This window comes from Acomys minous (genome assembly GCF_964271855.1).
Source record: "Acomys minous genome assembly, chromosome: 19".
NCBI lineage: Eukaryota > Metazoa > Chordata > Mammalia > Rodentia > Muridae > Acomys > Acomys minous.
In genome coordinates, this window is record NC_140499.1 from 2930181 (window position 1) to 3218538 (window position 288358).

General features: G+C 37.9%; 1 protein-coding gene and 1 pseudogene across 2 annotated transcripts; one reads left to right on the top strand and one right to left on the bottom strand.

Moving 5' to 3' along the window:
* Positions 1 to 11784: 11784 nt before the first annotated feature.
* Positions 11785 to 214748, bottom strand: LOC311590627 (methyl-CpG-binding domain protein 4-like; annotated as a pseudogene). Its single transcript, XR_014783584.1, has 2 exons — positions 213024 to 214748; positions 11785 to 11795 (listed from the first exon to the last, which is right to left on the bottom strand). The product of XR_014783584.1 is annotated as a methyl-CpG-binding domain protein 4-like (transcript).
* On the top strand, positions 43421 to 44246 carry LOC311589975 (splicing factor U2AF 26 kDa subunit-like). The gene has a single exon (XM_084768756.1). The coding sequence runs from the start codon at positions 43424 to 43426 to the stop codon at positions 44036 to 44038; it is 615 nt and encodes a 204-aa protein (XP_084624882.1). The 5' UTR covers positions 43421 to 43423; the 3' UTR covers positions 44039 to 44246.
* Positions 214749 to 288358: the final 73610 nt, after the last annotated feature.

Below are 288358 nucleotides of genomic sequence, written 5' to 3' on the forward strand. Positions count from 1 at the left end.
CTTTAATCTTCTGGGTAGTTTCCTGTAAGAACTTGCCTATGTCTCAGGGTATACAATTCAAAGATATCCTAGAACACAAGACCTCCTTCAGCAAGGGTCAACAACTTGAAGGTCACAGCATGCAGCCTAAATACAGGATTTCTAACATGGCTGAATTTAGTATGGCTCCCCACAACATACCACAATCACACTCCATATATTGTGGGGTTGTGGTTGAATTAAATCTGCCTGGTGAAGTTCACATCTAGAGCTACTAACTCATTAGTAATCTTCTCGGTCAACCCTTCCACATCACAGTTTTGGCTCAAGAGGTTAATGACATCATTTATTTAAAATAAGTTTTAAAGTACTCTGTGATTCCAGCTGAGCTGGAAAATAAATTATTCCACCTTTGACCCAAGAAGGCTATAAAACAGAGCAAAGCAATGTAGTAATTCAATCCCAAGTTTGACAACATACACACACACACACACACACACACACACACACACACACACACACACACACCATAGGCACACACCATAGGCACACACTTTAGTTATTTAGATTTGGAACGATTTCAGTGTTATTTCTATCTTTAGCCTTAGGTAAATGCCTTTAAATTGCATTTCTGATAAACCTTGAGCTCCAGAGAAAGTGGCTAATGATGTTGAAAGATCTGTGTGATCTGAAGGAGAGAATATACCCATAGTGAAAAACATGGGGAGTAACCCTCAACTGTGAGACAAAGATTATCCTTAAAATTAAATTTCATAGGCAGGGTGCAGATGTACTTTCTAGGTATTATGGATCTTGAGGAGTGTGATGGGTGATGGTGGATCTCAGTGGTTAATTGATTAGTTCTGAAATCAACTAAGAAATCCACCTCTGTGAGGATCTACAAAGGTATAACTAGGATGGACTACAGACAATGGAGTGGAGAAGACTCTTTGCAGAACAGGCAAAATCTTCCTGCAGCATCCTTGTATAAAGAAATGTCAGGGAAAAAAAGGCTTCCCATTGTCTGCGTTCACTTCGTGGGGTGAGTCTCTCCGTCTCATGGCCATCTCTGTGTTGCCATCCTTCACTGTCACCAAAACCCAGCTTCTGCAGTTTCCCAACATGGCCCCCATTTATGAAGTCTTTTTACTATATTATTTTCCAGAAGACCAGTGGCTCTTAGGAACCTTTCAGGCCTGCAGTGCCAGACTGGCAGTGCTGAGGAATCTAGCCTAGTAGAATGAACAGCTACTGAGTTCTCAGTCTCTGTAGTGTAAAAAGAGCCTTTGCTGTACTATAAAGCCCACATTGTGTACATAAGTTGATAGATTTATCAAAATCTCCTTTGTAATATTTTCAGTCTTTTCCTCTAAGCGATGGTTCTCAACTTGTAGGTTGTGCCTCCTTAAAGATTGCATGTTAGATATCCTACATATCAGACATTTATATTACGATTCATAACAGTAGCAAAATTACAGTTATGAAGTGGCAACAAAATATTTTTATGGTTGGGGGTCACTAGAACATGAGGCTATTAAAGGATATTAAGTATAGCAGTATTAGAAAGGCAAATAGAAACCCACTGCTTTAGAGAATTCTCTCCACTAGAGAACAAGAATTAAAATGTGTAAGAGTTCATTTACACTATGCCCTTTCTTAAAATTCAGGCTTAAGATGGATGGAAGGTGCCATCAACTGTCTGTGATGCTGTAAGCAGGTACACTGATTCTTTTTCCCTTGAACATTGGTCATGGAATGCTTCTAGACTTGGGATAGAAATAGAATCAATATGACCTGAACAAAAACATAACTCAGCCTATGGAGGATCACTGGCTGCACATCAACATTTAAGTTGCAAGGAAACCAGTAAGAGATGAACAGAAAGTTTCCAGAGAAAATGATAGGATTTAGGTCTATAGGATGATGGGACATGGATTGGTGTGTCTCCTCTATATGACAATAGATATTTGTCACAGTGAATAAACTAAGTTTTACAAATCGATTCTTCCGGCAGAATTTCTCCTGATATAAATCAAATAAACCTTTGAAGAAGGGTTTAAGAATGAAAGGAGGTCACATGTACCATTTTGTCCTCCCTGTTTTTATAGTTATTGTGAGTGTTGCAGCTCTGCGAGGACAGGTATCCTGGTGGTCGGGAGCCATGGAACACCACAAAGTCACACCACACAACAAATTCACACAGATATTTATGGGAAGAAAAAAACCCCCAGCAGAACGACCACTTTTGCTTGAGTAAGAAACATCTGGGAACTGAGCAGACACAGACTTTTTAATAAGGTTCTCTCAGTGTGTGTGTGTGTGTGGGGCGCTTTCTAGGGTAGAACTTTCAAGGATAACGATTAGTGGAATTTCAAGTCCTGAGCTTGGGGGAGATCAGAGATTGGCAGGTTTCTGTGACAAGCCCAAGGATTGGTGGAATTTCCTGTTTAGGTGTTGGAGGGATTATTATTTTTTCTTACAGGGAGCACTATGGCCTTTTTCCTGCCTCAGGGTTGGGAACGACAATTATAGCTCTGAGAAAACAACTATTGGGACAATTTGGTAACTTTATGGGGCAGGCTTGGCCACCTTCCTGCCTTATGATTTTCAAAGCTTAACAAAGTAAACAAAGTTTACAAAGGGAATACATGGTCTGCCACTTCAGTTGGCATTAATAGGTAACAGTTATGTTACATTAATTTTAATGATCCAAGTGTCCAACCAGCTTTACAGCTCTATGAAAAATTAGAAGAATGACTATAGATTCATTTCAAAAGGATTTGGCAGTCAGTTAAATCAATCTTTCTTCAGCTTAAGCCTGACATTCGAAATGTAGAACCCTTTTACATTTTATGCTGTGATATAACCTAAAAACATCATAGACATTTTTATGATTAAATTTTAAAATGAAGTGTTTTGAAAGGCAAAAAGAAAATGATGTGAGAACGCTTCTGACCAAAAGATAGCAGGCATATAAAGAGAAGACTTAAGCATGATAGTTGAAGAAAAAAATTAATTCTAAATGACACATTAAATAACTTTGGCTAGATGAGTCATTTTCTTATTTCTTGGGTAAAATTGTTTAATGATTGAAGCATTTATCCAGTTTTTGAAGTACAATTCAAAACTCTGTGCCAGTTCCCTGAAGGTTCACTCAGGTATTTATTTTGAAATAAAAAAGGATTACATATTTCCAACAGTACAAACTATAATTCAGAAGAGATATATCCTTAGAGCTTTGTGGGGACACATTCTTGTGCTGTGGCTTCTCCTGATGGCAGATTCTGATGGAGATAAACTAGTTTTGATAATCATTTCAGAGCAAATGTGAAACAAAACAAAGCAAAAAACCAAAAATACCCTTATTGGATAAATGCAGCTAGTTCTGTAATTTAATCTTGCCTCCAGAGGTAAGAAGTCCTTTCCCACAGGGAGATTTTAGACTTTCTTTCTTCTTTCTCCCTTGGCTTGTGTTTGTGATGATGGAGAGAGGTATTATGGAGGAGCAAGAGTGTTCCAGCTCTCCATCATCAGGTCTGAACTGCACACTAAAGGCAGGTCTCCACAAAGGCAGTATTTATTTAGAAATCTGGGTGCTGTTCATTATTATTACAGTATTCTAGGTTTCAAGTGTTGAGGTAGGCAAAAACCTAATTTGATTTAATAACCAGGGTAGATTCAAAAGTCTTACAGATTTCTATCTATACCTTTGCAAGCATACCACACTGCTCTCTGTAAGATTAGGACTGGGAGATGGGCAGAGGAGTTTGTGATTAGAACATGTTCAGGTTATCAACCTGTTAGGATAATCAGACATCACCTACCCTGTTGCGTGATGCTCAGTGTGGGATGTGAGCTCTTTTTCCGATGCTCACGTGCTTGCATACTTGATTCTTAACTGCTGGTGCTTGTCTTGGCACTTGTGGAAAGTTCAGGAGGAAATTTGTTTGTGGAGGAAATGGGATGCTAAAGGGCTGGTCTTAAGACCCAGTTACTTGGGTCCCAGTCACTTTTCTCTATTTACTGGTCTACTGAGTTATAGTTAGCTATAAACACATAATACCATAGCTGTAAACGGCTTTGACTATCATAATTTCCTTGCTGTGATAAAATATACTTTAAAACTGGAAACTAAAGTATGTCTTTCTCAAGTTTCTCATCAGGCATTTGGTCACAGTGACAAAAAACAACTAAAGCACACGATACAAGTTTAATATCTCAAAAGATGTAAATCACTATAAAACAAGAATGCTGAATTACACTAGGTTTCTCTTTGTATGGTTACCTTGGTATTGTCAGTTCACAGATACCATGAGTATCATTTATTGATCAACCATTCCTTACTGAGAAACCTAAGAGGCTCAATTTATCTATACTGTTTAAAAAAAATGAGAAAATTGAGGATCAGGGATTTTTATAACCTTCTCTAAAGTTATTCAGTAGAATGGCATCTCAGACCTATATTGCGAACATCTCATGGTGTTTTGCTGTATCGCATTGCCTCTTCTTCACTTTCTGTTTTGTCAGTTCTGGGGATCAGACCCAGAGTACAGCAGATGCCTGACAAGTTCTCTTCCATGGAGCTCCAGCCTCATCTGCAATGACATAATTTGGGACCAGCAGTTAAGTTCAGTTCTTCCATCACAGCGATGCATCAAAGCTGCCATATTGCTCTCAACTGTTGTAGCCCAGGCTTCAATACTTGAGCCTATGTGTTGACTCTATGGTATTAGAAGCTGGGGCTCTTCAAATCAGGTTTCTGTTTCATTATCAGTTGATGTTGTTTTTGACAGTGGCTCAGGATGGCTTACTACCTTCTACCTTATGGAAAGTGAGTCAAGAAATGGATGAAAGGAGGGAATAGACACCTTTACTTATGGAAATACTAAAGCAAATAATTGTACATTAGGTAGATGAAATGGTTCAGCAAGCAAAGGATTTTTCTGATAAGCCTTTTATTTCTGGAGCACACATGGTAGGTGGAGAGAACCAACTATCATAAGTGATCCTCTGATCTTCATGAGGCACAATGGCACATGTTGCTATGTGTGGGGATGAGTGATGTGTGTGTATGTGTGTGTGTATGTGTGTGTGTGTGTGTGTGTGAGAGAGAGAGAGAGAGAGTGTGTGTGTGTGTGTGTGTGTGAGAGAGAGAGAGAGAGAGAGAGAGAGAGAGAGAGAGAGAGAGAGAGAGAGAGGGAGGGGGAAGAAGCAAAACAAATTGAATTTTACCATTCTGTTTCCTGCTAGAAATCCTCCCTTGTAGTCAGGACCTATAGAATAACTACAACTAAAACGGACATAAATATAGACATAGACATATCTAACCCTTGTCACTGGAAAGCTGTGATCCATATGTTGTCAGTACAATACAAAGTTTTTCTGTCTGCTTTTTGCCTTCATGTATGTTTGCTTTGATTTCTTCAGGTCAGACTCAGTAAGTTCATGGAACTAAGCAAAGCCTGTGCCAGTATTCTCAGATTCACTGTTAATACTCTGGCTTAGTAGTAGGTACTGATACTTTATTAACATTTATGTAATTTGAACTCTTACATGTACTTTGACTTAACTTTTGATCTTTAGTCTTCTTTGACATAATAAATGACATTCTATACTTGATCTGTGCTAGACTAAAAAGATTTTTAAAACTGTTTAAATGTTGGTTTTTTTAAAACAAAATTACTAGCCAATTGTTATATGAAGTGATACTGTCTCTCATAAGCTCAAATGTTTAGATCCTTGGTCTCTGGCTGGTGGCCCTGCTTGGGAAATTTGTGGAAAACATTACCATGTAAAGCCTTGCTGGAGGAAGAGTGTCACTGCAGACATGACTCTGTGTGTTAGGTCTGGCCCTACTTCATCCGCTACCCCCGACTGTAGATGCAATGTGACCAGCCATTTCACATTTCAGCTGCCATGACATCTTCACTATGATGGACTCCATCCTATAAAAATGGGAGCCCAAACCAAAACCTTTCCACAAAAAATTTTTTAAAAGACAATTGGTCTCAGCAATAAGAAAAATGACCAATACATACTCTGTGCTTTTTCACTGGAGTCATTCCTTGCTGACATCTTACTCAACAAATATCAGAGAACAAAGCCCCTTCTTTATCTCTGTAGGACAAGAAATTCTATGATAATAGATGTTGTTGATCTTGTCATTGGTGTGGGGTCATTGACTGGGCGAACTTTAGCCTGCAAGGAGGATCATGAGTTCAGTCAATCATGAAGTATCTAATTGGCCATTTCTTGTTTCTCCAGTCAAGGAATCTGTGCCTGGGATTGTCATGGCTTTGCTTATATTTTCATCCATTTTACCTTGAAATGATGGAGCCTGATGAGCTAAACTTGTCTGGCAAGGACACTTCGTAGACAATAGCTAGCACTTCAGATTGCATTTCAATGAAACTTTTATGATAGAAATTTCAAGTAACATGGTATATGCATAGATAAAATATCTCAAAATAGAGAGAAATTTCCTATTGTCTTTGAACTAACTGATAAAAAGGATGATTATTAATTCAAACTAAGATAAAAAATGAGGGTAAAAATTTAAAGGCATATTGTTTAATTTTAAGTTTATATTGATTATTTGTTGTATATATGTAAGTATAAGCAGGTATTTAAAAAATATTTTTATGAACATTTTTGTTGCTTTTGTTTTGAGTTTTCTAAGAAAGGAAACTGTGACTTCAGTTGTTTTTTCTTTTTAATTTTAATTTTTATTTAATTAATTTATTCAGATTATAACTCAATTGTTATCTCATCACTTGTATTCTCTTGTTCCTCCCTCCCTCTTTCACCCTATTCCTCTCCTCTAGGTCTATGACTGAGGGGGCTCTCCTCCCCAACTCTATGGTCATAGGCTATTAAGTCTCATTTTGGTAGCCTGGTTATTCTTTCTTTGAGTGCCACCAGGCCTCCCCACCAAGGGGAGGTGGTCAAATATGGGGCACCAGAGTTCATGTCAGAGTCAGTCTCTGCTCTCCAAATAACTGTGGAAAATGTCCTGTCCATTGGGTAGACCAGAGTAGGGGTTTGATGTTTACTACTTGTATTGTCCTTGGTTAGTGAAATAGTTTGAGCAGACACCCCTGGGCCCTGATCTACCAATCATGATGTTCTTCTTGTAGGTTTCTAGGACTCTCTGGATCCTTCTATTTCCCCATCTCATATATTTCTCTTACCTAGAGTCCCAGGGGGATGTCTTCACATTTATTACAATCTCCTGGTAAGTGAAGACTTTCATGGGACATGCCTTTTGGGCTCATGCCCAATTATAAGTGAGTATATACCATGTGAGCCTTTCTGCTTCTGGGTTAACTCACTCAGTATGATCATTTCTAGTTCCATCCATTTGTGTGATAAAAGAAGATTGTAACAGAATTTTTTTTTCTGGTGTAGTGAGATAGGTTTTTATTTCTTTGTATGTTATGTATGTGTAGTATACATGCCTCTGTATTCATTTACATGTGGCCATCTGTGTGCGTGTGTGCATGCATGTGTGTGTGTATGCTTGAGTGCATATGTGTGGAGGCTAGAAGTTACTTAGTAATGCAGGTCTCTTGATGAGCCCTGAGTTTGCTGATCTGGCTAACTCAGCAGACTTGCTCTTCACAGACTTCTCTTGCTGAGCCATCTCCCCAGTGCCAGAGTCAAGTGTTTTAATTTATTCTAGTATACTGTGAATATAATTATATTAAGGATTTCAGAAAGGTAAATTTAACATTTCATTACCATATTGAGGGGGGAGGATGACCAAGCTATACTCAGCAAGGGTTTAATTGTAGTGGCCTCGCTCTTTCTCTCAAACAAAATCAGCAATAATTTTTATGGGCTGTTATTAAAAGGAGAAACCCTGAAATAACTATTGCCATGTCTACATTGTGTCATAAAATCATAAATACAAGACTTTGTAATAAAATATAACATAATCCTACCTTTTATTATTTTAGTAGACTTACGGATAAACAGCAGATTGTGTATCATTTTGAATTTTGTTTATTGGTTTTCTTTTGCATTTCTTAGGGCCTGTCCTTTCCGATCCACTGATCTATTGTACACTGCTCTAGACACGTTGCAACTAACAGAAATATATTATTTACATCTAATGATTCTAACAATGTCTAGGAGAGAATGAGGACCAAGAATCAAAGATCTTTCCTATGAATTTGAGTTTGTGAAGTCACATACTCAAATGGGGTTAGTTGCTTCAGGATCTGGTTGTCATTATAGATTATATCTTCAAAGATTAGCACAAATAGATCTTCTATCTTCTGCAAGTTGCTTTAGTTTATCACAGCAAATGGGAAATAAACTAAGTCAAGAAACATTTTTAAAATAAAATAAAAATGAGAAATATTTCTCCCTTCCTTCCTCTCTTCTTAATCATTCTTCTCTCTTCTTACTCTGTCATCTTGCTTTGTAGCTAGGATGGCCTCAAATGTGTTATCCTCAGAGCCTAGCCTTCTGAGTATTGATACCATAAGCAATATCACCATATCAGACTCTGTTTTCTCTTTTCATTTACTACAGAAATTATTCACTCAAATTAAAAAACCCAGGAGCAATAGAAAAAATATCAAATTTAAATAAAGCATAGCAGTACTGTGCAGCATTGGGGAATTATCTTTGTGATGCTTTATTCCTGATCTCTCAGGACATGTCTTCCAAACATTGCTATGTTTGCTTTGGCAGCCTGTTCACTGCTTTGCAAACATGCAGGGACTCCAACTGGTTTAGAGTCATACTCTGAAGAGGTAATTTTTTCCTTGTCGTCAGAGGTTGCTAGTAGAGGGAGAAACCATTAAAATAATGTTAGCTAGATCCAGGCTTTATTATGCCTGCAAAAAAAATCTGCAAACTGGAGATAAAAAATTCATTTTATGTGAAGGTGAAGGCACATCTCAGATGTGCCTGCTTCTGTTAGAGAAAGGGTTCTTCACAGAAGAAATGGGGCTTTCAGAGGTCACTGCTTCCTATGGCTGCTGCTAATTCATCAACAATGAGTGACATAAAACTTCTGAATAAGAAATCATTTAAAATAATTTGAAAAATCAACAACATGTCCAGTGTACCAAGTTCTTCATGGAGGAACTCTTCAGGCTAGTGATGATGAGACTGACAGCACTTAGCATCCTGACCGGGCAGATTGAAAGTGCACCTACTTATCAACTGTGCTTCTGTTAAAAATAAAATAAAGAAACGAAATTACCTCAGTCAGGTAATTTTTCATGGCAAAAGTGTGCATGTACTCTAGGAATTATGCTATTCTAAATAAGCTAATCAGTATGAAAGGGTAAGTTATAAATAAATACCTGAACTGAAATGGCAAAGATAAATAGCTGTGAAAGAGAAGGAAGCTGGTGGTGCTGGGCATAGTCATTTCTACTGGCCGTAGGGACTCTCAAAACCCCATCATGTGTTTCTCTAGCTTGGCTTGTTGAGGAAGTTCCATTCATGCCCAGAAAATACACGTGAGTCAGAGGACTGTTCTGTTTTTTTCTTGGTAGAATTCTTTTGCCCTGTCCTGTACAGATTTGGGGATTGCCCAACTGGAGCAGCAAGGGAATGAAGAAAGAACAACAGTGATGAAACAACAGAAACACATACAGAAAAGCTAGAATCAGGGGGCCTTGCACTATAATGGAGGTGCGCCATCAACAACATCAGCTAGGAAACAGGGTGTTTGGTTTATACACACGAATCAGGGAGTTGAACTTATCGTATTCAGCTAAATAAAGAGGCAGGTTTAAGGATACAGCTGAGTAAGACACAATTTTCACTAATCTCAATAGAAGGGCTTTGTTGGGGAGCAGTCTTAGGTTGCAGTCATTCCGTAAGAACAAACTAGTTGGTAATATGCTCATACACTTAGACCATAGGAAGGCTTTTCTAATATCCTGAGCCCATTTAGGAGTTTCCATTCCTATGGATCTGAGACTTTGGATTCTTTCACATGGCTGTGCCTACATCAATAACACACATTCAATTAGCTCTTCTTCCACTCCCCCTTATTTTTAGGTATATGTGAGTTTGTCTGTGTGAGGGCAGGCCATATGTGTGCAGGTGTTCTCAGAGGTCAGAAAAGTTTGTTAGATCTCCTGGAGCTGGAGTTACAGGTGGCTGAGTATTGACCAACATGGTGCTCAGAAACAACCTTGGTCTTTCACAAAAGCAGCAACTATTCTTAGAGTTGTCTCTCTAATCTGAGTCTTTGAGGCCACTAATCAAGATTTTAATTAGTCATTCACTAGATGAATGACACTGGCTAGTTTTTAAGTCTATCTATCTAAGATTCAGCTTTTTTTTTGTCTGTACAATGGAGATATTAGTATTCATTTTATACAACTTCTGTGTGGGTGATGGGTATTATTGGGCACTAAACATGGTAGCTATTATTATTTATGTTTTTCAATTAGGGATTTGCTCCTTCATTAAGTGTTTTTTAGTGCATACCATATTCTAGGTCTCCTTAGGTCCTGGGTAGCTTTGTCATGGATATCTACAGCCAGGTGTTTCCACATCAGGGCTATATGTGGTTCAGAATAGTTATAAATGTAGTCCCACAGAAAATTGCAAACTTGTTTAAAACAGTATGAGATATTTTGTGTTTTGTATATGCTTTTTTCCCCTGTAACTGGATGTCAATATTTGTCAGTGTAGTCATTGTAGATGACAGCTTTGTGTGGCATTGCCAAAACTTCCAATGTGCTTGAATGTTGTGTGTATGTGTTCTGAATGCTGAATTCCCTGGGTCATAACCAGTGGAAATTCTCACTTATAAAGATGGCTTTTTTGATTTTTAATAATCAAAAAAGATAACTCATTGATTAAAAGTGCACGCTGCTCTTCAAGAGGACTCAAGTTCAAGTCCTAGCACCAATATTGGGAAACCCAAAAAACCATTTTCTGACTTGTGCAAGAATCTGCACACATAGGACACACACACACACACACACACACACACACACACACACACACACACACACTCAGCTTTTTGCTGCTTTGATTTTTCTTAGTGAAAATATTTGTGCTCTCAATGGACAAGAACTTACATTGTCTCTTAATGTGCTTACAGAGAGATGTGACTGTAAGACTCTGATGTGATTCCTACACTCTCACCAGGTCAGAATCAGTTTGCAGAGCTTGTGATAGATTTCTGAGACAAATCTCTAGAAAGTTCATTCAGAAGGTCTCGACAGGACCTGAGAATCTGAATTATGTACAATATTCAGGATGAATACTGATCCTAGAGGTCTCAGGACCATGTGGTGAGAACCACCTCAGTGAAGCAAGCCAGTCTGATTTCTCTCAGAGGCTGCACATACACTAGGGCAGCCATTACTTCTTCAGTGCTTTGTAGCGAGTGCCTTCCCATGCAGTTTCATTGTATCCTTCCAGCAATCCTAAGAGGTAGGCATGATTAGCCCTGATTTAAAGATGAGGACTCTACTAGGGCCAGTTCTGATTTTTCTCTTTTAATAGGCTGGGAGTTCTTTGAGACAAAATTCATATCATATTCAGTTTTGTACCCTCAACATATAGCCAAGTGTCTGGCAGGAAGTGCTTCCAGAGTGAACAAAAGGATTTCCTCCCAGTCTCATTGAAAGCTTGCAATCAAGCCGTTTTTTTTTTTTCAATTATTTTTTTAATTTATTAAAAAAGTTTATTTGCTTTACATCCCACCCTCCAGGTGCCACCCTCCCTCCCTTCTTTCCTCTATTCCCTCTCCCTAGTCCTCCTAGAGGGGGAGCCGTTCTCCCCTATCACCTGACTTCTGCCTATCAAGTCTTATCAGAACCACCTACATCCTCTTCCTCTACGGCATAGTAAGGCAACCCACCAGGGGGAAGTGATCAAAGTGCGGGTAACATAGTCCATTGTAGGAACAGCCCCTGCCATTCTATATGGAGACTGAGCTGCCTATAGGTTACATCTGAGTAGGAGGCCTAGGTCCTCTCCATGCATGGTCCTTGTTTGGTCCATCAATCCCCACCAGCCCCCTTAGGCCCAGATTTGTCAAGCCAGATTTTGAAGCAGGCTCCTTTACATCTTAGTTCAGGCCTTTTTCTACCTTTGGGTTTATATAGATGCATCTCTCTCTCTCTCTCTCTCTCTCTCTCTCTCTCTCTCTCTCCCTCTCCTCTCTCTTTCATCTCTCTCTCGCTCTCTCTCATCTATCATACATCTCTATCTGTCTCTCTATCATCTATTATCTATCTATCTATCTATCTATCTATCTATCTATCTATCTATCTATCATCTATCTATCTATCTATCATCTATCTATCTATCTATCATCTATCTATCTATCTATCTATCTATCTATCTATCTATCATCTATCTTCTTCTTTCTAAACTGTTCTCACACTTGAGAAAGGGAAGAAACATTTTTTTCTGTGTTTGCTCTAAAACTTAGATTTAAAAGCCCTTTAGACAAGGTGACTCGACTTTGATTTTATCTGTTACCCACAAAATACATGTATTATACATTTAGTTTTTTCTTTAAAATTTATTCATTTTAATTAAAATATAATTATTTCACTTTCCCCTACTCCCTTTTCTCATTCTAGTCCCTCCCATGTTAGGCATATATATATGTTAGTAATATATATATATATATATAATTTCAGGCTGGCCAGTTCATAGTGGAGAACCAATTAGGGGGCTCATTACTGTGTGTCTTATTCATCTTATTTCAGCAATCATTCAGTACCAGTAATTCTTTGCCCAGGGGGGCTGATGGTCTTCATTTTGCATGAATATTCTTGACAATAAAAGTGATTGCACAAGATACAATTATCAACTCATTGTCTTAGCTAAGGTTTAATTGTTGGAAGAAACACCTTGACCACAGCAACTATTGTAAAGCAAAACCTTTAATTGGGGCTGGCTTACAGTTCAGAGGTTTAGTCCATTAACATCATGGCAGGAAACATGGTGGCATGAAGACAGACACGGTACTAAAGAGGTAACTGAAAGTTCTACATCCAGATTTGCAGGCAACAGGAAGAGAGAGTGACATTTGGTGTGGTTTGAGGATTTGAAACCAAAAAACCCACCCTAGTGACACACTTCTTCCAACAAGGCCACACCCATTTTAACAAGGCTCCATGTCCTAATCCTTTTAAATAATGCAACTCCTTATGAGCCTTTGGGAGCCATTTTCAGTCAAATCACCACAGTCATCTTAATCATCAGTGGAAAAAGTTATGAATTTAATTTTTTGTTAAATATTAAAGATATTTTCTTCCTATTGTAAATACAGAAAAAGAAATGACCAGCATTCATTTTGTAGAACATAATTTAGACTACTGCAGACCTCCAAAGCTAAATATTTTATATCTTTGTAAATAACTCATCAAGCACCATAAACAGTTCTGCTTGTCTTTGTCTTTGATAAGGCTGAACATCTCCACTATGCTTTGGGAAATTGTCATATTCATTTTTAAGTTTAGATCCACTTTTGAGTTCTCATTCACTTTTAGTTGTACAGTCTTTCTGATCAATCTTTTAATGCAAACTTTTCCTTTCTTTGTTCCTTCCTTTCTGTCTTTCTTCTTTAATTATTTCCTCCTCTCTTTCCTTGGTGTCAACTCTTTTAGGGCATCATGCTTTTCCATTCAACATCTCTCTTCATATGTCTTGATAAATTTGTCCCTAGTTTCTCTGGCTACACATATGAAGTTTCTTGAATGGCACCAACATTTTTACACACTGTCTCTTTGATATCTCTTTGGAATCTGGGTATAAACCCTACAGTAGGGTCTTAGTCCTGGCTTTTCCAGATATTTTCAGTTAGTCAGTTCATGCCAAGTTATAACACTATGCAAACTGCTTTCCTGGAAATAAAACCCATTTTAGCTACTTTATGGTTATAATTTTTAAAAATGTGGTAAGTACATTGATTTGGCTTGAATGCAGGCAAAATTGATTGAGATTTGCATTTCAAAATTAGTTTTCAATAAAAAATGAAAGTTGATGTTCTATTGCAATGCTCAATCCTCTAATGCTCTAATTCAACTCAATAAACAACAATCTATCTCCCATTCAAATTATGCAAAGCGATTGTAGCAAGTTGACTTTGATTTTGCATTATTTGAAAGTTTTCACTATGGATATTTTACTCACATAAATGAGCTTTGTTCTAAACTTCACCAGCAAGATTGCTCATGTCTTTCACAAAAATGCAATTTTATTTCACTCTTTTTTTTTCAGTGTGCATCCTCTTATCTTATGTAAAATATCATGTGGTTTCATCCTTTTCAGACTAGGTGGCAACACAGCCCAGTAGTTTAAGGTGTGTGAACAAAATGTAATGGGGCTTGATGAATGACTGAGAAGTAGTGAAAGGAAGGATGTTGGTAGTCCATTCACAGACAGTGCCCTGCAGATTTTCACCAATGGTGACTGGATGCATGGACTGAAGAGTCAGCAACGAATTTTTTGCTTTATAAAAATACTTTGATTTCGGTTAATATTCTGTCTTTGAAATCTGAACAATATTGCTGAGAGTTGATACCATTTAACTATAGCAAATGAACCTCCTGCTTGTCAAGCTCAGGTAAAACAAGAATGACAATAGCTGGAAGATATTTATCTCCCATGTCAAAATGAGTGAGATTTGCCTAATTCCAGGGTCACCTTAATGAAAATAGCATCCAAAATATCATCCTTCAAGTACTGTCTACTAATATTTTTAAATTTCATTTATTGATGTTGTGATTTGGGAGCTGTTGGTATTTAGATTTTGGGAGGGTGGATGTGGTAAAAATGGTAATGGAATATATATTTTATGAAAACAAGGTGGAAATATTTGAGATTATAATGGAATCCATATGTTTGTATGTTAACCAAAATATTAATTAAAAATAAAGCAACTAGCACCATACAGAGAAGCAGCATACTTTGTACTGTGACAATAGGATGAGCCCTAAAGGTATTTCAGGAATGTGTCAGACCTCAAGTACCCTAGGTAAGAGACACCATGATTGATACATGTCAGGTATAGTAGGTATGCAATTTTTTGTGCATTTCTTTTAAATGGAGCAGAAATAGAGAACAGGAAACAAAGCCAAACTAACAAGCAAACAATAAACAACACACACACACACACACACACACACACACACACACACACACACACACACACATAAAACAAAAACAAAAACAAAACCAGAAACAAAACCCCAAACTAAACCAAACAGGAAAAAAATTCCAAAAGCAAATATGAGATTTTTTTTGGACAGTGAAATCTCCTTGTTCTGGTGATGAGGGGACGATCTGGTGACCTTCCACTTTCTTATTTTGTTTTAGAATTGTAAAGCCTTTGTTAGGTAGCAGAGAGGACATCATTGCCATTAAAGTAAGAGCTAAGTTCTTGAGATTCAGAGATATCAAGTAATTGACCAGAGTCCTGAGGGCTCTGCCCCAAGCCTAATGCTCTGCCAATTTTGGTGCTGTCTTGCTTTGCAGAGAGAGCTTAGACTCCCCATTAGGGATGAGTTTCCTTTTGGGTGCTTCAGAAAGCCTTTCTTAGGAGATTGGCACAATCTATATTTATCATGTAAGAGTCACTCCAAAGAGACACACCAAAATCCCAGTTAGAAAACACAGTGTCAGCTAGGCAGTGGTGGCACATGTCTTTAATCCCAGCACTTGGGAGGCAGAGGTAGACAGATATCTATGAGTTCAAGGCCAGCCTTGTGATAACTTGTCTCAATAAATAAATAAAAAACAACAACAACAAAAACCCCCAAAACTCAGGTGCTCTGGTGGTCCCCCTGAGCCTCATGCCTTGAATAGAACTTTCACCCACTTTGAGGTGCCTGACTGGTGCTCTGAGGACTGATTCCTCCCAACCCAGCTCTACTAAAGCAGACACATGACAGCCTCAGAGCTTGTTGTGAGTAAGCTGTCCACTCTGCTTTCTCAGTTTGCTTCATCTCCTCTCTCATTTTAAAAGTTGTAATTCCCTCCTACTCATGCCCTTTTTCCTAGCTTTATGTATTTTACTTCTTTTATGTAGCTAAAAATCAATATTTGACTACCCACTTGTCAAGCTGTGAATTCACTTTTATTTCCAATTTTTCTGTCCCTGTAGGATATTTTAAGTGGTCTAATTTTTTTCTGGAATAAGTGCACACATAGCTGTTCCAAGTGCTGCATGTGCAGCACTTGGGCCAATGTTCCCCATGTCCTGCTCTTTAGAATTACATACTGTGTATGCTGGGCAGACCAGTTGGAAATTGGCCAATTAAAATGTCTTGTTGGCGAGATGTTGAAATGTGAATCATTAGCAGGATTGTTGATCTTTTGAACCCTATCCCCTCTAAAAGCTGATTAGAAGGCTATTTTTGTTCTGCCTTGCCTTCATTTAGGCAGATATTTCATGCTTCTGAAGTTGTGATAATTTAGTATGTCTAGCTAATGAATCTGTCAGCATATTAGAGCAAAGTTGAAGAGAGAAGGTTATGTCAAGTGTTTGTAGCTAGATAACTAACAGTAAGATGCTCTTTGAGTCAAACAGAGACACAGTGGCTATTGTAAACAGTCTTCTCAAGAAAAGTTTGCACAGTTCCTTCTACACACAAATATAACCTACTGGAGACCCAAATTCTGCATTAATCTGGCACTATATTTTGTGCTGAGATTCCCTCCTGCAACCCACAGGGCATTCCTCTAAATGAAAAGTAGACTCTCTGTGAAAAATAAGTATTGTTTTCCCTCCAGATAGGTGTGGGCAAAGGCAGGCCAATTCTGTTGGTAGTCTCATTGCATGTATAGCCTTGAGTATCAGCAATTTGTGAGCAATATAACTTATTTAGCTGCCTCAAAAAGACAAATTGTGTACTTGGGTCACAGTTGGGATTCTGCAAGTGTTGCCTGACTAATGATGTAGTTTGTTTCTGGGGCTGAGTTTTGAGAGGTATTTTCTTAGCAGGGAATTGCGATCTTAAACATTATTGCAGATATTAATACATGTTCCAGGAAGCTAGGCCACTTTAGCACACAATTGAAACAGTGGGTAGACAAAAATTTCATTTTTGACAATCTGTTTTGAATAGTGATGGTCAGAGTCTGATGTCAGATGAACTATAAATCTTTGTGGCACTCATCTCCTCTTCAAGGTCAACAGACAACATGTCCCGGGAAGAAAGGGTGAAAATTTATAGTCTCAGGCAGATTTTTCTTGAATAAATGTTCACTGTCTTGCACCGATCTCTAGATACAAGTAAAAAGAGTCTATAAGGATACTGGTGTTAAAACTGCTGAGTCATTAGGGTAAATTTAGACTCTGTAATATGGATAATAAGGTCCATCACAATCTGGCATCTCAGTTTGCAGCCTTCTCTTGTGTATTTTGCCCACTCACACACTTATTAAGTCCTTCCTATGCTGTCTGCTTTTCAAGTCCTCAAACAAGCATTGAATTTGCTGCACAAAGCAGGTTCAGGACAGGCATCACTTCCTTAGATCATGTTCACATCCTCAAATAAGAACTAGTCTATCAATTTCAACATCTTAAATATCAAAAGATTTCTTATGTAACCGATTAAAATGTATAATTGCTTATGTATTTATCTCTGTCATTTTTGTTTCAAGGTGGAATACTAAAACAAGTTTTTGCCTATAGTTCTATTCCTTACAGAGTCTGAACACTGAGAGATCACTCCTAAGCAAAAAGGCATAGCTCCTGGTTGTCAGGGCACAGAAAAGGGAGTGCTGAGAAAAAAGTGTGGTCTCCAGTGCTACATTAATCTGTTTTTAAAACTACTCCCTTAATAGGGCTTACTGTCTCACAAAATTAACATGACAAGTAATAATATGCTTAAGCATGACATTAATAAGTTCTCAGAGAAATCCTAACTTCCTTGATATGGTTATTGTAGAAGGACATGGCTCCCTGTGCTCACAGCTAAGCATTAGAGAAACCAGGAACTTTATACACCCAGGCTTTTCTCCTCAAAAGAAGGGGTGTGCATAACTGTTTTCCATCCAGAAGACTGGGAGTAGGTGTGGTTTAACATGGTGATCTTCTACTATTATGTAAAGCCAGGTTTCACCTGAATCTCCAAGATTCCTGAGCATTGTTTCTCAGTCAGCAGAACCCATTCTTATGAGGCTCCATGCAAAATAGCTTTACTATTATGCTTGTTACAAACCATTTCTTCCTGGGCCTTCATTCTGATCATTGTTTCCAAGTCATTATAACCCATTTTTAAGGTAGAGCTATTCCCAGTTTTCTGAGAAAGCACCAGATTGATTTCCAAAGTGTTTGTACAAGTTTGCACACCTACCAGCAATGGAAGAGTGCTCTTTTTTCTCTGTATCCTTGACTATATGTGCTGTCACTTGAGTTTCTGATCTTAGCCAGTCTAACAGGTACAAGATGGAATCTCAGAGACATTTTTATTTGCATTTACACAATGACTAAGGACATTGAATATTTTTTACAATTATTTATTCATTCATTATATAAATCCATTTATTTAAAGGATATAGTTCATTGGTTCTAACTATATTCACAGGCTGTACAATAAACACCACGTGATTTTTAGAATATTATTGTCATCAAATGAAGAAACCCTGTGGCCATTAATCACTTTTTTAAATTAATTTATTCTTGTTACATCTCAATCGTTATCCCATCCCTTGTATCCTCCCATTCTTCCCTCCCTCCCATTTTCCCCTTATTCCCCTCCCTTGTGACTATTCCTGCGGCCATTAATCACTTTTATTTCCCTCCAAAACCTAACTTATCTGTCAAAGTCTAAGCTACAATATATGGATTCTGGAGGGACACATGCTCTCACACACACCACAAATTCACTTCTTTAAGTGCTTCTCTGCCATTTAAGATTTCTCTGTTGAGAATTTTATTTTATCTCTGTGACTCCCTTTTAAATTGCATTATTTTGTCTTTTGGTTTACATGGTATGGATATGGATATATATATTAGCCCTTGTTGGATGTAGAGTTATTGAAGATCTTTTCCCAATCTGTAGACTGTTGTTTGTTCTATTGACAATGTCCTTTGCCTCCCAGAAGCTTTCAGTTTCAAGAGGTCCCATTTATTGATTATTGATCTTAGAACTTGGGCTGTTGTGCTGTTCCACTATACAACAAAGACATTGGTTCAACTATGTTCATAGCAGATTTAATTTTAGTAGCCAGAATCTGGAAACAACCTAGATGTCCTTCAACCAAAGAATGGATAAAACAAACAAACAAACAAACAAACATATACTGTGGTACATTTACATGATAGAATACTACTTAGCTATGAAAAACAAGAAAATCATGACACTTGCAGGCAAATGGATGGAATTAGAAAAGATCATCCTGAGTGAGGTGACCCAGATGAGAAAGCATACATGGAATGCAGTCATTTATAAGTGGGTTTTTAGCTATATTTTACAGGATAAACATAGTTCAATGCACAAATCCAAAGAAGATAAGTAACAAGGAGGGTCTAAGGGAGGATACTTAAATTTCACTTAGAAAGGGAAATAGAATAGATAGGTATTTTTTGAAGAGAGGGAACAAGATAGGAGAAATAAGGACAGAAATTAGACCTGGGGAGAGCAGAGCCTTGCAGAGAAAAGAGAAACTGTGGGTGGAGGCATGTCTGTGACAAGCTGGAGACCTAAGTCAGAATAAGCCTTTGGGAGGATATGACGAGGACTCTAGCTAAGACTCCTAGTATCAGGGGTTATGGAAACTGAAGAGGACAGCCTCTAACTAGATAAGACTCCTAGAGGAGGGAGGAAACTACCACCAAAACTTTGATTCAAAACTTTTTTTGCCTACAAGAAGTGCAGGGATAAAGATAATTAGATAAAGCATAGATTAAGGGTACATTCAACCAATGTCTGGCTCAATGCAAGAAGAGTGCCAATCTCTGACACTATTAATCATACTCTGCTATGCTTGCATATTGGGACCTCACAGAGTTGTCCTCTGAGAGGCTCCACACAGTAGCAATTGGAGGCAGATGCTGCTACTCACAGCCAAACATTGGGCAAAGTGTAGGTAGCCTTGGGGAAAAGTGGGTAGAAGGATAAAAGTGCCTAGAGTTCACAGAGCTCCACAAGAAGACAACAGCGCCTAATAACATGGGCCCAGAGGAACTAATGGAGTCAGAAGCACTAACCAAGGACCACGCATGGCTTGAACTAGGTCCTCTAAATAGATGTAGCTGATAGGCAGCTCAGCCTTAATGTGGGCCTCTAGTAAAGGGATTGATGATTATCTCTGACATGGACTTAGTTGCTTGCTTTTTGATCACTTCTCACAGGTGGGACTGCCTTGACAGGCCACAAAGGATGAGGATGAGCTTAGTCCTCATGTGACTTGATGAGCTGGGGTGAGTGGGTATAGGGCTCCCATTTTCTGAGGAATAGGGGAAGGGTATGGGAACAGGAGGACTATGCCTGGGATGTAAAGTGAATAGATAAGTAAAATTTTAAAAACTCATTCTTATTGCAGAGGTCACAGGTACTTTGTAAAAGACTCGTGCTTTGGAGTAGTCATGCCTTAAACTTCGTTCTGATAATTATCATGGGGAAACTTTTTTTTAAAGTTATACTGTGCTTAAGTATGCAAGCAAATAAACATATAAACAAATTGCTTGGGATCCAACTCCAGAACACTGAACCAGCCCAGTTAACTGAGTTGTGCTAAACTGGGTGTCTGCTTGCCTCTCTTATTTCATTTAAATGTTGGCCATAGAGTTTGCAGGGACCCCGACAGGCTTACATGAAAATATCTTCGAAGACATGTTTATTGCAAGGAGAAGGGAGTAAAGTATCTACACATTGGTTTAGCTGTAGGTCTTCCTTGTGAAAATGTCACAACACATGACCTTTGCACAGCACAAGTTGATAGTGTACATCAAGGATGTTGGGCTGGGGAGATGGCTCAGTGGGTATGCACACTTGTTATGAAATCCTGAAGACCTGAACGTAGATCTCCAACTTTCATATAAAAATGCCAGCTATATCTATTACCATAGCTTTTTTTTGAAGATCAGAGACATGATTATTAATAGGCTTGATAGCCAATCACCTAACTCCAGGTTCAGTGAGAGAAGTTTCCCCAATTGAATAAAGGCATGACTGATAGAGCAAGATATCCAACATCATTGTCTAGGTTCTATGCACATATGGGCTCATCGGCCTCTACATACATGTGCACATACACCATACACACAGATGCTATCTCTCCCATACATGAAGCCAAGAATGAATCATGCCATTGGTCTCACCAATTTTACTTCTGAAGATACATAGTTTGCATTAGGTGATAGCCATTACCTATTATGATTATTATATAAATCAATGTCAATGTCCAATATTAAAGAAAATTTTTGCAGTAAGAGGTAGGTGTACCCACAAGATTAAATTTGAGACAGCTATTGTAAATAATGCTTTTGAAAAAACTTAATGGCAAACCTGATGATTATGTACACACTGGTTCTACTTTTATTATAAAGATGAAAGGCCATAGTAAAAAATGATGAGACTGTTTAGTAATTTATTATAGACATGTTATGTTTTGGTGATTTGCTAAGGGATTGACATGCACTATCATAAAATCAATATTTACTAATTTGAGTTAGCATATAAAGTACTAGTTTAATTACAGCATTTTTGTAGATAATTTGATCTTATTCACCCTCCTCCACTGACTTCTTCCCTGGACTGTATTTCCATCTTGTTGATATTCCCTTATCGCTTCTGTGCCATGACCCCTGACTGGGAGAATATGCTGCACCACAAGTTCATAGCCCCAGATCATAGGTTAAGGGTCTCTCGTATTACACCATGACAGGTGATAAAATCCTAAGGAAAACCACTTTAGGGGCACTGCTGGCCAAGGAGGAAAGACTTAGCAGAATTTTGAAAGAAAAGAACGGCTAAGGAAAAAAAGCTGCATGAAGGGCAACAGAAGTAGGTGAAGGGCAGGATCACAGAAGTAATAACTCATGTAATTTGTGTAAATCAAGTTATGGACAGTCATTACATACTCATTCCATATCATTAAAGGTCAAATGCAAAGTAACTTCAGTTGGCATAAAGACTGTTACCTGAGTCTCAGATTCATTGCTCATCTATGAAATATCCTGTTAGAGGAATACAGCATCCCTTTAGGAAATCTGAAGGTTTCCAAAGACTAGAAAATCCAGAGAGAGTTTGAGCACACGTTAGCCAGTTCCTAAGTATTAGGATAGATAATCTGGTACTTTTTAAAAAATAAAACTGGAATTTAACTTTTGTTCTAAATTCCACGTTGATACACAGGTAAAGATATCTAATGTCATTATCACTAATCACTACTTCAAACTTATAAATTATGAAACAATTGGAAATTGGACCATTATTTATTAATTAATCTTGGTCAGGGTCTACACCAGGGTCTACCAGCTCATGCTTTTATCTCTCATGTCCCTATTTCAGATTTGAGTAAAAACATTCTTTCTTGGTACCAGAAGTGTACAGAACATGGTTCTGCTATTTCTACATCCTGAAGAAAGGTTAAAGCATTGATTCTGGGGCTTGGAGTATCATGTAGTGGTACAATGATTTTCTACCATGCAGAAATGCATGGATTCAACCTCTAGCACACAACACACACACACACACACACACACACACACACACACACACACACACACACACAGAGAGAGAGAGAGAGAGAGAGAGAGAGAGAGAGAGAGAGAGAGAGAGATTAGGTTTGGCCCCCATAGACTCATGTATTTGAATGTTTGGCACATAGGGAGTGGCACCATTAGGAGATATGTCCTTATTGGAATAGATGTGGCTTTGTTAGAGGAAGTTTGTTTGTCAAAGTAGAGATGGAACTTTGAGGTCTTAAATGGTCAAGCTGTACCCAATGTGAAACAAATTCAATTTTCTCCTTCAGATGAAGATGTAGAACTCTCAGCTCTGTCTCTAGCACTGTTCTGATCTGCATGCTGCCATGCTGTCTGCCATGATGATAATAACTAAACCTTTGAAACTATAAGCCAGCATCAATTAATGTTTCTCTTTATAAGAGTTGTCTTGGTCATGGTGTCTCGTCCCAGCAATGAAACCCTAAGACACACTCCAAAACCCAAGTCAATTTCTAAGACTGGCTGTCCTGCCAATGAACTGAAACCATAAGCAAAATACTTTCTGCATCAGTTTTCCTTACCTTTCTAGTGGAACAAAATATATCATGCAGTAACCTTAAGAGGATCAAACAAAACAACACACAGTTTTTAGGCACACAATACACACTGAATTTTTCTTTATAGAGACTTATGTAATAGAGTCTTTAGTGTATATTCATCTATCTGTGTTTTTGTTTCTTGCTTTTTTTCAACACAAGTCATCAAACCCAGGGCTCTGTACATGCTAGAGAAGCTCTGCAATTAAGCTACATCCTTAGTCCTCTTTGTCTGCTTTTAATAGCATTGTCACATCAAATTAAATATAAGAAAAATTTCATTTATTCTTGTAACATTTGAATGAATTCTAGGTTAGACAGGTAAATGTAGTTACTCAGTAAGTTCACTGATTTTAATGGACATATTTCAAGGTTATTGGAGACAGCTGTGGAGCTGAGCCTGAGTTAAGGACTGAAGAAATAGCAGCTGTCTTGTAAAGGGTAGAAGTGAGGAGAGAAGTCTTATGTATAGGCTAGTCACAACTGTAGGACTCTCAGTTGTGCATAGACTGTGTTTGAAGCTAACACTTGTAATCTCTGTATATCAATAATATACCAAGCACTGCTGGGGATTGTAGAGGGTTAGAACATAATGCATGAGTGATGGGTAGTCTAACCCTACTGTGTATGCCAATGGTGAACCCTATGCATCATGTTAAATGTTAACTATGTTTAAACCTAGAAAATTAGTTCCTAATAGCTGAGTTTGCAAAAGCTCATTGTTGTCTCACTTGGGTTGGGTTCCAACAGAAACAGGATTTTAGGTGCTGTTACAGCAGAAGTATACTCTAGAGTGTAGGAAGAGCTGAGGCAAAGACTAGGACACAAGAAGCACAGAGTAGACCAGAGCATGGCCATGGAGAGTTGCATAAAGTCAGATTGTTTATAGTCTTTGTATATGTTTATTTATTCTGGGTCCTGTAGTAAGAACATAATGCACAAAGTGAAATATTGACTCATATATCTCCTTTTCATTTGTCCTTTCTCTTCTCTCAAGTTTATGCTTTCCTGGCACAAAGACTGGTTGTAATTCTCCTCTAACAGGAGGCATTTGAAAACTGACAAGAAGGGGTGCAAAGACTGTATAATCAAAAGCAATAAAAAGATTCATTTGAATGGGTATCTAATTCAGAATTCTCAAAGAGCACTCTTCTACAAATATTGACTGAAAAATGTGTGGTTCCTCCAGCAGAATGAGTGATGGTCGTTGTCCTATCTGCCCCCCTCTATCACTTAAGTTCAGTTCACTCATATGGACTGACTATTTTAAATCTACCCCCTTTTTTTCTTTTATCAGAACCATTTTCTCTTTAAGTAGGACAAAAGAATTTAAGTTTACAGTCTCCACAAACAGTATGAAAACCTTTTAAATTACACAACACTGGCAGATTTTCACCTCTTCCTTTAAACACAATAATATACTGTCCCTGTGGTGCACATAAAGATTCCTTACAGACAATAAAACTGTTCCTTGGCACAGACAGGGGCAAGACACACCACATCATTGCATGTGCTTGCTCAGAGAACAGTCTCATGGAACAGAAAGCCCATACCCCCTGTTCCTTATATCACATAGCATCTTTAATGTTGTTCTTCCTAATGTTTTTCTTCTGAAAAGTGCAATTTAGTTGCTATTGCTTCCTAAGTGGACCAGTGATTTTAAATTGTGTAGATCAGGCAAGATGTAAGGGGTTCAGGGGAGATGCTTTTAAAAGAAAAAAAAATAGAAAGAGATGATGAAATGGCCTACCCACTTCTGAGAGAATCATTAACAAGGATCCAAACAAGAAGCCTCTTTGCTTCAGGGGTGAACCAAACGTTTCTTTCACATGATACTTTCTAGTGGCAGCTTGTACTTTCTCTGCTGGTTACATGTAAGATTTTACATATGAGATTGAATTGCTGAAGCAAGAGGACTTGGTAAAACAAACGGAGGAAACTAATATATTCTTTGCCACAGACTATTACTTATATTATATTATACTTGACCATTTCCAATGGTATGTCATGTCACAAAGTATGGTAGTCTACATTCTGGAAGATGTTTTTCTCTATTTTCTCTTGATTGTAAGGGACAATGTAAACATGTGAGGGACAGAGGAAAGGTAGAGTGCTAATTATCCTCATGGGACTAGAAGGGCAACTGAGGCACAGAATATGAATAGGTAAATGATGATATGGGCCTATAAATTAGATTTTCTTTTTTAGACTTTCTTTGTTTTAAATTGTGTGTGTGTGTGTGTGTGTGTGTGTGTGTGTGTGTGTGTGTGTGTAGTGCAGATGGGTATAGGTACAACAGAAGCCATGAAGGGTGTTGGATTCCCTAGCACTGGACTTACAAGTGGTTGTGTGCCACTTGGAATAAGTGGTGGAACTGAACTCAGGTCCTCTGCAGGAGTAGCCAGCACTCTAATCCTCACACCATCTCTCTAATCACAACGTTGACTTTTGTTTTCAGTTCAATCTTCCTTTGTCATGTGTTTGTTGATCCAGTGGCCCTTCCCCAAGTCTTCTGAGAAACCTATCCTACTCTAGACCCAAACATGGTCCTGTGCAATTCACTGTGTAAGCCATGAAAATTGTAAAGTATTGTGGATTCTTATTTCCTCATTCTTATTACTTAACTAATGCTGATTTCACCATGCATCCCAGGATAAGGCACAACAATGCTGCCTGGAACAAGCATTTAACAGGAAATTTATTTTTACTAACTTTTGTTATTTGGTGAAAATGTGCAACTTCACATTGAACAAAATGGTATATGGAAGTATGTTTCCCCTGTCACTTTGACTCAGAACTTTCATCAACAAAATGGAATACGTAAGTTTTTCCTGGCCTACTAAATAATAATAAAAAAATCATCTAGTTTATGATCTGTAGTCTTTGTTGTACATTAAGTATTTCTTGGAATATGAAGAAAATTGTAGGCATCAGGAAGTATGGGTTCATTTTTGGGTCATAAGTAGAGACTCTTACACAAGAGAATGTGATTCAGTTGCCCAAAGGTAGCCACATTTAGGCATAAAGTAGTCACAGTGAAAGCAAGTAAAAGCTCAGCCTCCCAACTTCCTTGTTGGTGTCCAGTCAGATATCCAGGTTCTCCCGTCATTTTTCCTCTTTGCTAAATGCTTCACTGCTTCTACTCTACTGTAAATAAGAAGAGATAGACATTGAGTTAAATTATTTATATATTAGTTTCTCATTTTGAGCATATAATATGTCCAAACTGTCTATGATTCAACAGAGGTTCAAGTCTGTAGAAGATATGAGCATCTATCTTTTTGTATTTTAGAATATATTTAGAATGCTGTGAATTCTTGATAAGAGATTAAGAACTCAAATAGTTGATTGCAAAGGACCTTTGAAATATGGTAATATGTGTTACATTTGTTCTATGATTATTAATATATAGATGAGAAAGCTACAACCTGTCTGGAGTTTCTCACTATCATGACAAGGTTGCAGTTACTGACACTCGATAGTGCTAACACAATACCCTATTATGCTAGATGCTAGAAACCCAGCTTCCTGATCATAAAAGTTCTGCCTACACAATAGTCTCTGTGTGAACTGTGAAAGATCCTAGGGCAGCAAGAGGATTCCCTTGAATTGCCTACAAATAACAGGGAAAAGCCACAGACTGATTGATCTGGCTGCCTAAGATTTTTGGTGACACCTTTGGTGACATGGTAGATCCACATTCCCACTGAAGCTTAACAGGAGCCAGAATTTGTTTCTAGCTGAGTGGACAGTATCTGTCTGTGATTACTTATGCACCATATAGCTCTGTGCTGAACTCTTGCCACTTGTCTATTCTATTCAGTGAATACAATGCATCTATTTTCATTCCCTTGAGTCATTTGTTCAACCCTAGTGGCAGGTCCATAAATGTAATGCCTGCATATTAGCATATCAAAAGTGTTTCATTTCACTGGAGTGATCCCTAGTATCATTTTTTCTTGGGAATCAGATGCAGAAACAAGCTGTTATGAGGATTTGATTTTTCCCCTCATTATTTAATCACCTCACAATTAGAAGAATAGGAGCTCTCACCATGCTTTTTGGATAAAAGGTTTTTGTTTCTATTCACTATAACTTCCAGGTGACTATGTAAAAGAGATCTACAGAAGTCAAGTCTCTTATTCCTTTTAATACTCTGTGGACATGATATATCTACCAGGTACTCTTGGTACGTCTTTTGAGTGAAGGACTTTATAATATAATATCCATGGAAGGTTTATGATTTGTTCTATAGAACTGACATTGCTGGATATCTCCATGTGACAGGCCCTAATCTAAAGGTTAATGTAGAGAGGAGATGAAATTGTGGATGACTCTGTGCAGCCAGGGAGGCACATTGTGATGATTTTAGTATGAATTTCTCCTTAGGCTCATCGATTTGAATACTTATCAATAAGAGAGTGAAACTGTTTGAGAAGGGCTAGGATGTGTGACCATGTTGGAGGAATCATGTTACTGAGAGCTTTAAGGTTTTAAAATCCCACTCTAGGTTCAATGGCTCTTTCTTTTTGATATCTGGGAATACAGATGTAGAAATCTCAGCTGCTTCTCTAGTACCACATATGTCTGTATGCTGCTGTGCTTTCCACCATGATAAGATTGGCCTAAACCTATGAAATTGTAGACAAGATCCAGTAAAAGCTTTCTCTTGTAAGAGTTGTCTTGGCCATGGTGTCTCTTCACAGCAACAGAACACTGACTAAGACACGCACACAGCAGAATGACATTGTTTATAATACATACAACTTCACTGGGATGTTCAATGTAGACATGTAATTGGCCAGGGCTGTTTGATCATTCTGGACACAGCACTGAAAAGAGATTTGATCTACATATCCATTCCAGATGATCTGACTTTTCATATAGAATCATATGAATTGACCAATTCCAATTCCAATACCAATTAGTATTCTCTTCTGTAAACAAATAGAAAATGTTCCTTTGATAACACTTTAGCCCCTGAAACAGAAATTTATTCAGAGAGCCTGACATGCCTATTGTTTCCTCTTTTAGTTCTTTCTACACATAGTTTACTATAGTTGACTACACAGTTTGATAAGTTTTAATTTTTCTTTCAAGTTTAATTTTTAATTTTGGTTAGTTAAAAATTATAATCTTTATTTTATTTTTTGAAGTATAACAATTCACAATCATATCTCTTATAGCCTTAAACAAATAGATAAATTAACTTTCACCCCTTTTACTACAAGGTCATTGAGGCTTAGAGAGGATGAATAGGTTGATTAAATTGTTCAAAGCTTAGTTAAGAGTGGACATAAATTTATAACTGTGTCATTCTCTGTATTAGTCAGGACTTCCTAAAAGAATATAGCTGATAAAATGAAAAAATACTATTAATCAAAGGGGATTTATTATATAGGCTTATATAATATAGTCTGTGTAGTTCACCAATTGTCACACCCTGGAAAGGATGAGAATATAGTAGTTACAAAGTTCATGAGGCTGGAGAGCTCAGCAGTTCCCATCTGGCCTTGAAGGCCTAGAGGATTCCTGGAGCACTGATGGTCTTCAGTCTACACTGGAATCTGAAGAAGATGGTTCTAATACCAATGAAGGAATGCAGCAGTAATATGATAGATTGACTTGCCAGCATGAGTAAAGGTAAACAGAGAATAAAACAGTATTGATTTTTTCATGCTTTTTAAAAATATGTGCTGCCACCAAAGGTGCTACGAAGATTTAGTATTGTTTTTTCTGATTAAGATAATGTGATTGATAGTTCGAAGATGGCAGTGTGCAGCAAGCACTGTATCTGATCTACTGCACAGAGACCAGGGACTTGAATGGAGCCACGGACTGCTAAATCTAGAGAACTTTAGGTGAGTGGGGTCCTGCACAGAGCAGACCACTGGGGGGCCTGGCCCTGGGTCAAGCAACAGACCACAGAGATCCTGAACCGACTATCTGGATGCTCGAATGAAGCCCCATGCGGGCTGCAGCTAGCAGATAAAGCCTGATTGAGGTGTGCTGGTCAGTACTGGAGCCCCTGCTTTGTGGGGGTCACAGACAAACAGGGGAATCTGCCCTTGGCACCATTTACCACCCCATGCAAATTTGCCAAGGACCCCGAACAGCGTGGAAACACAGGCAACTGGGTCCACCTAGCTCAGAAAGAGTGGCATGCAGCCCATGGGGCCAAACCGGGCCCATATTGGAACAAAGGGCAGGGATCAGAGCCTGCAGATAGGAGCAGATCCGAACAGTTAGCACCCAGCTTTGATGCTTCATACAACCCCAGCAGGATCTCACATGGGGCTGGGTCCACATAGCTCAGAAAGAGTAGAGTGCAGCCCACGGGGCCTAACTGGGCCCACATTGGAACAGAGCACAGGGGATAAAGCCTGCATATGCAAGCAGTTAGAACCCAGCTTGGACACTTCACACAGCTCCAGCAGGATCTCCCATGGGCCTAGGTCCACCTAGCTTAGCGAGAGCACACACAGTCCATGAGGGCAGAACAGACCCAAATTGGAGCTAGAATCAGGGTACTGAGCCTGCAGATTTGAGCGGTTAGAACCCAGCTTTCAAACTTCACACAGCCCCAGCAGAATCTCCCATGCTCTCGGGAGAGGCAGGACATGCCTGAAGTGTGTATACACTGGTCTAAAAGGCACCCATAGCTCAGTAGGTCTGAGCTGGGTAAGGTCTTGACTACAGGATCATGGTAAGTACAGGCAACTGGGAGCAACTTGCCAGGCCAGAGCTTGCCAGCCTTGATCTGAGAAGCCATAACAGCTGGCCTGAGTAGCAGCACTAATGTGAAAGGGACCAGTCAGAAGCCTACCTCTGCTGACCCAGCCTGGAGCAAAGTCTCCAGGAGTGGAAACTATGTCACCTGTCTGTTCCAGGAAAAACTCCCTGATCCCCACAAACAAGAGCACGCGAACTATACTCATTTATCAAGTATCCATTTTCAACAACCAGTGAAGGACGCTAGAAGCCACACCCCATCAATAGAAACAGTAAAATGACTAAAGGACAGCGTAAGAATGCAAACAACAAAATCCAAAACAGCTCAGCATCTCCAGATCCCAGTTATCCCAAAGACAACAATCCTGAGATCTCAAACACAATTGAAATATAAAAAAATGACCTCAAGTCCTTAGAAAGGAAGATGATAATGGAAGAAATGAATGAAATCTGTAAACTGCAGGAGGATGCAACCAAGCAGGTTGAAGACGTAAAAGAGACATATAGAGAGGCACTGGAAGAATTTCAGAAAAATACAAACAGACATAAGAAGGAAAATAATAAAACAGTTCAAGATCTGAGGTTGAAAATGGAATCTATGATAAAGAAACACAGAGAAGAAAAACATGACTGAGAGGCCTTAGAGAAGAAAGCAAGCAACACAGAGACGACCTTCTCTAAGAGAATCTAAGTAATAGAGGGATGAATTTCAAGACTTTAAGATACAATTGTAGAACTCAAAACAACTATCAAAGAAAATGCAAATCCAAAAAGTTCCTGACACAGAACATCCAAGAAATCAAGGATACCATGAAAAGAGGAACCCTGAGAAAAATAGGCATTGAGCAAAGAGAAGATGCCCGACTCCATGGTCCTGAAAATATCTTTAACAAAATCATAGAAGGAAAATTTCCATTTCTGAAGGAGATGCATATGAACATAAAAGAGGCCTACAGACCACCAAAATAGAATATACCAGAAGAGAAAATCTTCCTGCCACATAATAATAAAAACAGAAAATATACAGAACAAAGAAAAATATTAAAAGCAACAACAGAAAAAGGCAAAGTAACATATGATGGCAAACCTATCAGAATTACACCCGACTTCTCAGCTGAGACCATGAAAGACAGAAAAGCCTGGACAGAGGTCCTGCAAACCCCAAGAAACCACAGATGCCAGGCTAGAATACTATACCGAGCGAAACTATCAATAACCATTGATGGAGAAAACAAAATAGTCCATGACAGAAAAAAATTCAAACAATACCTATCCACAAATCCAGCTTTATGGAAGTTACTAGAGGGAAAACTCCATCCCTCAGGGATGAATTACAACCAAAACTACACAGAATCAACAAAACCTGGAGCTGGTTCTTTGAGAAAATCAACAAGATAGACAAACCATTAGCCAAACTAACTAAAAGGCAGAGAGACACTATTCAAATCACCAAAATCAGAAATGAAAGAGGAGACAAAACAAAGGACAAAACAAAATGAAGAAATACAAAGAATCATAATATTCTACTTTAAAGGCATATATGCCAAAAAATTAAAAGTCTAAGGGAAATGGACAATTCTCTTGATTGATTCCACTTGTCAAAATTGAATCAATATCAGATAAACAAATTAAATAGTCCTATTTCTCCTATAAAAATAGAAGCAATCCTTGATAGTCTAACAACCAAAAAAAAAAAAAAAAAAGAAAAAAAAAGAAAAAAAAAGAAAGAAAGAAAGACCAGGGCCAGATGGTTTCAGCGCAGAATTCTACCAAACTTTCAAAGAGGAGCTAATACCGATACTCTTCAAGCTACTCCAAAGATAGAAATGGATGGAACATTACCAAATTCTTCCTATGAGGCCACAGTCATGTTGATACCTAAACCTCACAAAGACCCAACGAAAAGGAGGACTTCAGACCAATTTCTCTTATGAATATAGATGCAAAGATCCTCAATAAAATACTCACAAAATGAATACAAGAACATATCAAAGATATCATTCAACATGACCAGGTAGGCATCATTCTATGCATGCAGGGTTGGTTTAATATATAGAAATCCATCAATGTAATCCACCATATAAACAAACTAAAAGAAAAAACCCACAAGATCATCTCCTTAGATACAGAAAAGGCATTTGACAAAATCTAACACCCATTCATGTTTAAAGTGTTAGAGAGATCAGCGATAAAAGGCACATACCCCAACATAATAAAGGCTATATACAGCAAGCCAATAGCCAACATCAAATTAAATGGGGAGATACTCAAGGAAATTCCTCTAAAATAAGGGACCAGACAAGGCTGCCTACTATCTCGTATCTCTTCAATATAATTCTTTAAGTTCAAGCCAGAGTAATAAGACAACATAAGGAGACCAAGGGGATCAAAATGGGAAAGGAGGAAGTCAAATTATCCTTATTTGCAGATGATATAATAGCATACATAAATGACCCCCAAAATTCCATCAGAGAACTCCTACAGATGATAAACACATTCAGTAAATTGGCTGGATACAAAATTAACCCAAAAATTTAGTAGCCTTCCTATATACAAATGACAGTCATGCAGAGGAAGAAATTAGGAAATATACACTCTTCACATTAGCCACAAGCAATATAAAATATCTAGGAGTTACTCTAACCAGGCAAGTAAAGGACTCGTTTGAAAAAAAACTTTAAGTTCCTGAAGAAAGAGATTGAAGACAACTTGAGAAGATGGAGGGATCTCCCTTGTTCATGGATTGGGAGAATTAACATAGTAAAAATGGCCATCTTACCAAAAGCAATTTACAGATTCAATGCAGTCCCTATTAAAATACCTACACCATTTATTTAAAGATTTTGAAAGGTCAATTCTCAACTTCATATGGAAATACAAAAAAAACACAGAAAAGCTAAAACAATCTTATACAATAAAAGATCCTCAGGAGGAATCTCCATACCTGATCTCAAGCTGTACTATAAAGTAATAGTAATTAAAACAGCATGGTATTGGCACAGCCAATAGGCTGGTTGATCAATGGAATTGAATTGAAGACCAAGAAATGAATCCACACACATATAGTCACTTGATTTTTGATATAGAAGCCAAATCTCTTCAATGGAAAAAGGATGGCAACTTCAACAAATGGTGTTGGTCCACCTGAATGTCTACATTTAGAAAAATGTAATTAGGCCCAAACTTGTCACCATGCACAAAACTCAAGTCCAAGTGGATTAAAACCTCAACATAAAGCCAGAGACACTAAATAAGTTAGAAGAAAAAGTGGGTAAGATCCTGGAACACATTGGCGCAGGAGACAACTCTCTAAACAGAACACCAACAGTTCAGGCCTTAAGGTAAACAATTAATAAATAGGACTTCATGAGGCTGAGAAGCTTCTGTAAGGCAGGAGACACTGTCAACAGAACAAAGTGACAGCCTACAGACTGGGAAAAGATCTTCACCAACCCTTCATCTGACAAAGGTCTAATATCCAAAATATATAATGAATTCAAGAAATGAAACACCAACAAACCAAATAACCCAATTGAGAAATGGGGCCAAAACTAAACAGAGAATTCTCAACAGAGGAATATTGAATGGCTGAGAAACACTTAAATGCTCAACGACTTTAATTGTCAGAGAAATGCAAATCAAAATGAATCTGAGATTCCATTTTACTCCCATCAGAATAGCTCAGATAAAAAATTCAAGCAACAACACATGCTGGTGAGGATGTGGAGAAAGAGGAACACTCCTTCATTGCTGGTGGGAATGCAAACTAGTACAACCACTTTGGAAATCTATCTGGTGCTATCTCAGAAAACTGGGAATAAGGCTTCCTCAAGACCCAGCTATTCCACTCCTTGAAATAAACCCAATAGAAACTTCAGCACACAATAGGAACATATGCTCAACCATGTTCATAGCTGCCTTATTCATAATTGAAACTGGAAACAGCCTGTGTCCCTCAGTAAAAGATTGGATAAAGAAACTGTGGTACATTTACACTATGGAATACTACTCAGCTATTAAAAACAAGGAATTCCCAAAATTTGTGGACAAATGGATTGAACTAGAAATGATCATACTGAGTGAGTTAACCCAGAAGCAGAAAGACTCAAATGGTATGTACTCACTTATACCTGGTCACTAGCCCAAGGGGCATGTCCCATGAAAGTCTTCACTTATCAGGAAAGTGGGACAGAAGGGAGGACATCCTATTGACACTCTAGGTTAGAGAGGCATGGGAGAATTGGGAAATAGAAGGATCCAGAGGGTCCTAGAAACCTATAAGAAGAACACCTTGATGGGCAGATTTGGGCCTAGGGGTCCTGCTCAAACTATGTCACCAGTTAAGGACTATTTGTACAGTAAACATCAAACCCCTACCCAGATCTAGCCAATGGATAGGACATTCTCCACAGTTGAGTAGAGAGTGAGGACTGACTTTCACACAAACTCTGGTGCCCTATATTTGACCATGTCCCTTGATGCGGAGGCTTGGTGGCACTCAGAGGAAGGATAGCCGGCTACCAAGAAGAGACTTGATACTCTATGAACACTAAGGGGAGGTCCCCCTTAGTCATAGTCATAGTGGAGGGGAAGAGGGGAAAGTGGGAAGAGGGGAAAATGGGAGGGAGGAAGGAATGGGAGGATATAAGGGATGGAATAACCATTGAGATGTAATATTAATGAATTAATAAAAAATTAAAAAAATAAAATAATCCGATTAAGAAAGTCCTTCATAGGCCTGCCCAGAAGCTTGTGTTTTACTTGATTCTGGATTCAGTCAGGTTGACAAGGATTTTTTATCACACTCCTGAGGCCTAATTTAAATTTCACATTGTGCTACCACACAGTATCATCATGTATGTTTTACTTGTAATGGGGTTATAGAGTTACTTTTAATATTTAGTACTTTATCATTACAAAATAGAGGATGCAGTCAATGGTGTGTATGATTTTTAAAACCTGTGTTATAAGTTCATATGTGTACGTGTACACTGAATCACATTGCAAAATGGATGTGTTGCTGTTTCATAACAAATCTAGAGAAATAGTGTTGTGTGTGTATAATCAGTTAAGAAAATCCACATAGATATCATTAAAAAGGGCAAATATGTATATCAACATTGACAGAATACATAACAATAGACTACTGCAAGTGAATAATACACAGTACATAATACTAGAGTCATAATCCTCTTCTGGTTCTTATTACCATCTTTGCTTATTATTTTTTCATACAAAATATACTTGACTCCCTATGTTAAGTGTTGTGTGGGCAAGGACATTTCTCTTGTGGAGCCTTCAGTTCCTAAACAGAGAATGGGTTCCACTACTCTTTGAATTCATGGCAAGAGGAATGAGGATACCCAGCATTCCTCTTAAAGAAAACGTCTTCAATACAATAAAATCTACAGTCAGCTGTTTCCATTTTCTGTTTCTCTCAAAAAATCAACAATTATTTGGAGCAGAGAAATGGCTCAGTGGTTAGGAGCACCTGGTGTTCCTGCAAAAGACCTGGATTCATTTTCATGTACTTACATGGCAGCAAACAACTGTCTGTGGTTGTAGTTCTAGGGGATCCAAAGCTCTCTTTTGGCCTTTGTGGACACTGCACATATATGGTGCACATGCGTACATGAATGCAAAGAGACACAGACACAAAATCTTTTCAAAAATCAATCATTTTTCTATATGAATAATAATTGAGTAAGCCACCCACATTTCCTTTGGAAGCACATGAGATGGAATGGCCTTGTTGACTACTTCTTATACTAATGTAGCTGGAAGCTACTTCCTATGACATAATATGAAATCTGTTGAAAGATGGATTGGATACAGGAAACAAGATAGGCATACATCCTTTTATGTCTTAACTTCCATCTTTGATTCAATAAAATCACAGGTATTATATTAAGAAGTCACACTTCATGAGTCAAAAGGCTTTATAAGAATATGATTTAGTTTTCAATTTTTCTCTTTGGAAGCAGAGTCTTACTATCTAACTCAGGAAGACTTCGAACTCACTACGAACTAAAGCTGACATTAGTTTTACTATTTTTCTGCCTCAGTTTCTCTGTGCTGGGATAGGAGGCACGTGGTTGACACCTGGATTCCTCTTCCTTTTTTAGCAATGTGAATCATAACTATCTGTTACACCTAGGATGTATATTCTTGTGAGAAATATAGACTAATAATTGACATGACCATTATTTGATCAACTAACAATTAATTTGTATAATTTACTATCCTAAACAGCCTGCAATAGCACTTTCAAAGTATTGGAGGTAAACCTTGTATTCTTCTTCAATTGTAGCAAGTCCTCAGTAGTTTTGCCTCACAAATATGTCTGTCAGGTATACTGGGCTAGAAGGCTGAAGATGATGCTCCAACGTTATAGAGTTTTGGATGACTGCTTAGGTAGCAAACTGTCTTTGTCATTTTTTTCCACTTTGGAAGCTGATAACCTGCACTTCCTGTTTACTCAGGTAATTTATTTTCTTTTTTCTCACATCTCTGATGGGGTTGAAGGCCAGACAGTTTAGTTTTACAATTAAGCTTAGTTGTTTAGTGGTTAAGGTGGTTTTAGATCTAGATAGATGTTTTAAGTTGATAGAGATGAGATATGATAGTTATTGATTTACATTCAGAATTTTAGACTCACCAAAAATAGGAAATACATTTTCCTCAAGGTTGCCAAATACAAATAGCCAAAACCTATGAATGTAACATTAACATAATTCCTCTTGCTGTCTATAGTTTATTTTATGTGTGTGATAATATAAATGTATACACAAAAATATTTTTAAAACTTCTTAAAAAGAAGCAAAAAATGAAGTGAGAATTTCTCAGGAGCCACAGTAATGCGTTGTATCAACAAATAGCATTTGGAACTTAGAAACCTTATTTGATAGGGGAAAAAAGGCTTTTTATTGATCTTTTTTAGAAGCCAAACATACTCTTTAAACACACATCTCTTGGCTGCTTGAAATATAACAAATATTGTGTTAGACACCAACTGTGGTGGTTTGAATAAGAATGTCCCCATAGGATGTCCTCCCTTCTGTCCCAGTTTCCTGGTAAGTGAAGACTTTCATGGGACATGCCCCATGACTTCCACACATACTCTGGTGCCTCATATTTGTCCTTGCCCCCTGGAGGGGGAGACCTGGTGGCACTCAGAAGAAGGACAGCAGGATAACAAGAAGAGACTTGATACCCTATGAGAATATGAAGGGGGAGGAAGTCATAGGGGAGGGGAGTAAGGGGAAAATGGGAGGGAGGGAAGAATGGGAGGATACAAGGGATGGGATAACCATTGAGATGTAACAAGAATAAATTAATAAAAAAATGAAGAAAAAGAAAAAAAAAGAATGTCCCCATAGGCTCATAGATTTGAATGCCTAGTCACAAAGGAGTGGCATTATTGAAAGTAGTAGGAAGTATGGCCTTGTTGGAGGAATTGTATCACTGTAGCTTTAGATTTTTCAAAAACCTGTTTTATTTAGGGTTCTTGAACACTTCTTCCCCATTTTCAACCTACTACCAAAGGTAGGGGAGAAAGAAGGTTAGAAGGAAAAGGAGGTTGTGGACCTTTTTAGATGTAATTCCTTGGGGGTAATTCCACTCTTCATTGTCATGATACCAGCAGTTCAGTCAAATAGCCAACACCAAAGAGCAACCTAAATCAGTAGCAGTGAAATGATCAACAGAAACAGCAAAACTGAATCAGCATGAGTCAGCACAAGCAGCAAGACTAAGGTGGAGTGGCACAAGAATTTCTGTGGAGCGTTTCTCTCTGTGAAGTGAAGTGTAGAAAAACAAAGACGAGTAAAGTGATGTGAACTGTTACAAAGCATGGAGATGCAAAACTGTTGTCTCACTGTACGTGGGTTTTATTTATCCCTTCTCAGAGACCATACAAGGAAACATACAGCTGGAAAAAAACATGTCCTTCACACGAGACAGCTTCCAGAAAAACATCATGTGCCTTGCCATGAGTCAAAGACCATGAGTCTGTATTCAGTAGTGGCAAAACACTCCCAGTTCCTAGAATTAGGACTGAAACAAAAACACATTCATGTGATACAACTGAGTCTTCATAGGAAATAAAAACTTCCACTTCATGTCACTGGGGATGGGCTTTGAAGTTTCAAAAGCCTATTCCAAGAACAGGCTATTTTCTCAGTCAATGAATCAGGATTTAGATCTTAGTTACTTCTCCAGAGCCATTTCTACTTTTGTCCTGCAATGATTCTCACCATGAAGATAGTGGACTAAACCTCTTAAACTGTAAGCAAGCCTCAATTAAATGCTTTCTTTTTATAAGAGTTGCCTTGGACATGGTAATAGAACACTAAGACACTAACATGTGACACAACTTTGCTTGCATAGTAGTGGAAATCAAATAAATGGGTCACAATGGGAACAGCATAGAGTGTCACATGAGTACAACAGGATACCCCCTCAGAACTGGGAAGGCTAAGGAATGCTTCTTAGAGAACAGAGAGGATGGAACTGAAGAATAGGAAGAGAGGGAGAATTTACTGGGACAATCAAAGATGAAGGGAAGAGAGGAGAGGATAGCCCCCATTTGAGAACTTCTAAGCAGTTACTTATGAGCAATTTTGTGTCAGTATGACTCCAGAGACGTGACCTGATTGAAGTTAAAGGGAATGAAAAAAAAATAAAGAAAGAAAAAAGAAAAAAGAAAGAAAGAAAAAAAGAAAAAGAAACACAGAAAATCTGGGTAAGGTATTTTAGGCTCTCCTGTGGGGAAAGCACAGCTTCTCTGCCCTCTAAGCTCAGAATGTTTATTATATAGAGTTGAACATAGAGGCAATGTTATTGTATACAGATGAACAGAGAGGAGGTGATCTCATCCATATAAAGAAGAGTTGGGGCTTATAATATAAAGTCAAATAAAGGAGAGAGATTTAGCAAATCTCAATAGGAGCAGTCTATCTGGCAGAGCAGTCTTCAGTCCATAAATATCCTAGGAGAGAAAGGTATGCTGGACATTTTCTGCACTCACTATCAGCATCCACACATGGATGAGAAGTGTAGGCTTTTCCATTCCTACAAATCTCATTTTGGTGAGAATGCTTTGCTGTTTCTCCATTTGTCTGAGGCTAGGATCCTTGACCTGGCTGGCTCATGTAACAAACACACTCACTCAGAACTTCACACACTCAGGGCTTTCTTTTATCCCCACAGACCAGTATGATGGATGACTACCTTTAACTGTCATTTCAACACAGCCTAGAAACCCCTGAAAGCGTGTTGATGAGGGATTATCTATATTGAATTTGCTTGGAGGTATATCAATGGAGGAATTATTTTGATTTAATTGATGTGCCCACTATGAGTAGCACCATTCCCTAGCAAGGGTTCCTGAACTGCCTTAAAATGAGAAGTAGAACTGAACATAGGAAATGAACATGTGAGTATACATGTGTTGTTTCTTATGTCTATTTACAAAAATGTGATGTGACTCCCTCTTTGAAATTCCTGCCTTGAAATCCTTATAATGATGTACTGTAATCTACAACTGTGAGACGAAATAAACCATCTTCTATAATTTTATTTAATTTTTTTTGTCAGAGTAACACAAACACAAAAATAAAATGAGGGTCACCAGATTTGAAGAACATGCGTGACAATGTTGAAATATGGGGAGATAGGAGTGGAAAGCTAGCACAACAGGTCCCCTAAACCATATTCTGGAATTCTAAATCCTGACAGGTATGGGTACATTCTGAAGGATTTTTCACTAGAGGAGCAACTTGGCACATCTGTTTGTCAAACCAAAAGCAAAGATCAGGACATCACATTCCCTAAACCTGAAATAAACCATCACTGGTCACACCAACACAACTCAGATCCTGTCAGAAATCCCTAACTATGAAAAAGACATTATTTTCTGACTCTATATATGAAGAAGTCATTGTCAAAAAATACTGGAGTCTTACAGGGAAGAATGGGGACAGGACTTTATTAACAAATATTTATTTTCTTTTGTTTCACTTAAGATAATGATGAATAGGTGTCTATTTGGGAAGCCCTCTCAGTTCAGTGTTCTTGTTTGGTGTTTCTGCTTCTTCCACCCTGAGAATTCTCTGTTAATGCCTCCAAGGAGAGAAACTAAATGTAACCTTAGGTATACACTTTTCTCTATCTTCCTTTCTTTCTATCTCCCTTTTCCTTCTTTCCTGTTTTCTTTCTTTCTTTCTTTCTTACAAATTATTTATCCCTTTTACATCCCAAATGTATCCCCTTCCTCCTCTCCTGCAGGTTTCACCCTTCTACTCTCTTTCCCCTTTCCTCCCTCACCTTCTCTTCCAAAAAGGGAGACCTTTGCATTCCAAACCCACTCTGGCACATCCAGTAGCATCAGAAGTAACCACATCTTCTTTGATTCAGGCCAGGCCAAGCAGCCCATCTCGGAGCAAGTGATCAAAAAGCAGGCCACCAATTCCATATCTCAGACAGTTCCTGCCCCACCTGCTAGGGTCTCACATGAAAACCAAGTTAGCCATCAGTTATATATGTGTTGGAGGCCTAGGTGCAGTCTATGCATGCTCATTGGTTGATGATTCAGTCTCTGTAGGCCCTCATAAGCCTAAATCAGTTGACTCTGTTGGTCTTCTTGTGGAACTCTTTTCTTCTCAGTATCCTTCTACCCTTCTCAATAGACATTGGAAGAGGATGAAGTGTGGGAACTGGGTGGGATTGGGTACGGGGCTGGGAAAGAGGGTGGAGATCAGATGTCAGGGATAACAGAGTTCTTAACTCAGAGTGCTTGTAGAAAGAAACTGAGGCGAGGGGACATCTCTGCATCAACCTGGAGACCTGTGACAGGATACGCTCATGGGAAAATATGAGAGGGACTCTAGCTAAGCCTCCTAGTAGCAGGGGTCATGGAGACTGAAAATACTACCTTCTAGCTAGATAGGACTTCTAGTGGAAGACAGGGAACACCAACCCATCCACAAAACCTATGACCCCAAATTTACTGTACCTACATGAAATACAGGGTTGAAGATCAAGTAGAGATAGAGAGAATAGCCAATCTATGACTGTCCTAACCTGAGACCCACCCCATTGGTGAGAGCCAACCCTGGACACTATTAATATTATGCTATGCTTTCAGACAAGAGATGAGCATAACTGTCCTCTGAGGTGCTCCACCCAGCCGCAGCAGATAGAAATAAATGCTGAGACTCACAGCCAAACATTAGGTTGAACTTGATGAGTCTTGTGGAATACATTTTTCTTAACCTCTGACATCACTGATTTAACTTCTTGTTGGTCCAATTAGCTCTCTCTCTCTCTCTCCTTGGGAATGTTATGTGTTCAATGTTTCTCATTCTCCTTTGTATCCTGGTCTTTGCCCATCATTCTTTAAGGGTCCTAGGACCTTTAAAAGAGTTTTCTAGCATATATGAAGTTTGCTTAAAACATAGCCAGAAGGCAAGGTTTTTTGTTTTTTGTTTTTTGTTTTTAAGAAAGCCTCCCTTCCTCTGTCATTCTACACATGTTTGAGGTTTTTTTTTTGAAACCTCAGGCACGTACAGAGCACAGTGTGTAGGTCAGTGAATGTTACTCGAATGACAAAACAAAGGGACAATTCTCAACACTTGTTAAAACAAAACTACAGAAATCCATGATTCTTCTTTGGGGTAGAGTCAGGTATATCACTCAGGATGATGCCAGCACAAACACAACTAAAGCATCTTAATTCCCAAACTAGACAAAAACGCCAAAACTATATATGCTATGTGAATAAATGGCTCAACATTTCAGTATTATATGCTATTTTGGTGCCTGGCCAATTCCTTTCCATCCACCCCCATCCTCACCACACCAATTTCAGTTCATCTAAGCATTTATAACATGTTTTCTTTTGACCTTTTGGTTTATGTAAGCTGCTACTTCCCTTAGGGACCTCTGTTTTCATCATATTCTGGTCCTTGCCTAAAGTTTAAACTTTGTCACAGCTCTTTTCGATCTAATTTCTACTCCCCATGCCTCAATCTGCTATTTACTGGTTAAAAGAAGGCTAGATTGCTAGTTACAAAAAATTCATGATGTGTTTTCTCACATGGTAGTAATAATATAACACATCTAAATTATATTAAAATTCTACTTCATAAAAATCACCCAAACATACAGAATTCTAATTTTGTCATCTGTTAAATAACTGAATCTCATAATCAAGTGAATAACTAATGCTAAATTGCCATGACATTCAGGTTCTAGCCCATGGAAAGTGGAAAAACTAAAGACAAAATGTGTCCAATAATTTAGAGCCTAGAATCCAGAGCATTGTACAATGTTTCCTTGCCTGTTTCATTGTTGAGACACCTGTGCTACAATAGAGGCTAGAAAATGTAATGAGTTTGATAGCAATTGGCACCTACAACTCTTTTCTTAATTGTTTTTAGAAATAATTGTTTTGAGATTATTATTACATCATTTCTCTCTTCTGTTGGGGGAAGGTCTGATGTATTTTGATCCTAATTAATAAAAGGCCATCCCACCTGGGCAGGGCAAAGGAGATAGGTGGGGCTTAGAGGAGAGGAGAGGAATCCTGGGGAGAAGAAGAAAGACCACAATGGGGAGTAGAGGGTCACGAGGAGAAGACAAGGCCACCATGGATTGGATGGAGGAGAAGCACTTGGCTGGTGTGGATGGAGAATCTGGCCCAGATGAAAAACATTAACAAGATTTGGGGTTATGGATGGGAGGTAGCTTGACAGAAGTTATTGGAAGCATGTGGCATGGGATTGAGGCAGCGATTCCATGCCTGCCCCACTATGGGAAGTAATTTAGAGGATTAATGTCTGCCCTGCCCCAGATTAACTAAGGCTATTTTAAAATACAGCAAGTGTCTGTGTCTTGATTGATCACTAGCCAGGCGTACTAATAATACTGGTAATTTAAAAACGATACCCTTCTCTTCCCCCTTCAAATTCTTCCATAAGACCTCTCTGCTGTATTTCAAATTAATGGCAACTTTTCTTAATTATTTAATATATGTAAACCATTTCTAAGTATATAAATACAACCTGTTACTTGTATGCATGTTTTCAGGGCAGAGCATTTGTTATTGGATACCCAATTGGAGGGCTCTTCCCTGCAGAAGTGTAAAAGAATGTTAATTCAGAGCACGGATGTTCTGACAAGGGATTATATGCAAAGACTTTGTAGGTCTATGTGATCTGACTGGCAAGAGATCACATCCAAAGATCTTCTGAGTCTGTGTTATCCAGATGGAATAAACATTTGCCTTTAATTCAGAAGACAGAGCAAAACAGATTGGAGTTCAAGGCCAGGCACGTATAAAGCAAGTATCAGGTAAAGAAAACTTTAGGTCCACACATGATGGTGGAAACCATTAATCCCAAATGAAAGCAAATTTATTTTGTAGAATGAAACAACCATGTTCAAAAGTGATGTTTATTTGAGTGGCAGAAAAGGTGATGAGAAAAAAAAAATGGCTGAATATTTAGCTTCGATATTCGGGACTGAGAAGGACAAGGTTAACTGCTCTTTTTACTTTAAGATTGGGGCCTGCCGGCACGGGGACCGGTGCTCCCGACTTCACAACAAACCGACTTTCAGCCAGATCATAGTCCTGCTCAACTTGTACCGGAATCCACAGAACACAGCCCAAACCGCAGATGGATCACACTGTCACGTGAGCGACGTGGAGGTGCAAGAACACTATGATAACTTCTTTGAGGAGGTTTTCACAGAACTGCAGGAGAAGTATGGAGAGATTGAAGAGATGAATGTGTGCGACAACCTTGGCGACCACCTCGTGGGCAATGTCTATGTCAAGTTCCGGCGGGAGGAGGATGCCGAGAGGGCCGTGGCCGAGCACAATAACCGCTGGTTCAACGGGCAGGCTGTGCATGCCGAGTTGTCCCCCGTCACCGACTTCCGGGAGTCGTGCTGCCGCCAGTATGAGATGGAGGAATGCACCCGAGGCGGCTTCTGCAACTTCATGCACCTACGGCCCATATCCCGGAACTTGCGCCGGCAGCTCTATGGACGAGGACCCAGGCATAGGTCACCCCCAAGGTCCCATACAGGCCACCGTCCCTGAGAAAGGAACCGACGGCGTTCCCCAGACCACCGGCACGGTCGCTTCTGAGACTGACGCCCTTGGTCTTCACCCCGGGGCGTGGATGCTCCCGTCAAGCCCCCTTCATCCCAGCCTCAAGCTTCATAGTGCAGCCTGTCCTGTCCGACACTGGAGCCTCCTCCTCCGCCCCTCCTCCAATAAAGCTTATGAAGTTTGTCTAAAAAAAAAAAAAAAAAGAAAAGAAAAGAAAAAAGAAAAGGCGATGAATCAGAGGAGATTTGAGAGAATAGGATATACCCAATTCTCAGGAGAAAAGAGAGGAAATGGAAGCTACTCTTAGAGTAAGTTTTCAGAGAGAGGAGGAAGTTTTACCACGAAAGTAATAGAAAGATTGGGTTGGGGGGAGAGAGAGAGAGAGAGAGAGAGAGAGAGAGAGAGAGAGAGAGAGAGAGAGAGAGAGAGAGAGAGAGAGAGAGAGAGAGAGAGAAGAGGAGAGGAGAGGAGAGGAGAGGAGAGAGGGAGAAAACTTGGGTGAAGGTGGAACAGGACAGAAAATGAGAAGAAGCCGGAAGAGTAGAGCAGATTTCTGAGTTAGGTTGAGGCCAAGGAGAACAATTCCAGGCTGAGAGAGAAGTCAGATTAAATAAGTCAGATGGGAGATGAGTTTGAACTAGAGCAGCTGAATTGAACCAGCCAGCCCAGAGCTCAGAAAGAACAAGTAAGGGTGAGCTTATTAAGCAGTAAGTCTCAGAGGCTGAAAACATTCTAGGCCTAAGTTAGGTTGTAGGGAGTCTAGAAGCTTCCTGGGCTAGGCCTAATCCAGCAGAAGGTGGTAGCAAGCCTCCCAGTCAACAAGTAAGCCAGGAGAATAAAACTTTTATTTTTACAGGGAAGACTATTTCTTCCTTCTATAAGCATTTATGCCTATAGTTTTTTTTGTCTAGAGTTGAGGCCTCCTGTTTCTATGTTAGCATGTCTACTAGTGTCATTCTTGTTCAGGGCATAAGTAGGTAGCCATGTTGATAAGACTTCATAGGTATAGATTTTGACATATCTAAGAGACAAAATCTTACATCAAACTCCGTATTCCTCTTTGTCTTACAATATTTCAATTCCGAACAACACTTATTTTTAAATAAGAGAGGATGGAAATTTATAGATCACTAGCTATCCACATACCATTTACTTATACCATACCACAGCTCATTCATGTATCACTGTATTTTCTTTTTTTTCACAGCATCTGTTATTCTTAGGAACAATTCTCAATTAATGTGTTTATTTTACTTGTTTATTTAACATTTCATTACCATGTAAGTTTTATTATAGCAGAATCATGTTCTGTTCAGATTCCTTTTGCATCTTTAATGTTGCATGTATAAAATATACTTATATGGTTCTGAGGTCTTGAGACAGATTGAAGTACTTGCTCCTGTTAAAAGTTATGGGATCCTTGGAAGTGCTATCTTCTTTTACATTAGTTAAGTGGCTTTCAGACCATGGAAATTGGGCAGTCAGACTTGAGGTTGCATATTGGAAATGCACTTCCATCATCTATAATTTGATATGTTTAATTACTTGTAATTGCCTTACTGATGGAGTTAGATGAAGTCTAGCTATCTGGGTTGCCTAAATCAGAAGAGAAACTGGTGGTCCAAATGTATTGCAGAATCCTGCAGTTCTGTTTTTGGAAATATGAAAGCAAGACTTCAATTTGCACCATGTTTCATTCTGCTTCCTAGACACTATGTCTTTTAGGTTTGGCAGCTAGATCATGTTCTTTTTTGATGGTAACCTCAGTGCCTGCTTTATGCAAAGCATGGAAGATTGTGGTTTTTAGTCCTCAACTTCTTGAAAGATACATTGATTTTCCTTCTTGATATGGAAAGAGTCTGTGTTAGAGTCGAGGGAAGAAAAGTGGAGAAGGCAACTGTCTGACAAGTGAGTGGAGCAAGTGGGTTTGTGTAGCCACATTAACCTCTTAGTGGCCTCCTTTTCATTTCTTTCACCCTTCTCCACCATTTTTAAATCAATAGACCAGTAAGGAGAAAAAAAGGATAGATTAGAGGCATCTAGTTCCTTGGGGGCAAGTTTGACATTAGCTGTCAGGGTATCTAATTTCTTTGCCTTGATTCTTTGTGCAAGACTACTTGACAAACCACAGCTAACAACAGCCAACAGCATCCATCAACCAACTTGCCAACAGCAACAACCCTGATTCTCAGAATCCTAGTATTTACATATCCTTGGAAAAGTTCCCCAAATTCCAAACATCACACATGTATATAAAATGCCTGCAGTTGGAAAAAAACCACACCACTGCCAAAGCATGAGGCAAATCATAGTCAGCAAAATATATAGTATTTTGAATATGTGACTACAGGTGAAATAGGTACATTTTATGGTATTTCTATTTTCATTTTCTTGAGAGAATTCAACTTGGTTTCTTCTGTATATTACTTAATTTGTACTCTCACCCACAGTAGCTAAAGGTTCTTTCATTTTAAAGTAAGAAATACAAAAGGCTGACAAATAATTTTTTAAACCATTCAACATTTCTAGTCAGAGATGAATACAAATTAAAACTACTTTGATGTTCCATCTTACCCCAGGCAGAATGGCCACTGCCAGGAAAACAAATAACAAATGTTGGTGAGGGTGTGAAAAAAGAGAAGAGATCTCTAACTTTATAACATTGTATCACAGAATAATTGCAGCATTTTTCCTGAAAGTTGAAAAGATTCTATTTTGAAAGTGGAGAAGACTAAATGTGGCCTGTAGACCACAGCAGAAAGGGTCCAGGTAAAACCTTCAACAACTCTATTGATATCTATCTATGTCACCTATCTACCTCTGAAAATGTATAGACTATCTCATAAACATTTCTTAAAACATCAGCGTAGTAAACATGAAGAGAGAGAGGAAATATCTGGGAATAAGAAAGAAGAGAAGGGCTTCTCAGATGTCTTAAATAATGTCTGTCAGTCTTCCACAGTTCCTTGGCAGTTATTCCTTGCTATGTACTTCTGAGAATTGTTAGCCTAACTTTAAAAATTCATTCATTCATTCTTTCTTTCTTTCATATTCTCTAGCTCTCTTTCATCTTTGTCTAATGCTCAATCAAGATTTGCCTGAAACACTTAACAATGTGCTGATATCTATGTCTCCAAACAAGTCTTTTGAATAAAGCAAGAAACAGATGAACAAAGAATGAAGATTCACACTGTGTTCTAATGTTTCCTCACTGTCAGATTCATGTACCTTAGATAAATTTAGCTCATTATAGTCTAAACTAGACTTGAGGATGGTTTCATTTTGCTATATCTCTAGGCATAGCTGGAGGTCTGCAAGCATGCTTTTAGAAGGCAGAAAATACAAAATTTATGTAAACACATTCTATATTCTTATTATTTTTGAAAGGTCAGAAATTATTCTAATTTTTTGGCATTTCAGATCATAGCAATTGTTTTGGGATAAAAGTCTTTCAGAGAATTTTTGTTGGCATTATAGAATGATCATTTATAACCCCATTTCTATACTTCACTTTTTTGATCCAAACTGAGTATATTGTTTTTCTTAACTCAAAGGTCAGACATTAGATTTAATCATTTTCTTCCATTTTCTACAAATATTGATTCATCTAATTTTTTTTTACTGAGCATCTCTCATACCTAATAAATTTTAACATAGTCTAGAATTGTATTTGGATAATTTTAAGGTGCATTTGTAAGATTTAGATTATTCTCTATATGTTCAATATTTAATTTCACAGAGAAAGTGTTTCTAATACACACAAATAGGACAGAATATAAATCAAGGTTCCAAAATGTGTTGTAAATATTACAAATTTCTTATGGCTTTCTAAGGCTGAGAAAGATTTGAATTCCTCTGCACGTCTTCAAATACCTATGGTTCTTTTTCATAGTAATTTCATTTAGTTCGTTTAAAAATTTATTTGCTTTGTTAATTGGGTCTGGAAAGCATTTTCAATGTCCAGAGGCTACCATGTTCTTTAACTGTCCTTATTTACCTTGTAGTTTCCCATGGCATATTCTCAGAAGCAACAGTTTTACAGATGCTGGTTCCCTACAGCAGTCATAGAGTGTCTGTGCTCAAATAATATTTAGGGTAAATGCAATTAATCAGGCAATCTTACTTACAGAAATCTCAGAAAATTGAACAGTTGTGTGTTCATTTCTCCATGAGTTCACAATTTTCCCATTTTTATTTTACCATAATTAACTTTCTTTTTTATAGGGAAATTTTATGGAGTTATATTTTTAAAAGTGTGTTTTAAACATGGTCTAGAACACAAGATTGAATGGCATTTTATGAATCTTGAGCTAATTTCATAAACCCATTTTATAAACTAATAAAGACCAAATGCTTAAACTTTGCTTTGAGCTCTTTTAAAATTTATTTAATTAATTTATTCAGATTACATTTAAATTGTTATCCCATTTCTTGTATCCTCTCACTTCTCCCTCCCTCCTACTTTTACTCTATTCCCCTTCTCTATGTCTGTGACTGAGGGGAACCCCTCCCCTAATATATGATCACAGCCTATCAAGTATCATCTTGGTAGCTTGCTTATCTTTTCTCTGAATGCCACCAAGTCTCCCCGCCAAGGAGAAATGTCATATATGGGGGACCAGAGTTCATGTCAGAGTCAGTCCCTGCTCTCCACTCAACTGTAGAGAATGTCCTGTCCATTGGCTACATCTGAGAAGAGGTTCAATGTTTACTGCATGTATTGTCCTTGATTGATGCAGTAGCTTGAGCAGAACTCCTGGGCCCAGATCCGCCCATCATGATGTTCTTCTTATAGGTTTCTAGGACCCTCTGGATCCCTCTATTATTATTATTATTTCTCTCATCTAAAGTCCCAATAGTATGTTCTCACATCTATCCCAATATCCTGGTAAGTGAAGACTTTCATGTGACATGCCTCTTGGGCTAGTGCCCAATTATAAGTGAGCATATACCATGTGAGTTTTTCTGCTTCTGGATTAACTCACTCTCACTCAGTATGAATGTTTCTTGTTCCAACAAATTTTCAACAAGTTTCAGGATTTCCTTCTTTTTAATAGCTGAGTAGTATTCCATAGTGTAAATGTACCACAGTTTCTTTATCCATTCTTCGACTGAGAGACATTTAGTTTTTTTCCAAGTTCTGGCTATTATAAATAAGGTCGCTAGGAACATGGTTGAACATATGCCCTTGTTGTGTGGTGGAGCATCTTCTGGGTATATTCCAAGGGGTGGCAAAGCTGGGTCTTGAGGAATCCCTATTCCCAGTTTTCTGAGATAGTGCCAGATAGATTTCCAAAGCGGTTGTACAAGTTTGCATTCCCACCAACAATGAAAGAGTGTTCCCCTTTCTCCCCATCCTTGCCAGCATGTGGTGTCACTTGAAGTTTTGATCTTAGCCATTCTGATGGATATAAGATGGAATCTCAGAGACGTTTTGATTTGTGTTTCTCTGATGACTAAAGACTTTGAGCATTTCTTTTTAAAATTTTTTTAATTAATTTATTCTTGTTACATCTCATTGATTATCCCATCCCTTGTATCCTCCCATTCTTCCCTCCCTCCCATTTTCCCCTTATTCCCCTCCTCTATGACTGTTCCGGAGGGGGATTTTCTTCCCCTGTATATGCTCGTAGGGTATCAAGTCTCTTCTTGGTAACCTGCTATCCTTCCTCTGAGTGCATTTCTTTAAGTGTTTCTCAGCCATTTGATATTCCTCTGTTGAGAATTCTCTGTTTAGTTCTGAGCCCCATTTCTTAATTGGGTTATTTGGTTTGGTTGTGCTTAATTTATTGACTTCTTTATATAATTGGGATATTAAGCTTTTGTCAGATGTAGGGTTGGTGAAGATCTTTTCCCAGTCTGTAGGCTGTTGCTTTGTTCTATTGACAGTGTCTTCTGTCTTACAGAAGCTTCTCAGCCTCATGAGGTCCCATTTAAAGATGTCATTCACCATGACTAGGTAGGATTCATTCCAGGCATGCAGGGATGGTGTAATACATGGAAATCCATTAATGTAGTCCACCATATAAAAAAAACTAAAAGAAAAAAAACCCACATGATCATCTCCTCAGATGCAGAAAAAGCATTTGACAAAATTCAACACCCATTCATGTTTAAAGTGTTGGAGAGATAAGGGATACAAGGCACATACCTAAACATAATAAAGGCTATATGCAGCAAGCCAATAGCCAACATCAAATTAAATGGAGAGATACTCAAGTAAATTCTAATAAAATTGGGACTAGGCAAGGCTGCCCACTCTCTTCAATATAGTACTTGAAGTTCTATCCAGAGCAATAAGACAACAAAAGGAAATCCAAATTAGAAAGGAGGAAGTCAAATTATCCCTATTTTCAGATGATATGATAGTGTACATAAGTGACCCCCAAAATTCCACTAGAGAACTCCTACAGCTGATAAATATTTTCAGCAAAATGAATGGATACAACATTAACCCAAAAAGTCAGTAGCTTTCCTATATAGAAAGGACAATCATGCAGAGGAAGAAATTAAGGGAACTACACCCTTCATGATAACCACAAGCAATATAAAATATCTAGGAGTAACTCTAACCAAGCAAGCAAAGGACTTGTTTGAAAAAAAAAATCAGTTCTTTGAAGACAGAGATTGAAGCTGACATCAGAAGATGGAAATATCGCCCTTGTTCATGGATCAGGAGAATTAGCACAGTAAAAATGGTCATCTTATGAAAAGCAATTTACAGATTCAATAAAATACCTATCAAAACACATAAAAAATTTTTAAAAGACATTGAAAGATCAATTCTTAACTTCATATGGAAAAAACCCTAATAGCTAAAACAACCCTATACAATAAAAGATCCTCCAGAGGAATCTCCATACCTGATCTCAAGCTGTACTATAAAGTAACAGTAATTAAAACAGCATGGTACTGGCACAGCAATAGGCTGGTTGATCAATGGAATCGAATCTAAGACCCAGAAATGAATCCACACACATATGATCATTTGGTTTTTGACAAAGAAGCCAAACCTATTCAACTGAAAAGGGCAACATCTTCAACAAATGGTGGTGGACTAACTGGATGTCTACATACATGAAAATACAATTAGATCCATATTTATCACCATGCAAATCCAAGTCCAAGTGGATTAAGGACTTCAACATAAAACCAGAGACACTAAATTGGTTAGAAGAAAAAGTGGGGAAGAGCCTGGAACACATTGGCACAGGAAACAACTTTCTGAACAGAACACCAACAGCCCAGGCCTTAACATCAACAATCAATAAATGGGACCTCATGCTTTGAACTCTTAAATATAATCTGTGCTCTTGCACGTGGACACTTACAGATGCTCTGGGCAGAGATGCCTATGATCTGATGCCTCTAAGAACTCCTCAATCAACTGAGAGTTGTTTCTTGCTGCCTTCCTTTCTCAGTAGAGTCAAGTGGAGAAGAAGCCAATATTATACACTCATGACTGTTGTTAGTGACAGAAGATACTCTTTTACTGTACTAGTACTATGGAAGTACAGGATTTTTTGTGGCATGAAAATCTAACTACATCCTAAAACAATTTGATGTCTAGGCATGGGATATGATGTAAAGACTATGAAGTAAATACAAAGTGTGTATGGCAGGCCTTCTTTTAAAAACCATATCTTATGAGCCTCAATGTTATGTGGGAAATTCTAATCCATCTTGTATATATTGAAAAAATTTCAACTATACCATCCTAGTATCTCACATTATTATTTTTGTATTAGTTCAATAATTACAACATCAACCTTATGCTTGAAGAATACTATCTTCTGGGATGAAAACTTTAAGAGAAAAGTAAGTATAAAGGCCTGGGAGAATAAAAATAATCTCTTGAATACATCAAATAAGAATACATATTTAAATGGAGGCACAGTGAAGACGATTAGACTTCAGAGTTTTGGGAGGAAAAATTCAGTTTTGGACAAATTAGGAATCTTACCATGAAGATAATCTCTATCTATATCATAGGACAGAGTAATCATCTGGTACTTAGTATTGCTAAAGAAGAAACTCACATATGGGTCCCTGCATACTGATGTTCACATTTAAGGATGAGGGAAAGGAAACAGATGCAGTAAGAAGAGAAAGAGATGCATGGCCAAGGAGTTGGAGGGGGAAATAAAGACCAGAAAGTATTTTTAAAAGCCAGTGTATTAGCAGATGAAAAGATTATCAATCAGAATTAAGTAAATTGGAGGGCTAGAGGTATTCATTGAGTTTAGCATTATTGTAATACTTGAAGACCATGAGAAAATAAGTTTGTATAAATGGAATACAATTGTGTATTACTAGAAACAGATGACATCACATAAACTGCTTATCAGTGGAAACAATAGTACTTGCTTCAGGGAAAGATTGGCCCTTATTTAATTAATTCTCACTCATTTGATACATATAAACATTTTATTATGCATTTGCTCACTATACATTGATAGACTACAGAAGAAATTTTGTGATTGAGATTATTTTCATAAATACTGAGATATAAATGTGGTTGTTGTACCCAGAGTTTTTGCCACGCAAATAGCATGAGAAACTGTGAAGAAAACATCACAATGAAACCACAATGCTGGGTATTTCTGTTTTCTCATTTTAATGAGGCAACTTCTTTGAGATGAGACTATTATTCTTATAGAACACTTTCCAGTTAGTGTTATGGTGACAAAATAAACTTGATTTCAGATACTTTTATATGATTGAGTGGCTTTGATCTACATAGTTTTCTTTCTTTTCTCTGGGGGTTAATTTAAAAAGTAGAAGAAGGGTCATATGATTGCCTTCTTACCCATGGCTTACTCTGTAGACAACCAACAATTAGGGAATTAGAGTGAGCTAATTATATACCTTAATATTAAATATCTTCCGAAAATGAGATTAGAAGTATACTAGTCAATTTAACAGATTTTCCTGAAACTTCAGGCTTTTCCTAATAAATATTTTAGGTCAAATTTTAACTAAATTGAGGTCACACATTCAAAAATAGTTTCTTAATACCATTTGTATATTCCATGTTTCTAAGTCATATTTTAGACTTTGTGTCCCAATAGGGAAAATTAGTTATGCTGTAACTCCTTTCCTTCCCATTCTTGAGCTAAAATACTGTAACCTGACAAATAGCTACCATTCTGTCTTAATAAAGGCTTTCTATTACTGTGAAGAGACATCATGACGATGGGAATATTAAATTGGGTTGACTTTTATGTCTCCATCCCTCTTTCTTTCCCCACTCTTCTTTTCTATTTTTAAAGCAAGATCTCATGTAGCACATCTGGTCACTGTATAACTGAGAATGACCTTGACTTTTTAATTCTTCCACCTTTACCTTCAGAATTTTGGGATTCCAGGCATGTGCTTTCATGCATAGTTTATAGGGTACATGGGATTGAACCCAGGGCTTTCTGTATGTTAGCAAGATAGTCTATGACCTGAGTTACATCTGCAGCCCTGTTATTACTTGACTTCTATAAGGAGCCTTCAGTAGCTTATCTCCAGATAAGTTCAAGTAAATTGGTATGAGCAATAACCATCAAAAGCTCTAAATACATTGCTCTAATTGTAGATTTTCTTCCAGCTCATTTACATTATCCTAATAGACCATTGGGGTGAATTCCCAATCATTTAAAAAATAAGTTGTGTCACTAGACAGTTGGCTTCATCTATTTTTCCCACTTCTTTGATGGGTTGTGTGATTATGAGATATTTTGTAAATTACAGTGTCTGTTAGGATGGTGAAACTGGAATGATTGTGAACACAAACAACATTTTCAACCTCTGTGCCTCCCAGTTCTCATGTCAAACATGCTATAGAAGGAGTTGTAAAATTTTCCAACTTTGTGTCCTGTAGATGGCAATGTTGTACTTGAAAAATAAACAAATACATGCTTAAAGATAAGCCTAGCTTCTCAGTGCAGTGTTGCTTAATACTCAGTGAATAGGAACTGTAATGTCATTTCAAGGTACATTGTTCAGAAAATACATGTCATATGGGGGTCTGCATGAAGCGAGGTACATATCTGTAAGTATGTAAAGTAAAGCCTCATGGTTCCAGAGGTTGTTTATTTAACTGTGATTTTTCCTTTCAGGGGGCCAAATGGTTGTTGTAATGATGTTGTGTTTTAGGTCTGCTTATAACTCCATTCATATTACAGAGATAGAATAGTCATCACTAAGCCCATGGTCCTTACCCTGGCTGGCTTAGTGTGTCAACTTGACATAGGCAAGAGTTGTTAAAGAGGAAGAAGTCTCAGTTGAAAAAAAATGTCTCCAAGGGTTCCAGCTATGAGGCATTTTTCTCAATTAATGATCAATGAGGGAGGGCCCAGACTATTATGCATTGTACAATCCCTAGGCTGATAGTCCTGGGTTCTATAAGAAAAGCTGAGCAAGCCATATGAAGCAGAGTATAAGCAGCACCTCTCCATGGCCTCTGCATCAGCTCCTGCCTCCAGGTTTCAGCTCTGCTTGAGTTCCTATCCCAACTTCCTCCAATGATGGACTATGATCTGGAAGTGTAAGCCAAATGAACCTTTTTCTCTTCAATTTGTTTTTTGGTCATGGGGTTTTATCACAACAGTAAAGCCCTAAGACAATCCTTTCCTCATTTCCATATTTTTTCTTTCCCTATCCATTCAATGCACTATCATAGAACCAGAAACAGAAAATGCCCAGGAGTGAACACACATGTTGAAGAAAGTTCTTGCCTTCTCTTTGCCAGCGCATCAGGCATGGAGGTGGGTGGGGTTTGCTTCCTCAAAGAACTCTTTATTATTCTCAATCAGTGGAAGTAATTTCAGAAGAAGATGAGAAGTCGAATGAGAAAGTTTTAATTAAAACATGAACACTCAATAAGGCATGTATGCTAAGTCACTTTGTTCTAAATTAAGACTATATATATATATATATATATATATATATATATATATATATATATATATATATATATCAGCTTGTAGTAGAAAAATGTACAATGAGAAAAACCTCAACTTTAGACACTTAGTATTTTTTTAAATTTGAACTTAATTATATTCTTTTTTCTATCAATAGGCCTGGAGGCACATGAAGAAACAGAACAATATTCATGTTCTGGTCCATCTTTTCAACTATGAAATCTCTTGCAGAATGTTTATTCTTTTGAATCAAATTTTCTTGACAAATTTAATCCAGACAAAGAGGTGATTATATGCATCCTGGTAAGAACGAGAGACTCAGAACAGAAAAAAGAGACTGAGATATGGAAAGAATTTCAAAATGTATGCTTTAAATTTTAATATAGTTTCACATTGAATGAGGATGAGCCTGGTCAGGGACAGAATATGTGCTTGACTTCTTTTCCCCTTAGAAGATGCTCTCAGTTACTGAATATTAAGCCAAGCTGATAGAAATGTCCATTTATTTTACATTGTACTGCATACCTGAGTGCTGGATTTTCTTCCTTTAGAAATCTACTGACAGGAGAGAAGCAGAAAACTGCTCAGAGCTTGGGCAGGTGTGTGGTTCTGAGCATCCCTGAGAACATAGATAACTAGGCCAGTTGGGGCCTCAGTATTTGATTGTAATGAAACTCAGTTTTCATCTGTAAAACATAAATCTGACAGTAACCCCCTTTTACCTTTTTTGGCTCACAAAAAGGATTCAACAAAATAACTACTAACTACCTTCCCCAGGAAGTAAGCTTTTATCTCACCACTTTTCATTTTAGGGAAATAAAAATTAATAAATAAGTATTTAATAAATTTTGGTTGGGTGTAGATTAAAATGAATAAATTAGTGAAGAATATTTTGTGACATTGGTATAAGAATATTTTCTTCAATTTTTCACTTTAGAATTGAGTACAAGACAAGCCACTAAATCTTCAAGGTCTGTGCTTAAATATGTGAAAGGAGGAACAAAACAAAGTTAAGTCTTGAAAACATTTTCCTGGTATGTGTAGGCTTTCCAACTGAGTAATATCCAGAGCAGTCAATGCCAGATGCTGAGCTATTCAATTTAAGAACAAGATTCCAGCCTAGTTTCTTACTATAACCAGGGAAATAAGTGGGACTCAAGATTGGTCTTGACAGGAATGCCAATCACAGAGTTACTTGTCTGCTGGGGTTCTCTTTTGCATAACAAGCATGTCCTCCTTTACAGAGAACTAAGAAATATTGCTGAAGTATTCTAAAGCTGAGTGGATGCAATATTATTTTATATAATGCAAATCTTTGCAAATTAGGTTTTATAAAATTTGAAGAGCATAGTTAATGAACACAAATGTATCTACTTCTACAAAACTTGTGACCTAGTCTGTGATTAAAATTAAATTGTGGGGACAGGAAAAATGATTTAGGAGTTAAGAGTGCTTGATGCACTTATAGAGAACCAATGCTGAGTTCCCAGCACTCACAGTGGGTCACAACTATCTGTAACTCCAGCTCCAAAGGATCTGACATCCTCTTTTGACCTCCACTGGCACCTGCACATACATGTACATATATACATGCAGATACACATAAAAGCCAAGAAATTTCTTAAGATTACATTATAGAAAGAATTAAGTTATGATTATAAACATATCTTTTTTTCAAATGTACTTTGTAATGGTTTCCACTAAATAATAATGAGATCTTCATTTTTTAAGGCAGAATCAGATTTCAATAGATAACACTTTACATATTTGTCTGGTATCTACAGTGAACAAAAGTTCGATCAAGAAGATGTAGTTTCAAACTTAACCTTTTTCTTGGATTATTGATGTATTGAAATGTTGTATGTCCATAGGCTAATAATTTATCTTGGGCAATTTAAAGCCCCTGTTATAGCAGTTCCTAAGACAAAAATCTTTTGGAATGTATTAACTTAACAAAACCAAAGATTTCACTAATGAAAAGGCTGTGCATTTCATCAGTAAGCATCTGAGGAGGCCTACAATGTTGATTTAGCCACCTTGCTGGAACCTGTTCTTGATGTTTTTTTATCAATGTACTTGAAAAGTATCTTGTTTTATGACTTTCTTTGCTCTGTTACTATAAAATCCTCAAAAACTCCTTTCATATTGGAACATGGAATTAGCAGTGACTTTAGTCAGTGTTCTCAGGCTCCCCCATCTTTTGCTCTAGACTAAGCTGTCTTTCATTATATTTTGCAAAGATGCTAGCATATTGCAATTTTTATTAATACATAACAATGAATGATAGGAGGGATTTTGCCTTTTTCTTACTGTACCTTGTTTTGTTCTGTTTGGCTGTTTTTCTTTTTTAGATGTCTGCTCTTTACAGAAGAGGAAAATGGAGGAGGAGAGGATCTAAGGGAGAGAGAAGGTAGAGGGAAGCTGGGAGAAGTGGATGAAAGGGAAGCTGGTCAGAATGGATTGTATGAGAAAAGAATCTATTTTTCATAAAAATATAATGAATTATTCCAACATTGATAAAATATTTTGTAAAATATTTGTTATTATGCTAACTTACATAGTATGTCTTTCTAGGGTTTCCTTGCCTGGTAATTTAAATGTTATCATAATCACTATTAAACATATTTTCAAGGAGAATTGATTGCTCCAGTTCCTACAAATTAGGCCATTCTAAGCAGCTGGGAAGTTGTGTGCCTGACTTTGGACCCAGGCTGCCTGACCAGGATCATATCCCAGAGGCTTGGCCCTCTACATGCTAGACATTCAATCTTTCTAGAAATAACCTTTTGTATAACTTCTTTCAAACTTTAGCTGAGAGAGTTTTCTCAAGGCAACATAAATCTATCTTTCTTAGGCTGAGGTGTGTTTATGTCTCTAGTTATATATCTAATGTCTGTGCTTCTCTATTTTCTTGTCTGGACATGCTGTGTTTTTTTTTTAAAAGAAGTTTCCTTGTCAATAGTAAAAATATACCTCTTGAATGCACTATTTTATTTAATACAGTGGGTAAAATTGATTAGTTTTCATGATTGTGGTCATGAAATTCTTTTCTGTAGAAGTATTTTACAGAATATTTGTAACTTAACAGTTCTTATCTTACCCTCTGCTTTATTATAAGCTTGAAGAATAAGAAGTACATAGACTTAGTTTGATTCTTCTTGTTCACTTTATAATTCTCATTGCTGAATTCTTTAAATATTATTTTTAAATTTTCATTAATAATCTGCAATGATATAATTTCTGTTTTTATATTAAATTAAACACTAATATTGAGGTGTTTAATGATAATTCTATTCAAATTCCTTGTTCAAATTCCTCATGAAAAATAGCCTTATGAGCTGAGAACTCTCCTAGTGAGTTTACAGTCTCCTGGAAGATAAGAGATGTGTAATTCTTTGTGTTGTGCTTTAACCTGGATTGCTGAGAATGAGCACTACAGTGTGAAATCACTAATTTTATCTTCCCCCAGTCCATACATATAATTTTTAAATAGCTCTTACTACAGTTTTTAGAAATTGATCACAAATTAAGTTGTTTTGTATTTATTTATATATACATATTTATATGTAGAAATTGTCTGCATATTAAAGTGCTACAAAGAATGTGAGCAACAAATGCAAGTATAAAGAGATAGCGTAATGAGTAAACTTACCCCAGTACATATAAGAGTGATTTTTTTCTAAAGAAATCAGTTTTATTGTGTATTTGACAACTTTTATTATTTTTAATTCTTGATTCATGATTATTATGGCTTTTTAAAACAGGGTTTTCATTTGGGTTTTGGTTTTTTGAGACAGGATTTCTCCATAACACCCTGGCAGTCCTAGACTCACTTTGTAGACCAGGCTGCCCTCAAACTCACTGTGCCTCCTGAATGCTGGGATTAAAGGCACGGGCCACCACACCTGGCTGAATATTATGGTTTTATAATGACTTTCTGTAAATGACCTTTTAAGATAAAATTAAGTAGATTAGGGTACATTTAGATTTGATTGATATTTGCTTGTTTATAGTCATGTAGGTGATACTAAATGTAGATACAATGAGCATTAAGTACCCAAAATTTTATCAGAAAAATCATGATAACCAGGAAAGAAATTCAGTATTTTGGATTCTATTTTGATTGTAAAGGTCATGAACTCAATGTAAAAAACATATAGAGTGGAATTAATTATTAGATGACTATATATTCAAAGGTGAGTTCATACTCAGAATATATGTAAAAAAAGGACTTCCAAACTTAATATTAATAAAAACCACAGCCACAATATTGAATGTTTATTTTTAAATGAACGTTAGGTCAAAATAGACCCTTCTCCAAAAGAAGCATACAAATGGCCATTAAGAATAGAAATAGTACCCAACATTAAGAGTGATTAGGAAAATACAAATGAAAACCACTTAATATAGTTTCAGTGAGAATGATGATTATCAAAAAGACAAAAAAACTAAAGGTTTGGACATAAGTGCAGCCAAGAATTTGATAACTTGCCTTCAGTGTGCAAAGCTGCAAGGCCATGGGTTCAGTCCCTAGCTAAACACACACACACACACACACACACACACACACACACACACACACACACACTTGAGCATGTACAAACACACATATACTGTATTGTACATACACACCATATATACTGTTACAAAAAGTTTCTGTACCTATGAAGATTACTTACTTTTCTACTTGTTTTACACAATTAAAATTTTATTATACCACTGAAAGAATAGAAAATACGACATTTGATGGCTTAACACAAATTCTTTCCCCCATAATTGTGTAACATGAAAAATGGTTCTTTATTTTCTAAATTTCTTATAATTCAGCTACAATTTATTTATTTATTTATATGTATATTTAATTTCTAATTATAATTAAACATTATTGATTTTGGCCAAAATCTTGATGATGGTGATTTCCCACCTGTTTCTTAATTTTATAAGTGAACATTATTGACAGAAGAGTTGTGCACAGAGACCAATAACTATCGTGACGTTGGTGTGTGTCTGAAGGGAGCTGGTTATTTATCGGTGTCATCAATGTTTCAGGAAGGACTGATTCACTTCATTAGTAGGAATATCTTCCCTGAAAGTCAGTAATAAGTAGGAAGAGCATTTGTGAAATTCCATTGACTTCTGAAATTGCAAGAAATCTATCTCCCTGAGCCTGGATTGCACTGTGTCTGTGTGTCTTCTGATAAACATCTCCCATCAAATAATTTCAATGTCAGTAAATAAAATGGAACATGAAAATCCCTGTGTCTCCTCTTTGTTTCAAGATAAAAGCACTGACCTTGCTACATTTATAGACAGTTAATATACCTGGAAAGATTCAATATAGTTCTTTGGCTCGAACTGTAGCTTTCGTTTACATTTGGAAATGATTGCAAAGGTAATTTGACATCTTTACTTTTGAAAGGACTACATTGTATTAATAATTGCAGGAACCATGTGAATGAAGTAATCTTTTTCAATCAAAATTTTATACTTTTATGGAGCACTTATCTTATTTTTAATGACTTGGAACCATTTTCCTCTTCCTGGAGAGGACATTATGCTTTTGTTAAATTGCAATTCTCTCCCTCAGTTGTCTCCTCCTCTCCTAAGTGCCAAAAACATCTTGATGGGAAAAGAGAGCATGCTGATGCCATTTTTTGAGGCTACATTGTCTAGAGAACCTTTGTCATAGGAAGGATTGTTATTGTCTCTACTTAGAACAGTATTCTTGAAACTTTATCATATACTTTTCCATTTTAGTTCATTTGAAAATTTGAGAGTACTTTTGTAATAGAAAAAGGATGTAAAGTTGTAGAAAATATTTAGACTTATCTTATGTTACTTTATTATTTGCATTTAAAGTATTTTTATTCCTCTTTATTTTTTCATTAATTAATTTATTTAATCACTTTACAGACTGACCACAGACCCCTTCCTCCTCTCATCTCAGTCCCACCCTCATACCCCTTCCCTCTATTTACCTTGCTTTCTCTGAGAAGTAGAGACCCCCATGGGTATCAACCCACCCTGGCATATCAAACTGCATCAGGAGTAAATGTATCTTCTCCCACTAAGGCCAGGCAAGGTAGTCCAGGTAGTGAAAAGGGACCCAAAATACAGACAACAGAGTCAGACATAACCCTTACTCCAGTAGTTAGGGAATCCACATGATAAGCAAGCTGCATATTTGCTGCATATGTGTCGGGGGCCTAGGTCCAACCCATTCATGCTCTTTGGCTGGTAGTGTTACTAGATGAGAGCAAGCATTAGTAGTTCACTGGCTTATTGTAAGAAATGACTATGAATTCAACAACATTACAGTTCTAGCCTTTCTGGGAAGGTAGTAAAGGAAATTGACAAATGAGATAAATTGCATTGAACTTTCTAAATCTGGGTTAGAGCTACATTTTATATTTCTACCAGAGATCAGGGTGAATTTTATCCCCAATGGAATGTTTTCTAAGTGTGGCTTTCTTCTGTCATACAGTAATAATACCTCTGTAATCTCATTGATTTGTAAGAATAGATGTGGCTTTTCAGCATGTCACTAATCTCAAATGATTTGATAGAGGAACTGTAATTTATTTGATTGTATACCTGTAGCATCCTGCACATTTCTGGGCAACATCAAAGTTGAATGAATGAATGAATGAGTGAATGAATGAATGAATGAATGAATGAATATAAGGGAAATGTTAGAGCCTTTCAAGTATGTGACTTGGAAAGATTAAATGAAACCTAGTAGTATTGTTCTGGTTTTGTAAGTTTTACTTTTATTTCTTCACAGATTCAAAAAGTATCATGTTACATGATGGAATATATACGTAAAGTTTATCTAAATGACAGGGTTAGTTTGATAATCCCTAATAGATTGTAAATGTAGTTTCTAGAATCCCAGAAATATATTTTTGCAAGTTCATTGTTTTTGATGAAGAGTTGTTGAATGTCAACTTTCACTTCTGCTTTATTTCTTGAAGTATCAGTACCAAATATTTGTGTGGGGGTAATTTTATTTATTTATTTCACTTCCCTGTGGCTTCAAACATTAGATAAGAGCTATACCTTAATAGTTAGATGAAATAAAAGGCTAAGGGCAGGAAGCCTCATGGTATTGAAGCTGTAGAACACTTGAGATGTTCACACTCATTTTTATAAAGACTTCTGGACACCTGTTTGCACCTGTCTTTGAAAGTGAGTGTATTTATGCTGTGTGACTCTGCCATGGCACTGATATGTACACAGTTTATAGATGTGAATCTATATATTCATCAGCTGATACCCATATATAAGCATGTGTTGTTATTTGTAAATGTTCCCAGCTAGACACAAATATATATATATATATATATATTTTTTTTCAGATGATGGGATGAAATGAGAGCTGTACCAAAGCTTTTTAATATATGGCTTAGGCTGAGCTCTGGAAACTTTTAGCCTCTGTATAATCTTATCTTCTGTAAGTTCAGACCTTGAAGGCTTTATCTTTCAGGCTCCATCTGCTGACATAGGCCTAGAATGTTTTTAGCCTCTGAGACGTACTGTTGAACATACTCATCCTCTTCTAGTTCTTTCTGAACTCTGGATGGCTTGTTCCACTCAGCTGTTTTGGCTCAAAACTCTTCTCCAAATTGGCTGATTCAAACTGGCTTCTCTCTTCTTTTCACTGAATTGCTCTGCCTAGAAAAACTGCCTCTGAACTCCACAAACTGAATTGCACAAACTCAACTGTACTTAACTGAACTGCACCAAATTGTACATAATTGTACTGTATTCCTGAACTCTGTCGTACTATTTTCACAAATTCTACTGTATTCTGGTAATATACTCTCTTCCTCACTATACAATGTCTATTCCTCAATTAGACATCATTGTTTGGGATAAAAGGTAGATATGAAATTCCAGCCAGAGAGATGAAAGGTATGACTTATCTGTTTCAGCAAGAGAGATTAAAGGTGTGTATTAAGGGCATGCCTATATTCCAGGTAGTTCATACAGACCTAGGTCTTTGGAAATAATCCCTTGCCAGAGCAGTCATGTTGATGGATTAATTCCTTTACAGACACCCTCATCACTAAGACTCAGATAGATATCTGTGCTAGAATGAGACAGTGACAAGACTACACAGTAATCATGATGAATAAGACACAACACATCATAGTGCTGATGAATATCATGCACAAAATAATAGGGTTGAATAAAATTGTAGACAGGAATGTCTACACATATTATTTCATCAATAAAATGGCTTGGGTCCTTATGTTCTGTGTGACTAAAACTCACAAGTAAGTGGGGAGAACTATTTGAAAGTTAGTTATCCTGGGATCTTGAAAGTCAAAGGACTGTAGTCTGGAATGCAAGCATAGAAGCTCACAGTTACATGTCTTGAGAACAAGAACGTGTGTTCCTCCAATTTAGAAGCCAGAAACTTATGAAAAACTTTAATAGAGGTGCACATGTTGGAGGCTCATGCCTCTGAGTTTCATTCCAAATGGCTTCTTTCTGCACCAGCTACTGGTAGCAGTCAGTGGCAGCTTGTGTGTAAAGTTTACAGGGCTGCTTCTGTCCATAGATGCCCTCTTCTTGCAGCAGCCACTGGCAAGGCAATGATTGCTTTTATCACTGCTTTATCCTTTTCCCAGCTCAGCACACCCTATCTGTGTAGGACAAAGACAAGTTGGCAACAAAAACAGCATTTGGAAGAAGACTTCTACTTGTCTAATGTTGCAACACAGGTGGATAATGAATTGGAAAGCAGCTCTACTCACTGGTTATGGAGCCAGGAATAAGCACATGCCTGGATATGTCATTCAAATGAAGGTTTGAGTTTTAACAATCACAAGATAGCTCAAGTTTGATCAACCACAGGCTATTCTGGAAGACTCTCTTTGCACCAATCATCTGAGCTTTGACCAAGTTACTAAGAAAGTGAACAGTTTCATCATGAAACACATGCTTCTGGTTTATCTCATGGCAACCAACATTTGTGTTACCTGGGATGCCTGCCAACTAAGGCTGGAACAGTTTGCCTGGAGTGGTCATTACTGGGGCAAGACCTTCAGGAGTAGGCAACAGGACTCTGGCCCAGAGGTCCTTCCAGCTGGAGGATTCTCAGAATGATCATAATGTTTTTAAGACAGCTTGGATGCTGGAGTGACAGAGGCTTTGGTTTCCAGACAGAGGGCCATTCAGATAATGGTACTATGCTCTTGCATACAATGCTGAAGGATTTGTCTACAGTCCTTTAAAGGTCTGTGTAGCCTGCTTCTGGCAGGCTTCAAAGAGGTACTCATACTAAAGACTAGAGGACTCATACAAAACTAACATTTTCAATAACATTTCAATTCTTAGGGTCTTCCCCATGCCCTAGGGAGAGTTGAATTGCTCTCATCTGTCTTAGTATGATTGTACTTAGATAAATTTCAATGAAAAAGCTAATCAATGGGCTTGAAAGATGGTTTATTGATAAAACACTTGCCACACACACATAAAGACCTGAGTAGAACATATAGAACCCACATAACAAGCCAAGTGTGGCATCCTCTTATAATCCCAGTGCTGGGAAGGAAGAAGCAGAAGAACTATTGAGGTTTATTGGCCAGCCAGCCTAGTATAGTTTTCAGATCTAAGTTGCATTAAGAGACCCTGACACACAACTAAGGAGGTTGGTGCCAGATGACCAGCATATGAATTGACTTCTGCTCTCCACATATGTCAACTTATACACACTGGTATGCACACACACAATTATACACACACACACTCACATGCACACCAGGGGGAGAGAGAGAGAGAGAGAGAGAGAGAGAGAGAGAGAGAGAGAGAGAGAGAGAAAGACAAAGGCAAAGACAAAGACAAAGACAAAGATGAAGACAGATAGATATAAAGGCAGCGAGACAGACACAGAGAAACAGAGTGTTAATAGTTTCAGAACACTGGGGTGTGGTTCCTTTTGGAAGTAGAGAGAGTAGTGATCAGAATAGAGCAGAAGGGCATTAACAGTACTGCTAATGCCATTTCTCACTCTTAACAGTGGCTTTCCAGGCACATTTAGTTTGTTACAATGTTTGATGCTGCATGCATAGTCTCCAGGAACTTAACCTGACTTGTGGCAGTGAAATAACAAAGAAAAACAGATATACAGGCACATAGACATCTAGAAAGAAAGCTGGTGTTGGGTGGTCTGGGTTTTCTATTGGGGAAACCACAGCCTCCTAGAAGATTGGGATGCTTATTAAATGCATTCAAACAGGGAACCATGGTCATGGCATATAAATGAATAAGGAGGTGGTGCTATTGAACCTAAAAAGGAGATAGTGGGATTCAGCTAGATCAAGGAGACAGACTTAGCTAATCTTGGCAGACACCATTTCTGTAAATGAGAAGTCTTTATGCTAAAAATTTCCAGAAGAAAAAAAGTTATGCTGGACATTTTCTGTATACAACACCAACTCCACACATGCCCCTGAGAGAAGGCTTTGCCTTGTCCCTCTGAGCCCCATCACCAGAAGAAAAGCTTTGCCATTCCTCTATGGGTTTGAGGCTATGGGGTGGTGGACATGGCTGTGAACATGTCAACACTATACATTCACTCAAGCCTTTCTCACTCAAGGCTTTCCCTTGCTTACTTCAGTTAGAATCATACAGCTATGATCAGTGTACTTCCCTGTATAATTATTACATTTCACTGTAAATTAAATCTGAAATTAGAATACAAGTCAAAATAATGATTAATAATTATAGACAACTCAATTATGTATTTTGAGTGCTGATTAAAAATATGTTTCTACCATTGTTTAACAAAAACTGTAGAAGTTCTGGCTCAGAGGTTAAGAGCACTGAGTGCTCTTCCAAAAGTCATGAGTTCAATTCCCAGCAACCACATGTTGGCTCACAGCTATCTATAATGAGATTTGTATACATAATAAATAAATAAATCTTAAAAAAAACTGTAGAAGTTGCATTTGTTAACCCAAAGAAATATTTACACTGCTAGGTGTTTTTATTCCATCCTTTCTATAAATTAATATAGTCGTGAAGACCCCTTGGATAGAAATGGTGACCTTTTTGTTCCTCCTTCAATAAATGCAAAATAAACAAGAGCACATGTGTCTTACCAAGTAAGTTTTGATATTCTGGATGCACTTTTGCTTCCAAAATCTTTATGTTACTGCATAAAATTATATTTTTTTCCAGAACTCATTCATAAACTGATTAAAATTTGAAAACACCATCACACACACACACACACACACACACACACACACACACACACACACACACAAATACCACTGAGCTCTGTGGACATAACCAACTGATTGCACTTTGTTTTTTTTTTTTTGAGAATGTGTTTATTATTCATGAAAATTTCTTTTTAAACAGCAATGCTAAGGGCTGTGAGTTGCATAAGATACTTGCTGATCAGTATGATGACCTCAGTTCAATCCTAAGAAAATTCTTCTGTTCACTATTTATCTATTTATTTACTTAATGCTATTTGAGACAAAATTTCTGTGAGGAAAGGTCTAATTATAAAGCAACCAAACCTGTAAATAGCTGGCTATGTTTACAAAAATGTTTAATATCTGTATAAAGTTCTTGGTTTTTTAAATTTAAGTTTGTCTATTTGTTGTTATGAATGCTATGTATACATAAGTGCTACATGGATCAGAAGACAACATTGGATCTCTTTGAGTTGGAGTTACAGATAGTTGTGAGCTACCTGATGCGAGTGCTGCGAACTGAGCTATTGTCCCCAGAAGAACAATAGGTAATCAATCACCTGTGAGCGATCTCTTTAGCATAAGTATCTGTATATATATATTTGTCTACCAAGAAAAAAAGCAACAAGCCTCTTTATTCCATCTTTCTTAGAGTCCAAGAAAAAAGTACTTTTATCAATCTATTTGTCATACAACTAAAATCTAAATCAGGAAACACTACTACTTTGACCCAAACTTACATGACATTCAACTGTGTGAATAGTTACTTCTGCAAAAAGGTAGTTAGGGAAAATTTATGAAAGAAATAGTGTAAAAGTGACACAATCATTAAGTGTAGACAGCCTTTGAAATCTGCTGTATTTCAAAGCATTAATTCTACATGGACATTTAAGGAGAGTTAATTGTTCTTGTTACATTGGACAATCAACAAGGACTGTTTAAGGGCTTGGCATATTTTAAGTCTCAGAATGAGAACAAAGAATTTAGTCTTCTATAGAACTGACTTCACGGATAACATCTATGAATACTACCAACCATTATACAGACAATACAGGCCATAATAAAAGTCAAGATAAATTATGACAAGATAAATATTATGAAAAATATTAGTTAAAAATGTCTAGCTTGGACCATAGTTGTGCTTATCAGGAAAAGATGCTTGCTGTGAAGGCCTGACAATCAGAATTCAATGCCCAGAGCACATGTTAAAAAACCTGGATGTTGTGATGCATAATTTTAATCCCTGCAGTCCTCAGTAAAATGTATATAGTGATATGAGAATCATACAAAAACTTTGAAGAGATGCGCTAGATCTGTTCTCCACCTGTGGGTTATGACCTCTTTAGAGGTCAAATGACCCTTTCATAGAGTTCACATATCAGCTCCTCCATATCAGATATTTACATTATTATTCACAACAGCAGCAACTTACAGTTATGAAGTAGCAACAAAACAATTTTATGCTTGGGTTTCACCACAACATGAGGGACTGTATTAAAGGGTAGCAGAAGTAGGAAGTTTGAGAACCACTGGCCTATATAATAAAGCACTTCAAAGCAGGACAAACAAGAGAGACACTGTTCCAATATTGTAGAAAGAGGAGGCTGGACAAATGACTTAGAGTTGGAGAGTACTTACTGCTCTTGCCCAGGACTGAACATTGATTCCCAGCACAACCTTGGCAGCTCATAAAAAAATTAGTAGCACAGTTTCTCATGGATCTGACACCCTTTTGTGGCATCAGCCCATACTGGGCATAACACATAGCATGTGTGCTCATACACAGTCTTATACAGGTCACCAGAGAGAACTGAAAAACATGTCCTGTGACCTTCACATGTCTACTCTGGTATGTGTGTGGGGAGACACACACACACACACACACACACACACACACACACACACACAAATATTTGATTACAACCACACAAAAATAACAGATGTAGTGATGATGATGATGATGATAATAATAAAGGAAATGCTTAATTCTATAGTAATTTTTAAAAAGGGAAACAAAAACTTCATGTATTTAGAGTTTTACACAAAGAATTATGTTAGCTAATATTATGCTTGAATTTCTCATACATTGTTCCTCTCTTCAATTTAAGTTTAGTAGATTGGCATTATTTTGTTGCCATTGAAATATTAGTTCAACAATATGACCATCTGCTGGAAGGTACATGCTCAGGCTTGCTGTTAGTAATGCAGTCATTTATATGTTTATTTAATTAGTGACAGATTACCTTATGTGCTTCAGAAGTATATGTGTGAATGGATAAAAACTCACAGTGATGGCAAGACAGAGATTTTTCAAATTAGTGCTTAGAAAGACATGGAATGAATTAAATCCATTTACCATTATTTGTGAGAATGAAAATTTGAGATACTACAAAAATGTAAGTATTCACTGAGTCTCCACGGTTTCACCCTCTTTACTAATATCCTTAACCATGAGCATTGACAAGTAGTTAGTGTTCTCCCTTCTTTCTGCCACTCTCTAATGAGCAACTAAATAGCCTGAAGCAGAGCTGGAATGTCCACATACTGGATAATAAGGTGGTTTTTCTGTTGTTGTTTTGTTTTAAATACAAAGTTAATTGTACTTAGCTCTGCTGTTAGCCAAAAATTCTCTGAGTATATTTCACAGAATGGCTTTAATAAAGGCATTCTTAATGGCAGGGTAGTTCTCAGAAACACTATTAGCAACAAACTAAAAATTTAAAACATCTTTTCACCATTCTCAAGGGTGGAGAAATCACTCAGCAATTAAATGAACCTCTTCCAGAGGATATGGATTCAATTCTCACACCCACACTACAGCTCACAAACATCTGTAGCTCCAGGTATATGGCATCTGATGCCTTCTTCTGGCTTCCAAGTGTACAGGCATATTCACAGTATACAAACAATGAAGGCAAAATATCCATACAAATAAAATCAAAGAACAACTTTCAAAAAGGAAGACCTGTATCTCCATATGCTATTCTATTTAGGAGGAACTGATGGAATCCTGGTGTTTAAAGTAAACATTTTTATTTCTAACAGCCTACCACTATTTTCAGTGACAATCATGTTTAGTCTTCCTTCTTTCCCTCCCTCCTTCCTTCTTCCCTTCTTTTCTTCCTTTCATCTTTCATCATTTCTATTTCTGTCTTTCCTCCTACTCACTTTTCTAAACAGTATGACAACTTTAATAATATAGAAATACCGCTATAGATTGGATCATGAATGCCTTGTAACTGCCCATGTATGAAAGGCTTAGTTTTCACAGTGGTGCTACTGAGGTGTAGCAGAATCTTTAAGATGTGGAATATGAGGGAGACCTTCGGTGTGCATTTGCAAGGACTGTGGTATATCTGCTTGCTTCTCTCTCTCTCTTCTGCTTCCTGGCCATGGATATTATGTGATTAATTTGCCATGAGCTCTTGTTATGAGTCAAGAAATTGTCTTTTTTTTTTTTACTGCCATGCTACATACCCAAAAACATGTTTTCTGCCCATTTGGGGCCATAATTTTCAAAACTGCATACCTCAATATATTTTTTTGTATGTTACTCCAGATGTTTTGCTCTTGTAATAGAAAACTGATAGATACAAATGCTTTGGTTAACAGGGGATCTTAAAGGAAAATTAGAATGTAGTGTGGCTAAAAAATTATTCTAGACAAAGAAGATAACAAGAACAAGAGAAGGTGCCTCTGAAGTATCTATCTAGGAGAGAAACAACAGTCCAAAGTTTCTCTAGTATAAAGTACAAAATAGAACAATGAAGAAAGTGCATATATGCTGATAAAATAAATGCCACTTGTAGTAAAATGCTGACCGTATTGTAGAGATTATTTTTTAAACTCTTGAATATTTTTATTGAATACACGTTTTTTAAATAAATTGTTCAAATTATATACTGATAGTTATCCCCTCCCTTGTATCTTCCCATTTGTCCTTCCCTCCATCTTTCACCCTATTCCTGCCCCCTAGACCTATGACAGAAGGGGACTTCCTGTCCTACCATATGATCACAGCCTCTCAAGTCTCATTCGTGTAGCCAGTTTCTCTTGCCTCTGAGTGCCACCAGGCCTCCCTACCAAGGGGAGGTGGTTAAATAGTGGGCACTAGAGTTCATGTCAGAAGCAGTTCCCCCTCTACCCACAACCATGGAGAATGCACTGTCCATTGGCTAAATCTGAATGGGGGTCTAGGTTTACCACATGCATTGTTCTTGGTTGGTACAGTAGTTTGTGTAGCTCCCCTGGGTCCAGATGTGCCAGCCATGATGGCCTTCTTATTGTGTTCCTGGACTGTCTGGGACCTTCTATTTTCCTGTTCTCTCATATGACTCTCACCTGAAGTCCAATAGGGAGTCCTAGCATCTGTGCTGATGACTCACTGAATGAAGATTCTCAGAAGATATTCATCTTGGGCTAATATCCAATTATAAGTAAGTATATAGCATGTGTGTTTTTCTGGGTTTGGGTTAACTCACTCAGGATGGTCACTTCTAGTTCCATCCATTTTCCTGCAAACTTCAAGATTTCCTTGTTTTTAGTAGCTGAGTAGTATTCCATAGTGTAAATGTACCACAATTTCTTTATCCATTCTTGGACTAAGGGACATCTAGGTTGTTTCCAGATTCTGGCTTTTATGAATAAGTCTATGAACATAATTGAGCAAATGTCCTTGTTGTGTGGTGGAGCATCTTTCAGGTATATGACGAGCAGTGGAATAGCTGGGTCTTGAGGTATCCCTAGTCCCAATTTTCTGATAAAGCACCAGATTGATTTCCAAAGAGGTTGTACCAGTTTGCACTCCCATCAACAATGAAGGAGTGTTCCTATTCTCTACATCTTTGTCATCATGTGCTGTCACTTGAGTTTTTTATCTTAGCCATTCTGATTAGTGTAAGATGGAATCTTGGAGTTATTTTGATTTGCATTTCTCTGATGACTAAGGACGTTGAGCATTTCTTTAAGTGCTTCTCATCCATTCAATATTCATTCATTGAGAATTCTCTGTTTAGCTCTGAACCCTATTTTTAAAAATAATTTAATTAATTTATTCAGGTTACAACTAAATTGTTATCCCATCACTTGTATCCTCCCATTCCTCCCTCCCTCCCTCCCTCCCACTTTTACTCTATTCCCCTCCCCTTGGTCTATGACCGAATGGGACCTTCCTGCACTAAATGGTCATAGGATATCAAGTCTTTCTTGGTAGCCTGTTTATTCTTTTTCTGAGTGCCACCAAGTCTCCCCACCAAGTAGAAGTGATCAAATATGGGGCACCAGAGTTCATGTCTGAATCAGTCCCTGCTCTCCACACAACTGTGGAGAATGTCCTGTCCACTGGCTAGATATGAGTAGGGGTTCAATGTTTACTGCTTGTATTGTCCTTGGTTGGTGCAGTACTCTGAGCAGAACCCCTGGGCCCTGATCTACCCATTGTGATGGTCTTCTTGTAGGTTTCTAGGACCCTCTGGATCCCTTTATTTACCCATTCTCCCATACTTGTCTCACTTAGCATGCCAATAGGATGTCCTCACATCTATCCCAATCTCCTGGTAAGTGAAGACTTCCCTGGGACATGCCTTTTGGATTAGTGTCCAACTATAAGTGAGTATATACCATGTGGGTCTTTCTGCTTCTGGGTCAATACACTCAGTATGATCATTTCTAGTTCTATCCATTTGTTCACAAATTTTGGGATTTCCTGTTTGGGAGTAGTATTCCATAGTGTAAATATACCACAGTTTCTTAATCCATTCTTCAATTGAGGGACATTTTGGCTTTTTCCATGTTCTGGGTACTATGAATAAGGCTGATTTGAACATGGTTGAGCATATGTCCTTGTTGTGTGCTGGAGTATCTTCTGGGTATATTCCAAGGCATGGAATAGCTGGGTCTTGAGGAAGCCCTATTCCCAGTTTTCTGAGATAATGCCAGATATATTTCCAAAGTGGTTGTACACATTTGCATTCCCACCAGCAATGAAGGAGTGTTTCTTTTCTCCACATCCTTGCCAGCATGTGGTGTCACTTAAGTTTTTGATTGTAGCCATTCTGATGGGTATAAAATGGAATCTCAGAGTTATTTTGATTTGCATTTCTCGGATGACTAAAGATGCTGAGCATTTCTTTAAGTGTTTCTCAGCCATTCAATATTCCTCTGTTGAGAATTCTCTGTTTAGTTCTGGCCCCATTTCTTAATTGAGTTATTGGGTTTGGTGGTGTTTAATTTCTTGAATTCTATATATAATTTGGATATTAGGCTTTTGTCAGATGTAGTGTTTTTGAAGATCTTTTCCCCGTCTGTAGGCTGTAGCTTTGTTCTGTTGACAGTGTCTTGTATTACAGAAGCTTCTCAGCCTCATGAGGTCCCATTTATCAGTTGTTGACCTTAGTGCCTGGGCTAATATTAGATATTAGCATGGCTACATCAGCTTGCTTCTTGTGTCTGTTTTCCTTGGAAGTCTGTTTTCCAGCCTTTTACCCTGAGGTTATATTTATCATTACAGCTGAGATGTGTTTCTTGAATGTAGAAGAGTGTTGGGTCTTGTTTATGCATCCATTCTGTTAGTCTGTGTCTTTTTATTGAAGTGTTGAGACCATTGATGTTGAGAGTTATTAATGACCAGTGACAGTTACATCATTTGATTTTGATATTGGTTGTGACAGTGTATTCATGTGTCTGGTTTTTATTTTGCTACCATGAAGCTATCTATTTCCTGTGTTATCCTGGTTATCGTTAGCCACTTGGGCTTGCAGTTTTCTTTCTAGTAACTTCTGTAAGGCTGGATTTGTGGATAGGTACTGTTTGAATTTGTTTTGTCATGTCTATATTATTGAAAGTTTTGCTGGGCACAGTAATCTGGACTGGCATCTGTTTTCTCTTAAGGTTTGCAAGACCACTGCCCAGCCCTCCTGGCTATTATGGTCTCTGATGAAAAGTTGGGTGTGATTCTTATAGGTTTGCCATATACATTACTTGGCCTTTCCCCCTTTCTGCTTTTAATATTTTTCTTTGTTCTGTACATTTTGTGTTTTGATTATTATGTGGTGGGTGAATTTTATTTTCTGGCCTATTTTACTTGATGCTCTGTAGGCCTCAGGTATGTTTATAGACATCTCTTTCTTTAAATTAGGGAAATTTTCTTCTATGATTTTGTTGAATTTTTTTTTTTTTTTTTTTTTTTTTTTTTTTTTTTTTTTTTTTGGGCCTTGGAGCCAGACGTCTTCTCTTTCCTCAATTCCTGATAACTTTAGTTTTTTTTTCTTTTTGTGATGTCCTTGTTTTCTTGTAAGTTTTGTTGCAGGAAATTTTCAGGTTTAAAATATTATTTGATGGTTGCATCAAATTATTCTATTGCATCTTTTACACCTGAGATTCTTTGCTCTATCTCTTGCATTCTCTTGGTGATGTTATTTCTGGCATTTTTGTTTTCTTCTCTAAATTCTCTTTCCTGGCTTTCCTTTATTTGTGCCTTTATCATTATTTCCATTTTCATCTTCAGATCTTGAACCATTTTATTGATTTCCTTCTACTGAATGCTTGTATTTTCCTTAATTTCTTCCATTGATTTTATTTCCTCTCCATAGGCTTCTGCCATGGCCTCTCTAAGGTCCTCATCTGTTTGGCTGCATCTTCTTGTATTTGCTTATGGATTTTATTCATTTCCTCCATTATCATCTTCATTACTAAAAGCATTTGAGGTCATTTTATTGTGCTTCAGTTGTGTTTGAGTTTCCAGTGTTGATTTCTTTGGGATAACTGGGTTCTGGAGATGCCATATTATTTTGGCTTTTGTTGTTTGTGTTTTTACACTGGCCATTAGTCATCTTGCTTTTCCTGATGTTGGACAGTAGTTTCTGGTGCCCTTCACTGGCCATAGATAGTAGTTCATTGGTGAGTGTCTATAGGTCAAGAACCCCTCACATTTAAGGATCAGGGAATGCTTCCCTGGATCAGGCCGGGGACCTGGGCTCAGCTCAGGGGGGACTTTGTTCTACACCCTGAGCTCTTCACTGGGACAGCAGATGCTGAGTCTGGTGGTCTGTAGCCCAAGGTTCAGTTTGGGAGAGTGTGGGCACTCTCTTTTGGCTCAGCTTTGGTGTCTGTGCCTGTGCCCACAAAGGCCCTGGGGCCTTGGTTCAGTCTGGAAAATAGTGCAGGTATTATATCCTTGCCTGGGGTATTTGGCTGGGCTTTGGAAAAATGTGTCTACAGCTGCCTGGGTCCCCTTCCTGGGCCCTGAGTCCCTCCATGGACCAATGGGGTGATCAGAAGTCAGATTTACCCCAACTCAGCACTCTGGGCTCCCCCCTGGACCAGCAGACACAGATGCTCATGCTCTGTCACTCACAGCTCAGTCAGAGAGAGTGTGTGTAGGTGCTACACAGTAGATTGACTTTGGCTGGGCTTGGAGACCCTGCCCTCAGCCACTGGGCTCTGGGGCTTTCTGTGGACTGGTGGGGTGACCTGATGTCTGATCCACCCATTCTCCTTGGTTCTTCCCTGGGCCAGCAGATCCAGATGCTGGCAGTTCACCATCCACAGTTCAGTCGCAGATACAGAGATTGAGATATAGAGTGAAGATGCAGTTTTCAGGTGGGTATGCATCTATACTCTGGGGACTGGGCACCTGTCCTCCATGGACCAATTAGATGGCTTAAGGCCAGAACCACCTGTGCTGTGCAACTTGTAGACCCCTCTCACTGAGGGCTCTCCAGTCTTGCAGTCTATAACTCCCAGCCTGATCCCTAGGCATCATCGTGGCACCCTATCCACAGTGGTGGTCAGCACCGCCATCTGGGATCTCTGTAAGACTATTCTTGTACTGAAAAGAATTGAAGCTGGGAAGTGGTTTAGATGCTGCAGAGGTGTGGTATCTGATATTGTCTAATAGAGGGCCATGGATACGAGAAAGAGGCTTCAGAGCATAGTTAGGAGGCCCAAGTCATAGATATTAAATGGTACACATGTGTAGTCTAAATGCAATATCTATTGAGGTGTAAACAATGAGTTAAAGTTGCATTTAGGCTAAATCAGGAAGATAATCAAGCAGGAAATAGGTTTTGTGGGTGTTTACTCTAAGGGAGCTAGAGATACAGAAAACGGATATTTAACATCAGAGAGAACCTACAATTCTGTGAATATGGTATTAGTCAATGGGCTTCCAGGTGCTAAGAGATTGTGGTGACAAGAGATGCAAGTTAGAATTATTTAAAAAGTGGGTGGTGATAGGTTATCTCTAGCTGTTGGAAGTTGGTCTGATATATTTTTATGTTAATTACTGTTTTCTGTCTCTGTGATCCACCTGTACCTTGCCTAGAACCTAACCTATTTGACCAATAAAAGGCCATCACACCTGGGCAGGGAAAATGGGATAGGTGTGGCTAAGGTTCCCAGGCTTGGAGAGACAGGGAAGATCTTGGGAGAAGGGAGATTAGTGGAGAGGAGAGGAGAGGAGAGGAGAGGAGAGGAGAGAAGAGAAGAAGGCTATGCCATCATGGGTTAGGCAGAGGAGAAGCACATGGCCAGTGCGGATGGAAGACTTGGCCTAGACTAAGAACATTAGCAAGTAAATGGAATTATGAATGGGAGGTAGCTTGTTAGAAATTACTAGAACCAGATGACCGGTATGGAATACCTGTCCCAACATGGGAAGTAGCCCCAGGTTAACTAAAGTTATTTTAAAATATAACTGTCTGTGTCTTGAATGATTGCTAGCAGATTAGAAAATAACACTGAAATAATAATTATAGGCCTAATGATAAACATTATTAGGTCATACTGGTCAAAATAACTAACATCTATTGATAAAATATGCCAATTGAAACCAGATTAAAAGTTTTAAAAAAGGCAGGTTTGTTTGGAAGCTAGGGATCCTAGGTGATCTCATCAGCCTCAGGGGCCAAGGCAAGGCTACGGTGGGTTTATAAGGATTATAGGGTAAGGGAAATGATGTGTCTGCCACATGCTGGGATTGGGAAAGTGGTGGCTCCAAGCAAAGGGGTTGAGTCCGTCCTCAGGAATGCCAGGAATGAAGAGGCTTTCTTGAAGGGGGAGGGGCTGAAGAGATAGGGAGTGGAATTTACTGCATCATGTGGGAGAGTGGGAGAGTAGGAGAGTGAGGCTAACCAAACATCCTTTCCTGTTTGGGTATATGGATACTGAGACCATATCTGGATGTTTCCTGCTAGAAAATGGTGGTGCAGGTCGGGGAGTCAGAAGTCAGTTGATCTGTGCCCAGTGGGAGGTTTGAGTGAAGAAGCATCTAATTGCCCATTACCATGGAGACAATGGGGAAAATGGTTAAAAAGCCAGGGATAGAATTTCTGGTACATTTTCTTTTTCTTCTTTTTTAAAAAATATATTTTATTGATTTATTAATATTACACCTCAATTGTTATCCCATCCCTTGTATCCTACCATTCCTCCCTCCCTCCCATTTTCCCCTTACTTTCTTCCCCTATGACTGGGACTGAGGGGGACCACTTCCCCCTGTATATGCTCATAGGATATCAAATCTCTTTTTGGTAGCCCGCTATCCTTCCTCTGAGTGCCACCAGGCCACCCCATCCAGGGGACATGGTCAAATATGGGGCACCAGATTTCATGTGAAAGTCAGACCACACTCTCCACTCAACTGTGAAGAATATACTGTCCATGGGGTAGATCTGGGTAAGAGTTCGAAGTTTATTGCATGTATTGTCCTTGGCTGGTGCCATAGTTTGAGCAGGACCCCTGGACCCAGATCCGCCTGTCATAATGTTCTTCTTCTAAGATTCTAGGATCCTCTGGATCCTTCTATTTCCCCATTTCCTCATGCTTCTCTCATCTAGAGTCCCAATAGGATGTCCTCCCCTCTGTCTCACTTTCCTGATAAGTGAAGACATTCATGGGAAATGCCCCTTGGGCTAGGGTCCAGATATAAATGAATATATACCATTTGACTCTTTCTGCTTCTGGGTTAATTCATTCATTATGATAATTTCTACTTCAATGCATTTGTCCACTAATTTCGGATATTCCTTGTTTTTAATAGCTGAGTAGTATTCCATAGTGTAAATATATCAGTTTTTTTATCCATTCTTCTACTGAGGGACACTTACGCTGTTTCCAGGTTTTGGCTATTATGAATAAGGCTGCTATGAACATGGTTGAGCAAATCTTCTTGTTGTGTGATGGAGCATCTTTAGGTATACTGCAAGGAGTAGAATAGCTGGGTCTTGAGAAAGCCCTATTCCTAGTTTGCTGATAGTTTGCCAGATAGATTTCCAAAGTGGTTGTACTAGTGTGCATTCCCACCAGCAATGAAGGAGTGTTCCTCTCTCTTGACATCCTCGCCAGCATGTGGTGTCACTTGAATTTTTGATCTTTGCCATTCGGATAGGTGTAAGATGGAATCTCAGAGTTGTTTTGATTTGCATTTCCCTGATGACTAAGGAGATTGGGTATTTCTTTAAGTGTTTCTCAGCCATTAGATATTCCTCTGTTGAGAATTCTCTATTTAGTTCCAAGCCCCATTTCTCAATTGGATTATTTGGTTTGGTAGTGTTTAATTTCTGGAGTTTGTTATATATTTTGAATATTAGGCTTTTTTCAGATGTAGGGATGGTAAAGATCTTTTCCCAGTCTGTAGGCTGTCACTTCATTCTGTTGACAATGTCTCCTGCCTTACAGAAGCTTCTCAGCCTCATGAGGTCCCAAGATTTATTATTGACCTTAAGGCCTGGGCTGTTGGTGTTCTGTTCAGGAAGTTATCTCTTGTGCCAATGTGTTCCAGTCTCTTCCCCACTTTTTCTTCTAACTGATTTAGTGTCTCTGGTTTTACGTTGAGGTCTTTGATCCACTTGGATTCAAGTTTTGTGCATGGTGACAAATATGGGTCCAAATGAACTTTTCTACATGTAGACATCCAGTTAGACCAGCACCATTTGTTGAAGATACTATCTCTTTTCCATTGTATAGATTTGGCTTCTTTGTCAAAAATCAAGTGACCATATGTGTGTGGATTCATATTTTGGTCTTCGATTTGGTTCCACTGTCAACCAGCCTATTGCTGTGCCAATACCATGCTGTTTTAATTACTGTTACTTTATAGTACATATTGAGATCAGTTATGGAGATTCCTCTGGAGGATCTTTTATTGTACAAGATTGTTTTAGCTATTCTGCATTTTTTGTTTTTCCATATGAAGTTGAGAATTGAAATTTCAATGTCTTTAAAAAATTGTGTAGGAATTTTGATAGGGATTGCATTGAATCTGTAAATTGCTTTTGGTAAGATCACCATTTTTACTATGTTAATTCTCCCAATCTACAAGCAAGGAAGATCATGCCATCTTCTCATGTCATCTTCAATCTCTTTCTTCAGAGTTTTGAAATTTTTTCAAACAAGACTCTTCACTTGAATGGTTAGAGTAACTCCTAAATATTTTATATTGCTTGTGGCTAACATGAAGGGTGTAGTTTTTCTAATTTCTTCCTATGCATGATTGTCATTTGTACATAGGCAGGCCACTGACTTTTTTGAGTTAATTTTGTATCCAACCAATTTGCTGAAGGTGTTTATCAGCTGTAGGAGTTCTCTGGTGGAATTTTGAGGGTCACTTATGTACACTATCATATCATCTGCAAATAGGGATGATTTGACTTCCTCCTTTCCCATTTGAATCCCCTTGATCTCCTTTTGTTGTCTTATTGCTCTAGCTAGAACTTCGAGTTCTATATTGAAGAGATATGGAGAGAGTGGGCAGCCTTGCCTTGTTCCCTATTTTAGAGGAATTTCCTTGTGTATCTCACCATTTAATTTGATTTTGGCTATTGGCTTGCTGTATATAGCCTTTATTATGTTGAGATATGTCCCTTGTATCCCTGATCTCTTCAAACCTTTAAAGATGAATGGGTGTTGGATTTTATCAAATGCTTTTTCTGTATCCAAGGAGATGATCAAGGGGTTTTTTATTTTCAGTTTGTTTACATGGTGGGTTACATTGGTAGATTTCCGTATATTAAACCATCCCTGTATGCCTGGAATGAGGCCTACCTGTTCATGGTAAATGATATGTTTAATTTGTTCCTGTATTTGTTTTGGAAGTATTTTTTTTTAGTATTTTTGCATCGATGTTCATAAGCGAAATTGGTCTGAAATTCTCTTTCTTTGTTGGGTCTTTGTGAGGTTTAGGTATCAATGTGACTATGGCCTCATAGAATGAATGTGGTAATGTTTCATCCATTTCTATCTTTTGGAGTAGCTTGAAGAGTATTGGTATTAGCACACCCTTGAAGGTCTGGTAGAATTCTGCACTGAAACCATCTTGCCCTTGTCTCTTTTTTTGGTTGGGAGACTATCAATGATTACTTCAGTTTCTGTAGGGGAAATGGGACTATTTAGCTTATCTTTTCTTCACTCAATTTTGGCAAGTCGATTTGATTAATAAAAACATTCATTTTCCTTAGAGTTTCAAATTTTGTGGCATATATGCCCTCAAAGTAGTATCTTATAATTCTTTGTATTTTGTTAGTGTCTGTTGTTATCTCTCCCTTTTCATTTCTTAATTTGTTGATTTGGATACTGTCTCTCTGCCTTGTAGTTAGTTTGGCTAACAGTTTGTCTATCTTGTTGATTTTCTCAAAGAACCAGCTCTTGGTTTTATCGATTTTTGGACTGTTTTATTTATTTCTAATTTATTACTTTCAACCCTGAATTTGATTATTTCCAGAGTCTACTCCTCTTGGGTGTTTCTGCTTCTTTTTCTTTCCAGGCTTTCAGCTGTGTCATTAAGGTGCTTATGTGTGATGTTTCCAATTTCTTTTTAAAGGCAATCAGTGCTATGAATTTTCCTCTTCGCACTGCTTTCTATGTATCCCACAAATTTGAGTATGTTGTTTCTTCATTTTCATTGAATTTCAGGAAGTCTTAAATTGTTTTTTTATTTCTTCCCTGACTCAGGTGTCATTAAGTAGAGAGTTGTTTAGTTTCCATGTATGTATAGGCATTTTGCTATTTCTGTTATTGTTGAAGTGCAGCCTAAGACCTTGGTGATCTACTAGGATACAGGTATTATTTCAATCCTCTTGTATCTGTTGAGGCTTGCTTTGTTACCTACTATGTGATCAATTTTGGAAAAGGTTCCATGGGGTGCAGAGAAGAATGTATATTCCTTCTTGTTTGGGTGAAAGGTCCTATAGATTTCTGTTAGATCCATTTGATTCATGGCATTGGTTAATGATGTTATTTCTCAGTTTAGTTTCTGTTTCAATAATCTATCCTTCAGTGAGAATGGGGTGTTGAAGTCTCCCACTATTATTGTGTGGGGATCTATGTGTGGTTTAACCTTCGTTAACAGATATTTTACAAGTGTGGCTTTCCTTGTATTGGGAGCACAGATATTCATAATTGTGATGTCATCTTTGTTAACTTTACCTTTGATGAGTATGAAATGTCCTTCCTCATCCCTTTTGATTAATTTTGGCTGAAAGTATTTTGTTAGATATTAAAATGGCTACACCTGCTTGCTTCTTGTGACCATTTGCTTAGAATATTTTTCCAGCCTTTTACCCTGAGGTAATGTATATCTTTATGGGAGAGATGTGTTTATTGAATGCAGAAGAATGTTGGATCTTGTTTATGCATCCATTCAATTAGTTTGTGCCTTTCTATTAGAGAATTGAGATCATTGATTTTGAGAGATATTAATGACCAATGACTGTTAAAAGTCTTAATTTTGATGTTGGTTCAAGTACAGCACTTGTGTGGTTATGTTTTTGCACTGGTGTCGTTATCTATTTCCTGTGTAGTTTTGGTTGTAGCTTGTCTCTTTGGGATAGAGTTTTCCTTTAGTACCTTCTGTAAAGCTGGATTTGTGGATGGGTACTTTTTGAATTTTTTTTTGTCATGGAATATTTAGTTTTCTCCATAAATGGTTATTGATAGTTTTGCTGGATGAAGTAGTTTGGCCTGGCATCTGTGGTCTCTTAGGGTTTGCAGGATCTCTGTCCAGTCCCTTCTGGCTTTTATGGTCTCTGCTAAGAAGTCAGGTGTAATTCTGATAGGTTTGCAATTAAATGTTATTTGGCCCTTTTCCATTGCATCTTTTAATACTTTTCTTTGTTTTGTAAAATTTGTGTTTTGATTATTATGTGATGGGCAGTTTTTCTTTTCTGGTCAATTCTATTTGGTGTTCTTTAGACCTCTTGTATGTTTATAGGCATCTCTTTCTTTTGATTAGGAAAGTTTTCTTTTTGATTTTGTTGAGAATATTTTCTGGGCCTTGGAGTTGGGCATTTTCTCTTTCCTCAATGTCTGAATCCTCAGACCTCTTCCTTTCATGGTGTCCTTGATTTCTTGGATGATCTGTGTCAGGATTTTTCCAAATTTAGCATGTTCTTTAATGGTTACTTCAAGAACTACGATTGTATCTTCTGAGATTCGTTCCTCCATCTCTTTGAATCTGTTAGAAATGTTCACATCTGTATTGCTTGCCTTCCTCTCTGAGCTCTCACATTCCCATTTTCTTCTATCTGTGTGTTTATAATTGAATCCATTCTCATCTTCAGATCTTGAACTGTTTTATTGATTTCTTTCATCTGATTGTTTGTATATTCTTGAGTTTCCTCCATTTACTCTTTATAGGCCTTCAGAGATTGAAGGGTTGTATTGATTTCCTTCATCTGGTTGTTTGTATTTTCCTGAAAATTTTCCAGTGCCTCTCTACAGGCCTCTTTTATGCCGTCCACCTGTTTGGGTGCGTCTTCCTGCATTTGATTATCAATTTTATTTGTTTCCTCCATTATCATCCTCACGACTAAGGATTTGAGGTCATTTTCTTGTTTTTCCGTTGTGTTTTAGTTCTCTGAGTTGTTCTCTTTGGGATTGCTGGGATCTGAAGAAGACAAATTGTTTTTTTTTTGTGTGTGTGTGTGTGTGTATGATTTTATGTTTTCTTTTAGGCATCTTGCCATCTCTTTTTTCTGCAGATAGCTTCTGGAGTTGGGTGGAGGGAGTCTGGGGATAGATTCGCCTGTTTTCTCACAATTTCCCTAGGCTGGAAGCTCTGATGCTTCACTGGTCTGGATGACAGGAGGCTAGCCTTGTAGATTGGGTCTCTCAAGCTAGTGATCCCCAGCTCCCCTCTACTGTGGGTTGTAATGGTCCTGGGTCTCTGAATGTGTCTTAGGTGAGGCCAAAGTGTCCACAGCCATCTGGCCCCTTGTGGCACTGAAGCTCTCCAGGGACTGAAGCAGTTTGGGAGTAGGGGGTCTACTGGCCACTCTACTCCCTGTCTCCCCAAGATTTCCTTAGTCCTGGAGCTTTGATGCTCCACTGGTCTGTGGTTCCTAGTAGCATTTCAGGATCCAGAGTGCGTGCAGAGTCCATGTTTGTGTCACAGGGCCCAAACTGCACACACACTGAGTACAGTTCACGTCTCTGGACCCAAATGGGTCTCTGGAACCAAGCAGGTCTCTGGGCCTAATCCTCGCACTTAGTCCAGTTAGCGCTGAGTCCAACCAGGGTTTCAGGCCCAAACCACACACTTAGCTTGCCGTGTTCAGCTAGAGTCTCGTTGCCTGGACCGCATGCGGAACTGAGCTAGAGTCTCTGGGCCCAAACTGCCCACCAAGCTCAGATAGGGACTCTGGGCCCAAATTGTGCACCAAGCTCAGTCAGTTTCCCAGAGCTTATATAACCTGCCATGTTCAGCTAGAGTCTCTGGGCCCATACCACCTACTGAATTCAGCAGAATCTCAGGGCCGGGACTTTACACCAAACTCAGCCTGGAACTCTGGACCCTAACTAAGCGCCAAATTCAGCTAGAGACTCTGGGCCCAATTGGCATGCCAAGTCCAGCCAAAGTCTCAGGGCTAGGACCTTGCACCAAGCCCAGCTAGAGTCTTGGGCCCAAACTGTTCGCCAAGTCTAGCTAGGTTCTCTGGGCCCAAACTGCATGCTGAGTTCAGCTAGGGACTCTGAGCCCAAATTGCCCTTCATGTTGAGCCAGGGACTCTGGGCCTAAACCATACGCCAAACTCAGGTAGAGTCTCTGGGTCCAAACTGCCTGCCAAGCCCAGCTAGGGACTCTGGGCCTAAGCTGTGCACCACAGTCAGCCAGTGTTTCAGAGCCTACACAGCTTGCCAAGTTCAGCTAGGGACTCTGGGCCCAAACTGAATGCTGAGCTCAGCTAGAGTCTCTGGGCTCAAACACCTACCGAATTCAGCAGAGTCTCAAGGGGGAACTGTACACTAAACTCATCCAGGAACTCTGGACCCAAGCTAAGTGCCAAATTCAGCTAGGGACTCTGGGCCCAATCTGCAAGCCGAGTCCATCCAAAGTCTCAGGGCTGGGACCTTGCACCAAGCTCAGCTAGAGTCTTGGGCCCAAACTTTTCGCCAAGTCCAGCTAGGTTCTCTGGGCCCAAACCGCATGCTGAGTTCAGCTAGGGACTCTGGGCCCAAATTGCCCCTCATGTTCAGCCAGGGACTCTGGGCCCTGGACTGAGTGCCGAGTCCAGCCAAAGTCTCAGGCCCAGGACCGCACGCCAAGCTCACTTAGAGTCTCTGTGCCCAAACTGCTTACCCAGCCCAGCTAGGTTCTCTGGGCCCAAAGCACGCTCCAAGCTCAGCCAGGGGCTCTGGACCCAAACTGCTTGGTGAGCTCAGCTAGAGTCTCAGGGGTTGAACAGCTTGCCAAGCTCAGCCAGGAATTCTGGGGCCAAACTGCACACTGAGCTCCGCTAGGGTCTCAATGGCTGAACCGCACTCCAAGTCTAGTTTGGGTCTTTGGGCATAAGCCACATGCTAAGTTGAGCTTGGGTCATGGGGCCCAAACCATGCACCAAGTTCAGCAAGGGTTGTGAGGCCCAAGTCTTGCACTGAGTCCCCTCTCCCGCAGCAATTCCCACCAGTTACCATGCCAATCACCTCTGCCTGAAGGTTCCCAGCTGGAAACCTCAGCTGCTGCCTCCACCACCGCTGCTGCAACCACCTCTCTGGTCAAAGAGAATCCTGTGTGCAGGGCTATGTAGGTTTTTTGTATTTTGGTCCTTTCTAACTGTAGAGTATTCCTGCTGTAGTAGGGTGGGGAGCTTGGTGTTCCTGATTCAGACTTCTGTGTAATTCCCTGAATCATTTACTGGAGCTTCTAAACATGGTCCATGCTGCTTGCCACCATCTTGGATCTTCCCCATTTTCTAAATGTTGAGAAATTCCAGGCTTTAAAGGAGTCATGTGTGGGACAGTCTGAAACGCTGGGCCAATTGGGATAAGAAGCTTTCTACTACACTGTCTTGGAAGCTGTCCTGTCCTGAGGGGTAACAGCAACTGAGGAGCCTGTGCCTGGAACATGGAGGATACAGAATGTCAGTATCCAGTATGCTGAGAGGAATGAATCTTGTCAGGTCTGATTCAGCGTTAGTGTCTGGTTCTTTTGTTCTGATAACATAATTTCTCACAAGCATTATACAATTCTAACATTATAATTGTATGAGGTGTGTGGAATGTACAGAACAATTAAGGCTGGACCTTTCCTCATTGTATACAGAAGACATCTGCAAATATTCCTTTGTGCCATACTAAGAAATGCCTCTAATTATAAGTCATAGAGAATCTGTGCCCAACATGAAGCCTTGTCTATGCATAGACATTTCTATCTGAGCCAGTCTCAGAGCTATTCCTATATAATGGTATTAGCACTTGTTCTGCAGTTTGAATTCTTTATATCCCAATTGCAGCCCCTTTGCTTATCACTTCCAGATCCCACTCCCTCTTTCATTCCCTTTCCCTCCTTCCCCTAGTTCTTAGAAAAGGGAGCCCTACTCCCCTAACATCTGACCTCGGGCTTTTCCAGTGTCCTCTGTACTACATATAACTTTTTCCTCTGTGGCCTGTCAAGGCAACCCTGATTCGGGGGGGGGGGGAAGTGATCAATATTGAGAGGCCAGAGTCGATGTCAGAAGGAGTCCCTACTCCTCATATTATGGGAGCTACAAGGAGACTGTGTTACCCTTCTACTACATCTGAGCAGAAGGTCTAGGTCCACATCCTACATGGACCTTGGTTGGCACACCAGTCTCTATTGTAATGTGGTTAACCTGAATTAAGTGGCTAACATCCACTTATGAGTGATAATATGCCATGTGTGTCTTTCTGGGTCTGAGTTACCTAACTCAGGATGATTGTCTCTAGTTCCACCCATTTGCCTGCAAATTTCAAGATTTCTTTGTTTTTGATAGCTGAATAATATTCCATTGTGTGAATGAACCATAGTTTCTTTATCAATTCTTCAGGGGAGGGATATCTAAGTTGTTTCCAGAGTCTGGCTATTACAAACAAGGCTGCTATGAACATAGTTGATCAAATGTCCTTGTTGTATGATGAGCCCTCTTTAGGGTACATGCCCAGGGTTATGTGGCTGGGTTTTGTGGTAGACTTATTCCGAATTTCCCGAGATAGCATCAGAGTGATTTCAAAAGTTGTTGTACGTGTTTTCACTTCTACCAGCAATGTAGGAGTGTTCCCTTTTCTCTGCTTCCTCACCAGCATGTACTGTCACTTGAATTTTTGATCTTAGCCATTTGGATAGGTGCAAGATGGAATTTCAGTTCCATTTTGATTTGTATTTACCTGATGACAAGGGATGTTGAGCATTTATTTGTTTCTCAGGCATTTGAGATTCCTCTGTTCAGAATTCTGTTTGATTCTGTACCCCATTTTTTAATTTGGGTATTGGCATGGTGGTACTTAATTTCTTGGGTTCTTTGTATATTTTGGATATTAGCCCTTTTCAGATATAGGGTTGGATAAGATCTTCCCCAGTTTGTAAGATGTTGCTTTGTTCTGTTGACTGTTTCCTTTACTTTACAGAAACTTTTCGGTTTCATGAGGTCCCATTTATTAATGGTTGATCTTAGGGCCTGAGCTGTTGGCTCCTGTGCCAGTGAGTTCAAGGCTCTTCCCCATTTTTTCTTCCAACAGATTTAATGAGTCTGATTTTAAGTTGAGGTCTTTAATCCACATGGACTTTAGTTTTGTGCAGGGTGATAGATATGGATCTATTTGCATTTTTCTACATGTAGCCATCCAATTAAACAAGCAGAATTTGTTGAAGATGCTATCTTTTTTCCATTGTATGGATTTGCCTTCTTCATCAAAAATCAAATGCCCATAGGTGTGTGGGTTTATTTATGGGTCTTCTATTCAGTTCCAGTGGTCAGCCAGCCTATTTCCATGCCAATGCCACACTGTTTTTATTACTGTTGCTCTATAGTATGGCTTGAGATCTGGGATGGAGATTCCTCCTGAAGATCATTTATTGTACAGGATTGTTTTACCTATTCTGGTTTTTTTGTTTTTGCATATGAAGTTGAGAACTGATCTTCAAAGGTCTGTAAACAATTGTCTTGGAATTTTGATTGGAGTTGCATTGAATCTATAAATTGCCTTTGGTAAGATGGACATCTTTATTATGTTGATTCTGTTGATCCAGGAACATGGGAGCTATTTCCATCTTCTTCTATTTCTTTCTTTAGAGACTTGAAGTTTTTTTTTTATATAAGTCTTTCACTCATTTAGTTAGATTTACACCAAGATACTTTACACCCTTTTTAGCTATTATGAAGGATATGCTTTCCCTAATTTTTTCTCAGCCCATTTATCATTTGTATAGAGCAGGGATACTGATTTTTTGAGGTGATTTTGTATTCAGCCACTTTGCTGAAGATGTTTATCAGCTGCAGAATTTCCTTGGTAGATTTTTTAGGGTCACTAGTGTATACTATCATGTCATCTGCAAATAATGATAGTTTGACATCTTCCTTTCCTATTTGTATCCCCTTGAGCTCCTTTAGTTGTCTTATTGCTCAAGCTAGAACTTCAAGTATGGTATCAAAGAGACATGGAGAAAGAGCACAGCCTTGTCTTGTCCCTGATTTCAGTGGAATTGATTTAAGTTTTTCTCCATTTAGTTTGATGCTGTCCATAGGCTTGCTGTAAATTGCCTTTATTATGTTGAGGTATGTGCCTTGTATTCCTGATCTCTTCAAGAATTTACTTGGCAACAAGACAGATTCATTCCTGGCAACACACAGCCTACCTCAACAAAGACAATGTGCATCAAAGAACCTCCTTATGGAGTTGGCTTCAAATGTGGCAAACAAGCCACTGGGGAAAATGTCCTTGTTTCTGCCACAGACAGATTCTGCTTAAAAAATGGGCAAGCGGGACCCCTGTGCCCAAACCTGCCTATCATAATGTTCTACTTGTAGGCTTCTAGGACCCTCTGGATCCTTCTACTTTGCCTTTCTCCCATGATTCTCTCATCTAGAGTCCCAATAGAATGTCCTCCCCTCTGTCTCAGTTTCTTGGTAAATGAAGGCTTTCATGGGACATACCCCTTGGGCTAATAGGCAGATATAAGTGAGTATATACCATTTGAGTCTTTCTGCTTATGGACATATACAGGGGGAGGTAATCCCCCTCAGGAACAGTCATAGGGGAGGGGAATAAGGGGAAAATGGGAGGGAGGGAAGAATGGGAGGATACAAGGGATGGGATAACCATTGAGATGTAACAAGAATAAATTAATAAAGGAGAGAAAAAAAAAGAAAAAAAAAAGAGATGTAGGTCAAAAAAAAAGTGAAAAAAAAATGGGCAAGCCTAGATGCAGGCAGAGTCAACATGCAAACTCTGCCAAGACAGGGTAAGCAAGTCCTCAATAGTTCCTGCCATGCAAAAATGTCTGTCAGGTATATTGGAGTAGGAGTCTGAAGATGATGCTTCAGTGTTATAGAGAGTGTTGTGTGACTGTTCAGGCAGCAAATTCTCAGTCATTTATTCATTGTGGAAGCTGCTAACATGCATGTCTGGTTCGCCTAGGTAATTATATTTTATTCCTTCTCAAGTCTCTGATGGGGTTGAAGACCAAATAGTGTAGTCTTACAATTAAGCTTAGTTGATTAGGAGTTAAGATGTTTTAAGATCAAGGTATATGTTTTAAGTTAATAGTGATGAGATATGATAGATATTGATTTTAATTCAGAAATTTAATTTGAACTAGATAGGAAAGATGTTTACTTTATGTTTGTCAAACACAAATAACCAAATTACTATGAATGTAAAATCTATATAATTCCTGCTTGTCTCATGGTGTTTCTTGCTGTATGTAGTTCATTTTTACATGTTTAATAATATAAATGTATATGTTAAAAAGAAACATAATTTAAAAAGTAACTCCATGTCATTACATGAAATCTGGCAATCCAGACTGTACTGACTCACTCTGTTTTATGTGAATATATCCTGATGTTGTGTTAAGTCTTTTCTTTTATGAACAATTCTGTAAAGTATCCTTTTGCTTGCTTCAGTGTAGTGCCTGTAAATATATCCTTGAATTACTCTAGGGAGAATTTTTAATGGACAGGTATATATCATTAACAATTTAGTGACTGCCATTCAACTGATTTCTTATAAGCACATACTTACAAGGATACTTATGAGTATATTTTTCCATTAATAATGACAATATGTTATATTGTAAATATAACTTATCTTTGAAAAATCAAAGGCTTAAACCAGGAGGATCCATGTTTCAATGTCACTGCATTTCTCTTATGACTAAATACACATCTTTGAGTAATATTGGAATATTATTACACATTGGTTTCTGCTAAACTATCTGATCATATATTTATTTACTTTCAGGTAAAATCAATTGTCCCTAATAGTTTGAAATATACTTTACTCTGTAAAGTGAGTCTATTATCATAAAATTTTCAAAATGTTTTTCCGAGTATAATTTTTTTTATTTCACAGAATTTTGATATATATATATATATGATCTTTTAGGCCATATTCAGATTCATCAGTATTATATCTTCTGCTCATATATTGTAGATGACATCCCACTCCAGTTTATGAAAACAAAATATTTTCACAGAATATTTATGTTTTCATATATATGTTTCAACACATATTTTTAAAAAAATTTTGTCATTATTTGATATCAGACTTGAAGCTCTAAATAACTTTTTTTGCATTGTTTTTTTTTGTCTTTTCAGTTAACCTATATATTGTTTGTTATAAAAATATTTATTCAGATATAAGGTTAATATAATTTGAATCTTTTTTTCTGTTAAGAGAAACTTATGGACAATATGTGATGCTTTGGTTAAGGCCAATGAGCAAATTTCTTATGAATGCATTCTCAAGCCAGGATAGTTGATGATACACATCTTTTATCATCTATTGATCTTATACTTTCCTATAAGTTCTAAACTAAACTTTAAATTTTAGGCAAAACTTGGAATTAGGCAATTATTGGGGGCATGTTATTTATTAGATAAAATTAAGAATTCACTTATATTTACTCATATTTTCATCTTTCCTCTATTTTCTTTTTTTCTTCCATGATCCTGTCCAGAATTCCACTTTGAGTCATCACAAAATCTTTGGTGCTCAAGGTTTCAGATGTGTTGCAGCCTATCCTTTGTCTTGTTATCCCAAGAGAGTGAAGGGTGTTAATGACCTATTCTGTGGACTTAGGTGTACTCAAGCAGGCTATTTTTTTTTTTTAGAAAACTGACAGTGTCAATTGTCAGTCTCATCACATTGGATTAACATGATTTATCACCACTGATATTGACCTTGATCATCTGATTGAAGACAATGCTTTACATTGTGTGGGAGAGGAGATTTTTTTTTTGTCCTCTATTTTCATTCTGTACTATTTGCAAGAGAGTCCATGCGTCGATAGATGGAGAGATGGCTCTGTGGTTGAGAGCACTGGCTGCTATTCTAGAGGACCCAGGCTCAATTCTCAGCAGCCACATGGCAGTTCACAACTGTCTGTAACCCTTGTTCTAGGGGATAGGACATTCAAACACAGACATACATGCAGGCAAAACACCAGTGTATAGAAAATAAAAATATATAACTGAGATAGATAGATAGATAGATAGAGAGAGAGAAAGAGGGGGGGCAGAGACAGAGACACAGAGAGAGACAGAGAGAGAGACAGAGAGCATGAGTTTATGTGTGCAGTCATGCATAAGAGACAGGAGTTACCATCAATACCATCAACCTTCTTTGGGGTGATGTATCTATAGACATTATTTAGAACCACTTTACATAGATTTAGTAATTCTCATTTTTTAGGTTAAGTCATTGATTTATATCACTATGAACTCAGGAATATTATTTTATAGTTAGTGTTGTAATTTGTCACTACTTTGTTTTATTGGTCAAATTGTGATATCTTTGGCCACTAGGAGCATTTTAAGCAGCCACCTTTTCTATTTGGCAATCTCCTGTTCCTTTTTGATCAAATATTATCTTGTATGCATTTTTGACTCAGTCCAAATCAGCTATTTTTCTAAAATGTTTCATTTCTTTTGTTCAAGAATGAAGCAAAATTATAAGTAAAGAAAGGTGTGCTTTTTATTTCTGGGGACTCTTTATTTTTAGATACTATAAGCTAGTAGAACTAGGGGCTATGCATGACAAATAATTAATGCCTATCTATTATATTTCCATATGTGATCATCTTACTTAAATTAAATATTGGTTTTCATCAAACACTCATTGCTAATTTGTCACTCTGTGCGTTTTATTAGTCTCTCCTCCTCTGCTTTTATCCTCCCACTCCTCCCATCTACATGGACAGTTCAAAACTAATGTGAGTGCCAAGTGATGAATTAGTTACTTTTCTCTTGATATGATAAATTATCATTACTAAAAAGTATTATACAAGGAAAAGTTTGTTTTGGATCCTAGTTCCAGAAGAGAAGTGTCTAATGGCAAGGAGCATGTGGAAGCATGCAGTTGGAGCAGGAAACTAGAGGATCACACTGCATAACACAGGAAACTGGAAGCACGGTAAGGCTACATTTTACCCTGCTTAGCCTGTTCCTAGCATTGTGCTTCCTCTAACAAGGCTCTACATTCTAAATACATACTATCCTCAAATACAGCCACCACCAGGAGATTAGGTTTATGGGCAACAGTTTTTGCTTTAAACTACAAAAAAAAATAGCTTTGGGTTGTCATATTGTAGTACCATAGGAACTACAACTTTATTATCTAGAGCAGAGGTTCTCAACCTTCCTAATGCTGTGATGCTTTTAATGCATGTTGTGATGACCCCAACCATGAAATATTCCTTTGTTACTTCATAACTGTAACTTTGGTAATTTTATGAATTGTAATGTCTGGTATACAGGATATCTGTCATGACCCATAGGTTGAGAAACAATGATCTAGATTACTAGAGTGAGTGTGGCTCATTTTGCCTTCATTCTTTACAAAGTGACTTAGGTAAGCATTTTATTTCCCTTTCAGTGAAGTTGATTTCATTCTGAGAAATTCAACCTTTTAAGTGAGTTATTCAAAATTTGCATATGTCAATCTCCACTCCATATTGTAAAGTTTGCTGGGTTTAGCAAATGTTTGTCTGGTATTCATTATTATAGCCTTTACACAGAATAGTCTCACTATTCTAAAGTCCAAAACTTCAGCTTTATCCAATCAGCCTTCCCCCACCCCACACTACTTACATGACCTTCTTCCCCATGCTAAAGTGTTTATGGTGTAGCTAGCTTTTCTTTATCTAGAATGCCAGAAAATTGAAGTCATAGTTGTAGTACTATAACACATTTTTTAGTTTCTATCGTGGAAGAGTCAATTGTTTTATTTTATGAATTGCTAAATTTTTATTGCTAAATAATTATCCATTTTGTCAACATACTGAAATATATTCATTTACTCCTTAAAGCACCACTTTTGATCATTCTAAATAAAGCTGCTACAGTCACTCACATGGGGATTTTTATGTGGACCTTATATTTCAAGCCAGTAGAATAAATATTGAACTGTGCAACTACTGGATCATATGGTAGACTGTGTTTAGTGTTTTAAGACTTTATCAAGCTGTCTTTCAAAGCTGCTATTACACTATTCCTTCTGAATGGAAATTCCCATCACTTTGTACCCTTTCTAGTAGCTGGGCTATCCACTTCAAATTCATTCGTAAGTGTGGCATCACCTCACTTTGCATTAGCTTGTAACTCCCTGTATCAAGTTTTCTTTCCTTTTTATAAAATTTTCTATCTGCATATATCCTTGGTTGGGTTTCAATTAATATCAAATACCATTTTAAAATTCCTTGCTGTTGATATGTATTTATGTTTTTTGATACATTCTTAGATAAAATTTTGGAAATGATTTACTCAATTTAGTAGTTTCTATTTTTATTCTCCTAGCAGCATATAGCAGAGAGGAAAACAATCATTTTAGTGAAATCTAAGTGATCAATTTTATTTCTTTGTGCATGTTTGACACAGGGTCTCACTCTACAGCCAGACCTGCCATGGAACTTGCTATGTAACTTATGCTGTCCTCAAACTCATAGTGATCCTCCTGTCTCAGACTCAAAAATGCTAGGATTACATGCATAAACCATCACATTCATCTCTAAAATTTTCTTTTCAAGAATCATACCACTGATGTTGATTTTAAAATCTTATTACCAAACTCAAGTTCATGTAGGTTTTTCTTCTGATTTCTTTGAGAAACTTTATGCTTTATAATTTTTAAATTTTATTTCCACCTATGATCCATTCTTAGGTTTTTTTGTTTGTGAATGTAACTCTTCTTGATGCAGGATTGTTTTGTATGACAGGACTGTTCTAGGATAGTTGTGTTTGACTTAAGGACCCAGGAAGCTGTACACTTACAGTTACCACAAATGGACCTGAGCTCTCCAAGTCCACCTTATCAAGCCAGTGAGGGGTAAAGATGGGGACTAAGACACATAAACAAAAAGTGAGAGAACCTGTCAAGTGTGGGAGGGGCTTCCAAGACAGGAAAAAACTTTTGGACTTCTTTTTCTAGGACCTTTTATGAAGGTATTAAAGAAGCCTGACAATGGCCAAGGCAATTGCTATGAGACCAATCAACTCTCCAGATCATTATGGGTTGAACTAATGCAAGGGACCCATATAATCTATACATATCTCTTTGGTCCTGATAGGGATATGATCATGGACTTTTCATGTAATTCCCACTTTTTTCTATCTTTGAGTTTTGAGTTATTAATTATTGACTTTCACTGTATTCTGTTAGTCATTTGGCCAATGTTACTATCCTGCAACTTTGTAGATGTCTCAGTGCTTTTTATTATGCTAAGCTCTCTCTATGCCAAAGTAGTTTCAGTTGTTCTTAGTTAATCTTAGCTAACTTTTTGTCTACAGGGTGGTTTTGGGTCTCTTAGCTGAAGTAGGTAGATAATTTTCTAAAAATTGTCTACCCACTTAGTCTGTTACAGTTTGTTATATAGGAAGTGAAGATATAAGAAATAATAGGTCTTATACCTATTCTTCAATTGTGTCAGGGTGTGAGAGCCAGCCTGACATCACTGACCCAGAGCTCTACCCTACATCTTATCTGTCTAGCTTATTCATCCAACACTCTACCAGGGACTCTCTTATACATTTTCTTCATTGTTCTAGACTTTGTCATATTAATCCTTAAACATCCTTTGAACTCTAGAATGTTCTAATTGCAGTATATGTGAACAACTTGGAATTTTCATCATGGGTATATTTCCCTCTCGGACTATGGGAGGTTATTTCCTGCATCACTATAGGGAATTTCAGTGCAGACCTCTCCATCAATATTATTACCTTGAGAGTAAAGATTTAAAAAAGAACATGGAGAAGACAAAACTATGTATAAAATGGCCATATGCAGTTTGTTTCTCTTTCTTGCCTAATTGAGGTAAGTGAAAATTTTAGTATGAAAAAACATTTCAACTGAGGATGTGGCTCAGATGATAGAATGCCTGCTTACCATGCACAAAGCCCCGAGTTTGCTCCTCTGTGCTGTATAAACTAGGCATGGGATTTAATCACAGCGTTTAGGAGTTGGAGGCAGGGGGATTATGAGGGCAAAGACATCTATGCCTACACACAGACAGCCAGAGTTATATGAGTCTTTGACTGACATAAAAAAACTCTGAAGGCCCTATGATTCTGGTAATTCTACAGTGACTGTCAAGAGGGCTATCATTTTACCCCACACTGAGGAGATGGTTATTTAAAAGAAAAGTGAAGAAAGAGGAAGAATATTCTCATTATGACCACTTTTGCTGTCAACTTGCTGCAAACTGGAATCTTTTGAGTAGGGCTTGTCCAGATACCTTGAATGATGAGGGCAGCCCCACCCTGATTGTTGTAGTGTCTACTGGCCGCACTTTAGATAGAAAAGGTGTGCCAGAAAAATATAATTTTTACTTTTGGCTTGTTTGACTTTTTCTCTTGCCAAAGAATTGATTCATCCTGTTGCTACTGTTGATTCCTTTGCTCATAGAACCAGTATTTCTAAGCTAATCCCACTGATTCTCTTCCTCTAGAGAACTCTGACTAATAAAGTTTGTAATGTTCCCACTATATTTCAGAGCTTAGAGGGAAAGCTTCCTGTCTCTTATCATTAAGTATAATGTTAGGTACAGTTTTTAGTTTTTGTTTCTTTGCTTGTGTGTTTCCTAAAATCTAACATATTCCTCTCTAGTTTGATGAGGGTCTTTATCATGAATCTTACTGGATTTTGTCAAATGATTTTTCTACATTAAATGCTATGATTCTGTAATTTTCTTCATTAATTTCTTGCCTCTAACTTCTGTGAGGCATTTTACAAAATTTGTACCATACTTCTCTATGTGATTGGTTAAAATCTACTAGAAAAACTGTGTTTAAATTTAGAATTATTTGTGTGTGTGTGTGTGTGTGTGTGTGTGTGTGTGTGTATGAGAGAGAGAGAGAGAGAGAGAGAGAGAGTGTGTGTGTGTGTAGGTGTGGGTGTGCTTGATCTCTTAGATACACAGTGAATGAATCAGCAGAATTGTATCCTTCTACTTAGGTTACTATAAACATACAACAGACAAAATGGCTTTAACAATACGTACTTAGTCTCTCCAATTCCTCCTATGTCTTTATGCAGCAGAGAAAGTGATGGAGAGAAGGAAGAAAGGAAAGAAGAAAGGAAGGAAAGAAGGAAGGAAGGAAGGCATGGAGAAATGGAGAAAGTCAGAGAAAGAACAGTGGTGGAGAGGGAAGAACTGGCTTTTATCACCCTAGAGTAGGATTTAACATGGGCATTGTTGGTTAGTATTTCTCTCAGTTTGAAACAAGCTGGAATCACCTGAGAAAGTTGAAAAAAGTGTTTCTATGAGAGTGTCCTTTAGTCAAATCTGTGAAGAATTTTCTTAATTAATAAATTATGTGGCAGGGCCTAGTCCAGTAGGTGATTCTTGGTCATATAGGAAAGCAAACCTAGCAAGCAAGGAAAGAACATTCTCCCATAATTTCTGTTTCAGTGCCTACCTACAGATATCCGTCCAGAGTTCCTGCCTGGATTTCTCTTCATGACAGAATATGAACTACAGTATGAAATGAAACCTTGCAACCCAAGTGGCAATAGTCTTTATCTCAGCAATAGAAACCAAACTAATACAGGTAGAGTAACAAAGTCTATAAAGTGTTACTTGACAGATAAAAAACAAAGCTATATATCTTTAAATAACATCCAACATTCAAAGAATAGTTTATGATATCTATGTTCTCTGTTTAAAGATTTAGAACTGTTCATAATATTATTATTTATTCCATAGAAGCAGTGGAGGTGATCTGTTTTCTATTTTTGATATTAAAAGACATGTCTTCATTTTCTCGTGCTTAGCCTAGCGAGAGAGCTTTATAAATTAATATAAAACATAAGCTTTATTTTTATTACATTTGACAAATCCTTTCATTTTCAAACTCTATTTGATCTTCCTTGTTTGTTTTTTATGTTTGCTGTAGGATTAGATTTTCTTGCTTATGTAGTTTCTCTAGATGGAAGCTGACACTTGTGAGTTTTGATCTTACCTGTTTTCTAATATGTATATTTAATATCATAACTTTTTCTAAACATTGTAACTTAGATAAATTATATTTTCATTTTCTTTACTTTAAATATTCTTCAGTTCCTTTGATACTGCATTGGAACATTTTTTATTTATAGACATATTCCCTTAGTTTTTACTTATCGATACATTACCAACTACCATATATTTCTGTTCTCAACTGTTAGTTTTAATTCCATCTGGTGAGAGCACATACTTTTTCAGACTTCCATAATCTTAAATTCTCTACCATTCTTGACATGAGAGGATGTAGTATATATTATGTAGTATTTATGAGCCTGAGAAGTACATGTAGCACAGCATAAATGACAACTAGATAATATTGATTATGTTGCTCTCATTGAAAGACAAGTATTGAAATCTCTAACTGGGATATTGTGTTTTCCTTTGCCTTGAATTTCATCAGATTTTGCTTCACATATTTTCATATTCTGCTATTAGGTCAGAACATCTTAAGGTTTTTGTGTGTATGACTTTTCCTGGTGAGGTGTGCATGAATATCAATTAACCCACCCAAATCTGGCTTGATAAACTACTGAGTTATTGGGGTTACTTGCAGTAACACACCAGCTGTATGACTGATAACCTAACATGGCTAATGACTCATGAAAACTGTGCTCCTGAAGCTTCTGGCATAGGTTAAATCCGACTCTGCTGAAAAGTCTCCTCTGCACAGCAGCTATTTACTGATTTTACAATTTAATGGAGGGACCTTGTAGAAGATTAATTTTCTGAGCCTCCTAAGCCTTGTAAGCTTCAGGAATTTTCTTATGCTTGTGACTTTCCTTAGTCTAGTTTCAATCTGGAGGCAGTAGCTCCCACACCAACTGCTGTGTTGATTCTTATTCATGAAAGGTTTTTATTCTGAAGGATGCTTGGTCTCAAATTTAAACGTTATTCTAGCTATATTTTGTCTGCACAGTTCATATTCCCTACCCATTTTTATTTAACTCTAGTGAACTTTTGCATGTAACATGCAGCTGTATCATATTACTTAATATGTTTTCATGATATATTTTAATAGACCTATATGGATCATTTATATTTAAAATTACTGTTGATATATTTGAATTAATATCAACTTTGTGTATTACTTTTTTTTAAACAGAGGGTGTTTTCCTTTCTGATTTTAACTGACCATTTAAAATGGTTGCATCTTGTTATTTCACATTATACTTTTACAAATATTTCATTATTGTTGTTTATTACACAATATATATACTTGTGTATTTTGACAATGTCAAATGTACATATAATATACTGTAATCATATTCATGAACACTGCCCTCTCATTTCCTTCCTACTGCCAACAGTCCTCTTCTTATCAACAGCCCCATTCTAGCCCTACATTTATTTATTTGCTTCCTTCCTCACTTCCTCCTTTCATTCAGTTGCTCTTTTTTTCTTCCCTTTTTTTTTCTTTTGCAGGTCCCATTCAAGCAGTATAGCTGTTGTATTTTCAGGATGGCAAAGGCCATACCATATCTAGAAGAGAGCATCCCATTGCATTCCTCCCCACCCTTCGACTTCCACAATCCTATTATGATGGTCCTTGGCTTTGGAGGAGATGATACAGATGTCTCCTTTTGGACTGAGCAATAAGCAGTCATCTGTTTTCAGTACTATGACCAGTTATAAGTTCTTGCTTTGGCTTATGCCTTGTTCTGAAAGAAATTATTTTAATCAAAAATGAGAATTGTGCTAATCTATGGTTATAAAGAAGTATTTAGATGGATTTCAACTACAGGTCCATTTTCAAAATATCTATAGTAGATTCTCTCATAAGTCTTGTGACATCTCTAGCCATAGGTTCTTTGTAGCTATAAACCTATAGCTATAAGTTTTACAAAATCAATATATTAGAATATTCAAGTTTTATGTGTGTTGTAAGTACTTTAGAATACTACAGATTTGTTCCTCACATATTTTAAGGCACATATTTTCTGGCATAAGAAGTTAAATAACACAATTCAGCATTATTTTTATTTATTACATTTTACAGTTGCTAAATGCTAATTTATATCTATCTATCTATCTACCTCCATCATTTACTTACTTATTTACTTATTTATATGGATATAGAGTATATGTACCTTGGTATTTTTTTTTGAGTGGTTAAATTTTCAAAAATTTATTCTTATCTCAAATACTTTATCTCAGACTGAGTTTCTCCTACTTCATCTCCTCCCATCCTTTCATCCTAATTTCCCAGCATCCTCTCATCTACTCCTCCTTCACTTCTCTTTAGAAAAGGATAGGCCACTAATGGATGGCAACCAATCCAGTCATGGCATATCAAGTTCTAGTAAGACCTGGTACATCCCCTATATTAAAGTTCAACAAGGCAACCCAGTAGGAAGAAAAGAACAACCAAATCAGACAAAAGTGCCAGAGATATTTCTTGCACACACTGTTAGGATTCCCATAAGAAGAGCAAGCTACACAACTTTAATGTATATACAAAAATCCTAGATCAGACCCATACAGGTTTCCTGGTTGTCAGTTAAATCTCTGTGAGCCCTTTTGAGGCCAGGCTAGTTTATTCTGTGGGTTTTCTTGTAGTGTAATTGACACCTCTGGCTCCTACAACCATTTCCCCTCATCTTTCTCAGGATTCCCTTAACTCTGCCTAATGTGTCTCTGCATCTGTTTCCTTGGTTGCTGGAAGAAGCTTCTCTGATGACATTTGGGCAAGGCAACAATCTATGAGTATAGCAGAATATCATTAGAAATCATTTTATTGACCTTTTGTTTTTGACACTCATGTTTGGTACTATTATAGGCCTCAGGGTCCTGGCTCTTCAGGCAGCACCAAGGGTGCGCTCCCTCTCATGGCATGGAGTCTCAAGCTGGACCAGTGTTTGGTTGACCACTCCCACAATTTCTGTGCCATCTTCACTCCAGGACATTTTGTAGGTTAGACAAATTGTGTGTCGAAAGTTTTGTGGCTGACTTTGTGTTCTAATCCCTCTCCTGGAAGTCTTGCTTGGTTCCAGGAGTTGGTGAATTCAGGCTCTGTGTTTCCCATTGCTAGGAATCTTAGCTAAGGTTACCTCTACAGTTTCCTAGGATGTTCCATTGTGGTAGGTTTCTAGCTCATCCCTGAGATGTCTCAAAATTCCCGTTGTCTTTCCTATAACTGTATCCCTCAATGTCCCCCACACCTGATCACTCTTGTTCTCACACCTTACGCACCCACACATACTATTGTCTTTCCCCTTCCTAGGGAGATTCATGTATCCACCCTTGAATCTTCCTTGTTAGTTAACTTCTCTTTGTTTTTGGATTGTAGTCTGGTTATCCTTTACAGGTAATATCCACTTATAAGAGAGTGCATACTATATTTGTTTTCATGTGCCTGGGTTAACTCACTCAGAATGATTATTTTTTTCTAGTTCCATCCTTTTTTCTGAAAATTTTATGATGCTATTTTTTTAACAACTGAATAAAAGGTACCACATTTTCTTTATCCATTCTTCAGCTGAGGGGCATCTAGGTTGGTTGCAGCTTCTAGGTATTACAAATATAGCTTCTATGAACATTACTAAACAAGTATCATTGTGGTAGCATAGAGCATACTTTGGGTATATGTCCAAATGTGGTATAGCTGTATTTTGTGGTAGATCAATTTCTAACTTTCTGAGAAACCATCATATTTATCTCTAAAATAGATGTACAAGGTTGCACCCTCACCAGCAATGGAGGAATGTTCCTTTTACTCCACATCTTCTTTAAAATGAGCTGTTACTAGTGTTTCTGAACTTAGCCATTTGATAGGTGTAGGATGGAGTCTCAGAATCATTTTGATTTGCATTTCTATGAAGGCTAAGTTTGGTGAACACTTCTTTAAGTACTTCTCTGCCATTTGAGATTCCTCTGTTGAGAATTCTTTGTTTAGCCCTGTACCCCATTTTTAATTAGATTATATAGCTTACAAATGTCTAGTTTTTATGTTCTTTATATATTTTAGAAATTAGTGCTATATCAGATATGGACTTGGAGAAGATATTTCCCCTTCCTAAGGCTGCCATTTTGTTCTATTAACAGTGCCATGAGGTCCCCTTTGGTAATTGTTGATCTTAGTGCCTGCACTATTGGTGTTCTGTTCAGAAAGTTATTTCCTGTGCCAATGTCTTGAATATTCCCCACTTTCTCCTCTATCAGGTTAAGTATGTTATTTTATGTTGAGGTCTTTGATTCAGTTGGACTTGAGTTTTGTGCAGAGTGATAGGTATGGATCTATTTGCATTCTTCTACATACAGACATCCATTTATACCAGCACCACTTGTTGAAGACATTTTTTCTTTTCTTTGCCTAATTTTGGCTTCTTTGTCAAAAATCAGGTATTCATAGGTGTCTGGATTTATGTCTGGGTCTTTGATTTGATTTCATTTATAAAACTGCCTATTTTATGCCAATACCATGAGGTTTTTTTTTATTACTATGGGTCTGTAGCAGAGCTTGAAATCAGGGATAGTGATACCTCTCGAAATTATTTTGGAATGTTAGTGGAGATTGCATTGAATGTATAGGTGGCTTTTGGTAGGAAGACTGTTTTTACTATGTTAATTATACTGATTAATGACCATGGGAGATCTTTCCATTATCTGATATCATCTCTAATTTCTTTCTTCAAAGGCTTGAAGTTCTTGTCATATAGGTCTTTCATTTAGTTGGTTAGATTCACACTAAGATATTTTATATTATTTGTGAGTGTTGTAATAGATGTTGTTTCCCTGAGTTCTTTCTCAACTTGTTGTTAATTTGTACACAGAAAAGCTTTTAATTTTTTTATTGAGTTAATATTTTATTTAGTTATTTAGCTTAAGGGGTTTATCAGCTGTAGAAGTTCCCTAGTACAATGTCTGAGATTTTATATGTATAGTATCATATCATCTGCAAATAGCAATACTTTGACTTCTTCTTTTACAATTCATATCTCTTTTTGTTGTTGTTGTTGTATTTTATAGCTAGAACTTCAAGTACTATATTGAATAGCTATGCAGAGACTAGATAACCTTTCTTGCTCCTGATTTGGGTTTTGGGTTTTTTCCATTTTTTTGAGTATTTTTGCATCAATGCTCACGAGAAAAATTGGTCTGATGATCTCTTTCTTTGTTGATTCTTTTGTGGTTTAGATATCAAAGTGACTTTAGTCTTGTAAAATGAATGTGATAATGTTTCTTCTGTTTCCATTTTGTGGAATCATTTGAGGAGTATTTGTATTAGCTCTTCTTTTAGAGTCTGGTAGAATTCTGCACCAAAACTGCTTGGCCTTCAAAGAAATTTTGGCTGTGTGACTTTAATGACTGCTTCTATTTCCTTAAGGGTCATAGGTTTATTTGAATAGTTTGTCCAATCCTCATTTGACTGTAAGTGGTATCTATAAGAAAACATCAATTTCTCTTAGATTTCCCTATTTTCTGTAGTACAGGCTTTAGAAGGATAATCTAATGATTCTTTTGTCTTCCTTGGTGTCTGTTATATCAACATTTCATTTCTGATTTTGTTAATTTGGTCTTCTTTCTCTACCTTATATTTACTTTGGATAAAGATTTGTCTATCTTGTTTTTTTCCCAAAGAACCAACTCTTTTTTTTTCATTGATTCCTTGTATTGTTCTCTTTGTTTCTGTTTTATTTATTTCTGTCCTTAGTTTCAGTTTGATTCTTTTTGTTCCAGATCTTTCAGGTATACTGCAAATTGCTAATCTGAAAGCCCTACAATTTCTTTATGAAGGCATTTAGTGCTAAGAGCTTTCCTCTTAGCATTGCTTTCATTGTGTCCTTAAAGTTTGGTATGTTATGCATTTATTTTTTGAACTCTATGAAGTATTTAATTTCTTTATTTTTGCTTTGATCCAGTGGCAATTCAATTGAGAGTTTTTCAGTCTCTATGAGTTTGTGTGCTTTCTGTTGTCATATAAATAGAGTTTTAATTTGTGGAAGCCTGAAAGAATATAGGGTGTTATTGTAACTCTTTTGTATCTCTTGAGACTTGCTTTGTGTCTGAGTATGTGGTCAGTTTTGTAAAAGGTTCTATGAGATGCTGAGAAGAAGCTATATTCTTCTGTGTTTGAATCAAATGTTCTATCTATATGTTATGTCCATTTGAGTCATGACTTCTACTAGTTCTGTTATTTAGCTGTTTATTTTTATCTGAATGATCTGTTAATTGATGAGAGTGGGGTGTTGAATTCTCCTACCGTTAGTGTTTGGGGTTCAATGTGTGATTTAAACTTTATTAATGTTTCCTTTACAAATGTGGGTGCTCTTGAATCTGAGGGCATAGATGTTTAGAATTGACATATCACCTTTAGAGGGGTTTCCTTTGATGAGTATGAAGTTTCCTTCCACATATTATTTGAATTTTGGTTGGAAATCTATTTTGTTAAATACTAGAATAGATACACCAGTTGGCTTCTTAGTTCTATTTGCTTAGAAAATGTTTTTCCTTTACTTTAATATGAGGTAATTTCTATTTTTGATATTGTGGTATTTATCCTTTTTTTGTTTATTTATTTATTTATTTATTTGGTTTCCTTGCATCCATTTGGTTAGCTTGGGTCTTTTGGCGGGAAATTGGTATTGCAGGATAGTTAAGACCAATAATTATTAATTCCTGTTATTTTCTTGTTATTGTTAGTGATGGTAGTTTGTGTGTGTGTGTGTGTGCGTGTGCATGTGTGTGTGTGTGTGTGTGTGTGTGTGTGTGTGTGTGTGTGTGTGTGTTTCATTCTCTTGGATTTATTGGTATGAACTTATTTACTTCCTGTGCTTTCATGGGTGTTGTTAGCCTCCATAGGTTGAAGGTTTTCTTCTAGAACCTTCTTTAGGGCTGAATTTGCAGAAGAAGGACTATATTATATTGTCCAACTGCAGTGATTGGAAGTTTTGTTGGGTAGAGTAATCAGAGCTGAGAGATACTTGTCCAGGACCTTATGGCTTTAGAAAAATCTCAGTTGAGATGTTAGTTGTAATTTTTTTTGTGGGTAACTTTTTTGTTTTTGTTTTTGTTTTTAAAATTTTTTATTAATTTATTCTTGTTACATCTAAATGGTCATCCCTTCCCTTGTCCATCCCTTGTATCCTCCCATTCTTCCCTCCCTCCAATTTTCCCCTTATTACCCCTATGACTGTTCCTGAGGGGGATTACCTCCCCCTGTATATGCTCATAGGGTATCAAGTCTCTTCTTGGTAACCTGCTGTCCTTCCTCTGAGTGCCACCAGGTCTCCCCATCCAGGGGAAATGGTCAAATGTGAGGCACCAGAGTATGTGAAAAAGTCATATCCCACTCTCCACTCTACTGTGGAGAATGTTCTGACCATTGGCTAGATTTGGGTAGGGGTTTAAAGTTTAGGCCTGCATTGTCCTTGGCTGGTGCCTTAGTTTGAGCAGGACCCCTTGGCCCAAATCTGCCTATCATAATGTTCTACTTGTAGGCTTCTAGGACCCTCTGGATCCTTCTACTTTGCCATTCTCCCATGCTTCTCTCATCTAGAGTACCAATAGGATGGCCTACCCTCTGTCTCAGTTTCCTGGTAAGTGAAGGCTTTTTTAGGATATGCCCCTTGAGATATAAGTGAGTATATACCATTTGAGTCTTTGTGCTTCTGGGTTAACTCACTCATTATGATCATTTCTAGCTCAATCCATTTATCCACAAATTTCAGGAATTCCTAGTTTTTAATAGCTGAGTAGTATTACATAGTGTATATGTACCACAGTTTCTTTATCCATTCTTCTATTGATGGACACTTAGGCTATTTCCATGTTCTGGCTATTATGAATAAAGATGCTATGAATATGGTTGAGCAAATTTTCTTGTTGTGTGCTGGAGCATCTTCTGGGTATATTCCAAGGAGTGGAATAGCTGGGTCTTGAGAAAGCCCTATTCCCATTTTTCTGAGATAGCACCAGATAGATTTCCAAAGTGGCTGTACTAGTTTGCATTCCCACAAGCAATGAAGGAGTATTCCTCTCTCTCCACATCTTCGCCAGCATGTGGTGTCGCTTGAATTTTTTATCTTAGCCATTTTCCCAGTCTGTAGGCTGTCGCTTTGTTCTCTTGACAGTGTCTCCTGCCTTACAGAAGCTTCTCAGCCTCATGAGGTCCCATTTATTAATTGTTGACATTAATGCCTGGGCTCTTGGTGTTCTGTTCATGAAGTTGTCTCCTGTGCCAATATGTTCCAGGCTCTTCCCCACTTTTTCTTCTAAGTGACTTAGTGTCTCTGATTTTATGTTGAGGTCTTTGATCCACTTGGACTTGAGTTTTGGGCAAGGTGACAAATATGGGTCCAGTTGCATTTTTTTACACATAGACATCCAGTTAGACCAGCACCGTTTGTTGAAGATGCTATCCCTTTTCCATCGAATGGATTTGGCTTCTTTGTCAAAATTCAAGTGACCATATGTGTGTGGATTCATATCTGGGTCTTCGATTCGATTCCACTGATCAACCAGCCTGTTGCTGTGCCAGTACCATGCTGTTTTAATTACTATTGCTTTATAGTACAGTTAGAGATCAGGTATGGAGACTCCTCCAGAGCACCTTTTATTGTACAAGATTGTTTTAGCTATTCTAGTTTTTTTGTTTTTCCATATGATGTTCAGAATTGAACTTTCAATGTCTTTAAAAAATTGTGTAGGTATTTTGATAGGGAGTGCATTGAATCTGTAGATTGCTTTTGGTAGGATGGCCATTTTTACTATGTTAATTCTCCCGATCCATGAGCAAGGAAGATCATTCGATCTTCTCATGTCATCTTCAATCTCTTTCTTCAGAGTTTTGAAATGTTTTCAAACAAGTCCTTCACTTGCTTAGTTAGAGTAACTCCTAAATATTTTATATTGCTTTTGGCTAATGTGAAGGGTGTGGCTTTCCTGATTTTTTCCTGTGCAAGCTTGTCATTTGTGTATAGGAAGCCTACAGACTTTTTTGAATTAATTTTGTATCCAGCCAATTTGCTGAAGGTGTTTATCAGCTTTAGGAGTTCTCTGGTGGAATTTTGAGGGTCACTTATGTACACTATCATATCTTCTGCAAATAGGGATAATTTGACTTCCTCCTTTTCCATTTGGATACCTTTGATCTCCTTTTGTTGTCTTATTGCTCTGGCTAGAACTTCGAGTACTATATTGAAGAGATATGGAGAGAGTGGGCAGCCTTGCCTTGTTCCTGATTTTAGAGGAATTTCCTTGAGTATCTCACCATTTACTTTGATTTTGGCTATTGGCTTGCTGTATATAGCCTTTATTATGTTGAGGAAAGTGCCTTGTATCCTCGATCTCTCTAAAACTTTAAACATGAATGGGTGTTGGATTTTATCAAATGCTTTCTCTGCATCTAAAGTGATGATTATGTGGTTTTTTATTATCAGTTTGTTTATATGGTGGATTACATTGATGGATTTCCATATATTAAACCATCCCTGTATGCCTGGAATGAAGCCTACTAGGTCATGATGAATGATATCTTTGATGTGTTCTTGTGTTCATTTTGCAAGTAATTTATTTAGTAATTTTGCATCGATGTTCATAAGAGAAATTGGTCTGAAATTCTCTTTCTTTGTTGGGTCTTTGTGAGGTTTAGGTATCAATGAGACTATGGCCTCATAGAAGGAATTTGGTAATGTTCCATCCATTTCCATCTTTTGGAGTAGCTTGAAGAGTATTGGTATTAGCACACCCTTGAATGTCTGGTAGAATTCTGCACTGAAACCATCTGGCCCTGGGCTTTTTTTGGTTAGGAGACTATCAATGATTGCTTCAATTTCTGTAGGGGAAATGGGACTATTTAGCTTGTTTATCTGTTCTTCACTCAACTTTGGCAAGTGAAATTGATCAAGAAAATCATCCATTTCCCTTAGATTTTCAAATTTTGTGGCATATTTGTCTTAGAAGTAGGATCTTATGATTCTTTGTATTTCTTCAGTGTCTGTTGTTATGTCTCCCTTTTCATTTCTGATTTTCTTGGTTTCAATACTGTCTCTCTGCCTTTTAGTTAGTTTGGTTAATGGTCTGTCTATCTTGTTGATTTTCTCAAGGAACCAGCTCTTGGTTTTGCTGATTCTTTGGACTGTTTTCTTAGTTTCTAATTTGTTAGTTTCGCCTCTGAGTTTGATTATTTCCAGACGTCTACTCCTTTTGGGTGTTTCTGCTTCTTTTTTTTTTCTAGGGCTTCCAGTTGTGTCATTAAGGTGCTTATGTGCGATGTTTCCAATTTCTTTTTAAAAGCACTTAGTGCTATGAATTTTCCTCTTAGCACTGCTTTTAGTGTATCCCACAAATTTAGGTATGTTGTTCCTTCATTTTCATTGAATTTCAGAAACTCCTTGATTTCTTTCTTTATTTCTTTCCTGACCCAGGTGTCATTTAGCAGAGAGTTGTTTATTTTCCATGTACATGTAGGCTTTTTGTTATTTCTGTTGTTGTTGAATTGCAGCCTAAGTTCATGGTGATCTGATTGGATACAAGGTATTATTTCAATCCTCTTGTATCTGTTGAAGCTTGCTTTGTGCACTACGATGTGATCCATTTTGGAGAAGGTTCCATGGGGTGCAGAGAAGAAGGTATATTCTTTCTTGTTTAGGGGAAAGGTTCTATAGATATCTGTTAGATCCATTTGACCCATGACATTGGTTAATGATGTTATTTCTCAGCCTAGTTTCTCTTTCAATGACTTATCCCTCAGTGAGAGTGGGGTGTTGAAGTCTCCCACTATTATTGTGTGGGGATCGATGTGTGGTTTAAGCCTTTTTAGCAGATCTTTTACAAATGTGGGTGCCCTTGTATTGGGAGCATAGATGTTCAGAATTGTGATGTCATCTTGGTTGACTTTACCTTTGATGAGTATGAAGTGTCCTTCCTCATCCCTTTTGATTAATCTTGGTTGAAAGTCTATTTTGTTTGATATTAAAATGGCTACACCTGCTTGCTTCTTGTGTCCATTTGCTTGGAATATTTTTTTCCAACCTTTTATCCTGAGGTAATGCCTATCGTTATGGGTGAGATGTGTTTCTTGAATGCAGAAGAATGTTGGAGCCTGTTAATGTACTTATTCAGTTAGTCTGTGTCTTTTTATTGGAGAATTGAGACCATTGATGTTGAGAGATATTAATGACCAGTTACTGTTGAGTGTCTTAATTTTGTTATTGGTTTCAGTCGAGTGTTTGTGTAGTTGTGTTTTTGCCATTGTATAGTTATCTATTTCCTGAGTAGTTTTGGTTGTAGCTTGACCCTTTGGGATGGAGTTTTCCTTCTAGTACCTTCTGTAAAGCTGGATTTGTGGAGAGGTACTGTTTGAATTTGTTTTTGTCATGGAATATTTTGTTTTCTCCATCAATGGTTATTGATAGTTTTGCTGGGTAAAGTAGTCTGGCCTGACATCTGTGGTCTCTTAGTGTGGCTAGCGTTACCGTCTCATCAGCAAGAACGACGCTTCACACACAAACAGGATCCTTCTGCAGTAAATCTTTAATGCATCTTGAGAGGGAGAGCATAAGCTTACAACACGTAAAACGGAGACAGAGAGAGCAAACAGCAGAAACCCCTCCCTTATGTAGGAAACTGTCCTTTGCTTAGGATGTGTCAGTCCCTGATTGGCTGTTGCTCATCGGGTGAGATGATGCCACGGGAGAGGCAGAGCACAACGAGTGGAAAATCCCTTCGCACATGCGCAGATTAGTCGTTTGTCAGCATGGGACACAGGGTGTCAGCGCCATCTTGTAATGGTGAATGTGGGCGCGGCTTCCCACATCTTAGGGTTTGCAGGATCCCTGTCCAGGCCCTTCAGGCTTTGATGGTCTCTGCTGAGAAGTCGGGTGTAATTATGATATGTTTGCCATTAAATGTTATTTGGCCCTTTTCCCTTGCAGATTTTAATATTTTTTCTTTGTTCTGTATGTTTTGTGTTTTGATTATTATGTGACTGGCAGTTTTCTTTTCTGGTCAATTCTATTTGGTGTTCTGTATGCCTCTTGTATGTTTATAGGCATCTCTTTCTTTAGATTGGGGAAATTTTTTTCTATGATTTTGTTGAGAATATTTTCTGTGCCTTGGAGTCTAATATCTTCTTTTTCTTCAATGCCTATTATCCTCAGATTTCTTCTTTTCATGGTGTCCTTAATTTCTTGGATATTTTGTGTCAGGAGTTTTCCAGATTTGGTAGTTTCTTTAATGGTTCCTTCAAGATCTGTGATTGTATCTTCTAGACCTGAGATTCATTCTTCAATATCTTGGATTCTGTTAGAAAAGCTCACCTCTGTGTCACTTGCCTTCTTCTCTGAGGTCTCACTTTCTCATTTTTCTTCTGTCTGTGTGTTTATTATTGAATCCACTATGGTCTTCAGATCTTGAACAGATCATTTTATTTCTTTCATCTAATTTGCTTGTATATTCCTGAGTTTCTTTCATTGTCTCTTTATAGGTCTTCAGAGCCTGAACCATTTTATTTATTTCTTTCATGTGGTTGTTTGCATTTTCCTGAAATTTTTCCAGTTCCACTCTATGTGCTTCTTATATGTCTCTCACCTGTTTGGCTGTGTCTTCCTGCATTTGATTACGAATTTTATTTGTTTCCTCCATTATCATCCTCATTACCAAGGATTTGAGGTCACTTTCTTGTGTTTCCATTGTATTTGAGTTCTCTGGGTTGTTTTCTTTGGGATAGCGGGAAACTGGAGATGCTATGTTGTTTTGGGGTTTTTTGTGTATGCTTTTACGCTGTCCTTTAGACTTTTTGCCGTTTTTGTTTTTGTTGGGTAACTTCCAGAGTTGGATGGAGGGAGTCTGATGATAGATTCACTTGTTTTCTCACGATTTCCATAGGCTGGAAGCTCTGATGCTTCACTGGTGTGGATGGTAGGAGGTTAGCCCTGTCGTTTTGGGTTCTCACAGCCAGTGATCCTCAGCTCCCCTTTGCTGTGCATCCTGCAATCATTTTGGGTCTTTGAATGAGCATTGGCTCAGGTCAAGACATCCACAGACTTCTTGGTCCCCTGCCAACTCCAGCCCAGGGACACTGGTCTTGAACCACGTGTCGAGCTCAGCTAGATTCTCAGGACCTGAACCGTCTGCCACAGCAGAAGAACTGGCTGTGCTGAGCTCCCGCCTCTGGTGGAACTGAGCGCTCTGCCCAGCCTGCGTCACAGCAGGAGAACTGTGGGTGCACTGAGCAAGTGCCTCTTGTGAAACTGAGTGCTCCACCCAGCCTGCGTCACAGCAGGAGAACTGTTGCTGTGCTGAGCAAGCGCCTCTGGTGGAACTGAGCATTCCGCCCAGCCTGCGTCACAGCAGGAGAACTGCGGCTGTGCTGAGCTAGCGCCTCTGGTGGAACTAAGCGCTCTGCCACCCTGTGTCACAGCAGGAGAACTGCAGCCGCACCTAGCTCGAGACTCCAGTGGAACTGAGCGCTCCGCCCAGCCCTTGTTATAGCAGGAGAACTGCGGTTGTGCTGAGCTGGCGCCTAGGGTGGAAATGAGTGTTTAGCCCAGCCTGCGTCCCAGCAGGGGAGCTGTGGCTGAGCTGAACTGGTGCCTAGGGTGGAACTGATCCCTCAGCCAGCCTGTATCACAGCAGGGGAGCTGTGGCTGAGCTGAGGTAGTGCCTCAGGCAGAATTGCTTGCTGTGCTGAGCCAGCGTCTCCATGGCACAGCGCACTGAGTGAACCTGGGACTCTGGGGCTGAACTGTATGCCGAGTCCAGTTTGGGTCTCCTGTCCAGAGTCTCCTCTCCCGCAGCAACTCCCACTGGCCACCACACCAATCGCCTCCACCGGAAGGCTCTGAGCTGCAAACCTCAGCCGCTGCCACTGTTGCCGCTGGTGCCACTGGTGCCACTGCTGCTGCTGCCTATGCCACTGCTGCTGTGATCCTAGAAAATCTCTGATCCCAGGGGCAAGCAGGTCCTCCACACCCTGGTCCCTCCGAACCGTGGAGCACTCCTGCTGCTGTGGTGTGGGGACCTTGGTGTTCCTGGCTCAGAAATCTGTGCAATTCCCTGAATTGTTGACTGGAGCTTCCAAACATGGTCCATAGTGTTTGCTGTCATCTTTGATCCTCTGTAATTTTAATAGACCTCCCTTTATATGTTAACTGGCCCTTCCTCCTTGTAGCTTTTAATATTCTTTTGTTGTTGTTCTTGTTCTGTATGCTTAGTGTTTTAATTAGTATGAGGCATGGGGACTTTCTTTTCTATTTGGTGTTCTATAAGCTTCTTGTACACTTATAGGCACGTTCTTCTTTAGGACAGGAAATTTTCTTCTATGATAGTATTGAAAATATTGTCTGGACCTTTAGGTAGGGATGTTTTCCTTCTACTCCTATTCCTATTTTATTAGATTTGTTCTTTTCTTGGTATTCCAGATTTTATGAATTTTTATGTCATAAACTTTTTAGATTTAACATCTTCTTTGACAAATGAATCCATTTCTTCTATAGTATCCTTTGAGCTTGATTTTCTTTCTTCTATCTTTTGTATTCTGCTGGTGGTGCTTGATCAAATTTCTTATCAGTTACATATGTATATGGGGTTTGGTCCAGTTCATGCATACTCTTTTGTTGGTGCTTCTATGTCTGTGTGCCCCCACGAGGTTAGTTGACTCTGTGGGTATTCTTATGGCATTATTGTCTGCTTAGGCCTTTCTATTCTTCCCCTGACACTCTTCAACAGGATTCTTAAACTCTGCTTAATGCTTATCTCTGAGTCTCAGCATCTGCTGGATGGAGCCTTTCAGAGAACAGTAAAATTAGGCTCCTGTCTGTAATCATAGCCAGAAACACTAAATCTATTAGAAGAGAAAGTGGGAACCAGCTTTGAACTCATTGGTACATGAGACAACTCCCTGAACAGAGAACCAATAGCTCAGGCTCTAAGATCAAATATCAATAAATGAGACCTCATGAAACTGAAAAGCTTCTATAAGGCAAATGACACTGTCAACAGAACAAAATGGTAGCCTACAGGTTGGGAAAGATCTTCACCAAATCTACATTGGATAGAAGGCTAATACGCAAAAGATAAAAGTACTCAAGATATTAAATACCAACAAACCTAATAATTGAATTCTTAAAATGGGGTACAGAGCTAAAGAGAGGGATCTTGAGTGTCTGAAAAGCACTTAAAGAAATGCTCAACTTTCTTAGACATCAGAGAAATGCAAATCAAAAGGACTCTGAGATTTCATCCCACACAGCATATGCTGGCAAGGATGTTCTGTGAATGTTTTTTGGATGTTTTCCCCTTTGTTTCTGTTTCTTTTTTGTCCTTCTGGCTTGAGTGGCCTATGGATCAGGTGAAGTGCGAGTCTTCAGGTGCAGTACAGTATCTCCCCTGGGGTTTTGTCCACCTGCATGACTTTTAAGGTTTTAGATGCCCATGTTGCCTCTGAAGTTATGGGGTTATGAGAGAACTAGCCTCTATGGTTCTGAATATTGGTATTTACTCTGGGGTTTCAGATACATGAAAGATCTCTGGGTTCCAGGTATGGCTTGACCTCTGGTGTTCCTAGTATTGTTGTGGCCTCCAGTAGAGATGGAGTCTTCTGCTAAAGATGTAGGAAAGAACATGTAGCCAGTGGGAAGGGGTGCTACTGAGGACAGCTTGACAGACTTTTAGGAGTGTTAGTGGGAGGTGATTAGTATGGACTTTGGGCTGCTAGTCATGGTATGGCCTCAGGTAAAGGAAGGGTCATCTGTTGGAGTTGTGGTCCAGGATGTCAAGCTATGGGGAGGGGGTGCTATTCTTCAGTTATGTGTCTTTTTTCTTTTTGACGTTTGTTTTAATATATATATATTCTAGAATCTAACTCCATACCCACAGAATATCTAGTAAAGAATTTTCACACTGTACAGACTTCAGTGTCACTTAACTAATGTCCTTTTTAAAAATTTTACTTTTATTGAATGTCTATGATTTACATGTTATGCACCATAATCCCTCTCCTTTCCCAACTAAAATAAAACAAACAGACAGGGAAAAAATCTTGTCACAGAAGCTATAGTGTGTCATACAGTATGGCCTTTTGTCCACACATGTTTACTTTCAAATGTTCATTGCTACGAGTCGTGAGTCTGGTTTGAGGCATACACTATTCTTACTGGATGTCACTGGGGCTGTTGTTGGATATACCATTGTTACCCTGTGTCAAGGGGATTATTAATCTGCTGGTCTGGCCCCTTTGTGTGTTCCAGCAGGTCATATATGGGGTAGATGTTGGGGTAAGGTCCACTCAGAGCCCTGGATCAGGACCCTCTCCCTTGTCCTTAGGGCAGGCCCTGCTCTCTCACTCCCATGTCACCATGGCAGAGCCAGCTTACCCACTCCTGTGTCTCCTGCTCCCATGTCATTCAGGGCAGGGCTGGCTCACCCACTCCTGTGTCCTCAGGGAAGGGCCCACTTTCCTGTTCCCATGTCATCATGGCAGGGCCATCTGTTATCATGGCAGGGCAGGCTCTCTTGCTCCTGTGTTCTTAGGGCAAGGCTTTCTCATCCCCTACCATGTCATCATGGCAGGGCCCGCTCTCCCACTCCAGTGTCATCTTGACAGGGCCAGCTCACCCACTCCTATGTTGTCAGGGCAGGATCTGCTCTCCAGCTCCTGTGTCCTCAAAGCATGGCCAGCTCTCAGGCTTCCATGTCCCCAGGGCTGGCTCACCTGCTCCTGTGTCCTCAGGGCCAGATATCTTGTTTTTGAGTCCCCAGGGTCAGTGCTCCTGCTTCCATGTCTTCAGGGCCAGCTCTCCTGCTCCTGTTCAATTCGCCAGATTGTTCCTGGCTGTCAAGGATTAGATGGCCTCCTACTCCTGTGGGTACTGGATCTTGTGGGCCATCAAGCAGGTGGCAAGTAAAGGTCCCTCAAAGTCTTTGTTGAGTAGCTCACAGAAACCACTGATGCTGGCCCAGCTCAGCTTCTTGTCCCAGGGAACTTGTGGCTCTTTTGATTCGTGCCTCCAGAGTGAGTCTCTGGTTCCATGGTGTGCTCCATCTGCCATGGTCCCCACCTTGGTGCTGCCCATAGTATCTATCTCTGCACAATCTAGCTCTCAGCACTGATCATGGCCTGATGGCCCCTGAGAGGAGGTTTATGAGGCCTGTGGTGTGGGCAATGCAGTCCTTTCTCAGGCTTTACTCTAACAGCAGCTTTCCTCGAATGCCATCTTCTTGGCCTGCACTGTGCCAGGCCAAAAGGCAGTAGCAGTGGCAGTGGCAGTGGCAGCAGCATCAGCAGCCAGAGTTCCCTGGGTGCTCACAGGAGCATGGTTCCATGGTCCTACAGTGGGAGGACACGGATGATGCACAGGACAGGATTTCCTTCTTTCTGTGAAACACCAGCACTGTGATTTGGAGCTCTCACTATGGTCCTTTGTTGGCTGTACAGTTGTTGCTGTTCAGTGAATCAGACATAGTGTGAGATCGACACCATCTTGGATGATCTCTGCTTGGGTATTTCTAATACACTGCACTAAGTGTTTCCTCCCAATCAGGTGGCTCTCGAGGGTAAACATTTCTGTGTAGCTCTGGAACAAAATCATCCTCATCAGAATGCATTGCAGATCTCATCTTTCAACCAGTGGACATGTGCCTACTGCACAGACCACTCACCAATAATGTCCTTTTCTATACAGGAAATTCAAGTATAACATTGAACAGGAGTGAAAAAAGGGGAAAGGCTTCTCTTGTTCCTGATTTTAGTGGAAATGTTTTGAGTTTCTCTCCATTTAGAATGATATTGGCTGTGTGCTTATAATTGCCATTTTTTGTTAACATAATATTGTAATTGATCCTTTGGTCATTTCACATCATGCACCCAGTTCTTCCATGTCTATTTCCTCATGCTTGTGACCTCTACCCCCCAAAAACCCCAAAACTTATTTATTTATTTATTATTATTGACTTTACATCTTGGTTGTAGCACCGTCTTTCCTCAGCTCCCAGTCACACCCTTCCTCTCTCTTCACCATCCCTTCCTTCCTTTTTCTTAGAAAAGGAGAGTGCTTCCACCCCAGTTATTTAGTCATATCAGAAATGAGCATGTCTTCTTCCCCTGTGGCCTGGCAAGAAAGTCCCTTCAGGGGGAAGTAATCAATAAGCTGGCAAGAAAGTCCATGACAGAGCCCTACTTACCTTACTAGAGGACCCACTTGAAGCCTGAGCTGCCCATTAGCTACATCTTTGTAGCAGGCCTAGGTGTAGTCCGTGCAAGGTCTTTGGTTGCTGTTTCAGTCTCAACAGGCCCTTCTGGGACCTGGTTAGTTGGCTCTGTTGGTCTTCTTGTGATGCTCCTGTCGCTTCCCGGTTCTTTTCTCCTTTTCCTCACTTTCCCAAAAAGCTTACTACTCATTGTCCAATGTTGGGCTGTGAGTCTCAGTATCTGTTTCAAGGAACTGCTGGGTAGAGCCTCTCAGAGGACAACTCTGCTAAGCTCCTGTTGGCAAGCATTGTTATTAGTGTCAGGGGTTAGATTTCTCTCATGGGTTGGGTCTTGAGTTGGGCCAGACATTGGTTGGACATTCCTTCAATCTCAGCTCAATCTGTTCTATCTTCATTCATCCCTGTCCATCTTGTAGGCAGGGTGAATTTTGAGACAAGGTTTTTAATGGGTGGGTTGGTGTTCCTTTCCCAATACTGGTAGACTTGTTTAGTTAGAGGGAGTTCTCTTCAGTCTCTATGGCCTCTGCTGCTATGAGTCATCCCTGTTAGAGTCCCTCTCATATCCTCCCCAGAATCTTAACCTGACTTGTGTCTCCAGCGTATCACTAAGATGCCCCCACCCACAGTTTCTCTTTTCTCTACAGGCCTTTTGTCCTCTCGCCCCTGCTCTGCCTAGGTCTGATTTCTACTTTCATATCTCACTGTGTTTCCTCTCCTTCATTTTTCCTATCTCTTCAGCCACTAGCTCTGTCTATTCTATTGAGAGTCAAGGTAGAAGTTGCTCAGAAGCAAAAGCCATTCTCAAGTATGCATCTAAAATCATCCATATCACTGTAACAGCTTACTTGTTCTTTACAGGCTTCCACATAGTTTCTGTCAAAATCAAAGACCAAAAACATGGTCCCCACCTTCAGAAGGACCTCAGACCTGGATATTCTTAGCAATAACATGGACCTGGACATCTTCATGGGTAAGATGGCATCACAGGCCACTCAGATTAGTATGGCTCCTCATGGTACCATAGCCCAGGGATAAGAGCATGGATTTAGGTTGGAACACAGACCATGAATATCCACATAGCCTTCAATAATAAGAGGAGCCACAGACATCTACATAGGCTCAGGCTGAGATAGGACCACAGATCCAGAAATAATAACTTGGGAGAATTATTCTCTCTTCCCACCAAATAGATTCCAGAAACTGAATTCAGGTTATCACGCTTGGTAGCAAACTCCCTTACCTCCTGACCAGTGTCTTGCTTGCCCAAATATTCTTATTTTAAGAAGTAGTTCCTATTATCTCAATAAAGAATACAAAAATTTAAATGTTTGTGTCTTTTTTGACTTATTGTCCATTCCCCTTCATTTTCTTACTTATAAGGAACATCTGTCATATATATTCTTTCTGCTGAAAAAGTTTTGAGCAGACTGTTTGTTATAGGATAAATTTGATGTCAATAGATTTTCTCAGATTTTATTCAAGAAAGTATTTTCCTTTCATTTTTAAGGAAAATTTCTTTCATTATAAAATTGAAATTTTGTTTTCTAGGAGCACCTAAAATACTTGACTTTTCCACAATTTAAATAACTTAAATATTATTCATATTAGTGTATGTGTCCTGGCTTCTCTACAGGTAAGATGCTTCATTCTCCTCTTCCTATGTATGTTTGCTTCTCTGAAGCTCTGAGGGCATGTTGTCATTGCTAATGTTCCATTTCTGTGAAGAGACATCATGACTATGGCAACTCTTACAAAGGAAAATGTTTAACTAGGGCTTAGTTACAGTTGCAAAGATTTAGTCAATTTTTATCATGGCAGAGAGCATGGTGTCTCACTGGCAGACATTGCCCTGAAGAAGTAGCTGAGAATTCTATATCTGTATCTACAGGCAGCAGGAAGATAGGTCCTGGCTTGGGCTCTTGAAGCTCAAAGGCCACCTCCAGTGACATACTTCCTCCAACAAGGCTACACCTTCTAATCCCTTTAAATAGTAGCACTCTCTGGTCACCAATCATTCAAATATAGGAGGATATGGGGGCAATTCAAATCAATGCATTCCACTCCCTGGCTCCCATAGGTTTGTAGCCTATAGCAATGCAAAAATGAAATCAGTACAACTTCAAAAGTCTGGGTAGTCTCAAAACAGTTTAAAGGTCCAAAGTTTAAAGTCTCTTTTGAGACTAATGGCAATCTTATAACTGTAATCCCCTATAAAATCAAAATCAAAAATTAAATCACATACTTCTAACATACAATGGCACAGGATATACATTATCATTCCAAAAGAAAAAAGGAAGAAAAGAAGAAAAGAAGGAAAGAAGGAAGGAAGGAAGGAAGAAAGAAAGAAAGGGGAACATAGTAAAGAAATACACGCAAAAGGAAGTCAGAAAACCAGCTATGCTAATTCCAAACTCTGCATCTGCATGTCTGATATCAAAGTTTTCTTCCATTTTCCATCTCTTTTTAGCGTTGCTGACTAAAACACACTTCTCTCTCTCTCTTGGACTGTTTCTACTCCCTGTTACTAGCTTTCCTTGGCATGTATCCTGTGACTCTTATACTTCCAACATCCTCGGAATTCTAACACAATACAGGCTTCACCTTTACAGTTTCATTTTCAATGGCCATTTTGAGCCTCCATGCAAGGACACCCCTGACATGTGCCTGGCCTCAGTGGCTTTCCTTAGGCACAGAGTGAGATTGTCTTTCTTTTATCCTTGACACTGAAGTTGCCACATTCTACTGCTTGTTGGATCTGAAACAGGGTCCCCTTGTTCAAATACATTTGTACCAGCTTTCTGTTTATCAGTGGTTTCCTTTACTGCTTAACCTTTTCTCTAATTTTTTTCCACAAGTTGGAAGCTTAGCTGGATAGGGTCTTGTCCTGAGGTTTTTTTACTCTGCCCTTTTTCATTTAGAATCATAAAATTCTTGAAACCTTTTATTCCTTTGAGCCCTGACCATAGATCCTTTTCTCCTTAAACTGTACATTTTGTATGCTTTCCTTGCCCGAGCTTATTTTTTCTCATTATAGATCTACATAAGAGTGGCCACTATTAGCCACATGACTCAGTCAATACTTGGCTATTTTGAAATCTCCTCTGCCAAAATCATTAATCTAATACTCTTCTGTTGAGCCTTAGGCATATTTTTAGGACAAAGGCATAAAGCAACAACATTCTCTGCCAGTATAACACAGGAATTGTCTCTGAGCCACTTACTCTAATATTATTCTTCTTTGAAACTTCTTGAGCTGGGTTTCCATAGTTCAAATCACTTTCAGTATTGTCTCCCGTGCTCCTATTAGTATGTACCATTAAGCTCTTCACTTAATGTGTTCAACTGCTTTCCTAATCCAAGGTCCCCAAGTCCACATTTTACCAATAAATAGCATTATCAGACTGTCACAGCAATACCCTAATACTGGTACCAAATTTCATTTAATTCAGTGTTATATTGCTGTGAAGGGACCCCATGAGCATGGCAAATAATTTAAAGCATTTAATTGAGGCTGTCTTACACTTTCAAATGTTCAGTCCATTCTCATCATGGAATGAAGCATGGTGCTATGCAGGCACACATGTACTGAAGAGTTAGCTGAGAGTTCCATATCTCGATCTGTAGGCAATAGGAAGAGGAAGATGCTGGGCCTGGGTTGGGTTCTTGAAACCTCAAAACCAACCCCCAATTGACACACTTCCTCCAACAAGGCCACACCTCCTAATCCTTTCAAATAGTGCCACTCCCTGGTAACCACACATTTGAGCATATAGGGGCCATTCTTACTCAAATCATCACATCTGCAATGCATGTTTTTGGAGGAAGCAGAGAGATATTATCTATACCATGTTTGTTCCTGCGCTTTCTTGGCCTGGTATTTTAGTGTTTGTCATCAATTTTGGAATTTTGCTCATTACTTCAAATATTCCTTCTGTTCTAATTTCATGCCTTCTTTTGAAATTGTCCTATGGCTGTTGACTTCTCTGTTATATTTATCTTTCTATTTCTTTTCACTTGGATTTGGTTTTAGAAGTTTAACTTGTATTTCTACAAGCTCAAATTTTTCTTTGGGTTGAATCCATTGATAACTACATCAAAAGGCAGTCTTTATTTTTCTGGCTTTCTTTATATTTAATAGATTTTATATACTTATTGTGTATATTTGTATATTGCATACATGTATGTCCATGATCTTATGTACACTTATAAAAACACACATACATCTTCTCCTTCCAAAATGTGTCCCAAATTACAAATTCATGTCATCAGGCTTGGTGGTAAGTGCCTTTGTTCAGTGAGATATCTTACCACTATGTGTTAAGTTAGATACCCAATATTTTCACCAATTCATACAAATTACCATTTAAATGTTTCTGCTTCTCTGAATATTGTGTTCCTTCTGTGCTTGTTGTTTTAGTAGTCTTGGCTCTGTGTGTTCCTTTGAAACCCTATGTTCTCTTAAACTGTCCAAAACCTCATTAAATTTTATTTCATATAGTTATAACTAGAAATCTTCACCCTGAAGGATTTATCTAAATTGTTCTGGGGAAGGTAAGCCTTCTGACAGAAATTCAGGGTTTAAGAAGTGGCATTTACCACCTCATCCAATTGTAAGCACAAACTCTACTAGCATCAGCCCTGTCTGCAATACTGTTGGCAATAGAACACATTTTCTATTTTAGTTTTATAAACCACTGTATCATGTATATTCTGTAACATAAGTATGTCAGTTAATTCTGTTTTTTTAAAGCATTACTGAAAAAAACTTGGTGGACAAATTTTTTCTTATTCAAACCATGAAGGAAAAATAAATGCAGGTTGAACGTTCCTCAAATATAGATAAAAAGAAATTGAGGACTTTTGATTCTACAACTTAAGGGAAATAAAAGTCTGTCAACAAGGCAGAAACAAAGAATTTTTGAGGCCTTAATAACAGCAATGTGAAACCCAGCTCCATGATTATAGAACCATGAATATATATATAGTCTTCCAATCTGTAATACAATGATTCTGAAAAATGGCTGTAACTATTTCCATATACATTTTCATTGGCGACTACTCCCCTTCATCACAGTATTTTAGAAGAAACTGATGATCCTCCTGAGTGTCCAGAAATAGTTACAGAATGCTCACCTATTGACTTTAGTCTGGAGAGACCGAAACTATATCTCTAACCTTCAGAATTACAATAGCATGTATTGTTATAAGGAACTAAGTCTGTGGTCTTTATAGTAGCAGTAGAAAACTAATGCACAAAGGATGTCATCCACATCAAGGTGCAAAAATATCAGAAAGGCTAAGGATCTTCCTGCTTTTGAAATCAACAACATTAACGTGGCATATTCTGAAAGGAGAAAATGATGAATCAATGGCTGGTCATTAAGCCATGCTACATTTTAGAAAGGAAATGGCAACTTTTTCTATGCCAACAAAGGCATCAGATGCTTACATTAATGTTCTCCTTCACCCTTTCCAAATTGTTTTCTTTATTTTCTAACTTTGAGTCCAAGGCTAATTATAATAACTCTTATTTTCCTACATAATTTGCTGCATATATAAACTCCATCCCCTAACTTAGAAATAGCTTTTAAGGAAATGATTACTTGTGACAATCGATTGAATATAAATTTTTATTATTTAAGAATGCACATGGGTGGAATATTGTGCCAACAAAATCTAATGAGAAAAATGATGTATTGGGAATGCTGAAGAGTAATGGCTTGCTCTGACTATGCTTCTCAGGTTGAATTAAGTTATATGCAATTATGTTATCTGTATCTCTTGGTAAGAGTAATTCTGAAAAGTCTATATTAGTGCCAGATGTCACTGTGTATTTTCACAAAAGTGCACCTTTAAAAAACAGTGATCAAATGACCATGAAGCTCTTGAAATACTCACTAAAAATGGTCATGGAAGAACTCTGCGTTACAAGACCCTAGGAAAACTGAAATATTCCTACCAGACACTGAAAGTTCATAGGCAGTTTTTAAAGTTAAAATTCTTTTATTTTTCCTGAAATAGAATTTCTCTGTGTAGCCTTGACTTTCCTGGACTTGCTTTGTGGACCAAGCTGGATTGGAACTTTTAGAGATCCACCTGCCTTTTTCCCCCAAGTGCTGGGATTAAAGGTGTGTGCCACCATGCCCAGCTGAAGGGAAAATTCTTAAACAAATTTCTTCCTTTTTTTCTTTCTAATTAGTTATACTTTATTCAGTACTAATATTTTGTATGGTTTTCCAAAAATGTGTTCTATTCATAGCTTTTTAGTCTTTGCATTGTTTGACCCAGCTGCTAAGAGAAAACAATGACATATTTCTAAGCATTTGCTTTCAGAATTGACAGATTTATATGAGAAAGACGTTATACTATTAAAAGCACAGCCTGTCACTTTCCCATCAGTCCTCATATCAAGTTATAATTGCTTATTCTACATGATAATTATATAGTAATATTACTTCAAAATTGCTTGGTGCCTCATGTGTGCAAAGCACTCACTTAAAATTTAAGGACCCATCTATTCATCCACACATCCGTCCATCCATCCATCCATCCATCCATCCATCCATCCATACGTACATACCTCTAGTCTACATATAGCATTTGAGTATTTATAATGTTAACAGTCCTAATCTCTGCAGATACAATGGTGAAGGGGACTTTGACCAAGTTCTTAGCCCAGGAAAAAGGGTATATGTAGTTATTATAAGTACTGATTATATTATAACCTAGAAGACTTATAGTATATTGATAATTGTACATTCATAGAACTGTGTCCTTTCTTTGGCTATTATTTAAACATTTCAAAAGTTTTATATTTGTTTCTTAGTATTTAGTTATATATATGCATTCTCTATGATTATTATCAGCATGTGGTTACTGGGTTACATGAAGAAATTTTCATACAAGTATATAGTATACATTAAATGTGTTCTACCAACATATTCTACCACTCTTCCATTTCTCACCTCCATGTACTAATGATTCTTTTGATATCCATGCTTATACAGAAATGTATACATATGCATATATATAGTGTACATTCATGCATGTGTGTGTGTGTGTGTGTGTGTGTGTGTGTGTGTGTGTGTGATGTACCTCTATAAAAGCTAAGCATTTCCAATGAGAGAAAGTATTTAAATTTCTGAAAATGACAATTTACTTCATAAAGTTACCTCCATTTATAGTCATTTTACTGCAAATGATACAATTTTATTTTATCAGACTAAATTACATGCTTAGGCATATATATTCCATTTTCTTTATCTAGTCTTCTATTGGCTGACACCTAGGCAAGTTCCAAAAATTAACCATTGTAAATAGTGTTTGAATAAACCTCACTTTACAAGTATATCTGGGATATACAGGATTGGAGTCCTTCTGATATATTTCCAGAAGTAGCATAGCTATGCTATGTTGTAGATCTATTCTGTAATTTCCTTTGAGAGACCTCCATACTGACTTCAAAAGATGCTGAACACTTGTTCCAACAGCATGTGTAGCCCTTCCTTTGTTCTCATCCTTAGAATTATGTCCTTTCTTAATGACTGCCATTCTGACAGGGTGATATGGGCTTTCAGTGTAGTTTTTGTTTTTGTTTTTGTTTTTGTTTTTGTGGGAAGAGAGGGTTTATTTGGCTTACATAACAGGAGTGAGATTTCACTGAGGAAAGCAAAGGCAAGAGTGCCTGGAAACTGAAGGCAAGACATGTTTATCCAGAATCCATGAGAAGGTGCTTGTAAGGAGTGCTTTGCTGATGTCTAGTGAGACTAAACTTTGTGTCTGCAAGACTATATGTCTTTTAAGACATCCTCCTTTGAGATTTTTTTTTTACTTCCTGGGTTGTTTGATTTCTTGTCATTTACTTTTTCTAGTTTTCCTAGTTCTTTGTATATTCTAGGTATTAATCTTATGTTAGGTATGTAGTTAATGCTGATTTCTGTGTTTTAACTTTATTAGTTGTTTCACTGTTGTGCAGAGATTTTAAAGTTTTTATGTACCACTTGTCAATTGTTAGCATTGTTGCTGAGTTACTGAAGTTCTGTTAGGAAGCCCTTGCCTTTGCCCGTACATTGAGGCATTTACTTTTTTCTTTTTTTCTCATGATCTTATTTTATAATAATTTATTCAGATTACATCCTGATTGTTATACCCTCAGTTGTATCTTCCTGTTCCCCTTTCCCTCCCTCTTTTGCCCTATTCCTTTCACTTAGGCATGTGATAGAAGAGGACCTCCTCTGCCACCATATGATCATAGCATATCAGGTCTCATCTGGATAGCCAGCTTCTCCTTCCACTGAGTGTCACCAGCCCTCCTCATCAAGGGGAAGTGGTCAAATAGGGAGCACCAGAGTTCATGTCAGAGGCAGTCCCCACTCACTACACAACTATAGAGAATTCACTGTCCATTGACTAGATCTGAATAGGGGGTCTAGGATTATTGCATGTATTGTCCTAGGTTGGTACAGTACTTTGTGCAGGCCCCCATGAGTCCAGGTCCACCATCTTTGATGGTCTTCTTGTAGGGTTCCAGGATCCTCTGGGCCTTCTATCTCCCCATTCTCTCATATGTCTCTCAATTGGAGTCCAATATCAATTCCTAGCATCTATTCCAATCCCCCACTGAGTGGAGACACTCAGAGGACATCCATGTTGGGCTAATATCCAATTATAAGTGAGTCTATACCATATATATCTTTCTAGGTCTAGGTTAATTCACTCAGGATGATCATTTCTAGGTCCATCCACTTTCCTGAAAATTTAAAGGTTTCCTTGTTTTCAATAGCTGAGTAGTAGTATTCCATAGTGTGGCTATTATGAATAAGGTTGTTATGAAAATAGTTGCACAAATGCCTTTGTTGTGTGGTAGAACATTTCTCATGTACATTCCAAAGAGTGAAATTTTCTGAAAAAGCAAAAAATTTATTTCCAAAGTGGTTGTACAAGTTTGCACTGCCACCAGCATTCAAGGAGTGTTCCCCTTTCTCCACATCCTCACCATCATGTACTATTTCTTGAATTTTTTATTTTAGCCATTGTGATGGGTGTAAGGTGGAATCTGAATCATTTTGATTTGCATTTCTCTGATGACTAAAGACATTGAGCATTTCTTGAAGTGTTTCTCAGCCTTTTGATGTTCCTCCATTGAGAATTCTGTTTAGCTCTGAATGCCACTTCTTAATTGGGTGTTTAATTTCTTGGGTTCTTATATATTTTAAATATTACCCTTTTGTCAGATGTAGTATTGATGAAGATCTTTTTCCAGTAAGTAGGCTGTCCCTTTGTTCTGTTGACAGTGTCTTCTGCCTTACAGAAGCTTTTCAGCCTCATGAGGTCCCATTTATTTATTGTTGACCTCAGAGCCTGGGCTGTTGGTGTTCTGTTCAGGAAGCAGTCTCCAGTGCCAGTGAGTTTCAGACTCTTCTCTATTTTTTTCTTTTAACAGATTTAGTGTGTCTGATTTTATGTTGAGGTCTTTAACCCACTTGGACTTGAGTTTTGTGCATGGTGATAAATATGGATCTACTTGCATTTTTTCTACATGCAGACATCCCGTTATATTAGCACCACTTGTTGAAGATGCTATCCATTTTCCATTATATAGATTTGGCTTCATTGTCAAAAATAAAGTGTCCATATGTGTGTGGATTTAGTTCTGAGTCTTTGATTTAATTCCTAGCCTATTGCTATGCCAGTACCATCCTGTTTTCACTACTGTTGCTCTATAGTACAGCTTGAGATCAGGTATGGAGATTCTTCCAGATCTTTTATTGTACAGGATTGTTTTAGCTATTCTGTTTTTTTTGTTTTTCCATATGAAGTTGAGAATTGATCTTTCAAGGTCTCTAAAAACCTTGTATAGGTATTTTGACAGGGATTGCATTGAATCTGTAAGTTGCTTTTGGTAAGATAGCCATTTTTACTATGTTAATTCTCCTGATCCATGAACAAGGGAGATCTTTCCATAATCTGGTATCACCTTCAATTTCCTTCTTCAGAGACTTGACATTTCTTTCTTACTGGTCTCTCACTTGTTTGGTTAGAGTTACACCTATATACTTTATATTACTTGTGGCTATTATGAAGAGTGTAGTTTCTCTAATTTCTTTCTCAGCACGATTGCCATTTGTATACAGGAGGGTTACTGACTTTTTTTGAGTTGATTTTGTATCCAGCTATTTTGCTGAAGGTGTTTATCAGCTGTAGGAGGTTTCTGGATGGACAGTGGGGATCACTCATGTACACTATCATATCATCTGTGAATAGGTATATTTTGACTTCCTCCTTTTTAATGTGGATCCCCTTGATCTCCTTTTGAAGCTCTCATTGGAGTTTCAATTACTATATTGAAAAGATATGGAGAGTGGGCAGCTTTGTCTAGTCCCTGATTTTAGTAGAATTTCCTTGAGTTTCTCTCCATTTAATTTGATGTTGGCTATTGGCTGGCTGTATATATCCTTTATTATGTTTAGGTATGTGCCTTGAATCCCTGATCTCTCCAAGACTTTAAACTTTTTCTGCATCTAAGGAGATGATTATGTGACTTTTTTATCCTCTCAGTTTGTTTGTATCATGGATTAAATTGATGGATTTCCATATATTGAGCCATCCCTGCAGGTCTGGCATGAAGCCTGTTTGGTCATGGTGAATGACATCTTTGATATGTTCTTAGATTCAGTTTGTGAGTATTTTATTGAATATTTTTGCATCAATGTTCATGAGAGAAATTAGTGTGAAATCCTGTTTCTTTGTTAGGTCTTTGTGAGGTTTATGTATCAAGATGACTGTGGCCTCATAGACTGAGTTTGGTAATGTTCCATCCATTTCTATTTTGTGGAGTAATTTGAAGAGTATTGGTATTAGCTTTTCTTTGAAGGTCTGGTAGAATTCTGCACTGAAACCATTTGGCTCTTTTTTTGATTGGGAGACTTTTGATGACTACTTCTATTTCCTTAGGGGATATGGGATTATTTAATTTGTTTAGATGATCTTGATTCAACGTTGGCATGTGGAATCCATCAAGAATATTTACTATTTCCTTTAGATTTTCAAATGTTGTGGCAAAAAGGCTTTTGAAGTAGTACCTAATGATTCTTTGTATTTCTTCAGTGTCTGTTGTTATGTCTCCCTTTTTATTTCTGATTTTGTTGTTGATTTGGATAGTCTCTCTCTGCCTTTTTTTTTGTTTGGCTGACAGTTTGTCTATCTTGTTGATTTTTTCAAAGAACTACCTTTTTGGTTTTGTTGATTCTTTGAATTGTTCTCTTTGTTTATAATTTATTGATTTCAGACCTGAGTTTGTTATTTCCAGTGATCTACTCTTCTTGGGTGTTTTGGCTTCTTCTTTTCTTAAGGCTTCCAGATGTGTCTTTAAGTTGCTTATATGAGATGTTTCCAATCTCTTGTGAAGGCACTTAGTGCTATGAACATTCCTCTTAGCACTGCTTTCAATGTGTCCCATAAATTTGGGTATATTGTACCCTGATTTTCATTAAATTTTAGGATTTCTCTAATTTTCTTCTCATTTCTTCCCTGACACAGTTTTCATTGAGTATAGTGTTTTCTGTTTCCATATGTGTAGGTCTTTTGTTATTTCTGTTGTTGTTGAAGTCAAGCTTTAGTCCATGGTGGTCTGATAGGATACAGGGTATTATTTCAATCTTCTTGTATCTCTTGAGGTTTGCTTCCTGACCTACTCTCTGGTCAGTTTAGGAGAAGGTTCTGTGAGGTGCTGAGAAAATGTATAATCTTTTTTGTTTGGGCGAAAAGCTCTGAAGTTATCTGTTAGATCCATTTGATTCATAACATTGATCAGTATAATTAGTTCTCAGTTTAGCTCCTGTTTCATTGACCTATTCTTTGGTGAAAATGTGGTGCTGAATTCTCCCACTCTTAGTGTGTGAGAATCCATGTTTGGTTAAAGCATTATTAATGTTTCATTTACAAATGTGGGTGCCCTTGTATTGGGGGCATAGATGTTCAGAATTGTGATGTTATCTTGGTTGAACTATGCTTTGATGAGCATGAAATGTCCTCCCTCATCTCTTTTTATTAATTTTGGTTGAAAGTCTATTTTATTAAATATTAACATGGCCACACTAGCTGGTTTCTTGTGTATGTTTTCCTTGGAAGACCAATTTCCAGCCTTTTATCCTGAGGTAATATCTATCATTTTGGCCGATATGTGTTTCTTGAATGCAGCAGCATGTTGCGGCTTGTTTATGCATCCATTCTATTAGTCTGTGTCTTTTTATTGCAGAGTTGAAACCATTGTAGTTCAGAGATATTAATGACCAGGGACTTTTCAGTCCCTTGATTTTGATGTTGGTTGTGGTAGAGTGTTTATCTAGTTATGTTTTGCTACAGTGAAGTTATCTATCTCCTGTAGTATTTTGGTTATAGTTTGTCACTTTCAGTTGGAGTTTTTCTTCTAGTAACTTCTGTAGGGCTGGATTTGTGGTTAGTTACTGTTTGAATTTGTTTGTGTCATGGAAAATTTGGTTCTTTTATCTATTTTTATTAAAAGTTTAACTGGATATAGAAGTCTGGGTTGGCATCTGTGGTCCCTTACACTTTCAAGATCTCTGCCCAGGACCTTCTGGCTTTTATTGTCTCTGCTGAGAAGTCAGTTGTAATTCTGATAGGTTTACCATTATATGTTACTTGGCATTCTTTACTTTGCCAGTTTCAATATTTCTTCTTTGTTATGTACATTTTGTGTTTTGATTATTATGTAGCAGGAGGATTTTCTTTTCTAGTTTATTCTATTTGCTGTTCTGTAGACCTCTTGTATGTTTATACACATCTCTGTTTTAAATTGTGAAATTTTCTTCTATGATTTTATTGAAAATAATTTCTGGGCCTTGGAGTTGGTCATCTTCTCTTTCTCAATTCCTCTTATCCCCAGGTTTCATCTTTTCATGATATCCTTGAATTTTTGGTTGTTTTGCCTCAGAAAGTTTTCAGATTTAACAATTTTTTAATGGTTACATCAAGTTCTTGTATTGTATCTTCTATACCTGAGATTATTCCCTCCATCTCTTGAATTTTGTTAGTGAAGTTTCCTTCTGTATTTCATGTATTCTGTTCTAAGTAATCTCATTCCTGGGCTTCTTCTGTCTGCTTTTACCATTGTTTCCATTTTCATCTTCAGATCTTGATCCATTTTATTGACTTACTTCACCTAATTGCTTGCATTTTTCTGAATTTCTTCCAGCGATTTCTTCATTTCCCTCTACAGGCTTCTGTCATGGCCTCTCTAATGTCCCCAATCTGTTTGGCTGTATCTTCCTGTATTTGTCTGTAGGTTTTATTCATTTTCTCCATTATCATCATCATGACTAAGCATTTGAGGTCATTTTCTAGTGCTTCAGTTGTATTTGAGTTCCCAAGGTTGAATTCTTTGTGATAAATGGGTTCTGGAGATGCCATATTGTTTGGCTTTTGTTTTTTCTGTTTTTTATGCTGGCCTTTAGTCATCTTGCTATTTCTGATATTGGAAAGTAGTTTCTGGTGTCCTTCATTAGTTATTGAAGGCAGTTCATTGGTGAGTGCCTATAGGTCAAGACTCCTCATCTGTGGAGATCACAGAACCTTTCTCTCAATCAGGCAGGTGACCTGCTTTCAGCCCTAGCAAACTTTGCTTCACACCTTGGCCTCCCCACTGGCCAGCAAATCCTTGTGCACATACTCTGCAGAACAAAGTTCAGTCCAAGATAGTGTAGCTATTATCTACCCTGGGCTGAGCTTTGAAGACCCTTCCCTCCACTACTGGGGCCCAGAGGTTTAAGTTCAGTCTGCCAGGGAGATTGGATAGTGCCTGCTTGCTTATGGTGGCTGGCTAGGCTTCTGACCATTCCTGCTCAGGCAGTGGAGTCTCTGTTCAGTCTGCCAGAGAGTGTGGATTTTGTGCTCTGAAATTGTCTACTGCTGTTTGAGTCCTTGCATGGACCCTGAATCCCTCCATGGACTGGTGTGATTTGAAGTCAGATCTTTCCCAGATCCACACTCTGGGTGCCTCCCTGGACCAGAGGATGGTGGTGCTCTATAACCCACAATTCAGTCAGAGAGAGTATGGGAACAGCCCAATAGGCTGTGCTGAGCTTTGGAGACCTTCACATGAGGCCACATTCCCCTGGGTTTTCTGTGGACTGGTGAGATGGTCTGACATCAGATCCACTTGTTCTCCTGGATTCTTCCCTGGGCAAGCAGATCCAGATTCTGGTACTTCACTGCCCACAATTCAGTCCTAGATACAGAGTCCAAGACATAGAGCTCAGCTGCAGCTCCTAGGTGGGTATAAGGCTTGTCTCTGGGGAGTAGATATTCATCCTCCATGGACCAGAAGGTGGCCTGTAACCAGACGCATCTGTGCTCGGCACCATGTGGAAACCTTTCATCTAGGGCTCTCTGGTTCTTTGGGTCTGCAGCTCCCTGCCCAGTCCCTATGATCCATCCTACTGCTCAGACACCATGTGTGGCTGGTGCCACTATCTTGGATCCACCTGATATGATTTTACTTAAACTTTGTAATTGTTTAGGAAATCTTGTAGAGGAATATCTTATATAGTGATAGATGTAGCAGCTGTCAATAAAAATCTGACTGGTCAGTTAGCTGTGCCGAGAGAGAAAGCTACGTTTTTCTTTAACAATATCAGAAATCCAGATCTTACATTAATATTTTAATTAGGGTTGTTGTTTTTGTTTTTGTTTTCTTGGGGGGTTATTTATTTTATTTTTTTGTAAAGAGACATCATGACCAAGGCAACTTATTAAGGAAAGCATTTAGTTGAGGATGGCTTATAGTTTTAGAGGTTTAGTGCATTATCATGATGGTGGGAAGCATGGCAGCCTGTAGACAGACATTGTGCTTAAGGAGCAAATAGTTCCACATGTTGATGCTAAGGCTGTCAGGAAGAGACAAAAATTCCACACTGGGAGGAGCTTGAGCACAGGAGACCTGAAAGCATGCCCCCATAATGATGCACACCCTCGAACAAGGCCATACCTCCGAGTCCCTCTTCTCTTTATGGATCAAGCGTTCAAATACTTGAATCTATGGGGACCATATATATTCAAACCATCACCATTAAAATCTATCATCCATTTGCAAACTGACTTTTATTCAAAATGAGAGATATGGACCTAAGTTTCGTTTGCTACATATGGATATCCAGTTTTTACAGCATTATTTATTAATGAGGCTTTGTTTTCTCTAATATTCAGTTTCATCTTTTTTGGAAAATCATGTATCTGAAACTGTGGATTTATATCCAGCTTCCTATTCTACTCATAGATTTCTTGATAAAACCTTGTTTCTCTCATTTGCCCTTCTATTTTTTTTCTCCCTTTTCTCCATTATTTTCTTCATACATTGAAGGAATTCTTCTTGAGTTAATGTTATAATATGATTTTTAGTAGGGATTAATGATTAAAATACAAGCTCATGAGATTACTAGAGAGCCTTGGGACACTACTCAGTATAACCAGGTTATCCAAACCCTCTTCCTTCATTTCCTTATTCATACAGTATAAATAATAATAATGTCATGTTTTTTTTTTTTTAACAAAATCTCAATTGTTTAATTTTACCTAAAAAGACACAGGAACCAGATTCTGAGGTGGTAACCTGATAGCTCAGAAAGAGATAGAAAACATCCATCTGATCTTACTCCTCAGTCAACATCCCAGAAGGAAAAGCAAACCTCCTTGTCCATGCAGTTCTGAAAACCTCTCAAACTCAATATCCCTCCTTTCTACTTCCTGTGCATCTCTTTATCTTTCCTCCTGAAATTCTCTTACTCTATCTTTTTGCCCTATGTTCAATCCCTGTCAACAGGCTGCTTTTTCAGCTTCTTGACCTAGGGTTAACTTTATTTAATTCTGTTTGCAACACTTGGTATAAAGCACTTAGACTAACAATGTATGTGAGGGTTGAGTCACACCACAATTAGAAACATATTTTTCTAGTAAACAACACAGTCTCAGGGTTCACAGTGTGATCAAATATCCTGCAATAATACCCATATCACTGTATTCTTATGGTGAAATGAGACAACATGTGCCAAGTGCATGTCTATAATAAGCTTTGTGTAAAAAATGGTATTGTTTCTTGACAACAACATATAGGCCAGCCATAATTCAGGGCCACACCACATCATACTAATTATATTCATCACTTTTATTCCTTTTATTCTTTTTTGCATTTTTTATTATGCATTTCTTCCAGGGGATCTTTATCATTGATTAAGAAATCTCTTACCAAGGACTAAATGGAAGATGTGCATAAGTCTCTGAGTCATTTATCAGTACTATCTTGGAGAGAGGAGGCACTGGTAAAGTTGTGGGGATCTTCACTACAGCTCATCTCAGAAGAATTTTGGCCTTTGATTTGTCTTAAGAAGAATCAATAGAGGGTCTGAGATATGGATCAATAGTTTAGAACACATTTTGCTTTTCTACAAGGTAATTTCCAACACCTATCTCTGGTATCATAAATCTAGACCTAAGGGATATAACATTATTATTATTATATTTTTTGCTTTCAGCAAGTATCCATATACTCATGGCATGCACACACACACACACACACACACACACACACAATTAGATAGGATGAAAGAGGAGGAGAAACAGATAATCAGCTGATTCAGTGATAGAAATAGATTTTAATTTAGGATTTGTGACAGTGTTAATTTTCAACTATACAGGACCAAGAAGCACATGGAATACAGTCTTCTAGGCATGAAAGTAGGGTGTTATCTTGATTATGCTGATTAAGATTTGGAAATTAACCCACTGTGGGTAATGTCACTCTCAGACTGAGATCTTGAACTGTAAAAGTGAGGACAGGAGTGAGCAGCAGCATGCATCTATTGCTCTTTACTTCTTGACTATGATGGGACGTTACCAACTGTCTTGAGCTCCTGCCAATGTATGATTACAGCTTCTCTGAGATGTCTGAGTGTAACCTGGAACTGTGACTTGACATAAACCTTTTCCTTCGTAGTTGCTTTTGTTGGGGTATTTTTGAAGGAAATAGAGATAGATTTTTTTAATTTAAAACTTTCGACTTTCTTTTCAATTTTTTCCATAAGTGAAGTGTTTCTTATGTGATCAAGATCCAATGACACAGGAATCCTGTACTATTGTTTGGAAGAATGTGAACAGAAATTTGAGGTATCATCTACTGGCAAGATAAATATTAATGACAGAGTATCTCTCAGCAAAAACACCTCAGCATTATTGATGCGAAACAGCTTATATATTAACTAATACTTGTCTTTAAATGCTGCACTCATACTCCAGATTTATTTTGCCAGAACAGCATATAACTACTTTCCTCCCTCTCTGTATTGTTATGTCTTATGGTTTTTGACCTCCTCCTTTAATACAAGATTTCTTATATCCAAAATTTGTCTGAAACTTACTATCTAGTCAAGGATCCTTTTGAAATTCTGAGATATCCCAGAAATGATAGGATTACCAACATAATTTATAAGGAACTGGAGATCACACTGAGGGCTTTGGGCATACTAAGAAAGCATCTATCAATTGAGTTACACCCACTCCTTGTATTGAGACTGATTTTAACGGTATAGTGATAGACAGCCTAGAATGCCCTATATAGACCAACTTTCCTCAGAGTTGTGGCAATTGCCTTGCCTCAGTCTCCCCTGTTCTGAGATACAGGTATGTATTACTATGCTTGACCAGACCTATATCATCTTAAATTCAAATATTTTATTAGTATATAGTATATTCATATATTACATATACATATATGTATATATATATGTAGCACTTTATTAGTAATATAGGATATAATTTAAGAGTCATACAAATGAAATGTCAATGTTGGTGGGAATCACACACAGGATTGTCATCTTGAGACAAAATTCTAACCTCTCCATTATGGGCACTGTCAGAGCAGGTTCCCTTCACTACATCTCCAAAGCCTGGCCTCTGAAGACTACAGCATAGCTAGGTTTCTGGAGAGAGAGAGAGAGAGAGAGAGAGAGAGAGAGAGAGAGAGAGAGAGAGAGAGAGACAGAGAGAGAGAGAGAGACAGAGACAGAGACAGAGAGACAGAGAGACAGAGAGACAGAGAGAAAGAGAATAATGTGAGCAGGGAATATAGAAAACAATGCTCTTTGCTTATTTTGATAAGTTTTTATTTGAAAGTTTTAATCCCTTGGAAGAATTTGAAAAAAGAATTGAACTCTGGTTTGTTATTTTCTCAACCCTTGTGCATTTTCTTGTCTTTATAATAAGGATAGCAGGATTTAGACATATATTCCCTTACTGTGTTTAATTCTTTTCTGTTTGGGAAACACTGTAAGTCACAATGGTCTTGTGGCACCCAGTCCCCAGTCCCCTCCCTCATCCCACACTAATTCTAATCTAAAAAGACAGAAAAGAAAAGGCTTGTTTCTGCACCTGAAGTTTTTTCAAGGTTTTTTTGGCACCATTCTGTGTCTGTAAATGTTACAGTAGGGGGTACCGATAGATGCAAAAGGGCATTTGTCAAATCAGGAAAACACTATTCAACTGAGACCCTCATTTCTAGCTCTCTGCTGTGCTCTTGCCTGAGAATAATTATGCTCAAGCACTGTTTGGATTGTGTGTTGACCTGGCTAGAGGAAGAAGATTCTGAGAATAAACAGCAGCTAAGCAGCACAGAGCCTGCAGTCTGTTTAAATAGTTCTTGGTAAATGTCTACAGGTAGCCTGCCTAAACCCCAGGCTCTTTCTTCATACTGCCAAGCACCTCTCTATACTACCAGACTGTAGAGGGGTGACTTTGGGATTTGTTTTCTAAAAATGTCATACTTACTCCTCTCCAAGAACAACTAACTACTTCTGTTACTTTTCATGGTAATTTATAGTTTTTTTTAATATTGCTGTGCATTTATGTGTGCTTATATAAATTAGGTAAAAATATATAAACATAATGCTATCATAAAAATAAAGATCTCATTTTTTTTTCACATCAATGACTATGGCTCTGTAGCCCATAAGATGCTCTAAATTCAAATCTCAGTTTTTATGCTCTAGTTGGAATCATATCCTGTGTATTTGTATAAAAGGCAATTGTTTCTCAGGCATTTCTAATTGCCTTTTGTTTTATAAATGTATAAGTATCAATATGATATTACCTGTCCTAGAAAATGTATTATATATTATTTCATATGTGAATGTTAGCTTTTAGTCGTTGATAAGAATGCTACAATCCACAAAACCACAGAGATAAAGTATAGAGTAAGGGACTAGTGGAGAGTGAAAGATCTTCCAAGGAAGAGAAAAATAGATTGCTTACTTCTGTAGAGACAGAGGAAGACTGGATAGAGTTGCAGGATTGAATGTGAAGTGGGATCGAAGAGAGGTATACAAGAGGGACTATGAAGAGGGACAATTAGCTCTAGGGGCCATTTGAGTATCATATGAAAACCTACTGTTTTAGACTATTCTTAAAATATAAACATGTATGAAAGAAAGCTAACTAGAGTCATCAATAACTTGGCGGACAGTTTTCCAACTAGACATTATTCTCTACCAAGTGTAACTTCTAGTGTGAAGAATGGGTTGCATTTAGTTGAGTAACTGTCAGACGAGGTCCCATGAACCTCTGCATAAATGCTCAGGCTATTGCCAAGTCTATCAATTGCTTCCCACAAACTGGCAGTAAGGCTCTATTGCTGAAGACAACACTTACATATCTCATTGAATATAGAGAAGTTGAGCTGGTACCTAACTAGAGCCTTCACTAGTACTGGCTAGTGTTCATGGTACTGGAAGGTACTCTGCACACTACTATAGAATAAATGTACCCACCAACTCAGCTACAAACCCTGTATTCTACAACTGTAATCCACATGGCATGTTGGTCCAATAGTGACACAAAAGCTGTAGAATTAACCAACAACTATCTGATTATATTTAAGGACCAATCTGAGATTTTGTAGAATCATTCATAATTGGAATGTCTTCTTAAAACCCCCTTCCTCAGGGCTCAGGTAGGGAAGTATATGAAAGAAAATGCAGAAGGATTCTAAGAGTCAATAGATATGGATGGCATCAAGGAAGCAGTGTCTTTCAGACTCAGCTGGACTGGTGTACATATACACTCATAATGATGGTGGCAACATGCACAAGCCCTGTACAGATCCAAACAAGATGGAATCCCAGCACTAAGAGGGTGAAGGGGACCCAGGAGACTCTCATTCCCCAAACAAGAAGCCATCTGCAGTTAATATGTTTAGAAAGGAAAATTTGATTTTACTAAGGAAGCATCAGTATGTATACAATCCACACTGAAGGATAGACCACACACTCAGAAGTAGAGGAGCAGCACATAACAAACAATGGCATTTTTAAAGACTTGTTGGCTCATATTCCTGTGCTTGTTTGTTTGCCTTTGGTTTTTGTCCTACTGGTCTTTTTTGTGTATATTACAGTTTATGATGCTGTATTTTTATGGCTTTGTTTCTAATGTATTTTTTTTCCTTTTTTTCCAAAAATTTCCTATTTTTGTTGCCTGTTTGTTTTCTAGAGAGAGAAAGAAATGGCATGGAGTTTGGTAGGTGGAGAGGATCTGAGAGGACTTTTGGGGAAGGGAAACCATGATCAGAATGTTTTATATGAGAGATTTTTTTCAATAAAAATAAATGACTAAAAAGAAAGCATAATATAAACAAACAATAGTGTGAATATATGGAAATATACATTTTTGTATGCAGGTTCCTTTGGCAGGCAATATATATATATATATATATATATATATATATATCTTATAGAAGGATATATAGAACTTATAGAAGGCACACACACACACACATATATATGTATATATATATGTATATATATATGTAATAAAATATATTGAATGACTTAGAGGCTATGAGCTAGATAACCTATCAATAGCTGGCTAAGAATGGAAAGTCCAAGAATATAGAAGTTTCTCAGTCCACAAATGCTGGATGTCATCTAGTCTTTCATAGAAATCGTGAAGTAGGCTCTGATGCTGATGAAGGGAAGAGTAAGTAAGGGAAGATCAAGTAGGTAAAAAGCAAAAGCTTCCTTCTTAATCATCCTTATATAGGCTTTCATGGGAAGATGTGGCCCATATAAAGAAAGGTGTTTGTTTCTTCTTCAAGATCCAGATTAAATTCCTGTCTTTTCCTGCCTTAATATCTGGATCAAAGGTGTTTGTTTTCCTACTTGAATGGTCTAAACTAAAAGTGAATTCTTCCACTTCAAACTAAGAAAAAAAAAAGCCTCACATGTATGTCTTCTATTTCTTGAATGTAGTCCATTCCAGAGTAGTTAAGCTGTTAGTGACAGCTGTTACAGTGTCATGATCTCTGGAAGTGGAATTGCAGGTATGTGAGTTGCCTGATGTGCATGCTTGGATCTGAGCTCTTAGGCCTTCATGATAAAGGAGTGAGTCCTCTTGACCATTCAGTTCTCTCCTATGTATTTTGACTGAAATACAGAATTATTATATTTGAGTTTTTGGAAATGAAGAGAGGTACCACATCTTACTTGGAGTTGGAAAGTATCTGCCATTCCATGACTTTCAGAACCTATTTTTCAATTTTGGGTATTTCCTTCTCTCTCCACATTCCTTAACTGAACACTCTGTCTTCATTTTGGAAAACTTGAGATTGGGATTTCTTCTATTTTTCAAGCTTTCTGTGCTTTTTATCATATTTTTTGAAGATCTGTATATATCGGCTCAGTTTCTTAATTTGTCTTTCTTCAACATTTACTTATGTGTTCTGTTTAATCTACCATCCATATTGACCATAACATCATTACAGATTCAGGGTTCAGTTTAATATGTGCCAGTGGTTCTGCCTTTAGTTTTCAACACAGAATGGAATTCGTATGTTGGCTCTAACAATGTCTTCCCCTTGTCTTCCCTATTCCATCGTTGTCTCCATGACAAAGTTGTTTGTTATTCTATATACTCCTCCTCAGATGTGCTTGTATTATGATCAAATGATCATATGTTGATGACATCTGTCTATGAAAACCATGAGTGAAACTATGAAAGAATCCTGTGTGAATTTTTCTGTTGCTGGATAGACTGTGTTTCATTTCCCATCCTCCACCAAAGTTTTCTGTCTGAAAGTTGTTTTACTGTTTCAGTTTTATGAAAAATTGAAGAATACATCAAATCATATATGTTCCAAAAGTTTCTAAGAGTTTTTGGAAGCCAGTAAAAGTACCCATCTTGTGTCTAATGAATTCAGTGTATAGGATGAACACCATTGCTAAGATCCTCTCTAGGAGTTGCCTTAGCTAAATATGATGAGAAAAACATCATTAACTTGTCATAGACTCTGCATCTATCTTGGTAGCTTCTTTTCCATTTCTTTTTTTTCCTTTTTTAAATTTTATTTTATTAATTTATTTTACATCTCAATGGTTATCCTCTCCCTTGTATCCTCCCATTTCTCCCTCCCTCCTGTTTTCCCCTTACTCCCCTCTCCTATGAGTGTGACTGAGGAGGACTTCCTCTTCCCTTATATGCTCACAGGGTATCAAGTCTCTTCTTGGTAGCCTGCTAGCCTTCCTCTGAGTGCAGATTTGGGCTCAGGGGTCCCGCTCAAACTATGGCACCAGCCAAGGACAATACAGGCCATAAAAGTCAAACCCTTTCCCAGATCTAGCCAATGGACAGGACATTCTTCACAGTTGAGTGGAGAGTGGTGTCTGACTTTCACACGTACTCTGGTGCCTCATATTTGACCAAGTCCCCTGAATGGGGAGACCTGGTGGCACTCTTTTCCATTTCTTAATTCAAAACTTTTCTAACCTTCACACATAACCTACAAAAGCACAAAGTTCCTTCAAGAAATCACATGTACATGTTCAGGTCTCAAAGTTTCAGTTTTATCTTTGTCTATGTTGATTTCATGCAAGGTTTCAGAGGTGTGTCTTTGGGGGTAAATATAAATTTTTCCCTGTGGATATGCTTATTGCCTTAGACTTGTCTCATTGCAAACTTTATATCACTGAGTCCAAGTTTTGTAATAACTAACCTATGAAGAATCATATGATACTGGGCACTTGTTACAGCAGTAATGTAAATTCTTTTGGATTTATCAAAAGATGTAATGAAACAGGTGATGTTCATTTTACTAATATTTTTTTCTTCTGTGATGAAAGCATGAATGGAAAAAATTTGCTTTCAGTTACTTTTCGAAGGAAGGAAAATCCACTTGGATATTGGTAAAATTTTTGATGAGGTAAAACTCTTGACAGTAAAGTAATAAAATTTGATTCATTTCTCTAGATGAACATCTACGTAGCAATAAGTGCTTCTTGGGTTATGTGCATGTGTTTCCTCATGGACATTTGAAATGAGCCTTTGGTGAGGCCTAATATAATAAATCTTTTCTTCTATGGAAAAGGCACATTTCCTCCAGGAGTTCTGAAATGGTCTTTTATATTCCTTTTTTTTTCAAAAAGATAAAATTATTGATACATCAAATCCATGTCCATAGAAAATGTATTCTTTTACTAGAACAAAGAGCAATTTCTGTGAGTGAACGTAGTCAAGACTGTCAAGGAGTCATGTAGTCCATGGACAGGGTTTTCATACTTTTGGTAAAAGATACATCATAGAAAGGATATAATCATGACACACAAACAGGATAGGAATATTTATTCAACATTTTCTTTTAAAATCAATTACATAGGGGCAAGAAAGTTGACTAAAAATGCTTAGAACACTTGCTTCTTTTCCAAAAGACCAGACTTTAGTTCCTAAGACACATGTATAGGCAGATTATAACTATCTATAATTTTTTCTCTAGAGGATCCACTGCCCTTCTGTGGCTTCTACCTGTATGCATGAGAATCAATTTGTCCTCTGCCCACCACACATGCACACATAGACACAGACACACAAATAATAATAATAATAATAATAATAATAATAATAATAATAATAATAATAATAATAACAATAGTAATAATAAAGCTTTAAAAACTCAGCGGGGGAACTGGAAATGTTAACATTAATTAGAAAAAAAGGGATACTCTAAAGATCCAACCATTATGCATATTCATTAGAAAGGCTGTTTTAAATGTGTTTTATAGATACACAATTTCTTCAGCAGTGGGAGATGGAAGAGGGCTGGCACTCTGTTGGACAGAATTTAATTGCATATTTCTAAACAAGAGATATTTGTATTGAAATCAGTGTCCTGCACACTAATATCTGTCCTTACTGAATTACAAACTAACTACATACAGAGAAAGTCACACATTTCTTAGTATCTGTTTGAGCTTGGTATGTTCTAAACAATATGCTATTGTCCACTAAGAACCCTATAATCTTGACTGTATTTAATTAGATTTCAGTGTTCTCCTAGAATACTTCCTATTTTGATTTTGGCTCTTTCAATGTTAGGGAGAAAATCACACTCTTTTATATTTGTGGATTGTTTTTATTATCTCTCCCTAATCCTATCATTCCCTTCTTTCCATGTTCAACTTATACATGCATCAGCTACTAATGTATTCTGGAGAAGAACATATCTTAAAATTGGAAAATGACCGGGAAGAATGCCTAGAACTCATTACATTGAATTTCCTTCTGAAAACTGTTGTAAAATGAAATAAAGTCGAGGTATAGTATTAGACATCTTAAAAGACACTTGAAATCTGCTGTCCTTCCTCTGAGTGCCACCAGGCCCCTCCAGGGGACATGGTCAAAGGTGAGGCACCAGAGTACATGAGAAAGTCATATCCCACTCTCCACTCAACTGTGGAGAACGTTCTGACCATTGGCTAGATCTGGGTAGGGGTTTAAGGTTTACCGCCTGTATTGTCCTTGGCTGGTACCTTAGTTTGAGCGGGACCCCTGGGCCCAAATCTGCCTATCCTAATGTTCTACTTGTAGGTTTCTAGAACCCTCTGGATCCTTCTACTTTGCCATTCTCTCATGCTTCTCTCATCTTGAGTCCCAATAGGATGTCCTCCCCTCTGTCTCAGTTGAGATGTAACAAGAATAAATTAATTAAAAAAATAGAAAAAAAAAAAAGAAAACACAAGCCTCTGCCAAAAAAAAAAAAAAAAAGACACTTGAAGAAGAATAAATTTTGAGTCTTTCTGTTAAAATACACTCACTGTATTTATCTGTTGTATATTTTAGAGTAGTTAATACAATTATGTTAAACTATACCAGGTGGGTTACCAATTTGATAGACAATTTTTATGAAACCTTAGCAAAAGTTTATGATTTCATGGTCTAAACTTAAGAGTTCTGTTAATACATTGCTGATGCGTTATTCACATGCTGGAATTCTGGAATGGCAGAGGATTCATCAATTTTGGTTCACTATTGCTTCTTCAAAGTTTTGACTAGAATCTGAAGCCTATAATTTATTTAATATCCATTGTTTCAAATGAAAAATTAAGAATGCCCCTTTAATCACTCATTGACACTCTACTGGATATTTAAGATTGAATATATACAGAGTGTTTCTCTACATTTTACACTGTGTCATCATCTCCCCACGGAGCTTTGTCTTTGATGAAAGAATTTCACTATAGAAATTGAGAGTGAGTTGATGTGGATACTCCTTGATCACACCCTGTAGACATATTTTCTTTGAACTGCTTAATGTTAGCTCACCCAGTATCTTTCCAAGCAGCATTCCTGGTATCACCAAGACACATAAGTATTGTGGCTTCCTGAGAGAGATCACTGCCTTCAACAGCTGCTGTTCCTCAAATTGTCTCTCCTGCTCTTTGGTTTTTGAGACTGATCAGAGATTCTTTTCTGTTCTAGCAAAGGGGGACCACTCATTTACATTACCATTTAGGGAACCCCAGAATTGTGGGCAGGCATGTTAAAATTGTCACTTTAAAAAGAATTTATAACCAACTATTGTGGTTTGAACAAAATCTTCCCTGTTCATCTCTGCCCCCAGCGATAGGCTCATGTGTTTAAATACTTGTTTTTTCCCAGTTAGTGGTGTTCCTTGGAAGTTATAGAATCTTTAGTAAATGTTACCTTGCTGAAAGAAGTGGGCTACGGGGTTTGAAAGGGTGGCTTTGTCATCTTTTTTTTATAGCCTTGTCTTACTTCCATTGTGATTTGTTTCCTACCTTCAGACTCAATGTGACCAACCATTTCATACTTTTTGTTAAGGTTTTTGAATTTATTTTTACTGATCTGTATGTGTGTCTGCCTATACATGATATGTGGGCAGTGCCTGAGATGGGCTTTTAATTTATTTTTACTGATCTATATGTGTGTCTGCCTATACATAACATGTGTACAGTGCCTGAGAAGACCAGAAGAAGGCCATTGGGACTGGGATGTCAAGTGATTGTCAGCCACCAGATATAGGCACTGGGAAACAAACCTGAGGCCCCTGGAAAAGCAGGAAGTGCTCTTAATCCTGGAGCCATCTCTCCAGCCCCTTGTTTCAGTTTCTTGCTACCACCCCTGCATGCCATCATAAATCATGTAGGTAGATGATCATAGCAAAGAGAAAAGTAACTGTATACCACCATGAAGTAATCATAGCACAATGGGATTATCATAGCACACTGTGTGCCAGAATTAGATAGGCTTTTAAGTCTGTCTGAATAAGTTAGTTTTGCACATAATAGGACTAGGCCTGAACATGTATTTGTACATGTGAGAATGGTGGTGGGATTCCCCTGTATTTATGGAATAAGCAAGAAAAAATGTGTATTGTGCATTTTTTTTCACCTTCTGCTTCCTGCTTTCTGGGCTCTTGTGCAATAAAGAGTTGCACAGCAACAATGAGAGTTGAACCAACACAGCAGGCTTGAGTATGTTTTGTAGAATTCTAACTCTCTATTGGTGGGATGTGTTGCCATGGAGTGAGTGAAGAAAGTGGCATCTGGGCTTCTTACCCACCTTATTTACAGAGACCAAAAATATGTGCTGTCTGCCCCAAAGCAATCCTTCAGACCTTTGTAACACAGAGCAGCCTGACATTTTCCTCTACATTAAAAAAAAATTCCCATACCCTTAACATTTGATATTATACTCCCTCAGAATTTTCTGTTCCGAAAGTACCTACATTTCTAGTTACTCTGCTCTCCTTTCCACTTTTGAACTCAGTATGTTCTTCTGAAGTAATTTTCCTCATTCTCATTAACCTGGCTCCACTGCACATACTTTTTCTTCCCCAGCCTTACTGTGCCTTCTACATAAATTACTGAGATGACCTCAGTCTTAACTCAGGCCTCCTTTAACATCCAGGCTTCAGAGGTTTTGGCTCCTCGCCATTATTCCTGATTAGTCCTGCATTTCTTCTGTTTGGCAATGACCTGGCAAGAAAATGATTTTTTTAATGTTACTTTCACCTAATTTAATTTTTTTTTCAGCAAAGGGCCAAGATGCTAGGATCACAGTGCTGTTCTGACTTCCCTTGATTGTCTCTTTCTAGAGCCCACTAATGTGAGCTGAATGTATAAGATAATGCATGAGAAACTTGAATTCAATGAAGCCTTACGCACTTATTTAATTTTAAAAATCTGGGCTTGGCACCGATTTTGTTTGTTAAATTCTGTGAGTTATCATTGGGGCAAAGAATAATTTCTGAACATATAGGAGCACAACAACTATTTTTAAAGTATAACTTTCATTTGCCAGGTTATTCAAATACTTTATATTTTAAACATTTTCTTGTGGAAAATAGTAAACATATATAAAAATAGTATAGTTAACTGCTACATATCACTCAGGTTAAACTATTTTAAATTTAATATGCTATATTTATTTCAACATACTCTTTTTTCCCACTGAATAGTTTAGAAATAAATTACAGACAACATAGATCCAATAGATCATTTTTTAAAAGTATGTGAGCTGAGCATCAGCATCCCCCACCACTGCATCCTAAGATGTCTTCCCTGCTATGATGGATTGACTGCTCCAAGTGTAAGCCAAAAATGAAACCTTCTTCATTGATGTTTTATTATCACATCAATGAGAAAATAATACTGTAGTAAGTACTTTCATATCTGTAATCATCTTATATCTTGTTTGTTATTAGCATTGGAATTATGTATTTCTCTAGATAAATAAATTTTTGTAAAACAATACTCTGTTATTTGACTAAGTTTCTAAGGAAACTTATTTTATTGTCCCATAAGACTGTAGTATTTCTGTTTAGAGTTACTGGTTTAGGGTACTACACACACACACACACACACACACACACACACACACACACACACACACAATTAAAAACCTAGTAAATCTTAAAATGTATGAATTAATTGTTTGATTAAGCCCCTTAGCAGCATTTTCCCTCAGCCTTCTGTTGTCCCTGGGAAGCTAGCCATTCACTCCTGCAACTATTACTCGGAGCTCTGAGGAAGCTGACTGGATGAAGGCTTGTTCTGCGGTTGGTCACACAGAGGGCTGAGAACTGGAGGAGGGCATGTGTGTGTGTGTGTGTGTGTGTGTGTGTGTGTGTGTGTGTGTGTGTGTGTGTGTGTGCTTTCTCTGGCAGAGGGGATCTAGGTTCTTATGCTCTCTGCAGGAGGATCGGCTGCTGTATCTAGCTCTTCGAACCTGGTCTGCATTTCCCGACTTGGGGACCTCAGGGTTTTAAAGACTTGTGCTGTAAAATGCAAGAGGCTTACCCAGGATGGAACCTGACTCCTCTGGACTGGATCCTCTTGTTAATTCAGAGGCAGCTTTGAAGTGTTTTTTTTTTTTTTTTTTTCTGAATGGAGGCTGGTTGATCACACCTTTTTGCTAAAGACTTTGTAGTCTGCTGCCACCAGGAGTGAGGTCCTTTTTTTGTTCGGAGCTCAGGAAACCATATTCCGGAAGGAAGTGACTCTGGATCTCAGCCCAGCAATGCTCTACAGTTAATCATTTACACGAGACTGAATAAAATTGGGACTATGCAAGGTACCTGTCTAGACCCAGGCACTTTGTTTTTTTTTTTACTAGTAATGCACTATACATGCTTGATAGAGTAAATAAAAACTAGGATGTATGCCCTGTTTTTATCAACATTGTTAATGCAGACTTACTAGGCAATGGAGAGTTCAAGCAATATGCTTCTACTTTGAGATTACCAACAAGTCTGTCATGTACTGTACAGAGGAAAATGGGTCTAGAACCAAACATCGTCATACCCCATGCAGATCTCATGCTCTGAAGCCCAAGCCCTCAGGTGGCTCCCATAATCTTGAGAGCGTTTGGCCTTGTTCCTTGAACAGGAGAGAAATGTTCTGCTGGGCCACACTTCCTATGGTGTCTCTGGCCATTGCTCTGTATTCTGCACTACCACGCAAGCCCTGCAAAATCTGAGAGTTACTTCCTACCCCAACTTAAAAAAGAAATCAATTCTTCAAAGGACATACCTTTACCTTTTGTCCTGCTCAAGGTTAATGGTTTTTGGTTCTTTGATCAGTTTTTTTTTTCCAGAAGCCAGAGGTTCCTCTGAACTGAGCACTCTCTCTCTCTCTCTCTCTCTCTCTCTCTCTCTCTCTCTCTCTCTCTCTCTCATTCCCATATATATGTATATGTACATAAATCTTTTAAAGGTATAAAATTTATGTGGTTCTGTACATTGTTTCTAATAATTTATATTAATTTTCCTTATGAAAAAAATGAAATACATGCTTAAACAATTTTTTTAATAAGAATTCTTTGCCTTCCCATTGTTCTTGATAGTGACTGAGTGTGAGGCCTAGCTAGAAATAAGTTTGATACTCCAGGAGAGGGAATGACTTAGGAGCTCTTCAGTGGGATGACCTGGGCGTGACGTTGCTTTTAATAGGATGTGGGCATGAGTGAAACAGTCCAGGTTTGTTCAGATGATATTCACAGGGAAAGAATCCAGCAATCCAGCTAAAATAATAAAGGTGTAACACCCATGTAGTTAATGTTAAACAACCTGGAGTCTAGTGCACTGATTTACACAAATAGTCTGTTAGCCTGCAGAAATGCATCTAGGGGTGGACTGTTTTTCTGGGTCAGTTGTTCAAGTCATCCTCAGAGAATAGTATCCTTATGCTGGCTTATTTTGTATGTTCATACTCTTCCTACACTGCAATATTTTTATTGGTATTTCCTTTGGATTGAAGAAAGAACAGTACCCAGCACACTGGATTCCATCTACAACTACAAAATGCCCAGGAACATGGGAGAACCCAAGCTAGGTAGTAGCCTCAGTTGGGCTGGACATATGGCTGTATTCAACAGCTGATGGAGGCAACCTAGGAGGAGAAAAGGGACCCTAAAAGCAATCAAAGGAGTCTGAGACAGCCCTGTTCCTATTACTAGCAGTCCCATGAGAACAGCAAGCTACACAACCATAATATATATGCAGAGGACCTAGTTCAGACCCATACAGGTTTCCTGATTGCTGCTTCAGTCTCTGTGAGCCACTATGAGCCATGGTCAGTTGATTCTGTAGGTCTGTTTGTGGCATCTTTGATCCACCTGGCTCCTAAAATCCATTCCCCCACTTGTCTGCAGGAATAGAGCTCTGCCTAATGTTCCGCTGTGGGTCTCTGCATCTGCTCTCATCAGTTGTTGGATGAAATTTCTGTGATGATTATACTAGGCTCTAATCTAGGGCATAGCAGAGTATCATTAAGAATTATTTCATTGACTTTTCTGCCATTAATATTTGGTTCTATCCTACATCTTGGAGCTATCCAGCCTCTGGTTTCTGGCCCTCTAGACATTGTGAGGCATGGCCTCCCTCTCATGACAGGGGTCTCATTAGTTGGCCATTCCCATAAGTTCTATGGCACCTTTACCCCAGCACATCTTTTAGGCAGAAAAATTGCAGGTCAAAGATTTTGTGGCTGGGTAGTTGTCCCAGTCCCTCCACTGGAAGTCTTGCCTGGTTACAGGAAATGGCCAGTTCAGGCTCCATATTCCCCCTTACTATGAGTCTTCCCTAGAGTTACCCTTGTAGATTCCAGGGACTGTTTATTGTCCATTACATTAGGTTTCCACTTAACCCCTGAACTATGCCACAATTCCAGTTGTCTTTCCCAGTGCTCTCTCCCTCTATCCCCCTGATCACTTTTGTTCCCATCCCCACCTGCCCCCAAGTCCACCTATTCTATTTTCCCTTCCCAGGAAGATCCATGCATTTCAATTTGAGCCCTCCTTGTTACCTAGCTTCTGTAGGTCTGTAGATTGTAGCCTAAGATCTTTTAGTTTACTGCTAATATCTATTTATAACTGAATATATACCCTGTTTGTATTTCAGGATCTGAGTGACATCACTCAGGATGAATTTTCTAGTTCCATCCATTTGTATTCAAATTTCATGATGTTATTTATTATTTGTTTGTTTATGTGTTTAGAGACAGGGTTTCTGTGTAGCCTTGGCTGTCCTGGACTCACTATGTAGACCAGGCTGGCCTTGAACTTACAGCACTGTACCTACCTCTTCCTCCCAAGTGCTGAGATCAAAGGTGTGTGCCACTGCACCTGGCTATGACCCTACATTTTATTATTTATTGGGATATAATTGATGAATTGCATATTTTTAGAAAACAGCAAGAAAATGCTAAAGCAGAAATTTCAGTTAAAAATTCTCTTGCTGTCCATGTCTTCCAATGCTTTAGAGTTAATACATTATATTTCTTCAAAATATGGATGACTGACAGTCTGGATATACTATCATAATATTTTTTATTTGAAACATTAGATGTGTAGTCGTTTTCAATGACATATTTTAAGGAGTAAGTATATGCACGTTTTCCTAATATAGATACACAAAAGATTTTAAAATTTTATATGATTTTATGCCAATTTCTTTTGTTCATGAAACTTCAATTGTATTTGTTATTATTGTGTGTGACACTGTGTATGTTTAGTATGTGTGTACAGTGTGTGTGGTATCTATGGTACATGTTTAGGTGTGGCTGTGTGTACTTATGCACATGTGGAAGTCAGGGGATGATGTTGGCCATCCTACTCTATTACTCCCATGCCTTTGGCCATGAGAAGCTAACATGGCAGCATGTAAGCCTTCTAATCCTCCTGTCTTCTCCTTACAGGCATGGTCTATTATACCAGGCTGTTATGGGGAGTCTAAAGGCTTGAGCTTAGGTCCTCATACTTGCACAGTCAATGTTCTTTTTTATTGAATAGTCTACCAACTCCTGGAACACTTAAATAGTGTATGTTCAGTGTATGCATTTGTATCTGTTCATTTGTGTTTATATGTGTCTGAATGAGCATGTGGAGCAAAGAGACAATGTCAGATGTAATGTCTTTATTTCCAACTTACATTACACAACAAAGCTTCTCCCTGAACCTAGATTTCCTTCAGTCTTCAATATTAGCTTGTAATTGGGCTGCAAGGACATGCCTGTTTCTGCCACCATGCTTAGCTTCTTGTGTGGGTGTTGGGCATCTGGACTCAGCTCCTAATTCTTGTTCTGTCAGTACTTTACTGATTGAGTCATCTCCCTAGCCCCTGTATCACTGTTTGAAGGGTGAGTGCTCCTAGGGTGTTAATATTTACTGTACATCACTGAGTACATCATTGTTCCTCCACACAAGTGAAATCTACCACAGGAGGCTTTTTCTGTTACACTGTTTATGTATCAATGTCATTCACGAACACCCAGATATTATTCATTCAAGCATCTAGCACTAGACTACCAGATGTCTGTGTTGCCTGTACTTCAATCATCTTGACTCCTCTGAGGTTGGAGGCACAACCTTAGCATGTCCATTGTTTGTCTTTATTCTCATATCTGTTGTCTGCATTCATTCCATGGTTGTTTCCTACTTCATCTGGGTGTTGGCACTTTACATACTAGAATTATCTCTTTTTGACTTTTAATTCCTATTTTCTTGTCTCATTTTCACTTGGTTCTTTTTCTTTTTTGAAGCTTTTAATGGCCCATATTTCCATTCTATATGCATTCCTTTGAGTATTTGATCATGTTTTCTTTTTTGACACAATAATGTCTATGTATCAATAAAGACAAAATCTATAGATTTAGTTCATAATTCACTCTTGAACTCTAGATTCTAAAGGTTCATGCTGAATTTTTCAATTTGCTACTCCAGTGACTGTCATTGTCAGCAAGGTCCTTAAACAATTGCTGCTGTTTACATTGTCAGTTCTCCACAGCATGCTCCGGGCGGATTTTGATTTCTACCTGTTTTTCTTATCTTAGTATCACTGTTTTTTCAGGTCTTTCTCTTTATAAAAGTGCAGCTCTGTTGATTTCCTTTCTTAAAAATCCTTGCAATCTCTTTCAGATATGTTTGTATTTCCTTGATCCCCATTATGATCCATGCCTAAGTGACTATTGTCCTAAAAGAGGCCAACTCCCATAGTTCATGTTGACTCCATCTTCCCTATCATTGAAGTGTCTTTGCTCTAAATAGAGGAGGTCTGTGAGCATAACAATTATAGCGTCCTTTATTTCCTATGACTTCAAGTGGACAGCTTTTACTCTACTTTTATGTTTTTCTTTGGATATAATTTCTTCTGAGAAACATCTTATGGATACTTCTTTGGTCATTTGCCTCTTGGGAACTTCGCTGTCCATAGCTACTTCTCTGCAGTTCTGTAATTTACCTCTTATCAGCATTATGAAATAAGTCAATATCTCTCTTTACTTTGATAATCATTACTTTTTCACTGCTGTAGAAAATTACTGGAACATGATTGTCATTCAATAAAAATGGAAAGAATGAAAAAGGAAACAGGCATTGTTGCTGGCACTTGGTAGCTGTGGCCAGGAGTACATTAAGCATGCTTTTGGAGTCCTTTTCTCGCTTATATTTCTGTGTCTGTGGTACAAGACACTTTTATTCATTCATTTAAAATTTATATGGTGCCTTCACAGAATGGCTTCCCAAAAGGGAGCAAGACCAGGAATGGATAAATGAATAATAAATAAGTGAATCTGGACAAACAGAGCATAGGGAAAGTCCTGCAAGAAAAATGAGATGTATCATCAATATGTTTATGACTAAAATAATTGAGGGAGACTGTAGAAAAAGACATTATAAGCCATGATGTGTCAGAAGACAAGGAACCAGGCATGCAATGGGAAAGAACTGTCCAGAGGAAGTCATTGCAACTGATAGCTTCTCAGGACCTTCTGCTTATGCCTAATTTGCAACTCCTGACCATATTTGTACCCACATGTAGGATATTTCAAAACATTCAAATCAAACATGCATCAGAACAACTGTGTATTTTTAAGCACATAGCCCACTGACTGAAAAAAAAATACTGAAGAATGTTTAGAAGAATTATTAAGAATAGAGCTTTTATAAAAGTAGGTAGTTTAGTTTACATGGTGACCCAAGTTTACTCCAGTAGACCAATTTGAACAAATTAATGCTGAGCAGCTACAGTACACAAGGCAGAATACAAAATAAAAATCAGGATATAGGTATTAAACTTCCTTTTTGACATTTTTAATTTTTACTTTTCCTACATATTACTGTCGTAATTCACTATCCATTCTAGAAGCCACTTCCACAAATACCCAGTCCCACCCACCCTTTTCTCTTCATATTTTCCGTGTGTTTGGCTGCTTGAAAATTCATGGCACTTGGCTTTTTCCTGGGTGATGACCTTATAAATCATTTGAATCACAGTTGGTATTTCTGAACATTTGAAATGCTCACGGCATGATGCTTTCTCATTTCTGAAAGAAAGGCTGTCACAAATACTGAACTTTATTGAAAAGGGAGCTGGATGATGATGAAAAATACAAATGCTATCCAAGAAAAGTTTGGTATTTGTATATTAAAAATATTTTTCCACCTAATAGCTACATGTAGCAACATTTCTGTTCCTCATGTAGATGTTCACTTACAAGGAAATGATGACTGAAGTGTTAGAAATGAAATTAATTAACAGCTTGTGCAGCTGATTTGGCTCCTATGGATTTGGTAATGGCTTTATTTGTATATTGCTACCTCTTGCATATTTTTGACAAGTTTGAACAAAATATCTGTTCTGCACAGTGTCTGGATTTCTGATGTTGCTGAAGTGAAAAAACATGATGATAAGAAGGACTGAGATTCACTAATCTACTTTTTGTTCTATCTTCCCTATATATTTCTATATTCCTTCTTTCTTTTCAACCCTTCCCCAAAAGGATGTCAATGTCCAGTATGAGAAGAATGAAGACCCAGGGCAAAGCATGATAGAGGCAGATGCAGTTTCATTTCAATTGATTATATATAACTTTTAGGCTTTTACTAAAAATGAGATGACACTATTAGCCTAATGGCCTATGTTATAGAAATCAAGTGAAATGAATGGTTTATTTTATTTATTTATTTTCTTATTCATTCATTCATTCATTCATTCATTCATTTTTTTAATGTGTTGGTGTTTTGCTTGCCTGTATGTTTGTCAGATTTCCAGGAACTTGAGTTATAGTCAGTTGTGAGCCGCCATGTGGGTGCTGGAAATTAAACCTGAGTCCTCTGGAAGGTCAATTAGTGGTTGTAACTACAGCTCCATCTTTCTAGAGCCCTCAATTATTGTTTTTAAAAATTAAATTGTACTTTAAAATGTTTTTTTATAATTGTAATGAAGCCATGACATCTAGAAACAGGGCCACTTCATTAAACTTTATTCTACTGTCTGTGCCTTCTTTGTCCTCATAACAACAATTTCTCACAATTGAGATAAAATGGTGCCTGGCTATTGTTGACTCTGAGGACTCTTTGACTTTACAATTTCACCTGATAAAATATGTCTGTTATGTATACAGAAAAAAGTAAGAGAATGCTTTTGCTATAGAAGCTTGCAAAAAAAGTTCTGTTGAGTTTATCATTTTATTACTGTATATTAAGATTGTATTTCAAATATGAAAGTGACTTTTTAATATGTCTATATACTTATGTATGTCACTTTACATAAACATGCACTTTAGTATGTGGTTGTATGTTTATATGTGTCTGTAAACATTGGGAAAGCTTCTTGATTATTCATACGATTTCTTTTTTTCTCTTTTTTTCTTTGTTTCAGTTTTGTTCTGGAGGAAATTTGTCTCTCTATCTGGCTAGCTCTCATCTATGGATCTAATGCTATGCATGCCTGCTGCTGCCATAGTCTCTTCTGTGATGACCATGGATTCTAAACCTCTGAAGCTATAAGCAAGTCTCCAATGAAATAGTTCTTTCTATTAATTGTGTTGGTCGTTGTGTTTTGTCATGATAATAGAAAAGTAACTATGACACCTTACAAAATATTTGTCAGCCTCACTGACAAGGAAGATGGAGGACCCTAGTGCGGGAAATTTTTGCCTATGTATTGCCCCTGTTACAAACAGAACCTCTACATTCCTCTTTGGTCTTTTAGTTGTCTAGTTCAAAGTATAAGTCCTTTTTAAATTTTTAATTTTATTAATTTATTCAGATTACAACTAAATTGTTATTTAATCACTTGTATCCTCCCATTCCTCCCTCTCTCCCACTTTCACCCTATTCCCCTCCCCTAGGTCTAAGACCGAGGGGGATCTCCTTCCCCACTATATGGTCATAGGCTATCAAGGCTCATCTTGGTAGCCTGCTTATTCTTTCTTCGAGTGCCATCAGGCCTCTCAACCAAGGGGAGGTGGTCAAATATGAAGTACCAGAGTTCATGTCAGAGTCAGTCCCCACTCTCTACATAACTGTGGAGAATGTCTTCTTATTCCCGGTCTACGAAGCTGTGTAACCCAGTTCCTTCAGAAATGCAGTGTCTAAGTTACATTTATTGTGGAGACTGTAAGAGTTGCTCATCTTGTAACTTGTATGCTTGACTGGACCTGCTTTAGCTATGTCACATCTGTTAAGTGCCTAGAAAGATATTCAGATATGAACCACAATCACAGATTTTTTTAGATATGATAGTGGAAATGTTTAGCAGCTTCAGACAGCTGGCCAATGAGCTGTATATAATACTGACATTCAATACTAACTCTATCTTATGCAGTGGCTCAAGACAGACAAAACACCTTTCTTTCATATTTCCAGTTCTGCACTCTAAGCTCAGCCCTCTGGATTTCAGTGCTTTGTGAGACAATGATATGAAAGTTCTACAGAATATGGCCTATCTTGTCTCTAAGTCCAAAGTTTTATTCTAAGTTTTTTCTAAAGATAGATCCTGTTTGGAAAACAGTAGATACTAGATACAAAATAAATTTGAGGGAAAAAATAAAAAGAATATCCTGACCAATGAGGACAAATCCCTGGGAAGGAGCTACCTGTAATGAAATTATTTTAAGCATGTTTATCTCAAAGAGGAGATTAAATCATTGCCATGATCCTTTGATGTTTTGTATGTGCATATGTATACATTAGTGTGCTTGTGTACATGTGTGATTATATATGTATGAGTGTGCACATTTGTGTGAATGTTTGAATATGAGTGTAGGTATCTTTTAAAATTTAGTTTATTGGTTTCTTATACCTCTGCCTCCCTTCTTCACCTCTTCTCCTTTCTAACACCCCAACCCAAGGTAGGAGAAAAAGAAGGTTAGTGAGGAGAAGGGGAATAGGTCCCTTTACTAATTCTGGCTGATTATGGTCATCAGGTTCTTTGGGGTCAGTACTCCTCACAGTCATCATGATATCCAGCATCAAAAACAAACCAGCAACTAGCAAAGGGAGCATCAGGATGAACCAGCAGCAGCCTTCTTCTTCTTATAGGTCAGCATAACATCCTTCAGCAAGCAATTGATCTTTACCAATATGTATACCCTTTGCCATATTTTTTGTTATTTATATAACTCTGAGAGCCGTTTATACCCTCTCAGACTCTTCAGAACTAAATTATCTGTAGCTGGCAAAGATAATGCCCCTCTCTGAGGCTGCACAAGGCAATCGTAGTTAACAGCTGTGGACAAACTAAGACAGCCCCATATTCCACCCTTCAGTTTCAAACAAAAACATATTTACATAATATAACTATATTTTTAAAGAAATCAAAATTTCCACTACATATGATGATGTGCGTTTATGCATAGATGTGTGTATGTCTGTGTTTGTGGTCCATGCACACATGCGTGCAGGTTTGCTCATCTATGTTCATGTGTGTAGAGGCCAGAGGAGGCTATTACATGCCCTTCACACCTTACAACCTTGGTACAAGGCTTCTCACTGAATCTGGAGCTAAGCTGGTGAACAGTGGGCTGCAAAGCTGGAAGTAGCAACAGAGAAAGCAAGGCAGACTTCCTGAGGTACATGCTGCTCAGTTTTCTATTTTATGCTACTCTTAGTTCATTCTTACAACATAGTATTTTGGAATTAACTTTTATTGTGGTGCATTGTCTTATTTTGTGCATGTTTTGTTTCTGATTTGTGAGGGCAAGTTTCATGTAACCCAGTCTGAATACAAACTCATCATATAATCAAGCAAACTCTGACTATTCCCTAGTACTGGGATAGTACTTGTTGACCACTATAATTATATATAGATTTATAGATAAAATTTTAAATAAATTTTTTCATAGTATTAAGATAATGTTGGTGAGTTTTATAAATAATGACAATGATCATTTATATAATATTCTTTACATTTTATATCATCCCTTTTAATGAAATTAAGTTACATGTCCTATATGTTTTATAATGGTAACACTCAGTGCATATGTGCTATGTCCTCACACTCATGCTTCAGAGGTTTTGGTGTCTGCTGGATGGGGATGAATAGCTCCACTCAGTGAGTTCCTATAGCAGTGCTGATCTTTATGGACCTCCTTGAGAGATAAGAATAGAAAAATTCCCTGGCATTATTATTAGAGAAGAATGCAGTGAACCTATGCAGTCGTCTTTAACTTCAAGGAAGAAAAAATAGACTCATTATTTGAAAAAATGGTTTTGGTTATGGATGACTCTATGAAAGTTGAAAGTTAAACTTTGAAGTAAAAAGACTCAGATAATATATGAAAATGTTTTCTTCTTCTGTTTTGCAATCAGTATTCTTACATATGCACCATACATACCGGAATTAGATATGTCATTATATAACATGACATTAATACATAATATTTACCTGATGAAATTGAGTTGTTATAATAATTATTTTCATGTCTATGTACAGACTAAATACATGAAAATGTTATCTGCCTCTTTAAAAACATAATATATTATTGATTGACCTACAATATGATATCAATTTTACTTTATTATGAACATTTAAATGTGAAGACTTGATACACAGTAGCAGGGTAACTTCCTAGAGCCATGGGCTTGTTAACTCCTAGGGGTAAGAATGTGAACCAGGTCTGTGATTCCAAAGACCGTATTCTTATTTATCACCTATTCATCACTCTCACATATATGATAACATGAAATCAAGCCACACCAAAACAAGAACAACAAACAAAACAAAATTTCTTTTACATGTACCATGATAGATGTAGTTTTGCTTATCAAGTGAAAAGTAAATAGAAGAGAAAATGAATTTTCTTAAGGAGACATTCACAACATTTAAAAACAAAAAGTGCAAGCTATGTAAACCCAAGTTCTTCATTTGAGCACACTGCTAAAGCAATGATTCTATAAAAACAAAGATAAAGTCAATAAACCTTAATTTAAGAAATATGGATTTAGGATTAAAAAGTATAATATGTGGTTGATAATTCTTTTCTGTTCTCTTTGGATATATTATCTTCTGAAGTATGTTTTATAGAAATAAAGGAGTCTACTTTTTAGCCTAGCTTATACTTCTGAAGAGAAACAGATATCATATTGTTGCTAAATTTGAAATATCTGTAGGAATGCACTGCTGCCTAAGCCTGGAGTGCATTGGATTTGTGTATGGTTGGGTATGCTACAAACAACACTGGGATGGGCACTATATACAGACTCCCTTCCATCTGGGCATATTTTAAAATAAACAGCATGTGGAAACCATGACATGACAGGTAGGCCAATAATGCATGAAGATTTTAGAGCAATAGAGGTTTTAACTCATTTATTCCTTCAGTATGGCATATTTGTTTTTAGATAGCTCTTTGATGTCTTTTTGATGTTGGGTTCTGTCATATGCATTTAGAATATACTAATGAACAAAATTGATTAAATTCCCTACTACATGAAATTTCCTACCACTATTAAATGATTAGACTTAAGCATTTCCTGTCTAAAACATCCTTATATCAATGGACAGTAAGAATTTTTGTGAAAAAAAAATCTAATAAATATTTTCGGCTCTACAGTTTTAACTCTAGCCACTCAATCTGTCATGGTAAAACAAATGCTGTCATGAATAATATGTAAAGAAGTATGTTGTCTTCTCAATAAGACTTTGTTTACAAATGGCAAGTATGTGGCTTTTCCTGAGGGAACATGAAAACATGTCACAGGTTGTGTACTGATCACATACCAAAGGGATCATTTTACTCAGTTCCTGCTAATTGAGCCAGCTACAGGAGAATTGGGAAGAGTTACAGAATTATAGATGACTCAAGGCAGGTACATCATGGAAAAGCCAACCATAGCAGGGGAGAAATCTGAAATCTCCTTTCCGGGATCTCCATGCCTAACTGCAACTGCAAATACCCAGTCCAATTGGAATATCCTCTTCCCAGCAATTGTTAGTGTTCATATAACTGAAGAGACTGGTCCTTGGAAAGTTGTAACTTTCAGGCTCTTCCTGGACTTTCCAAGGATGAGTCTTGTAAGTTTTCTTTATTTCCTGAGACTTAATGCCCTTCCCTGCAGGAGAGAATGTTTTGGTGTGGAGGAAAAAGTTAACACAACTGACAGAATTCAGGTTCTATGTGGTCCAGTATTAGTCTTCACTTAATATCTTGGAAGAGAAGCCACAAAATGTTACACAGTGTAAAAATTATTTTAGCAATTAATCTACTAAACTTCCTTTTACAGGGGAATTGGGTAAGAGCCTCAAGTAACAAAGTAAACTATTAATAACACAGGGCCAGAATGACTTGAGCTTGTAACTTCTGTCTTCTGATAATCTTTCTATGTCACAGTCTTTTCTCATTTATAGAAGTCACAGAACTTATCATGACATTGTAATATGTATGACATTTTCTTTGTTGTATTGAGGTCAAGAAACCAATATTTGTAGAAAATCACATTGGTATTACCTCTTCTGTCTATATCATTTCATAGGACCACTGTCACAACCACCATCAATACCATCAATACTATTACCACCACCATCATCATCAGCCATCCTTACAACACAGAAAACACTATATAAACACACAGAAAGTCATAGCTGGGTACAGAAGTCCTTGGAGATGCATTCAAAAGTGATCATGAAAGTACCTCAGTTGGAAGGAGTATCGGTAGCAGTACCTTTTTCTTTCCCCCTTTGAGATAGGTTTTGTGTGTGTGTGTGTGTGTGTGTGTGTGTGTGTGTGTGTGTGTGTGTGTGTGTGTGTGTAGCCTTGGCTATCTTGGACTCACTTTGTAGATCAGGCTGGCGTCAAACTTACAGAGTTTGGCCTCTCAGAGTGCTGGAATTGCAGGCATGTGCCACAGTGTCAGGGAGTATATTTTTACGAATTTGAATTAATGCTATTGAGATAAGGATGGGTTATAAAACAAAAAATTATCTTGAATCAGACGTTATCAAGAGATAAGGCACCTTGATGGTTAGATTTATCTATCTTTCTTTCCTCCATTATTCCTCTCTTTTTTGAGATTATAACTATAATATTTGTCTCTTCCTTTTCCTCCTTCCAGACCCTCCCATATAAGCCCACTACTCCCATATATGCCCACTACTCTTCTTCAAATTCATGTCTTTGTTTATTCACTAACTGTTATTGCATGTATATGTGTGTATTTATCTAACTTGTTCAGTCCATATAAAGACACTTCCTTGTATATTTTCAGGGATGACTGCTTGGCGCTGGATTTGGTGTGCTCTTTCCTAGGGAGGACCACCTCTCTTTCTCCCAGCTTTCCTCAGTTGCTTATAGTGCTTGTATTGTGTTGAGGCCTTATGGGCTTTTCTCCATTTGGTTTCACACATTTGCTAGTGTTCTTTCTCAGTTCACATCTGGGCAGTCATTTTGATAAGATTTTATGGGTGTAATTCCAATGTTACTAGGAGACCCAATCTCACAGCATGCTTTCTGGCTTTTACAGTATTTCAAGTGCCTCTTCAGCAATGTTTCTGAGCCTTAGGTGCAAAAGAGTTTTATACTTGTATATATTGGTACTGTGCTTCTCAACTTTGCATCTTATCAGGAAACAATTGTCTCAACCAAGCAATCTTGAAAACAACTCTTCTATCTTGTTTGCAAGGTCAGACAAAGTTTATATACCCAGGCCAATGAATGAACTCCTATCCCACTTCTGCAAATGTTTTCTTAATTGTTAACCAGTAAAGAATGTAGAAATTGCTCTTATCTAAACCAAGGTGCATAAGATATGAAAGTATACAATCACTTGCCTGCCATGATCTAATTAACTATATGCAGCTGACCCATTATCATCTTGTGCTCTGGACCAAATGTCTTGAGTATGAGTTAAGGGTCTTGAACATCAGACCAAATGTCTAGGAGAATGAGTTAAATACCTTGAAGCCAGGTTACCAGGATAAGGCTCAGTTTCCAAGAGGTACTGCCTTGTTTATCCCTTAATGTCAAGATAAGTCTGGATATCACTGCAGCTCACCCCAGCAACCCTTGTCTTATGGTTTCACTATTTAAATACATGATGCAACTTACACTCATGGATGTAGTTCAGATTCCAAACTGGCAATTTCCCTGGGCACTCAGAAAATAAGCTTACATTTTTAAGCCTCTGCCTCTAAAATGAGTTTTCTCTCCCTCTCCCTGAATCGAACAATTACTTTTGATTTTCTTTAGTGGTCTTCATCTGTTGCAAAAAGAAATTTTCTTGATGAGGGTGAAGAATACACATATCTGTGGGTATAAAGATAAATGTTTATGAATTGTTGTTAGGAATTATGTTTGTTTAGTAAATTAGAGGTTATAGACTCTTCACCAATAATCATAACTTCACTAGTACTGAGTAATTATCTAGTTCCCTATTGTTAATACATATTTAGTCTGATCATAGAGTATGGTATGTGTGCCACTACTGCACTCCTGGGGTTATCATGCCATGCTGGTTGTTAATGTTGTTCATAGACATCAAGGCTGGGTGTGATTATAGGTTGTCTCCCTTCTTCAGAAGCTTGCATAGTGTGTTCTGGTAACATGAAAGCTAGTCCTCAAGGAGGAAACATTCAGCTCAGCTCCAGCTCAGGGGGTCTGGGCTCTGTTTCTCAACTTTATAGTGTCCTCAGCAATAAGGATTTAACTTCTACTTCTATGGGCTAAGCAAAGGCAATATTAATAGACTATATGTTTTGACAGTCTTTTGGACAAACCTATCTAAAAGCTCAAAAGATGCTTCTCATTTTTGATATTAGGTTTTTGTTAGGTAGTCTTTGGCTCTTGGAGGAATCACTGTGTCAGCCAAGATAAGAAATGTTTATTAAAACACATATGTTTATTTATAGGTAGAATTTATGTGTCTCTTGTGATGGTAAGTAGATAATAGTATTATTACTTGTGGCTTCTTCAGACATCCATACAGTTATTTTTACCCTATCTTTTTTTGTTTTGTATTCAAACCCTCCAAATTCCCTAAAGAGCCTCCATTTTCCCTTTCTCTTTCTTGGATCACTTGTATCCTCCAAACTTCTTCTGTATTTGTCATTTCCTTCTTCCTATAAAGGCTCCATCTTAGTGATTTCCTGATCAGATTATTTGTACCCCACTATTTTCTTCTCTATTGTTTTCCCATTCTGGCATTCATCTAATTTTTCTTTCCTGATTTCTGTAGCTATTATAGGCTGTGTACTCACATCAGAAAATTTGGAACTAGAAGCTTCCCATAAGAGAGATAACATGTGACATTTGGCTGTATTTCTTTATACATTGTATCCAGTAGGTGTGAGAACTGTCAGTAAGAATGGCAGATTTGTAAAGACATGACATGCCCTCAGGTCAGCAAGAAGAGGAGCAAAGTAATTATCTTGTGGTGGCCTTCCTATCATCTTGTTGCAAGATATTTGATCACACTGTGAACCCTGGGTCATGTTGGGTATTGGACAAACCTACTTTTTGTTGTGCTGTAGCTTATCTCTTGCATATATGCCTTTAAGCCAAGAGCTTTCTTCCTTGAATTTGCAATCAGGATTAAATAAAGTCAAGCATAGGTCAGGAGATGAGGCAAGCAACCAGTTGACAGGAGTGACCATAGGATAAAACCATAGAAAGTAAGAGAAAGATAGGAGGATAGATAAGGGGACACATAGGAAGTTAGAGTGAGGAACATTCACATTGAGGGATTTTTTGAGATGACATTGGGAAAGGGCTTTCCTTTTGCTTCTGGGACATCGGCTGGGGAGGATGGTCAGGTGGGTGCTTTCTTTACCTCTCTGAGCTAGCAGGCTTTCACCCCAGCATTTGACTCCTGAATCTTTTTTTGTTAACTCAATGGTTTGAGATTTTATTAAAAACAACATTATCTTGCTTCAATTATTTTTAATTTTTTAAAAAAGATTTTACTTATATCTCCTTAGCTCAGTACCAAAATAGGTTAGCTGTTGAAAAATTATAAAATTCATATAGAAGAAAGAAGAAAATTAATGCATGGTATAAGAAATATCCAGAAAAAATCATTTTCTCTTATTTTGCTGTGTTAGATTTGACTAGTTATTATAGAATTACATGATAGCTTCTATGAGTTATTTGTTACTGCTTAGAAATAGATATGAATTTTTGTGTACACACTGAATGCTTTTCTTGGTATTGATACCTAGAGATTAGAATGTTGGAGTAAAGCATCTGTCCTTTATAAAAATAATTTTAATTCTGTATTTTCCACAATGTCATACACATATACATATATAGTGCTATTTGTCTATATTCCATCATCTTCTCATCCTCCTCCTAGCCATTCTGAAACTCTTCATCTCCCAACAACCCCATTCTTATCTTCCTTTCTTTATTTGAAGGTAATAAAACTCATAGTTGCAAGGAGAAAATGTGCATAAACTTTTCCTTACACATGTAGTATGTGAGAATATTCCCAAACATTTCCTAAAATAGAATTTCTATTTCATTTAAAACTGACCATAGTGCAATGTTCAAAATAATAGTTTGCTCTTTTTACATAGAATTCATTCCCCTTTCCCATCAGTTCAATACATTTTTATTGAATTCCTGCTAGAAACCAGTCACCGTGTGGGGTGCTGAATATAAAGGATGAATCATTATTCACTTCCTGTATAGTCAGCATCTTCACTTATCAAGGTCTAAAGACAGGGCATCAATTGCTTTCATGTCAAAAGGTAAGAAGGCATGCAAATCTTGTTAGATGAGTGTTTAGTAGAGGAAAGATCTGTTTATATGGTGGCACTGGCCACAATCAATAAATTACTAGGAGTTCATCATGATCTTGGATGTTTGATACAAGATATAAACTTTGGTCCAGATATTGAAGGCTTGTATTTTAAATAGCAACTGACTGCTTTTTGGTCTGATCTACTCATAGTACAAATGTTGAATGGACTATAAAGATAAGTGGGGCAATAAGCGTAAAATGGCTGCCTTGAAGAGAAACGGTAACCTATGAGTCTGATTTTTCAAAAGAGAAGTTTATGTTGCAGAGGAAAGTTAAAATTCAGTTAAATAATTTCAAATCAAGATAATTTTTTTTCTTAAATATTATTTTCTGCTGAATTCTAAGAGATTAGAAAGAGGCTTAATTATCAGTCAGTTTCTTTATGTAAAACTGGGTAACTGAGCAATATACATGGCCTTGAAATTTAACCAGCTGTGTATACTTTCTATCTCATTAAAAAATGATTTTCCAATTCAGCACATGACAATAAACACAAAGAAACTTTTGTATTAGCAGTTATCTATTTTAAAATTAGAATAACCTTCTAAACATTTATACTTTAAAAAGTTAGCATCTCTTGATATTTTTCTATGCTCCAAGGTGAAATGTTTCTACACATTTCACACTTTTTTGGAGGCTTTTCTCAATACTTTCTCTTGCTTTTTAAATCATAGTTTATTTTTTCACATGAAACTTATCAGGCTACAAAATCATGAGAAGTACCTAAAACAATTCATGACAATGACTATAGAGTGTATTAAACAATACAAGAAATTTTATGTTTTTGAAGTAACACCTAAATGGTCTGAAAAATTTGGTTTAAAAGTAAAATATGAAATGCTTTTCGGTATGTGAAGTGTTATTTCAGTGCTATATTTTCATTGTTTCATATTGTTAGAAAATGATCTTTAAATTTTATTTGATTATATATTAATTAATATGAATAAACATGAGAAAACCATAGTTATATGAATGCAAAGAACTTATTCTTTGATTATTATAATTTCAAGTGGTATTGAAGCTTAACGTGATAACCAAAGTTACCACTGGCACCATGAAGTTTAGGTATACTAGTAAACTTGTAACCATCTTACTGCTCTATGTAGCTTTTCAAGTTAGGTGTAGATAGAGTGGTAGAAGGTTCAAATGTCTTGATGGGAGTGCAGACACAGAGAGACTTGAAAGGCGTTCAGTTTTGGCGTGAGCATTTTATATTTTGTAAATACTATTGGTTCAGGGTCACTTGCAAATTTGTTGTTCTTCCAACCACTTATTTGATTAAACCGGGTGAAGATTCTTCATAAGCACTATATGAAGAAACAGTCTGTGCTTCCCATAATGTCCTAAAAGATCCAAACTTTCTGTTGGTGAGATGGCTCAGCAGGACAAAATGTTTGTTGTACATGTGTTGACACGAGCTCTATCCCTGGATCCCAAGTTAAGGTTAAAGGAAAGAATTGACTCCAAAAAGTTGTCTTCTGACCTCCAACACACATGCTGCACTGTTATTCTCCTTTCCATATTATTCACAAACATAAACAATAATAAGCAAGTATTAAGAAAAGAAAACTTCCTAATTTTCTCCAAAACTCTCCTTAATATACATACAAGGCTCATTGTTCAGAAGGAAACAAATGCATACACATATAATCTACATTATACATGGGTATAAGTGTATAAAAAAGAGGCATTTTAGAACATTTTGCACTATAATTTAATTTACAGTAAGCACTTTGGGGTGTATAATTCTTTATATTTTTCTAATGCATAATTCTTATGTCTGACTTTTTGATCAAGACAGAGAAGGAATTAATTTATCCCAAGTAAAATATGTCCTCATGTGCCTTTGTTCCCATTTCCTCCAACCATTACTTTGTTGTGTCTGAGAGTCCTTAGCCTTTCCTGAATGTTACATAACTGAAATCATACAGTTCATTGTTTTTGAGAGCCCACTTCTCTCACTAGGCATCAACCAGGAGTTTCATATATTTGTTTATTTATTAGTGGTTTCTACCTGTTGCTCAGGTGTGTCACACCATATAAATAGCTGCTTCTACCAAAGGAGATACATATTTTTAAAAATATTAAAAAATATATAATTAATTCACATTACATCCTGATTGTTACCACCTCATTCTGTCCTTTAGTTACCACCATCCTTCCCTGCATACTCCTCCCCTAGACGTCTGAGAGAAGGATCCCTTCTATCCTATCATCTGACCGCAGCCTATCAGGTCTCATTAGGCTAGATTACATGCTTTTCCTCTTTGGCCATACAAGGCATCCCCACCAAGGGGAAGTGACCAAATCATAGGCATGAGAGTCCATGTCCAAAGTAGTCCCTGCTCCATTTACTAGGGGATCCATGTGGACAAGGAACTGTCCATCAGCTACATCTAAAGAGGGGGTATAGGTTTATTGTATACGTTCTTCTTGATTGGTACATCAGTTTATGCAAGCCCCACTCCCCCAGGTCCATATTTCTTGGCTTTGATGGTCTTCTTGTGGAGCCTCTGTCTCTTCTGCGTACTTCTATACTACAACTGTTCCATAGGACTCTTAGAGGTCTGCCCAGAGTTTGCCTGTCAGTGTTATCTGTTTTCATCTACTGCTCAATGGACTCACTCAGAAGATATCTATGTTGGGTTAATATCCACTTATAAGTGAGTGCATACCATGCGTGCCATTCAGAGTCTGGGTTACCTCACTCAGGATGATCTTTTTTAGTTCCATCCATTTGCTTGCAAAATTTATGATTTCCTTGTTTTTAATAGCTGAGTAGTATTCCACTGTGTGAATGCATCAGTTTCTTTATCTATTCTTCACTTGAGGGACATCTAGGTTGTTTCCAGATTCTGGTTATTTTGAAAAAAGCTGCTACAAACATAGTTGAACAAATGTTTTTGTTGTATGGTGGAGCATCTTTTAGGTATATTCCCAGGAGTGGTATTGCTAGGTCTTAAGGTAACATTGTTCCCAGTTTTCCAAGAAAGCCCCAGATTGATTTCCAAAGTGGATGTACAAGTTTGAACTCCCACCAGGAATGGAGGAAGGCTCACCTTTCTCCACATCCTTACCAGCATGTGCTGTTACTTGGGTTTTTGATCTTAGCATCCTGGAATCTCAAAGTCATTTTGATTTGCATTTCCTTGATGACAAAGAACATTGAACATTTCTTTATGTGCTTCTTAGCCATTCAGTATTTGTCTCTGTACCCCATTTTTAAAATTGGATTATTTGGTTTCTTGGTATTTAGTTTTTTGAGTTCTTTATATATTTTTGACATAAGCCTTCTGTATTATGTAGGGTTGGTGAAGATCCTTTTCCAGTCTTTAGGCTGCTGTTTTGTTCTTTTGGCAATGTCCTTTGCTTTACAGAAGCTTTTCAGTTTCACGAGGTCCCATTTATTGTTTATATTATGGCCTGAGCTGCTTGTACTCTGTTCAGGAAGTTGACTCCTATGTCAATGAGTTCAAGACTCTTCCCTACTTTTTCTTCTAACATATTTAGTGTGTCTGACTTTATGTTGAGGTCTTTAAACCACTGGGACTTTAGTTGTATTCAGGTTGATGAACATGGGTCAACTTGCATTTTTCTACATGCAAACATCCAGTTAGACCAGCACCATTTGTTGAAGATCCTATCTTTTTTCCATTGTATGGTTTTGGTCTCTTTGTAAAAAAATGAAGTTTCTGTGTAGGCTTACTTTGGATTCAATTCAATTGATCAATCAGTCTTTTTCTATGCCAACACTATTCAGTTTTTTACTAGTTTTGCTCTATAGTACAGCTTGAGATCATGGATACAGATTCCTCCAGAAGATCTTTTGTCGTACAGTATTATTTTAGCTATTCTGGGTTTTTTGTTTTGCCATATGAAGCTGAGAATTGATCTTTCAAGGTCTGTAAAGAATTGTGTTGATATTTTGATAGGGATTGTACTAAATCTGCTGATTGCTTTTGGTAAGATGGTCATTTTTACTATGTTGATTATCCTGATCGAGATCCACAAGCATGGGAGACCTTTCCGTCTTTTGATAACTTCTTCTGTTTTCTTCAGAGACCTGAAGTTTTTTTTTTTCATACAAGTCTTTCACTTTCTTGGTTAGAGTTACACCAAGATACTTTATATTATTTGTGGCTATTGTGAAGGGTGTTGTTTCCTTAATTTCTTTCTCATCACATTTGCCATTTGTATATATGAGGGCTACAGATTCCTTTGCACTAATCTTGTATCCAACCACTTTGCTGGAGGTGTTTTCCAGCTGTAGGAGTTCTCTGGTAGAATTTTGGGAGTCATTTCTGTATATTAAGATATCACCGCAAGTTTCAATACTTTGATTTCTTCTTTTCCTATGTGGATCTCTTGATCTCCTTTTGTTGTTTTATTGTTCTAGGTAGAACTTCAAGTACTATATGCAAGAGATATTTAGAGAGTGGGCAGCCTTGTCTATTCCCTGATTTAGTGGAATTCCTTTGAGTTTCTCTCTATTTAATTTGAAATTGGCAATTAACTTGCAGTATATAGCCTTATTATATTTAGGTATATGCCTTGTATCCCTGATCTCTCCAAGACTTTAAAGATGAATGGGTGTTAGATTTGACCAAATGCTTTTTCAGTATATAATGACATGATCATATAGTTTTTTTCTTTCAGTTTGTTTATATGGTCAGATTACATCGATGGATAGCCATATATTGAACCAACCCTGTATCCCTGTGATGAAGCCTACTTGGTCATGGTGAATGATATCTTTAATGTGTCCTTGGATTTGGTTTGTGAGTATTGGTGTGTGGGTATTTTTGCATCAATATTCAAAAATGCAATCGGTCTGAAATTATCTTTCTTTCTTGGGTCTTTGTATAGTTTAGGTACCAAGATAACTGGTAATGTTCTTTCTGTTTCTATTTTGTGGAATAGTTTAAATAATATTAGTATTAGCTCATTTTTAAAGGTCTGACTGAATTCTGTGCTGAAGCCAACAGGCCTTGGCATTCTTTTCTTTTCTTTTCTTTTTTCTTTCTTTTTTTTTTAGTTGTGGGACTTGTCATGATTGTTTCCATTTTGTTAGGTCCTTAGGTGATGTAAGACTATTTAATTCATTTACCTAATCTTGAGTCACCTCTGATAAGTGGAATTTATGAAGAAAACTGTCCATTTCATTTAGATTTTCAAATTTTTTAGCATATGGGCTTTTGAAGGAAGATGTAATGATTCTTTGGTTTCCTTGGAGTTGTTATGTCTCCCTTTTCACTGCTGATTTTATTGATTTTGATAGAATCCCTTGGCCTTATAGTTAGCTTGGTTAAGGGTTTGTCTATCTTATTGATTTTCTTAAATAATCAGGTCTTGGTTTTGCTAATTATTTGAATTGTTTTCTTTGTTTTAAATGTATTGTTTTCAGCCATGAGTATGATTATTTTCAGTTGTCTATTATTCTTGAATTTGTCTGATTCCTTTTTTCTAGGGCTTTCAGGTGTGCCATTAAGTTGCTTATATTAAATGCTTCCAGTCTCTTTATGAAGATATTTAGTGCTATGAATTTTCCTCTTATCACTGCTTTCATTATGTCCCATAAGTTTGGGTATGTTGTAACTTTATTTTCCTTAAGTTTTGGGAAGTCTTTAATTTCATTCTTTATTTCTTCCCTGACCCAGTTGGCAGAAAGTAGAAAGTTGCTCAGTTTTTATGTCTGTGTAGGCATTTTATTTTTTATGTTGTTGCTGAGGTCCAGATTTAGTCCATATTGGTCTGATAGGATATTATCAGTATTACTTCAAACTTTTTGTATGTGTTGAGGCTTGCTTTGTGATCTACTATATGACGAATTTTGGAGAAGGTTTCATGAGGTGCTCAAAGAACACCAGAGATGTGATAACTTTTCTGTAGATTACCCATTTGACCAGGAGTCAGATCCACTTATGTCACATGCCATGGGTTTGCCTCTCACCTGGGAGACCCAGACACTGGTGTTTTGTGGCTCACAGTTTGGTCTTTCCATCACTTGGCAGTCACTGCTGTCCTGCTGATCAGACACAGTGTATGATGAGCACCACAATCTTAGATCCTCCAAAAAGACATCTTATTAGTTTCATATCCTTTCAATTGTTTAATAATTATCAATCAGACAGTGAAAAGCATTAGTTCCTATTGGTTTGTGACTCTATCTGTGGAGAGCCACAGATAGCAGTGCCCCCTGCTGCTTACCTGGCTCAATGCCCCCTTGAGTGAGCCCCTTATGCGCATGCCTGAAGGCATAGTGTGAGGTGGAATGATCCACACGCACCAACCAAGGGCAACAATGTGGCAGTCTCTGATAGGACCAGGCACACTATAAAGGTTCTGCGGGAGCTTTTCCTGGGGTCACTCCATTAGTCAAGGTTCCTGAATAAACTGCTGCAAGAAGAGTTCCTGGTGTTGGTGTCTTTCCTTCTGGTTGGGGGCGGCATCGACATCTATCTAAGCTTTAATTTTTCTGGTGTAAATAGTTTTAGTAGGGCTGTTGGGTACTTAGCTTTATAAGAAAAAAAAGTAAGGTCTTTTCAAAAGGGACTGCCATTTTACATTCTTACCAGCATTGTAAAAGAATCTTTCCAGTTTTGCATCTTTATGAGACTCAAGAGTGCTCACTCTGACACATGAACTCTTTAAAAGGATACTCAGCATGTATCACTGTGCTGCTGAATTTTTGTGTTTCCCATGGCTAATGATGTTGAGCTTATCTTTCATATATGTATTTTCTTCAGTGAGGCATATACTCACACCTCCCAATTTCTTAAATTCTGTGGATCTTTTCTTTTTTGTGTGTTGATTGTTTTTAAATCTTTGTATATTGTGGATACTAATCTTTCATAATAAAATTGCTTCATAAAGTAAAAATAAGATAGTACGAGTTACATTTTTATTATCTTAAGAGTCTTTCAGAGAGTAAAATTTTACATGAAACCAAGTTTAAATGTACTTTGCCTTGTGCTAGAGATAAAACGTTCTTTGTGTTGTTATGGAGTTTAAGATAATGAAAAAGACCACCAAACCAAAACTCAAATTCAGATTGCAAAAAGTAATTGTATTAAGCAACATGGGTGCAGTCACTTCTTCTGCCTTAGAAAAGCTCAGGTTGGAGTATAAAGGCATAGACCACAATTACCTCACCTTTGGGAATTTCCTACTATGTGTTAGTTAAGTTTGATAAACAGCATTTAAACACAATTAGAGAGGCAGGTTTGCATTTGGTTAGTATTTTGGAGTAACAGTTAACACAATGAAGGGAAGGGGCTTTGTTGACGTGGCTTACCTCAGCACTGGGGTCCAGACATCTTGGGATGAGAAAAGTCCTATCCTCCCCCTGCCCCTCTATGGTTTGCATAGCAATTTAACGGAAACAAATATTACATTACAGAGTAAAGCTTGGTTTTGGACATATTTCCTGTATTTTCATTATTTATGTTCTTAGAGTGATGGAGTATTGCAGTTATCCTCACCTGAACCTTGGTTATTCTATTAGGTTTTTATCTTAGTCAATGTTGTGTTGGTGTGAAGGGACACCATAAGCATGGCAACTCTTATTAAAAAAAATTTGGTTGGATCAGGCTTACAGTTTCAGAGGTTTAATCCATTATCACCAGGGTGGAGAGCATGGCAGCACATAGGCAGACAGTGCTGAAGGGTGGCTCTGAGTTCTACATCTTGATCCACAAGCTTTGGGCAGAGAAAGAGACTCTGGTCCTGGCTTGAGCTTCTGAAACTGCATAAACTATCCACAGTCATTAATATACTCCAGCAAGGTTGTACCTATCTTGAACAAGGCCACACCTACTCATTCCATCAAGCCCATCCTCCTTATGCTACTCCAAAAGCATTCAAATATATGAGCTTAGAGGAAACATTCTTATTCAAACCACCACAGCTCCTGAACACTAACTTCGGTACCTAACGTCCTATTTTAATTCTTTGACTACACTGAATGAAAGTCCCTCATAAATACTAGAGTTTTAAAGACATTTTGGCTATATTCCTATATGAGTAAAATCATATAAGCACAAATACACAGTGATAGTGACCTTGTTCCTCAGTATATGAGTTTACTTGTGCCTTTCTTCACTCTTGCATGATAATGTATAAGGCTTAAAGCTGAGTAAGTGGTATACATCTGGTACTTGGTAATCTTGGAGACTAAGGATATATGACTGTCTCAACTAAATAGGAGAATAATGCAGAAAACAACAAAAAACCTTATTATTAAGAACAACAACAAAAAAACAACAACAAGAAGAAATCCACCAAAATACCTCCAAACTCTCAATTTTCATAAATCTGCTTTTGAATAAACCTTAGACAGATAGTCACTATATGAGAAACAATAAAGAGGTGCAACTCAAGTTTGCCCATCTATAAACTGAGGCAAGTACTTTACAAACATGTAAGTCTCACCATGTGTTAAGCACAAGGCCAAACAGTATAGTCTCTCCCTAAATCATAGTAGATGGTTCTTAGTCATTGCTACCTTTATGAAAATGTGACTCATGTAGTCTACGGTATTTCAGTTACTAAATCACACAAGAGTCAGGGGCTGAGGCCTGTTCTTTATCCGGTGTCATAATACAGATGCTCAACCACATCACACCCTTTACTAGCAGGGCCTTCACCTTACCAAGGGCCCTTCTAATGAATATGATCATTAGATGTGCCATAAGGCACCATATTCTCTAGAATTTAGATATTACATTCTCTGTCCACCCTCTTCCATCACTCATTCTTTGATCTTTCCCAGTAAAGTTGATTCTTCCTATGGCATCTTTATCTATTTTCCAACTTGTACTGTGAAATTTCCTTTTAAACATAGATTTTTCTTAACTCACTGCAAAGATAATTTTTTAAGCTGTCAACTAATTTTCAAGGTCCAAATAAAATAAATAAATAAATAATCATACATGCATTTTATGTTTCTATTTGCTCAGACTATGAGATCCTTTATCAAAGTCTAGAAAATCCATGTGTATTACATTTTACGGGCTGCTGTGAAGGTGACTGAGATGCGTTAAGAAAGGCCATTTTTCTCATTTATGTGGAGTAGGATTAAGAAAGTTGTGGGATAAGGATGACTGGAACACAATGGGCATTAAATAATTTGATGTAACAGAATTGAGGGATTGTGGAAGCAGAGTGTGACCTTTTTCCTATAAAAGCAATTTCTGAACTGTACAGAGGTTTATGGTCTTGAGATACCTCAGATTTCTTTTGTGACAAGTCTTTCATTTGTGTGAGATTTGAAGACACTGCCTACCTTTCTCTGGAGTGTTTGCAATGCTACCCCCTCTTTCTGTTAATGAATGGCTTTGGGATTACTTTGAAGTATGTTTCATCTTCTTTCAACTCTTGACACTCTCAAAATGCAACTAAAGATGTGAATGTTGTTCTATCTGTGTTGTCTTTCCACAGAAGAGCTAAGAAATATGATTGCTCAGAAGAAGGGGTAGAAGTATCCCGTGATGACTGTGAAGGGGCAGTTGTGACATCTTGCTGGAAATTTAAGCACAGGGGGAGATCAGATACTCTAATTTGATGTCTCTGTGTGCTTACCTTGTAGGTGAGAAAAATGAAAAATCAAGGAAAACCTCACACAGAAAAATTAACTACAACCCAAATGATAGTGGAGTTAAAGACTATAGAAACCCAAGTAAATGACATGCCCTATACTTAAGGAAGATGAATACTAATCATTGCTCATCATGTGTATAAAAGCTATGAGTCAAAATCTGTTTCTGGAGCTCTGGAACAACATTGCTTGCCGTTTCTGCTTTGGTTTCATGTGACATCTCTTTTGGAGCTATTTGCTATCCCATAAATAGAGGTGACTCAAAGTGGTGCAAACTGTACACCTTATTGATCAAATCAATGTGGAAGAAGTGTTAGAAAATCACACTAATCTAAATGTTCTCTTTTAATTAAAAATTTCAAACAATTTTTTATGATCACAGTTTTCCATCCTCCAACTCCTCTCAGATCCTCCCTAACTCCATACCTACACAACTCCACATCCTTCCTTTTTCTCTGTCTTCAGAAAACAAATAGTCAAGCAAGCAATAAATGTTTCTTAAGTGATTTATTTGGTGTGTTACCTTGGGCATCATTAAAATATAGGAGGTTTTTATTTGTAAATGTATTATTATTATTTTTTTTTGTTTTGTTTTGTTTTCTTTTTTTTTCTTTTCTTTTTTTTTCTTTTTTTTTTTCGAGACAGGGTTTCTCTGTGTAGCCTTGGCTGTCTTAGACTCACTTTGTAGACCAGGCTGGCCTCGAACTCACAGCGATCCGCCTGCCTCTGCCTCCCGAGTGCTGGGATTAAAGGCGTGCGCCACCACGCCCGGCCTTATTATTATTATTATTATTATTATTATTATTATTATTATTATTATTATTATATTATTATTATTAACACTGTAGGAGTAACATCTGGATAGAGAAGAGCCATAGCAGTGGATTGACATTTCAAAATTGAGATTGTGTTAGTTAATTTTCATTGCCAACTCAGCATAATCTAAATTTACTCCAGAAGAGAGAATCGCAAGTGAGGAATTGCCTAAATCATACTGTGACTGTGAGATGGTTTTCATTAATGACTGATGTGTGAGGGCCCATCCCACTGTAGGTAGCACCATTCCTAAGCATGTTTCTAGGCTGTATAAGAAAGCTAGCTGAAGGGGGCATTCAGTATTATTCCTCAATGGGTTCTGCCTTGTTTTCTGCCCAATATTTCCTTAATGACCAGGAGGGAAGGTGGGAATAGGAAGACACAAGTGAGAAGATAACAATCAGGATGTAATCTGAATAAATTATAATAAAAATGAATAAAGAACAGCAGGAAAAAAATCTTTTTCCTACAATTTGCTTTTGGTCAATACTTTATCACAGCAATAGAATGAAACTAGAAGAGAAGTCAAGGTAATTTATAAATGTCAGTTCCCCGCTCTTCCATTTGCTAGTGGAAGTGCAAACTGGTACAGCTGCATTGGAAGTCAATTTGGGAGTGTAGGTGTAAGGTTATTGTGCAATTCAAATGCTGGTTGCAATCCTTGTTATGAGAATCTCCTTTCTCAATGTTGTATAACATTGATCCCCAATTGTCCACTGGCATGCAAATAAAGCAGCTTACAGGCAATCTCCAAACAAAAAATAGCATAGGGCTGAACTTCCTGCCAGCCAGGGAGGAGAAGTTAGAAGATAAAGTACAGGATTCAGTCACCAACAGAGCTCTAGGAGACATCATGAGAGAGGAGCTAGATCAGAAATGAAAAAAAAAAAAAAAAAGCAAGTGTCACTTGGATTCATGCTCAGAGGGAGGCCAGATTATTTTAGTAAAATCTGCTTAGTTATTGTGCTGTGAAGCTTATTAAAATAATATAATAGAGTCTCAATTATTTATGTGATTGCTAGGTTAAGAGAGAAACTGAAATACAACACAGTTTTATAAAAATAACTGTGATAGGCTGTTTCTCAGAAAATAGGGACTAGATCTTCTTCAGAGCCCAGCTATACAATTTCTAAGAATATACCCAAAAGATGCTTCATCATACCACAAGGACATTTACTTAAATATCTTCATAGAAGCTTTAATCATAATAGCCAGAAACTGGAAGCGACCTAGATGGTCCTCTTGAAAAATGGGTAAAGAAAATGTGGTACATTTATACAATGAAGTATTACTCAGCTATTAAAAACTATGTTATCATGTAATTTGCAGACATATGGATGGAACTAGAAAAAATCATGCTGAGTGAGCAATTCACGCCCAGAAAGACAAATAGACATTAGCCTTAAAGTAAAGGATAGTAGATATTAGCCTTAAAATAAAGGATAACCATGCTACAATGCACAGGCCCAAAGATGCTAAGTAACAAGGAGGGCCTGAGGGGGTTTGTGTGAATCTCACAGAGAAGGAAAAATAGACTAGACACCATGGATGGAAAGGGAGCAGGGAACTGATTGCAGTTGGGGTAGGGATGGGATGGGAACACTAGAAACTAGGGCAGTGGAAACTTCCAGGAATCTCTGAGTGTGAGCTAAGTCTCTTAGCAATAGAGGATATTAAGTCTGAACCAGACATGTCCTGTCACGAGGTAAGACTTCTAATGGAGGGGATTGGAATACCAACCCAACCACAAAACATTTGACCTACAATTTATCCTGCCTACAAAATATGCAGGAGTAAGGAAGGAGCAAAAATTGAGAGAATGATCAACCAGGAACTGGTCCAGCTTGAGACTCATGCCATGAGAGGAAGCCCACCACTGATACTATGAATGATATTCTACTATTCTTGCAGCCAGAAGTCTAGTATAATTGTCATCACTGAACAACTGATAGAAACATATGTACAGACCCACAGCCAAACATTAGATGGAGCTTGGGAATCATGGGGAAGGAATAGAAGGATTTTAGGAGCCAAAGAGGTCAAGGAGGCCGCAAGAAAACCTATAGAATCAACTAACCTGGGCCCATCAGGGCTCATAGAGACTGACCTTCCAATCAGGAAGTATGTATGGAACTTAATGAGGCACTCTGCACATATGCAACAGTTGTGTAGCCTTGTCTTCATGTGATACTCCTAATAGTAGGAAGAAAGGCTCTCTCTGGCTGTGTTATCTGCCTTACGGAGCCTTTCCCCCTACTGGGCTCCCTCTTCTACCCTCAATAGGAGAAGATGTGCTTAGTCTTACTGCAATTTGATATGCCAAGGCTGGTTGATATCCATGGGAGGCCTTCCTTTTTCTAAAGAGAAAAGGAGAAGTGGATTTAGGGAGAGGAGGTAGGGGAGTAAGGCGGGGTGTAGAGGAGTGAGGGAGGAGAAAATGCCATCAAGATGAATATTTAATTAATTGATTGATTAAAATAAATGATGGGAAAATAATAATAATAAAGATGGGACATAGGGAGAAAAGGAGTGGGAGGAGAGAAGGCCTGTAGAGAAAAGTAAAACTGTAGTCAGTGGCATTTCAGTGACAAGCTGGAGACCTAAGTTAGGGTAGGCTCCTGGAAAGATATAATGGGGACTCTAGCAGAGATTCCTAGTAGCAGGGCCCATAGAGACTGAAGAGTATACCCTCTAACTAGACAAGACTCCTAGTTGGAGGAAAACATCATCCCACTTTTGACCTAAAATTTACCCTGCCTGTAAGATGTGCAGGGATAAAGATAGGGCAGAGATTGAGGCAATGTCTAACCAATGCCTGGCTCATCCTGAGACCCACCTCAAGGAAGAGAGCCAACCCCTGCCATAGCAGAGGATACTCTGCTATGCTTGCAGACAGGAGCCTAGCAGAGTTGTCTTCTGAGAGGCTCTACCCAGTAGCTCTTTGAAACAGATGCTGAGACTCGTAGCCAAACATTGGGTGATTCTTAGAGAGTCTTGTGGAAAAGTGGGAGAAATGATAAAAGGACCTGGATGTGACAGGAGCTTCACAAGAAGACAAAAAAAGCCAACTACCCAGGGTCCAGACGGGCTTGCTGAGAGTGAAGCACTAAGTAAGGACCGTATATAGACTGGGCCTAGGCCCCCTACACAAACATAGTCAATGGGCAGCTGAGGCTTCATACGGGTCCTCAAGTAAGGGGAGTGGGGGCTGTCTCTGACATGGACTCTGTTGTCAGCTGTCTGTGAACACTTCCCCGTGGTGAGAATGCTTTGTCAGGCCACACGGGGAGAGGACATGCTCAGTCCTGATGCTACTTGATTAACTGGGGTGGATGGGAAGGGGGCATCCCCTTTTCTGAGGAATAGGGGAAGGGAATTGGGTAGAGGGAGAGTGGGACTGGGAGGAGAGGAGGGATGGAGTTACAACCAGGATGTAAAGTGAATAAATAAATAAAATTTTTAAAAATTAAAAAAAGAAAAGGATAAATAAATAAATAAACAAATAAATTTCCCTTCTTACCTCTTATGAGAGATCCTTGAATGAGGAGGACTGAGGCAATACTAGCCTGTTTGGGATATATTACACTTTACTCTTATAAATATTCTTGGCTCTTTACTCTTTACCAGGTACTTAGCAAGTGTTTACATATAGTAACCTATTTAATCTTAAGAATACCCCCATTGGACAGATAAATGCCATGTGATATGGTTCTTTAGCTCAAAACAGAAAGGAAAGCCATTATATTCTCCCAAGTTTTTACAAATCTCTCCTCCCCCACTAAATTTTCTCTGCTTTAACATAGCACACTAGGGAGTTCCCATGTAATAGCAGCATCCAGTAGCAACAGCATCCCTATTCTATGTTCTTGAATCTGGTAAGGTGGCCGAATTGCCAGCAGTGAAAGGTAATGAGTATGAGCTTCTCAGGATAGCAGGTATGTAGTATTCAAGGAAAGGCTTATAAAAGTAACCTTGTTGTATGCCTCTGGCAAGAGAATCTCATTTGTTCCTTCGTGACGATTAGTAAGCTGATCATATGCTGAAAAGTGCTAGCACAGTGAATGCCTTGCTTCTCCACTTCCTCCTTCTGAGGCATGTGTAGTTTACTTCTGAAAAGTACATTTTCTTCCACTTAATGAATACTAAACTCTCTTGAGAATCTGCCCCTGTTTAGCCCCAGGGCTGCTAATTGCCCTTTTGGAGTCTCAGCTAGGCTCTGGCACTTGACTTTGCTTCTACTTTAGACAAGTTGTGCCTTTAGTCCCTCACCATGTGACAGTTTCTAACTGGCTCTCTGTCTTTCCACTCCAGTGTCTATGCCAGGCCTCTGGGGATTCTTTTCCTTGTGTCATTATTGTATGGGCCTTTGTTAAAGACTTAAGAAATCTCTCACAAAATTTTGCACTTTACTATATTAAATCATCTTAAATGGTATGTTTTAGAAGTGGTATTCATATATCTATATCTATGTCTATATATATCTACACATATATATATGTAATATATTATAATTTATTCAGATTACATCCCTATTGTTATCCCATCACCTGTATCTTCCCATTCCCACCCTCCCTCCCTCTTTTGCATGATTACCCTCCCCTAGACCTCTAACAGAAGGGGACCTCCTCCCTCACCCTTCCTTTCCCACCGAATGACTGCAGCCTATCAGGGCTCATCCAGATAGCCTGTTTTCCCTTCCTCCTTGTACTGCTAGGATTTCCCACCAAGGGGAAGTAATCAAATTGGAGGGCACCAGAATTTATATCAGGGGCAGTCCCCGCTCCCCCAACAACAGTAGAGAATGAGCTGTCCAGTGGCTAGATCTGAACAGGGGGTCTAGGTTTTCTGCATGCATTGTCCTTGATTGGTACAACAGTTTATGCAGCCCCTCCCCATCCCTCATGCTTACCCTCATCCCTGCCTTGGGTCCAGATTTGGCAGCCTTGATGGTCTCCTAAGGAAAAGAAAGACAAGGCATAGCATAATAATAGTGGTTAAGCGAGGGACATTGTAGCCAAATAGGCACAAACTGCTTTTCTTGCTTAGTGTCTTAAATCTCCATCATGGAGCCATAGGAGAGTGACATGGCATCCAGTCATCAGAGCCCCTCAGCAATGGTTAACATAAAGGGAGCAAGACTATCTTTCTTTAACATAAATCAAGAGTAAATCAAGTCACTTATCAACTGGTCTTAAGCAGTGCTTCTCCAGTTAGCAGTAACCAAAGCTCTCATATACTCATTTCTCACTTGTGCTTTCAGAGTTGTTGACCTTGACTGCTTACCAGCTGTTAGGTGCTGTCTTCTTTTCTGACCTGTCACAGCTACAAGAAATAGCTGTATTTGTTCTTAGTTACCTCACTGTTTATGGTGTGATCTCGGGTCTGTTTCCTGAAATAAATGGAGGTTTCTAATTAGAAGACATCTTGCTTACGGTTTAGTCTTTTACAGTCATATATATATATCCCTCAGGGGCTTCTGGGTCCTGGAGGCAGCTGTCCAGCTGTCATTGAACCAGAGTCCTGTCCTTCCTTTTATCTGTCTAGCTTGGTTGTGCTGTACCAGCTATGAGCCTTTCTCTTCCTAAGTGTTCCAAACCTTGCTGTTGTCCTTAACCTTCCTTTCAACTGTAGTCTTTGTTCTCACTGAAGCATGTGTGTGAACAACTTGCAGTTGTCACCATGAGACCTTTTCCCTCACTATTTATAGAGAGCCTGCTCCTGTACCAATTTGTCAAATGTGTGATTTACACGAATTAAATTATCCTTTTGTGCTTATATTTGGGGGAGATCATGACTATCCAGAAAAGGTATGTACACAGCATCTACTTCTTAAAACTGAACATTTATTTAGCACACCAGAGAGGTAAGGAAGCCTGCAGAGTGGCCTTGGTCTTATGAAGAGATCTCAGTCTAGAGAGCAAAGAGATTAATATCTCAACAATAGCCCAACCTCTTGGTGTCTTACTAAGTTGTTTCCCTTGCTCTTACTGTGGCTATTTGTAACATGGTTGTAATGCTGCCACACTTTGCAGCAGATTGGAAAGCTAAGTTGGGGCAGTGCTTAGCACACTTCACATGCTTAGCATTATTAATTATAATTAGAATTAATGACAACAATCACACTTGTTCTGTATCTTAAAAATAATAAAAACCATTGTATAAATTTGAGATGAAGCAGGACATGATCACTTTGACTGCACCTATGGAAAATTTGAGGAAATATGGCAATAGAAAAGGCCAAAACTGTAACAGTAATTGTGGGAGGCTTGTCTGAGAGAATGGAGGGCAGGCAGGGGCAAGTACACTGTCCTAAGTGCTTGTAGAGTATTGCAGAATTTCTTTTCCTGAATGAAGAATATTTATATACTATTGAGAAAGAATTAACATAAGGTGAGATGTTAGCACTAAATCAGATAACATCTATGTTTGTGCTTCTGTTATCTGCAGAGAGCTGGTGTCAGCTAGGCAAAGCTGTCCCCACAATGTGGCAGTTCTGGTCTTGATTCATCTAAGAGAAAAACAGCCTTGCTTCCATTATTTATGGACATTGTGGAGGGACGCAGAAGTGTGGATGCCACAGAAAATCTTCCTCAGGAAGAGACTGTCCTGCTGTTACCTTCTTGTTGCTGGGTTTTTTTGTTTGTTTTGACAGGATCTCCTGTAGCTCAGGCTGGCCTCAAATTCACTACGTAGCTGAAGATGACCTTGAACTACACATTCTCTTGTGTCTACGTCCTTAATGCTTGGATAATAGGCATGTGACAACAGGCCTAACTCCTACTGTTACCTTTTCCATTAGATGGAACAAGCAAGTTCTACTCAGTTTAGATCTATGTACCAATTATAAAGAGAGTCAAAGAAAGATATCTCTCAGCTAACTTTCAGCACTCATAGTTATGACTTTTATGGTAAATAAAACTTAAATATATTATGGGAGGCTGAAAAATAACAGGAATCTCTCCCACTGGAAAACAAGGAATTTCCAAGGCAACAAGCATGTTGCCAGGTTATGCAAAATCCTAGAGGAAAAAGAGAATAGTGGAAGTTGAAGATGCAAACAAATGTGTGCATTCATAATAGGGAGGAAGAAAAACAGAATATGGACATATTCATATAGAATGAAACATGTTTTTATTTTCATCCAACAGTAGGTCAAGGCACCTGCTGAGAGACAAGAGAGTCCTTTTAATACCTTTTTGTGTTGTGTGTGTGTATGTGTGTGTGTTTCCACTGGATGCTTGTTACTCCACACTAAAGGTTAGATTTCTAATAATAATCTGGCTTTAGTTTCCTTTTTTGCTGAAGTAATCTTTCACCTGGATTTTGCAACATTTTCTTTTCAAATAGAACATGTTCCAAAAGTTTTCAGGAATCCTAATTGTTTATTATTTTCATTAAATTAGTCTCCAGGGAGAATTTAAATTTGCAGACTAAGGCCTCTACCTACCAATAGGAATTTTTCCTTCATATTAGTTTGTTTGTTCCTCCTCCATCTGCTCTGATTTTCCCTCTGGAGTTAATAACAGTCTTATATTAAGCCTTTTGAATTCATCTTTAACTTTTCTATTTTACTTTCCCTTTGTGGTGTTCATCTCTTTATTTTCCATTAGAGTTAAAGATAATGTGATGCTTTTCACACTTGATCTTCTACATCTCCAATTTAGGCCCCAGTTGTGCCTTACCCTTTACCTCTCTGTAGAGTCTTTACATTGGAAAATTATGTGCTTTAGGCCCAAGAAGGCTTTTAACATTACTTGATAAGTTCTCAAAGTGTTTATGTTTCATTCAGTATGAGTCTATGGAACCTTAAGATGGGAGAAGGGGGTGTAAAATGGTCCCTGACTATATTCTGTAAAATGGCATTTTCCCATAGAAATAGTAAATTTCCAATTCTTTGTGAATTTTTATGTCTCTGCAACAGCCCATTTTCCTTGTATATTGTAGGTCTCTCTAATCCCAATCACTGCAAAGAGCTGAGAAAGTTGGGGGAGGGAGAAGCCTACTCTTATTCTAAAAGTAAGTAATTTATATGCCCATGGATAGAGACAGAAACCCAGTGCTTCCTATAGATGGGAATCAAAAACACTTTTAGGACAACTGAACAGTGGAGGAAGATCTCGGATGAGACCATACTCTAAATATAAGTAAAAACTTAAACTCCCTCAATCTGAGCTCTAGGGAGAACATTCTCTACCTGGGAAATTTGTAATGCTCTGCAATAAAGCTTTACTTTGTGCTGACCTCTTTTCACATTATTTATTTATTTTTTAATTTAACAAAGAGTGTGAACCTAAGTGCTGTCTGGTATTAAGACATTTATCTGTTTCATTAAGAGTTCTATGTCCTATTGGAACTCTAGGTGAGAGAAGTATGGGAGAATGGGGAAGTAGAAAGATCCAGAGGGTCCTAGAAATCTACAAGAAGAACATCAGGATGAGCGGATCTGGGCTCAGGAGTTCTGCTCAAAGTACTGCACCAACCAAGGACAATACTTGTAGTAAACATTGAACCCCTACTCAGATCTAGCCAATGAACAGGACGTTCTCCACAGTTGAGTGGAGAGTGGGGACTGACTCTGACATGAACTCTGGTGCCCCATATTTGACCACTTCCCCTTGGGGGGGATGCCTGGTGGCACGCAGAGAAAGGATAAGCAAGCTACCAAGATGAGACTTGATAGCTTATGATCATATAGTGGGGGAGGAGGTCCCCCTTGGTCATAGACCTAGGAGAGGGGAATAGGGTAAAAGTGGGAGGGAGGGAGGAATGGGAGGATACAAGAGATAGGATAACAATTGAGATGTAATACAACAAATTAAATAAATAAATAAATTCTATGTCACAGAAAAGTGTGTTGATTTCTCTCAATAGTCAGTTTTAGAGTGTCCTCCCTTTTGGGCATGTTATACTTTTTACTGAACTTGTCAGGCTAAGGTCTGTCACCTCTAACATTTTAATGGCGTGATTTTCAAGATGGCTTATAACTTTGTAGGTGGTTAGGTCCTGGACTTTGGTCTCACATTTCAATAGCCAAGCCTTTTATATCATGGCATTCTGGAGTGAAAAATCATGGCACACTGTATGTAAAAATAACTTTCATCCTCCTGGATCTATTGTTGCTGCACAGCCTTACCACTTTCTGCTGGCCTAGGCCTGGTCCCAGAAGCTTCTAGCTTCTGTATAATCTAATCTAGACCTAGAATGTTTTAAGCCTCAGGGATTTACTGCTGAATAAGCTCACCTTTTCTTTTTTCTGAGTTCCAGGCTGGCTGGTTTAAACTCAGCTATTCTGGCTCAAACTCTTCTCCCAGTTGACTTATTTAATCTGACTTCTCTCTTGTTCTGCTTGGTTTCAAACTAACTTAGAAATCTGCTCTAATCTTCTGGCTTCTTTTCAATTTCTGGCCTTTTCTATCTTCACCTGAGTTTTCTCTCTGCAACCAATCTCTCTATTACTGTCCTGGTGAACCTGTCTCCTCTCTCTGTAAAACTTCCCCTTTAAGTAGCTTCCCTTTTCTCTCTCTTCTCATGAGAGTTGGGCATATCCTATTCTATCAAATCTTCTCTGATTTCTCACATTTTCTGCCACTCAATGAGACATCCTTTTCAAACATAAGTGCTTCTTTCTATAAACTAATGTTATCTTTGTTTGGGATTAAAGTCATGTATCACTGCACATGGATCTAAGCTTTTCTTCACCTGATACTTGCTCTATACCAGATTGATCTTGAATTCAAATCTTTCTGCTCTGTCTCCAGGATTAAAGACATGGTGATATTCCAGCCAGATCACATAGACTTAGAAGATCTTTGGATGTGATTTCTTGCTAGAACAGCCATGTTGTGAATTCACATTCCTCTACAGATCTCTGAGAACAATTCTCTTCTCAGGCCTCAATTATGCCCTAAGTTGTATTTTTATGTGATTGTTTGGGCATATGAAAAAAAATCTCACAAATTCTTTTCTGCTTTGGCCACAGTAGAGTCTTATTTAAGCAAAGCTATTTTTAAGTCTAAGCAAGCCAGAAATCAACATAATTTAGAATGTCTGGAGAAACAGTAAATATAGCATCATTATTTGTGGAAAATGAATAAATTGCCTCATGCTTGAAGTACTTTAAAAATATAACCTCTTCTAAGTTATTTAGAGGGGGGAACAGATGACAAAGGAGTTACAATCATGATGTGCAATATTTGTAATGCCTTGTCTATTGATTTGATTGGCTTTTCAAACTGTTTTGTGACCTGTAAAGTAGTTGCTTCTCAGGCACTAACAACTTCGACTGCAAAAGTCATATGTTCTCCCAGGCTTTAGTGAAGCTTCCTCAAAGTGACTTCTTGTAGGACTGACAATAACTATGCAGAGTCATAGTACTTGTGTTTTTCCATGTAATCTACTAACAGCATCTACCTATTATAACTGATTTTTATTTTTCTTATACAGCAAAACAGCACAAATCCAGCTTAAAGTATAGATTCTTCCAGGTGTTTAATCATTAAAAAAAAATAAGGACAGGTCATCCTCAATAGCTTTGAAAAGCTTTGATCTGTACAAATCTCTAAATGTCTTATTACTATAAAAATTGATTTTGAAAAAGGCTTTTCTATCTGTTTTTACATCTGATTCATAGAGAAACTCTGAGTTAAAAATAAATATTGACTGAGGCTTAAAACCTCATACTTCTGGACATAAGGAAACATTTGAGATCTTTTCTTCCAGTTTCTCATTAATGCCAAGTAGTCAGTTGCATTCTAGCCTAATTCCCTGGTGATCCTAACCCAATACCCCATGGAGAGACAATCTATGTATTGGAAAACTCTGACTGTTAAAAATGTCTTGACATATTGAGCTTGGATCCATCTCTTGGCAAATTATGACCATCGATTGTACTTCTACCTTTAGAACATCTATTTTGCAAAGTCACTCCTACATTCACAGCTTTGCATTATCTCAGGTAAGCCAAATGTCCTCATAAAGTTTCCAAGGAGGCACTTGTTTGTATGCTGCAATGGAACTTTAAATTATATGCTGATTTTTCATGAAACTTTTAGTGCTATACTTTCTTTTTACTTTTTAAATTTTTTATTAATTTATTCATATTCCATCTCGATTGTTAGCCCTTCCTCTGTTTCCTCCCATTCTTCCCTCCCTCCCACTTCCGCCCTTCTCCCCTCCCCTATGTCTGTGATTGAGGGAGATATGCTCTTAGAATATCAAGTCTCTTCTTTGTAACTTGCTATCCTTCCTCTGAGTGCCACCAGGCCTCCCCATCCAGGGGACGTGGTCAGAAAAGGGGCACCAGAGTTCGTGTGAGAGTCAGATCTCACTCTCCACTCAACTGTGGAGAATATCATGTTCGTCGGCTAGGTCTTGGTAGGGGTTCGAAGTTTACTGCCTATATTCTCCTTGGCTGGTGCTTTAGTTTGAGGAGGACCCCAGGACCCAGATCTACCTCTGACAAAGGTTTAATATCCAAAATATATAAAGAACTCAAAAAATTAAACACCACAGAACCAAACAACCCAATTGTGAAATGGGGCTTGGAACTTAACAGAGAATTCTCAACAGAGGAATACCAAATGGCCGAGAAACACTTAAAGAAATGCTCATCCTCATTGGTCATCAGAGAAATGCAAATCAAAATGACACTGAGATTCCATCTTACACCGATCAGAATGGCTAAGATCAAAAACTCAAATGACACCACATGTTGGCGAGGATGTGGAGAGAGAGGAATACTCATTCATTGCTGGTGGGAATGCAAACTAGTACAACCACTTTGGAAAGCTATCTGGTGCTTTCTCAGAAAAATGGGAATAGGGCTTCCTCAAGACCCAGCTATCCCACTCCTTGGAATATACCCAGAAAATGCCCTACCATACAACAGGGACATATGCTCAACCATGTTCATAGCTGCTTTATACATAATAGCCAGAACATGGAAACAGCCTAAGTGTCCCTCAGTAGAAGAATGGACTAAGAAACTGTGGTACATTTATACTATGGAATACTACTCAGCTATTAAAAACAAGTAATTCTCGAAATTTGTGGACAAATGAATTGATCTTGAAATTATCATAATGAGTGAGTACACACAGAAGCAAAAAGAGACAAACGGTATATACTCACTTATATCAAAACACTAGTCCAAGGGATATGTACCATGAAAAACTTTACTTACCACGAAAGTGGGTCAGAGGAGAGGACATCTTATTGAGACTTTAGGTGAGAGTAGCATGAAAGAATGGGGAAATAGTAGGACACACAGGGTCCTGGAAACCTACAAGAAGAACTTTATGACGTGCTGTGCTTTCTGAGATGGTTGGGCCAGAGAGGTATACATACTGAATCTGGTCTGAGGAAATTTCATTCTACAACTGAAGGCTGAATGTTGCAAGGAACTTTACCAGCCACCACTTAAAGAACAGACAAGTTTAGATGAATGGAATGTCTGTCTGAATCTCAGTAACACTTATGGACCAGTTGAAGAAACTACTAATAAAAACTAGAGCTTACTATCCTTATCAGATTGTCTACTACCAAAAAGACAAAGAAACAGAAGACAAATGTTATCAAAGATGTAGAGAGAAGCACTCATACACTGTCCAGGCAATGAAATGGTATGTGTCCTTTTCAACAAACAGAAGAGTGGAACCCGAATTTCCATCTGAATCAGAGTTCTCATCCTAGGCTTATGTCCAGTGTGAATTAAGTCAGAACATTTAAGAGGCAGCTGGACTTCCTTTTTTTTTTTTTTTTTTTTTTTGCTGTGCTGTTCACAAAAGATCCTGAGTCAGCCAGGGCATCCATCCAACAGATGAACACATGAGGAACATGTAGCATATGTGGGCAATGGGATATTATTCAGCAATAAAAGGAATAGAGTTCAGCAACCTGGGTAACATCAGAGTATTATTATTCTATGTGAAATAAGTCAGTCACACAAAGGCAGCTTCTACTTGTTCTCACTAATGTGTCAGAATGAGAAAATGACACAAAGTGAAGATTAATTATGGAAGTGTAATACTTGCTACTAGAGCTCAGAAAGGGTCCAAGGGAGAAAAATACTAGTAACTCTGCTGTGATCTTTTTCAGTGTCACAGCATAATAGGGTTTAACAGCACCTAACAGCACATCTATCTGTCTGTCTATCTATCTATCTATCTATCTATCTATCTATCTATCTATCTATCTATTTATCTATCTATCTATCTATCATTTTTAGAGACACGGTTTCTCTGTGTAGCCTTTGCTGTCCTGGACTCGCTTTTTAGACAGGGATGGCTTCAATGTTACAGAGATACACCTGCCTCTGACTCCCCAAGTGCTGGGATTACAGGCATGCAGCACTGCTCCAGAAGCACCTGGCAGAATATTTTAAAACAGCCACTACAAAGAGTTTTGAATGTTCCTAACAAAATGATAGCTTGGCAAATTGCTCCAATCTGCTCATCATACATCATGCACATGCATGAAAATCTCACAGTGCGTTAACAGATATATACAATTACTGCATGTCACATGCAAATATTAACACAGTGAAATGAGATAGAGACTACAGAAGGCTAGATATATGTCATAATGTACATATTAAAGAATTTTTTTCTAGGGCTCTGAACATTGCTCAATTAGTAGAGTGCCAGCCTATAATGTATAAGGCCAGTGGTTTGATCTCCAGTGCTACATAAACCATGTATTGTGAAACCTGGGTCCTGCCTGGTTTTATATCAATTTGATACAAGCTAGAGTCATCTTAAGGGAGAGAACCACAATTGAGGAAATACCTCTGTAAGATCGAGATGTAAGGCATTTTTAAAATTAGTGATTAATGGGGGAAGGGTCAGCCCATAATAGCTGGTGTCATTCCTGGGCTGGTGGTCCTGTGTTATCTAAGAAAAGCATTGGCAGTACTTGGGACATTCCTGTGCCATGATGTACATGTGATATTCTAAGGACATTTTTTTAGACTCAGTTTTTCCTTTCACCTTTATGTGGGTTTAAGGAATCATACTGAGGTCAGTGTGAGTCAACAGTGTTGTACTTATGAGTAACTGAGAAGTCTGATTGCTTTCTTTTCATACAGAGTAACATACCATAACACAAACCTTACCCTACAGATATGGAAGCACACAGAAGATAGGCTGAGGTTACAGATCTGTTGTGGTGACAGATCCTTAGAATCTGGGCCCATGCTTTATTTGTCCTTGTATGAACACTCAGAGTCAGACTGAGATCATATTTATTTTTACTCTCCTTTCCTCAAGCTTTTGAAGAATCTATGGCTATGCAGTTTAATATTTACTAAGCAAAGATAAAATAACTTTCCATGAACATAATATTGGTATATGGTACCAGCCAACACTGTACATTAAAACCCTTGGTGAACACAATCTTTCTATGAAAAGTAACTAATGGCAAGATCATTTTTCTTTGGTATTTAGGATTCGGGGGTATAAAATGTCATGTGAATTCACTTTGTCAGTGCAGTGGACAAAAAAGAATTATTGTTTCTTTTACTTTGTGGCCATGGTGAGTCCTCAGGAAGTACAGTTGAGAAATCAATTTTCCAAGCTGAACTCTTTTCTAGTCACAGTTCAGGGATTAGAAAAATCCAATTTGGGGAAAATATTGGTCTGCCAGAAGGCTCCCTTGTAGTTTATCTCTTTGAAGTGGTAAGATGGCTTCTGGGTGAATATACAAGCTAGGGTTTTCATCTCTTAGTATAAAATTTCCCCCATGCTTCTTAGAGAATAGGAGTTCAGTGGGCTTTTACCTTCATTTAGGGGTAAAAGGCATCTGTGCTTCAGAAGAAGGCAGATTTAGGTATTAATATCTATTTAGGTCCAGCTGTGACCTGTTGATATCTGAGTTACTTGAAGAAGTTTCTTTTAAAAGACACATTTTTCATTCACTTTTCAATGAAAACAGATTTCCACCTTTGTGGTATGAAATCAAGTGCAGAAATACTTAATTACTAATAAGTATCTAAACCAAAAATAATGCCCCTGAACAACGTGTAGGCAGGACAAATTGTAGGTCAAAGGTTTTGTTGCTGGATTGGTATTCTAACCCCTCCACTGGAAGTCTTACCTAGTTACAGAAGGCCAGTTCAGTTTCCATATTCACCATTTCTAGGAGTGTTTCCGAAAGTCACTTTTATAGATTTCTGGGAGTTTCCATTGCTTTAGGTTTTTTAGTTCCTCCCACAGATGCTCCAACCCCATTCCCAGTACTGCTTCTGTCTGTCTTCTCTCCCCGCCCCTTGCTTCCTGTGTGTGGATGAAATATGATCACAAGCACCTTGTTCCTTCTGCAATACTTTTCATGACTGTTGCCATGACTGCTTAAATATAACGGACTCTTTCCCTTCAGAGCCACACAACAAAATAAAACATTTATCCTTAAGTCACTTTTGTCAGAGTATTTTATCCCTGCAGTGGAAAGGTTAATAATACACACTGTGAGCCAAAATAAAACCTTGTTTTCTTAAGTAATCTTTGTCTGTCATTTTGTAACATTAGTGAGTAAAGTAACTGATACAGAGATGTGATTCACAACTAATTATGGTTTTAAAACTGCCTTCTCATCAACGTGTTTTATCCATTGTTCAAATGGTGGAGTTTTCTTCAGATGGTTTTTACCTACCACCTCCCACTACATCTATAAAGAGAAAAAAAATGCTATCTGTAGTTATGTGGTTTAGACAGATGTATGAAAGAGTGTTTACCTCAGATTCACATGGCCAGCTGGGATGTGTACACTTTATATGTGTATCTATGAGAATTAATTACACTGCACATAACCTGAGGTTTAAATAAGAGGATGGAATTACCAATGGTCATGAATGGTTTGTAGAAGCAGATTAGTTGGTGACCCCTCAGTAATCTTTAAAGTGTGTGACTCAAATATAGTCAGAATCTCTAATGTTTTCCTTTTTTCTTTTATTATTTTTTTACTTTTGCATATACATTTATATTATTACACATATACCCAATAAACTACACACAGCAAGAAAGACCACAAAACAATTAGGAATTATATAAGTGTTACATTTGTAGTGTTTTGCCTATTTGTATTTGGCAACCTTGGAGAAAACATATTTCCTATCTTGGTGAGTTTATAATTCTGAACGTAAGTCAATATCTATCATATCTCATCTTTATCAACCTAAAAACATCTATCTAGACATAAAAACAACTTCACCCCTAAACAACTAAGCTTACTTGTAAAATTAAACTATCTGATCTTCTAACCCATCAGAGACTTGAGAAGGAATAAAACTAATTATCTGAGTAAACAAGAAGTGCAAGTTAGCAGCTTCCAAAATGAGAAAATGACAGAGACAGTTCACTGTCTAAACAGTCATCCAAAACTCTCTATAATGTTGGAGCATAGTCTTCAGCCTTCTGACCAATTATATCTGGCAGACATATTTGTGAGGCATGAACTACTGAGGCTTTGCTTAGCCTGACTTGGCAGAGTTTGGCTATCAACTCTGCCTGTGTCCAAGCTTGCTCACTTTGAGGCAGAATTCTGTCTGTGGAAGAAATGAAGACATTTTGCCCAGTGGTTGATTTGCCACATTTGAAGCCATCTCCAACAGGAGGTTCTTTGATGCTCACAATATTCTCTGAGGTAGGCTGGGTAATGCCAAGAGTCAAAGGATGCTTAAAATCATAAAAACATCTTTAAATGCCATATTATGTAGGTCTCTGAGGTTTTTGAAGATCTTATCTATTTTATTTTATCTATCTATAGAATCGTAGCTTCTGTTAAACTTAGGGGGCATATTCCTGTGATGAAAATAGACTAGTAATTGAGGTGACCATGATTTGAACAATTAACTTGTATTACTTGATTATTCTAAAGAGGCTATAATAGCACCTTCAAAGTATTAAAAGTAAACATATATTATATTTGAGTTGTATGGGTATATTAACTAATATTAGAGTAGAAATATATTTAGTGTGTGAAGAATAATCTTGAATTTGAATTCTATACCAATGTATCAAAATTGAACGTATTTTGCATCAATATACAAAACTCTGTACCCATGAATTAAAAATAACCTTGTTTGTGAGTAACAACAGTTAAGGCCTTAAGTTAAGGAGTGATTCAACAATCTACTTTTTGTCCTGTCTTCACCATGCATTCCTATACTTTCCCTTCTTTCTTTCCAACCCCTATCTCTGTTCCTAAGAAACAAAGATAAAGGAAAAGAGAGAAATCCCCAAGTCCAATCTCATTTTTCCCCGAGTAAGACCAATAATAACTTATATCCAACTCCCAATGGAAAAAAATCCATATCCCAAGAAAGCAACCAAAATCCTACCCAAGCCCCTTAAGGGAAATGGGGCATTTTTCTCTTTTTAAAGCTTCTTCTGAGTGATCTGGGATGAATAATATCTTTGTAGGTGCCCAGATGCAATTGGGGAAAGTAGTTAAGCAAGCTAGGAATATATTTGTGGTCCAATTCTAAGTGAGAATCTTCTGGAACTTTCTGGACTGTTTGCATTCATTGCAGAAATGTCTGGAACCATCTGAAGTACATCTGAAACATATCTATTCATTGCTTTTACTACTCTCTCTTTGTTATAAGCATGACCTCTCATATCCCTGCTATAAAAATATTTTACCTCATTAACTTATTTTAATGTGTATGAAAACTTTTAAAAATGACATTTACTTATTTTATTTTATATGTATGAATTTTTCCCATGTATACTTGTGTACCCTGTGTTTACCTGAGGCTAATGGATGCCACAAGAGGGCACTTAATCCAGTGAAAGCGGAATTACAGGCTATTATGAGCCTCCACATATATGTTAGGAATGTAAGCTGGTTCTTTGCAAGAGAAATAAGCTCTTAATTTTTGAGCCATCCCTTTAGGCCCAAGAAATACATACAAAAATCTTGACTTCTACTTCAAGAGTAAAGATTTCTGCCAGAAGCACAGCTTCCTGGCTACGTGGAAATCACAGAGAAGGAGTTTTCAGGCATTTTACATAGTATGACATCTGGTCACAATGGGATCTATGAAAATTTTTTCCAATGTGGATAACATAGCTTCTTTTAAAAATTATTTATTTATTTATGTAATTTATCCAGATTACATCTCAATTGTTATCCTCTCACTTGTATCTTCTGTTCCCCCTCCCTCTTTCATTCTATTCCCCTCCACTAGGTCTGTGACAGGAAGGGGACTTCCTTTCCCACCATATGATCACAGCCTATCATGTCTCATCCTGGTAGCATGCTTCCTCTTCCTCTGAGTGTCACCAGGTCTTCCCACCAAGGGGAAATGGTCAAATAGGGGGCTCCAGAGTTCATGTCATAGTCAGTCCCTGCTCCCTGCACAACTGTGGAGAATGCACTGTCCATTGGCTAGATCTGGATAGGGGTTCTAGGTTTATTGCATGCATTGTCCTTGGTTGGTACAGTAATTTGAATAGATTCCTCTGGGTCCATATTTGCCAGCCATAATGGTCTTCTTATAGGTTTCTAGGACCCTCTAGATCTTATTTCCTTATTCTCCCTTATCTTTCTCATGGAGTCCCTATAGGAAGTTCCAGTATCTATCCCAATCTCCTGCTAACTGAAGACTTTCAGGGAACATCTCTGTTGGGCTAGTATCCAATTATACATGAGTATATACCATGTATATTTTTCTTGGTCTGGGCTAACTCACTCAGGATGATCATTTCTAATTCTATTCATTTGCCTGCAAATTTCTGGATTTCCTTGTTTTTAATTGTGTAAATGTATCACAGTTTCTTTATCTGTTCTTTGACAGAAGGACATCTAGGTTGTATCCAAGTTCTGGCTATTATGAATAAGGCCTCTTAGAAGCATACTGGCATACTCCTTCTTGAGATCAGTGTTCCATATTCCTGAGAGCTTTATAAGCTGTCCTGGCTCAATGAGTAGAAAGCATTATCAGCTCACATTAATGGCTATTCACAGATACTGACATTTCTTGCTTCCAGGAAAACTATGTCCAACAGAGATTATTTGATCTATATGTTTCTACCTTCCTTCAATTCTGTAGAATCACATTTGCTTCGTGCCAGGCACTGCAAGGACATAAAGCGTGTCAGGAAGGAAAATGGAGAAACCAGTTTTTTATCATGTCATAGTTCTTCCCAAAGTAAACACAGATTTGGTTGCTGAAAATCAAATTTATTTAATATTTAGACATAAATTATACTCTAAGAATACAAGTCACAACACAGCAATGACAGGAAGCATCTGGTTCAATATGTTTCTCTATTGTTCAGTTTCACTGAGAAGTTTCGGGCTTTGAAAGAGTGGTGTAGAGAATCCACAATGAAGAGATAATTTTCCTTTGTGTGTTGATTGTGCTGAAATATTCATCTACCTTGATTTTTGGCTCAAAAGCTCCTGACGTGATCAGCAGCTGTTTGTTCAAGAGTGTGCTGCCTGTCTGAATACAGAAGAAAATAGATTTGCCTTTGACATTCACAAAGGGAGTCCGGAACAGGCTGGCTTCTTTGTGGCATAACAAACACAGCCTAGCATGAGAAATCTGATCATTACAGTGGCTAAGTTGTTGTAATAATCAATCTGCCTATTACATAATGGATATGGATCCAGCCAGTTCAGAAAATTGCTACAAATTCACCTTCTCATCAATGTTATCATACTGCTTTTAGTTGTTCATATTTATTTTAACTTGCTTTAAAGACAGAAAAAGTATCTAGGATGACATAAACAAGGTAATGAATTTAATTCAAATCTTTTTTCTATGTCATATTCCATAAAATTGTTATTTGCTAATAAGAAAATATTAATTTTGATGAAACATCTGGTAAATAACAATAATTACTTAAAACTGTCCTAGGTCCTATATAAATGAAAATAGTCTTGAGCACTACCACCTACTTCAAACTCACTGACTGTGATAGAGAGAAGTTGCCAAGTTGTAGTTAATAGGCCAGATATGGTCTAATGCTTATTTTATAAATACAGTTCATAGCCCCACTCATTCATTGCCATTGTGTGGTTGATGTAAAGCTGTAGTGGCAGACTTGAGTTATTGAAACACAGACTGCACAACACAGTCCAATATGAGTGATCTGGCCCTGCATGAAGCAACCGTGTCTGTCCCTTTGTTTTATACTGCCCTGAATTTTACTGTGTTCACTACTTTTCTCTATTTTTGACTTTCATCTTTGAAAGTTTCATTATTTATGAGGTAAAATGATTTCATGACTATACCCAGGTATAACAATGCTCATTAACAGAATTTTTGTGCTCTTTTCACTGTAAATAGATGTCATCATAAGCAAAATAAAGTGCATTCTTTCTTTGTCAGGTCCCAGCCAGCGGGAAAAATTGAATCAGGGTTCACCTGAAAGAGGGAGTCGGGGGTTATAAGTAGGATACAGAGATGTGAGAAATAATGAATCAAGTCAGGAACTTTCTGATCAAGATTCAGTTTATTGCCGACTATCAGGAACATATATAGAGCAAAGTCAATAGGATTTATTTTAATCTCATTCACCCTAGCCCCTGGGCAAGAATACAATAGCCTAAATCGCTCTCTGTAGAACTTCCTAGTTCTCTGAGTAGTTCCTTGTAAGAACTTCCTAGATTATTTGGGTGGTTCCAAGTTAAGACTTCTCTACTTCTTTCAAAGGTAAATAGTCCAAGGATAACCTAGAACACAAGACCTCGTGGTGAGATAAAGGTCAGCAACTTGAAGGTCACAGCACACAGGATTTCTGACATGGGAGAATTTGGCATGGGTTCCCACATCTCTTCATTGATCAGAATGAAAAAGATAATGTATCATTAAGGACTCATTTGACTGGATTGTGAATAAACCTCCCAAAGTATCTAGAAAATTATCTTGTCATCTACTTTGTGCTTTATGAGGTTCAGTGAAGTAGAGGCACCAAGTGGTAATGTCCCAGTCTTTGCTCAGCAGGGGTGGACCATGAGAATTGGGTCTGAAATGCATCTCAGAAACCCAGAGTATTTTAAAGAATGTTACTGCAGAATTTGGTAACAGAGCCCATGTTGACTCTGGCACACTCTTCCATGTCAGCTGGACTCAATGGACACAGCTAGACCAGTTGCTTGCCAAAGATACATCAGCAGTTGTGTATTTATAGTGTATGTTCACTCTTCATCCTCTCACTTTCCCTTTTGTCAATACATTTCTAGTGTAATCAATGCACCGGATTTGTAGCAGTTAATTTCCTACACAGTGTTTAAATATGTGCAGATATAAATTATAAATAATATTATAGCCATTTGAAATGTATCTTGTGAGTATTACTAATTAATAAATACTAATGTTAAACTTTAGATTCCAATCTCAAAATAATTTTGTCATTTACCATGCACAAAATGTAGATCTCATATATTTAAAAGTGTAATACTTTGATAGAAAGATACTTCTCTAAAAATTATCCTTCACATTTATTTTTTGCTATGGGAAGCAAAACCTTAATCATAAAAGTGAGAAATGAGAAAAAGCATGCACCAACTTAGCCATGAGATTTGAACACATGTTTCACTGTGATTTAGGCACTGGAGATAGAAATAAGCTGGTAGTATCCCTGATTTCAGTGCCAACTTTCATTATTTCTTCAAATCTACTCTTTTCCTGTGCTATTTCCTTTTATTTTTCTGAAGATTCTAAAGGTGTTATTACACTAACAATATGAGATCTTTCCAGTTTTTTATTTTTATGTAGGCAGTTAATATTATGAACTTGCCTTTTATACCCATTGTCATTGTCCCTCATAGATTCAGGTATGTTGTATTTTAATTTCAGTTCAATTCTAAATTTTTAAAATTTAAATTATAAAATCTTCTGGTAAATGGATATTTCTAGAAACTGTCATCTTGAGTGATATAGCCCAGAACGAGAATGAAAAATATTGTGTTTTCCCTCATGTGTTTGCTAGCATTTAAATTTTATTTATTTATTTATTTATTTTTTCTCCTTTATTAATTTATTCTTGTTACATCTCAATGGTTATCCCATCCCTTGTATCCTCCCCTTCTTCCCTCCCTCTTCTTTTCCCCTTATTCCCCTCCCCTATGACTGTTCCTGAGGGGGACTTCCTCCCCCTGTATATGCTCATAGGGTATCAAGTCTCTTCTCGGTAACCTGCTGTCCTTCCTCTGAGTGCCACCAGGTCTCCCCCTTCAGGGGACATGGTCAAAGGTGAGGCACCAGAGTATGTGAGAAAGTAACATCCCACTCTCCACTCTAATGGCATTTAAATTTTAGATGAATGTGTTCCATTTAGAATATCCCTCAAACTTAGGTAGCTAGAAAAAAACTAGGGCAAAATGGTGGGGGCATCTAAGAGGACTTGTGGGAGGGGAAAGTGTATGATCCAAATATATCTATAAAAGTTTTAAAATAGTAAAAAGTATAATAAAAATGAAATAAAATGGCAAAGACAGTTGGAATATATGTAATGCGTGAATGACAGTCGATTACAATATCAACTACAAGCCTCCTTTTCCAATATGGAAATCTAAGGAATGTTAACATTCACAATGCCTCTTACTCCAGACTAGATACATTACAAGGACACAATAATAAAATATGGCCAGTACCTGCCATATTGAGCAGTTTATCTCAAGATTTAGTCTAACAACTTAGTAGATGACATTCTTTGTATAGTTAATTGCCTTTGGTTGACATGATGTTTCCAATTGTTTTCCTAGATATAAGCTATAAATACTTCCTTTACATGTCTCACAAGCAAAAGTCAGAATCCTCCATGTTGAGTTATTGGGTTAAGGAATTACTTAATTTGAACTGTGTAGAGAGATTACAAAATCTAAATAGCTAGAGGAATTTGTGTTTCTTTGAAAATTCCCATGACTCAACATCCATGTAAATTTTGGAATTATTATACTTGTAAAATTCCTCTAATCAATAGAAGTGAATTGCATTTCATTCCCTTATGAATTAAAAAATTACATAGCTTTTTATAACAATGAGGTCAGCAACTGTGTAAGCTCTTTCCAGCTACTAAAGTCTCTTCTGAGAGTCATGTTTTTGAATCACATATTTCAAATTTACTTGCTTACTTTTTAGTTTTTGATTTGTGTAAATTTTTTCAATATTATAAAAAGTTGCCTCTTGTCTTTATTTTTATTAGTATATATTAACTATACTCAGTGAATTTTATTTTAACATGTTTTCATGTAGGTTTTGACTTTTTCAAAACCTACTTTATTGGGGATTCTTTTATGCCTCTACCTCCTTTGCAACCTACCTCCCCTATATAGGAGAGAAAGAAGGTTAGTAGGGACAAGGAAAGTAGACCTTTTTAGATTCAGTTCCTTGGGTGCAGTTCCACTCTTTGCTTTCAGAATTTCAAAAGCAAACATAAGCAACAGAAGCAAGCAGCAGTAGGAGTAACTGCAGAACAAAAGCAGCCTTTTAAACATTTTCTCAAAGTGAAGTGAAGTCATGTAAAGTATGCAAAATAATATCTCTCTATCTTTGGTCTCCAATTTATCTCCTCTCAGCATCCATATCAGGGTGTTTTCCAACTTTCAAAGACCATGCCCCTGCACGATGAGTTCCTAGCTGACAAAGATCACATGCCCTCTTCCAAATCTGTTTTCAGTGGACAAACACCACAGGTCCTTACACTAGGGAGTTTTACATCTCATACTTGGGATCAAAATAAAAACATGTTTACATCCAGCACATTTTCATACATGTATATTTTATTTTCATCATATTCACCTTTGTTCCTCTCTCTTATCCCCATTTTAGATCATTTTCTTTTCCTCACCTAGTCCCTGTGATGTTTTCCCACAATTTTTAAACATGACCCATTGAGTTCCATTAGACTTACTTTCAGGAACATGGGTCAAAATTTGTTTATAGAAGCATGCACCTCTTACCAGTGGCTATAACACTGAAGAAAACCTCCCTCCCAGAATCCATTAACTAAGTACATATAAATCCTCAGATAATATGGCACTTCATGTATCCTTTACCCTGTGTTAATGAGCTCAATCATGTGCAGGAAATCACAAATACTGTGAGTACAAGCATGCAACAGCTATGTCATTCTCAGAAGTCAGAACACTACACAGAGTCTACCCTTCTCTCCAGCTCTCATTTTCTTTCCTCTCTTGCACTGATGTTCCCTGAGATTTTGGAGGATGGGAGTGATGACATGAAAGTTGATCCTCAAGTCTTAAGAACTTTAGATTTTACTTTTGGTTTTTACATACCATATACAAGTTATAGTATGATGATAATAATGAATCAATTTTCCCAATGGGCTTTAATTTTTCATTTTTCTTAACAATTTTGTTCTTGTATCTCATGTTTTAAATTTTTATTTTCCTGTATTTGTATCACCAATTTGCTTGGCAATAAAACTTCATTTGAGATAGAATACTACTTTTCAGTCATCAGAGATTACTGCAGGCACTCACATTAGTTTCTCAAATGTCCAGTATCAGTGTATATGTTCACTCTCTTGGGTTTTTTTTCCCTTTTCTATTTTTTGATAGGGTCTTGTCACACACAATAGTAGCTTAGTCATAACTTTTTCTGTCTGGAAAGTTAAAGATATTCACTTGCTTTTTTTTAAAAGTAGGGTTTCTTTGTTCAAATATCATTTAAAATATGATGCTATGGCTTAATTGTAAAATGTCTCCAACAGACTCAGGTGTTTTATTGGTAACTGTCTGGTATCTTAGAATGTTATAGAGTCTTTAGGAAGTATGATTTAGCCAAAAGAACTGGGTCAGGGAACAGTGACCTGGCTTTTTTGTCTCTTGGTCAAGCCCATGATATGTGATCGAACCAAGTGATTCCTTCCATAATGTCTCAAACTGTGAGACAAAAGAGATTCTTCTTCCTTTAAATTGATTCTTGTTAGGTCTTTTGCAACAGTGGTGATAAAAGTAGTTAATGCATTATTTTATGAAGTTCAGTGGAGATGTTTGTACTAAACTTTGGTTTATGGCTGGGCTTAATGATGTATACCTTTCATCCCAGCACCTGAGAGACAGATGATGAAAGTTCTATCAATTTGAGGCCAGCTTGTTCTACACAGCAAGTTCCAGGACTGTAAGGGTTATATAGGGAACCACTATCTAAAAAATATTTTGAACTGTAATTATATTAGTTCACTGTAGTCTAATTAATACTTCAATGGCTTAACAATAACTTTCCTAGGGTTGAACATGGAATATTTAAGATAATTGAAAATATGTTGCAGTTACAGTTCAAAGTTTTAGTTAAGCCTGTAAAAGTTGTTAGATTTTAATTTTAGCTACATAGTTGTTTGTTGTTGTAATGTATCTACTTTAAATTTTATTATCCTAAGTGGTGGAGAGAAATGAAGATTTTCTAAATATAAAATTGTTGTTTTTTTAATATTTAAAGAATGAAACACTATTAACATGAAAGTACATGTTGCAACATAAAAAGATTAAACTATAGAACATGTATGAAATATAGTTCCTTTCATTAGAGTAATGTTTCTGAGTTTACCATGAAATGAATCCATATCTATGTATATGTGTATGCATATGTATATGTTCTTTATTTCTCAGAAATTCTCTTTATTGGCATAAAGTTTTCATCTCATGCATTTTTTATTTTTCATTTCTTTCATACATCTAATTGAAGGCTAGGATCCAAAATATGTGAAGAATGTAAGAATCTATTGTCAAGAAAACAAATAGCCCAACTTAAGAAGGAGTACAAAGCTAAAAAGAGAATTCTCAATAGAATAAAGTATAAGGGGCATGCAAATCAAAGTTACTTTGAGATTTCATTTTACACCTGTCACAAAGGGTAAGGTAAACAACACAACTGACAGATTATGTTGGCAAGGATGTGGAGTAAGAAGAACACTACTACATTGCTGCTGGGAGTGGACTCTTGAACAACCTCTGTGGAACTCAGTGTGGTGATTCCTCAGGAAGATGGGAACCAATCTAACTCAAGATCCAACTACTATGCCACTCTAGGCCATACAGTCAAAAGAACTTCATCCTTCAACAGAGACACTTTCTTAACCATGTCCATTGCTGCTCTACTCATAATAGCCAGAAATTGCAAACAACCCAGATATTCCCTAACAGGAGAATGAATATAGAAAATGTGGTATGTGTATTTGCACAATAAAGAATTCCTCAACTGCTTAAAAATGAGAACATGAAATTTGCCAGCAAATGAATTAAACTATAAGCATTTCTTCCTGAGTAAGTTAACTCAGACTCAGAAAGATGAATATGGTATATATTAACTTATATGTGAATATTAGTGTGAAAACAATGATAACCCACCTACAACCCATATAATTTCAGAGAGTAGGTATAAAATAAGGAACTACAGGAAACAAAGAGATCTTGCTGTAAAGGAAAATAGAATAAATAACTATGGATAGTTGAGGGGAGGCTAGACTGGGATGAGGAAGTGGAGAGGAAGAGGGGAGGCACAGTTATGGGAGAGAATATAGGGAGATACAGCTAAAATTAAAAGATATCTGAAGGGTAGTATGGAAACTTATCACAGTAGAAACTTAGTAAATACGTACATATATAAAGATGACCTAAATAAAATTACCAAGCAGTGGAGAACCAGAGCCCCAAGTGGCCATCTCTTGTCACCAAATGAAGCTTCCAATACTGGGGTTTGGTTACATCTAATTGAGTCATTCACCAAAGGGTACCCACAGGAATCTCCAAACAACCCAGGCTATTTTCAAGACTATAAGTTACTCTCCAAAATCTATGACAAGGCCCCATATTAAAGAAAATACCTATATAACTTATTGAACATGGAGATGTGGAGCTGGTGCCTATGTAGAGTTCCCCCCTTCATTTAGTGTTTTTGGAACAGGAAGGTACTCTGCATGCTATCAAAAGAGAAACATAAACACAAAGGCAGCAAAATTACTTTATCTATAATGGTGTGCTGTAAACAAGGAGTGGTAAGGAAATGGTGTCATAAAAGTCATGAAAGTAACCAACCAATAATTGATCTTACTGAAGGCCTACTCCACAAAATGGGACCCCACCTGACATGAATTGGGTGACCATAAACCTGAAACAAGGTAGCCCAGGTACCAAGGGAAAAACCAACTAATAATGGTTTAAAATCACAGACTCTGGTGCCTCACCTTTGACCATGTCCCCTGGAGGGGGAGACCTGGTGGCACTCAGAGGAAGGACAACAGGTTACCAAGAAGAGACTTGATACCCTATGAACATATACAGGGGGAGGTAATCCCCCTCAGGAACAGTCATAGGGGAGGGGAATAAGGGGAAAATGGGAAGGAGGGAAGAATGGGAGGATACAAGGGATGGGATAACCATTGAGATGTAACAAGAATAAATTAATAAAGGAAAAAAAAATAAAAAACAGAAAAATTATAGTGATAAATGACAGCTAATGATATTCTGTTATACTCATAGACAAATTTCTTCTGCTATTATCAGGGAAGTTCCCATCTACAGCAAATGGGAGCAAATTTAGAGACCCACAGCCAGACATTACACAGAGTATAACAGAACTTGGAACATTTATCCCTAAATAGGATGTTCCCATTAAATGCCACCCTTTCTCAGAGCTCAGGGAATCCCACAGAAGAGGAGGAGGAAAGTGTATAAGAGCCACAGGGGATGGAGGATACCAAGAAAACAAGACCCTCTAAGTCAACATAAGCAAAGCTCATATTAACTCACAAAGACTGAGGTAGTATTCACAGAACCTGCATGGATCTGCTCCATGTTCTCTGTGTTCATATATAATGGCTTCCAGTTTACTGGTCTTATAGTGTGCGAATGAGTGGATCTCTTGAGTCTTCTGTAGGGCTCTTTTCCTTCTTTTGGTTTATTTTTCCTGACCTTGATGTGAAAATTTTCATTTTATCTTATTCTATTTTATTTTCAAGTGAAAACATAGCTTTGAGAGTAGAGGTTAACAACTGTCATTTATACCTGGTGGGAGAAGGAAAAATACAAGTTTTCTCCAATAGAGTGGCACTAAGTTTATGAACTACTACAGGCCAGGCCTCATGTTCAGGAGTGGTTGACCAAAGTATAATTGAACTCCACAGATTTTTTTGTGAGCTTTTATTTGTTTACAGCTTGGTGTTTTGTTTTGTGCATGTGGTTTTATTTTGTTTTCTTTGTTTTGGAGGTTTTGTTGTTGTAGAGGATTTTGTTTCTTTTCTGAAAAAGAACTTAAGATTGAGTGCGTAAGGAGGCAGAAAGGATCTAGAAGGGGGAGGGAATATGTGAGCAAAACATATTTTATTTGAAAATTGTTTTAAATAATGGAAAAACATAATAATAAAATTACTCTTAAAAAGAAAAATTGTCATTTATGATTCAATTTTATTTATTTTGAAAACATTAGATGTCAATTCAGAATGACTTCTCTTTAGGAAAGCTTTCTAGGACAATTGGAGAGAAAATGTTAGCAATGCAGTAAAGAAAATGAAATGAAAGCTCTGTGTTATTGATGAAACTTTACAGTCAAAAGTAATAGATGTATTTTTTTTAAAAAATCCATCAGCAGTGATACATTCCTCCAGCCAGTGTGTTATAGAATGAATTAAGTAAGAAAGAACTAATGGCCAAATGAAAGAGGGAAAAGATGAAATAAGGTGAGGAAATAAGCAAGGAAAGGAACATAAAGTTATATTTAATAAATTACTGTGGGCACTTTTATTTTTGCACATTAAATATTCAGCAGTTCCTAACTAATATGGTACTAACATGGGCCTTGAAAATTATGCTATAGCTGTGCTAGTTTTAAATTATAATATCTATCATATGTCAATAAAGATAGCTTGACAAATGCTGTGGAAAGCCAAACCTCATCAGTTTCTAATTGTCTCAGTGTTCTAGGAAAACTAGGTTATTCTAGATTAAACTTGTACATGTTCTATCATTGGGTCATGAAATCTAGTCCCTGGCATTAACTTTTCTTCTGGCAAAATGATCATCTTTTACACACTACTATTACAATATTGATTTAGAAAGATAAATTGATCATACTTATTTATAATAAAAATGGCAAAATTTTAAATTATGCATAGGAGGTAATTCTGAGATCAGAAAAGATGGAGGCCCACTCTTAATGAATACTGTGCCTCAAGGAAAATTCTTTTTGTATGCTTGATAAAGTATCCCATCTATCAATGATGGCACACTTTATTATTGGTTTGTTTTAAAATCAGAAGATGATATGTGTTTCCATAAGAAGGTGTTTATTATGATAGCACTGATTGAACGCACAAAGTTAAAGAATTTCAGTGCTGTGAAGAATATAATGAGAAAGCACTACATAATCAGAATTTCATCTGTGTTAAAGGAACGTGAGTGCCTGAGGGTTTAGCATCCTGACACGGATCAGGTAATTGGTAATAAATAATGACTTCATGTATTTGTGCCACTATGCATCAGCGCCTGTTCTCAGTCTTTGTATAGTAAACTTTTGTCGCATCTACCAACTTGCTGTTTTCTTGTTATTTGTTTTATTGTAATACTTACATATTATAAACTTCCATTAGTAGTATATTTTTGCTGAGTTTTCACATTTGAATGCTGTATCAGTACTTCACTATTCCATTCCAGATAATTTATCCATCAACAAATACTCTCAGCTCCTGACTACCAGCAATGCACTTATCTGTCCATCTTTGCTTTCTGGTATTTTCATATGAATGAAATCATATATATTATTTCTATCACTTGCAATATTTTTAAGTTTCATCATCTATAACATACCTCTTGTCACTCCTTATTTCTTTGCTTGTATTAGGACAGTTCTGTTATCCAGACATGTCACATTTTTTTTTATCACTTCATCATCTGATGGATATCTGGGTTGCATACCTTTTGGTTTCTAGGAACATTTGTGTACAATTTATGGACATGTGTGTTTTAACTTTCTGAAATTTGAATATGAATATAAATATCTCCACCCCTAGTAATGTTACATTTCATGTTTTTATTGAAAATATATGTTTTCCTGAAATACATTCTGATTATGAGAATCATATTCTAACTACAGGAACCATCCCCCCACTTTCTGAATCCTCTCCATCTCTTGACCTACATAAATCCATATCCTTTCTTGCTCATTAGAAAACAAACAGGTATCTATAGTCAACTATTCCAATTCATGTACACTGTCTCATACTGTCTTTTCCCAATACAGAAAAACAGTGTACTATTTTTGCCACACTGAATGACAGAAGCCTATGGTCCTTAGTCAGAGCTTAAAGGGAATTCATGTGACTGACACATGTGAAACTGTAAAGGAAAGTGGTTTTGCTATGCTAAGTTTTTGAGATAGTAGCTTTTGCCTGTTACAGCAACAAACACCATAGCCTAATCTAAATGGGCATATCTTATACTGCACATTTGCTGAGTGATTTTATTCATTATTAAATCATACATTTCATCAAGGGAAAACATTGAAAACAACAAAAGTAACATAAAATATAAACAAGATAAACAAATGAACAGAAAAACAAAAACCAAAAGAAAAAGCACAAGAAACACATAGACTCAGAAAAACACACTGAATCCCCTAAAACCACAAAATTAGATGATATAAAAGCAAAAGATCTTTAGGGTAAGGAAAAGTGCTCAGACAAAACATTATGAGACAAAAAAAAAGTCTAAACATGTTACTGAATTCACTTTGTGTTGGTCTTCTACTGCTGAGGACGGCATTGGTATCCCAGTAAAACTCTGTTGGAGAAAACTAAGTTTTCCTTTCAGGGTGGTTTTCAATCATAAGTAACTTTTGGATTAGGGATGTGGGCTTGTGTCCACTTCTATTCTTAGCAGTGGGGCCCCATCAGGCCCAGACCTGTGCAGGCACTGTGCATACTGACAACTCTAAACAACCCATGGTATTGATCACTCTTCACAAACTGATGATAGGCTCTATTGCTGAAAAAAAATACCTTCACAATTCATTGAACATGGAGAAGTTGAGCTGGTGCCTTCCTACCTGGAACTTTGACATCTGCTGACCAGTAGTCATGGTGCTGGAAGGTACTCTGCAATCTACAAAATGAGAAATATAAATATCAACTGAGCAACAAACCTTTCCATCTATGATTGTGACCAGGTGACCTACATGCAAGATTCACTAGTGCATTAGTGGCACAAAGCCTGTAGAATTAACTAACAAATACCAGATTGGTTTAAGATGTACTCCATGAGATAGAGTATATTCATGACACTGCTTATATGGCCAAGACTAAGTAGTCCAGGGACCTATGGTAAAACCAAATACTACTATTCTTCTGAAAAGATATAGCCATAAAATGACTCCTAACAATATTCTGCTATACTCAAAGATCAATGTCTTGCTCTGTCATTATCAGAGAAGCTTCTTTCTGCAGTTAATGGTAATAAATATAGATCCACAGTGGGATAAGGTGCAAAGAGAAAGACAGACCTTGGAATACTTTGTCCTAAATAGGATGTCCCCATTAATTTCCTTCATTTATAAATCATTGATCCTTGCAGAAAAAGAGATAGAGAGATTATAAGAGCCAGATAGGATGAAGGTCACCAAGAAAATAAGGCCTTCTAAAGAGAGCAGAACCAATGCACATATGAGCTCAGATAGACTATGTTTTACCTTTTAACAAATTACCAAAATACATTTTAAAGTATCTCCATGTTACACTTCTATTAGTACCAAAGAAAAACTTCCTTTTCCCCACATTTTGCCCATAACCAGGCCCAGTTTTCTGCTTTAAGATCTTGAATAGCATGTTGCTGATCTTGCCTCTTCTTGCCACCTCAGCAGACACTATGTCAAACAGTGCCACTGGTTGTTTTTGACAAATGCCTCAATGGAAAAGATTGTTTCACTGGGTGAGCTTCTGAGGTCAAACGAAGATAATCTGGAGAGTAGGCTTTCAGGCAACTGTCAGACAGGTCAAATCATGACAGCTCTCTGAGAGTCAGGCTTTAAAGAGAGCCAAATTTGAACTGACCCCTTCTCTGGCAGCTAATGTTGTTCTACACTGTAGTTTTTGAAGGTTGGCTTTGAAAGCTACCAAGAGTGGGAAGAAGTAGATGGAAATGGAGGGAGTAAAATTGACAGAGCTCAGGTTTTTACTGATATTCAGTCATTTTTCTTTAGTCTGGCTTCTTGAAATATTTCAACTTTGGTTAATTTTCAGAGTTGTAAGAAGTTGAATTTGACTATTTATTTTTCTCATTACCTAACTGCTTTTATGCAAATGATTATTTTTGGAGATCCTTATTTCATCATTCCTAATGACACCCCAACTTGTATTTTTAGAAGACTTATTTTACAAACTTTACATGTGTATGTGTTTGTACAGGTGAGTACACATGAGTCAGGTAAACTCAGGTGCCTGAAGTGGCCAGATGTGTCAGCTCCTCCCTGGAGTTGGAGTTTTGGTTACTGAGCCTAGGAGTGAGCTACCCGACATGGATGCCTGAAACCAAACTCATTTCCTCTGTAAGGGCAGTTAATGTACATCCTTCACAAAAGCAGCACTTGCTCTTAACTGTGGACCCATCTCTCCTGCACTAATTTCTGATCACATTCAGGGCAAGATGAGCATATTGTCATTTGGAATAATGGAATGCTGCAAATATTATGATGTAGCAGAATGACATTACCAGAGCAAATCTTTCCATAAATAAGAATATAAAATTTCAAGTAAAACTATTGACACTGTAAGAATTTAAACATAAAAATGTGTCTTAAACATAAAAATCTAAGCAAATAGAGTGAATTAAATAATAAACTATGGCATAATGGCAATTATTTTGATGAAGCACTGTACCTGTGAGATCTACACTTGGCTAGACTTTGTGATTTCTATCTTTTAATTCCTTAAAGAGTTATTCTACTAATGTCATCGATATAGATGGCTAGTTTCATCTTAAACATCAGCTTGCTGGTACCTTAGAGAACAATCTAATAAACTAATTCCTAGTAAGTTTTTAATTACTGCTAATTGTCTGATGCAAATCATCAAAGCTATGACCTTTATTTAAATGGATCCCTCTGTGAATCTTACAGGAATATTGCTTTTGATGACACATCTACCCTCTACCCACCCTGTTCTCCCTAAGTATTTGAAACATGAGACAAGCACTATGGAAACTTGTTAGCATTTATATCCTAAAGTTCTCAGAGGAGAGCAATTAACAGGGCATAAAACATGGCAAGAGTAGTGTCACTAACGGAACAAGAAGATTTTCAGTTTATTTAATTTGAACATCAGGTTTAACACTTGGCAGATTTGTGGCTTTTAGTCTTCTTTCGAGTCCCCTAGCAAGTGGATCAGAGGCTGTCTGTGACACTGACTGTGTTGCCTCCTTTTAGATCACTTGCTCCTAGCTTGGCTGACTTGTTTGGCGTCAATTGAAGAGGATGTATTTGCTCATGATGCATCTTGATGTACCATTGTGGGTTAGTTGTGTGTGTGGCTCCCCTTTTCTGAGAGGAAGGGGAGGGAATAATGGGGAAGAGGGTGGGAGGAGGCTGTGTTCAGGTGACACACATCTGAAATCCCAGTATCAGAAAGGCAGAGGCAAGTGGATCTCTGAGTTTGAGGCCAGCCTGGTCTACAATGTGAGTACAAGACAGCCAAGGCTACACAGAGAAATCCTGTCTCAACAAACAAGCAACCAAAAAACAAACAATGCCTGAAAGAAACTAAAAGATGGAAATTACTTTTTTAAAAAAGAAAATGTTTTAACATCTCTGAGATCATTCCTTGAACTCACATCAGAAATAATACCTATTTCAAAGGCTCTGTGGAAAATTACATGGCATATATTGCACAAAGTATGATAACAATTGTAAATGAAGATAGAACAGTTCTTGTCTGGGCCATAGCTTTAGCTATAGTCATCATATAGTGCCTGAAGCTCTTTTTAGAATATACTGTCTGCAATTTTTCCTTACAGTACATGAAAAGTTAAGAAAGTAACTCTCTTAAGACCTTTTGCCACAGAGAATTCATCAGACAGCTGTTCTTCCAAGGTCAGTATGCTCTCAAGGTCAACATTCTTCCAGTCACAGGTCTTGCAAGATCAGGACTTTCCCAAAGTTAGCTCTATTCCAAAGTCAAGGCTCTTTGAAGGCCAGCAGTCTCCCAAAGTAAACATCCTTTCAAGATCAGTGTTTTCAATCAGCCACCAGAAACACCAGAGAGAGCCATTCTATGTTATCAGTATTCCTCAGTTAATCTATAAAGTCTGAGATGCCTTTGATTGAGATTGTAGGAACCCAAATCATATTAAACTCCCTCACCATTATACAACTATGTTTTAAGAGACTGAGGGAAAAGCCACAGTTGCTTTTTTTTTTCATGTGTGCATGCTGACTATCTGTGTGTTCTTTGACTGTCCCTCTGAAGCCACTCTACTGTGGCATCTGCAAAATGGAAGGATCTTGCCTGGAAGAGTCACTCCAGTTTCCTTAACTTTGCTTTTTCAGGGTAGTTGTGCAAAGGCTATCTTTCACTGACATTAGCAACCTCGGGATACTTGATTAATGCTTTATTTCTACTGTGGTACAATTAGGAATTGGTCAGAGAAAGTCATCTACATTTTTACCAGTATGCATTCATTATCTAGGACTGTATTTTTGGCTTTGGGATGTTTCCCAATTGTTTGTCACATGTGATATTGTCCTTTTCATTGCCTTGGAGAAGGTACATGCTCTAAGCCTATAAAGATTCATTTCAATTGTCACTTGAAAGGATTTAAAAATACACCTGGAAATATCTCTGAGGGAATTAGTGAATTGGATTAACCAATTAACCCATTCTAGCCTTGGACACTACAATACCTTGAGCTGGAATCCTGGATTAAATAAACAGGGGAAAGACATGAAATGCATTTATTTATCTTTTTCTACTTCCTGACTGAGGACACAATGTGAACAGTCACTTCACTCTCCTGCTATCATGCCACCACCACCATGATGGACTGTGCACCCTAAATCTGTGAGCTGAAATAAACCACTCTGCCTTCAGTTGCTTCTTGTTGAGAAGTCTGTCACAGCAAGAAAGTAACAAATACAAGGGCTTTTGGAGGGATCTAGAGATTGAACCATGGGGTATGAACAGACATGAGGAAGGTATGAGTTGTAGATGCATTTGTTTCTTGAGGGTAGGACAAGATACCTACAGTGTAGAAGTACTATGAAGGACAGAATAGACTATAAGAGTCTCGTGTGCCCATCTTGATGTATTAAGTAGATTTTAAACCCCACTATGTGACAAAGAAGAGTGTGGAAAGAAAAATCACAACCAAAACAGAAAAACTATAAATTTAGAATTTCCCCTTGAAATACTATACACAACATGTAATTTGGGAGTTGAAAATAGATGATTGTACTCTTGAGATAAGAAGGTCTGGGGCACCAGTTTAGACTGTGTCTTTGTGAGTTTGAAGAGCTATTATGGAGCTTCAGTGTGAGGAGATGGATACAGACAGAATCTGGAGGGGCAATCTCCATTGTAGGAATGTGAAACTTGCTTTCTTTATTTTATTCAGCCTAGGAGGTGGATCTATTCATACTTGGAGTAGGTCTTACCTCTTCAGTCAAACTTCTGTGAAAATACCCTTACTGATATCATGGATGAGTTTGTTAAATGATTCTTATCTCACCAGATTAGCAATGGAGACTATCACATTCCTCTAGGCCAGTGTTTTATAAAGTGGTCCTAGAACATCGATGTCTGATTAACAAGGGGCATTTCTGAAAAGGTTACTTTCAGGTTTAGTTGACATAAAGTATCTATCTTCCTAACTATGGACACAAGGTGACTTGCCACACCATGCTTTAGACACTACGTGTTCCACATCACAGTGAACTACTGTACTCTCAACCTATCAGACAAAGGAAAATATTTTCTAACATGAATTTATTTTGTCAGCTGTTTGTCATAGCAAAGAAAAAAGTAATTGATGTAGGAATGAAGTGCAAGTTACCTTTTAACTTCTACTTGAACCCTCTATAATTCTAAGCTTGATAGCACCACAAGAATGGGTTGTAAAAAGAAAAATCTTTTGTCCACAAATTTCAGGAATTCCTTTTTTTTTAATAGCTGAGTAGTATTCCTTAGTGTAAATGTACCACAGTTTCTTTATCCAGTCTTCTACTGAGGGACACTTAGGCTGTTTCCAGGTTCTGGCTATTATGAATAAGGCAGCTATGAGCATGGTTGAGCATATGTCCCTATTGTGTGCTGGAGCTTCTTCTGGGTATATTCCAAGGAGTAGAATATTTGAATCATGAAGAAGCCCTATTCCCAGTTTTCTGAGATAGTACCAGTTTGCATTCCCACCAGCAATGAAGGAGTGTTCCTCTTTCTCCACATCCTCATCAGCATGTGGTGTCCCTTGAATTTTTTATCTTAGCCATTCTGATGGGTGTAAGATGGAATCCCAGAATCGTTCTGATTATCATTTCTCTGATGACTAAAGATGTTGAGCATTTCTTTAAGTGTTTCTCAGCCATTCGATATTCCTCTGTTGAGAATTCTCTGTTTAGTTCTGAGCCCCATTTCTAAATTGGGTTATTTGGTTTGGTGGTGTTTACTTTCTTAGGTTCTTTATATATTTTGGATATTAGACCTTTGTCAGATGTAGGGTTGGTGAAGATATTTTCCCAGTCTTTAGGCTGTTGCTTTGTACTGTTGACAGTGTCTCCTGCCTTACAGAAGCTTCTCAGCCTCATGAGGTCTCATTTATTGATTGTTGACCTTAAGGCCTGGGCTGTTGGTGTTCTCTTTAGGAAATTGTCTCCTGTGTCAATGTGTTCCAGGCTCTTCACCACTTTTTCTTCTAACTGATTTAGTGTCTTTGGTTTTATGTTGAGGTCTTTAATCCACTTGGATTTGAGTTTTGTGCATGGTGAGAAATATGGGTCTAATTGCATTTATCTACATGTAGACATCCAATTGGACCAGCAGCATTTGTTGAAGATGCTAGCTATCCTTTTTCCATTGAATAGATTTGGCTTCTTTGTCAAGAATCAAGTAACTATATGTATGTGGGTTTACTTCTGGGTCTTTGATTCGATTCCATTGATCAACCAGCTTACTGCTATGCCAGTACCATGCTGTTTTAATTACTATTGCTCTATAGTACAGCTTGAGATTGGGTTTGGATATTTCTCCTGAGGATCTTTTATTGTATAAGATTGTTTTAACTATTCTGGGTTTTTTGTTATTTCATATGAAGTTGAGACTTGACCTTTTAATGTCTTTAAAAAATTCTGTAGGTACTTTGATAGTGATTGCATTTAATCTGTAAATTACTTTTGCTAAGATGGCCATTTTTACTATGTTAATTCTCCTGATCCACAAACAAGGGAGATCCCTCCAGCTTCTCGAGTTGTGTTCAATCTCTTTCTTCAGGGACTTAAAGTTTATTTCAAACAAGTCCTTCACTTGCTTGGTTAGAGTAACTCCTAGATATTTTAAATTGCTTGTGGCTAACATGAAGGGTGTAGGCCCATATTTGACCACGTCCCCTTAATGGGGAGGCCTGGTGGTACTCAGAGGAAGGATAGCAGACTACCAAGAAGAGACTTGATACCCTATGAGCATATACAAGGGGAGCAGGTCCCCCTCAGTCACAGTCATAGGGGAGGGGAGTAACGGGAAAGTGAGAGGGAGGGAGGAATGGGAGGATACAAGGGATGGAATAAATATTGAGATGTAATATGAATGAATCAATTTAAAAAAAAATCTTTCCCAAGAGAGTAGCCAGCTTATGAAAAAGAAGCAAGTGAGGCAGATAAGGACTGAAAATTGTGACAAGTCTAATAAGAATAATGACAGTGTGCATGTAGAAAAATGTCTCAGAAAAAGGGATCTTGGGTTGGGTACCCTTAAAGGTTAGAGATTCAATAGTCTTTCTTCAGTGATTACAGTTAAGTTTCGAATTTGTCAACTGGATTGACTGGCTCTTTCATGCTTTCTTCATTTGCACTTTCCTTTATTCATCCTAGATTTAGATGTTGATATCTTCATTGTATTACTGGAAACATGTTTTTTTTTCTGCTAAGTTTGAACATAATTAAAAGGTTAACTCGGTTGTTTTTGCATGTGTGTGGGTGTATGCATGTACATGTGGAGATCAGGTACCAAACTTGGGTGACTCACTTGTGATACTATCTGTTGCTGTTGTTGTTGTTGTTGTTGAGTCAAGGTCTTTCTCTGCCTGGAACTCACCAACTTGATGTATTAGCAAGACACTGAGGTCAAGGGATTCATCTACTCATGTCTGCTTTCTTAACAGCATATGCTGAGCTTTATTGTTGTTGTTATTGTTCCTGTTGTTAAATGTGGGCTTTGGGGATTGGATTCAGATCTTCTTGCTTTTGATAGAAGCACTGACCTATTTTCATTGCCCTGAACTCAGTCCCATAGAAGAAAAAATTTAAATTTAAATTCTACAGCAATGAGAGAATAAAGATTTATATAGACTTTTACTTAATCATCGTTGAAAGGTAAATTTTCCTAGGCCCAGTTAATTATTAGGTAAAGCTTTGTTACTACTTTGAGAAAGAAACAAGCAGCAAGATATAGTTGCAGTTCCCACTCACTACTGTGAAGCTGAAAGTTGTATATTTCTCTTCTAGTGATGTTTCCACTCAGGTGGGTACAAGAGCATATATGAGCACCTTTTGCTGAACACACCCTTGCAGAGCTGGATGGGTTTTGCCATCTGCTGAGTCTCACATAGCCTCCAGTTTGAAGTTGAAGCCATGTCAGAAGCTGATTTTACCAGCTTACATATGTTGCACCACAGGAATCCACATTGGATTTTGGGGGTTATGAGAACAATGGGAGGCCCTCGGGATTTGTAAATGCCCAGTGCTTATGACAAATATCCCAGTAGCCACAGGGCAATGCTCCCACCCTTAGATTGAAGTATTGATTTTTCTCCTTTACTTTTAAGAGAATTTTCACATATTTTTTTTTTGTGTGTGTGTGCAGCTGAAACCACACTATCATTAGTCATTGTAGCTTGTGAGGTTATTTTCGTTCATCATAGCCTTTTGTTGCTTAAAGTTTGACAGAAAATGCCAGTGCTAAAGTGTACTTTGAAAATAACTCCATGAATTTGACATCATTTATAATGTTTCTGGAGATATTAGGGGAGTGGAAAATGGAACATTCATAATTGTTTACATTTTGAAGAAAATTTCTCAGAAGATACACTTCCCACTAAAAGGCTGATTATCTGATCAAAATTGCAGTGATTGAGAGTATCTTGGAATGATGCATGTTTAGAGCCAAACTGTCTTGGGACATCTCTAGTTCCTTAATAGCTTTTTATTTCAGAGGACCTCTATGTTAGACTCCAGTCCTGTTCCTTCTCTTCAACTGGCTTCTAGTATCTATTGTTTTTGCCATTCTGAATGAGAATTAAGTATTCTTCCTAGGTTTCTCCTTGTTATTAGCTTCTTTAGGTCTCTGTATTGTAGTGTGATTATCCTGTATCATGTGGCTAATATCCACTTACAAGTGAATATATACCATGAGTGTCTTTCTGGGTCTGGGTTACTTTACTCAGGATGATGTTTTCTAGTTCCACTCGTTTGCCTGTAAATTTCGAGATTTCTATGTTTTTAATAGCCAAGTTACATTCCATTGTGTAAATGTACCACTGTTTCTTTATCCATTCTTCAGTTGAGGGACATCTAGTTTCTTTCCAGATTCTGGCTATTATGACTACAGCTACTATGAACATAATTGAGGAAATGTCATTATATGGTAGAACGTCTTTCAGCTATATGCCCAGAAGTGGTATAGCTGGGTCTTGAGGTAGCACTATTCCCAATATTCTGAAAAAGTGCCAGATTGACTTCCATAGTGGTTGTAAAAGTTTGCAGTCTCACCAGCAATGAGAGAGTGCTCCTATTTCTTTACATCCTCACCAGCATGTGTTGTTGCTCAAGTTCTTGATCTTAGCCATTCTGATGGGTGTAAGGCAAAATTTCCTACTTTTTTGATTTGCTTTTCCCTGACTAGAGACTTTGAGAATTCCTTTAAGTATTTCTTGGCCATTTGATATACCTTTGTTGAGAATTTTCTCTTTAGTTTAATATCTCATTTTCCCCATTTTTATTATGTTTTTTTTTTTAGGTCTTTATGTTGTTAAGGTTGTTTTCTACAAATAACAAATCCCATCAAGAGATAGAGGCAAGAACCATATGCCCATACTCCTAATAAATCCATTGCATATCAAAAAGTATCACAAGTAAAAAACGTGATTAGCCCATGTAACTTACCAAGCATCATGTTCATCCTAATGCATCTTAAATGTGTTTACAGCATTTCTATTTGTCTACACATTGCCTAAATCATCAAACACAAACAATGTAGAGTAAACTACCCCCATAACCCAATGAACATCAAACTGGATGTGGAAAACTGTTTATATGGTTATAATTCTCAATATAACAAGTTGAAAACCATAAATTAGACCTGGATAACCCAAGACCTACTCCTGTATGCACTAGAATTAACTGTGATCTAGGAAACAAAAATGTAGTCACAGGTCTTTCGCCTTGCCTTTTAATTCTTTACTGCAAACAATGGTAAAAGCCAGAAGCTGAAGGAAAAGAGATGGGTAATGCATAAAGCAAATGTACCACCATAAGCCAGAATTGAAGGTTTCTGAATGAAAATCAATAGCTATCACATCTCATCTCAATTAGGTTAAAACATCTATCTAGATCTAAAAACACCTTTTTAAAATAAAAATACTTTATTAATTACCTAATACAAAGTGATAGATTTCACAGCATATGTTCCATTAAACAAGGCAAGCAGACATTTCCCCAGACATAGCTCATTTAGTTCAAGATTGGTTTGTATTTTTTGTTCTGGGTTTTGTTGTATAAGCAAGGCTACCTTGATTTCATAGCATTCCTCCTGCCTCAGCATCCCAAGTGCCTGATTAGACATATGCACTACAATGCACATCTGTTTATTTTCTTAATTTGTGCACCACTGGTGGTTTTTTTGTTTTTGTTCTTTTTTGGAGACTGGGTCTTACCATGTAGCTGATGGTTTCCATAGAAACTACAATTCATCCCAGGCTGGCCTTGACCTTGATCATGATCCTCTCCAGACTCCCAAGTGTTAGGATTATAGTAGTGTATCACCAAGTCTGGCATGGGTAAACCTGTTACTGCATATATCAGAACATACATTGTTAATGAACAAAGGGATAAAATACTATGAATTTTAAGTGTATGTTTGCCTTGGAGGAGAGATATGATTTTTTTTTGAGACAGGGTTTCTCTGTGTAGCCTTGACTCACTTTGTAGTCCAAGCTGGGCTTAAACTCAGAGATCTGCCTGCCTCTGCCTCCCTGAGTGCTGGTGTACACCACCCTGTATGTCTGAGGGATATAATTTAATTTTCAAACTATATCTTAAAATAGTGTTTATTAATTAGGACTTAATTTTTCTGTTGTTAGTTTTTCTTTTTTATGTATATGCGCATATATGCCAAATGTACTAATGTACCCAATGAAGGCATAAGAGGGTGTCAGATCCCCAGGAGCTGTTGTTACAAGCAGTTGTGGGCTGTCTGATGTTGGTACTAAAAAGTGAACTCAGGTCCTCTGGAAAAGCAGCAGGCATACTAAACCATTGAGCTGTTTCTCTCCAGACCATTTCTTTTCTTTCTTTTCTTTCTTTCTTTTTTTCTTTCTTTCTTTCCTTTTTTTTTTTGTCATTGTTTTATGTTTTTTTGAGACAGGATTTCTCTGTGTAAGAGCCATGGCTGTCCTGGAACTAACACTGTAAACTGGGCTGACCTTGGACTCACAGAGATCTATCTGCCTCTGCCTCCCAAGTACTGGGATTAAAGGTATGCACCACCATGCCCAGTCATCTATATGACTTTAAAAAAATTATTTATTTTTATTTCATGTGCATTTGTGTTTTGTGTGAATCTGTGTGAGGGTGTCAGATGTTGGAGTTCATAATCAGTTATGAATCGCCATGTGGGTGCTAGGAATTGAACCTAGGTCCTCTGGAAGAGCAGTCAGTACTCTTAACTCCTGAGCCATCTCTCCACCCTCCAGATCATTTTATAAACATTTATATATTTTGTTATATATAACAATATATATAACAATATATATATATGTTAAGGTGAAGGTAAGAGGTTCACCTTCAGGAATTGGTTCCAGAGATAGAATTCAGGTCATCAAGCTCGGCAGCAAGTGACTTTATTTACTGAGCCAGCTTACTGGCCATGTCCTGTTTGTTTCCACCCGCCCCCCTACAGATTTATTTACTTATTATGTGTACAGTATTCTGCCTGCATGTACACCTGCCCACCAGAAGAGGGCATCAGATCTCATTATAGATGGCTGTGAGCCACCATGTTGTTGCTGGGAATTGAATTCCGGACCTTTCAAAGAACAGACAGTGGTCTTAACCTTTGAGCCATTTCTCGAGACCCCCTGTTTGTTTTTGAGACAGTCTCTCTCTACATGTAGGACAAGAAGGGCCTCAACTTTCCATCTTCCTGCCTTAGTCTCCTGAGTGACAGGATTACAAGTGTGTGCCACCATGCGTTGGCCAATTTAGTTCTTATTTGGTGATTTCTTTCTAAGGTAAATGCCTCACTATTTAAACTGTAACATTGCAATATCCATAACAATGGCACACAGTTGTACACTCTTATATCACTTTGTACAGAAAGAGAATATGATCTTAGCCTTTCCTCAGCAAGAGTCCTGGTAAATGACTTTGAGTACCAACATACCAAATTTCATCATTGGAAAACTGAACACACTTTTAGGACCCTTACCCAAAAACTATTTTTTCAAGTTTTAAAATATGACAACACTCAGTGACAAAGATCTAGCTGTGGCAAAGGCTTAAGACATACACCGGCTTCTAACAAGATGAAAAAAAAAAACCTACATGCTTGTGAAGCTCATTGTACATCATAGGGCCCTTAGAAATTGAAGTACAAAGCAATATGTAGAAAACTTCAAACAGGCAGCTTTAAGACAGCCTTAGCTTTTCATGATTTTCCCAAAGCCAGTCATGGTATTTGCTTAACTTGTGGTCTTCAGGGTGCACCTGCTTCCACTCATTGACACAAAAGATCCGGTAGGATTGGTTGCCGTGTTTACCAATCCCATGAAGCTCAATCGGATACCTCCACGGCTTTGCCAGATATTCATCTGAGAACCTGATGATGGCTTTTGCATGGAGATCACAGAGACCAAGAGGCTTAGGAAGGTCTGACACATTTCTCCAGTTAACAGTTCAGGCCACCTCAGCTGAAGGGTACTTCTCTAGAAACTCCCACAACACAAGGATGGCCATCTTGCCTGAGGTCCGATTGAGAAATACAGTTGCGGTGAGGAGCTTCCATGCATCATGGAAAAGTGTTTATTGAACAAGATTAAAAGTTGACCGAGGAGGGGTCCATTTCTTGAAGGCTTTGTGTCTTGGTGGGCTAAGAGCTTCTTTGTTGTATTTGCTGGGAAAATACAGGCTTGTTTTTCACTCTTCTACTTGTGTTCGTGGGATGCTGTCTTCTCGAAATGTCTCAGAAGTAAAGTGTTTCTTGCCTTGTGTGAGCAGCTGGGTATTTCAGGGCCACTCTGTAAAACGTCGATATGCAAACGTGCCTCCCCCTCTTGGGCTCCCTTGGATCTGATTTCCTCTGATTCTAAAAAAGTCTGCTCATGCTTGGCATCACCTGCTTCTTCAGTTGAATGTAGTTTCTTTGTATTGCCAGGGTCGGTGGTTTTTCCTTTCCCGGGCCCTTTTCTTTCCCAGCCACGCTGATGGTCTCACTCGTGCAGGCACCCATAAAGCAGAGGGTTCTATTGAGTTGGCATTCACTTTCATCATCTGCTTTCTGAACCACAGATTCTCTTTTTCTGTTACATTGAGCAGAAGCTGAGAGACTCTTCCTGCACCTTTGTTTCCTTTTTTCACTTCCACTTCCTTTTGAAACAGTCATCTTTCTTTTGGGTTTTCTCATCGTCCCAGGGCCAGCATCTTTCAATAGCAAAGGAGTAGCGTTCGGTGGTCTGTTGCTAGCTGGCAACTCTGAATTATAACTTGGCAGAGGTGGCACATCTGCTTTCCACTTGCTTCGTGTCCTGAGGTTCTGGTTTGAAATGTCGTTTTTGTTTGGCTGCTGGGAAGTCAGAGCTGCCAAGCTTTGGTCCTTATAACCTGGACTGATGCCTCCTTTAGACAGTACAATAAAATCAAAATCTTCAGGCTTAAGAAAAATCTCTCCATTTTTAAGAAGATAATTAGCAAATGAACGTTTCGATCAGAACTTCAGTTCTTGTGGGCTGATAAAGTACACATCAAATTTTCCTGCAGTTTTTCCAGATGACCTTTGCTTCACAACTCTTTCCCGTCCACACAAGACAGGCTCATGGCATTCTGTCTCTGCAGCACCACTAAACAGAGTAGAAGCAGTTGGCTCCTGGAGAAGGGAGCTAAACCCACTGCTTATCACCAGTTTCTTTCCATCTTCTCCCAGTCATCCCAGTCCAACAGCAACATCTTCCTTGCAGCGATCCCAAGGCGGGTCTGGAACTAGGTTCTCTCCATGGGTGATGAAGGGGACTGTGTAGTCTCCAAGCTTTGGGCCTTTCATCCCAGATGCTCTGGTCCACTGGGCCCCAGCTGCAGCTCCAGATCGAGGGAGGGGCAGGTGAAACGTGAACACAACTAAAAACACAGGGTGGAAACCAAACACTGACCTGAAAGTCTGTCAATCCCACAGCTGCTTTCCTGCTGCCGCTTCGGCTACAGGCCCCAAAAAACATCTTAACCATTAACCAACTAAGCTTAGTTGTAAGATTAAAGTTTCCGGTCTTCAACCCCATCAGAGACTCGAGAAGGAATAAAACTTAGTTACCTGAGTGAACTGGAAGTGCAGGTTATCAGCTTCCAAAATGAAAAAAATGACAGAGACAGTTAACTGCCTGAATGGTCACCCAAAACTCTCTATAACATTGGAGCACCATCTCCAGCCTTCTATCCCAATATATCCGACAGACTCACCTGTGGGAAAGGGATTATTTGGTTTATTGGTATTTAATTTCCTGGGGTATTTTGTATTTTGGATATTAGCCCTCTGTCAGGTATAGAGTTGGTGAAGATCTTTTCTCAGTCTGTAGGCTGTCATTTTGTTCTGTTGACAGTGTCGTTCGCCTTACAGAGGTTTTTAGTTTCATGATGTCTCACTTATTAGTTGTTGATCTTAGAGCCTGAGCTGTTGTTCTGTTCAGGAAGCTGACTCCTGTGCTAATAACCTTAAGGCTCTTCCCAACTTTTTCTTTTAACAGAGTTAGTGTGTCTGGTTTTATGTTGAGGTCTTTAATCCATTTGGCCTTCAGTTTGTCCAGGGTGATAAATAAAAGTCTATTTGTATTTTTCTACAAGTAGACATCCAGTTAGACAAGCATCATTTGTTGAAGATGTTATCTTTTTTCCATTGTATGGTTTTGACTTCTTTGACCAAAATCAAGCCGGCTGGAGAGATGGCTCACAACCAAAAACATAATGTAAACTCTTGAAAATGTATGAACAGGCAGTTTCAAATCAGGCCTATAGATGAGATTTCCCTTCTTTGCTTAAACTCACCTATTTAATGTTTCCATCAATATATTTAAAGATTGTTTGTTTATGACATTATTTATGTTACTATAAAGCCTTCATTTAAAGTGCCTCAGCATGGGGACATGGAATTTAGGTGACATAAATCTGTATCCCAGGTAACAATCATTCATATACTGGGTCATATTCCCTTTGAGGTGAAATGTTTGCTTTGGAATGATAACTTTAATAATCCTTAAGTATTCTATGAATTGGAAAAAGGAAAAGAAAGGGAGTGATTTAATTATAAATGCATAGATAAAAGAAACATAAAAAGAAATTTTATAAACAGCCTGAGTGTTATATAGATCAGTCACCTTTTCCTGTAGAATTTCCTACAATGCGACTGAACACACCCTTCTTGTATGTCCTCTAGTTTAAAAACTTCCCTAACTAATGAATTAGTACAACTGCAATTTTGTAGGCAGATTGGATTTTTGTGATGAACTGATTTTTGGAGCATGTTTCTTCTGTACGTACATTCCTTCTCTTTTGAGTTGCCCTCATCTTCTCTCCATATTAATAATTTATTTGCTATTATGAACCAATTCAAACCATTACAATCCATGAAAGTTTTCTTGATCATTTCTTGTAATTATCTGACAGCACTTGACAAGATTTATATCATTTCATGGTTACAATGTGGGTCATTCTTTTTTCTATAATTGATAATACCGTTGCTTCCATTGTATGTACTTCATGTCTACATCATATAAATGTTGTGAAATGCTGAAAATTCCAAAGTCAGAGCTATGAGCAATTGTACCAAGAGGGGTACTACATATTTTGTAGCTTTTACAGGGAAAGAGGAGAATCTTAGTCCTGATGAGACTTGATAAGCTATGGTGGGTTAGTGGGGGGGGGCTTGCCTTTTCTGAGGAATAGGGGAATGGGAAGGAGGTTGGGACTAGGAGGAAAGAACGGAGGGGCTATGACGAGAATGCAAATAAAGTAATACAAAAGATAAATGGATGACTGAGCAGCAGGGCTCTTGCTTAACATGTCTCGGTTCCTAAATTCAATTATAACACATCCAAAAAAGTTCTTTGGAATGGATAAATAAGGAGCTTGTTGTGAAAACATGGAGACATAGGTTCAATCTTTAGAGTCCATTTAGAACGCTGAGCTGGTGACATCTACTTGAAATCACTGCCAGGAAGGTAGAAATGGGCATCTCTGTTGTTTGCCGGCTGCTCAGCCTAACTAATCACCTAGCCTCAGGTCCCACTGAAAGATCATGAGTGAAAAATCAACATGAATCCAGAAAATGACATCTAAATTTGAATTTGATTCTCCAAAGACACACACATACATACCTCCCTACACACACAGGCACACATCCATGTAGCCACACACATACATGTGCATGCCCACAAAAGGCTGTGTGGTTTTCTTTTTAAACTCAAATCTTGAAATTCTCTCATGAAAAATGTCCACAATGCTCTTGCTCTGCACAGCAAAAGGACAGTGATGGAGGTCAGCACCTGAGACTGCACCAATTTCCATTCAGCTCTTCATCATGTCCACCCAAGTATTAGTGTATTGGCATTTAGTTGTTTCCAGTCTCACATGTTCCCTCCATTCTTCATTCTTGTTCATACACAGTTTCATAGGACTTTCCCACCTCATGCCTTCTCTCTATCACCTATTACCCCTATTTTTGCATATTAGTTCTTGTTTCATCTTGCATTTCCCTGGTGTCCTTGAAACCCTTTGCCTTTTCCTCCAGCCCCATGCCTTGAGGACTTTAATTTTTTCTTTGTTTTGAAATATCAGGTTGAAGGATTAGAAAAAAAATCAGTTATACTAAAAGCTACAAATTAAGGAGATGGGAACATCCACTACTATTTTAAAGTGGAACAAATCAACTGTGTTTTCAGATGTCATCCAGGTCAAACTATTCATTTCTTTTTATTTAAAAGTTGATTCAGCCTAACAGAGTGTTCTGGTTTTTAATGAGACAGCTTTAGGACAAGGTCTAAGTTCATTGCTTCCTGTTATACTCATCCATTTTCTCACTTACTTTATTAAAGAATAAACTGTGTCTATTTAACTTTGAAATAGAATGTATTTTTTCTCTGATATTAATAATTTTTTTGCCTTTAGGTAGAGGACATTTGTCAGAGAAGTCCATATATTACTAATAGATTGCTCTGATCTGTATTACTAGTTTCCAGGTGACATTAACTTTTTAAAAACCAAAGGATCATATTTTGTTTGATTATGATTATTCCAAAAGCCAGTTGTACTGCTTATTAACAAATGGTACATCCTTGGATATAGTTACTTAGATAAAAATAAATTATAAATTTAATGACTTGTAACTAATGACACAGGGAGAGAGAGGGAAAGCAGCTTATAGTGAGTTTCATTACAAAGAACCAATACTCTAGACAAGAGAAAGAGAAAAGGATGGGTTAAAACTGTATTTTATTTGGTGCTGGAATCTGTGAATTATTTATGTTTCTGGTCAAGGCCTTGGAAGTATTTCAATGAAGCTTAATTTGTCAAGGTTACTTACACTTTACCATATTTTTACTAACTATATCTTCCTGTTTGGTACCACACATAAATATTTTCATTGTGTTATCCATTTATTTGCAATATTGATGGCATTGTAAAATGCATAGTGTTTGCCCCTTTTAACCAATGTCAGACAAAGAATTAAGACTGGAAACACCGGTGTCTTTGTTATAGAAATATGGATGGTAACTCTGATTATTATACAGCCTTTGTGGCTGATGAACCAGCTATAAGTCATACTGTGGAAAATTTATTGTACAGAAATCACGACACCGAATATTTTATCTTACTGGAAATGTGCTGTAAAGAGAAATGCATCTTTAATCAAATACATGATGATGTTGCAGTCTCTTGGACAGACTGTCAGATTAAAAACTTGAGGTTAAGCAAAACTAAAGGCATAGCTCTGGGGAAAGAAATGGTTGGGTACGACGATTTGCATATTTCTCAAGGAATATATTTTTCTTTGCCTTTTATTTAAGACCAGTATTTAGACCATGCTTAAACACAATGTGGAGAATTGTGTCTGATGCTACAGTAAGAAATGAGTGGGAATAATTTGTACAACTCAAATAACAGCTTATCAAACTTTTTAGTTTTCATCTTCTATAGCTGTTGAAACTACTCCCTTTCCATTTGCTCCTCTCCTATCTTCCTCTGCCTCTCTTCTCTCTCATTCTCCCACTGCCTCTGCCTCCCACTCCCTCTCCAGTGTTGTGATTACAGGTATACATAATTGTGCTTGGCCTTTACTTAAAGGCTAGGGATCTGAACTAATTTTCTCATGTTAGAAGCAGCAAGATTTTTGTGTGGAACCATCTTTCGAGTACCCAGCAAAAACAAACCCCACTCTTAAATGCTGTAACCAGGTGTTCTAGGTGTGTCTCTACCTAAATATTTGGTTACAGCCTGTTCACACCCACAGCCAGTTGCTTCTGGAGTTTTGCTGTGTTTTGCTTAGGCATTGGATAAAGAAAATGGGTGATTACTGATGTATTTAATTCTTAAATAAATTCCCTTTACAATATTGAGTATTTTATCCTGATGCTTTTACATTATTCTTTTCCAGTGAAGATACTATAGCTTTGGTATCCTATTTTATAATTTTTAGAAGCTTAAATTAAAAACACCATGGCTAGCATAAGAAAAGACTTCAGGATACTTACATGGTTACTGAAATATAATCAAACCTGCAATATCCTTGTCTCAACCATGAAAAGCTACTGTTACCACCTGTCTCATACTTTCTTACAGCTTTTTTCTATGATTTTTTTGTCTTTGTAACATGTTTGTGACCTTGGAGGTAGGTCACTGGATAAGACTTCTTAAACTGTAAAACATGAGCATCTGAATTTGAATTTCCAGTACCCACAAAATGCTAGGCATGACTGCACTTTTCTGAAATCCAAACATTGGCTGTAGAGACCACAGGATCAAGAAATATCTCTCTAGTCAGCAGTCTAGCTGAAATGGCAAGCTCCTTGTTCAGTTATAAATCCTGTAGAGATAATAAAGGTTGTAAATGCAGAGAGTACCAAACAAAGACACCCTGTGTCTTCTTCATGGGTATGTATGTTGATGTGTGCATCTGAACACTCATGTGTAAGTAACACACAGGCACACACACAAACACAAACACACAAACACACACACACACACACACACACACACACACACACACACACGGGGGTGGGGAGGAGGAAATATTTCTGTCTGTGTTCCTTATAACCTCTGGAGACTAGCTTCTTGTTCTATAAGCTTTAAAGCCACTTCCCTAAGCCCTGTACTTGCTACATCACTGTGAATAATGGAAGTGCCAAGCAACAGTATTCAAGGGAAGACTTTTGATGATAAACATTCCGTACATTTGTATCATCTTATACAGTATGACACAGTAGTGATTATTCACATGTGGCAACTGCTAATTGCCCATTGAAAATACAGTTAATGGTGAGTTCAATCACCAGCATTGCAGATAAATAAGCATATGTATGTATGTTTGTATGTATTTGTGAAATTATTGTGTATAATAGTTACTATTGATCCCCAACCTTGGCATGATCTAGAATCATTCATGAGATAACAAGTAGGACCACTTGCTAGGGATTATCTTGAATAGCTTAATGAAGGTGTGAACACCCAACTAAGTGTGGCTGGCACACTCTCTCACCTTAGGTCTCAGACTGTATATGGAGGAAGTAATTTGAGAGTAAACATTCATCTACCCTGTTCTTCCTGACTGTGGATGAAAGCACCTAGGACATATAAATCGAAGAAAACTCTTTTTATTTTAAAGTTACTTTTGTTAGGACAATTTATCACAATATAACCAAATGTATCTGAAAAACTAAATTTTTATTTTGGTTTAGTACCTAATACATGTCACTTGTGAATACTATAATGAAATATGATAACTACCTTCATATATTCTGGGTAATATTGCCATATGGCATTCAAATAAGATACAACATGGAATGCATAGTTCTTTGTAAAAGCACTTGGCCAGAATACCCCCAAATCACATAATATTAATGTTTTTATTTTGTTAAAAGTTCATATAAGTACACTCATTTATATGGATTTATTAATTTAGAGAGACATAATATTCTAAAAGAGAAAATGTAACAACCATCTCTATATTTGTGTATTATAAGAAAACTAATGACAAATTATGAAGGGAATATCTTTTACCATTAAAATTTATTGTAAACAATATCAAGTAGTATATTATTTGAGAACCAAGAGAAGCTATATCAATGCTTTCAACTAGTCAGTGTACTATTAATGTTGCTCATAGAAATAAAAAGTAGCAAGCCTGGATAAAAGAATCCAGGGTGAAGAAAGCCAGTCACTGAGAACTGCCTGTTCCAGGCAATTGTGATTGCCTTCACTTCCTTACCTCCTTGGGTGGTGTTGGGTTTGCTTAGACAAGATTGCTACAGAAGATTAAGTTTTCCATTATTAGCTTTGACTAGATTGTCCTTGTTTGGTATCTGCTACTGTAATCTTATCTACTTTTGGATACCAGGACAAAGCTTTTTGTATCCAGGCCAGGTCTTGAGCTTTCTTTTCATTAGCGTGCCTGAGAATTCTCTTGCTGAAATTAACAAAGAAAGATGATGTAGGACAGGTAAAAAATATACTACAATGTTCACTCAAATTGAAATTTTATTTATAATTGGCAGCATTATTCTTTCTGACCAATAGGGACTATATGAAAGAGATACATGGGGATACATAGCCGTCAAGCTTCCCCAAGTCTCTCAGCATTTTATTTTTAGGCCAGGATGAAATATGCTTTGTTTTTGTTTGTTCTTTATAAAAATATTTGACCCTGCTTGATCTCAAAGCTGTAGATGGAGAGTTAGAGAGGTGGCTCAACAGTGAGAAGGACTGAATGCTCTTTCAAAGAAATCAGGTTTGAATTCTAGCTCCCACATCATGGCTCACAACCATATGTAACTCCAGCACTAGGATGTCTGGCATCCTCTTCTGGGCTCTCTAGGTACCAGACATGCACATGTGAGCAGACATGCATGTAGGAAAACCACCCATACACATAAAATAAAAAAATAAAATCTAGTCAGAAAATATTTCTCTTGATAAACATATTTTTTAAAAAGATATCATTTCTTAACCCATAGACAACTGGTGATGTTCCACTAATCTTTTTTTCAACTAACTGGGTTTATAATGGCTTTCCCCTTTCTCTTAGTAAGTTCTGTGCTTGAGTGTATGAGTTAGCCTGCATGATTCACTTTCTTCACTTGAGTCCTTGACATCTGTTTTCTAGATTTTCTGAGAATCTCATCTGCTTCCTAGCTACCATCAGTGAACTTCAGTCAACTTTGTTTCCTGTCTAACATGTACTACCATCTTCTCAATTTGGGAACTTGGATTCCCACTGTGCTATTTTACTCAGACTCCATCTGATCTCTCACTTGCAGTGCCTCATGACTGAAAGCATAAGAATGAATTAGGTTTATTTGGATTTTAACTGGCAAATCTCAAATGCAAGTCGTTTAAACAAAACACTATATTTCTTTGAAATACACTGAATGTAGAAGAACAATAACTAGGTGGAAAACACAAATTGTTACTCAACACAATCATAGGCCATGGACTTAGCTGTCTGGGACCTTTGGCTTCCTCTGTGTTGAGATAATTTTTCACTTCAGCTAAATAATTCAAGGTTGTTGGAAACATTGTTAACAATAACTCAGGTTATAGTTTTGGCCACACAAATGCCAATATATTGGAAAAGGCTCTGCTTGCTCCAATTTGATTTTAGATCACCAGAATATCAATTTTCTGCTTCATTTTGTGACTGCTGGGACTTTGACTTCATTCTCTTCCAAGAGACCACAAAGGGAATTGAAATATGTTGGGATTAGATTGAAAAACTTTCAGTTCTGACTAGTAAAGGAGAGTTTTGTATAGATTTAAAAGCTGGACATTAAGAAAACAAAAATGTTTTAAAATGCATTATGGGAACAAACTAATGATTATATGTAATATTTAGAACTGACACCCTGAAGCCACTGCTGATAAAGGACAATGCCCGGTGACTGATAACATAACCAGGATAGTGTTAAGCCTGAGAAGCTAGAAGTAGATAAGATGGAAGTCCCAAGGTATGCGATGTCACGGGGTTGGAACAGCTGACTACATGGCTACCTTTCTGTGCCCTTCTGTGTGTCCTGTACTTACATTTTAGTTTTGTTCGCCAAACAGCTGTTTATAGTGTTAACTCTGGAGCTCTCTACATGCTTTCTTTTTGTTGTTGTTGCTTGTTAGTTTCTTTTCCTCCAAATTCAGCTAAAGCAGCGTTTTGAGAGACAGGATAAAGTGAATAGAATAAAGCTTAGAAAACTATGAAGAGACAAATAGAGTTGCCTTTACAAGAGAAAACTGGAGTAGACCACACACATTTGATTCAAGGACTTTTTGTAGTGTCTTCTGATTTTAAGGTACGTTTAGAAAAAAATTCCTGTGAACTTTCTCAGTTTGAAATCTTAAATCAAGTAGGGAGGGTGATTAACAAACCACGGCAGAGATAGTTCTCTCTTTAGATAGTAGGTCACCTGAGGCTCATGATACTCATTGGGCAATTTACACACACACACACACACACACACACACACACACACACACACACACACCACTAATATGTGAAATAAAAGGAATATAGTTTGATATATAATTGTACCCTGCATTTTTATCCATTTATTTTTTATTATTTAAAACAACTACAAATTTTTTGCACAATTTTTTGTTTTCTTTTTTTATTTAATTGGTTTATTCAGATTACATCTCATTTGATATCCACTCACTTCTATCCTTCCATTCCTCCCTCCCTCCCTCTTTTGCCCTATTCCCCATGCCTAGGTCTGTGACAGAAGGGGACATTCTCTCCCATCATATGGTCACAGCCTATCAAATCTCTTCATGGTAGCCTGTGTATCCTTCCTCTGAGTACCACCAGGCCTCCCCACCAAGTAGAAGTGGTCAAATATAGGTCACTGGAGTTCATGTCCAAGTCAGTCTTCACTCTCCACATAACTGTGGAAAATGTCATGTCCATTGGCTAGATCTGAATAGGGGTTCAATGCTTATTGCATGTCTTGTCCTTGGTTGGTACAATAGTTTAGCAGACACCCCTGGCTCCATATCCACCTGGCATGATGTTCTTCCTGTAGGTTTTTAATGACTCTATGGATCCTTCTATTTCCCCATTTTCTGATAATTCTCTCACCGAGAGTGCCAATAGGAAGTCCCCGCATCTATCCCAGTCTCAGTAAGTGAAGACTTTCATGGGACATCCCTTTTGGGCTAGTGTCCAATAATAAGTGAGTATATACCATGTGAATCTTTCTGGGTCTGGGTTAACTCACTCAGAATTATCATTTCTAGTTCCACCCATTTGTCCACAAATTTCAGGATTTCCTTGTTTTTAATAGCTGAGTAGTATTCCATGGTGTAAATGTACCACAGTTTCTTTATCCATATTTGACTGAGGGACATTTAGGTTCTTGCTATTATGAATAAGGCTGCTATGAACATGGTTGACCATATATCCTTGTTGTGTGGTGGAGCATCTTTTGGGTATATTCCAAGGAATGGAATTGATGGGTCTTGAGGAAGCCCTACTCCCACTTTTCTGAGAAAGCACCAGATTAATTTCCAAAGTTGTACAAGTTTGCACTCCCACCAGCAATGAAGGAGTGTTCCCCTTTCTCCACATCCTTGCCAGCAAGTGCTGTCACTTGCATTTTTGATCTTAGCCATTCTGATGGATGTAAGACAGAATCTCAGCATATTTAAGTTTGCATCTCTCTGATGACTAAGTATGTTGAGCATTTCTTTAAATGTTCCCAGCCATTCGATATTCCCCTGTTGAAAATTCTCTTTTTAATTCTGAGCCCCATTTCTTAACGGTGTTATTTGTTTTGGTGGTGTTTAATTTCTTGAGCTCTTTATATATTTTGAATATTAGAACTTTGTCATATGTAGGGTTGGTAAAGATCCTTTCCCAGTCTGTAGGCTGTCACTTTGTTCTGTAGACAGTATCTTCTGTGTTACAGAAGCATCTCAGGCTCACGAAGTCCCATTTATTAACTGTTGACCTTAAGGCCTAGGCTGCTGGTGTTCTCTTCAGGAAGTTGTCTTCTGTGCCAATGTGTTCCAGTCTCTTCCCCACTTTTTCTTCTAACATATTTAGTGTTCCTGGTTTTATGTTGAGGTTGTTAATCCACTTGGACCTGCATTTTGTGCATGGTGATAGATATGGGTCTACTTGCATTTTTCTACATGTAAACATCCAGTTAGACCAGCACCATTTGTTGAAGATGCTATCCTTTTTCTATTGAATAGATTTGACTTCTTTTCAAAAATCAAGTGTCCCTATGTGTGTGGCTTTATTTCTGGATTTTTGATTCAATTCCATTCATCAACCATCCCATTGCTATGCCAGTACCATCATCTTTTAATTACTGTTGTACTATGGTACAGCTTAAGTTCAGGTATGGTGATTCCTCCTGAGGATCTTTTATGTACAAGATTGTTTTGCTATTCTGGTTTTTTTTTTTTTGTTTGTTTCTCTGGATGAAGTTGAGAATTAATCTTTCAATGTCTTTAAAAATTATGTAGGTATTTTGATAGTGATTGAATTGAATCTCTAAATTGTTTTTAGTAGGATGGCCATTTTTACTATGTTAATTCTCCTGATCCATGAACAAGGGAGATCTTTTCATCTTCTGATGTCATCTTCATTCTCCTTTTCCAGAGATTTGGAGTTTTTTCCAAACAAGTCTTTTACTTGCTAGGTTAGAGTTACACCTAGATATCTTGTATTGCTTTTAGCTATCATGAAGGGTGTAGTTCCCCTAAGTTTTTCCTCTGCATGATCGTCATTTGTATATAGGAAAGCTACAGAATTTTTTTAATGTTAATTTTGTATCCAGCCATTTTTCTGAAGGTGTTTATCAGCTATAAGAGTTCCCTGGTGGAATTTTGGGGTTACTTATGTACACTATCATATCATCTGTGAATAGGGATAACTTTACTTCCTCGTTTCCCATTTGGATACCCTTGATCTCTTTTTGTTGTCTTAATGCTCTAGCTAGAACTTCAAGATTATATGGAAGAGATATGGAGAAAGTGGGCAGCCTTTCCTGGTCCTCAATTTTAGAGGAATTTCCTTGAGTTTCTCTTCATTTAATTTGATGTTGGCTATTGGCTTGCTGTATGTAGCTTTGTATTATGTTTTGCTACGTGCCTTGTATTCCTGATCTCTCCAAAACTTTAAACATGAATTGGTGTTAGTTTTTGTCAAATGCTTTTTCTGCATCTAAGGAGATGATCATGTTGTTTTTTTCTTTTAGTTTGTTTATATGGCGGATTACATTAATGGACTTCCATATATTAAACCATCGTGGCATGCCTGGAATGAAGCCTATTTGGTCATGGTGAATGATATTTTTGATGTGTTCTTATATTCGTTTTGCAAGTATTTTATTGAGTATTTTTGCATTAATGTTCATAAGAAAAATTGGTCTGAAAATATCTTTCTTTGTTGGGTCTTTGTGAGGTTTTAGGAATCAAAGTGACTGTGGCCTCATAGAATGAATTTGGTAATGTTCCATCAATTTCTTTCTTTTGGAGAAGTTTGAAGAGTATCAGTATTAGCTCTCCTTTGAAGGTCTGGTGGAATTCTGTCCTGAAACCATCTGGCCCTGGGCTTTTTTTTTTTTTCTGGAGGGGGGAACTTTTAATGACTGCTTCTATTTCTGTAGGAGAAATAGGACTGTTTAATTTGTTTGTCTGGTCTTGATTAAATTTTGGCAAGTAGAATTGGTCAAGAAAATTGTCCATTTCCCTTATTTTCAAATTTTGTGGCATATATGCCTTTAAAATAGGATCTTATGATTCTTTGTATTTCTTCAGTGTCTGTTGTTATGTATCCCTTTTCCTTTCTGATTTTGTTGATTTTGATACTGTCTCTCTGCCTTTTAGTTAGTTTGGATAACCGTTGTCTATCTTGTTGATTTTCTCAAAGAACCAGCTCATGGTTTTGTTGATTCTTTGAATTGTTGTCTTTGTTTCTAATTCATTAATTTCAGCCCTGAGTTTGAATATTTTCAGAAGTCTACTCCTCTTTGGAGTTTCTGCTTCTTTTTTTCCTAGTGCTTCCAGATGTGTCATTAAGTTGCTTGTAGGAGATATTTCCAATTTCTTTATAAAGGCACTTAATGCTTTGAATTTTCCTTTTAACACTTCTTTCAGTGTGTCCCACAAATTTGGGTATGTTGTTCCTTCATTTTCATTGTATTTCAGGAATTCCTTAATTTCTTTATTTATTTCTTCCCTAACCCAGGTGCCATTAAGTAGAGAGTTGTTTAGTTTCCATGTGTGTGTAGGCTTTTTGTTATTTCTGTTGTTTTTGTAATACAGCTTTAGAACTTGGTGATCTTATAGGATACAAGGTATTAATTCAATCTCCTTGAATTTGTTGAGGTTTACTTTGTGACCTACTATATGATCAATTTTGGAGAAAGTTCCATGGGGTGCTGAGAATAAGGTATAATCCTTTGTGTTTGGATGAAAAGTTCTGTAGATATCTATTAGATCCACTTGCTTCATGACATTGGTTAGTGTCATTATTTCTCTGTTTAGTTTCCATTTCAATGACCTATCTTTTGGTGAAAGTGGCATGTTGAAGTCTCCTACTATTAATGTTTGGGGATCAATGAGTGGTTTAAGCTTTGTTTTTGTTTGTTTGTTTGTTTTTACAAATGTGGGTGTCATTGTATTGGGAGTATAGAAGTTCTAATTGTGAGGTCCTCTTGGTTGACTTTACCTTTGATGAATAAAAAGTGCCCTTCCTCATCTCTTTTGGTAAATATTGGCTGAAAGTCTATTTTATTAGATATTAAAATGGCTACACCAACTTGCTTCTTGTGTCCATTTGCTTGGAATACCTTTTTCCAGCCTTTTACACTGAGGTAATGTCTATCCTTGTGGCTGAGATGTATTTCTTGAATGAAGCAACATGTTGGGTCTTGTTTATGCATCCATACAGGTAGGTAGTCTGTGCCTTTTTATTGGAGAATTGAGAGCATTGATGTTGAAAGATATTAATGACCAGTGACTGTTAAGTCCCTTGATTTTGATGTTGTTTGCAGTAGTGCGTTTGTGTGGTTATATTTTACAATGGTGTAGTTATTTATTTCTTGTGTAATTTTGGTTGTACCTCATCACTTTGGGTTGGAATTTTTCTTCTAGGAACTTCTGTAAGGCCAGATTTGTGGATAGTTACTGTTTGAATTTACTTTTGTCATGGAAAATTTTGTTTTGTCCATCAATAGTTATTGATAGTTTCACTGTGTATAGTATCCTAGCCTGGCATCTGTGGTCTCTTATGGTTTGCAGGCCCTCTGTCCAGGTCCTTCTGGCTTTTATGTCTCTGCTGAGAAGCTGGGTATACTTCTGATAGGTTTGCCATTATATGTTACTTGGCTGTTTTCTCTTGCCACTCTTAATATTTTTCTTTGTTCTATATATTTTGTGTTTGATTATTATGTGACAAGGAAGTTTTTTTTCTGGTCTATTCTATTTGGTGTTTTGTAGGCCTCTTGTATGTTTATATACATCTCCTTCTTTAAATTAGGGAAATTTTATGATTTTGTTGAAAATATTTTTTGTGTCTTGGAGTCTGGCATCTTCTCTTTCCTCAATGCCTATTATCCTCAGGTTTCATCTTTTCATGGTGTCCTTGACTTCTTGGATGTTTTGTGTCAGGGATTTTTCAGATTTAGCATTTTCTTTGATGGTTGCTTCACTTTCTATGATTGTATCTTCTAGTCTCAAGATTCATTTCTCCATATCTTAAATTCTGTTAGAGAAGCTTACCTCTGTAGTGCTTGCTTTCTTATCTAAGGTCTCTCATTCTCATTTTTCTTCTGTCTGTGTCTTTATCATTGTTCCCACTTTCATCTTCAGATTTTGAACTGTTTCATTGATTTCTTTCATCTGATTGTTTGTATTTTTCTGTATTTTTCCAGTGCCTCTCTATATACCCTCTTTTATGTCTTCAAACTGTTTGGCTGAATCTTCCTGCATTTGTTTATGGATTTTATTAATTTCCTACATTATCATCTTCATTACAAAGGATTTGAGGTCATTTTTGTAAATTTCAATTGTGTTTGAGTTGTCAGGGTTACTTCCTTTGGGATAGCTCGATCTGGAGATGTCATATATTTTGTGGGTTTTTGTGTGTGTATGTGTTTTGTGTTCTTACACTGTCCTTTAGCCATCTTGTTGTCTACGATGTTGGACGGTAGTTTCTGGTATCCTTCACTGGTTGTTGAGAGAAGATTGTTTGTGAGCAAGTATAGGTCAAGAACCCTTGCCTGTGGGGATTAAGGAACTCTTCCCTGGAATAGGCAGGGGACCTGGTTTCAGCTCCAGAAGACTTTGATACACACCAAAGGCTCCCCACTGGTTCAACAGAGGTAGGTACTGGTGCCCTGCACCCTCAGGATAAGTTCAAGGTAGTGTATGTAGAGCCAGTCATCCTGTCTTTGGCTGGGCTTTGAATACTATGCCCTCTGGTCTTGGGGCTTTTCGTCCTAGCCTCAGATCACCCTAGAGTGCCTGTACTCATGCTGGCTTTTCTCAGTCATTAAGGTTTCTGCTTGATCCCTCCAGGTAGTGGGCTTAGGTTCCACCAACCAGGGACAGAGCAGCTATAACTTTTGATTGTTGTTGGTTGGGTGGCTAGCCCCTCAGGTCTGTCCATCATCTTCCAAGAGTGTGAGAGGTCCTGCTAGGCTATGGAACATGGCAGGCCTGGTCAGTTTTTCCCAATTGTGCAGGGACAGTCCTCTGGGTCCAGTAGCCATGTTCCTGCCTAGTCCAACTCAGACTGTCCATCTGTGGCAGCTCAGTCCCTTCTGATTGCTGGCAACTCCTGTTGGGTTGGGGTGGCTGCTTAGTTTTTTGCCCTATCCCCTCAGGCCTGCCCAACCTCTCCCATGAGTGTGTGAAGCCCTGCTGGGCTGTGGAGCCTTGCTAGGCTGCATCAGTTCTGCCAAATTGCGCAAGACCAGTCTGCTGGGGCAGATTGCTAGGTTTCTGCCCAGTCCCATTCAGACCATGCAGCTGTGTCTGGATAGAGTGTCCACTGCCATCTGTGTGCCCATGTGGCACCTGGGGGCTTTCTGTGGACTGGCATGGGGCGGATGGGGCAGTCTGAGGACAGATCCACCCATTTTCCTGAGATTTCCTCAGGCCAGGAGCTCTGTTGCTTCACTGTCTAGATCTCAGTTACAAAAACAGACTGCATACTATAGTCCATGATTGCAGTTTGTGGGTGTTTCTGGTCCAGATTCTGGGGACTGGGACCCTCATTCTTCATGGGCTGTTGGATTACCTGTGGCCAGACCTGCCTGAAATCTGCACTGTGCAGATCCCTCTCACCTAGTCTTCTCCAGGTCTTTCAGTCTATAGTTCCTAGTCAAGTCCTTAGTCACCTTCCTGTAGATCAGATACAGTGGGTGTTTGGTGCTGCTATCTTGGAATCCCATTTAAAATGATTTTTATATTTAAATATATTTTTATCATATTTCCCCCTCCTCAAGTCTGTCCAGATTCTCTTCTTGCCCATCTACCTTTACATTTTTAATCAAAAAACCAATACAACAACAAGCACCCCAAATCTAGAAAACAAAATGCAATATCACCCCCAAAAGGCAAACAACTAAAGTGTAATAAATATAAAGCACATGGACACACTCACACACACACACACACACACATACACACACACACACACACACACACACACACACACACACACACACATTACTTGTTGATCAATTACTTTTGAACATGAGGGTCTAGTGGATGATACACTAAGTGCTGTTACTTTGAAGAAAACTGATTTCACATCTTCCAAAGGTTAAGAAATAATTTTAACAGGCCAGCACTTTACATCAAGAGTACATGCTACCCCAATATTGGGAGCTAGCTTAGGGAGTAAAGTTCTTGCTTTTCAAGCACAGGGACCTGAGTTCAAGTTCTTCAACCATTGGAAAAAGTAGTGAAATGCTGTACACTTTGAATTCCAAAGCTGGAGAAGCAGAGACATAACTCCCTGGAGCTTGCTGGTTAGCTAGCTTAGTTATATAGAAAAATTCCAGGTGAAAGTTGGAAAACCAGCCTTACAAACTAGGTGGGCATCAATCTGAGGAACCCAAGGATGACCTCTGGTGTCTACATATCCACATGTATATGCATGCTTGCATACAAACATACACATCACAAATACACATACATGTGTAAGTCAGAACTCCCACATCATATGTGTGTATGTGTATGTGTGGTGGGGGGAGACTAATACTCTAGCTTAGTGCTCTCTGTCTTGAGAGGAGAAGCCACACCATGATTTTAGTGATGGTATTAATTGAGAATATATCTGAAAGCAAGTTAAATAGAGGCCACACTTCTAGGTTCAATGCAGTAAATATCATACTGCATTGGCTCCTGACCTTCTATTTTCAGAGTTAATGAAAATAGCAACTCTACACACAGAAAGACACAGTAGGATCTCCACTGCGGCTATATAAGAGAACCACATGTAAAGGACAAGGCCCATTGCAGGATAATTTTATCAGAATCTGTAGAATGACATGTGCGTATAGTTATTTCAAAAGCACTCCCCAGTTGATACTAATGTAAAAGGAGTTTTGAAAATCACTGACAGAGATATGAAAAAATAATCGTGAATTCTGCCATCTAGCAATCAAGAATCTTGAGTTATTACTCACATTTAGGGTATTGCAATATAACTATCACATTTCTCAGTTTCTTTAGCTTGGAAATGAAAAAATGAAACTAAAACTCTCCATATATTTCTTTTTAGCTCTGTGACTCTTTGAACATGTTCCTGGACACTTGCATAAGAATAAACTTTTATATAACTAGGCCAAATATACATTAAACTTCATAAAGAATCCTTCATGAGTACATATATTGTAAATATACATAATGCTTTTATAAACAATCAAACACAAATCACATTTGTGATCTGTTGTTTTCATTTGTGTATGTATATATATGTTCCCACCTATGTGCATTCAATTTTATGTTCATATGTGTGTATATGTAGGATCCAGATGGATAACAGCAATCTTTTCCAATAGTTCTTCTATTCATGTTTTATGTGTTTAGTGGGAATGTATACATATGGGGTAGTGCATATACACTTGTGTGCAGCGACTGCTCTGTAATTGCCCTGACGTATTGAGCGAGGAACTGCGGATTGAAGAATACTCAAGACAGCAGGTCATCCATTCTAAGAGAATGCCATTTAATGAGGAGAGGTCATGGCCTTTTATACAGTACAGAGGAAGGTGGAAAAATATAAGACGATGTAGATAGGAAGTCCCCAGGAAAGAGGAACCACGAAACCAAGGTAACCAGGGTGCAAAACATGAACTTTTGGTCAACCCAGGGAGGCACAATGTTCACAACAGGAAGCTGCCAGGACAGAAGAACAATTGTATACCATTTAGGGCATGGCCCCAGGGGGCCCAAGCCTAACAGTTCCCAAAAGGTCCCACTTTATGTAAATTAAATGAGCTCCTGTCTTAGGTTGCCATGACATTAGGCCATTCTTGGTACGGCTGTCTCAAAACACAGTTGCCCTATCCTAGGTTGGTAGGGGCCTCCATGGTCTTACCTGTCACTGGACACTCATTTATCAAGGCTAAACCAAATTTTGGACAGTGGGATTATCCAATGCAAGGGACACAAGCTGTTTGGTGTGAAACTCTTGAATGGCCTGTTGTTTTTTCATGTAGAAACATTGATCACCTTAGCTGGGGTAACGCAAGCATAATGATATATAGGATAACAAGTAAGCATAAGAAAATTGCACAAAATATTAATTTGCTCTTGCAACAAGGTTGTCTGCTGCTTAAGATTCTGAACAGCCAATTGAATCATGAAGTTCAATGAATTTAGCAGATAGGGCACTGGCCACCTTCTCAAAAAGTTTGTCCAAAGTCTAAATTCTGGGTGATGGCAATTCTAGTAGCTATTGCAGTGGTGGCAGCTAATGGGATGGCTTCTATAACGGCAGCAGTAATGTCAAAGAACCTCAAAAGAGGTTCAAACCACTCTTTCCTGTATGCTCCACTGAAAATGGAGCTACTCCAAGCACTCATACTTGTGATCCTCCTGCCCCTGTCTCCTTCAGCAAATCCTACCGGCATGCACCACCACACCGGCATCAAGATTGGGGGACTCGTCACTAGTGCCCATACTGTCTCCTGAAGGCTGGTAGGCAGATGGATGAGAGACAGGATGCACACATCACCCAGGAGCCCAAATGGTACCTCATTGTCCTGTGGGAAAACACAAGCAGATTCTCAGGCCCACACCAAAAGAGCATCTGGCCCCTTCCATACACCAGTGGACAGATCCTTCCACTTCACCATTCATTTATGTCTTGTAGGAGATCTCCAATGCTTATCTGCAGCAGAAGCTCCAGAAGCATTAATAGTTAAAAAAATTTAAATATATAATATATAGGCTACTTGTGAATGTGGAGTAGTTTTTCCACTATATTCCCCCTTCTTTTTAAAATTTATTTTATTAATTTATTCTTATTACATTTCAATGGTTATCCCATCCTGTGTATCCTCCTATTCCTCCAACCCTCCCATTTTTCCTTACTCCCCTCCTCTATGACTGTGACTGAGGGGGACTTTCTCCCCCTTTATATGCTCATAGGGTATCAAGTCTCTTCTTGGTAGCCTGCTATCCTTCCTCTGAGTGCCACCAGGTCTCCCCATCCAGGGCACATGATCAAATGTGAGGCACCAGAGTATGTGAGAAAGTCATATCCCACTCTCCACTCAATTGTGGAGACTGTTCTGACCATTGGCTAGATCTGAGTAGGAGTTTAAAGTTTACCACCTGTATTATCCTTGGCTGGTGCCTTAGTTTGAGCAGGACCCCTGGACCCAAATCTGCCAACCATAATGTTCTACTTGTAGGTTTCTACGACCCTCTGGATCCTTCTACTGTGTTATTCTTCCATGCTTCTCTCATCTAGAGTCCTAATAGGATGTCCTCCCCTTTGTCCCAATTTCCTGATAAGTGAGGACTTTCATGGGACATGCCTCTTGGGCTAGCATGCAGGTATAAGTGAGTATATACCATTTGACTCTTTCGGCTTCTGGGTTAACTCACTCATTATGATCATTTCTAGTTCCATCCATGTGTCCACACATTTTGGGAATTCCTTGTTTTTAGTAGTTGAGTAGTATTCCATAGTGTAAATGTAGCACAGTTTCGTTATTCATTCTTCTACTGAGGGACACATAGGCTGTTTTCATGATCTGGCTATTATGAATAAGGCTGCTATGAACATGGTTGAGCAAATTTTCTTGTGGTGTGCTGGAGCATCTTCTGGGTATATTCCAAGGAGTAGAATAGCCGGGTCTTGAGGAAGCCCTATTGCCATTTTTCTGAGATAGCACCAGATAGATTTCCAAAGTGGCTGTATTAGTTTGCATTCCCACCATCAATGATGGAGTGTTCCTCTCTCCCCACATCCTCGCCAGCATGTGGTGTCACTTGTATTTTTGATCTTAGCCATTCTGATGGAGTAGCTTGAAGAGTATCAGTATTAGCATACCCTTGAAAGTCTGGTAGAATTCTGCACTGAAACCATCTGTGTCTTGGCTTTTTTCAGTTAGGACAGTATCAATGATTGCTTCTGTTTCTGTAGGGGAAACGGGACTATTTAGCTTGTTTATCTGTTCTTCACTCAATTTTGGCAAGTGAAATTGAACAAGAAAATTGTCCAATCCCCTTAGATTTTCAAATTTTGTGGCATATATGCCTTTGAAGTAGGACCTTATGATTCTTTGTATTTCTTCAGTGTCTGCTGTTATTTCTCCCTTTTCATTTTTGATTTTGTTGATTTGGATACTGCCTCTTTCTCTTTGCCTTTTAGTTAGTTTGGCTAATGGTTTGTCTATCTTGTTGATTTTCTCAAAGAACTAGCTCTTGGTTTTGTTTCTTTAGACTGTTTTCTTAGTTTCTAATTTTTAAATTTTAATACTGAGTTTGATTGTTTACAGACATCTATTCCTCTTGAGGATTTCTGCTTCTTTTTTTTTTCTAGGGCTTCCAGCTGTGTCATTAAGTTGCTTATGTGCGATGTTTCCAATTTCTTTTAAAGGCACTTAGTGCTAAGAATTTTCCTCTTAGCACCGCTTTCATTGTATCCCACAAATTTGGGTATGTTGTTCCTTCATTTTCATTGAATTTTAGGAAGTCCTTAATTTCTTTCTTTATTTCTTCCCTGACCCAGGCGTCATTAAGCAGAGAGTTGTTTAGTTTCCACCTAAGTGTAGGATTTTTGTTATTTCTGTTGTTGTTGAATTGCAGCCTAAGACCACGGTGATCTGATAGGATATAGGGTATTATTTCAATCATCTTGTACCTGTTGAGGCTTGCTTTGTGACCTATGATGTGATCAATTTTGGAGAAGTTTCCATGGGGTGCAGAGAAGAAGGTATATACCTTCTTGTTTGGGTGAAAGGTTCTACAGATATCTGTTAGATTTATTTGATTCATGGCATAGGTTAATGATGTTATTTCTCAGCTTAGTTTCTGTTTCAACGACCTATCCTTCAGTGAGAGTGAGTGTTGAAGTCTCCCACTATTATTGTGTAGGGATCGATGTGTGGTTTAAGCTTCATTAACAGATCTTTTACAAATGTGGGTGCCCTTGTATTGGGAGCATAGATGTTCCGAATTGTGATGTCATCTTGGTTGACTTTACCTTTGACGAGTATTAAGTGTCCTTCCTCATCCCTTTTGATTAATTTTGGTTGAAAGTCTATTTTGTTTGATATTAAAATGGCTACGCCTGCTTGCTTCTTATGACCATTTGCTTGGAATATTTTTCTAAATTTTTACCCTGAGATAATGTCTATCCTTTTGGGTGAGATGTGTTATTTGCATGTTTGTATGTTCCTGAGTTTCTTCCATTGCCTCTTTATAGGCCTTCAGAGCTTGAACCATTTTATTGATTTCCTTCATCTGATGGTTTGTATTTTCCTGAAAAATTTCCAGTGCCTTTCTCCTGGCTTCTTTTATATCTTCCACCTATTTGGCTGGGTCTTCCTGCATTTGATTACCAATTTTATTTGTTTCCTCCATTATCATCCTCATTACTAAGGATTTGAGGTCATTTTCTTGTATTTTCATTGTGTTTGAGTTCTCTGGGTTATTTTTTTGGGATAGCTGGATTCTGGAGACACCACGTTGTTTTGGGTTTTATTTTGCATATACTTTTATGCTGTCCTTTAGACATCTTGCTGTCTCTGTTTTTGTTGAGTACCTTCAAGAGTTGGGTGGAGGGAGTCTGATGATAGATTCACCTGTTTTCTCACAATTTCCCTAGGCCTGAAGCTCTGATGCTTCATTGGTGTGGATGGCAGGAGGCTAGCCCTGTTGTTTTGGACTCTCACAGCCAGTGATCCTCAGCTCCCCTATACTGTGGGTCTTGCAATCATTTTGGGTCTCTGAATGTGTGCTGGGTCAGGCCAAAGTGTCCACAGCCTTCTGGGTCCCATTGTAGCACCGGAGCTCTCCAGGGACTGAAGCAGGTCATGTGGAGGTGGTCTGATGGCCACTCTACTCCCTGTCTCCCTGAGAATTCTTTAGTCCTTGAGCTTTTGTGCTCTGTTGGTCTGTGGTTCCTGGTAGCATTTCAAGACCCAGACTGTTTGCAACGTCCTGATTAATGTCACAGGGCCCAAACCGTCCACACATTGAGTCCTGTTTGTGTTTCTGGGCCCAAATGGGTCTCAGGGCCTATTCCACACCCTTAGTCCAATTAGCGCTGAGTCCACCCTGGGACTTGGGCCCAAAGCGCACACTGACCTCACCAAGTTCAGTTAGAGTCTCAGGACAGAAACTTCCTGCTGATTCCAGTCAGAGTCGCAGGGCTGGCACTTCCCTCCAAGACCAGCCAGGGACTCTGGGCTCAACCCAGACTCTGAGCTCAGCTAGGTTCTCTGGGGCCAAACTTCCTGAGAAGCTCAGCTAGAATCTATGTGCCCAACCCTCCCACCAAGTGCAGTTAGGGGCTCTGGCCCCAAACTGCACGCTGAGCTCAGCCAGAGTCTCAGGGGTGTAATTCCACACCAAGCTCAGCCAAGGACTCTGGCCCAACACTGCATGCTGAATTCAGCCTGGGACTCTGGGCCTAAACTGCACAGAGAGTCCAGCCAGCGTCTCAGGGCCACGATGTGCGCAAAGTTCAGCTAGAGTCTCTGAGCCCAATCTGCCTGCCAAGTCCAGCTAGGGACTCCAGACCGAATCTGTGCACTGAGCTCAGCCTGTGTCTCAGCAGTGGAAGTGCGCGCTGAGCTGAGCTAGTGCCTCAGCAGCAGAACTGTGCACTGAGCTCAGCCTGTGTCTCAGCAGTGGAACTGCGCGCTGAGCTGAGCTAGTGCCTCAGCAGCAGAACTGTGCACTGAGCTCAGCCTGCATCTCAGCAGCAAAACTGCTCACTGAGTTGAGCTAGTGTCTCTGCTGCAGACCTGAGCACTGAGCTGAGCTTGGGTCTCTGGGGTCAAACTGCACACTGAGTCCAGTTTGAGTCTTAGGGCATGAGCTGTGAGCCAAGTTGAGCTTGGGTCACAGAGCTCAAAATGTGCATCTTGGCCCAAGTCCTGCCCAGAGTCCCCTCTCCCGCAGCAACTCCCACTGGCCACCACACCAATCACCCCTGCCGTAGGGCTCTGAGCTGCAAACCTCAGCTGCTGCTCCAGTCCAAGAAAATCACAACTCCTCCCATGTGCAGGGGCATGCAGGTCCTCTGCACCCTGGTCCCTTTTAACCATGGAGCACTCCTGCTGCAATGGTGTGGGGACCTCGGTGTTCCTGGTTCAGGATTCTGTGCAATTCCATGAATTGTTTACTGGAGCTTCTAAACACAGTCCACACTGCTCGCTGCCATCTTAGATCTCCCTCTATTCACCCTTCTTAATCTTATATAAATAAGCTTTAAGTGTGCGATGTGCCCATTCTATAATAGCTTGGCCCTGTGGATTATGGGGAATGCCAGTCTTATGTAAAATATCATAGGAGGAGAGAAAGGATGCAAGCCCTTCACTAATGTAGGCTGGTCCATTATCAGTTTTTAATTGTTTGGGAGTCCCCAAGTATGAGAAGGCCAGCAATAAATGTGCCTTGACATTCTTTATTTTTTCTCCTGAATGGCAGATGCGAAAAAGAGTCCAGAATATGTATCAATGGAAACATGTACAAACTGTAATTTACCAAAACTAGGAACATGAGTAACATCCATTTGCCAAATGTGATTAGGCATGAGTCAGTTAGGGTTGATTCCAGAATGTAAAATAGGAAGGAATTCAGCACATGATGGGCAATCCTTTACTATTTGGACAGCTTGATTTCTAGATATTGCAGTATGGTGTTGCAAGGATTGAGCATTAAGATGAAACTTGGCATGAAGTTGGTGAGCTCGGTCCCTACCGGTCATTTGAAAACAAAGCATGGGCACTTGAGTTAACTGGTCTCTCCTGCAATTTCCTTCAGCTAAGGGACCAGGTAAGGAAGAGTGGGCTCACAAATGCCTAATGAAGATGGGTGAGATTCAACACCAAATAAGCCTTTCTAATTCCAACAGCAAGGATTATACATTAGAGACAGGTGAAATATAAGGACAAGTCTCTAGAGGGGCTAAAATTTGAATTACACACTTACTAACAGAAAAAATATTAAGCAGCTAATCAGGAAAAAGTTGTAAAGCTAACATAACTTCCTGTAATTCAGCTAATTGTGAAAACCGAGTGGGTAAAGTTACAGACTTGCTTACATACTCTGATATTATGATGGCAATATCTTTAGTGGTTCTTTCAGTATACACGACTCTGACCTTAGGAATAGATTGTTGTTGAATTATTTTAGGAAAAATCACAGGATGTACCTTAAAAATTCACTCAACTTATTAGAAGGACAGTCATTATCAAATTGACTAGAAACAGGAAAAAATATGGTCCAATCATCATTATTGCTTTGTAACCATAGTAATTGTGCTGCAGAATGGTGTGTAATAATATGATCTGGGTTTTTACCGAAGGTTTGCATACTTACTTTACAAGCTTTGAAAAGAAGCGACACCATAGCCTGTGGATATGACATAACCATTTTTGCAGGTGTCACTTGTGAATGAACCTATAAGATGGGCTCAGTTTGCCATAACAACCCTGTGGGGGCATGGGTTGTACAAAAGATTAGTAACTGTAATGGTTGGTTGTAATCTACATAATTAACATGTGCTTTGGTCAGTGCTTCTTGCAGTATCTGGATACATGCATGTCCCTCAGGTATTAATATTCGGGCAGAAGAGGGATCTGGATTACCCTGCAAGATATTAAAAAGAGGCTTCAACTGACCAGAGGAGATTCCTAGGCTTGGTTGGATCCAACTGATGTCTCCTAAGAGCTTTTGAAAATCATTTAAGGTTCTCAAAGAATCTAAACACAAGGTAATCTTTTGTGGCTTGATGCCATTTTGAAGAAGTTGATGGCCTAAATATTGACAGGGGTATTGTTGTTGAATTTTCTCTGGGGCTATTTGTAATTTGGCTTGTTTTAATACTCCTTGCAAGGCTGCTAAGGCATCCAGTGCTTCAGATTCCTGTTGGGCCACTATCAAGTTATCGTCTATGTAATGAATGATATATATTTTGGGATACAGCTTTCTAACTGGTTCGGTGGGAGCAGAAATATATGTTTGACATATGGTGGGGCTATTGGCTGTACCCTGAGGTAAGACTACCCATTGGTACCTCTTATAAGACTCCTTAAAATTTACAGATGGGACACTAAAAGCAAACCTATTAGAATCTTTAGAATGCAAAGGGATGGTAAAAAAAGCACTCCTTGAAGTCAATCGCTATCATATGCCAGTCCTTTGGAATGACAACTGGAAGAGGCAATCTGGGTTGAGGAGCCCCACTACTATCATGGAGAGATTGACTGAACAGAGTTCTTGCAACAGCCTCCAATTACTAGACTTCTTTTTAGTAACAAAAATAGGAGTATTCCAAGGTGATGTAGAAGGTATAATATGGCCAGCAGCTAGTTGTTCTTGAGCTAAAGCATTAGTAGCCTCCACCTTTTCTTTAGAAATGAGGCATTGTTCCACCCAAACAGAGTCATCATTTCTCCATGTGATAGGAATAGGAGGAATAGGAGGCTGCATTATAATCACCCCTGTGGAAAATTACCTAATCCCGTTCTATCATAGGGACAATGAATCTCTTGGGCTAAATCAGTTATGGGTTGAGCATTACCCTGAAGATACTTTTTCAGGCCTTGACCAGGGCAGTATCCCTGTTGTTGTAACATCTTTTGTACTAGGGGTATAGTTAAAACAGCTCCCATTCCCTCCAGAATATCTCTTCTCCATAAATTAACTAGAATATGATATAAAATATAGGGCAGAAAAACTTTTGTATGCCCTTCAGGATCTCTCCAAGTTAAGAGCTGTAAGCTCCGAAGGGGACCCGTAGCCATCCCAACACCCTGCAGATGAGCATCACTTAGTTGCAATGGTGAAGCCTTAGGCCAAAAGTTATGTGAAATTACAGAGATATCAGCTCCAGTATCCAAAAGTCCTTTAAACTCTTTGCTGTTGGATGTGAGTGTCATCATGGGGCGACTATTCATGGCAGCCACTGCAGGTCCAGTGTAACCAAATCCTTGTTCTTCTCTTGTGTCTTTTAAGAAGGGGTTGGAGGTTTTAAATTGAGGCAACAGGACAAGTTGAGCTACCCGGGCACCCTGAGGTATAACAAGGATATCCTTAGCAGTTTCCATCATTATTTTTATTTCTCCCATGGTATCAGGATCAATGACTCCTGGTATGACCTTGAGGTTTCTCATGAGAGCCAGCAGTAAGCCAATTGTCCCTGTGGGTAGGGGGCCATTGACCCCTGTACCTACGGTTTGGGGACCCATCTGTGGAGTCAGTATGACTCTGGAGTAGGTACAGAGGTCTAGTCCTGCATTCCCTGCTGTGCCTCTGATGAGGTCTCTGATAGAAAGAGGTTTCTTTGTGGGATAAAATGTACATGCGTGTGGGCAGTTGTCTGCAAAGCTCCATATACCCATTGTGTCAGGGCCCGGAGTGGACCCCAAGACCTGTTTCCCTGTCTACCTTGCTTGTCTATTTTAGAGCAGCACTCATTTGCCCAATGATGTCCACGATTGCATCGAGGGCACAACCTGGGTTTGCCTGGCCCTGTGGGAGGCACTCTAGTGCCTTGACTGCCTTGGGGACATTCCCACTTGAAATGCCATTCTTGTCCACGTCAGAAACAGGTCTTAGGCCTAGCTCCACCCAAATATGGTTTCCCTTGTACAGCAGAAGCAAGGACTTGTCCCATGATATGTGTGGAGTCGATGTCCCGGCAAATTTTTAAATAATCATTAACACTCTTGCTTTTAGGTGGTTGCAAGCAATCTTGACAATATTTGTTGGCATTTTCAAAGGCCAGTTGCTTGATGATAGGCATGACTCCTTCTACATCGCCAGATATCTGACCAGCTAACTGCATAAGGTGATCTACAAATATCTGAAATGGTTCAGAGGGCCCTTCAATTACCTTGGGCAATTGTTCTCCTGCCCCCTTGTTAGGTAAATATTTCCATGCCCGCTGGGCACAAGTAGCAATTTGAGCATACACAGCTGGGTCATAATGAATTTGAGCATTCAAAGCATTGTATTGCCCCATGCCTGCAAGTATATCTACATTCCTTTGAGAAAAGCCGGCTGCAGCATTCCGAGTGGTGGTTTGTATGCATTGTTCCTTATAATCACTGTGCCAAAGCAGGGAGTCACTGCCGGCAAGGACAGCCTGACACATTTGTTGCCAATCACTGGGTGTCAGGTATTGAGTATTAAAAGATTCAAAAATTGCTACAGTAAAAGGGGCACAAAGGTCATAAGCCATAACCACCTCTTTCAATTGTTTTATATCCTTAAATTGAAGAGCCTCATTCTGTCTTTGAGCCTGTCCTGGATTATTGGGGTTAGGCACTTCTATCACAGGAAAAATAACTCCTTTTGGAGGTGCAGAGGCCTCAGCCAAAGAGACTTGACTCTGACCATCAGGATTATAGAGTGGGAATTGATCCTTGTCTCTTTTACTGTCTGTCCCACCCTCTATAGTCATTTTGTGCAAACACTGTTTCAAAGTCAAGATATCTGCTCTTAACAAACTTTCCTCATCCTCAGACTCCAAGGAGAAAGTGTCCATTGTATCTGAAGCCAGTGAATTCAGAAATTCCTGTTCTTGTACCTCATTTAAAGTTTCATTCAAGGCCCCTAACTGTTCTTTCATTTTTTCATTGGTATTAAGCAGGGCATCGTGAACGAGGCACCATAAAGAAAAGGTATCTAGTACTAATATGAAGACCTTTTTTCTGCATTATATGCACACAGGGTAACTAGAGCAAAGACACTTTTAATCCTTAAAGGCATATCCAGGTTTATGACAGTAATTTTGTTTACATTTTATGGTGCCTAGTATTGACAAAATGTTATTTCCCTATATTAAACAGATGAACACACACACACACACACACACACACACACACACACACACACACACACTCACAGCTATAGGGACCCTTCCTGATCCCTCTCTCTGTAATATCTGTTGTAAATCACTTTTTACATGGTCCCAGTCCTGTAAGTTTAATCTCCCCCAATACCAAAAACCAGGGACTGCTCTGTTCTATATTTTTAATAAATTCATTAGCTGTCTTATGTTTAATCCCAGTGCCCTGTTCCTTTAATAAATTGGTTAATTGGTCCACCATGATGGCAGCAGACATAGTGGCACCTATTTTCCAATACACCTGTAACTTACCTTCCTCAGGTGCTGGCCAGCTTCCCTGGGCTACCTGTCAGTATCCTCCCTTCTTTCTCGGTCTCAATGGAACCTCCATTTGCAGCAACTGCACTGCAATTACCCTGATGAGAGAGGGACTGAGGGATGAAGAACACTCAAGACAGCAGGTCATCCATTCTAAGAGAATGTCGTTTAATGTGGACAGGCCAAGGCCTTTTATACAGTACAGAGGCAGGTGGAAAAATAGAAGACGATGTAGATGGGAAGTCCCCAGGACACGAGGAACCATGTAACCAAGGTAACCAGGGTGCAAAACAGGAACTTGTGGTCAGCGCAGTGAGGCACAATGTTCACAACAGGAAGCTGTTAGGACAGAATAACAATTGCATACCAGCCAGGGCCTGGTCCCAGGAGGCCCAAGCCTAACAGTTCCCAACACATGTTTATATATACATATGAAGTCCTGAGGTTGATGCCAGGAGTCTTCCTTGATTGCTCTTTCACTTTACTATTTCAGGTAAAGATTCTTAATCACATTCAGAGCTGGTCAACATGTCTAGTGCTAGTAGACACTTTGCATGGAGAGCTAAAGCTAAAATTACATGTAAGTAAGAGCTCTGACATCACTTTTACATCAGATTCTGTGTATCAGAACTTGGGTTTCTTTGCTTACACAACAAACACTTTAGCCATTGTGTCAGCTCACCATCTCTCTAACTTACTTTTTGAGACAGGGTCATCCATTTTACTTGGAAGTAAGAGCTCTGACATCACTTTTACATCAGATTCTGTGTATCAGAACTTGGGTTTCTTTGCTTACACAACAAACACTTTAGCCATTGTGTCAGCTCACCATCTCTCTAACTTACTTTTTGAGACAGGGTCATCCATTTTACTTGGAGCTCAGAAGCTACAAGGTTAACTGGCAAGTAAACTCTGGGAATCATTTTGTCTCTACCTTCCCAGAACTGGGAATATAGGTGCATGTCACCATGCCTCAGTTTTCAGTTGTGTGCTATGATTTAGACTCAATTCCTCATCATCATATACCAAACACTTTATCTCCTAGGATAATTCCCAAATTCAGAAATTAAATAATTTAATGTGTTCCTGAATAGAAATATTTCAATTCTCAGCCTGTTTGACATTCTCTGGTTGCATCTCTCACATTAGAGAGAAAGTTTTAATATCAGGCATTCTATTCCACTTCTGTTTGTGTAACTGATTCTTCTGTGTCTACTCTTGGATGTGGGATTATCACAATGTTTGTTTGGGACACCTTAGTGATGTCTCACTTTCCAAAGATAAAGAAGTCCCATTCTTATTTCTTATTCTCCTTATAGATATAACCAACACATCACCATTGCCTAAGCATAACTTTAAACAAGTAACAGATAGAGGAATTGCATTGCTGAAAAAGTTTCTTTCTCATTTTATTTGTTCATCTTTCATAGCTCATTGATCACTTAATCTAACTATACTACCTATTTTCTGGATGAAGACACTTATAATCTGAGAGCTTTGTTTAGATCAGTGGTTCTCAATCTGTGTGTTGTGTTTTTTTGTGGGTAAAATGATCCTTTCACAGGGGTTGCCTAAAAGCATAAGGAAACACATTACAACTCATAACACTATCAAATGACAGTTTTGAAGTAACAACAAAAATAATGTTAAAGTTGGAAGTAATTACAACATGAGGAATGGTTAATAAATGATTGCTGCATTACAAAGATTGACAGCCACTTGCTTTGATTCAATGGCAAGTAAATCTGTAAACTAGTCCCAGGACTGTTCTGGTCAAAATCCTGTAGTTTGTTGCAGCTTTCAAATATTGAATGAACCAAATAAAAGTATTAATAAAACTGTGAATGACAGATTAAAAGGTACAGTCTCATGGGGCTTAAGAAAACTTAAGAGCTTTGTTAGAGTGTAAGACCTAATGATTGAAGAAGCCACAGGTTTAGGTAGTTACACTGAGAAGAAGGACGGTTTTCTATGTTGCTCCAAAGAAAGACTGGATAGAGTGAAGACACAATGATCTGTCAAAGTCCTGGACAAACCTAACATATACTGCATACTTACTAAAATTGAGGTTCTTAGGAATAGTATAGCATCTTGATTCCTACACCAGGGCTTCCCAGAGGAAAAAAATATAATAGATGCTGAGGAAAAGACATGAACAGCCTGGAAAGTAGCAATGCCATTGTAATATGTTCCTTTGCCATAAAACTGGATTCAGACCCATTTAAAAAGGAAGCTGTAGATCTGTGCATGGTTATGGGGGGAATAGAGGGGCAGCTGGAGATTGAAACATCACAACCTCCCTTCCTAAAGTCAAGCTAAGGGACTGAAAATGAATTTAGAGACAATGGCAACATGAAAATGACTTTCTCAGACTGTTAAAAAGCCACCACCATTGGCATCATAGGCCAGATTGTTTGCAGATATTGAAAGTATTATTCAAAGAGAAATGTTTAGTCGTACAATGATTAATCAAGGTAATCTACATTATTTCTTTAGTTAAACAAAACAGACTTACAGAGGAAAAAGCTTGCTGTAGAAGGTCAACATTTGTGCATTTGTAAAAGATTTGAAATTCAAAGATTTAATTAAGTCATTTCTTTTTCTCTTCCCTTTAGACATAATGTTTCATTATGACAGGCTTATGAGATTGTAGAACATCTAAAAAATTAAATTAATCTAATTCTTTTACTTGGTATTAATTGTTCCTCAGTGTAGAATTGTTTAACACAGTTCCATTGCCTTCATGGTATTTGAAATAAGTACAGTGGCAAAGCTTATTATTTTTGGTGATGAAATATTACTAAGTTTCTCATAAGACTCTAAGGCAGTAATTTGGACAAGTGAGTCATCTTTATAAGATGTTCACTTTTGTTTTCCTTTGAATGTTAGCCTGAAATTATTTTAGTAGTGCATGTGCCTCCCTAATAAGTCAGTCTCCAATGTTTAATTGTTTACAATGAAGATGCCAGGTGCTTTAGAAGATGTATTGTTTTGCTGGTTAAAAATATTAAAGCAATTCCCAAAGCACTTAAATTCAATTTGGTTTCACTACATCATTATAGTTTTTCACTTAAACACAAACAAGAGTCTTCAGAATAGTCAGAAAGCCCCCAAATTTCTTTCCAAATTTAGATCAGGTAATTTGTGTGGTAATAGAGGAAAAAAACCTGGTAATTACAGTGGTAAATGTTTATTGGTTTGAATTTTCCTGGAGTAGAAAAAGATTTACTGTGTGTTTGCCAGCATTGGAATAACTGTTGAAACCAACATTTTACCTTCAACTCATGTACTTTCAAAATCTGACATTTTCTGCTTGTATAAATATGTCATACCTATTTCATACATTGCTGCAGAAGTGGCACTTCAGCTAAATGCTACTTGTGTTCATCTTGGATAAAAAATCAAGTGGGTGTGTAATCTGGTATGAAAGTATAACATGACGCTAAATTATACTTTCCTAGGAAAATCAGTAAGGATATCCTCAGCCCTAGCCAATGAGATCCTGCTCCATGAGCTTGTGTTCTGCTGAGCCTGCAGTTGTCTAAATCACTGTGAATCTGATTAGCTCTGTGTCTTTCTTCATTTATCATCTGACTTATAGATTCACATACAAATGAAATTAATGGGAGCACATACTGGAAACTGCCTTGCTTCCTCAGTGATGTTATCTTGAACCCTCATAGAAATAAATTAATAAATTATTTTTTTATGACAAGAAGAATATACTCTTCATTTAGTATTTTGGGTTCACTAACATACTTACATGTTATCTTCTTTGATTATTGTGTTAATTTTTAGCAAAATGCACACACAAACACACACACACACACACACACACACACACACACACACACACCTTAGAGAGACTTACTTATATAGTAAGTGTCTGAGTTTCTAAACTTACCAAGTCAACCCTGGGTATTGATAAGTTTCTGGAGTAAACTTTTCTTAGGGAATAAGTGTCGAACACACAATTTGGTTTTTGCTTCATCACCTACCCATGCATCTTTTCCCTTGAAATCTCAACATCCATTGCTTTAGCTGACCTATCTTTGTGTGACTTAAAGTGAACAGATGTAAATGACATTGACCCATTGTCAGATACTGCAATAGCCTTGCTTTTTTTTTTTCAGGAAGTGACATGTTCTTGTATGCTTGCTCTATGATGGTAAGGATAATCCATGCTAACTATAACTTAGATTCAAATGTGAACACCAAAGAAATATAGGACACACATTCATTTTATTTGTTGTAAAAATATACCTATTCCCAATTCAAAATAGGAAAAGTAAATCTTCAAATGAATTTTTGCCAGATGCAGGGGCAGAGTTTTTTCATTAAAAGCAGGCTGAAATGTATTTAAGAATATTGCTGTGAAACCCAAGTGTATGATTAAGTTAGGGATTTTCTCCAGAAACTACACCCCCCTCAGTACAAAATGACCCTTGTTTCTCTTCTTTCATTCTGAACTGTCTTCAGAGGATGTTTTCCCCAGGGATCTGCTCATGATGGATCTTTGATGAGGCACATAAAGAACTGATGTAGGTAGACTGATCAGACAGATGCCATCAATAAATGCCATCATAGAAATACTTGCCTGTCACAAGTTAATTTGATGTAGTATTTTCTGTCATGAAAGTGGATTAATTTTGTCCATTTTCTCCTCTTGTCGTAATTCTTGTCATGTGGATAAGAATGTATTATAAAGAAGAACACACTAGACATTATAATCCTGTGATAACTCATTTTTGTGACAAAGAATATAATGAGACCAGACAATAGTGCAAATTCATCATATTCTTTCTGTGAACTTAATATTGACTTCCTGGCTTCCTATCATGATTTCAAAGGCATGTCACTTACCATTTATTACCAACCAAATGATTGAAAGGACCACCACTGAAAGGCTGGGCCTGATTACAAAGTCTTCTCTACTGGGACATACTAAAACCATTTTGATTTTCCTTCTTTTCTAAATTGAACACACAGTTACTGTATATCTGTGATTTCCTCTTGATGAATAAAGGCTCCTAGACTTGGTAAAGTTACCCAAAAAGCGTTATAAACTGGAATATTGGACAGCTTTTGTCATTGAGGAAAAAAGTGAATTTTCTCAATAAATTACTGTTCTCAGTCATAAAGGAAACATGGTTTTATAATGAAGAACCTGTCCAAAATGCTCCCTGTGGTTTTTGCTGGTGGCTAGAGCTGAGAAATCAGTTTAACAGTGCATGTGGCTGCAGCCAAGCCAGCTGTGCCTCTGAAAATTACTCTGCGTGAAGAGAAGGCCTCTTAATTGCTCTCCATTCATAATGCTTCTGCCCTAGCATCATGGACACTTTTCTATTTCCTCTTTTTTAAAGTATGGGAACAAAGAAAGAAGCAATTACCTGCAAATAACTAATAATTAAAAAAAATATAATCTCAGGCAAACTCATAAGTAATATTAGAGCTGGAAAAAGTCTAAATTACAAATTTCATCTAAATAACATAGACAGTTAAATATCTATAGTTGCTATGCTTAGTGTACATGAGCATATCCTTAGATATAAGACCACTCAGAATACAGTGTAATAGAAAAACCTGCTAGACTCTGAGTCTGTTTCTTGGTTTATGTCATTTTTGGTCTCATATTACACACACACACACACACACTTATGTGTGTATATGTAATATTTGAAGATATATTTTAATTTTTTTGTAATTTAATACATGTATACAATGTAGTATGAACAAATACTTCTCTGTTACCCCCTCTTATCTCTATCATACTCCTGTTGATTCTCCTCTTCCCAGCCTCCTACCATCATACCTTATTTGTTTTTGGAGGTCTTGTGTAGGTGGCTATAGATACTGCATATTCATGATTATACTGTCAAGATCATACCTGGAAGACTGCATTTCATAGTACTTCTCCACATCTCCTAGCTCTTACAATCTTTCAGTCCTCATCATCTATTTTGTAATGAACATTTCATGATGTTCCTTAAACTTTAGAGGGGCTGGAATAGATAAACTGTTTAGAGATGAACACCCAACAGTCACTTCTCAGCTGTTCAAGAAGTTAGAGGTCTCTGAATGAACTGCTATAGACTGCAGCAAGCTATGGGTAGAAATATAATATTTAGAAGGCAGTTTGATTATATATCCACTAACTTTAATATCAGTCATAAATTCAGTTTACTTTACCCTGTGGCATCCCTGATATGTGTTTTTGTTCACATGTACACTATCAGGCATGTGTTTCTTTCTATGGAGGTGGCTTCAAATCCAATCAGAATGTAAATGATTAATAACAAACAATATGGCCAGTATAGCAGTAGTGGCATCATCTTGTCTGGTATGTGGATATTGTAATGTGCACAGTCCACTGATGGATAAGTGCACTCATGCTTTTTCCATTTAACAGCCAACATAGCACCTTTGGACATGATGTATGCTAGCCAGGGTGGTAGAGGCTTGTAGCTTAACTCCAACATGATTTTTTGGTGTGTTTTATCACAAGTATGTGATCATCAGCATGGGTAACCAAGCACACTGGCAATAACCTTCATTGTTTTGGGATCCTCAGGGACTCCCTGGCCAACACTTCATGTGGAGCTAATGACTACCTGGTCTTAGAATTTTAGTTTAAAAGCTATAGCTTGTGAATACAGCATTATCTGTTAATGTATGATATTCTGTTCAATGTTAAAATTTAATTACACATTTTAGTTACCTTATAAATTTGGTTTCAACATGTCTTTTCATATATTGTAAATTCTGGTTAACATGTCCTCCAGCCCTCACTCACCTGCCCTCATTCTCTACCTAACCTTTCTATTTTCCTCACTATGTTCAAATTACATTGTTTTACAGTCTGTCTGCACAATCCCTACTCTCATACTGTCATGCCTCCTGCTTTGCTGCCTGGCCTCTGTAGTGACCTACTCCAATCTAAATGCAAAACTACAAGCTCAAAGCTATGATCTTCACATGAAGGAAACCTTTACATTTGTCTTCCTGAGCCTGCCACCTCACTTGGTATAATATGCTCAAGTTGCATATACAATCCTGCTAATTTAATAACTCTAGTTTCCTTTAGTCTCAGCTCTAAGATGTAAGCATTAAGACTTTGAATTGTGGTCTTCCTGCTTCTTCACACATATATCAAGCCAATACTTATAGTAAAACAGTACATTTATTGTCCCTGATTTCATCTGATTTAGATAAACTTTACAAGAAAAAAATCCAAGTATTTTACTTGATCTTTGTTGAAAAGAGCTTCTAATGTAGAAATGAGCCCTCTGATTTTTCTTGGGGTGGTGGGGGAGGGGAGGTTGCCTAATTACAATCACTTTTAGTAAAATTATATAATATTGTCTTTCCTTCTAAGAACCAGGGATTCTATTCTGGTTTTGAAATTGGAGCATCTCCAACCTCCTTTGACTTGGAGCACAAAGAGAGACTTCTTTGGCTGAAGCTACATGGTGGTCTCTTCTCAGTCTGTTGGAAGTTCAACAGCTTCTTAAGAAAAAAAGCCCAGCATGCTGTGAATCTTCACACATGGTGTTCACAGGGAGCCTAAGTCACCTGATGATCCCCAACTCATTGACCAAAGAGACTTGGGATGCATTTCATTGCTGGTTGGCAGGTGGAGTACTTTGTAAACACCAGTCCAGGCTGTATGCTGTAATTTTGTTTTTGATTACTGTATTTGCCTGAGAAAGGCTTTAAGGTATGCTCATTGTTCAGACTGCTATGCTAATTAACTGCTCAGACATTTACAAACTGGCTTTTACAAAGCATCTTTTGTTCACCTGTAGTGATATGAGTAACACAGTATTTATTAGTTCTTCTAAAACCCTAAGCTTTAATATCTCAAATAAAGACAGAGAAAGCTTATCTTTTATTAAATCTCTCATTTCAAGTAGGAAAGGTGACAAGGTTGTATTATCCTTTTAAGCACATTTTTATTTATTTTATTTCCTGGAATAAGAAATCGAAGCATATGTGTGTGTGTGTGTGTGTGTGTGTGTGTGTGTGTGTGTGTGTGTGTGAAATGTTCATGAGTGTAAACAAGTGTATAATGATTTATGTGCACTCTCATAGTCCAAGGGAGATAGAAGGGGAGGTGATTGTGAATCAAACTGAATTGAGTCCAAGCAAATGTCAAGACAGGTGTCTGCCCAGCAGGAAGCAAACTCAGGTGCTCAGCCTGGAAGCTCAAAGTGGGTCAGATGAAGTTCAGAGGGCAGGCTTGGGGGCCAGATCCATGCTGGTAACCTGGGATCCATCACAGTTTAAGCTGGCATGATGGGTGTAGACATGTGATGATCTGAAAGAATTACAAGGAGACACAACTGCGTCAGTCAGGGACTGTGTTGCAAGCAGGTACAAATGATAAGACATTTGAGAAAGGGTGCTGAGGGCATTTGCTGCCTTTGTAATCATGAAGAATTGTCAGTATAATTCCTAAATACAAACTTTTATGTTAAATATTTAGCCTGAGATTTTTTAAAAACCAGGTACAGTTGCATCCAGTACTGCAGCATATCTATATCACCAAACACATAATTAGTTCTGAAGAGCTTCCATCTAATATTCATTAGTAAAATTATGTTTCTTTTTGCAGTGCTTTGTTCCTATATCTAAATATGTAAACTATGTCTCTCTTTCCCTGTGAATTCAACACAAGTAATGCCAGCCTGAATTTCAAATGTTTTCTGTGGAATTTGCGTACAAATTCATATTCACTTGGTAACCTAAATATTTTTACTTTTCCCTATTTGGGAGGTATATGCAAATTTTTGTATAATTGCATTATGTTTCAAATTTATTTAGCTATTATTATTGCTGTTAGAAATTATTGATGTGTTTATTGCTAGCAATATAGTAAAACTGAGGGCTCACAAATTCTTTTGAGACTGGGTGATACTAGGTTGATTATGGTATGCCTGAACATGTATGTGAACTCCAGTGATGCTTCGATCAGCCTTCTGTTGGGTTTGAAATTGAAGTGTTTTCTTTGCTCCCATAAGACCATGTTTTTGAATACTTGGTCACAAGTTGGTATCTATGTGTGTGAAGGTTGTGTCACTGGGGATAGTCTTGAAATTTTCTAGTCTAGTTCTATGCTTCCTTTTCACTTTCTGCTTCCTGATTGCTGATACCATGAGACAGGTAAGTCTTTTGCTACCATGATGGATGGCATCCCCTTGAACTATGTCAACAAAACAAAATGAAAAAACAAAACAAAAAAAACCCTCCTTCTCTCAAGTTCTTATCAGGTATTTGGTGTCATAATTACTTATATTAAATATCATAGCTTCCAAATATTAGTACCTCAAGGCATGTCCAGCTAAGAGGTCCAAGAATTCTAACCTCAATCAAAGTCCTCACCTTAAAGAGGTAGATGAGATTTAAGCATCCTCTCTTTGGTCCTCCTTGTTACTTTTCTTCTTTGGATCTATTGATTGTAGTAAGGATATTTTGTACTATATGACTAAAATCCACTTATAAATGAGTATATACCGTGTATATCTTTCTGAGTTTGGGTTATTACACTCAGGATAATCTTTTCTAACTTCATCCATTTGCCTACAGATTGAATGATTTTCTTGTTTTTTAACAGCTGAGCAGTATTCCATTGTGTAAATGCACCAAAGTTTCTTTATCCATTCTTTGGTTGCTTCCAGTTTCTGCCTATTATGAATAAAGTGACCATGAATATAGTTGAGTAAATGTTCTTGCTCTATGGTGCAGCATCTTTTGGGTATAAGCCCAAGAGTGGTATAGCTGGGTCTTGAAGTATAGCTGTTACCAATTTCTGAGAAAGCACAAGATTGGTTTTGAGAACGGTTATACAAAGTTTCACTCCCACCAACAATGAAGGAGTGTTCCCCTTTCTCTACATTCTCAATAGCACATGCTGTCAGTTGAGTTTTTTATCTTAGCCATTCTGATAGATGCAAATGGAATTTTAGAGTTGGTTTAATTTGCATTTTTCTGTTGAATAAGGATCTTGAGAATGTCTTTAAGTGCTTCTCAGCCATTTGAGATTCCTCTGTTGAGAATTCTCTGTTTAGCTCTGTACCCTGTGGTATGTTGGTGCTTAATTTCTTGAGTTCCTTATAAATTATGATATTAGCTCTTTGTCAGATGTAGGGATGGTGAAGACATTTTCTCAGATTTATTGTATTGACAGTGTCCTTTGTCTTACAGAAACTTTTCAGTTTTGTGAGGTCCCATTTTTTAATTGTTGATCTTAAAGCCTGAGCTGTTAGTGTTCTGTTCAGAAAATTGTCTACTATGCCAAAGAGTTCAAAGATTTTCCCCACTTTCTCTTCTAATAGATTTAGTGTTTCTGGTTTTATGTTGTGCTCTTTGGTTCACTTGACCAGCAGAAGTGGTTAAAGAGAGGGAACAGGGTAAGAGATGGAGCATGGAGAGAAATGAATGTCAATATCAGGTTTGTGGAGACTTGGGCCAGGAGGACAGCAGTCTTAGAGAAGAGAAATCTTGGGTGGGGGGCTCCTCTTTGACAAGCTAATGATCTATGGCAGGTTAGGCTCCTGAGAGGGTATGAGAATGATACTTGCTGAGACATCTAGCAGTAGGGGTCATGGAGACTGCACAGGCTATTGTCTAACTAGACACAACTCCTAGTAGAAAGAGGGGAACACAAACCAACCTACCAACAAAAACTTCGACCCAAAACTTGCCTTGTCCGCAAGGTGTGCAGGGACAAAAATAAGCAGAGATTGATGAAATATTCAACCAATGCCTGGACCAACCTTAGATTCTCCCCCATGGGAGACAGCCAATGCCTGACACTATTAATGATACTCGTTTGTGCTTGCAGACAGGGGCCTATTATAGCTGTCCTTTGAGTGATTCCACCCAGCAGCTGAAAGAAACAAATGCAAGGGACCCAAATTTAGTCATTGGGTAGAGCACAGGGCCTTTTTTGGGAAGAGTTGGGGGAATGATAGAAAGATACAGAAGGGACAGGTGCTCTATAAGAAGACCAACAGAGCCATTATCCAGGGCCCAGGGGGCGGGCAGTGGAGATTGAAGCTCCAACCAAGGACCATTCATGGACTGGCCCTATGCCCCCTAAACATATATATCCAATGGGTATGGGCAGCTAGGTCATCTTTTGGGTCTCATAGTAAAGGGAATGGGGGATAACTTTGACAATGATTCTATTACCTGTTTTTTGATCATTTTTCCCTGGTGGAACCATCTCAACAAGCCACAGGGAAAAAGGATTCACAAGTCCTGAGTGGACTTGATATACTGAAGTGGGTGGGATCCACTTCCCTGAGGAGTGTGGGAGGGAGGGTAGTGCAAACAGGAAGGGAGGGTAAAGGAGGGAGGAGAGGAGGAGGGGTATATGACTTGGATGTAAAGTGAATAATTAATAAAAAGAAAAAAGAGATAGACGACTGTCCAAACTAATCTTTTTGATAGTATCAATGTCTTCTGTAGATTTTCCTCCTAACACATGGCAAAAATCTCTCCATCGTAAATCAGAGTAACATACTTGCTTGGGAAGGAAGAGATAGGTGGTAGAACTGATATTGCACAATGTAAGGTGCAATTAAAGTTTTTCTGTACTCATCTCACAGCTTTACGACTTACTATTGTTAAGACTGGTCCAAATTATTTTTTTCTGTAAAATTGAAATAATGTCTGGACTCACTCACAGTATTGAAGAGAAGAAATTATGCCAATGTAAGTTATGTAATTGGAGGAATACAAGGCCTACAGTAGTATTCCATAAGTGTTAATTATACTTCATATAATTTTTATTATAACTATTATATTCAATTGTCATTCATATTCTCCAGGAAGGAAGAGGAAAATAAGAGAACTTCTTATCAACAAATGTAATTGGAAAGGAGATGGAAATGGAAACTTTCACTGTGAGAAATTTTCTTTCTAACTGGACACTTAACAAAAATTCCATATATTTTTTTAACCTAGCTGTTGGATAACATGGTAAATATAATCCAGGTGTTTTTTACACTGGAGAGGCTTCTGTCACAGAAAACACTAAAAAAAAGTTATTTGTATACAGATTAATTTCCTGTGCTTTTTTGAAAACTGTGAGTATAATAATTAGACTGTGCTTTCATGACAAGCCTAATTATGAAACAATATTGGCTGGAAATTCAAGACTTGTGCAATTAACACAAAATGATAACAACTAAGTATATTGCAAAGTACTGACAAACACAAAACAAATTTATTCCATTCAAACAAAAGAAAAAATATCTCCTGTGAAAGCAGACTAGAAAAATTCTCAGTGGTGATGCCAAATAATCACTTAATCACCCTGAAACCCAGCTGTGACATCATAATCAACCCACCCACTTGCATAATTTCTTCCTGGAATTGTCTTATTTTATTTTTGAAATCACACTTATTTATCCACAATAGGAGGCTGATATGCAATTGTTAATCCATGAATCACTTGCTTACTACCTAATTTCATTTGAGAAAACCATTTATAAACTAGTGCTTTGATTTTTTGGAGAAAGATAGAATATACAACAAAGTATTCACATGGGGATTTGGGCATTTTATTTGGGGTGTAATATTGAACAATTAATACAATGTAATAAAGAAATGTGTGGAAAGATGGAATGATGGCATCCTGAATAAATTGTGGGAGTTGTGGGGGTGGACAGGGTATGGGGGGATAGGGAGAAGACTGCTTCTGCTCAGAGTGCTACATTTTATTTATAGCCTCAACTAGTATCTTGGCTTCGATCACAGAAGCTCTAGTTAGTTTGCAGAGATGGTTTTATATGCCTCTGGGTGAAGGGTAATTATCTCCTCTCATTGATGCACCAATTGGAGCCTACTGCTAAGAAACAAAGGAGTGAAGATAAAGAAAACTACTCAGCAATGTGAAGGGTGGGACAGAAGTTTCCCAGGGGATAAGTGTATCAGTGCAAGATCAGTTTCAAAAGCTAAGAATTTGGAGGACAATGGAAGGGCACGATCAAAATCAGAGACTATAAAGAAAAACAGAGAAGGAAACTGCCACATTACCTAGCAAACAGTTTGTTTAAAGGAAACTGCTGCAAATTAGATATATGTTGTTTTGATTTCATAGACCAACACAGGGAACCTGGAGTTACAATATTCTCATTTCTAATGCCCATATTAGTGGCATGCATCATACTTACAGAAAAAAATCACAGTTTAGAACAAGACAGAACATAGACGATGATATGCTTTTGCTTAAATCTTGCATAGCCTATATTTAAATCATGTCTGGTATGTAAATGTTATATTAATGCTATATTTTGTATGTTTTAGTATAAAATGTGTAAATTACATTCATTAACTGTAATACATCTATTGTATCTTTTAAAAGATTAAATTATTTTGACCAGGGGTGTAGCTCAGTAATATAATCTATGTATAGCATGCATAAGATCATGGTTCATACTGGAATTGAGCTGACATCCCTCCAATCTTTATTTTTCCTTTATTTTTTTTCAAATACTACAGCAAGTTTCTTGATCATTATGTCATATTCTATTGGCTTTTGACTCACTCAGAACCCAAATCCCATAGAAACAATACCTTATTGAAACACTCAGGAGTTTCTTAGGACACTCTACCTATATCCCCATTTAGCATTGTGTCTGTATGCCAGTCAAAGGACCTATTTTGCTGCCCAGTTCACTTCTAAGAGGATGTTTTACAGACGTCTCACAAATGAACCTAACTTCTGTTGCTTCATCACTGTGACTCAGCTCTAAAATAATACAATCAGATTATGGTCTCATTAAAATGTGCCATAATAATTGTGTTTCACCAATTGTAGATATTATAGCTTATGCTATGTACAGCTTAGTGGTTTTTTTCTTTTTCTTTTTTGAAATACTGACCTGTTATAGTCAATGGATTAGAAGTCCAAAAATAAGTTTTAAAGAAAATAAATAAATATTGAAATGATTAGTTTGAGAGAGCTATCCTTGGTTGTAGGAATTTGGATGCTGATTTTTAAACTGAGAGGGAGTCCACTTTCAACTTAGACTCAGGGGGTTAAAGATAGGGAAGAATGATTGACTGAAGTGATTCTTTTAAGATGCCTTCAAGCAAAGGGTAGAAGGAGTACATATAATTAATGATGATGCAGTATGTAAGTGGTAAAAACTCTTGAATCAAATATTGTTTACAGACAGCATTCATTGCTAAAATATTGGTTTATGCTCTTACTCATAGACATTCTGCATTAGAATTGGTATGACACTAAAATATTTTTATTAAAAGTCATCTCTGGATATGTTTAAGAAAGTGTAGGAATCTTTGGAAAGTGAGAAAACAAGGTACACTCTTAGCAAACCATTAATTAGCTATTTATTGTGTTTGAATATGAACTGCCCCCATAAGTTCATGTATTTGAACCCTTGCTCCCCAGCTTGCTCCTGTTTATGAAGGTTGTAAAACCATTATTGAGGAGGGGATTGCTGGATGGAGTAGTCACTGGGGAAACCCCTGAGCCTGACTCTACTTCCTCTTTGCTCTTTAATTCCTGAATGTGGTATCAATCTGACCAGCCTGTCCCTCCTCCTGCCACCATAGCTTTCCTGCCTGTTGCCATGTCTTTCTACCATGATAGTCTGTGTTCACCATGACATACTGTATCCTGAAATAATAAGCCAAAAGAAACTGTCTCCTTAAGTTGCTTTTTTAAAGGATATTTTTATTTCAGCAACATGGAAAATAGCTATAAATAGCTATGTGCTCTTTATATGGAACAGCAATTTCTATCTATGAAATTATTAGTACATATCTGTATATAAACTCTGTAGATCACAATTTGGTCCCATGAAGTAACTATTTAATCTTTCTATTATTTTGTAAAGTGACCACTGCTGTTTCCATATTGAATATGAGAGATAAAAATTCAAGGTTCAAAACATGATAGTAGAGCAGAGAATTAAAATCAAGTAGAATGTCTTGGTAGTCTGTCACTGTGCTTCTGCCATACTCAGATTATGTCAGTTCCATTCCATTCAGTTTGATTTTCTCAGCCAGTTTATAAATGTACAGTGTTATTTTCACTATAGATGCCCTTAGCCCAAGAAGTTATTCTAGTTACAGTGATATCTGAAACACATTGGAGAATTGCCTTTTCTTTGTTCTAGAATCTTGTTTTATTAGTCACTAGGTTCTACAGATGACTGACTTTGTATTTACTTCCACGGATAAGCAGAGGGCTTTTAAGGATAAGAGGCAACAGCAGTGGGTAGGATCATCAGAAGTGAATTGGTTCCCAGCAAGAAATGCCTGGGGAAGCTGCAGCAGATCTTTCTACCAGAACACAGAATATTGTGAGTAGGAGGAAGTAGCAGTAACTTCCCCCTCACCACCTGATTTCTGACAAAATGTAAAGGAAGTTGAAAGTAGGGAACATAAGAGGTGAAAGGGTAATTGAACAAATCAGCCATATGATTAACTGGAGTCTGAAGTATATCTGTCTACAAGCTGGCTTCCAGGACTTAAACATAGGTGCAGAGCCTTTTCAGCAGAAGCTATTGTCTGCTTACCATGAGGCAGAAGATGCTGAGCACCACAAAGTGTCCTTTCCACTGCATTGAACAGGCAAGTTGCTCTTGATGCATGACAATAGCACAAGTAACACAGGCACATCTAAGAAAAAATGCCTCCCCATGGAAATGAGAGAAATAGGATATCTTTTCCCATTCTAATTAGCATTAACTGCTAGCTTAACACAGGCTAGATTCACCTGGATAAAACAAGAATCTCAACTGATTAATTCTTTTTACCATGTTCACCTGTGCTCATGTTTATGACAGATTGTCTTGGCTGGTAATATATATGAGTATCTGGCCCACTGCGGGTGGTACCATTTCTAGGCAGGTGGAACTTGATCGTGTAAATAGCTAAGCTTGAACTTGTTCAGTGAGCCAAAGTGTAAGCCAACAAGTCATGTCCCCCCATAAATCTTGCTATACTGCTTTGGTTGTAAGTGAGCTCTCCATTCAGAGGTTGTGGTATGTGGACTAGGCTAACAGTTCTTCCTTTGGGCTCTTATCTTGATTTTTTTCTCTGAAGCAACTTAATGATGGACAGTGGCCTGGAAGTATAAGTTGAAATAAATCCTTTTCTCCTCTAAGTTGTGTTTGGTCAGTGTTTTGTCACAGCCACTGAAAGAAAAACTAGAATCCCTTCCTAGAGTGTGCTTTCCTTCAGTAAGATATTTCAGTGGCTTCCCATAAAGACAAAATTGGAAGAGATCTTGGAGACTGTTCATAGTAAAGGAAAGAATAAGAAAGGAGTGGATTTTTCTCTGTGTTAATGCTCTGATTCTCTCTCACACACTTTGATATCCTGCTCTCTCTATTTGCTCTTAGATGAAAGATTCTTTACTCATAAACTATGTTTCTCTTTTCAGAGGCTTGATTGAGGAAACCTATCCCATTCTGACTAGAGATTTGATCTTCTTTCTTCTGTTTCTGCTTCCTCCTGCAACTGGAATGCATTGTTCTAAATTGATAAAGAAAAGTCTCATGTCCTTGGCAGACAGAACTAGAAGGGCTATATTTCTGTTCGATTACCTACTTGAAGCAGTAGTGCTGATGTTTTATTTTTGAGAGTAAAAGAGCATCTCATTTGAAGGGATGGAGAGTAACCTGCTTTTAGCAAAATGTGCACAATAATAAGCCCACACAGTTGAAACTCACTGAGTGAAACTTGCTAGAGAGAGCTCCTTGGTAACGTAGGAAATAAGAATTTTGAGTGTCAGGCAACAGAGAAAATCAAATTATTTTCAACTTGCTATTGGAAGTTTGTTTCAGATATATATCATTCTGTCAGTGGCAGACATTTAAAAAGCCGTGCCTCTGAGCAAGTACATTGCTTGGTTACTCCCCCAAATTCCATTTCTATTTTTAATCATAACTCTAATATGCTCCTATTTCTGTACCTATTCTTTTATATCATATACCTCAAACTCTGTGGCATTGGGATCATGGTCAGGACTCATAGTCAACATATCTGTGAGTAAGCCAAATATTTCTCTTCCAGCAGATTCATTACAGAGGAAACTGTTGCAGTGATGCTAATTAATCTGGTGAAGGTTCCACAAACAAAGCAACAACACATTCATGGGTGGAATTCAGCTTACCCATTCTGTCCTTAACACTAAAGTGCATAGGACTAGCTCTCAGTAGTTGATTGCCCTCTGCTCATTTCTTTCATATCAACATTTGGAAAATGATCTATTTAAAATATAACACATCACTCTTTCTAGCATTTTGTGGGCTGATATTTCTGGGGTTCCTTGCTTCTGTCAGTATTTGAGCCATGTTCTGTAGCGTTGGTGCTGTTCTGTCACTGATCACTTGTGTGATTGATTGAAGCTGTGCCAAGAGCTTCCCGAACCTAATTTTGCTTAACCTTTACAACTGGTTTGCAAAAATTTCATAGAGGCTAAGTTCTCCAGGAGACTCAATGTCAAATCTCATCTAATTCAGTTGCAGCCTTTACCTCAGTGTCCCAGTGAGTAGAAGGAAGGGAGTAATTACAATTTCCCTAAAGAAATGGACCCTGTATAATCATAACTGAATTTATTACGTAGTGTCAAATACACTGCTGCTTATTTTGTGGGTGACAAGTATTATTATAATAAGTTGCTCATGGATGAAGGGGAATTCCTTGTTTTTAATAGCTGAATAGTATTCTATAGTGTAAATGTACCACAGTTTATTTATCCATTCTTCTACTGAGGGCCACTTAGGCTGTTTTAATAGTCTGGCTATTATGAATAAGGCAGCTATGAACATGGTTGAGCTTATGTCCCTGTTGTGTGGTAGAGTATTTTCTGAGTATATTCCAAGGAATGGCATAGCTTGGTCTTGAGGACACCCTATTCCCATTTTTCAGAGAAAGTGCCAGATAGATTTCCAAAGTGGTTGTACTAGTTCGCATTCCCACCAGCAATGAAGGAGTGTTCCTCTCTCTCCACATCCTCACCAGCATATGGTGTCACTTAAGTTTTTGATCTTAGCCATTCTGATTGGTATGAGATGGAATCTCAGTGTCGTTTTGGTTTGCATTTCTCTGATGACTAATGCAAAGGATAATACCTTCTTCTCAGCACCACATGGAATGTTCTCTAAAATTTATCACAGAGTAGGTCATGAAGCAAGCCTCAACAGATACAAGAAGATTGAAATAATACCTTGTATCCTATCAGATCACCATGGTCTAAGGCAGGACTTCAACAACAACAGAAATAACAAAAAGCCTAGACACACATGGAAACTAAACAACTCTCTACTTAATGACACCTGAGTCAAGGAAGAAATAAAGGAAGAAATAAAGGACTTCCTGAAATTCAATGAAAATGAAGGAAAAACATACCCAAATTTGTGGGACACAATGAAGGTGGTGCTAAGAGGATGAAGGGGAATGAGGAATATTTTGCTAATTACAGCAATCCCAGAAATTGCCTTGTATACAGCAGACCCATAGTTCATATGAATTGTTACTTAATGTATCACCTTGGACAAGATCTTTAATGAAGTATGGCTGTGAGTGTATGTTAAGGCCACTACACATGTGGTTTTCAATCTACTCTAGACTAAAACAAGCTTTCAAGAACACTGTCAAGTATTGTGCAATCTTATAGAACCTTCACATAACATGTTCATATCTATGAACATCCTCATACACTAAATTCTCAGCACAAAGGAAATTTATTACCATAGAGGGACAAGAGAGAGGGGGAGGCTGCCTCTGAGTTGGCCAAAGGCAGACCGCATGCAGCAAGTATTTTTGTAGGAGTGGCTTTTTAAGGAAAAAAAGAAGTGTGTGTTAGGATGAGTTTCTAAGTCTTGAATGGGCAGGCTAGCCAATGTAGCCAAATAATGAATTTTGATAGCTGGACCTTGGTATTCAGTTTCAGGAATGATCCAGGGCCAAATAAGGGCATAGACTTTAGGGTCTACCTTCAGGTATGTAATCTAGAGGGTTAGCAGGGGAAAGAAAAAGGAAAAGGGAAAACTGCTGTCTGCAATGCTTGATCCTGCTAGAGAGCCTTTCACACCTATCTCATTCTAGGTCTTATGCTAGGTCATTGAGATGCTTGTTTTCAACTCTCTCAGCAATTGATTAATTGTCATAGAGGAACACATACATCTAAAGAACTGCTGCAAAAAAAGTGATGAAGCTTGTGAAGTTTCACACTGAGGACAAGTGGATGATATGCCTAGTTAGCATATCCAAATGGACCTGGTCTCCAGGTTCTCCCAGCATCCTCCAGTCTCTACATGTTACAGGCCCTCTACCCTGAACATGCTTTCAAATCCCCAGCATGCATGTAAAAAGTGAACATGGCACACATGTCTGTTAACCCAACACTAGTAGAGGAGAAGATAGTAGAGAAAGAACTCTGTAGCTCATTATCCATACAGTCTAACCAATTGGGGAACTCGGGGGGATTTATGAGAGCCCTTGCTTTAAAAACTAAAGTAGAAAGATATTGAGGAAGACACCTACATTGACTCCTGACCTCCACATGCACACATACCAAATACACACACACACACACACACACACACACACACACACACACACACCAAACACACATACACTTTAGGGATTCTATAGCTGCTGGTGAATAGATTTCCTACTTTCTGGATCTGTGACTGGCATTCCTAGTAATACAGCTACCTTGATTCCATCAGGGTGAAAACTTTTCACAGAAGTCACTGTCTGTGCTCTGCTCTGATAGTTCCTGAGGTTTTATAAACACGGGCTTTGATATAACAGAGATAAGATTTCCCAGTTCTAATTATTCCTCACCCATAATTTCATTAAGGTCTAATATTGTAACTTGTGTGCATTTAGGAGAGACAGAAAAATGAGAAAAAGAAATTGTGAGGATAGTGAGGATAGTGAGGATAGACTTTTATATTTTCATAGAAATTAATTTGGTTTTCACTATCTAGATAGTTTTATACAGTGCTTTCTGTATGCTGAGCTCCAGAATAGGTGCTAAATGCAAATGAAAGGTATTCAGTTCTTAAATTTGTATAATATATGGGTTAGTAATATGCACATATCCATGGTTTATTTGTGCTTTATCCAGAAAATCTATTTAAAATTTTCTAGGCACACTCACCATAGCATTGAGTCCTCACAACAGCTCTAAGAAGTATATATTATTTATAAAAATATACTGTGACTAATGTGACATAAAGAAGTTGAAGAATACAATAAGAATTCTGACCCAAGTCTTCTGGTTATGAGTCTGATTGTTTGGGCACATGGCTCATTGGGTACAGTGCCTAACATGCAAGCATAGCTATTGGAGTTCAAATCCAAGAACCCACATTAAAAAGCCACACGTGGAGGAGTGCATCCAGAATACTAGTGCTGTGTAGGCAGAGACAGGAAGACCTCAGAGGCTCAATAGTGAAAAGTCAGTAGTCAATGATAATGGAATCCACCAGACATTGACTTTTCTCCTCCATATGTCTATTCATGAACACACTTGTGTGCACACACATTATGCACATCCCACATTCTTCTTTAATATACCATAACATAAACAGCTGGTGAGTGGTAATGAATTAGTACTTTAGAAATTTAGGAGGTTGGCTCCCCCCGATGCCATGACTCTTGACCCTATATGATAGATAGAGTTACTGAAAAGAGGAGAGGAGGGTACATTCCAAACAGACAGGAGATCACCTGATAGAAATACCTGAGACAGGTTCAGATAATACACTAGAAAACAGGAAAGAATTATAGGATTGGTGTCAAGCAGGATTCTAAGATGGTTTAGAGAGACAGAAGGCCTCACTACAGTAAACCATCAAGCTGTTTTATTGGTCTGAGTTCAGAATTCCTGGGAACTCCCTGAGGGACACAGTGCTCTTCTGGTTTGCTTTTACATCTCCTGGGCCGAGGAAACCTAGTTTTTTTTGTTTTAAAGGTCACTTTAAATCTTCAGGGTACTCTTACTGACTTTCAAATTTTGAAGATGTTACCATCCAGAAATTCTTAGTACATCATTTTTTTCCCTGTGAAATGTATAAGTTAATAATGTTCTATGTTTTCTCCTATCCTAAATATTTTTAAGTGAATTTATCTGACAATTTCAGATAATAACTTCTGAAAAGCCAGGTCTCTGCTTATTTGTTAATAACTATGCAGCTTACATTCCATCCAAATGCACTGTTAAACAAAGAAGATTTAAGACCAGAGACTTTAGCACAGGGGACATGCAATGCATGCTGAAGGATAGCATAGACACACATACTAAGAACATGGGAAACCATGTCTCTCAAGACAATGATGTAGAAAGAAAGCAAGGTGAGTAACACACTTTTTAAAAGTTTTTATTGAGATGTCCTAGCCCGTGGGACAAATTGAATCAGGATTCACCTGAAAGAGGGAGTGGGGATTAAAAGTAGGGTACAGAGATGTGAGAAATAATGAGTCAAGTCTGGAAATTTCTGATCAAGACTTTCTTTAAGGCCAACGAGTAAGACTTTATATAGTAAGGTCAATAGGATCTATTCTGATCCCTCTCTCCATAGGTCTCAGGCTTGAGTAGCTCTCTGTAGGAACTTCCTTGATCCTCTGAGTAGCTCTCTCTAAGGACTTCCTTAATCATCTGGGTGTCTCTCAGTAGGGATTTCTCTACTTCTTTCAAAGGTAAATAGTCCCAGGATAGCTTGAAACACAAAGACCTCATCTGTCCAGCAAAGCTCAGCACCTGGAAGGTCACAGCATGCAGCCTAAGCATGGGATTTCTGACGTGGCAGAATTTAGCATGGCTCCCCACATTTTACTTATTTATTCACTTTATATCCTGGCTGGGGCTCCTCCCTCCTCTTCTTCTAGTCCCACCACTCCCCCTCCCCTTTCATTATTCCTCAGAAAAGGCAAGCTCTCCCTACACACCCACCCCAGCCCATCAAACAACACCAGGACTGAATTTGTCCTCTTCTCCTGTGGCCTGGAAAGGCAGTCCTGTCAGGGAGAAGTGGTCAAAAAGCAGGCAACAGAGTAACATACTTTTTATCATTACAGGAAGAACTACAATGTCTTCATTTGATATGCATTTTCTTCCAAAATCACTCCCAAAGATTGGTTTTTTACTTACTCCAGTTTACATTGTTTAAACAAGTTAAGAGAAAGTACTGTGTGATGAGTCAAGTAATCTCTGGGCTCTAGGCACCACTGCCATGGATGGCTAAATTATGAGCTGGAGATCTGGGGAGAGGCTCAGTTAAGAATTTAAGGACCTGAGTTCAATACTCAGAGCCTTTGTGAAAAATTCAAGTATTTTGGAACATGGCCCATGACTGAAGCTGTGTGAGGAGAATGCCTAGATATTGTGAGAAAACTCCAAGCAAACAAGACAAGAGTCTTTGTAACCTCTGCTATTCTATAACATATTTGTTCTTGGCATGTGCTTTCATGCCCCTCCCACATATAATAATACGAGTGGGTTTTGCTTCTGATTACCCATTATCTTATCCATTGTTATACAGAATGATATTTCTAAACACAAGTTGTTCTGAGGACTGTATATAGCCTAAACTCATGTGACCTTGCATTTGTGACTCTATATTAATTGAACTTTGCTCACTTGACTATGCTTAACCCACAGAATGCCCTCAGAATATATACTGTCTGAAGAAGAAAATTGGCTACTTCACGAGACTTTAGTCTGCTTCACTTTTAGGCTCTGCTCTCCCAGGATCATGCCTCCAAACAGAACAGCCCATGGTATGTGGGCTTTTAAACCACTGTAGAAATATTAAAGCAGGTGGATTCCTGGGGTTCTTTGCCTAGAAAACCTAGCCAACTTGGTAAGTTCCAGGCTAGAGAGAAATTCTGTCTCAAATAAAGTTAGATGGAATCCTGAGGAAAAACTGTGGAGGTTGTCTTTCAGCCTACATGCACACAGACACTCCCCCCCTACTCACAGCCACCGCCTCTCCCCATGGAGAGGAGGGAGGGAGGGAGGAGAGAGAGAGAGAGAGAGAGAGAGAGAGAGAGAGAGAGAGAGAGAGAGAGAGAGAGAGATATGAACATGCTTGTATATGTACATACCCATACCGACATACATGCATGGTATGCATGGTATGCCTCCATACACATATACGTACACACAGAGGAACAAGACCCCACCCCACCCCCCACACAAAAACAAAAAAACAAAACTAAAACATAAGCTGAATGTGTTGAGTACACTTATTTGCTATCAGGTATGGTATTAAATGTTTTCTAGAATGTTCTGGAGAATAACTGCAGGAGAGTTCTACCACACTCTTCTCAGAAACCCCTGGAACATGCCATGTCTCTATCTGTGGGCAGATTCTTAAGCTTTCCTGAAAATTTCTTTGTGGTCATTACTGTTGTAGCTGTTCCTGGTGCTTTCCTTTTTTCACAGACCTGACAGTTACAAGAGTTCACATCTTCTGGGGGACAGTTCCCCATCTCTACCACCTTGCTTCACAGAGAGCCACAAGGCATGCCACCTCCTAGCGAATGAGTATTTATGACATTCTCCTTAGGTGGTTCCCAAGTAATTTCTAGGGTGCCTTCTGCATAACCTGTGGCTCTGTCCTGAGTGGTACCTCTGGGACACCTGTCTGATGGTGTCCGACCTTAGCTCCTCAGAAGGTGTCTTCAGAGTGAGTCTCACTAATTCAGCACCTTAGTTAACTTTCCCATTATGCAGTACATCACAGTGGGACCTTCTAGAACAACCACAGGAATTCAGCACCAAGCTACAGAGTTTTCCTTCCCTGGATCCCCGACCACAGCATTTGAATACTTTGCTGCTTTCTGTTACATAAAGCCAGGTGTGGTGGTACACAGATGAATTAAGGACATACGATGTTGAAAAGAATCATGAGTATAATGCCAGTATAGCATCTATAATGAGACCTTGTCTCAACACATCAAACCCTATATACACTTAAGACTACTCTTAGTACTATAAGAGTCCTCCTTACTTTTTGGTAACCAATCCCTATCAATTAAATTTCCTGTTACATTTAATATAGTTTTATATTGAAAATCCTCTGTTCAACACATCCTGTGGCTTCTTTCTATAATTGGATCCTACCACAAGTCCTGAATGTGTCAAATAAACCGCCACTTTCATATGTCTGCATTCATCCCTGCTTCTTAGAGGAAATGCTTTAAAGCTATGTCTACTTATATGTGAATTTCTCCATAACTCTACTGTCGTTATTGTGCTTATATACAGTAGATATCTGGTCTTTTCCTATGTAGCCAAAGGTACCAATGACATTATATTTGTTAAATTATTACTTACATTGTTATTATTATGAATATGACAACTATATGCAGACACTATGATTTATTTCTTTTCTTGTATTATTAAAATAGTATTGATAGTAAAAATTGACTATTTGTAGTTATAGACATATTTATAAAATCATCTCACTTCCTGCAGAGGCAGCAAAATTGAATGTAGAGGTGGTGGTCAGAGATATTTAACTATCCTATAGGCCTTTCAAACCTGGGGTTGATTATCATTAGTAATGTGAATGATTGGGGACATATTTTCAAGGTTTACAGTGCTCAATTTATTTTCTCTTACAAAAATGACTAGAATGAAGTTCTATACTGTGGTTACATCTGATTGCTGGAACTACGCACCCTTTTGTCCACTACCACACAGTCCTCTATTACTAAGTTAAATTACTTGTATTTTTCCCATCTTACGTAAGTTCAAACCTGGGATATCTATTGTCTCTCAAGGGCTTTGTAGAGACATCCCATGTCATCTTTCCTGAAGGTTCTGTTTTTGACAGGAGAACTGAAATATGTGTTTCTGCTTTTAGCCTATTCACCCTGATCAAGATGAGCTATATTTAAAAAAAACAAAAAACAAAAAACATAAAACAGCCAAACAACAACAACAACAACAACAACAAAAACCAAGAAAACAGGAATATTTCTATCTATATCACTCTAGTGCTACTTAAATGCCTTTCTGTGTAAGCCTCATGGTAGGTTGCTAGATATTTGTTATCTTGAAGGAGCAAAGCAAACAAGCAGGACTTGATGTGACTCATAGAATCAAGGACTCTTTTTTTTTCTTTTTCTCTTTTTTTAAATTAATTTATTCTTGTTACATCTCAATGGTTATCCCATCCCTTGTATCCTCCCATTTTCCCCTTACTCCCTTCCCCTATGACTGTGCCAGAGGGGGACTTCCTCCCCCTTTATATGCTCATAGAGTATCAAGTCTTTTCTTGGTAGCCTGCTATCTTTCCTCTGAGTGCCACCAGGTCTCCCCCTCCAGGATACATGGTCAAATATGAGGCACGGACTCTAGATGAGAGAAGCATGGGAGAATAGCAAAGTAGAAGGATCCAGAGGGTCCTAGAAACCTACAAGAAGAACATTATGATAGGCAGATTTGGGCCCAGGGTTCCCACTCAAACTATGGCACCAGCCAAGGACAATACAGGCCATAAACTTTAAACCCCTACCCAGATCTAGCCAATGGACAGGACATTCTGCACAGTTGAGTGGAGAGTGCGGTCTGACTTTCACACATACTCTGGAATCAAGGACTCTTAAAGTCCCTTACCTCATCTGTTTGTTCATTTCACAAATGGCTCATGAATGCAAAGCATCTAGAATGTTTCTAAGTCATGAGAAAAAGCAGTAAAATCCACACTGAGCAGAGCAGAGCTTGTGGTATTTCAGCGATGCACAGTATCAATCATAGAGACAGGCTAGTACAGGCATGTGTGAATTTGTAAGAAGGAACTTTACTGGGAAGATGTGGAATGCTTTACTGGGAAAACGGTCTTTGACCAGTGACTTGAAGCATGAATAGGAGTACTGAGGCAGCAGCGAGCAGGCAGTCTTTACTGGCTGTATGTAGTACAGGAGATAACCAGGCAAGCCCAAGGGAGGTGACATAGGTTGGAGCTTCTGGCGCAGGCTATGTACAACCTTATGTGCCTTTTTGAGGACAATGAACAAAATCTGAATGAAGGACACTATACAGACTTACTGCTGGTCTGTAGGTAAGCCTATTTATCTAACTAAATATAGGACTCTCAGTCAGGCCCAAATATAATCATTGAGAATCTGGTCAGAGTAGATTTTATGATGGGTATTTGAGAGGGTAAGGTTGTATTAAGGGGCTAGTGAGGTGGTTTAGTGGGTGAGAACACTTGCTGTACCACTATGAAGATGAGGTCAAATCCTTAGAACTCACATAAATAGCTAGATGTGGCCTCACAGGGCTGTTGGGGAGGGGGTGAGACAGAAGCATCAGGATGGCGGAGCCTTGCTGGCAGGCTGCCTAGAACCAAGTTGTTCGTATTCACACATTCACTTCCTGCTTTCCCCTGCTCACAAACACATAGACATCAATAACAAATAAAATCAAATTTTCATTTTGAGTCTTTTGAGCCAGGGAACATATACTCTAGGCTAGCTTCCAACTTACTATGTTGTTAATGATGCCCTTCAACTTTTAATCCTCCAGCTGGAATTATAGGCCTGAACTATAAGGCCAGGTTCACTTGGTACTAGCCAATAGTCTTATAATGCTACCTAAGCACTCCACCAGCTGAGCTATAGCCCCAGCTAAGAATGAAATATCTTATCGATTATATCTTTTGCCTCAATTTTAACTAATGACTGCTGGATCATAAAAGGAAATAATTATTTATCTAACTAAATATTGTCTGCAAGCCCCTGGCCTTGTGATCTTTTAAACATTTGTCCTTCTTTATCATCTGGGCCTTCGACCAGCTCCCTGAGAGTCTTGCTGTAAACAGCTGAAGCGTCCTGATACAGGATAGTAATTGCAGTGTAAAAGCTAAATCCTCCCCTCCAGCCACATACTGGACATGAATTCCTAACAGCCAGGCAATTGCAGAAAGCTTGCGAAGGCACAGCGGAACCAGGATTTCATATCTCCTCCATGAACAAATTGGCTTACCTCACAGTCAGTATGAGTCTTTGCCTCTCAGCCAATTACCAAGACAACAGAAAATTGCAAATCGGCTTAGCTAGAGAATTTAGTCATGCCATGTAGACTTGGTAATAAACTTTATTTCCAACAGTCATGAAGAGTAAACACATTACATTTGAAAATCACCTAGAAAACTGTGACAGACGTATTTCAATTTTTTTCCTGACTGCACTTGACTATATTACAAACTTCAATTCCATTGTTTAAATGATATATAATTTATTCTTACTTGATCTCTCTCTCTCTCTCTCTCTCTCTCTCTCTCTCTCTCTCTCTCTCTCTCTCTCTCTCTCTCTTCTCTCTCGACCTATTAGATTGGGGAGTAACATTTTTCTCCCCTAAAACTTCATAAGATAGTTGACAGGAAAATGATTTATTCACTAATTAAACTGAAGATAAAACTAGTATTTCTAATTTGGTCATTGAAAAAGGCTTCCCTGAAATTTTCAAACATAATTTTGACTTTAAAAGGTCTTAAACAGAGCTAGTGGTTCAGGCATGTTTGCTCCAGCTGGACAAGAATATTCCTGCTTGTAACAGGATAAAAAATACTGTTCTGCATACTATTTTATTTTAAACAGATATTTCAAACATTGAAAACCAATTTTATACCTAAGTTATACCTACTTGGGTTCTTTCCATTTCCTTTTTTTTTTTTAAATAGGACTATAGGTTATCACTGTAATAGAATACAGTATCCAAGTCACAGTGGCTCTCACAAATTTTTAAGTGCTTTGTGGATTCTACTTAGTAATAGAAGGTATAGTAATTTGATTCTATGCTACTACGTTGCAAACACCTGTCAGTTCTAATATGGATCATATGTGATAGCATTTGCTTATCCCTTATAACTTAAAAAAATACTGCCAACCTTTTTAATACCAAGTTAGCTTTGGCATTAAGTTGTGATATTACTAATATAATTTTATATTTACTCAAATTCTTCATTTTTCAATTCAAGAGATAACAGTGTATTTTCTCCCTGTTCTTAAATAATTTTTCTACTTGACAAATATACTAATGGAAATTATGGAATTGAAATTACCAAATCTCCCCTGATATATGATATTCTGCTGTTGCTTAAACCCAAATCATTATATTTGGGGTCTTGGTACGTGAATAGATAACTTTTGTACTTTTAAGGAAAGAAACTTAGTTCAATTTTGTGATTTGGGGCAAAAATAGTTAACTAAAACTTTTTTACTAGAAATCAACTATAAAGATTTATGAATAAAATGTAGCTCAACTATAGAATATTACCATTGGGAACTCATTTCACAAAGGACATATGAAAAAGGAGTGCTGCATATTCTTCAATTTCTGGCATTTCTCTGTAACTTTATGGAAGTCTATTTAAAGGTAATAACAGCTGACTTAATTTTTCCTCATAATGCTTCACCTGTACTTTTCCTGTAGCATTTATGATTATTTATACATCAGGCTTTTGTTCCTCTCTCATTGCGTTTTAGGACCTTCCAGGGTGTAGCCTTAGACTTTTTCAAAATCTACTTTATTTAGGTTCTTAAATGATTCCACCTCTCTTCTAACCCACAGACCAGAGATAGGGGAGAAATATTAATGGGAAAAGGAGGTTGTGGGCCTGTTTAGAAGTAGTTCCTTGGGGGCATTCCACTCTTCATTGTCAGAATACCAGCAGTCCAGTCCAATAGCCAACACCAAACAGCAACACAAATCAGTAACAGTGGCACGGTACAGCAGAAACAGCAAAGCTCTGCTGAACTGCCAAAAGTCAGTGGAAGTGGATAAAATCAGGTGGAATACCATGAGTTCTCTGGCGTGTTTCTCTCTACAAAGTAAGGACCAGTGGAGACCGGCAGAGACCATCAAAGCATTGAGTAGTGTAACAATGCAAAAGCATCATCTCACTGTGGGGTTCTATTTATGTTCTTTCTTAACATCATGTACCCTCTCACATGTCTATTTTCAGTAAAACATCACATTCTTTCTGACAAGACAGCTTCCAGAAACACATCACATGCCCTCTCTCAAGGCAGTTTTCAGCAAAACATCATGTGTTCTCTCATGGGGCTATTCTCTGATAAAAAAGGTCACAAGATTGTCTTCAGCATGGAAAAACACTTCCATATCCCATACTTGTGAAAGAAACAAAAAGCACACAAAAAAATCAAAGCTTCCTCTGTACCAGTGCTTGAGACTAGATGTTTTTTTTTTCCTTCACTGCACCTTTATTACTGTCCAAAGGATTGGCATTAAATAAATAGACCTACAGTTAGTGAAAGGAAAAATCAAGAGACCTACATTTGTATGTAGAGAAGCATTGAGCGAGATTCTTTTCAGAGAAGTCATTTACTGGTAATGAGACAGACACTTCAGGAATGTCTGTTAGTTTCCTAATTACCATCTACTATTTATCACCCTGAATACCCAGAAGAGAAGATCTCTGAAGTGACAAGCACATTTCTGCTATCAAAGGCTGAAAGAAAGGGAATTATTAATTTCTAATTATTTTTTTCTTTCCTTCATTCGGGCCAAGTCAAGCTGTATCTATGTAGTGCTGCTGCTGCTGAGAACCTGGAGCTGCACATTGAGTGACTTGTGCTCATTGCTTTGAGGAGCACAGTCTGAGCGTCACACTTATGCCTGATGCACATACTTAAAGACAGGTGCTCTGCTTATCTTCTCAGAACAAACAAATTAAAAAACAGCCACTAGACTCTTTGGTTAGATTTGAATAACTTGTGCAGTTTTTTTTTTTCATTTTCATGCTGATAAAGCATTTATCTATTAAAAACTGCTTCCTCTAAGCATAGACAAACAAAATTGTAACAAAGAAGACATTGGGTCAATTGAGTCCATAGGGTCTCATAAATAACCATGAAAAAGAAAGAGGAACTTAGACTTCTACTGTAATGATGGTAATGCAATTAGGGTTGGTCTATAGGCACAGTCCAATCTCAATAGTTCATCGGATCACTCATAGATGAAATGACTACAACTAGATTAAGCTAACATCAAGATGGCATTTGTTCTTATGACAAAGGCTCTCCTTCTAGTTAAAGTAATTTTAAAGTTGCTTGCCTCCTAAGAATTTCATATTATTCTTAGGCTGATTTTTATACTTTGAAAGCAGAAATGAGGAAATCAGACCATTCACTTTAAGGTTTTTTGTATAATTACTCATAAATTTCTATCAATTCTAAGCTTAGATTCTGACTCTGTTAGATGTAAGACTTCATGAATATCTTGGCAGTAATGGTGCAAGCCTTTAATCCCAGCACTCTGGAGGCAGAGACAAAGGGATCTCTGTGAGTTTGAGGGAAGCCTTGTCAATTGAATGAGTTCTAGGACAGCAAAGGCTACACAGAGAAACACTGTCTTGAAAAACCATTAAAAAAAAAGGAAGGAGGAAAGGAAGAAAGAAAGAAAAGAACTCAAGAATAGGATAGATTCTTAGAAAATATCTGGCCTCATGATCTTCACTCAGCAGACTTTGTATCTCTGAAAAATCTCAGAGTTTGGTACAATTTTTCTATGAATCCTGACTGTTCTCTTTAATTGAAGGGGAGTCATAGGCATACTGACATTGTCCATCACCAGCTTCCAAACCAACTTAGAAGATATTGTGATAATACTTAATATAGTTAGTTATTCCAAATCCTCTCTGAAACCACAATAATGTCCTGACAATATTTTTCTGACTGAAATTTATAGTTCATTTATACTCATGTGGAGAAGGTGGCTGGTGAAGCTTTGAGAGTGTAAAGAATCCACAATTTACAAAGCATTGGAAATTATACCACTTTAATGCTAAGCATATTATAGGCACACAATGGGTTGACTAATGGAATAAATGAGCATAATATGAAGCCTCAAATATGAAGCAAGGATTGCATGTAAGGATCTTTCTCAAGATTATAAGCAAATATAGTAATATATTCTCTGTAGAAGACCCTGTCATATACATGTGATGGAGTTTAACTTTGAAGAAATACTTTTGTCCACTCTAGTTTTTTTTAAACTATAGGCCTTGTCTTAGTCTAAATAGAAAGCTTTGCTTTCTGTAGAAGTAATTTCCAGGGCAATAACTAAAAAAAATGTTTGGTAATGTCAATCACCAAGTGTCTGACTGAAAATATAAATAGGTTGTCCAAGAAAATTGAATTATTATTTTCTTGGGTGTCTATTATAATATACATTGTTGGGTAGCACACTAGTTCTACTGAATCAAACTTTCTGCAAGAGGGTCTTTTAGTTCTCTTTCTCTTATCTTTACACCAGGCCTTAAGAATTTTGAAGACTACTGCAGTAGATAGGAAAAAGTAATTAAACATATTGACTTAGTTGATTTTCTATTTCTATAATGAAGTATAAGATACAGAGCAATTGATAACGAAAAGATTTTTTGGCTCAGGGATCTAAACGTTGGCAAGTCTAAGACCTTGACCTGTGTCTGACCTGGTACTCTTTACTGTAATATACCATGACTGAGAGTATCAATTACAGGATAAGCTAGAACAAGTAAACTAGCGTGGTTCTTATCATCCTCTTCTTACAAAACTTTGGTGGCCTTCAGGACCAAATCCATGTAATCTTTTCTAATTCCCCTGCTTAAAGCTCCACATCAAAATATCACCACCATATTGATCAGTTAGAAGATTAGAATTTTATCACATGAACATTTGTGGGACACATTCAAAGCACAGAACACATACCAACAATTCAAATTTAAGGCATATGATCATCAGAAAATCTTATTAATTGCCCTATTATACCTTTACATACCATTAGTAAGAGAGATTTAGATCCATACCTCTCTTTTCTTGAAGTCCTAAAAAGACACATGTGTCCAGAGAACACAGAGTTAGTAATCTCTGTTTGGAATATGAGGTGTATCCACAGACTTATCATTTAAACACTTGGTTGCAGCTGGATGTGCATTTGGGAAAACTTTGGAATATTTAGAAACTTGCTGGAGAAGGCAGGACAGGTCATTTTGTTTTATGTCTCAGTTAAAATCCAAGCCCAGTCCCTGCTTTCCAGCTGTAGACACAACATGACCCATGTCTCAGGCTCTACCCTCTCTGACTTCCTTGTCATGATAGACTACATTCTCTCAAACTACAAGCCAAAATAAACTAACTAATCCTCATTTGACTTCTTGCATCTTGTGAGGAATTTAGCAGGAACAACATAAAAAATAGCCAGTGAAAATGTTTTTATGATTCATGTTATCCTGAACCAACATGTTTAGCCTTTTCTGTCTTAGTGAGACTTGTTTAAGTTTAAGTTTAAGTTTTAAGACATACGTCTTAGCCTTGCAAAAGTAGGGCCCAATTAAAGAGAAGCACCATACACTCTGAGCATGACCACAGTGGAAACTAATGAATCCCCAGAAGAAAAGATACTTGAGAGCACTGTAAAGCTGTACTCTAGCTACATTCTCCAATTTTCCCTCCCTCCACTAACTGCAAACAATCTGTATTAACCTATTTTTTTCTTTTATTAGGAACAACAGAATTCTCTTAAGAGACATGACTAGAACAGGATCCTCCTGGGTTCAGGTCAACTTGTCTCTCTAACCTGTCAGGGAATGCTTAACTTTTACTGCAAGTTATAGTGAGGTGTGTGTGTGTGTGTGTGTGTGTGTGTGTGTGTGTGTGTGTGTGTGTGTGTGCATGCGTGTGCCCATGCATGTGCATGTGTGGGTGTGTCCACATCTGCCAATATTTTGAGTTGGCACAGTATTATAGAAGCAAGAAGCTATTTCTTTGTGATTTGGAAGTAATGTTTATTTTTAAGTATCATGGAGAAATTGGGTTCAAATGGAAAATAATGGGAAACAGTAGTGTTGAAGTGGGAGCAAATGGTAATTTGCATGAAACTGACTAAAATTTCTCTTAAAAAGAAAAGAGAACATTGTTTTTCTTCATCAAAGTAGTTGTGTTTTTCCCCCTAAACTAAAGTGTTTAGACGGTGTATTAGTGAGATCCAAAAGCAGTCTAACTGTAGCTCAGGAAGCAATTCAAGTTTACTGGGGGAAATGTGCTTGTAAAGTGCTGATCTATTAAATAATAGGAAGGCATCCCAAGACAATAATGACAACCATGAATAAACAGCACAGCAGGAGAATTATCTTTCATGCTATTTCCATCCATCACCATCCTTTCGTACACATCCTTCACAGCTCAAATATCAAATCTGACTAAAGAGAAAGAGATCATGCTCTTTCAAATGTTAGCGTTACCCTGATACACATTGGCATTACGATGGGAATGAAGAAGCAGATACAACATTAGTCTTGAGCTACTGTCTGTATTAATCTTATGCAGGAAGAACATGAGCCATGGGTGACTACACAATGGGTACAAAATTCTTCAAATGAAAACATATGGTAGTTTTTCATTTCTCTTAATGGAACTCCTAAATTAACTTTTCTGCCTTATCATAAATCTTAAATATTCTGCAAAACTTAGCTTAAAGCTATGCTTTCTCAGATGTTTTCTATGTTTTAATCATGTGTCACATCTGTCTTCTGCAACTTTTGTTTTCTTGCTTGTTTTGAGAGGTGTTCTTAGTCAAGGCTGTTTTTGAACTTTCAATGTTTCTACTTAATTTTCCTTAATGCAATGCATACATTCTTATACATTTCTGGTTTTTTTTTTTTTTTGGTGTATGTGTGTGTGTGTGTGTGTGTGTGTGTGTGTGTGTGTGTGTATGTGCTTGTTATATATATGAGGGAAGGTGTGTGGATGTCAGAGAAAAACCTTGGTTGTCAGTATATCTTTTTCCAGACTGGACGTCTTTGTGGTTCATTGCTGTGTACTTCAGGATAGCTGCCTATAAGTTTCTATGAATTCTCCATTTGTTCCTCCTCTTGCCATAGAAGTGCTGCAGTTATGGACATGTGCCACCTCATCTGGCTTTACCTGAGTTGTAGAGATTAGAAATCAGGTTCTAATGCTTGCATATTGGAGGCAGAGGCAGGGAGATTCCTGTGAGTCTGAGGCCAGTCTGGTTTACAAAGCGAGTCTAGGTCTGCCAAGATAATGCAGAGAAACCCTGTCTTGAAAAACTTTAAAATAAAGTGCTTTGCCCATTGAACCATCTTTCCAGGCCTTGTGTATACTTCTTATTCTCAGTTATTCTCCAGGTTCCTTTAAGTGAACACCCTGACAAAACCACCTATACACCTCATATACTTCCTAGAGCATGAGGATTAATGAGTGGTATGGGGGTTTCAATAAGAATGGCCACCATAGACTCATATGTTGGACAATAGGAGGTTGTAGGAGGAACTAGGCCTGACATAGAGCAGGAACAAAGCCTGTAGCTAATAATGCCCGTAAGTGGCTAGGCTTCTGCACAGAGCCTGCCTGAGACCTGCCTGGGCATGCCAGGAGACTGATGATGTAGTAACTGGTAATGAGACACAAGCCAATGGGGAAGAGCCACTGAAGCACCTTCAATCCAAAAGCCTGGACACTGGAAATGGGATGTAAAGGGGCATCATCTTCCTGGAATAAAGGCATCTGCTTTTGCTACTTGCCTTAAAATTTTGAGCATTTGTATCTTTGGATGTTCTGTATGTAAGTACATATAATCTAAATGCTTAAAACTAAGAGTAATTAAGGAAAACAGCAAATAAATTTGACGGTTGATCTGAGTGGACAATGAAGAATTTAGAGGCCAGGCATGTCATTCTCTGGAAGCTCCCAGCTCCATTTCCTGTGGGACTCCTTTATCCAGCCTTATGTTTTTGATGATAGTGTATTCTTTTTCTTAGTCCATGCAGTGAGAACTGGGCATTTTTTCTGTATTGGATAAGAATAACTGATTCATTGTTTTCCAGCAACACCAAACAGCCAAATAGTGGAAGCCATGCTAGGAATTCTGAGACCCTCTTATAATGTTCTGTGATTTACATGGACATGGCCCTAGTTTGGGAATAGAGTAAATCATGAAGGCATTGAGTACTCCTTATATTGGTGAGAAACAATCTTGACAGTATAGTGCATTGTAGAATAGAGACTGTTTTCTCTTTTGGACATGTGGTGAGCTGGGAGCTGAGGGTTACCTTCTGTAGGCGTAGGGGGAGTAGAAGTTACCAAGTATTTGTATACAAGGACAAAAATCAAAGCTCAGAATTTAAAGTTGTTTCTACTGAATGACTATCCCTTTTGAAAATTTGGGCTGTCTCAAATTGCCTTCTGCCTGTAGCTTGATTATCTCATTTTACAGAGGAAGAAACTGAGCCATGAATGACAAACTAACCACCTTAAATTGTGCCAGATATTTATCTTCCCTTCCATTACTTGTTTTCTTGGAAAGGTTGCTGATTTGTTGTTGTTTAAGGAGATAAACCACCATGCCTTCCAGGCCCTGAGCTGAGCCACCATGTACAGGGTGACTGCTGTTGATGTAATATTCAAAACAGCTGGCATCAATAAAATCACTATGTTTGTTGCTTAGTTCCAAATCTAGTCTCTATTTACTGAGAATATTCCAAAGCAACTGACAACAAAATACCTCTGTTCAGGTTCAGTACTGTTTTATATTTAGGTAATTTGGCAATGGACTTTTCCCAGTTCCTTTACAATCAGCATTTGCAAATGCTTTCTTTCTTACCTTAGTCCTTAGGAATTGTTCTTTAAACTCTTACCATGTGGGAAACAGCAAGAGCCCTATGTAAGCATCCATCACTGTTTAATTTCTATTCTGGTACTGGCTTCAGGGGCTCAGGCACATTCAATTCTAGGACTGAGTCCATCTTCCCTCTTGCCAGGGTGCCTGTAACTTATCTTACTTTTACATTTCTCTGCAATACAGCTCAAAGCACCTGAGTTTGGTGAGTTTATGAGGAAGTGCTGAGAGCAATTAACATTTGAGTGAAATCTACCTGTGGATTCCCCTATTTAACAGCTGTTAAATGAAATTACTTGTCTGTTCCAAACTCCAGGCTAGTGGTTTGTGTATACCCATGTGGGAATTACAATGCACACATACAAATCAGGTATTAAATGGATTGGATAGCGTAAATCAAATTGCATTCTGAAATCCAGGTACTAATCCCAAATGCCTGCAAAAGAGAAGCCCACAGAGATGAATCAATGTGTAATACATCAGCAATGTTATGGATAATCCAGTGTTTAATGGTTGCAGATCTATCTTTCAAGCCTGGAATTGGCTGAGATCATCTCCATCATCTGAATCTGAAAGGACAAAGCCAGCAGTAGCAGCTTTCCCTGTGAGTTAATATGAATTCTCAGATTTCACATCTGCCTTTCAATTGCATGAACTCCTGGATGTGGATTTTGAAATAGTAACAATTTTGCTAAAACATTAATATTTTCTTCAAATACACAGATGTAATGTTTTGGATTTCTTCTTTAGAGATCCAAGGGAGAACATAGCATATTCTATTTTCTATAAGGTATCAAAGTGAACCCAAAACTATTATGCTGGTGAAAGCTTGTGTACTGAATGAAAACATATTTAATAATGACTCACTGAATATAAGCAAATAAAAATGAATTATCATATTTCATAGTGGAGATTGCTATATGAGAAGCCTGCCTGTATTAACCTGAATTATAGGCATTATCAAAACATTTGATATATCTGTTCACTTACTTGTGAACACCTATGAGACATTTTGCAATTTGAATTATCTGAACATAATGCCACTTAAATCAATTATACATTAACTAAGACGCTTAGCATATTTTTGGTCTGTAATGAATGCTGTAGTGTATTCTATCTTTTAATCTCTGCAATAATCCATAGCAATGCTGTTTTCAAGTGCATGCTTTGCAGTGGAGATGAGAGCATCTGAGGTATCACACAGCTTACAAGCCATGAGGCTCCTTTATCCAGTTGCCTCACACTAGAGCCTTACTTTCCAACTTCTTTCTTCCCTCTGTAAAAAGCTAGGAGAGAATTGGGAATAAGTACATAGTCTCTACTCTACTATGGTTTAATTACTATATTTTTCAGTTTCATGTCAGCTGCCTATTAAAACAGTGGCAAGTGTTGGGACAAGCCTGTTTGATTGAGCCTTCTGCTTTCACAATAGGCAGTCCTTCCTCATTCAAGTCTTATTTTGTTTTTGTTTATATCGCTAATAACTATCATATATATTTTTTTCATTATATTTCATGTGAATTGGTGTAAGGGTATCAGATCCCCAGGATTTGGAGTTACTTATAGTTCTGAGATGCCATGTGGATGTTGAGGATTGAATGTGGGCACTGGGGATTGAACCCAGGTCTTCTGAAAGAGTAGCCAGTGCTCTCAACCACTGAGTTTTCTTTCCAGCCCTACTATCAATTACTTTTAATTGTTCTATTTTAACAATGGGAGCCATTTTTCAGGCTTTCACAACTAAAGGTTAACACACATTGTGAAAATCTTGTAATTATTTTTTCTTTCATAACTCTCAAACAATTCCTGTCCTTATCTATACCATAAATTTGACTTAGCATGATGCATGTTGTACAATAACATGGTATTAAATACCTCATTATTATGTCTATTTACTTCTTTGTTTTAGGGTGCATGTAAAACAGTCAAGTGACTATGCATTGTTATTTGTGCATATACAAATATTGATGCATTTATATTATATTTACTAATATTTAGATTGTAGATGAAAGAACTTTTTATACATCTTTATTAGTGTGGAAACATATTTTTCCTTATATCATCATAAAAGTATATAAATAAAACATGGATGGTAGCTCCTTCATTTAATCAAAGCCAGAATTTGTATACACAAAAGAAATGCATGGTATATCTAAACTAGACGATAGCATACAATATATCAGATTGTATGCTAGAAGGTTCCTTTCAGTGACATTAATGTAATATTTTTCTCATACCATGATTATTTAGAAAAGTTTTATTTCTATCATATTTAGCCTTTGGTTTAACCAACAATTATAGATAATTAATAATAAAATAAAAGACATTAGATATTTTTATCTAAAGTACAAAAAATCCCATTAACAAATAAAGTCATAAAATTAGGTGTGAAGAAAACACATTAAATTAAGTAATTAGCAACGAGCTGTTATATATTATTATTATTTTTTGCAGCATGTAACTAGGAGCTGAATAATTTACTGTCTGAATAACACCACAGATTTCCTTTGGACAGAACCTGAAAATTCATTCTATTTGTTCTGTTGGATATCTGCCAATGGTGTTAGCTGTCAGAAAAAGGCAAAAGAAATTGATGACATAGACTTCTGCAGTTTAACATATTTGACAAGAGAAGAAAAAGAAAACCACCCCACCTTTAACATTGAAGGCAGCCCTTTAAATCCTTGTAATAATTTCCAGAATTAATAGAGTAACACTACTTAATATTTCTTTAAATATGTACATTTACATGGTGTGATTTTGACATCCTAAAACACAGGATGTGAATTAATGTAATTTCTACAACACTTACTTGAGAAAAGACAGTATGTATCATCAGCTCTATTCTTCAGAATAGGAAACTGAGACTCAGATATAGTCTATGCTTTTCACATAGTAGCATGATAAAAAATGGATGGTAGGAGGTATACCACTCCTGGGCATATACATGAAAGTTGTTCCACCATACAACAAGGGCATTTGCTCAAATATGCCCATAGCAGGTTTATTTGTAATAGACAGAATTTGGAAACAACCTAGATGTCCCTCAACTGAAGAATGGATAAAGAAATTGTGGAACATTTACACAATGGAATACTACTCAGCTACTAAAAACAAGAAAAGCTTCAAATTTGCAGGCAAATAGATAGAACTAGAAACTATCATTTTAGTGAGGTAACCCAGTCCCAGAAAGACACACATGGTATATATTCACTTGTAAGTGGATACATAGATGTACTCTGAGAGACTCTACCATGTTGGAGGATCTGGACAAATGCTGAGACTTACATCTAGATTCTAGGCAGAGCGCTGAGAGTAGTATAGAAGAGTGGAGGAATGTAAGGACACAGAAGTTTCAGGAGTCCCACAAGGAGTTCATCAAGGCCAGTGGATCTGGACAATACAGATAGTGATTCTAGACTCCCCATTCACATATAAAGAATGGACAGCTCATTCTCTCCAGTTGTGGGGGGAATTGGGACTGCCTCTGACAAGAACTTTGGTGCCCCTGATTTGATCAATCCCTTTTGATGAAGAGGCCCAAGGGACCCATAGAAGAAGTGGATGCAGGCTATGGTCATATGGTAAGGGAGGAGGTCCCCTTCTGTCACAGACCTAGTGGAGGGGAATAGGGCATAAGAGGGAGGGAGGGTGGGAATGGGAAGATAAAAGTGCGGATAACAATGAGGATGTAATCAGAATAAATTATAATAAATTTTAAAAAATAAAGTAAATAATGAAAAGAAATGGGTGGTAGGTTTTAATTGGTCTATAAACTTTTAGACGATTTATATTTTTGTTTGAGATGGAAATGCTAGCCAAATATTTCTCAGAAAATCCAAAATGAATAGGAACACTGAAAGATACTCATTGATGGGAAGAGTAGTAGTAGCTCAGTGTCCATATTACTTCTGCTGTTCACAAGCTCTGTGATGAGGAGCGTGAGATAATTTCAATGTTTATTCAGATTACCACTGGAATGTATGGGGTAAGACTAAGTGTGTGTTGAACTCTCTGAAAGGAGCAGGCTACTCATATCCTTCTGCTTCATCCCAGAGGCAGAACTTAATGCTGTATCCAACTGTTGTGTGAAAATGTTTTCTTCTTAGTAAATATGACTCTAAAATTAATCCTACACTTGCCCTTTGGTGGCTATTCTGTATTCTAAACATGAATTCATGGCCTTCGTGATGTGGCTTTCCAGTTCCAACTTCTGAAAAAAGTGGGAGGTATTTTCCATCTTTTCCACGTAGAGTGTAGTTGTGTGACAGAATGCTGTGTGACAGAGACCTTAAGGGTCTCAGCTTGATATATTTCTTGAATTGCTTCTATATCTCTGTGTTATCATGATGAGTAAGAAAACCAGTAGGAAGATATTAGAAAAATGGGAGACATGTGACACTTAACTTAAGCCTACTGCCTAGAGCTCAGCAAAAATCTGATCCATTGGTGCCAATCCATAAAACCCTGAGAAACAGATGCTCAAGATTGGGTATTGTATTTGGGTGACTTCTTATGCTGTTAAAGCATGGAATAATACTCCTATAGTCATGGTGAGTCTTCCTCCCCCTCCCCCAGTAACCTAATCTAGAAAAATCACCTAAACAATTTTAGATCCCGTCAAGTTGATAGTCAATATTAACTGTCACCAACATCAAACTAAGGGCTACTTGAATATTACTAATTACTATACTTTGGCACTTTGTTTAGATTGCTTTTACCGTTTCTACCTTTATATTCTTTTCTGTTCCATGACTTCATCCTGAGCACCTAATGGTATTTAGTGATAATATATCATAAATCTCCTCCACTCAGTGGTAGGTTCTCAGACACTGCTTTTTTAAACTTCATTCTTTTGAGAATTAATGATTGGACAATTTGCACAATGTTCTTCTGTTGGAATGGTTGATGTTTCTCAAAGTTATGTTGGCAGTGTAGGTTTTGAGCATGAATACTATAGTTGAGTGCTATTACAATCAAAGTAGGCCAAGATGGCTCTGTTACCACTCCCCATTGTGATAACTTTTATTCCTTATCTGGTAGTGTTTAACAAGATTTTCAAATGTAAAAATATCTGCCTTACTTTCAACACTGTACTTATGAGCAAATATCAATGTTTACATACTGTCTATTTTACTGAAATGTGTGCATGCTCTTTCATTTATTTAGAACAATACATAAAATCTTCAACTCTAAACTACAAAGAAACCATTTCATTTCTATCATTCCTATTGCCTTGTACAAATACTTTGGGCACTTTCCCATTTCTGCAAGAGCAAATTAATGACTTATTGAATACCTGTTTCCATAACTTTTAATTCAATAAAATTATATACTTTGTAAACTATGTGCTCTACTTCTTTTGTTGAGAATAATGTTTTTTTCTTTATTTGAATGTTTGCTTATTTTGACCTTTTCATATAATATATTTTGATTATATTCCTTCTCTTTCCCATCCAACTATTTTTATTTTTTGTATTTCTAATTCATAAACATTCAATGAAAAAATTTTCTCTATTTTTGAGATTTTATACACATGTATTATGACATATGATCATATATAATCATATATAATTGTCATCTCTCCCTCTTTGACGCCTCCTATGTCCTACTACCAAAAATGTCTCTTAAATTTGGATTTTTCCTTTTTAAAAATGTATTATTTTATTCTCTTTACATACCAATTATAGGCTCCTTCTTCCTCTCCTCTCAGTCTCACACCCTTACCTCTTCCTCTAGCCTCCCTCCTCTACTCCTCAGAAATGGGGAGCCCCACCCACACACTAACTCACCCCAGCACATCTGGTCACATCAGGACTGAGCACACCCTCTTCCTCTGTAGTCTGGTGAGGCAGCTCTACCAGGGGGGAGTAATTAAAAAACAGCAACAGAGTCTGTTAGAGAAAGCCCTCACTCCCCTCTAGAAACCCCACCTGAACACCAAGCTGTCCATTAGTGTAGGGGACCTAGGTCCAGTCCATGCATGGTCCTTGGTTGGTACTTCAGTCTCTGAAAGCCACCCTGAGCTCTGGTAGGTTTGCTCTGTTGTTCTTGTGGAGCACATGTCCTCTTTAATCCTTGTATCCTTCCCCTACTCTTCCACAAGACTCGCTGAGTCTCACTCCATGCCTGGCTACCTATCTCAGTATCTGTTTCAAACTGTTGTTCAGTGAAGCATCTCAGAGTATAGGTACATGAGGCTCCTGTCTGAAAGCACAGCAGAGTATCATTAATAGTGTCAGAGTATCATTAATAGGCTGGTTCTCTCTCATGGCCTGGGTCTCAATTTGGGCCAGGCAATGGTTAGACGTTACCTCAATCTCTGCTCTATCTTTACCCCTGCACATCTTGTAGGCAGCATAAATTTTGGGTCAAAGTTTCCATGGATGGGTTGATGTTCCTCTCACTCTACTGGAAGCCCTGTCTAGTTAGAGAGTAGCTTCTTCAGTCTTCATGACCCCTGCTACTAAGATCCTCAGCACCTCCTATATTCCCTTAGGAGCCTATCCTGTTTTAGGTCTCAACCTTGCCACAATGATACTCTCACCAGTGGTTTCTCTTCTCTCTGCAAGGCCTCTGTCCTCTCATTTCCACTTTTCTTAAGTCTGGTCTCCACCCTCATTTCTCTCCATGCTCTTTATGCTATCCTGTTCATCTCTTCAAAGGCTTCCACTGTTTATTGTATTCCTCCTTTTGAATGAAATTTTAACATCCTCCTTTCCATCATTACTTATTTCCTTTGTGAATATTAGTGTGGTTAACTTGCTTATAAGTGAGTATATACAATATGTGTCTTTCTGGGTCTGAGTTGCCTCACTCGGGATGATGTTTGCCTGCAAATTTCATGATGTCCTTGTTTTTTAATAGGTTTGCAGTATTCTGTGGTGTACATTTCCCATGTTTTCTTTATCCGTTTTCTGGTTGAGGGACATCTGGGTTGTTTCCAGTTTCTTGCTGTCACGAATATATCTACTAAGAACATAGTTAAACAAATGTCTGTGTTGTATGGTAGAGCATCTTTTAGGTATATGCCTAGGAGTGATATGGCTTGGTCTTGAGGTATAGCTATTTTCGTTTTTCTGAGAAAGCACCAAATTGATTTACAAAGTGGTTGTACAAGTTTGCACACCCACCAGCAATGGAGGAGTGTTCCCCTTTCTCCACATTCTCTCGACCATGTGCTGTCGCTTGAGTCTCCAAGTATCAGTGTGTGGGGTTCGATGTGTGATTTAAGCTTTAGTAAGGTTTTCTTTATGAATGTGGGTGCTACTGCATTTGGGGCATAGATGTTGTAAATTGAGACATCATTTTTGGCTTATTTTCCTTTGATTACATTTCATTGCAAGTATATTTTATTAGATACTAGAATGGCTACTCCAGCTTGCTTCTTGGGTCTCTTTGCTTGGATTACAGTTTTCCAGCCCTTTACTCTGAGGTAATGCCTATCTTTATTGCTGAGGTGTAATTCCTGTATGCAGCAGAATTATGGGCCCTGTTTTTGCATTCATTCTGTCAGCCTGTGTCTTTTTACTGGAGAGTTGAGGCCATTGATGATGAGAGATATTAAGGACCAGTGGTTGTTAGCTTCTTTTATTTTGATGTTGGTGTTAGTAGAGTGTATATGTTTTTGCTGCTTTTTTAGATTTGTAGATGTGCAGTTATTTATTTCCTGTGTTTTCATGAGGAGAGTTAGCCTCCTTGAATTGGAGTTTTCCTTCTAGTACCTTCGGTAGGGCTGGATATGTGGATAGGTACTGATTAATCTTGGTTTTGTCATGGAATATCTTGTTTTCTCCACCTATGGTAATTGAAAGTTTTGCTGGGTATAGTAGTCTGGGTTGGCCTCTGTTGTCTCTTAATGTTTTCATGACATCCATCCAGGCTTTTATGGCTTTCATATTCTCTGTTGAGAAGTCAGGTGTCATTCTGATGGGTTTGCCTTTATATGTGACTTATCTTTTTTCTCTTGTAGGTTTTAATATTCTTTCTTTGTTCTGAAATTTAATGCTTTGATTATTCTGTGGTAAGATGATTTTCTTTACTGATCCAATCTATTTGGACTTCTGTAGGCTTCTTGTATGTTTATGGGCATTTCTTTCTTTAGGTTGGGGAAGTTTTCTTCTTTGATTTTGTTGAAAATGTTTTCAGTGACTTGGAGTTGGACTCTTCTTCTTCTTCTTCTTCTTCTTCTTCTTCTTCTTCTTCTTCTTCTTCTTCTTCTTCTTTCTTCTTCTTCTCCTATTCCTATTATTCTTAGATTTGATCTTTTTATACTCTCCCATATTTCTTGGGTGATTGTTGTCAGGATGTTTTTAGGTTTAGTATTTTCTTCCATTGATGTATCAATAACTTTGACTGTATCTTCAACACTTCAGATTCTCACTTCATCTCTTGTATTTGATTGGTACTGCTGTGTCCACAGTTCCTCACAGTTCCACAGTCTCTTCACTATGTTTTCCAACTCTAATATTGCCTCATCTTGTGTTTTCTTTGTTGCTTCTAATTCCCTCTCTAGGTCTTGAATAGTTTTCTTTCTTTCTTTCTCCCACTTGACTGAATTTTCCTGTAATTCTTTATAGAATTTACTCAATTCCTTCATCTATTTGAATGTATTTCTTGAGAGTGATTTTTTTTCCTCTTTCAAGGCTTCTATCATTTATAGCACCTCATATTTAAAGTCTTCCTCTTGTGCTTGAAGAGTGTTCATATCTCCAGGGCTTGCTGTCATATTATCACTGGTTTCTCATGGCATTGTATGGTTCTGAGTTTTGTTCCTAGTTTTCTTGTGCTGGCCACAAGCCATCTGGTTGTCTTCAGTGTTAGCAGTCCTACAGATTTCTCCATCAGAGTCACTCTCTGTGTCCCATTTGGCCCAGGCAGATTGTGAGCAAGCAATGAGAGCTCCAAGCCAAAGACTGTTTGCTAGGGTTCTTTAGAGGCCTCTTCAGGATAGTGAACAGGGGGTGTTGGAGCCTATACTCATATCAGCTCAGCTGGGTTCCCTGACTATATCCAAGTTAAGTCAGACAGGTGAGGAGCCGACTTATTGTGTTCTGAGCTCAAAGCTGCTCAGATGCTCTACAGTCCTTTTCTAGATGGCAGGGTTCTACCTATCTGCTCTGTGTTCCAGATAGGCTAGGCCAATAAGAAGCTGGGGGCCTGCAAGAGATCCAAGCCCATAGCTTCTTGGGTGACCCACAGATCTTCTTCAGATGGCAGCAAATGTAATTAGAGGCTCGTGCCAGCTTCAGCTCTGCCTATCTCTTTGTCCCAGATGGGCCAGGAGGGTAGGCAGCTGGGAGGTTGAGGGAGATTAAAGCCCAAAGCTTCTTGCATGCTCCACAGGCCTTCTCAGGATGGCAGGGCTCTGCTTATCTCCTCTGTGTCCCAGATGGGCTAGGCTGGTAAGCAGCTGGCAGGCAGAGAGAGATTCAAGCACAAAGCTGTTCATGGGATGGCAGCTAATGTGGATTGTGGCCCACACAGGACTCAGCTCTGCCTGTCTGCTCTGTGTCCTAGCTGCTTCAGATTAATAGGCTTCAGGCACGTGGAGAGAGATTGGAACCCCAAGCTGCTTGTAGGATGGCAGCTGATGTGGGTTGTGTCGGTCCCCTGGACTCAGCTCTCTCTGTGTGCTCTGTGTCACAGTTGGGCCAGACTTGTTAGCAAATGGGAGAGCTGAGAGAGATTGGAGCCTAAAGCTGCTTGGGTGTTTCACAGGCCTCTGCCAATCTGCTCTGTGACCAAGAGGGGCTAGGCTGGTAAGCAACTGGTATTATGGAGAGAGAGAGAGAGAAAGAGAGAGAGAGAGAGAGAGAGAGAGAGAGAGAGAGAGAGAGAGAGAGAGAGAGAGAGATATCCAAGTCCAAAGCTGCGGGTGCGGCACACTCTTTCTTAGGATGGAAGCTAATGTAGATTGTGGTCGGCGCTGAGACTCAGCTC

What these genes read in the sequence shown, in the direction of transcription:
- LOC311589975 (XM_084768756.1), top strand. Translation starts at nt 43,424, where the DNA reads ATGGCTGAATATTTAGCTTCGATATTCGGGACTGAGAAGGACAAGGTT.